Here is a 273,159-nt window from a genome sequence, read left to right on the forward strand (position 1 = left end):
AGAGAGCTAAGTCAGGAACCAGAATGCAGAGAGCCAAGCAGACCAGGGCTTCCTGCCACAAGCTAGGGACAGGGATCAGCAGGCTGCAGATTGTACAGTAAAGGCAATCAGAGGGCCCTGTTGATGACCAATGTGACTTGGAAAGTCACTTCTCTGGGATCTAACATATCTTTTGTAATATGAGGAAGTTGGACTGGATAATTTATGAGGTCCTCTCATTCAAAATCCCATTAATAATCAGACATAAAAGGAGTAGGGGTGACCTTGGGGGTGGGGGTGGGGTGCCAAGATGTTTTCCTCATTTTCAGGGGACAGGCACTTATCCTCAGCTGTCACTGGGCACCAGTCAATCGGCTGTCAATTTCTTTACAGCCCCCATGTCATTGAAGCTGCCTCAGCTCTTTAATCAAATAGCAATAACTTCTTCAGTTAAATGGTCATTTAGATTCAGACCTCCCAGTCCATGCTTTGGGGTTACAGTTAATGTCTCTTGCAGAATGAGCTCAGAGACTTCCAGAACCACGTTTTAGTCCCAGCACTGCCTAGTAAGCCACTTAAAGCTGTTTTGTGAGTTAAAGTGAATGATTTTTTCTTACTTCTTCCCTAGCTCTAGCAAGATGCCTCCACACATTCCTACAACCCATGTTTGTTTTCTGAGGCTTGCAATAGACACACACATCCCTCTTGGTTGGGCTTTGCTACTCCCATGATGTCTTGTCACACAAACTATTCATGGAGTTTTGATGAGCCTCCTTGAAAGTATACCCAAACACCAGTGATGGGGGGAGAGGGTACTCTATGGGCACTCATTCTACCATGGCAACATCCTTATCCTCATATATATAACGATTTTAATTGAGAGTCTTTTTCCCTTAGGAATAAATCCTTGGTATGTTGGCATAGAGGGAGAAGGGGAAATAGCAGACCTCTACCTTAGAGACTCAAGCTGGCGAGATACAAACCAGATTAGTCACTTTAAGCCAGAGACTTAAAGATCATGAAGGGTTAGAGGAATCCCAGAGTCAGAGGGAGGTACTCCTAACTATGGGTACCTGCATTCCTCAGCAGGGCTCTGACCTAAGTTAACGCAGTCTGCAAGCATGGACCAATAGATGAAGGGACTTCTTAAAAGGATTCATTCACTAGAGCAGAGGGCTGAGGTATCAAATCATTGACCCCTGAGCAGTATCTAATAAGATGGAGTATCAAATTGCTAACCTATTGTTTGTAGTATGAACTATTTTTAATAAGATAAAGTTATTTCCTAATAGATTTAGAATCAAGAGCAATTTGAGTATAGAAAACATGGAGAGGTTAAGTCTAGAAGTTAGGATGTTTTAATTAGTGGAAGGTTACCCATCCATCCTGCTGCAAAATTGGTGTTTCCATTCAAATAGCTCTAAATAAAAATGAGACTCCGTCCTTTCCTAGTAATTGATCCCTAGGCACTTTCTCTGCATTCTTGGGCAAAGGAAAGCATTTAATCCTCCTCATGGGCTAGAACAAATTCTAGCTATTTCTCTTGCCCACTGATAACTAAGCCACATTTGGTAGTGGTCTTATAGGCTCAAGGGTTGAGTTACATCAATAATGGTATCTAAAAACACTGCAGGGGGGCAGCTAGGTGGCGCAGTGGATAAAGCACTGGCCCTCGATTCAGGAGTACCTGAGTTCAAATCCAGCCTCAGACATTTCCCTCTAACTAGTTGTGTGATCCTGGGCAAGTCACTTAACCCCCATTGCCCCGCAAAAAAATATAAATAAATAAATAAATTGTGTATAAAAACACTGCAACCTGCTGAAAATTCCTATAGCTGGGAATGTGATGCTTACTTAAAAGCATATTCCCCTGGGATCCTAGATTAGAGTTACACTGGACCTTAGAAACAATTGAATACAACCCTCTCGTTTTACAGGGTTGAGAATTTGTACAGAGGAGTTGAAGGATCTGCCCAAGCTCTCAGGTCTAGTAACAGGCAGAATTAAGAATTAAACTCAGGTCCTCTGACTCCAGAAATCCAGCATGCTTTTCCACTGTACCACAAGAAAGGCAAATGTCACCCACTTTAGCCCCCTTTCCCCTCGCTCCTCCCATCACTAACTAGTGCATAGCTGGATCATCCAACAGGGTCACAAGGCACCTACCTACCTAGGGTTCTTCAAGGTTAGCCACTAGGATTAGTCTAACAGAGAATTTTCCCTTTTAAGGTCTAGGAAATGCACTAAGCAGAAGAACAGTGGTTCCCTCCTATGCCTCTATTGTAATGAGACCAGGGAGAAATGATTGATCAGAGGTCTCTGGGCAGGGCTCAATTAAATTCAACAAGCAACTAAGCAACTATAGGCTTAGATGCTAAATTAGTTGTTTGACTTCAGACTCATTTGAGTGTTATCAATACCAAGAAATTAAACAGCCCTCACCCTCAAGAGGGAACAAGCATGTATGTAAACCAGTCTATACTAAATATATGCAAAATCACTTAATTAAGGGTAGAGGGAAGAGCACCAACAACTTGGAGGTGGAGGGGACTGGAAAATTAGGAATTGGCACTTGACTTGAACTTGGAAAGGAAATAGGGATTCTTTCAAATGTTGGATGTGAGGGAGAACATTCTAAGCATCAAGGACAGTTTGTGCAAATGCATGAGGGCAGGAAATGGGCTGTCATGTACCAGGAACAACAAGTGGGAAAGTCTGGCAGGACCACATGGAGGGGAGTGATATGAAAGTAGTCTGGAAAGATCAACTGGACTCATATTGTAGGAAGCTTTAAATGCCACGGTGAGAAGGTTGCATTCTGTCCTTGGGGCAATATGAGCAGTGGAGGGACAGTCAAGCCTTAGAAGCTTGCTTGCTGTGTGAAGAATAGATTGGTGCGGGGAGAGGCTCAAGGAAGGGAGTCCAGTTAGGAGGCTATTGTAATAGCTCAAATTAGAGGTGATGGAGATCGAACTACAGGAGGGGCTATGCGAAGGGAGCGAAGGGTTATCCACAGATGCTGTGGAGGGTGAAGAAGAGGACAAAGATTTCTCTGTCATATCCACAAGTGCCAGGACTAGGAGAGAAACAGTGGAGTAAAGACAAGAGTTGTCTACTTCTTTGTCCTCCACGAGACACATCTGGTAATTTACTTCTAGGAAGTAGAAAGGGCTCGTTTTGTTGGTGGTACCGGGGAGTTCAATCAAGAAAAGGGACCACAAGAATTTTGGTGTATAGCAATTCTTTGCCCAATACTGAGCATGGACCAAACTAGATAAGAACTCACTTCCCATTTTAAATAATAAGTGCCATTTAGCGATCTTTATTAAAATTGACCCAGAACACTACAAAGATAACCCATTCCTCCCCTCTTCCAAAGTCAGACTCCCAGACTGGTTCACCTTTCCCTGGGGGGTACATCTCGCAGAAAATGCTCTGTCTGTCCGGAAGTGGCAGACAGCACATGTGGGTTTAGAAAGATCACAACACAAAGGCCATTTCGTGGTGACAGCATTTTATTTTGGTTATGAATTACCTTAACAGAGTCTTGGGAAGAGGAGATACTTTAGTCACTGCCTCCAGGTAGCAGGGGGAGAGAGACCTCTGTATCCCCTCCACTATAGCTCCTGCCCAGGGCCACAGGGAAAGCAACTTTATGGAACAGTTAGAGCTAGAAAAGGTTATAGACTTTTCCCTTCCCTTCCCTCCATCCATCCCCGCCCCCCCTTTGAAAGTGAGTCTCCTTATCTCATCCAGGAAACAGTTAGAATTAGAAGATACGGACCTTAAGAGTTCTCTTTCCCCTCTTCCTTCACTCTTCTTTCTATCCTTCCCTCCCTTCCTTCCCTTCTCTCTTCTCTTTCTCTTCTCTCTCCTTTCATGCTGCCTCTACACCAAGTTCGGAATCTGAATTTCTCACTATCATGACCCCACAGAAGCTCTTTGTGTGCCTATCTCTCTCTGTGTGTCTCTCTGTCTCTCTCATATCTCCTTATTTCAGTGCAGAGGTCACTTGTGTCACCTAGTCCCTTTGTTAATGATAGAAAAACTTGACCCACCCTTCTGTTTCCCAACTGGGTTATACTTCCGACTTCCTCAGGCAGCCTGATGGCCACCTGGAGTCAAGGGGCTCATCTTAATCGGTGATGGACTTAGTATGTTACTTTTAGTCCTAAGGCAGCTAAAAACTCCCAAGTTCAAGTGATCTACCAGCTTCTATATCCACCTCCCTGGTAGCAGGAACCATGGAATGGGCCATCATACTTGGCCTGCCTCATCTGACAAGGATAGTGAACTGAGACCCAGGGAGAGACTTACTCAAGGTCACACTGAAAGTTAGTAGTATGGGGCAGCTAGGTGGTGCAGTGGATAGAGCACTGGCCCTGGATTCGGGAGGATCTGAGTTCAAATCCAGTTTCAGATACTCGACACTTACTAGCTGTGTGACCCTGGGCAAGTCACTTAACCCCAATTGCCTCACCAAAAGTAAAAAAGAAAGAAAGTTAGTAGTAAAGCACTAGTTCAGCCTACCAACGCTCTATAATGTGATATTTTTTTAGCAACGTCAGCTTTGCACGAAAGGTGCTGGATGTGATGCTGATTATTGCTTAAAAAAGCTGTTTTCAAGGAACTGTTGGATTGTATATAGGGCCTTAACACTATATTCATAGAATCGTAGGTTTAGCACTGAAAGAGGGACCTTTCAGAGTCCCTCCCATTTTACAGATGAGAAAACTGAGGTGACATAGGTGACATAGGTGAAGTGACATAGCTAGTATATAAGGTAGGATATGAACCCAGGCCTTCCTCACTCCAAGTCTAGTACCATATTCGCTACCTGAAGGAGTCAAACTCCCCAACAGGCATGGAGCCAGATGAAAATGTAACTTGGAAATAATAATAAAACAAATAAAAATATGATGTAGATAAAATTAATCAGTAGTTTTCTAACTCAACATACAGCTTGCAGGGATACATTTCTACTTGAATTTGATACTATGCTGCCTTTGTAGCAATAGGTATTTATTAAATTCAATTGATTTAGAAAATATGAATGTCAAACAGCCCTGGGAGAAAAACAGTTCCAGAAGCCCAGTTTTGGTTTGAATTTGTTAATCTTTAGGAATTTGTTTGTCTAGTCTTTGTTCTTTTTTTAAATAAATAAATAAATAAATAAAAGGTGCTTACAGAACTTTTAGGATCTAGAACCTCAAGGATCCAAAGAGCCATTTAACAGAAAGGCCCAGCAGAGGGCAGCATGATACTGATAGTATTGGCACAGCTTATAAATACATCTGTAACTTATTACAAACAAAAATGGCCAGTCAGAGCAGATGGAATGTCAGACCTGGGGAAGAGGAGGGACATTGGTAGCCCTTTAATACAATCCCCTCTTTTTATGGATGAGGAAAAGGAAGCCCAGAGAGAAACAAAGTGACACGCCCATGGTTCCATGGCTATAATCAATGTCAACGCCAGGTCTAAGCCATGCCAGGGCTCTTGGCTCTGGATCCAGGGCTCCTTTTACCACCATCTTTACTTCTTAGCAGTGACTGGCTTTAATTTTCAACAGCTGGAGGGAAGTTATGAAAGAACAAGAGTTGAAACATCAGTTGTCCAAGAAAAATGTGCATCTTTTTTAAAGCTTCCTCTAGACCATGATAGTGTCAGCACCGGGTTTCAGTCCTGGTTCCTTCCTAATAATAACTAGCTCTTATGTACTGCTTTGAGATTTGTAAATATTATCTTTATTTTACTATCATTATATTGTCTTTATTATATATTATCTTTATTATAATTATTACAAATATTATCTCATTTGATCCTCAAAACAATCCTGAGAGGTAGGTTGCTATTATTATCTCCTCCTATTATTAAAGCAGGTAGAGGTTAAATGACTTGCTCAGGGTAACACAGTTGGAAGTGCCTGGGGCCAGATTTGAATTCTGGTCTTTCTGACTCTACCCATTATTCCAAGTAGCTGTACCACAATCCATCTCTGGATCTCAGTTTACACATTTGTAAAATTGGGGGGGGGGGCAGTATTTATTGATCTCTCTGAGCTAATATTCCATGGGCAAATCACATTCCTTCTCTGGGTCTCAGTTGACTCATCTTTAAAATTTTGGGAGTAAGGAAGGGTCTCAATTTAATTAATCTCTCTAAACTAACATTTTATGTGTCTGAGATGAGATTCTGAAATGTTTAACTTGTCCCCTTAATGAACCCATAAAAGTAAATAGGCAAGATAAAGTTTTTTCTCTGGCGCAGTGGATAGAGCACCAGGCTTGAAGTCAGGAAGACTCATTCTCCTGAGTTCAAAACCAGCCTCAGACACTGGATGTGTAACCCTAGACAAGTCACTTCATCCTATTTGCCTCAGTTTCTTTATCTGTAAAATGAGCTGAAGAAGGAAATAGCAAACCACTCCAGTATTTTTGCCCCCAAAAATAAATAAATAAAATAAAATTTTAAAAATCCTAATGGGGTTCTGAAGAGTTTGAAACAACTGAACAACAAAGTGTTTCTCAAACCAATAAATGATTATGACCAAATCTAAAGGACTTCAGATTCCTCTCAGGCTATTGCCAGGTCTCTACTTGCCTCTATAGAATATAGTAGAAATACCCATTCTCTAGTTTGCTTTGACTTCCCAGAATTTGATTAAGGAGTCAAACTTTTAATCACCAATTAACTTCTTTTTTTTGGGGGGGGGAATGAGGGTTAAGTGACTTGCCCAGGGTCACACAGCTAGTAAGTGTCAAGTGTCTGAGATCACATTTGAACTCAGGTCCTCCTGAATCCAGGGCCAGTGCTTAATCCCACCAATTAACTTCTGATGTGAGCAAGATAAAGGCAATGCCAAACCAGATGTTTACTTAGTGAGTGGCATCCATTGTTACAATCTCACTAAGACAGGTGTCAAACACACCCAAGCAAGGGTCCAAACCAGATTAAAATGTAATAGGAAGAAGGTAGTGAAGTGGATAAAGCACCACCTCAGACACTTGACACTTACTAGCTGTGTGACCCTGGGCAAGTCACTTAACCCTCATTAACCCACCCCCCCCCCCAAAATGTAATAGGGAAATGTTTAACAACATAAATAAAAAATACAAAGGAACATAGATTGCATTTTAAAACTAAGTTGATAATCATTCCCCTTACATAAAGATTAATGGCCTCCAGTTTCTGAGTTTGACACCACTGTACTCATTGCTGTCAGATTTCAATATTTTCAAGATGAATTGAAAAATTTGGCCCAAAGTTGAAGACATAAAATAAATCTGAGGACATGAAATTTGAAATAAAAAAAACTCAGCAACCTTGAAGGGATTCTGGGGAAAAGGCTGAGTATAGTATCCTTAAAAAGAGAATGTGAACAAGACCAAGTCAGAGGATGTCCACAGGGTATAGCAGAAACAGGAGAGTAAAGAGGCCCAGATTCTGCCACAAATTTGTTGTGTTGCCTTGGACATGTCTGCTCTCTTTTCTGGGTCTTGATTTTTTTCAACAACAAAAACATACTTATTATTGCCTATTACACTCAACAGACACTTGTTACAAAGATTTTTTTATTTTTATGGGGCAATGAGTGACTTGCCCAGGGTCACACAGCTAGTAAGTGTCAAGTGTCTGAGGCCAGATTTGAACTCAGGTCCTCCTGAATCCAGGGCTGGTGCTTTATCCACTGTGCCACCTAGCTGCCCCTACAAAGATGTTTTAAATATCCTAGGCCATGAGAGGGTTGGACTCAATCAGGGAGGGGTCTTTTTTGTGTTGTGGATCCCTCGGAAGACAGGTGAAGCCTATGGACCCTCCTCAATACTTTGATCAATGGAAACGCCAAATGTCAGCCAGAGGTTCGTGAAAATAAAGATGCAATTTTTTTTTCCCTTCAAAGTTCCTGGAACCACCTTCTCCTCCTACTCCCAACCCCTTGCATTAAATCAATCAGTCAACTAGCCTTTGTTTAAAGGCCTACGTGATGTTTGGTGCTGGGCATACAAAGACCAAAAAAAAGTTTCCACCTTCAAGGACCTTTATACTCCAATGGGGCTGGAGGTAGAGGCAACATATAGATGATCTCTCAGGTCCTCTCCAGTTCAACATTCTGTGCTTTTAAGGAAGGATTTTGAGGTCTTGTTGGTGCCATGGTGAGTGGGGAAGGGAGGGAAGAAGAGAGAAAATAATGCATTCGGCAAAAAGTATTTAAGGTAACTGCACTTAGTCCTAGGAAAAGAGTGAGCAATGGGCAAAAGGCAGATGCCACTGGAAACCATCCAATTTCTATTTTGCTTACAACTCTTCCAACCCCACCCACACAAGAGAAGAACACAGAGGCCAAGACCCAGCCTGGCAGATTGGAACAGATCGTGTTGGACTCAACAAGAGACCCCAACAAGGCATTAGCCCTCCTTACAACCACCCAGTACCTTCAATCCCATCTCAGAAAGTGGCACGCAAATCCAATCTCTTTTTGGTTTTAATATTTAATCCCTAGAGACATTCCCCTCCTTTCCATCACCAAAGTAACCAAACATGGAGGAGGAAGCGGAAGATTTGAGTATTCGATTTCTACTCCCTTACAGAAGCCAACAACTGAAGCATTTTTACCAACAGGATGGCTGCACAGCCGACGGGGAGGGAGGAGTCATCGGGGCGAAACCATAAATGCTCAGTAACTTTTTTTTTTAATATAAAAACGACCAACTCAAAGACATCCAGACTTCTTGACTCCGTTGTTGGTTGCACTCACACACAATTGGTTCCAAACAACCTTCCCTTCTGCCCTGGGAGGTAGCACTTCTTTCTTCAAGTCAGATGATTCTTTCTAAAGTTCAGGTCACTTGGCAAACTAGAAAAAGTCAGGGGGTACCCAGGCCCTCTGACATCCTCCATCCCTTCCCCTCTTTCCCCCTGCACATACCTCTTCTGGTCCTAGGTAGGTAAGTGGCAAGTGTGGGCTGGTTCCAGCCTGTGCAAAGGATGGCATAACCAGGTGCCCCTTCCTACCCAGACAAAAGGCTTCTTGTCCAGGTCCACTTTAAAGGATTGTTCATCATTTCCTACTTAGAGAGCAGTAATACAGTCAAGCACTTGTCTACAGCGTTCCCATCTTGGAAATTTTTTCCAAAAAAAAAAATTCCCCCCAATCCCTTTTCAGAAGAACAACATCAGTCCACAGTACCATTGTAGGATTTGTTGAGCTTGTTAAAGGTGAAATCCACAGTGTGGGTAGATATTGGCTTTCTATAGAGAGGGTTGGAAGCCTAGACAAATGAACGGGAAAAGGACAAGCATTAAGGAAATTCATCCAAATATAAACCTCTAATAAGCTCATGCTGAGGAGAGCTATTTATTATAACAATCCAGTCAACAATTATTTAATTAACCCTTACTACATGCTCAGCACTGGATATGGTCCCTACCTTCCAAGAGTTGGAAGAAGGAGATAATTTTTAGAGTTTGGGATAGGGCCTAGACCTGTGATTTCACTGCTTTTGGGAAGTCCCTGTTGAAGAAACTCTCTTTATCAATGTAGGTTAGCACCTGTTTTAAAACTTAGGGCCTTAGAGAGATGCCTCTGGGGCATGGAGGATTTAAGTGACTTACCCAGGATCACATGGATCTGTGAAAGGTGGGGGAACTTGAACTCAGATCTGAGTCTGAGAAGGATTTGAACGCAGCTCTCCCATCACTTTACATGCCAAAGCTGCCTAACTATATTATCCAAAGCTTTCCCTTGCTATCCATCTCACTCCCATCATTCAAACAGTTCCTGATACACCCTGACCCTTACCACTGTAACGATTGGAATAACGCCACCTGCTGGATACTTACTGTAGAAGAGTTCTGCCCATGAAGGGAAGGTCTTTGAGGGCAAGACCAGGAGTCAGGAAGTGACGCGGACTAGTGGGAGGAGGAAGGAAGAGACTGGCGCTGACTCTGGGGCTCTTTCCTGGGGACGCTGGCGGAGAAGGGAGCTAGAAATGTGCTCTCCCTTTAATAGATAGGAATCTAGGCCTTTCTCTCTCTTTACCAAATTCTTATTCTCCTTAATAAATGCTTAAAAGTCTAACTCTTGCTAAAGCTTATAATTTATTGGCGACCACTCATTAGATATTTTAGACAGTTTAGCTAGAATTTTAGCCTTAACACCCCTCTCCAGTCTTTCTGGATCAATCACAGGGGATTGGCTGGCTTTCCTAGGCCTGACATTTGTAAGTATTCTCCTCCAATCTCCCCCAAATTATACATTTGTGCCTCTGCTCCACTTTCCTCAAATTTTACCGCACCCTGTGACATATTCAAATCCATGCTTTAAGATCCAGATCAGGATTCACACATCTAGGAAGCTTCTTTTGCTAACCTCCCACCAATGCTTTGTTTTGGGTCCTTCAGTACATGCTGGTGGCTGGCAGGAGCAGGGGTGAGGGGAGGGGGTACTTAAGTTTTTGTACCTTTTATTCTTTCATACTTAGCAATGTGCAGGTTTTTCATTTTTCAGGCCATCTCATGTATACCTATTTTGTATCTTCTACCAAGGAGGGCAGGGACAGCTAGGTGGCAAAGTGGATAGAGCACTGGGCTTAGAATCAGGAAGACTCATCTTCTGTGTCTGGTTTCGGACACTTACTAGCTATATAACCTTGGGCAAGTCAACCCTGTTTGCCTCACTTACCTCATCTGTAAGATGAGCTAGAGAAGGAAATGGCAAACCACTCCAGTATCTTTGCCAAGAAAACTCCAAATGGGGTCATGAAGACAACTCAACAACTATGGCAAATTCCTTGAGCAAAGACATGGTATTTTGCATTCCTGCTATGCTTTGCCCATGCCTGAACCAGCATTATAAACATTATCACCACCACCACCACCACCACCACAGCTAACATTTACATAGTGTTTTAGGGCTTGCAAAGCACCATATATATATATGTATACAAACATATATAACTGTACATCTATAATATGTGTATATGTACATGTATATATAATTTCATCTGATCTTTACAACAAGCCTGTGAGATAGTATCATCTCCATTTTCCAGATGAAGAAATGGAGGTTTCGAGAAGTTATATGACTTGCCCAGGGTTACACAGCTAGGTAGATATCAAAGGCAAGATTTAATCTAGAGTGTATCTACTGTCAAATCTAGGACTCCGCCCACAATGCCCTCTAGCTGCTCATCACACTGCATCCTCAATGTTTGCTGTGTCTTCACCAGATGCTCCATAGTACTTTATTTTTCACCTGGTGGGGCAGCTAGGTGGCACAGTGGATAGAGCACCAGCCCTGGATTCAGGAGGACCTGAGTTCAAATCCAGCCTCAAGCCACTTGACACTTACTAGCTGTGTGACCCTAGGCAAGTCACTTAACCCCAACTGCCTCACCAATAAACAACAACCACCAAAAAAACCCCTCAATCTATGTTTCACCTAGTGTCAGCTTTTTGTTTCTTTTGTTGTCACTGTGCCCTTTGTGTGGTCACCAACTTCTGGTTGTTTTCGGTCTCAGATTGTAAGCTCCCAGAGTTCCCCCTACATCCCCAATTTACCATTTCATATCGCGCTCTGGAACGTTCGCTCTGGAACTTTGCAAACTCTCTACGGTCGTGTATGGTGACGAGCAGCTTCCAGATGGCGAGGAGGGCAATGCCAATGAGAAGAATGCTACCCACCACAGCCAACAGGATTGTCATAGCACTGGGTGCAGAGCCACATTCTGAAGAGGAACAGAATGGGGGTTGTGGTTAGGGAAGGTGGGGGGAGAGGTTCCTCTCTTTGGGCTTCAGTCTCATACTTTGGACCAGGGGGAGAAAGAAACAACTCTGGCCCACAAAGAGAACAGCTAGGGAAAGGAGCCCTTGGAAAGAATGGGATTATCCCTGAATTAATCCCTCATGCTGTCGACCCAGGGCTTCTGGAAGCCAAACTTGGTGAGAGAATGAGTAATACAGTGAAAACTGAGGTGGCTACCTGAGCCTTCACATACGAACCAAGAAACACACATAACACAAATTAAGGGGAGTTTCCCATAGTCACATAGAAAGTTCTTGGTAAAGCTGAGACCAGAAATCAAGGTATTGATGGACTATAACTTTATCTAGCTTGTCTTCATTCTCCATCCCCATCCGGCTTAAATCTGCCCAAACCTAAACACAATGATCTTCAAACTAAAAATTTCTGAAGAAAAGACTATGTCATCTGAGGTGGGGGATGTGGGGAGGGACCGAGGATGTGTCTATGCAGCCACTTTCACCATGGCTTGGGTCAAGGAGACAGCCATCAATTGCAAGCTCTTAGTATAAGGGTCTTGGAAATTTTCTGGCTAGATTTTTCATAATTCAAGCTTTTAAACTTTCATTTTATTTTTGCAAAATTAATAAGCATTTTCTCTTCTTCCCATCTACCTAAATAGAAAAAAGAAAAACAAAACCCTCGTAACTAACAGGCAGAATCAAGCAAAACAAATTCCTGCACATTCATTTCTCACTATGCATCTCAAGTCATCACCTTGCTGTCCCAAGATGGGTAGCATGTTTCACGATTAGTTTTCTGGAATTATTAATTTGCTCAGGTTTCTTTTTTTTAACTAATTTTAATTTTTATTCTGAACTTATCAAACACCAAGTAGAAGGGGCATCTGCATAAACATACTGGGACAGAAATAAAAGATTGTGCATAGAACTGCAGGTCTCTTCATATACATTTTGATTTTCTTCCAAGTAGATAATAAAATCAACCTATAGTTTTCACAGCTGTCCTTGGAATTGTAAACCTGCTCATCTTTCAAAGGCATAGAAAGGAAGGTCTGGAAAGCACAGTTGGTACCTAGGACTGAGGACCATGGCTGCTTCCTTCAGCGGCCTCTGCAAAAGAGACTGCACTGTGTACCTTGGCCCAGATTAAGAGAGGCTTCAATCAATGATGTTCATTGACAGCCTGGTCCCTTTCCCCGCTTTGGTTTGTGAGAAAATAATGATTAATTAATTTCTTAGGGAAACCCAGAGATCAATCTCAATCCCTGCCCACCCCCCCACCCCCCACCAACCCACACACACACACACACACACACACACACTCCAGCTCTTGTCTGGGACCAGCCCAAGGGAACAAAAGCAAAGGAGAATTGAAAATCAGTGAATTGATGGGATTAAACCACACCTAGGCACTGAATTTGCCTTTGCTCTACTGCCTCGTCTGCCTAGGTCTCTTCCATTATGTCATTTCCATTTGGACCACCCTCAAATCATGTCAACCAATGGAATTGAATGATGCTAACCAATTAGCTTCTCTCAAAAAAGGGTAAAACCCTTAGCCAAGCTAGACTCTGGGGGGCTCTCTTTGGCTCTTCCTCTTAGGATGGTGTAGATTTTGTAGGTCTTCTGAACTCTGCTTGAGAGACAACACGGGTTTCGGGCTTTTCTCCTGCTTGTGCTAACTGCCATGTGGTCAGTTCTTTACTGGTATATCTGATATTAATTAATAATAAATGCTTACTGGGGCAGCTAGGTGGCGCAGTGGATAGAGCACTGGCCCTGGATTCAGGAGGACCTGAGTTCAAATCTGGCCTCAGACACTTGACACTTACTAGCTGTGTGACCCCGGGCAAGTCACTTAACCCCCATTTGCCTCACCAAGAAAAAAAAATTTTTTAATAAATAAATAATAAATGCTTACTGCCAAAATGGGTGCAATAGCAATTAATTTATAAAGTACAGTAGCCACAATAATTTGGTGGGGGGGCGGGCAATGAGGGTTAAGTGACTTGCCCAGGGTCACACAGCTAGTGTCAAGTGTCTGAGGCTGGATTTGAACTCAGGTATTCCCGAGTCCAAGGCCAGTGCTTTATCCACTGCACCACCTAGCTGTCCCCACAATAATTTTTAAAGTCACAGGTCACAGGGTGGGCAGCAGCTTCATTCTTTATTTTCTTCAAGTTCTTTTCTTCCTCACATTTCAGGGACTCGGAGAAAGGGTTCAGAAGTAAGCAGAGCTAGTGCAGCCTGGGCTCAAGTTTGTTTGGTGGGACCCCAACATACCTTGGTGCAGTAGATTCTGATTTTGAGACTGCCCTGCAAGTAGCTGGTGGCTAGGGGGTGGGGGACACCTGTGGCCTTTCTGCCTCGAAGGATGATATACCCACCTGGCTCCTTGAGGACCGTGAGCTTGGACTTGCCGCTGGGGAGCTCAGAGTAAGTGAACATCATGACACAGTCCTTAGCGGTTTTGTAGAAACACAGGACAGCTTCCTGGTCATCTTTCGCTGGAAGAAAGCCAAAAGGTTAAAAGGAGAGGGAGATCTATTCCTGAGCCGGCTGGTAGTGCCAACCTGCAAGGCTGAGCCTGGCAGAGCAGCAGAGAGGGAGCTGGCTAACCGAACACTGTAGCAGTTGCACGCCTTCCTGGAGATGGAGACAGCTGGAGGACCGGGAGGAGGAGGGAAAGTGGGGGAGGAGGAAGAGGAGGAGGGGGAGGCTGGGTCCCCAAAAGATTATTTTTGGTCTCTATCATCCAAAGCTTTGGCCAAGGCTCTGGATTTCTCATCCCTCTGGGGACTATGAATTCCTTTCCATGTCAGGGGCTTCCTGTGGGGACACATGGAACAAATTAGGTAACCTTCAAGCATCTGAGAAGTTTGTTGGTGATGTTGATATAGAAGAAACGATTAACACTTGAGGGGAGTGGGGGAGGCTCACAGATGGAAACCAAAAGGGAAGGGGAAATGGGTATTGAGGAAAAGCAGTCTGTGAATACACTTCATCCCCTTCTGACCTGAAGGAATGCAAGAGAGCAGCCTTAAGTATTAGGCATTTGGTTGCTGGGGATGTAATGGGAATGAAAAAACCTGGGTTCTAGTATTAGCTCCGGTTTAACTAGCTTGTGGCTCTGGATGCGTCCCTCTGCCTATCTGGGCCCACGTTTCTCGTCTGTAAAAGGAGAGGTCAGACAAGGTGACCTTTAAGGTCCCTTTCAGCTCCAAGACTGACTGAATGAACCGAGGCGCTAGTCAGCCTTACACAACTGACTGCTGGATAAGATCCACTCTTGGGAACAGGGAGGCATTCAATTGTGTTGTTGTTGATATCAAAGAAGCAGGGACACATACTGACCCCAGCTGCTAACCTCAAAAGACAGATGTCAGGATGTTGGCCGCTGAATGTTTCAGTGGTTACTATTTAGGTCATTCCGGCAGAGAGGCTAAGCTGAGAGATGCACGACCTTCCCTTCTCCTTGGTAGCACAGTTTGCAGGGAGTGAGGATAAAAAGATTAGTCTGGTCTATGTTTGGAAAGCTCCCCCTCCTCTTCGCCTCTCTCTGATTTAACTGCTGACCTAAGGGTATGTTATCAGAACCTCACTAGATTGCATTCCCCCGCTGAACTAGGAAATCGCTGGAACGTATTTTCAGGAAGGGAAGAAACCAGGGGAAGTGAGAGGTGAAAATGAAGGTAGCAGATAGGAAGTTAGAGGTTATAACTTTAAATAGACTTTAAAAAGGGCAAAATTAAAAAAAAAAACTTGTTGAAAGGAATACTGCTAATATGAAATGCTTTTCAGTTCTTGCCTCACTGTTTAGAGAAGCTTGGACTGGGGGCCAGATAGATTAGCTGGCTGCCAAAGCAGAAAGCCTGCACCATTTCAGCTTCTATTTAAAAAAAAGAAAGAAAGAAAGAAAAAGATGGTTTTTCTTAAAAAAAAAAAAGTCTCTCTCAATGGCTAAACCTTTTGTGATTGGATCTGTGTATAGCTGTAAGAGGAGAATGAAAAATGGGAGGGGGGAGGAAGAAGAGGAGGAGGAAGTACAGTGAATTAGTCAAGTGTCTTCCTAGGGATGCAACTGACACCTTTCAGACTCAGGAGGACAGCAAGGTAAACCACCATAAACTTCAGACAAAGTCTGAGAGAAACAGTTAATGAGTCATGGGAAGATTCCAAAATTTGGAGGCTAGCTAGGCCAATTCCATCATTTTTCCAAAAGAAAATGGCTCCTAGTATATGTCTGGCCCTCTCTTCCACCTCCTCTTCCAGTGATATGTGCCTTTACTGATGTCTTTTACAATCCTCACGTGCAGGTCATTCCTGGTAATAGGCTGCAAGCCTGTCTATTGTCCTTTGCATCACCTGCAACTTCATGGGATCATGGGATTCTGAGATTCGAAGCCACACACCATCAAAGAGAATTTAAAATAGGGGCTTTGGCAGCAGCGAGCTGCTTTGGATCACTGAAAGAGCTAGGCAGTTTCTCAAATGCGATCTGGATTTCTCTCATCCTTTTGATCAATTCCAGGTTCTGTTTACCATCTACCTATCATGCTCTGTCCAGGTTTCATGCTGAGGGACCAACTCAATGGGCTGCCCATTAAACTCAATAATAGGAGCAAGTCATACTTTCCATCCATTTTGTGTTTCTAAGTACATGGCTAGGGCAATTTCTTGATGCCCTGTAGAATATACAAGGTATTTAAAAAACCTTAGTGCTTTAATACAGAAGAGATTCTTATAATCTATAGTAGTTTAAAACAAGAAAAGATTTTGATGAGCTATAATAGCTTAAAACTGTTTTAAGACTTTGGGAATATCCTGTATTTAGTTATTTATAATAAAAGTAGTGATAGCTAAGAATTATACAGCACTTTTGCTAAGCACTTTGCACATATGTTCTCATTTGATCTTAGCAACCCTGTGAAGTGGGCTCTATTATTGTCCCCATTTTCAGATGAGGAAATTGAATCTGAAAGACATTAAGTGACATACATGGCTATTAAGTGTCTAAAGGAGGATTTGAACTCAGTGCTTCCTGACTCCCAAGTTCAGCACTTTATCTACTGTGCCACTGAAGTCACATTAGGATGCCACACCACAATTTTGATGTTTGAGGTAATCCTGGGTTTTTGATAGCTATGTCAGTGGAAAGGCTGTAGACTGGGTGTATTCTCCAGAGATCAGCCTAATTAACTGGGTTAACTATTTCTATTACTGGCACCTAGCCCAGTGTCTAGCCCATAGTGGGAGGTTCCATGAACACTTATTGATTTGATCAACTCATCACCCATACCATCTATTAAAGTCTGTAGTACAACAACTCTGAAGGTCTTAAGAAAAATCAGTCCATCTACAGAGAGAGAACTGATGGTATCTGAATACAGATTGAAGAATATTTTTTTTAAGTTCCTTTATCTGAAGTTTTGTTTTTGTCTGTTTTCTTTCACAACCTGGCTAATGTGGAAATGTTTTGCATGACTGCTCATGTATAGCTTATATTGAATTTCTTGAGTTCTTGGGGAGGGGGAAGGAAGAAAATTTGGAACACAAAGGTGTTTTTTTTTAATTGATGTCAAAATTTGTATTTTACATGTAATTTGGGAAAATAAAAATTCTAAATACACAAAAATAATAAAATCTGTAGTACAACCATCAGTGAAAGGAAGACTCACCTACACTGAAGAAACCGCTAATGCTTCTTGAAGTAACCAAATGGTATAGTTATTAAGGTTTTCAATTCTTGATTAAATTTTCTTAAGAAATATTTCATTTACTATTCAATTCTTTGCTCAGTTGACTGCCCATCTGCCATGCCTGTGCAAGACAGACAGACAGACAGACAGACACACACACACACACTCTGATCAATTAACTCAATGGGCCACCCATCAAACTGCAAATATTTGGAGTCTGAGTCTTGCAATCTCAGCCAAGCTATAAGAGCAGTGGCCATTCATGGGCTGAACCCAATACTGATCAGCACAAAAGTTTTACCTTCCTCCATTTTTCCCAATGTGAGCTGGTTCACACCTCCTTAGGCAGCCTGGTACTTCTGGGGGCTCACCCTATTTGTACAGGACTCAATGAGGACACCCCACTGACTTGAGCTCCACTGCAGCTCAGAACTCCTTAACTCAGGGAATTTGCCAGCCTCAGCCTTCCCAGGAGCAAGAATGATAGGCATGTGGCACCATTCAGGGCAGGAGTATATCCATTGTTAAATCTTGAAAATGAATACCAGAATCCTAACCCTGATAATCTTTTTTTCCTTACATTTGGAGTGTGAGGAAATGTTCAGTAAACTAGTCTGAACTAGCAAAAAACTCCAATATTTCATTTCTAAAACATTTGAACTAGACCAAAGCTGTCATATCATGATCTATTCTAGTCCTATCTGAACTGAACTGGAATTTATTTCAGTATAAGTTCTGCTCCCTAGCAAGGACTTTTCTCAGCACTTGAAGGACACAGAGTAATTCAGTAAAAATCCTCTATCTCTTTCCCTTGCTGGAGAATAAACTAGCTTTCTGTATGACACTCTCTGTGACCCTGGACAAGTCATTTAACCCTGTTTGCCTCAGTTTCCTCATCTGTAAAATTAACTGGAAAAGGAAATGGCAAATCATTCTAGTATCTTTGCCAAGAAAACCCCAAATGGGGCCATGAAGAGCTGGACACAACTTAAACAAGTGAACAACAAAAATCTGTGTACAGAAGGAAATCATTACCCACCTCCCCTACAGTACCATGATAATATGGGGATAAGGAAGGAGCTGAGGGTAACTCTAAAACTATCTTCTGTGATAGTGTAATGGCTAATGAGGACGATAGCTAGCATTAATTAAGTCCCTACCAAGTGTCTGGCTCTGTGCTAAGAGGTTTTACAAATATGATCTCATTTGATCTTCACAACAACCCTTAGGGGCGGGCTAGGTAGATAAAGCACCGGCCCTGGATTCAGGAGTACCTGAGTTTAAATCCGGCCCCAGACACTTGACATTTACTAGCTGTGTGACCCTGGGCAAGTCACTTAACCCCCATTGCCCTGCAAAAAAAAAAAAAAAAAAAAAAAAAAAAGAGAGAGAGAATTTGGAGGGGGCAGCTAGGTGGCGCAGTGGATAGAGCACCGGCCCTGGATTCAGGAGTACCCGAGTTCAAATTTGACCTCAGACACTTGACACTAGCTGTGTGACCCTGGGCAAGTCACTTAACCCCCATGGCCCCCGACAAAAAAAAAAAAAAACCAACAACAACAAACACTGGGAGGCAGAGGCTATTGTTAGCCCCATTTTACAGTTGAGGAAACTGAGACGATCAGTGGTGACAGCTAACAGGTGTCTAAAGCTGGATTTGAACTAAGGTCTTCCTGCCTCCGGGCCTAAGCTCTTCTGAGAATGAAAGGGGTATAAGAGCCCAGGAAAGTCCAGGCATTTAGGTAGGAATAGAGAACAGTGAACCAAAAAATGAGAGAGTATGAAATTTCTAGAGAAGGGGCAGACAAGATTAGAGAGTGAACTATCCTGAGATGCTGTGGAACCTAACCACAGGTAGGTGTTCTTTAGATAGTAAATAGCTTAGGGAAAACATAACTACATACTGGGGGACAGAAATAGAATTTGGAATTAAATGCAAATTTCTTAGCTAACTAGGGAGAGGGGGAAGAACCTGATTGGGAAGAGGCAGAAGTCTGATAACTGGACTAAGACTTAAATAACTAGGGAACCTTCACAAACTGGAAGAAGCTACCCTTGGTATCTATTCTGTCCACATGTGAATGCGGAATCCCTACATATGGGATCACAGTCACCTAGAGCTAGAGCTAGTAGGGATCTCAGGGGCCCTCTAGTCTAAAACCCTCCATTTTACAGGGGAGGAAACCAAGGCCCAAGAACTTGCCCAAGGTCACAGAGGTACTAAGTGTCAGAGGCAGGATGATACTTGTATGCATGTAGATCTTGAGATATGAAAATCTCTAGGAATCCAGAACAACAGAATAACGGCAAGAGGTAGGAAGGATCCTAGTGATCACCTAGTCCTTTTCATTTTATTTTATTTTATTTTAATTGAGGCAATTGGGGTTAAGTGACTTACCCAGGGTCACACAGCTAGTAAGTGTTAAGTGTCTGAGGCTGGATTTGAACTCAGGTCCTCCTGAATCCAGGGCTGGTGCTCTGCGCCACCTAGCTGCCCTGGACTCACCTAGACCTTTTTAGAACTGAGGAAAATGGTCCTAGAGGGAATGAGACTCACCCAAGGTTACAAAGGGAGTCACAAAACTGAGATGAAAATCCAAGTTTCTTAACTGGCAAAGGAAGTCTTAGGGACTTCATTCCATGTTCTTCCTCGTTCAAAGTTGAGAATCCCCCTTTTTTCCCATGGATGGACTCCCAAACATCTCAGCTGAGATCCCAAAACGGAAGGTGGCAAAAGTAATGAACTTATCAGCAATCTGCACCATCACCCCCACCACTACCACTTTCTCCTCCACCACCACCACCATCATCACCACCTCCATCACCACCACCACCACCATCAACCCAACCCCCCCCCCCCCCCCCCCCCCGCACCAAAACAAAACAAAACAACCAACCACCCCCCATAGCATCTGTTGCAGTGCTATCTTTTGCCATGCTTTGGCTATACTTACTGATTGAATCCACCCGGGTGATGACTTCATCCCTGCAATGCTTTTGGCACGTCTGGTTGTCAGCCAGTCTCCCTGAGTTAAATAACATACACTCCACACAATCTCTTTGAAGAGAAAAAAAAAAGAAGGGAGGAAGGTCATGCAATATCACGCAGTCATGCTATGCAAGTACCGATTCTAACGCTGATGTAAAACTTCCAAACTTCTACCCTGGGACTGGGCTCCCATGGGCCCTGGCTGCACCCTCTCTCCCTTCTTTGTGGGGTGCTGTGAAGTGTAGAAAGAGCTTTTCTTTTATACCAGTATACTGGGGCTGGACACAGAGAAAAGCATCTGTATGAACTTTATCTACATGCCTAGTTAACTTTTTTACTTTAGGGTCATAGATTTAGAGTTGGAAGGAGCCTCAGAGGCTATCTATCTAGGCTAAGCTAACCTCCTCATTTTAAAATTTTTATTTATTTGATTGCTTGTTTGTTTATTTTTGCGGGGCAATGAGGGTTAAGTGACTTGCCCAGGGTCACACAGGCAGTAAGTGTCAACTGTCTGAGGCTAGATTTGAACTCAGGTCCTCCTGAATCCAGGGCTGGTGCTTTATCCATTGCACCACTTAGCTGCCCCACCTCATTTTGCAGTAAAGGACTGAGGCCTGGGGAGGGTTACTGACTTGCCCAAATCACAGAGTAAGTGCCCCAGGTGAGATTTGAATCCAGGGTTTCTGACTAGCCACCAGGTGACTTAACCTCTGCCTGACTCAGTTTCCCCATCTCTAAAATGAAACTAATAATAGCACCTACCTCCCAGGGTTGTTGTGAGGATTGAATCAGATACCATTTGTAAAGTACTCTGCAACAGGAAGCTATTATTAATACTATTATTAATAGTAGGCAGCTAGGTGGCACAGTGGATAAAGCACCAGCCCTGGATTCAGGAGGACCTGAATTCAAATCTGACCTCAGACACTTGACACTTACTAGCTGTGTGACCCTGGGCAAGTCACTTAACCCTCATTGCCCTACAAAAAAACAAAACAAACAAGGCCTATTATTACCATTATTAATTATTATTCCTTTGGAGAAGACAGTTGTACTGAGACTCCACACAATATGCTCCTTCATTCCAATGTCCACTGCCTTAACCCTCTTTCCTAACAAGTGCCCTTTGTTCTCCAGCCGCCTCTTGGCTGCCTAGCACCTCCCACCATGGTGACCCCCTTCCAGCATGTGTTGAAGACTCTACCCACTGCTCCCATACTATCCTGCTCGTCCTGACACTCACCTCCACTAGAGGTCACTAGTCTAAAGTGTGAGCATATTTTCATAGCTGTTAATGAGTTCTTTGTAGGTCACACAAATGCCCCCTCTATATCTTAAACCAGAGACTGAATGGTAGAGTCGCATCAGGCACCGTCAGAGGGAAAGCATTTTTTGCCCATGTAGGGGCTTGTATTTCCCTTCAAACCAAGCATTTATGTTATTAACTACTCTACCCACACATAGAACTGGCATCTGTCCTTCCAAAGCAGACTAAATGCTGACTCAAAGTACTCTGCGTTCTGAACTCATAAAAGCCTGAATTATAAAATATTTTAAAAGAAAAGCACTTTTCACTGCTCTGAAGTACAAGCAGAAACACAAAAACAACCCCAAAAATGAACGATTAATTCTTAGTAGAGATTCTGATAGAGTTCGCTTAGTAAATAAATAAAACACTTGTAATTAGCACATTAATTGTATCCTGCCATATTGGCTTTATGGACAATGATTGGAGTTCAATGAGATTATTTAGTCCAAATACCTCATTTTACAAATGAAGAAACCCAGGCCTAGATAGTTTTAATGACTTTTCCAGAGTCACTGAATTATTTAGTAGCCAGATCAGAACCCAAACCCAGTTCTTCAGTGGACCCTTTGGTGCTTTTTTGTTTTGTTTTTTGGGGGGGCAATGTGGGTTAAGTGACTTGCCCAAGGTCACATAGCTAGTAAGTATCAAGTGTCTGAGGTCATATTTGAACTCAGGTCCTCCTGAATCCAGGGCTGGTGCCCTGTGCACTGTGCCACCTAGCTGCCCCACACCCTTCAGTTCTTTTATGATCTGAAGAACCATTCTTAGCCTAGCCTGGCAAGTCACTTAACCCCCTCGTAGCAGCCCTCAAACATTCTCAATTGCTGAGTCCATGCTCTGGATGCATAGAGGGAGTTGGCTTCAGTTCCTCTCCCAATCCCATCCTTTCCAACCTCTTTTTTGCATTTGACATTGTTTTTGTTGTTGTTTTTGTTGGTTTTGCGGGGCAATGGGGGTTAAGTGACTTGCCCAGGGTCACACAGCTAGTAAGTGTCAAGTGTCTGAGGTCGGATTTGAACTCAGGTACTTCCGAATCCAGGGCCTGTGCTTTATCCACTGTGCCACCTAGCTGCCCCCTGCATTTGACATTGTTAATTTCCCTCATCTTGTGGAAATGGGCTTCTCTCCAATTTTAATTAATCTCCTCCTCAAACGTCCCCAAACTATGGGTGTTCCCTAAAACTCTGGCCTGGGTCCTCTTCTTTTTTTTTCTCTATACTCTCTATATTTTCTATATTTTTCTAGATTTAGAGCTGGAATGGCCTGCAGACACCATATAGTCCAACCCCCTTATTTAAAAGATGGGGAAGGGGCAGCTAGGTGGCGCAGTGGATAGAGCACTGGCCCTGGACTCAGGAGGACCTGAGTTCAAATCCAACCTTAAACACTTGACACTCACTAGCTATGTGACCCAGGACAAGTCACTTAACCCTCATTGCCCCCAGGGGGGAGAATAATAAAAAATAATAAGATGGGGAAACTGAGGCCTATGGAGGTTGTGATTTGTCCATGATCACAAAGGTCTCAGACTTGGTGACCTCATCAGCTCTCATGAGCTTAATTATTATCTCTATGCAGCTGACTCATAGATTCACATAGTCTGGGTCTTGGCCAGTCTAAAGACCTATATTACCAATTGCCCGCTAAACATTTCAAAATGGAATGTTCTGGATACACTTCAAATTCAACATGTGCAAAACCCACAACTCATTATGAATAATCTTTTCCCCAAAACCTACCCTTCTTCCAAGTTTCTCTATTTTTGTCAAAGGTACCACTATTCTTCCAGTCTCCCAGGATTATAACCTTGGCATTACCCTCAATTTCTCACTCTCCATCACTCTACATATCCAATTAGCTGCCATATCTTACTGTTTCTGTCCCTAGAACACCTCTTGCATCTGACCCCTTTATTCTCAAAAAAAATTCAATGCGTACCCTGACCCACTCTGGCCACTGGAGGTTTACTTGCAGCAAATTAGAAGTGTAGTGCTATAGATTTGAAGTCAGAAGACCTGGGTTCTGAATCCTGAGTCTACCACTTGCAAGTTGTGTGACTCTTTACAAATCTACCTAAGTCTCAGTTTCCTTATCTGTAAAGTCAGGCTCCTAATACTTACCCTACCATGTAAAGTGCTTTGTAACCACTGGGCACAATAGAAAAGTATTATTATTAATTATTAAATGATGATGGTAAAAGCAGTAACAAAAGCTAGTATTTACAGTAAAATCAATACTCAAGATGATGCGATTTAGGACAGGAACACCTGGACTAAATTTCATCTTTGGTTTCAATCTGACCTTGTGATGCCAACAGTGACACAGTGAGTGATCTGTGAGGAGGAGTCAGGTCACAGCCCTCAGGGCTTAGAAGCTCAATTGTGGCATAGGCTGATGGGAAGGTCAGTTGGTGACAGGTGTAGGTGAGGGTGGCCTCCCTCTCTGCTGCCACTCCTTCAGCCGCTGAACAGTGATGAATCACTTCGCAGACTGCGCATTCCAATGAGCCTAATATCAGGGGTACAGACTCTCTGGGTTATTGTGAAGACCAAATATAAAATCCTTTGGTTTTAAAGCCCTTCACAACCTGGCTCCTTATTCTTTTTTTTTTTTTTTTAAGTGAGGCAATTGGGGTTAAGTGATTTGCCCAGGGTCACATAGCTAGTAAGTGTCAAGTGTCTGAGGTCAGATTTGAACTCAGGTCCTCCTGACTCCAGGGCCAGTGCTCTATCCACTGAGCCACCTAGCTGCCCCCTGGCTCCTTATTCTTTACTCTTCTGCATATGCTCTCTAACGCTTTCCCCCTTCCTTTTAACTCTGTCTCTTGGCTTCCCTGGTCTCCTATAAGACTCAGCTCAGATCTTGCCTTCAGCAGAAGGCCTTTCTTGGTGCCCCCCTCCCCTAGCTGCTAGTGCCTTCCCTCTGATATTATTTTCCACTTTTACCATGCATATCTTGTATGCACAATGTTTTGCATATTGTCTCTCCCCTTAGAATGTATGTTCCTTGAGGATAGGGATGTGTTTTCCCCTTTCTACTGACCTCCCTGACTTCCTTCAAGTCTCAACTAAAATTCCCATCTTCTATAAGAAGCCTTCTCTAACCCCTCTTAATTCCTTGACTCTGCAGACCTCTAACTTCATTCCAAATCTTTCATTGTAACATCGTGACCAGACTCTGGATTTCATCATTCAACTCCATCTATACCTTCTTCAACCCTTAGCTCTTTTTTCTATAATCGTATCACCTGGAGATTTCATTCATTTTCAATTTTGGTTGGGCAGAAGAGTTCAAAATCTATATATCGGGCCAATTATCTACAAGGACCTGGATTTCCAACTTGACATAACTAAAAGTGAACTTCCAATTATTCCCCTACTCCTAAAAAAATCTTTTCCATTTCTACTATATTGGTTGCTACTATTCTCCTAAGTTTGAATCTTAGGCAACTAACTCTTTATCTTTTCCTTATCTGCCCTAATCATGATCCTTTTGCTTTTTCATTCAAAATCTCTCTCATGTTTGTCTTTGTCTTTCCATTCTGACTATAATTCAGGTCCCCATTTCCTCATCTAGACCAATGTTCTCCATGTTGTAGAGGTAGAAAAAAAGAGGAATTGACAAAAGATACAGAATGAATGCTGATGAGGTGTTAAAATTGACACTGAGGTTATGAACCTGAGTGACTGGAAGGCTGGTGTGCTGCTGGCAGAAACAGTTAAGTGGAAAACAAGTAGGTTTGGGTGGTGAGAAGGAAAGACATTATAATGAGATTTAAGGTGCAGATTATAACTCCTTCATGCCCTCTCATCCTGTGAAATTCATTCTTTTCCAGGGTGAGTGAGGCTCTACCTGCCCCTGAGCACAGAGTCCATCCTCCAAGGAGCTTGTACAAAGCCACAGGTGATCTGTTAGAAAGGAAGTGGGGATGCTCACCAGAATTTGGGAAGAATTTCCCAATGGCACCTGCATAGCAGCTGTTGGGTGTGCCTGGGGAGTGGTTAGGTTCTGACTTTCCCGAGGGGCACGTCTGTCTCAGAAGTGGAAATTTGAAAGCCTGAACAGTAGGAGGAAGAAATTCCATGGGGGAGTGTTGGGGAAGAAGGGCAGATAATGGTGGTGTTGGAGACAAGCCCCTGAGAGAGCGGGATGCTGTCCCACCTTCTGCTGTTTCTGACGAGAGAGAGAAGGTAACTCCTACTTGTGATCATCTGATCATACAGCCTTTGATGTTACTTGGAAGAATCCCAACCTATACTCTAGCAATGGCTTTCTAACTAGTCTTCCTGCTTCCAATATCTCCCTTCTCCGATCTATCCTACACAACATGCTGTATCCATTTTCTGAATCATCCCCTCATCGACCTCTAATGCTGCACAAAATCCTTCAATGGCTTTTCATGCCCACTTCTGCCAAGGCATAGGAGAGTTATGATCTGTGTTGGTGGGTGGACGACCCATGAAGACAAAAACCATACATTTCTCCAAAGAATAGGAATATATATATATAAATAATGTGTGTATGTATGTATATGTGTGTGTATAGGTGTATGTGTATACATACATACACATACACATATGTAAACACACATATACCCTATTATATGCAAAACATGTGAAAGACTTGGGGGAGGAGGTAGATAAAAAAGTAGAAGTATAGTCAGCCCTTTTTCTCAAGGAATTTAAGGTACAGCTAGGAAGATGTTATCTATATGTGTGAATAAATAACATAGAAAAGTCACTAAACTGTTCACAACTTTTGATTTTAGCAATGCCACTACTGGGCACATGCTCCAAGAAGGTTTGACAAAAAGAAGGATCTCGTACATAACAAGATATTCATGGCATCACTTTTTGTGGCAGGATCACACAGCTAGTAAGTATTAAGTATCTGAGGCCAGATTTGAACTCAGGTCCTCCTGAATCCAGGGCTGGTGCTCTATACACTGTGCCACCTAGCTGCCCCCCTGTTCCACTCTTAATGAACTGATTTCATGGAAAGCTTCTGGGTTAAAAATGAAAGTGAGGGAATGGGTACATTTGGTTTTAGCTGTCCCCTCAAAATATACTACAGACCACCTAAAGAGAAGGAGGAAATAGATGAGGCATTCAGGAAACAGATGACAAGCCTGGTGCAGAGGCATAATATGGTAGTGATAGGAGACTTAATTATTCCAAAAGCTGCCAGTGCTCCCTCTCTACCGAAAGCAGAACAGTTAGTAGTTTCTTGGCATCCTTAATGATAATTCCATCCTTCAAAAAGTGGTAGAAGAATTGAAGAGAACTGTTCTTCTGGACCTAATTCTCATTAACAAGAAGGACTTGTTTTCCTTTGTGTCTTAGAATTTCATTCCTATCTCTCCTAGGTTGACTGACCCTGTAGAATTTTTGTACTTGGAATCCTGCCTACCCTTTTCCTGAACTCTTTGAAATTTGCATTCCAAAAATGTGGGATATGAGTGACTATGTCTAGTTTTCTATCAAAAAAAAAAAAATCTAAGATAGCATGGTCACTTCCTCCCAAGGTCCCTATTGTTTCTACTTAAACAACTCCTCCTCATTCTTGTCCAGTGTCTAATGCCCTCTGGACTCTAAGGAACACCTCTGAACAATTAGAGTTGTTCAAAAGTAGAATGAGCTGGCTCAGCAATTCCATTACTGGGTCTATACCCCAAAGAGATCAAGGAAAGAGGAAAAGAATGGACAAAAATATTTACAACAGTTCTTTTTGTAGTGACTGACAAAGAACTAGAAACTGAGAGGATACCTATCGATTGGGGAATGGCTGAGTAAGTTGTAATGTATGAATGTGATGAAAACTATTCCATCATAAATTACAATGGGGGTCATTTCAGAGAAACCTGGGAAGACTTGCATGAACTGATTCAGAGGGAAGTGAGTAGAACAAGGAGAATGATTTTATTTAATAACCACATTCTTGCAAAAACAAACAGCTTTGGGGCAGCTAGGTAGCACAGTGGATAAAGCACTGGCCCTGGATTCAGGAGGATCTGAGTTCAAATCTGGCCTCAGACACTTGACACTTACTAGCTGTGTGACCCTGGGCAAGTCACTTAACCCTCATTGCCCCACAAAAAAAAAAAAAACAGCTTAGAAACAAAAACAAAAGACTTAGAAATTCTGTTCAGTGCAAGGACCAAGTATGTTTCCAACGTTCAGGATGAAACATGTTATCCACCTCTTAACAAAGGTGGTGGACTCAAGAACAAAGACTAGAACATTGTTTTTTTGGATATAGCTGATGTGGGACATCATGTGATAGACTGGAACTGTGGAGAACCCAGAGGGCTCTCTGTCGCCCCTCTGACTGAGTTCCCCCCTCCCCAGACTCAGGCCCAAGTCACTGAAGCAGCAAGAGTTTTCTGGGAGAGTTTTGTGGTTAAAGCTTGAATTCCAGGGACAATGCTTGGCCGGTCTCCTGGGGTCCGAGGAGTTAGTTGTGCAAGCCTCGCTTTGTTAAGGCCTGGAACAAGTTCTGTCATGCTAAGGATGAAAGGTTGAAAAATATTCTTATTCTCTAGAATTATTCTTGCAGAGATTTTATTTGATTTCTTTGTGGTTTTTTGCTTTAAATACAGAGCTATCCTAATAATAAAGGGCACACACAGTTATTCACTCACTAGGTGGTGCTGATGTGTCAATTATTTATTGTCTCTGATTCTCAACTCCCATCAGCCTGAACCTCCAACCCTGACATGGAACCAAGTTGAAAAGGGCTTTAAGGGGCAGCTGGGTGGTGCAGTGGATAGCACGCCAGCCCTGGAGTTGGGAAGACCTGAGTTCAAAGCTGGCTTTAGACACTTGACACTTACTAGCTGTGTGACCTTGGGCAAGTCACTTAACCTAAGTTGCCTCACCAAAAAGAAAAGAAAAGAAAAGGGCTTTAAAAGCTAAACAAAGGAGTTTATATCTTATTCTGGAGGTGATAGGAAGCCACTGAAGTAAGCTATGTGGCACAGTGCTAGACCTGACATCTTCACCTGAACTCATCTTCCTGAGTTCAAATCCAGCCTCAGACACTTAGTAGCTGTGTGACCCTGGACAAGTCACTTACCCTGTTTGCTTCAGTTCCATCCATCTATCTATCTATCTATCTATCTATCTATCTGTCTATCTATCTGTCTGTCATTGCTTCAGTTTCCTCATCTATAAAATAAGCTGGAGAAGGAAATTGGCAAGCCACTCCAGTATCTTTGCCAAGAAAACCCCAAATGGGGTTATGAAAAGTAGGACAAGACTGATCAACAAACAACCATTGAAGTTTATTGAATAGATAGATGGATGGATTGATGATAGAAGATATAATGAGATTTAGAGAAGCATGATAGATAGACAGACAGATGATAGATAGATAGACAGATAGATAGATCACCTCCTCATTGTGGACACATTGTACAGAACTGGATACAACATGGAATGGAATCATACTTTTTACTTACTGTATTTATCGAACCCAATTTTACATGCCTTGTTTTGATTTTTGCTTGTTTGGTTGGGTTCAGACTTATTATTTTATTGGTCTAGGGAACTCCAGGTGATGAAATTCTCTCTACCAATGCAGATCTGCAATTTTACATATGGGCTGCCCTATTAGAATATAAAGTCCTTGAGGGCAGGAGCTGCTTTTGCATTTCTTTGTATACACAGTGACTAGCATCAGTAAAGGCTTAATAACTGTATATTGACTTACTCACTCATGGGGACACTCACTAAGAGTCTCATTGACTTGTCCTGGCTCACACAGCCAGTGTGTGTCAGAGGTGGGGTTTGAATTCTGATCTTCCTGATTCCATGGCTAGCTCTCTATCCACTATGCTGGGGGGGGGGGGTGTCTCCAGAGTAACTGAAGTTCTGATATTTAAAGCTGATGAAACAATAAAGTGTCCCTTATGTATAATATATACATAGATGTGCATATATACTCATATACACACATATGTATATGTGTATTTATCCACATATATATCTATATATCTATATATGTATATATAGATAGAGAGAGAGAGTGATAGGTATAGAGAGATAGATCAATATAGAAAGATAGGCCACTTTCATCATTCTGGATACTGCCTGCACATAACTGGCCATAACACGTAACAGAAGCATACTTTTGATGTGCTGTATTTATTGATTAGACAGACAGACACACATATGCGCACACTATGTGTATAGTGATGTACAGTAATGTAAACATATCACTAAATGTATAGCAATGCATATGTAGTATTTTATACAGGCAGCTCACACACGTATCCATGTATATATACATACACACACATATCATATATATTCTATATGAAGTTGGAACTCTAAATAGGTAGCCTGTACCTTGCTAACAATACCACCTCATGGTTCTCACATGGGTTACCCACGCCCAGTGCTTGATCCAAGGTGGCCCTTTCCTTGCCGCCACTGGTACAGACGTTGGAGTCACTTCCCTTGGCCCACAGACATGTCCTTTGACGGTGACTGGTACAAGCTCAGGGAACATGAACTCATTTTAAAATCAGCTTAAGCCAAGCTTCATTAGGAAGGAAAACCTTCTGCCAAAAGACAATTACATAATGCCCTCTCTCCAAAGCCAAGTGGCTCTTGTATCATCAGATGTTTCTGATTATTCATGTCTCTGCTTCCTCTCCATCCCCTGCCCTCCCTCGAGCACAGACACTGTTGATGCAGCTGTTCTGGAGCACATTTCAAGTTAAAATGTCAGCAGCGCTTTCCAGAAGGCCGACGGCTGCTTGATTTTTCTCCTGTATTCCTTTTCACCCGCCTACATTCCTCCAGAGACCGAGGGAGCAGCAGGGCCGGGTGGGTAAGACAGGCCTCAACAGAAAGGACACAGGGCTTTGGGGCCAGCAAACCTGTTAATAAATGTTCTAGTAATGGTTCTAGAACTGTACAGGCTAGCTATAGGGCCCAGTTACCTCAGGTCTATGAGCTTCAGATCCCTTATCTGTATAAGGGTGGTGGGCATGGGCACACACCCATACACACACACACACACACACACACACACAGAGGTGTGAACAGATGATTCAATTCAATTATAACTTACTAATGTGGAAATTTATTTTGATTTGGGGACCCTACCTTTAGGCTGAGATTAGAAAGCCTTAGGCCCTCAGGGTCTCTTCCCCTCCCCCTCTGCTTCAGCTGAGCCAAAAAGCCCCATGGGCTGTACAAGACACCAGGTCAGATAGCTGGGGGGAAAAAAAAAGCCCCCAGCTCCCTCCAACCTGAGTGGAGCTATCTGAAAGATCCCAGATAGCCTGTGCTGAGGCACGGGATGCTTGAGCATGCCACCAGCCCCAGATGCAGCCCTGGCTGGTGGATTAGCTTGGTGTATGGGTGCAAAAAGCCCCAAGATTTGAGTGGAGAGAAGAAAAGGTATATATAGACCTGGGGGTTAGACTCAGGGGGTTTTTCTGACTAGAGGAGGGGCAAGAAGAGGTCAAGAGGCAGCTGAGGAGATGGCAAAGATCGGACTAGAGACGGGGCTACAAGGATGCAGGAGAAGATGAGAAGGACTAGGAGCAGGGAAAAGAGAGGCCAAAAGGCAGACTGACGGAGCAGACAGACAGAAGGTCGGTGAGAGAGAAACAGAGGGGTTCAGGTGGCAGTAAGGAGAGGAAAGTTAGAAGCCAGGGGATTTACGAAGTGAAAGGGTACAGGTTGGAGAAAGTGAAGATTAAGAGGAGTTAGAAGAAAATAGCTGAGCAGGGAACATGCCCTGAAGCAGGAGGCGGCTAAGGCCCTTATTGTATTAAAAAAGTTCGAGGCACAGCAGTGGAAAGAGACGCACTGCAATGCAGTCAGGTTGTACATTTTATTTCCCTGTATTCTTAATTTTAAATAGTATCTCATAAATAAACTCTGGTTTGATTATTTAGTTAAGAGGCTTCTTAATATTTTGCTTATCAATTTGGGAGTGGAGCAGTGTGGTGGAACTTTATAAACGGCCCATGTTAATTAATAGCAGTCAGCCAGTTAGTCAACAGTCCCAGATTAAGTACTCCAGTCAGCTTTAGCCCCTCCAAAATTAGGCCAGTTAATAAAATAGTTTCACATTTGAATGGCAATCATGAAGGGACTTGTGACCCAATTATAATTTTCCAAAACTTACCATTTTTCATACAATTATAATTTTTCATAAGTCCAAAATTATATATAATTTTTTCAGATCATTTTAGCTAGCAAATTATTAACTTTTTTTTTACACTAAGCACCCACTGTGTGCAAGGCAGCACAGTATAGACAGGGAACAGGGCAAGGAGTTAGGAAGACCCAGCTTCTCTAGTCCTACTTCTTAGTCATGCTGACTTTATGAGTTCAGACAAGTCATTGGACCCTGCAGTTTCTCAGGCAGTGTTCTAAGACAATGATTCTTGTTTTCTTGCTTTTTGTTTTTGCGGGGCAATGAGGGTTAAGTGACTTGCCTAGGGTCACACAGCTAATAAGTGTCAAGTGTCTGAGTCTGGATTTGAACTCAGGTCCTCCTGAATCCAGGGCTGGTGCTTTATCCACTGTGCCACCTAGCTGCCCCTCAGTTGGCCTTCTTAACTATGTTTTTTTGTGTGTTTTTTTTTAGTTAAAGAGCCATCTCATAATAAGAATTATTTAGGAGTGAAATGGGTTCTCTCATGAGGTAGTGAGATCCTCATCACTGGGATTATTTAAACAGAGGTCATGTGGCCATTTGTCACCAGGGTGGTTTGGATGAGATGACATAAAATAACCTGTTCCTGGGGGCAGCTAGGTGGCGCAGTGGATATAGCACCAGTCCTGGATTCAGGAGGACCTGAATTCAAATCTCACCTCAGACACTTGACACTTACTAGCTGTGTGACCCTGGACAAGTCACTTAACCCTCACTACCTCGCAAAAAAAGAAAAACAAAAAACAAACAAACAAAAATAACCTGGTCCTCCTCCAGCTTCTAGTTCCTTCCCCTCCGAGATAACCTTCCATCTATGAGCAGGAATTTGTCCATTCCTTCTACTGTATCCTCAAGTGCCCAACACATAGTAGGTGCTTAATAAATGCTTGACGATTGATTGACTGCTCTACTCTGTAAAGACCTTGGATGTACTGGCTATATGCACATTGTTTCCTGCATTAAATGTAAGCACCTTGAGGGCAGGAAGAGTTTTTGCCATTTTAAAAAGTCCAGCTTTTGGTAAAGTGCCTGGAACCTAGCAAGCTCTTAAGAAATGTTCATTGACTAAATGACTGACTTGTACTTTTAAAAGTCTATAATTCTAATATTAAAAAAATTTTAGCCCCTGAGGAAATAAAGTAGAGAGAAAAAGGGCACAGTGGTGCCAGAAATTACCTGACGTGAAGGTCCGGCTCTACACACGCTGTCCAGCCCAGGCAGGTGAAGCTGGAGGGCCAGAGAGGCCCTAGTGGCCAAGAAAGGAAGAAGTAAAGGGTGTAGGGGTGGGGTACCGGGAGTTACCTCTTTGTGCTGCAGGCATCCGGGCAGGTCGGACACTTCTCACACACCTCTCCGAAGGCCCCAGGCTTTGTGCACTGGCACCGCCCGCACGAGCAATACCCTCGGCCACTGCAGATCTGGCCATCATTGGAGAGACACGTTTCGGTCTCTGTGGAGCAGTTACAGTTGTCCCCGATGTAGCCAGCATGGCATTTGCACTCCCCGCAGTGGCATTCCCCATGACCTAGAAGCAACACATAGAGCACGTCAGGGCACTTGACCTCGGTAGGACTGAGAGGCACAGATAGGAGAGGTTCCTTATTTAAGTTATTCCACAGAATGGCTGAGCCCTGATCCTCAGTGCCACAGACTATAAAATAAGAGATCTGGACTACCTGATGCAATGTGAATCAGTAAACATTTATTTTTTAAGGGTCTACTATGTACAAGGTCATATTCATCACTAAAGTCCCTTCCAGTTCCAGCACCCAACTTCCATCCCTTCCATTCCCATCCAACTGTGGTTGGAACAATCCTTGGAACAACCTTGCCAACTCCCTTGGTCAGCCTCGGCTCTAGCGAAGGCACTTAGCTCATTCACTGGCTCTGGGCCCCATAATCCCCATAGGATCTGAACATGTCCAAAGAAAGATATATGAGCAATGAGGACAAAAATTTACATAGTATGTGCAATGCCCAGCCCTAGAAAGTTAATGAGCTCAATCATGGCTGTCTCATGGGAAGAGAAGCCTTCTTCCGAAGGGCTGGGATATTATCTTCTCAGGAGTCTGAAACACAGCATGTGGTGACTCGGTGTCTGCCAAGCCCAGGGCTACCAGTGACTTAAGACTTATAGCCCTTAGGGGCAGCTAGGTGGCACAGTGGATAGAGCACCAGCCCTGGAGTCAGGAGTACCTGAGTTCAAATCAGGCCTCAGACACTTAACACTTACTAGCTGTGTGACCCTGAGTAAGTCACTTAACCCCAATTGCCTCACTAAAAACAAAAGCAAAAACCAAAAAAAGACTTATAGCCCTTTAGAAGAAGGATTGTTTAAGTTAAAAACATTTCACAGTCAGAGCTAACTAGGAATGAAACGGATTAACGTCCTGATAGAGTTTCCCATCACTGGAAGTGTTCAAGCCGGGTCCCTATAAGCCTCTGTTTTCCTGCAACAGATAAGAGGATAAGATTGTGTGTGCAGGGTAGGTGGGGGAAGAGGTGGCAGGTCACCTATGGGGAAGTTTCTAAACATAGCTGAGAGTGATCAACATCACTGACAAAGATACACATTAATGGAGTTAGTGTCTGAAGTGAGATTTGAACTCAAGTCGTCCCAACTTCAGGTGCAGTGCTCTATCCACTGATTCACCTCTGTAAATATATACAGGCTCATCACCAAAAAGGCTAGCTACCAGCTAAGGAGGTTTTCGATTTCTCAGTTTTTTCACAACAGTTCATTAAATCAGCTCCTAAGGTGTGGAGGACACAACAGGGGTTAGTGGACAGATTGTCACACCAGTGAAATTACAGCTCTGATGAAATGAAAATGAAGGACACTGAGTATGGATACAAAAGGTACATAATTTAAATATGGATAGCTGGATCTTTGCTTGGTGCTTGATGCAGATTTTTTTTTCAGTAGCAGATTTTTTATAAGTTTGATTTTTAATAAAAATCAGTTTTCATTTCCTGAGTGTGCCCACACCGGAGGTGAACAGAGGAGCGGAAGGTGGATTGGGCACGTGCCAATCTCACTTCTGAGCCAGAATCAAGGCTCTATTCCGGCAAGAACGCGCCAGCATGTGCTACACGGCCAGCCACCAAGCGAGCATGAGCCCAAACAGAGTCTCAGAATAGTACTCCCCTGTGGCCTTGGCATGATGGAAAAGAATCAGCAGGGTGATTCTATCTGGCACATGACACAGAGGAGGGTGACCTAAGGGATGGCCAGACTTCAGAGACATCACTAAAGCCTCCCTACCACCCTTTCCTCTATTGCCAGACTTGCCCTCCTTTTCCCTTCAGGATTTACAATAAATTATATTTCAGTTGTGCAGTGATCAAGGCAATTTACAAATCAACACTGAAGCATATGGTGAACACTCTGGGAGGTCAAGGAATGCTTATTTAACTGCTAGGATGCTGGTGCAATGTTTGAGCCCCACTGCATACAGCCTAATCTTATAACCCAGGGGCTATAACCAAGTCACATGTAAAGCTGTAAGTCTGGAGCAGGGTCATCTAGAAGGCTTCTTCTCTCTCCAATCCTCTCCACCAGCTGCCAAAAACTGTTACCTCCTTCAGACCTCAATGTAAAATGCTGTACGCCTTCTCTGACAATAAGATTATAGATCTAGAGATGCAGGGCACCTCAGAGGCCCTCTAGTACAACTCTCTTATTTTACAGATGAGGAAACTGAGGCCCCAGAAGGTTGTGACTCATTCATGGTCAGGATGGAGCAGCATTTGAATCCAGCTCTTCTAACTCTAAATCTTATCATTCTTTTGACCTCCTTTCTCTTAGTTCTTAGTTTATGTTCCATAAGAACTCCTGATTTTAATGACTATGAAAGAATATCTGGGGCAGCTACGTGGCGCAGTGGATAGAGCACCGGCTCTGGATTCAGGAGGACCTGAGTTCAAATCCAGCCTCAGACACTTGGCACTTACTAGCTGTGTGACCCTGGGTTAGTCACTTAGCCCCAACTGCCTCAACAACAAAAAGAAAGAAAGAAAGAATATAAATTGCTATATTATATCTAATCACCTCCCCCCCCCCCATTAAAATGGACACAGAAAATGTGTGGTTTAAAGCACGGGGGTATATCTGTTACTGTTCTGTCACGTCTGGCTCTTCATGACCCCACGGACCACACCACCCCAGGTCTTTCTATCCTCCACTGTCTCCCAAAGTCAGTCCAACATCACATCTGTCGCTTCTACTACACTATCATCTCATCCTCTGCCATTCCCTTTTCCTTTTAATCTTTCCCAGCATCAGGGTCTTTTCTTCTTATTATGTGGCAAAAAAAAAGCTTTAGTTTCACTATCTGTCCTTCCAATAAATAGTCCAAATTCATTTCTTTAAGTATTGAGTGATTTGATCTCCTAAAGTTTCCTCCAGCACCACAGTTTGAGTGTCAATTCTGCCGCACTCAGCTTTCCTTACAATCCAATTCTCACAGACATATGTTACTATATTACTACCGGAAAAATACACACACACACACACACACACACACACACACGTATTTATATTAAAAAGCAAATGATCGGCATATTACAGAATCCTGGTTTAACAGTAGAAAAGGGACCTTAGTAATCATCTGCTCCAATGCTTATTGTGGTCATCCAGCCTCTACTGAAAGATTTCTAATGGGGTGGGGGTGGGAGACAACCTACTATCTCTCAGTCATAGTATATTCACCAACAGCAGCAAAGGAGAGATTGTGCAAAACAAAACTCTTTGCTAGTTTTAATAACTGGTAGTAATGACTGAGCTATCACACAAAAGCAATTCACATTTACTATCATATTATTTAGATAGTATTTTTTTCCTTAATGAGTTGATGGGAGTAGATAGTACAAGTATTATTGCCCCAGTGGATAAAGCACTGGCCCTGGAGTCAGGAGGACCTGAGTTCAAATCCAGCCTCAGATACTTACTAGCTGTGTGACCCTGAGCAAATCACTTCACCCTGTTAACCTCAGTTTCTTCATCTGTAAAATGAGCTGGAGGAGGAAATGGCAAACCACTCCAGTATCTCTGCCAAGAAAACCTCAAATGGGGTCACAGAGAGTTGGACACAACTGAAAACTCAACAACAAAAACAACAGAGATGGAGAACTAAGGTGGAACTCCTAGACCCACTCACAGCCCAGTGGTAGAATTGAGAATCGGGTCTTCTCATTACCAATTTCAGAGCTCTTTCCATGACAATATGCCAATACTTCTTTGACATTTTGTTTGACATGTATTTGAATGAAATAAAAGCTACTCCTCCCACATTCCTACTCTAATGCATCATGATGTGGAGGTGATCATGTGTTCCAGAAGGCTATGACAGGGGCTCTCCCATACTGGAAAGTCTTTGAGGACAACCCTGGGCAAGAGATGCCTATTTTCCAAGGAGCAGGTTAGCTAAGTACAGAGTGGCCAGTAGGCTGGCCACTTGGTAATGAATTCTTTGACCATAGAAACCCATAAAAAGCTCAATAAAAGTTGATATGTTCTATTTCAAAAGAGTGTATTGGTGACAGGTGTGGGGGAAATAGGGATTATAAACTGTTTTTGTTGGGGGGGAGGGTGTTTTGTTATATGTGGGTGGATGTTTATAGAGAACACTTTCTGGAGCTGAATGCAATGTAATTCTAAGGACCAAACTTATCCCCAAAGAAGAGAAGAAAATCTGCCTCCCTCCTTTGTTTGTAAAGGTGGAGGACTATGGGTATTGGATCACCCTACATACACTGTCAACCTAAATTAATAAGTTGGTTGGTTTCGCTGAACTGCTTTTTTCTTGCTATTTATTTTTTAGTCTTTGTAATAAGGGATGACTCACTAGGTCAGAGTTAGGAAACGAATATATTTGGAAAAGAATGTGGTATAAAAAAAGAAAAATTTAAAATGTTTTTAAAGGAATTCTTTTTGTAATGATAGGGGCTTTATAGTGATTTGGCTGTGGTCTTCTCAGGATAGAGATAAATGTGGGTTACCCTAATTACCAAAGCTAAACTAAATGGCTGATAATGGTAGGTTGGATATTAATTCACAGTATTTCTGGCAAGGACTAGGAGAGAAGGAATAGATCTGGGGAACAGCAGGGCAGAAACATAACAACAGAAGGCAGATATTTTTCCCCGACTGGATCAAACTAGCCATGGACTAACCCAACCCAGATCCAGGCAGTCTGGGCCTAAACTACAGTGCTTGTTTTATTCCATAAATGAAAAATAAATTTAAAAACAACAATACCAGAATATGAGCACATTTGGGGTAGGGGCTGTTTGCATTTTTTTGGGGGGGGGGGGAACTTCGGTTCTTAGCACAGTGACTAGCAAGAAGTAAACAATTAATAAATACTTCTCGACTGACTGAGGGCAGGAGACAAAGCCGGGCACACCTTTAGGAAGATGAAGTATTCCAGGAATGCAAGAGTGAAATTTTGACCCATGTGGAGAAATTAAGACTGGAGATATGAGTAAAAAAATAAAAATAAAAAATTTTAAACCCCAAAGAACACTAAATACAAAAATGAAATACTTTGGAGTGAGAGAAGCCCAAGGGGAAAACCTAGAAGAAAATAAAAGAATGTCCTGGCTACAAAGACTAGAAGAGAATCTTGAAAAAAATGGAATAAGATATAAAACGAAATAGCTAGAGAAAGACAAATGGCAGGGAGAATTAATACCTTAAGTCTGATGATGGTAAAATTTACCCATGCATTAAACACTCTGAAATTGAGAGTAGGTCATACAGAGCAAAAAAAAAAAAAAAAAAAAAAAAAAAAGTGACTCCATGAGACAATAAGAGATATCAAAACAAAACCAAAAGTTTGAAAAAAGAATTATAAGGTACATAGTATAAAAAAAAAACTGGCCTGTAAAATATGCCAAGAGAAAATCTAAGGATCATTGGACTACAAACGATTGAAAATGAAACAAGCTATTGACCTCCTTGACAGAAAGGTGATGAACTTAAAATGCAGAGAGAGGTGTATGTTTTTGGACACAGCTAATGTGGAGATTTGGTTTGCGGGACTATGCAGCTTTGCATGGAAGGCTTTATTTTCTTTCTTTTTTACAAAATCTTTGCTCAATTTTGTGGGAGGCATGGTTAGTGAGAGGGGGAAATGCATACAAAAATTTAAGCAATAAAAAACAAAAGTTATTAATAAAAGTTTATTTTTTTAAATCATCGGACTATATGAAAGAAAGCTTGAATATTATAGTTCAGGATGTCAAAAATCTGCCCAGGTGTCCTAAAACTAAAAGGCAAAGTTAAAAATAGACAGAATATGCTAATCACCTCATGTAAGAAACCCCAAATTATATCTCCCAGGAACATTATGGTCTTTTGGGGGGGGGAGGGGCAGTGCAATGAGGGTTAAGTGACTTTCCCAGAGTCACACAGTGTCAAGTGTCTGAGGTTGAATTTGAACTCAGGTCCTCCTGAATCCAGGGCTGGTGCTTTATCCACTGTGCCACCTAGCTGCCCCCAACATCATAGTCAAAATCCAGAGCTTCCAGATCAAAGTAAAAAACAGAGTAGATGCTTTGAAATGGAAATGCAGGAGTCAAGAGTAACAGAAAAAGTTAAACATAAATGTATGACAGGATCCTTACCCTCAGGAAGCTTACAGATAATCAGGGGAAAGGAAGGAAAGGGAACAAAGCATTTATTAAGTGTCTAGTTTGTTCCAGGCTCCATGCTAAATGCTCTACAAATAGTATCTTATTTGATCCTCCAAACAATACTGAAAGGTAGGTGCTTTATTATCCCCATTTTTATCATTGGGAAAACTGAGGCAGACAGATTAAGTGACTTGCCCAGGGTTACATAGCTAGTATCTAAGGCTGGATTTGAACTCAGGTCAACTTGACTCCAGGCCCTGCACTCTATCCGCTGTGCCTTCCTAGCAGAAGAATAATACACAAAGATTAACTATGTTACTCAGTATTATTTACGTGCATTACAGGGATGTATCCCATGGTTGTATGAGTAACCACACCCTTCCTGTTTATCCGAGGTGTTTCAGTATGGAGAGAGGTGCTTTGTTGAGTTTCCTTTCTGAGTGGCTAAATACAAATTGTTCCACTAGTGTTTCTCTTCCTTTTGTTATGCCTGGTTTGTTATATTCTGCAATAGTCAAGAGGCAAGATTGGATCAAAATGGCATTGCTGTACATGATGTAGGGGAAAGGTGAGACATGCAAATAAAAATAACACCTGGCTGAGCACCCTCTGGTTATTTATTGCTGACGGGAAGTTGGATTGCCGGTGCAAGGAGAAGGAAAGTCAGACAGTCCAATATATTCAGTAACTAGAGCTAGAGTACTTGGTTTTTAGTGAGCACACTATGAACGCCTCTGAGGGACGGAGCGAAAGGGGTGATGCTGATGAAGAGGAAGTAAGGGGGACCAGCAGGCCCTGGGCAGAAACCAATAGTCTGAAAGCAGGAAGTGGTCATCTCTCAGGAGATGACACCCTTCAATAAGCTGATTCTAGCTCCCAGGCTACTAATACCAAAACCCAATTTGGAATTCAGGAAAGCAGGAAGTTTCCATATTTTATTGCTCCCTCCCCCAATACTAAATGGCAGGGACTGCACTTTCCAGAGCAAACAATTTAAACAAAGCTAGATAAACAGGAAGTGAGTAAATTGGGGGGGGGGGGGGGGAGAGAAGATATCCAGAGTGATGAGCTCTTTGAGAGTCATTTTTTACGTCATTAGAAATGATATTTTGTCCATGTTTGGATGGTACAACTCTTGGCATAGTTACTGGAATACATTTTTTATTTATTTGGGTTTGCTGGTTTTGGAGTTTTTTTAAAAAGTCAGTCAAGGTTAAGTGACTTGCCCAGGGTCACACACCTAGTATGAGTCTGAGGTCAAATTTGAACTCTGGTCCTTCCGACTCTAAGCTCAGTGTTCTATCTACTGCACTGCCTAGCTGCCCCCACTAATGTATTTTCAAAGCTATATGACTTAGGGCTACTTAAAGTTATTTGAGAGGCAGTATGGTATAATGGAAAGAGAGCCAACTCCAGGTTTAGGAAGGCCTAGGTTCAAATCCTCCCTCTGATCCATTCTAGCTATATGACTGGGGTAAATCACTTAATCTCTCAATGCCCCAAAGGCACCTCCCCCCCACCCCGAAATTACAGTCAAGGTGCTGATGATATGCTTCAGAGAAGGGCATTTCCACACCAGGACTTCCTTACACTAGTCTCAACCAAAATGAACCCATTCACATTTTTGTAGCTCATAGGTTCTTGGAGCATTGCTAGAGTGAGAAGTAAGCATCCATGACTAAATCACACACGGCATTCATGTCCTAATCAACTTCCTTGATTCTGCCCACTTCCTTCCTCATTCAAAACAGAGGGGAGATGAGGTTCTGAGTGTCAAGTTACAACCTCTCTGTACCCTCCAATACGGCAGCTAGGTGTCACTGGCCTAGAGTCAGAAAGACTCATCTTCCTGAGTTCAAATCTGGCCTCACTGACTAGTTGTGTGACGCTGGACAAGTCACAGTTTCCTCATCTGTAAAATGAGCTGGAGAGGGAAATGGCAAACCACTCCAGTATTTTCCAAGAAAACCCCAAACGGGGTCATGAAAGGTCAGACATGACTGAAATGACTGAACAACCACCACCATCCAACGTATAGGCTTCTGAATGAAAGAATAAGTATACCAAGCTTATGTGCTGGTCCTCTTGTAACTCCTCAGATGCACAACTTTCTATTATCCATAATGGATCTGTTGCTTTCAAAGGCAAAGAGAAAACCCCATTCAGCTGCCTGCCTTATAATAAGGCGTGCTATTCCTGGTACTTCCTTTGCAAGTAGATTAGAATTGCCCAATCTGTCCTTTCCACATCCTCATAAGTCATAAATCCAAGCTTGGCAATGACTTAAGTCTGACTTCCTGCTGTCTTTTTGGGGCACGAGTGTGCCCTGTCCCTGTGGGAATGTGTTCTGCCTTGCTCTTTTAACTATGCTTGCACTCACTCTTCGTATAAATTAGAGAAAGAATTGAAACGAAAGACTGCTAAGAAGCATCCAAGATGCTCCCCAGCTTTCTGAGGCCAACAGGCACTTTCGAGTTTCAAAAGCACTTTGCATTCATTCTTTTATAGGAGCACAAAACGATTATGCCCCGAGGCAGGTGCTACTGGTACTCTTGTCCCCATTTTGAAGATGACAAACCCAAGGATCAGAGGGACTAAGAGACTGGAATCCTAGACTTTCTGACTTCAAGTTCAGCTTTTTTTTTTTTCTGCTCTAGTGTGCTGACCCGCAGAGGATCACAGCTTGAGAAGGTAACCAAGGCTCCTTACCACTTAAGTGAAGGCAAGCAAACAGCAGAGATCTGACACCCCAAGGGATTTGTCTTTCTGAACCCATACATACTCAATTCTATCACTGGAGTAGGATGCTGATTGGAAGAAAAGCTTTCATATCATCAGATTCTAGATGCCCCCATGGGCCTCTTCATTTCCTCCTCAACGATCTGTGTCCTTCCATTTCTTCTGTTTGTTTGTTTCTTTCTTTCTTTCTTTTTTGCAGGGCAATGAGGGTTAAGTGACCTGCCCAGGGTCACACAGCTACTAAGTGTCAAGTGTCTGAGGCTGAATTTGAATCCTTCTACTTCTTAAAACTAGATATAAAAATTAGGGCTTTATAGAATCCTTCCATGATCAACCCATCCCAGTCCCCACTGCTTTTTACCCTCTCAGGGTGTATTCCACTTGGCACCATTAACTGGCCACCACCTGCTACTACGGGGAATATCAAAGAATATAACCCATAGTCCCTATGCCCAACGGGTGTATAGTCTTCTTTGGGAAATAATGAACTAACAAAATGTGAATAATCCACATTTCTAGCATTCCCTGAGGTTCACAAAGTGTTTTCCTCACAATATCCCTGGGTGGAGAGTGCAAGTGTTATTGTCCCCTTTTTACAAATGAGAAAACTGAGGCACAGAGAGGTTAAATCAACTTGTTCATGTGCTTATAGCCAGTAAAGATCGGAGCTGATGTTCAATGTCCAGCCCTTCTGACTCACAATTCACTGCTCTTGCCACAACACCATGCTACAAACATCACAAAGTGCATACATGCATAACTACATACATACATATACACAATGAATGTAGGACCCAGTACTGAAAGAAATAGAAATACATGAAGGTGAAATGACAAGGCTACAGGTTCAATTCTGGAAGCATGTTCTTGTGGAAAGACCCCGGATTTGCTATGAGGAAACCTGAATTCATAAGCTCAACTCTGATACTGGCCACAGAGCCATGCACTACTGAAGTGACTAAATCACACACGGCATTCATGTCCTAATCAACTTCCTTGATACCACTACTGAGTACCTGGAGTCACTGGTTCTCTGCAAAACCTTGGCATTCTCTAGACTCTCTATCCTGCCACTGGTCATGGACACAGCCATTTAGGGTCTGCATGATTTGGTCTCTGTTACTCTGGAGCCAAAGCAAGTGCCCACAGCATGAAGTGTTTCTCTTACTTTCATGTAAGTTTTTCCTTCATTACTGAGCCAATCTCACTAAAACATTATTATAGCGCTTGGACTGCCAATTAGAACTGGGTGGGGAGCTGGGGGACCTTGCATATTTGTTACAAGGGTTTGTTTTTTCTTTCTTTTTCAAACAAGGAAAAGAGGTGGGAAGGAGATAAAAACAAAGGCTTGTTCATTGAAAAATAAAAAAGTAAACCGATTTTTGTAATTGGAAGAGTGGTCGTATAGTAATAGTAAGAGAGAAGGGGGGTGAAGAAAGACAGAGAGATAAAGAGAGAGAGGAGAGAAGACTTCAATAAAAATATTTAAGGAATATACACGAGAAAGGGAAAGTTGAAAAAGGGATGGAAAGACTTGTATGAATTGATGCAGAATAAAATAAACAGACCCAGGATAACAATTTTTGCCATGACATTACTGATGAATGACATGAGAAAAGTCATAAAAATTTCTATAATAACAATGTAAAGAAAAACAATTCTGAAAGCTATGAGAACTATGCTTCATCAATACAATGACCCTCCATGACCAGTGAGGAATCACATTGCCTACCTCTTGACAAGTAATGAGGAGATTTATTTTACTCTGCTATATGTATTTGTTACAAGGGATTTCTATTTCTTTTCATTCTCCTTTCTTTATTTTCTCCATGGAGGGGAGGGTGGGAGGGAAAGAAAATAGATTTATGTTCATTAAAAAGATAGAACTTGTTTAAAAAAGGGATACAGGTGATGGCTAAAAATTGGAAATCAAAGGAATGCCCATAAATTGGGGAATGGCTAAACAAACTGTGGTATATGATGGTGATGGAATATTACTGTGAAGTAATAATAGACAAACAGGATGACTTCAAAAAAGCTTGGAAAGACATGTATGAAATGATGTATTGGGAAGTGAGCAGAACTAAGAGAACACTGTACACAGACACAACAATACTGTTCGATGAAGAAGTGTGAATGACTTGACTATTCTAAACAATACATTAATCCAAGACAATCCCAAATAAATACTGATGAAACATTCTATCCACCTGATGTTGATGGAACAGATTGAAGCATGCTATTTTTCACATTCTTTCATTAAGTGACAAATATGATGATGTTTTTGTATGATCATATATGCATAACCCATATCAGATTGTTTGCCACCTCCGGCAGGGGGGAAGGAAGGGAAGGGAGGAAGGATAGAGATTGGAACAGAAAAATCTAAATTAAAATGTTTAATCTGGAAAAAAATGTTTTTTAAAGGTGGGGGAGGGATGTGCTGGGAAAGGTTCAGGAGATATATATGTATTTATACACACACACACATAAATATATATGTTGCACATACATGAGTTATTTAGGTCTTATTCAAATAGTAATTATATTTAAACAAATTTTTCATATATTATTTATATAAATTGATATGGATACACTATTTATAAAACAGTTCTTTTAAGATTTGAAATACTAAGTTATATGTATTAGAATATATCTAAATGTAATAATGTAGAACATTTACATTATATGTGTCATATATGTGTGTATTATTATATCTATGTTTGATATGTGTAAAATAGAATTATATATCACAAATTTTTTTTTAAAGGGATACAGGTGAGCAGGGCAACACTGCCACTATCACATTAAATTTAATGCAATTTAAAGAATAAGCTGCAAGTCAGAGTTTCATGTTCTTTTTGTCTTTCTTAGATGCCAACGTTTGTTAGTTTTCTAGTTCATAATAAAGATTTATTTGTAATTGTCCAGCAGTGCGTTAGAAAAATCACTTGCCCCTCCACATCTGCCACCTCATTTGCAGGTCTACAAAGTCAGGTTTTGCAATGGACAGCTAAGGCAGCAGAGGCAACAGTGCATAGCTCAAAGCATGAAGGAGGAGGGTTTTGAGGGTGATGGTTTTGAGCCAAGCTTCCCCCAACCTCAGCTTTAAATCCTAAGACAAGTGCCGAGGCCAGAGCACAAAGAGAAGAACCTTTTAAAAGACCCGGGGCATACTCGTGATGTTATGATGTCAAACTCAAGTCAAGCATTTTTCCCACCACCGGCCTCCTCAATTCACTTCCAAAAGATCATGCCCCAGCTGCCAACTCTTTTCTGTTTCAAGGCCTTTCGCACTAGGGAGGGGAGTGAGTTAAGGAAAGGGCTTGGCATCTGGCTCTCATCTAGCAGCCAAAAGCTATGGAAAGAGCAAAAGAGGGTCAGGGGACAAATGCTTCTGTAATGCCCTTTTCTATTTACAAAGAAATGGGGGTGGGTTTGGAGGAGGGGGTGACAATGCTTGGAGAAGAAAGCCGCATCGCTATCCCAAGCCCCTAAAGAACCAGGGCGCTGAAGAAGATGGGAAGGTGGCCAAGGTAAGCACAGGTGCACTGGCAGAAGCGACAACTCGGGAGGCTCCCATCACCTGTGACTCAGCATGGTACCTAACACTTCAACTTGTCTCATTAGCCCTCTTTGGAAAACTGCCTAAGCCACACAGAGATGGCAACTCCGCTGCTCCTCCACTGACTTCCCCTCCGTCACAGCCAGATGACAGAGTTGCTATTTTCAACCTGGAAAAACTGAACAGTATCACTGCACTGGGGAAAAGAGGTGCCATGTTCCATCCCAGAGCTGGCATCAGCTCAGTGACTGGTGAAGCAATCTCTGTGGACTGAAGAGCTTGGTTTAGAATGCTGCCTTTGAAGGCCAAACTTGAAGCGTGGCAGCCAAGACTGTGGCCTGGAGATGGATGGCTGAAAAACAGCAGTGGGTAGGTCGGCCCAAAGAGTACCCCCAAAGCCTAGGGCAGGGCTCCTGTTGGCAAAGGCTCTGAGTCAACTGTGTGAGGACAGTGTGGGCCATTTTGTGCTTGTTTGGGATGGAGGAGAATACAGGCTATGATCTTCGTCACAACCAACCTCATAGAGATAGAAATGGCTTATCAACCTTGACCATAATGATAACAAACTGTGACTTTAGGCAATCTACTATATCTCAGTTTCCCCAGTTGTTAATGCCTTCCCCCCTTCTCTTTTTCCAAACCTCAAAGTGTGACAGAAATGCTGGTTATTATTATTTCTTTTTTTGGTGAGGCAATTGGGGTTAAGTGACTTGCCCAGGGTCACACAGCTAGTAAGTGTCAAGTGTCTGAGGCCGGATTTGAACTCAGGTCCTCCTGAATCCAGAGTGCTTTATCCTTTGGGCCATCTAGCTGCCCCAGGCTATTATTATTATTATTATTAACAAGCATCACCTCTACAACTTATAGCCTTTGCCTGAGGAACTCTAATGAGGCAGAACCTTCTATCTCCCAAGGCAACCATTACATTTTAGGACAGCTCTAACCATTGGGAAGTTTTTCCTTATCTCACACCCTTATCTCAGTTCTACAACTTAACAATCCTAGATCTAGGACTAGAAAGGACCTTCAAAGACATCTAGCCTTACCCCCTCCCAATTTTATCAATGAGGAAACTGAGGCCTATCGATGCCAAGTGACTTGCTGAAGGTCACACCTATAGTGGGTTGCAGAAGCTGGAATTCCAACTCAGGTCCCGTGATTCCAAATCACAATAACTTTTCCACTACACCGCGCTCCTCTCCCTCCCCCCTCCCACCTCCCCATCCCTTCTGGTTCTAGGCTCTGGAGCCATCCACAAGAAGTCCATCCCCTCTTCCATGTGGTGGCCTTTCAGATACTTCAAAGCCAGCAAGCATGCCTTCCTCCCTTAGTCATTCCTTCTATAGGCTAACAATCCCTCCATCCTGCAACCTATCTTCCTAGGTCTTGATCAAATATTTAGAGCTGGAAGGACCTCAGAAGTCACTGAATCTATCCTCACTTATTTTACAGATGTAGAAACTGAGGCCAAGAAAAATCACATGACTTGTCCAAGTCATATCATAGTTAATCGGCAGAAAAGGACTCATGATGAAAAAATGCTACCCAACTCCAGAGAGAGAGAACTGATAACTTTGAGTGCAGATGGAAGTATAATTTTCTCACTTTCTTTTTCTTGTTTGTTTTTTTTTTTTTTGGAAATACGGCTAAAATGGAAATGTTTTTGCATGATTTCACATGTATAATTGATAGCATATTGCTTTCCTTCTCAGCGGGTGTGGGAGACAGTGGGAAGGAGGGAGAGAATTTGGAACTCAAACTTTAAAAAGAAAAGAATATTAAAAATAAATAATAAATTAAATTTTTTTAAAGAAAGGATCACCATATAAAAGAAATTGTCAGCTGTCAGAGATGACATTCAAACTTGGGTCTTGTAACTCAAAATCTGAGAACTTTTCCATTGTACCATGGAGGGGCTAACCCAAGGCCCTTCACCATTCATGAGTCTGCCATGGCTGAAAAAGTGTTCTCTTAGTGGTTGGCCCCAGGTGATATATTTCACTGAAGCCAGTCAGGCTGTTCATCCAAAGACAAATAGTATATCACTGAGCCTATAAAGTACTTCCAGTATGGTTAGTCCTACCAGAGCTTGCATTCCACTAGCAAAGGGTTTTGTTTTTGTTTTTGGCGAGGTAATTGGGGTTAAGTGACTTGCCCTGGGTCACACAGCTAGTAAGTATCTGAGGCTGAATTTGAACTCAGGTCCTCCTGACTCCAGGACGGGTGCTCTTATCCATTGCACCACCTAGCTGCCCCCACTGGCACAGTTTTTGCAAATGAAGGACCTTCATTATGTCACAATAAGGCATCAGAATATGGAGGTGGGTTGAATGTTGAAGTTTAAAAGTACAGAATAAACACATGTACTATGGGAAGAAAGACCAAACTAATAAATCAGAGGTTTGGGAAAGGAGAAAAATTAATCACACTGAGTAAACTGTAGTGTTGATAAGGCCATGTTTACAAGAAGCAGTAAATTCTAACAGCCTGGTTTGGTGATCCCGCCATCTAATGCGGATTATCTATCACCAGATAATGTAAAGCTTTGCAATCTTTGGAAATAGGCTGCATGTAAGCAAACATTCTATTTAGATGTCATTTGTTTGAGATTACTATATAACATGAAAAACAAAAACATTGGTAGTAATGAGTGATTTTTTAGATCGGTCCTAGATTAGCCTTTTGTAAGCATAAGTGATGGGACAGCTAGGTGGCTCAGTGGATAGAGTGCTGGGCCTGGAATCAGGAAGACTCCTATTCCTGAGTTCAAATCCAGCCTCAGACACTTACTAGCTGAGTGACTCTGGGCAAGTCACTTAATCCTGTTTACCTCAGTTTCCTCATCTATAAAATGAGCTTGAGAAGACAAACCACTACAGTATCTTTGCTAAGAAAACTCCAAATGAGGTAAAAAAGAGTCAGACAAAATAGAAATAACTGAACAACACACAAAAAGCATAAGTGGTATGTGTCCTAGCACATACTACTCCCAAGTATGTTCGGAAGATGCCACAGTAAACACTATTATGTACCTGCCATCCCTCCCTCTCCATACCAGCCATCAGTTTAAGAACAGATGTCCCCCCCCTTGACTTCCCATATCACCCAACACTGGAGTATTGGGGCTAGACTGACCTGGCTAAAGACGAGAGTGCTTCAAATACCCTACCCTGGCCCATGGACTCCACCAACCCTTGCCTTGACTATGAGGCTGGACCATTAGAATGTAAACTCCTTGGGGGCAGGGGGCTATTTTTTTTTATGATCTTTCTATCTCTCAATTCTTAGCAGTATGCTTAGCACATAGTATTCAATAAATGTGTGTTAACTGATAATTGACCAGGACCTGGGCAGCTTTCTAGCTACTCTGCACATACTACTCCCACCTTGCTTTCTCCCTTTCTTGGGGGCTGATAATCAAATAAGCTTTGTCTTGGCTACCACAGAAGACATAACAATGGATTGTCGTCCTGTAGTTCCACATGGAACCCCATGATTTTGAATAGTAGGCTGCCTCAGGAAAGCTGGTTCCCCTGACCATCGCTCTTTGATCCCACTTACCCATTCAGGTAAGTTTCATCCCTCCAGTGTCCTTACCCTACTTCTCCACCCCGCCTGATGGATGCCCTCATTTACTGTCAACAAACTGCTCTTCATATTAGTCTCACATATTCCTTCCAGAATATTATCTGAAGACATTTTACATTTACTTGTATGTGTACTTACTGTTTCCGCCTTTGGTAGACTATAAACTGGCAAGGGCACCATTTAAAAATTTTGTCTTTGTATCTCCAGCATCTAGCCAAATGCCTGGCACATAATCAGCTCCCTGAATTTCATTAAAAGGTTTTTTATAAATTGAGATAGACCCTAAAAGGGTAACAACTTGGGTCTTTCCACACTTGCCCAGAACAAAAAATGAAGGAACCCAAGAAAGAAAGGTGGTGGTGGTGTTGAGAGGGAAGAGGATCTTCTGTGACAGCAGCTTCCATTCCTTCCCATTTCTCCCTGCCCCCAGGGTATTCATTAGCAGGTGGGGATGTACAGGAGCCTTTAGTCAGAGCAGACATATGGATCATAACATATGGACCATACCACAGATGGAGTTGTCAGTCAGTAAGTCAGTCAAAATGCATTTATTAAGTGCCTACTGTGTTCTAGGCACTATAATAAGCACTCAGTATACAAAGAAATGTAGAAGAAAGTCCCTCTTCTCCAGGACCTCACGATCTAATGGGAGAGACAATATACCAACAATTATATGCAAACACGGATGCTAGGTGAAGCAAGGGACAGAGCACTGGGCCTGGAGTCAAGAACACTCATCTTCCTGAGTTCAAATATGGCCTCAGACACTCACTAAGTGACCCTGAGCAAGTCACTTACCCCCAACTGCCTCAAATATCGGGGGCCATTTCCAGTCATCCTGATACCTATCTATTTTTTTTTAAAGTGAGGCAATTGGGGTTAAGTGACTTGCCCAGGGTCACACAGGTAGTAAGTGTTAAGTGTCTGAGGTCAGATTTGAACTCAGGTACTCCTGACTCCAGGGTCGGTGCTCTATCCACTGCACCACCTAGCTGCCCCATCCTGATATCTATCTTGCCACTTGTCCCAGGTAGCTCTTTAGGAGAGAGTGAAGCTGGTGATTTTGCACAGCCCTCCCTCACTTAAAGCCAATTCAGTGCAAGTCATAACATCACCTCCCCGAAGTCATGGTCCTCTTTAAGAAGGAAGGACAAACAACAACAACAAAATGAGCTGGGAAAGGAAAATGGCAAACCACTCCAGTATCTTTGTCAAGAAAACCCCAAACAGGGTCATGAAGAGTCAGACATGACTGAACAACAACATAGACAAAGAAGATGTATACGAGGTAGACTGGAGATAATCAGTGGCAGGAAATCATGAGCATTCAAGCGATTGGAAAAGATTTCTTGTAGAAGATAGGATTTTACCTGAGACTTAAAGGAAGCCAAGAGGCAGAGATGGTAAGGGAGAGCACTGCACTAATGATAAAGCTGCGGTTGGATGCCATCTAGAGCTGCAGATCTAAGTTATACTTGCTGCAGAGCCCCCCAATTCTTGGACCCTAGAGAATGGATGTTGGGCGGCAGGTGCCGAGATCCTGCCAGGCCAGGGCTTGTCAGGGGAAAGCATCTGAGTGACCAGCCTTCTAGATGTCTCCAGTAAGAGGGAGATTTCTGTAATCATGTTTTCTCCAGTTCCCATGGAAGAAATGAGTCTGCTCTAATGTTCAGACAGCTTCAAACTGTACACACATTTTTCCAAGACAACTCATTTAAGGGGATTATGGAAAGGAAGGAAAGGTTTCTATATGTCTTTCAGATTCCCGGGCTCTGAGAAAGGAGCAGCCTGGTTTTCTTGGCCAGATAACCAATTTTCAAACACATTCAATGTCAACAGGAGGCACAGGGGATAGTGTGCTGGGCATAGAATCAGGAAAACTCATCTTCCTGAGTTCAAATCTGACCTGAGACACTTCCTAGCTATGTGGCTCTGAGCAAGTCACTTAATCCTGTTTGCGTCAGTTTCTTCATCTGTAAAATGAACTGCAGAAGGAAATGGAAAAACACTCCAGCATTTTTGCCAAGAAAACTCCAAATGGGGTCATGCAGAGTCAGACATGACCCCCAAATCGACTGAACTGAACCTTTATATTAGAGATGTGGCTGGGGAGGGTTATAGACATGCTGCAGATGGAAAAACGGAGACCTAGCAGACCTACTATACTTGGGTCACTCATTCAATAACTGTTTGAATCAAACCTGTGGCTACAACAAGCTAATAAGGTTGTGCCAGTTCTGGCTCCAGGCCCCTGATGTTATGGGTCAGAGTTCACTCATCCTCCCTGCCTTCTCTACAAGGGCAAGCAAGGGTTTGCAAATGCATCTGCTCAGAATGTCTGCGACAAAGCAGAGAAGTCAACAGAATTCCCCCTACTGGCTTGAGCCTTTAGCCCCAGGGTGAAGGGAAGGGGTGGAGGGAGGGGGGAGGAGAAGACCTCTGGAAAATGCTGAAGTCAGCTGTCTGAGTCAGCACGCTCAAGACCAGACGTGCTCTTGGGAAACAAGTTTCTCTCCCACAAAAACCCCCAAAAGAACAACAGCTCAAAGACCTCAAGCCTGATACAAACAATTCCAGACAGAGAATTCTAAGCTAACCACTGGCGCCAAGGAACCGAGGCCTCCAACTCTGGGTATTCATCACCCCACCACCCCCACTTAATAAAGGCTCCCTGATACTTCTGGAGGCCAACAGCTGACACCTGAGTGTCAACAATGTGCTAAGGGCTGCGTGTGCACACGTGCGCACACGCACGCGCGCGCACACACACACACACACACACACACACGGGGGAAAATGACCCGGAGACAAGACAGAAAGGACAACCAAGTATTTTTGTAATTACTCTGGGCTTGTACTATCACATCTTCAAATTCCAATAGATAAGCACTGGCTTTGCCTATTAGTGTGCTTTTTAGAGAGAGAGAGAGAGAAGCTGATGAGAAAGGTATGAATATGATTTTTTTTGAGGGGCCATGGGGGTTAAGTGACTTGCCCAGGGTCACCCAGCTAATAAGTGTCAAGTGTCTGAGGCCACATTTGAACTCAGGTCCTCTTGAATCCAGGGCCGGTGCTTTATCCCCTGTGCCACCTAGCTGCCCCCCATAAATATGATTTTAGATTCAGTCTTCCTGGATAAAAGTTTCTCTTGTCAGGGAGTCCCAGCAATTCAGTGTGAACTGACAACAGTTAGGGATATTCACTTGTCATTGTGCACAGCACTGGTCTGCGAGCAGGGAAGACCGGATTCAAATTACACCTTTGAACCAGATCAGGTGCTTATCACAACTGCAATGTTTCTGTTCTGTTCTCCTTCCCTCTTCCCTCTCTTTCTCTCCTTTGCCTTCCCCTCTATCCTCCTTCCCTTCCCTTTCCTTTCCTTTCCTTTCCTTTCCTTTCCTTTCCTTTCCTTTCCTTTCCTTTCCTTTCCTTTCCTTTCCTTTCCTTTCCTTTCCTTTCCTTTCCTTTCCTTTCCTTTCCTTTCCTTTCCTTTCCTTTCCTTTTTCCCTTCCCTTCCCTTCCCTATCTCCCTCTCTCCCTCTCTGTCTCTGTCACTCTGACTCTGTCTCCCTCTCTCCCCTCACTCTCCCTTTCTGTCACTCTCTCTGTCTCTCTCTCCTTTGCCCACTTCCTTCCCACTTCCAAATATGAGAGAATTTTTTAAAATTAAAAAATGAAGACATCACATGGGTCATCATAAGCCAATCCCATCATTTAACCCTCCTAAAACTGTTTCTTCATTTATAAATCAGTATCTAATTAAGTCCTGCAGCCTTTGCCTCACTGGGTTTCTGAGACTCAAATGAGATAACATAAGCAAATCCCTTTGCAAAATTTAAGACATTATATAAATAGATGTCAACTGTTAAGATTTATTACAATGAACCTGTTCCAAGTAGAATCACTTAAATGAATCCCCTGGCTTTAGGACCTTAGGAAGGAACAAGCACATTTGGCTTGCATTTTTCCAGATCTAACCAACTTCAGCATCCTGGACAGGGTCAATAGCTTTGAACTTGGGGTAGCCAATGGCTGTAAGAACTTATCCTGGCTTAGCCCCAAGCCAGCCCACCCATACTATACTGGGTGCTGTACCTTTTTCACATCCAGATAAGGAGACTTTGCCCATGTTACATTCAAGAAAACCTCCGTGGATATTCACCTCCCTAGAAATACTTTCCTTGTTCTCTGTGTGAAGATTCTTGACTCTGTGGCCAGAGAACCTGGGTTCAAATCCTACCTCTGAGGACTCCTCCCTGTGTAGCCTTGACCAAGTCACTTTAGATCCCTGGACACCAGTTTCCTCATCTCTAAAATAAGAGGATTCTATTCTCAGCAATACAATGATCCAAGACAATCCCAAATGACAAATGAAGCATACTATCCACCTCCAGAGAAAGAACTAATACTGAATGAACACAGACTGAAGCGTGCAATTTTTCACTTTCTTGTTTTTTCTTTTGAGTCTTATACAAAATGGCTAATATGGAAATGTTTTATATAATTGCACATGTATAACCTATATCTGATTGCTTACCACCTCAGGAAGGGGGAAGGAGAAGGGAGAGAGGAATAGAATTTGTAACTCAAAACTTTAAATAGGGCAGCTAGATGGCACAGTGGATAAAGCACTGGCCCTGGATTCAGGAGAACGTGAGTTCGAATCCAACCTCAGACAGTTGACAAAGACCTAGCTGTGTGACCCTAGTCAAGTCACTTAACCCTCATTGCCCAGCAAAAACAAAAACAAAAACAAAACCTTTTAAATAAAAATGTTTATTATAAAAAAAACAAAACGAGGATTGACTTAGATTACCTTTGAGGTCCCATGGGGCCCTAGATCTATGATTCCCCCCAGAGGGCCTGAACAGCTGCTGTCCCTTTGAAATCTTTTAAAATTTTCTGATTCTTGTCACATGATGGGAGGGTGGGGATGGAAAGAGGGAGGAAGAGAAGACCCAAAGTGTTTTGTTTTAATGACTCATTAGAAGTCCATGCACTTCAGCAAACCTAAACAAGCAAAAGTGCAAACTTGAAGTATCATCTATCACTGGACCTTAGAGGCCTGGCCAACCTCATGTGCTTCTGTTACACCATGACAGCAATGGGTTTCCCAATGCCACAGGATTGTCTGAGTATAGCTAGAAGGGGTTGGATAAAAATGTGGACATCAGCTTCCAGTGTTGGGGTGTGTTTGTGGATTCTGCTGAAATTCTTAAAAGAAAAACACTAACTCCAAAGGCATCAAGGGTTTAAAAGGTTTGCAGGCAGTGCATTCAAATGCCAGGTTGTCCATCAATATATTCTCAATTCCAAAAGGACAAGCAAAAGCTTTCACCAAGTGCCACTGAGATATCTATCTGTGTGTCTCAGGTATCCCTCCTCTGGCCCTGGGCTCAGAGACCCAGGGAGAACCCTAGGAATGTGGGGAGGAGGACTAAGTCACACAGCATGCACAAACTCAGATTTCCCACATGGAAACATTCTTCATGAAGAATCCTGGTATTTATCCACTACCTCTGTGGGAATATTATAAAGACCTAGAGAGATGATAGGATTTAGAGGAGGAAAGAAACCCCACCCCCTGCATCTTACACATGAGGAAACTGAGGCCTAGATAGGTTCACTGACTTGCTCAAGTCATACAACTAGTAAGTAGCAGATCCAGGAATGGAAATCTAGTCTTGACTACAAACCCAGGGCTGTTTCTAATATACTACACTACCTCTGTGTTAAAATACTTCGTAAAATATGTCACTATAAGCATATGAATTGTTATTATCAGTACTACTAGAAAGAAAAGAATTCTAATTTTTTAATACCTGCTTAATACCTTAATTAATACCTTCTCCCAGTCTTCCTAGGATTTAAGTATGATTACCCAAAAGCCAGTTAGATGGTAGAGGGGATAGAGTGTTGGGCCTAGAGTCAGGAAGACTCAAACTTCCTGAGTTCAAATCCAGCCTCAGATACTTCCTGGCTGTGTGACCCTGGACAAGTCACTTAACTTTGTTTGCCTCAGTTTCTTCATCTGTAAAATGAGCTGGAGAAGGAAATGGCAAACCGTCCCAATATCTCTGCCAATGACACCCCAAAAGGGGTTATATATTTTTTTTAATTTAAATTTTTTTTTTTTTAGTGAGGCAATTGGGGTTAAGTGACTTGCCCAGGGTCACACAGCTAGTAAGTGTGTGTTCAGTGTCTGAGGCTAGGGGGCAGCTAGGTGGCCCAGTGGATAAAGCACCGGCCCTGGATTCAGGAGTACCTGAGTTCAAATCCGGTCTCAGACACTTGACACTTACTAGCTGTGTGACCCTGGGCAAGTTACTTAACCCCCATTGCCCTGCAAATAAATTAATTAATTAAAAAAAAAAAGTGTCTGAGGCCAGATTTGAACTCAGGTACTCCTGACTCCAGGGCCGGTGCTCTATCCACTGCGCCACCTAGCTGCCCCCCAAAAGGGGTTATAAAGAGTCCAACACGACTGAAACAACTGAACAAGGCAGAAGGAATAGAAAACACTCCACAATTATTCCAGAGGATCAGAGACTTAGAGCTGGATTGGGCCTTACAGATCACTGAGTTCAGCAGCACCTCCCCCTTCTTTTTTTTTTTTTTTTTTTTTGCCAAAGGAACTGAGGCCCAGACAGGTAAAAGAACTTTCCCATGGGGCAGCTAGGTAGCACAGTAGATAAAGTACTGGCCCTGGATTCAAGAGGACCTGAGTTCAAATCTGTCCTCAGACACTTGACACTTACTAGCTGTGTGACCCAGAGAAAGTCACTTAACTCTCACTGCCTCGCAAAATAAACAAACGAATGAATGGATAAATAAATAAACAAATAAATGAATGAATGAATAGAAAGAAATGGCAAACCTCTCCAGCATCTTTGCCAAGAAAACCCCAAATGGGGTCATGGAGGTCCAGACACAACTGAACAACAGCAACTGACCACAATGTTTGGCACACAGTAGGTCCTTGAAAATTGCTTGTTGACTGACCCATAAAGCTTTAGAAACTCATTGCCCAATAGGTTCTCTGAGTTAGTATCTTCTCTTTCTGAACTTCCACTCTTCCTTGATTCTTTGCTCAATCAGCAGACTTAAGAAATCATAAATTGGAAAAGCACTAATACATCTGGGCCCAGAGTTGAGTAAGCAAATCCCAAATTGTAATGGATTAGGCATTCTGGGTACTGAGAAGTTTCTCTTTATTCTGAGGAATAAATATTTCTTTTCTGTTTTTCCTAAACCACAGCACACACCATGCCCTAGATTTACTTCCTCAATGACCAAGATTTCTCAGTTTCTATTCTTTATTCAGTTCTCCCACACTCATGTCGTCAGGCTTTTTTAATATGTCAGTTAATATTGCTGAACTGTTTTCAGGGGGCATGCAATAGTAGATACAGCACCGTACTTATAATTAGAAAGACCTGGGTTCAAATTCTAGATCTCCGACATTAATTAGCTTGTATAACTCTGGGAGGGTCACTTAGCCCTGTGCCTCAGTATCCTCACTTGTAAAATAGTCCCGTCTAGTCATAAATTTATAATCCTGTGTTTTCTCCCCTCTTCTATTTTTTTTTGGTTGTTTAAAGGATGTCTCTATGGGGGGTAGAGAAAAAAGGGTAACACTGGGAAATATAGGTGATATAAAAAACAAGATAGTAGCCAAATTTAACTTCAGTTTTTTAAAAAGTTGTTCCACACCCACCATCACATTTGCCAAAACCACATTTTTCCCTTTATTCATCATAAAACTCGTTTCCTGGGGCAGCTAGGTGGCGCAGTGGATAGAGCACCAGCCCTGAAGTCAGGAGTACCTGAGTTCAAATCCGGCCTCAGACACTTAACACTTACTAGCTGTATGACCCTGGGCAAGTCACTTAACCCCAACTGCCTCACTAAAAATAAAAATTAATTAATTAATTAATTTAAAAAAATAAAATAAAAACTATTCTCCTTAGAGATATACTTGTCTTTATATATTTAAAGGGCTGTCTTACAAAAAGAGAAATAAATTTGTTCTGTCTTGTTCTTGTAGGCTGAGAGGAGACAGCTAGGTGGTTCAGTGGATAGAGTGCTGGGCCTGAAGTCAGAAAAACCTGAGTTCAAAATAGGCCTCAGACACTCACTAGCTGTGTGACCTTGAGCAAGTCATTTAATCCACTGGAGAAGGAAATGGCAAACCACTCCAGTATCTTTGCCAAGAAAACCCTTTACAGGCTCATGAAGAGTTGGACATGATTAAATGATAGAACAATAACAACAGACTTAAATCAAGAATCTATAATGAAGTCCTTTCTCTCCCCTCCCCGTTCTCCTCTGTGTGTGTGAAACAACTTGAGTCATCCAGCAATACTGATAATAATGGGCTCCCTGTCACTGGTGGTATTGAAAGACCCTTTTCAGGGATGCAATAGATGAAATTCTTATGTTGGATGGTAGTTGAAATTAGACCTCGCAAGTTCCATCCTAATTTCAAGATGTGTTTTATATTTCTTCTAAATTATCCCCTTGAATGACTAGAACAGGATCTATCTATCTATCTCTGTGCGTATGTATGTACATATGTGTATATATACACATGCACACATATACATGTGTGTGTATATGTATATGTATGTATAGATGGACGGATAGATGTGTGTATACATGTATACACATATATGTATATGAGTATGAAAGTATGTATGTATGTATAGGTATTAACTACATAGTCACTATTTAATTCTATCTTCCCCGAAGAAAGCACTCATAGCAGAAATTCCCATCAGTCCTGCCACTATTTGCATCCCTGACACAAGGAAACTCCTATTATTGTACATCTGGATCTGCAAGGAACTTCAGACACTATCTAGTCCCTCATTTTACAGATAAGGAAACCGAGGCCCCAGGAAGTGTTTTGCCTAAGGTCAAGTGGATCGTAAATGTTGGAGGCAGGATTTGAACCAGGTCCAGTGACTACAGTCAGTGTTCTTTCCACTACACCATGCTGCCTTCCCGGGAGGGAAGTGAGCAGGTTTGATGGTTGGAAAAGGAGTACCCATCCCCATGATAACATCCAACAGCACCTAGGGTGGCAGGGCATATATTTAAGCAGCTGCGTTCACGCCTTCAAGGACTTAAGCAAAGCAGAAGCCACCCGCTGTCACCACCTACCTGAACAGAGGACCCCCTTGTTTCTGGCACAAGAAAAGTTGTCACACTCGCAGAAGGCCCCGTAGATCTTCCCAAACTCACTCTCGTAGCAGGAACACTGGTTGCAGCTGCACTCCCCTCGCCCGCTGCACAGGGGTTTGCCCTCAGTCTCCCGGCACAAATTTTGGTAGAGGTCCCGGTTCTCTTCCTCCTGGCACTCGCACCTGGAGCCCAGGTAGCTGGGGTGGCACTCGCAGGTGCCACAGGTGTAGGTCCCGTTCCCGCTGCACCGCGGGCTGTCCTGCTCAGTCCTGTTGGTGCAGCCACATAAGCAGTTGTAGGTTACCACGAGTTCCAGGGTATCCCGGAATCCAACCGGCCTCAGGGTGAACGTGTGCACGGTGTCTTTGGAAGGGCAGCTTCGAGCTTCTACGGACACCTCAAAGGATACCTGGGTAGGCAAGAGGAGAGAATATGTACACTGACTCTACCAATATAAACAGGAAGAGCAATAAAACCAAAGGGAACCCTGAGTAATTATAATGAGCCCAGAAGACAAGAGGCTGGGGTCGGGTGGGGGAAGGGGAGGCTACAGATACAGAATACTGTATACATTGCCAGCCCCAGACTGTCTGGAGAATGGTAAATTAGTCTTCCAAGGCAGAGCAGCACCTGCTCTATGCTTTATAATCGCCTGGGACACTGGGTAGGGAGCCAGCATGCATGGGAGGCAGCAGGATTTAAACAAGGATCTTTCTGACTCTGAGGCCGGGTCTCCATCCACTTGGCCACATTATCTCTCCAAAACTCTGTGTGTGTGTGTGTGTGTGTGTGTGTGTGTGTGAGTGAGAAAATCTTTTTTTAAAAAGATAATAAACATTGGCATGTAAATGGAGCTTGGGGATTTGCAGTGGCCCTAATTACTTACTGAAGCCTAAGTTCTTTCTACTACACTCTCCTAACACATAGTAAGTGCTGGATAAATGTCTTATCTTATTTATCCATCTATTCTATGTTGCCTATCCTACAACAATGCAGGAAGCCAGAATAAAACTGCCCTAAGGGAGGTACTCACAAAGTGCTGAATGAAGCGGAGACCATAAGAAGTCTGGGAATCAGGGAGGGTGACATGAAGGAGTTTGCCTCAATTCAACATGCATTTATTAATCGCCTACTATATGCAAAGATACAGTGTGGAGATGCACAGACAAAATGGAAAAGTCTTTGTCCTCAAGGGACTTTAAATCTCCTGAAAGTTGGCATTTGAGATTATCCTGAGAGGATCTCAATGGAGGAGATGGAGCAGCAAGGGACACTGGACTAAGAGGAAGAAACTCCCAACTGACAAACAGCATCAACCAGCTGTGTGACCTTGGCAAGTCACTTTGCCATTTCTAGGTCTTAGTTTCCCCATGTATAAAATTAGGTCCTTGGAGTAGTCCAAGGATTCTTAACCTTTTCTATGTCACAGACTCCTCTGGCAGTCTAGGGAAGCCCTTGGTGGGGGGAGGGGGGGATTGCAAGGGGAGCTGGTAGAATGGCTTATTTTCCTAGATTTTTTTTTTCAGGGCAATGGGGGTTAAGTGACTTGCCCAGGGTCACACAACTAGTAAGTGTCAAGTGTCTGAGGCTGGATTTGAACTCAGGTACTTCTGAATCCAGGACGGGTGCTTTATCCACTGCTCCACCTAGATTTCTTACAAGTAAATTAGAGCGCTTCTCTGAGCGTGAACAATTCATTGCTAATTTGAAGTGAGAGCTGAGACAACACACGGTTGGCAACAGTGAAGCAGGAGTGGGCAACTTTCAGAGATCTGACATATAGCATCACATTGACTCATCTTAGAAGAGATTGGCAGCTGACAAATTTCATGATTAGTTCCCAACTCATGTTAAATAGAAGACATTTTAGACTGGTTCTATTATACATGCTAGGTGTGGTATGGTATCATTAATGATAGAGATGCAAATAGGATTTGAGGGCAAAGCACTGAAGGAAGTGACTGTTTGGGGAGCCTATGTTCTTAAATGCAGAAAATAAAATAATAGGGTAACAGAGGAAACCAATTCGATTGAAACACAGTTAAAAACACTTGTGTAATATGTCTGTCTTCATGTGGCCCACAGGGAAACATGAATGGCTATCTCTAGAATCTCCTCACTCCACCCTTCTCCAAGGTAGACTTTAATTCCTGCCAGGAAGGGAAGTAGGAGGTCAGGTCCACTCTACTTTCCTTAGGGAGAGGGGCTAGAATTCTAACTGTTCTCTTAAATATTGCTAAACTTGGGGAAGTAATTTTCAGGTTCACGCTAAACTCCTGATTGCTATTCATTAATGGGGAAAGGAAGGCTTTATATCCAAGGTATGGCTTCCTTCCCAACCAAATGCCAGTTTCACAATTTAACACACATAGCAAATAGCAAAGAAATCCGTCCACAGTGAGAGCAAAACAGAAATCGGAGAAAGGATATGTACAAGAATATATGCCAGAGAGGATAGACTCAAGATGGCAGAATGTTCACAACTGCCAAACCTCCCCTCAAAACTCTCTTACAAAATGACACAGAAAATGACAAATGAAACTCACCCTGGATCATACCACCTTGAAAGCACAGAAAAGTTAGAGTCCCAGATCAAGCTACAGATAGGAGCACAAGCCAGCCATCACCCCAACACCACCACTAGTTTAACATAAAGTCCAAATTCAAGAAATAGGGTAGAAAAATGAGCAAACAACAACAAAATAACCTGAGCATAAGAAGATTCTATGAAAACAGGGAAGTGCAAGACAGAAATTCAGAAAACAATGACTTGAAAACATCTACAAGCAAAGTCTAAAAGGAAAATGCAGACTGGATACAAACCCAATAAGAACCACTAAAAGAGTTAAAGAGAGAGATTAGGGGCAACTAGGTGGTACAATGGATAAAGCATCAGCCCTGAGTTCAAATCTGGTCTCAGACCCTTGACACTTACTATCTGTGTGACCCTGGGCATGTCACTTAACCCTCATTGCCTGGAAAGAGAGAGATCAAGAGCAAGAGAGGGAGCGCACAAATGAATGATTAAAAAACAAACAAACAATTAAGAGCAGTAGAGGAAAAATTGGGGGGGGGGAGGGGGAGGATACGACCCTATGGGAAAATATATAGCAATACAGATTAAAGGAGCTCTCCTTTTAGAAGTGAGATTTCTCAGCTTAACCAATACAGAGAGAGTCCCAAACCTCACCCAAGGGAAAAATCTCTAGTAAAGCAAGCTGAAGTTAGGTATCTGATAGAGACTGCCAGATACTCTCATGTCATCTTTTTCCAAGGGTCTCTCTCCCTTTTACCAACTGCAAGAGAGGTTGGCATTGTGCATCTTCTCTCAAGAAGCTGGAAGCTAAAAGAAACTCAGATCTCTCCTCTCTTCTGTTCTTGCCAACCCTGCCCAAGCCTAATGCAGATGGAGGTACGAGTGATCAATTTCCACCAAGGAGGAGGAAGTCGCTTTAAGGGCTTTTCCATCTCTAAAATCCTACAGCAGTTGGGAAGAGAATAAAAATTTCAGGGGAAGAAAATGAAAAAGTACATTTACCCTTCTTTCTTAATGTATTTTTTTTTTCAATTTCATTGTTTTTTTTCCATGTACAAATAGTCAGCTCCTTAGAAAATATTCATTGTACATCAATGACACTCAAGTCTGGGTTTCTTTTTAAAAAATTTTTCTTTCACTGCCTTCATATGTTGGACATTAACACAGGCAATAATGTGTTGTGTGTATATCAAAAGGCAGGGCTGACTTTACAATAAAATATCCAGCCTAATGAGCCCACAGCTATATAAAAACGGACCCTTCAGAGTAAAACATCTGCCAAAGTCTAGAATGTGTAAGGCTAATTATATTTTTAGAAAGTCTAACGAGTAGGAATTTTTCATAGCTTAATATAATTTTCAAATGGTTTTCAATATAAATCTACAAATCAAGGGTTAGCCTTGATTAGGTTAGGAAAGGGGTTCACTCCTCAGATCAGAGGCGGAGGCAGAAAATAGAAAGACATTCTGAGATTTGGTAGAATTGATTTCGATAGCCACGATGATAATAATAGCTTGCATTTATGTAGAGATTCAGAGTTTGTAAATCACTTTCTTAACAATAAGTTTATGTAGTAGTGTAAGTATTCTTAGTCTCATTTTACATATGAGGAAACTGAGTCCCAGGAGGCTATATGAGTTCATCAAAATCATAAAACTAGTAAGCAAGAGATCCAGGACTTGAACCCAGGTCTTCTGGATCAAAATCCAGTGCTCTTCCCAAAACACCAAAGTATTCACTGTGAAAATAGAGTGATATGGCAAATGGTTGGGGTCACAGAGATTAAGGAGGTCTTAGAACTATGAGTCCAGGGCATTAAAAAGGGTTGTCAACATTATGTTGATGGCACCAAGGAATATGATGGAAGAGAGAGTAGGGAGGAAAATTGTAAGCATGGTGCTAAAGTCACTGAGGAAGGGGAGAGTTTCCTGAAGGTGATGAAAACAGGGGGACGAAATGTTCTCATTGAACAGTATGAATATGGCTAATATGGACATGTGTTTTGCATGACCTCACATGTATAATGGAGATCACATTGCTTGCCTTCTGGGTGGGGGGAGGAAGGGGCAGGAGGAAAGAAGAGAATCTGGAACTCAAAGGGTTTTTTTTTAATGATCATTAAAATTATTTTTACATTAATTGGGAAATATTTAATGAAATAAATAAAAATAATTGAAAAATAATTGAATGCTACAGACTTCAAACTTCAAAGATACTTCTGAGTGATGGCAGCAGTGGGAAGCAAGAAATGAGACCCAGATTTCCTGCCTTTATTCCCCTTAATTAAACCACATATGATGAAGTTCCTACCCTGTTTTCCATGCCAAACTCAGGTCAGCTGCAGATATTTACTCTAACCTACACTAGTCTTTCTTCTGCCCACTGGTGAATGGTCAATGGGAGCTTTAAAAGGCTACCAGTTTTTCTTTCATTTAAAAAAAAAAAAAGGGCAAAGAACTCTGAGAGAAGAAGACCACTTTCTGCTCTGCTCTCAATCCAAGCTTAAAGCCTGCCTTCTGCCTCCATTCTGGTAAACCTTCATGAACTCTGTTATTTGACTAGAACAGAAGGCCTTAACCTGGGGTCCACAGACAGATTTCACTAGGCCTATGAACTAGAATAATCTTTATTTTCAGAAATACTTACTGAGATCTAGTATTTCCTTCAATTATGAATTAAAAACACAAACATTATTCAGGAGTCCCTACGATTGACTGACCTGCCAAACGGATCCATTAAAAAAAAATGGTTAAGAACTCCTGAACTAGAAAATAACATCACTAGGCATATAGTAGGCACTTAGTAAATGTTTCTTGATTGAATGACTGGTAGCCGTCAGCTATGTGCATTTATTTGATTGCAAAGGAATCCTTTAGATAATTTCCCCCCTCCAATTAAGGGCTTCAAACCCATGAAGGAAAAAAAAAGAAATTGAAACACATTAAGCAAAAAACCTATTTTAGGGGTTTTTTTGAAACAGAAATAGAAAATGTTAAATCTGCTTTTTTTTTAATTAAGAAAAGTAAACCACGATTTCTATGACAAAACCAAAAAATAATGAAAAGTACATGCATCAGCTCTTTCTTTTGAAGCCAGAAAAGGATAGTGGATAGGAAAATAGTTAAGGGAAGTAGGGAGAAGAGGAAAGGCTGGGGTGGGGGAGGGGGGCACACAGAGAAACAAGTAGGTAAAAAGACAGAAAATGAGAGACAAAGACAGCCCAGGGTGAGGGAAGAAAGAGATGAAAAAAGAGACAGGGGCAGAAATCTCAATGCTTAAGCAAAGATTCTCTCACTCTACTAACAAGCTGTGTTATCTTGGACAAGTGACTTTGCATTTCTGGGCCTCTTTGCTCATATGTAAAATCACAGTGGGAGGGGGAAAGAGAATGAACTAGATATGCTATAAGGTCTTATGCAGCTCTAATGACCTATATTCTGTGATGTATTATACTTTTTTAAGAAAAAATAGAAACCTCTAGATTCTTTGATTTTAAAAAGTTTTGAACAGCATTTTCTAAATTTACTGTTTCATACATCCAAACAGTCCAATTACAAAATTGCTAAGCTAACAAATGAAAAGAAACAAAACCATACTCATTTCTTCAGGAATACACACGAAATGTTTTGGTAAAGCAAAAAACAGTGTTATAGAAGCACATATTAAGGAGATAGTGAAGTATATCCTTCACCCAAATCCACTAGTAGTATGGCAAGCTATTCTCTGAGATCTCAAGGACCCCAAACCCCAGGGTTCATGCCATTACTATGTTGCCAGTATTTTAAAGTAAAGTTCTGCAAAACACATTCCAGCAAAGCACACATCATTGACAGGTTTCTCTAGATACAAGAGAGCATGAATAGGGTAGAGGAAAGGCAGGGACTTGCCTGAGTTCTCCCCAAAATCCGTCAAAGTACCTTTAAATAATGCCATAAGACAATTCCTGGAGCAGCAGAACCCACAAAAAAACCAGAGTGAAATAATTTTCCAGCCAAAGACAACTTAGAAGGTAAGCAGTAAAGGTCTCTTGTACCAGGGTGAGACTAGAGTGCAGCCCCAACCCCAGCCACAGCAGACCAGGAGCAGGTTTTGGGAGCCTATGAATCAGCAGCAGAAGCAACTGCTTCTGGGACTCTTAGCCCATAGATGGTCACAGTCTTAAGTGGCAGTTCCTGGTGGGGGAAGAGCACAAGCACACCAGAGCTTGCAGCCACAGTGGAGCAGGACTCTGTTCATAGTTCTAGGGGCAGAAAAGCAGGCCTGTGGTTGTTTGCAGACCAGAACACAGGTCAGGAACTCTCCTGTAAACATATCTCTCCTTATGTCATACCACCTTGGAAGAACTAAAAAGTTACAAATTCCTAGAAGTAGATCTGAAAACAGCTACACAAACCCCCTAAAGCTTGGGACAGTGCACCCTCCACCCTGGAAGCAGTGTCCCACTTTAACAAAGAGTTAAAAAAATCAAGAAATAGGCAAGGAAAATGACTAAACAGAAAAAATTCTGACCCTAGAAAGTTTCTATGGTGATAAGGAAGATCAAAATACATCATCAGAAGAAGATAACAAAATCAAAGCTCCTATATCCAAAGCTTCCAAGAAAAATATGATTGGTCTCAGGCTATAGAAGGGCTCGAAAAAGACTTTGAAAATAAAAATAAGAGAGGTAGAGGAAAAAATGGAAAGAAAAATGAGAGTGATGCAAGAAAATAATTTTTTAAAAGTCAACAGTTTGGTGAAGGAGACACAAAAAAATACTGAAGAAAATAACACCTTAAAAAACAGAGTAGGCCAAATGGTAAAAGAGATACAAAAAGCCAATGAGAAAAGAATGCCTTGAAAAGCTAAATTGGCCAAATGGAAAAGGAGGTACAAAAGCTCTCTGAAGAAAATAACTCTTTAAAAGTTAGGATTGAGCAAATGGAAGCTAATGACTTTATGAGAAATCAAGAAATAATAAAGCAGGGGCAGCTAGGCGGTGCAGTGGGTAAAGCATTTGGATTCAGGAGTACCTGAGTTCAAATCTGGCATCAGACACTTGACACTTACTAGCTGTGTGACCCTGAGCAAGTCACTTAATCCCCATTGCCCCACAAAAGAAGAAGAAGAAGACAAAGAAGAAGAAATAATAAAGCAAAACCAAAAGCATGAAAAAAAAAAAGGCAATGTGAAACATCTCATTGGAAAATCAACTGACCTGGAAAATAGATCCAGGAGGGAGAATTTGAAAATTATTGGATTACCTGAAAGCCATCATAAAAAAAAAAAAATCCTAGACATCTTCCAAGAAACTGTCTGGGAAAACTGCCCTGATATTCTACAACCAGAAGGTAAATAGAAATTGAAAGAATCCACCAATTACCTCCTGAAAGAGATTCTAAAATGAAAACTCCCAGGAATATAATAGCCAAATCCCAGAGCTCCCAGGTCAAGGAGAAAATACTGCAAGTAGCCGGAAAGAAACAATTCAAGTCTGTGGAACCACAGTCAGGATAACACAAGATTTAGCAGCTTTACATTAAAGGATCAGAGGGCTTGGAATATGATATTCCAGAGGGCAAAGGAACTGGGATTATAACCAAGAATCATCTACCCAGCAAAACTGTTATAATCTTTCAGGGGGAAAAATGGGAATTCAATCAAAGAGGACTTTCAGGCATTCTTGATGAAAAAACTGAAATGAAAAGAAAATTTGACTTTCTAGAGAAGCATAAAAAGGTAAATAGGGGAAAGAAATAATAAGGGATATTAAAAGGGTAAACTATTTGCATTTCTATTTATTTTTATTTATTTAGAATTTTTCCCCAGGTTACATGTAAAAACAAATTTTAACATCAATTTTTAAAACTTTGTGTTCTCTTTCTCCCTCCCTCCCCACCCCCCCTTAAGAACCCAAGCAAATATAAGTTATACATGTGCTGTCATGCAAAACATTTCCACATTAGTCAGGTTGTGAAAGAAAATAAAAACGGTTTACATTCCTACATAGGAAGATGATAGTAACTCATAAGAACTTTCTCATTATTTGGGCAGGTGTATGGAGTATATTTAGACAGAGGGCACAGGTGTGAGTTGAATATGAAGGGATGATATATTTTTTTTTGGGGGGGGGTGGAGCAGTGAGGGTTAAGTGACTTGCCCTGGGTCACACAGCTAGTAAGTGTCAAGTGTCTGAGGCCAGATTTGAATTCAGGTCACCCTGAATCCAGGACTGGTGCTTTACGCACTGTGCCACCTAGCTGCCCTAATGATATCTTTAAAAAATAAAATTAAGGGGTGAGAGAGGAATACACTTGGAGAAAGGGAAAGGGAGAGATGGAATGGGGTAAAGTATCTCACATAAAAGAAGCAAGAAAAAGCTAATGCAGTGGAGGGGAAGATGGGGAGGTGCTGGGGAGTAAGTGAACCTTACTCTCATAAGAATTGGCTCAAAGAGGGAATAACATATACACTCATTTGGGTATAATAATCTATCTTACCTGCAGGAAAGTAGGAGGAGAAGAAGATAAGGGGCAGAAGCAACAGAAGGGATGGCATATTGGGAGAGGGGGAAGTCAAAAGCAAAACATCTTTGAGGAATGAAAGAGTGAAAGGAGATAGAGAATAAAGTAAATGGCAAGGGAAGGAGTAGGATGGAGGGAAAGTCAGTTAGCAATAATAACTGTGAAAAAATGTTGAAGCAAGTTTGTCTGATAAAGGCCTCATTTCTCAAACACATAGATAGCTGAGTCAAATTTAGTAAAATAAGAGCCATTTCCCAATTGATCATTCCCCAATCGATCAAAAGATATGAAAGGTTTTCAGATTAAAAAGATGTAAGTCAAAACAATACTGGGGTACTTCTTCATACCTAATGGATTAAATAATAGGACATCAGAGAAAAATGATAAATGTTGTAGGGAATATGGGGAAAACAAGACATTAATGCACCACTGGTGGAATTGTAAACTGATTCAAACATTCTGTAAAGCAATTTGGAACTATGGCCAAAGAAAGGGCTATAAAACCGTGCATACTGTTTGATCTAGCACTGACCACTACTGTGTCAGTATCTGAAAAGAGATAAAAACCAAAAAGTTAAAGGACTTATATATACAAAAAACATATATATTTATGGCAGCCCTTTTCTGGTGCAAAGAATTCAAAATTGAGAAGATGCCCATCAATTGGGGAATGTCTGAAGAAATTGTGGAATAAGATTATGATGGAACACTATTGTGCTATAAGAAATAATGAGCAGAATGCTCTCAGAAAAACCTGGAAAGATTTACATGACCTGATGCAAAGTGAGATGTACTGTACACAAAGTAACAGCAATATTGCCAGATGATCAGCTGTGAATGACTTAGTTATTCTTGGAAGTGCAATGATCCAAGACAACTCTAAAGGACTTATGAAAAATGCAATCGATCTGCTATCAGAAAAACCTGGAAAGACTTACAAGAGCTGATGCAAAGTGAAATTTACTGTATACAAAATAACAGCAATATTGTAAGATGATCTGCTGTGAATGACTTAGTTAATGTCAGCAATACAGTAGTCCAAGACAACTCTAAAGGACTTATTTTTTAAATGCGATCCATCTCCAGAAAAAGAACTGATGGTGTCTGAATACAGATCAAAACATACTTTTTTTAGCTTCTTTTTCTTAAGGTTTGTTTTGTTTTGTTTTGTTTTTGATCTGTTTTCTTTCACGATCTGACTAATATAGGGACAGCTAGGTGGTGCTGTGGATAAAGCACCAGCCCTGGATTCAGGAGGACCTATGTTCAAATCTGGCCTCAGACACTTGATATTAGCTGTGTAATTCTGGGCAAGTCACTTAACCCTCATTGTCTCGCCAAAAAAAACCCAAAACAACAACAACAAAAACCAAACCCAATCTAATATGGAAATGTTTTGCATGACCACACATAGATAATTTATATTAAATTGCTTAGATTCTTGGGGGTGGGGGGGAGGAAGAGAATTTGGAACACAAAGTTTTAAAAATGGACGTTGAAAATTGTTTTTACATGTAATTGGGGGGAACAAATTCTAAATTAAAAAGAAAAAAGAGGGCATGAATGCTGCCAGATTTCTATTCCAGATCTCCTCCAGACAGGCCACTGAGTCTCCCAGTGCCTTCCTGAAGAGGTACTAACAGCGCCACACTCCCTCACGAGCTGAGAAGACTCTAAGAAGGTTCCAGAAAGGTTCCAGAGGAGCACCTCCCATAGCAAGAAGCTGTAGAGAGGAAGAGTTCTTCCCACCTCCACAGTATGGGATAAACAGGATTCTAGCTCTGGATCTTTTCATGGGCTGTCCTGGTAACTGGAACAAAGGCGGGCCCTAGCTGTGTTTGCCAGATGGCAGTGTGAGCCCAGAGCCCAGAAGCTGGTCACACCTCACCATCAACAGGAAAACAAACACAAAATGATTTATTTTCATTCTCCGACTGGGAGCACAATACCAGCACTTTTCCTCTCCCTTTTCTCTCAACCTTCTTGAGAATAAGAACTATGTCTTATTCTTCTTTGTATACCCCACAGTACTTAGCAACATGTTTTTCATACAGCCAGTGTTCAATACATATTAGGATCTCAGAATTATGGATTCAGGATATAGATTTTTCTTCACGGCCCCCTGTCTTCTTTGAAGCCTTTGCAGATGTCTGCTTCTCCAGTTATTAGTGTTCCTTCCCTACTCAAATTACCTTGCCTTTACTTATCTGTGTATCGCTTGCACCCCACCATCCAAATAAAAGGTAAACTCCCTGAGGGCAGGGACTATTTTTTTTTTACTTTGTGTTCCCAGCACCCCACTCAGTACTTTGCACATGTTACTGTTGTTTAGTTGTTTTTCAGCCATGTCTGACTCTTCGTGACCCTATTTGGTATTATTTTCTTGACGAAGACACTGGAGTGGTTTGCCATTTCCTTCTCCAGATCATTTTACAGGTGAGGAAACTGAGGCAAACAATATCTAGTTGTGGTTCTTTCACAATCGATCTGCATTTATTAAATGTTAACTCTATGCCAGGTACCATGCTAAGTACTGGGAATACAAAGAAAAAGCAAAAACACTCCCTGCCCTCGGGAAGCTTACATTTGACTAGGGAAGGCAACATGTATACATATAAGTATAAACAAAGATATATACCATTTTTTTTGGTCTGTTTCTTCTTTCACAACATGACTAATATGAAATATGTTTTACATAATTGTACATATATAACCTATATCAAACTGCTTACTGTCTTAGGGACGGGGGAGGTGAGGGTAGGAGGAAGAAAATTTGGAATTCAAAAGTTTTTTTAAATGAATGTTTTAAAATGTACATGAAACTTGAAAAAAATAGATTGCCATAAAAAAGAAAGTTGCATATATAATATAAATATTAAAATATTTATATATTATATATGTTTATATTTTTCAACTTTCTTTTTATAGCATTCTATTTTTTCAAATATATATAACAAGTAAATATATATATTTCAAATATATACATATGCACATATAAATATATATGTATATTTAAATATATATATATATATATAACAAGTAAATACAAATTACCCTTAGAGAAGAAAGTATTAGGAAGCTGAACTTTTTGGCAAAGGCCTCCTGGGGGTAGTGATGCTTGATGGTCATTCAATCTGTCTTGTTTTGTTTTGTTTTGTTTTGTTTTAGTGAGGCAGTTGGGGTTAAGTGACTTGCCCAGGGTCACACAGCTAGTAAGTGTTAAGGGTCTGAGGCCGGATTTGAACTCAGGTACTCCTGAATCCAGGGCCGGTGCTCTATCCACTGCGCCACCTAGCTGCCCTATTCACTCTGTCTTAAAGGAAGCCAGGAATTAATTCTATGAGGTAGAGGTGAGGAGGAATCATTCCAGGTATGGGGAATAGTCAGTGAAAAGGTATGGGGAAAGGAGCTGGAGAGTCATACGGTTTATTGTATAAACATTAGCTTACTTTTGAACAGTGATTTTCTTTTTTTCTTTTTTCTTTCTTTTTTTGTGTGTGTGTGGGGTAACGAGAGTTAAGTGACTTGCCCTGGGTCACACAGCTAGTAAGTGTCCAGTGTCTGATGCCGGATTTGAATTCAGGTCCTCTTGAATCCAGGGCTGGTGTTTTTATCAACTGTGCCCCCTAGTTGCCCCTTGGAGAGTCATATGAAAGGTACATAGATTCTGTAAATGTTTAAGAAGACTCATAACAGAGAGGGGGTGGGGTGCCAGGTTGTGAAGGGCTTTAAATGCCAAATAGAAGAGCTTGTATTTTATCCTTGAGATAACAGGAAACTCCCAGGTGACTTGGTCAGACCTGGGCAGCAGGGATATAACCTTGAGATCTGTGTGGCAAATTGGAGTGGAACAATACAAGATGTCACAAAACTGTTCCAACAGTCCTGGCCAGAGGTGATGGGAGCCTTAACTAAGTGAGTAAAAAACTGGAGAAGACATATATGAGGGATGTTATGGGAGGAGAAATGACAAAATCTGGTGATTACTTGCATATGTGTGGTGAGTAAGAGAGAGAGAGAAGTCAAGGGACACATAAGAGAATGGATAGATGATGGTGTCCTCAACAATAATAGAGACATTCAGAAGAGGAGAGGGTTTTGAGGGAAAGATAATGAGTTCTGTTTGGGGTATGTTGAGTTTGAGGTGTCTAAGAGACATACGGTTTGAAATGTCTAATTGTCAGTTCATGAAGTGGGACTGGAGCTCAAGGGAGAGAGACTGGAGTAGATATAAAGGTCTGGTAATCATCTGCATGGAGCAGCTAGAAGGCTCATTGGAAAGTCTGGAGTCAGGAAGACCTGAGTTCAAATCTGGCCTCAGACACTTACTAGCTATGTGACCCTGGGCAAGTCATTCCACCCTGTTTGCCTCAGTTTCTTCATCTGTAAAATGAGCTGGAGAAGGAAATGGCAAAACACAAACACTTCAGTAACTTTGCCAAGAAAATACCATGGAATCATGAAGAGTTGGGTGGGGCTGAATGACAATAATCATCTACACAGAAATAATTTTGACAAAATAAGCCCACAGTGGTAAATACTTTGTTGGCCTATCTTGGTGTTTAGAATAGTCAGAAAGACTTTATTAGGCAGAGGTGATAAATACCCAGAATTCCAGGCCTTAATTCTAGAATTCTTTATGCCGGTGGTTAGCTCTGTCTGGAATTGTTTGGATTAGGTTTGAAGACTGTGAGTTGTTGCTACTTTTGGGGTTTCTGTGGGACCCCATTCTATCAATCTGAAAACCCCCTCTCCAAGACTCAGTCACAAAAAATAGCAATTTGATGTCCTCAATTTGTTATTTAAACCTGACTAATAGGCTTCTGATTTCCCAAGAGGGCTACTTGGCTGGGTCTCATTTCCAAAATGTCCTCCTGGCCCAAAGATTGATTGATTAAATTAACGAATGAATGCGAAAGCATTTATTATGTGCAAAGAATTGTGCAAAGTACTGGAAATACAGAGAAACAGACAGTCTCCACTTTTAGGGATCTCAAGTCAAGGTGACAAACATTTATTAAGCACTTACTATATACACACCACTGTGTTCACATTCTAATGGGGGAGAGGACTCATGTGGGAGGTGGTTTCTGATGCTCTACGGACTCTAAGTCTTAGGATCTCAACTAGACTGAGTTCTCGGGAACATAGTAAAGGAAAAAGTTCACTTGCTTAGCAAGGGAGGGGAGAAGCTATGGGAAACCTGGGACAGGGGCATTAGTAACAGAACCAGAAGCCACTTTGCATATTTCTATAACAAAGCCCACTATAGGATGAACCTGCCTCCTGGGGCTCAAGACTCCTTCCCCCAGCTACTTGAAGACCAAAGGACCCCATGACAATTGTCAGAACCAAAGGTGAGAGAGGATTACAAATGGAATTACTGTAGGAGAGAACCTCGGAGGAATCTGGTGACCTCACAAGTCTTCTTTAGCATAAATACACTCTATTAATCCCAGCCTGCCTCCAGTCTAGCTTTCTCGACTGGGCTGCCTTCCCGATTTGAAGGAGTGGCACATAACAGGCACTGCACTTGTTGAAACGAACAGTTGAACCAAATTAGTCACAGAGTCCTAGATTCTTAGTGTTGAAAAGGATCACAAACACTATCTAGTCTAACCTTCTACCTGATACAGGAATCCTTCCTATAACATTCCTGACCCATGGCCATTTGGCCCTGAACATCCGCAGGGATGAAGGGCTCACCACTTTCCAAATACCATTCTGTTGTTGGATAGTTTCCATTGTTATGAAGTTTCTTCTTTCTTTTGAGACAAATATGACTTACTTCAAACTTCCAAGGATAAGTCTTCATTGGGGACGCGACTCCCTATTTCATGACATCCCTCCAAACAGCTAAAGACAGAAATCATAATTTTCCTAAATCTTCTCCAGAATAAACATTCCTAATTCCTTTCTCCATTCTTCACATTCTATAGTTTCAAACCCTTGAGCTTCCTGGTGTCATTTTCTGAATGTTCTCAAGTTTTTCCCAATGTCCTTTTCAAAAAGTATGACATCCAGATCATATTCCAGATGTGCTCTGACAAGAGCAGAGGACAATGGGATTACTGCCTCTCCTGACGGGGAACTTGCTCCTACTAGTGAAGGCTAAGATTGTATTAGTTTTTCTTTTTTTTTTTTGGAAGGGCTGTGCCACTGCTTTCTCATAGTCTCCTTATGATCAATTCAAACTCCTAGCTTCATTCTCCATGAAAAGCTATTCATATCAGCTCTCTGACATCCTATATTTGTGTAAGTGATTTTTGGGACCCACACTTAGGATTTTCCAATGATTCCTGTTTTGTTGTTGTTCAGTCATTTCAGTCAGGTCCACCTCTTCATGACTCCATTTGAGGTTTTCTTGGCAAAGAGTGGTTTACCATTTCTTTCTCCAGCTCATTTGACAGATGAGGAAACTGAGGCAAACAGAGTTAAGTGACTTGTCCAGGGTCACATAGCTGGTTAAGTATCTGAGGCTGGATTTGAACTCAGGTCTTCCTAAGTCCAGGCCTGACCTTCTATCCACTATACCATCTATCTGCCCTGATTCCTGTTTAGCTATAAATAATAATTTTTGCACCTGGGCCAAGTAACTCAAAACACTAGTGGGAAAAATGAAGATCTTTGCCCCCTGCAAGGTTACAATTAGAGAGGCCAGTGAAGTGGGATGGGGAGATGGGGTCAAGCTAGAAAAATGTTCACCACAGAGTGCATGGCCATCCAGTAGAAGAATCAGGTATTATCCAATAGTTTTCCATTTTAACTAATTATTCCTGCTAAGTACTATGCAAATTTGTTTCCATGCTGAATAATACAAATACTACCAGGGCAACCTAAATTTCAGTGTCCTGAGATAACATTCCTGTTGTTCCACCCTAGTTGCAGCTCTGATCTTTGTTATGCAGTGTGGTAGAGTAAAAAAAGAGCATGAAACATGGTGTTAGGTGACCAGGGCTCCAGGATCTACTCTGACACTTAGAAGCCATATGATTCAGGGCCTCAATTTCCTGAACCATAATGGGAATTAGAATACTTGGACCTCACAGAGTTGTTGTAAGGAAAATGTTATGTTTTGGCCCCATGAATGTAAGCTATCATTAATCATCTTTTTAGTGTCAGCCCAAGCATTCCAGTCTGTTGAGATCGCTATGACAGAATCTTGATCCAAAGCATTAGGTATCCCTTTTCTACTTAGTGTTATAACACACAGATTTCATAGATATTCCTTCCATGTCTTCCAAGTCATTGATAAACATGTGGAACAACTCAGGGGGATAAGGCCATTTTACACCACTAAAGGTTTGAAATTTCCATGAGACAAATGTTATGGAAGAAAATCCCCAAATGTAAAATCGATATCTGGTCTTGGAGGAGGTAGGCTTTTCAGGGAAGAATGGATCAGCTCAAGAGTAGCTAACACCGAAGAAAGGGGGCACCACCCACATAACATAAAATTTTTGTGTGGACACCTTAGTTAGGCAGCTAGCCCTTCAACTAAATTTCCATCCTTTAGTTAGGGAAACGACTGGATTTTTTTGGAAGTCACAGATTTCTCATGTCACCTCAATAGCCCTGAAATGAGCCCGTCTCTCAGGGCCTAAGTCCTGCACTTGGCAACCTGCACAATGCCCAGCTCTGAGAGGCTGAGCAGGCATCCCTCTGTGCCAACTTTCTCTTTATCTGAAGAAAACAAAAAAGCCTGAAATGGTTGCAATGGAGCCAGAGGGCCATGAGAGCAGCAAGAAGATGAATCTGGAACAGTGAAAAGAAACAAACAGCATACATAGCCAGAGGAAGGCTCAGTTCTGGCCTAGGCTCAGTTTTAACAGCATCATGTCCTATCCTAGTTCCCAAAAGAAACTTCTCTTCTCCCCTCTTCTATGGGAAAGCAAGAAAACCGGTATAAGCATTTCGATAGAAGTCCTTCCTGTTTCACTTTCTAACGTAGTTTGATTTGGATTTTATAAAAATCACCCGCTTCCAAGTGGGATGATCATCTCTTCTTTTGTGAATATTTTGCTGAAAACCTTAATGTTTTCATCTATTCTGGAGAAGAGCCATTTTTAAAGACTTTCCCTTCTTGCATGAGACAGTGTCCTTTCCTAAAGAATCTGCTTTCTCAATCTGTCCTTTTGTAGGTTGTGCTGCTCAAGAATTTGCTGAGGCTTTGTTTAAAGGTGCTTGGAGTGATGTGGGGAACAGTTCAGGAGAGTCCCCTTTTTTTAGGGGGGGGGGCAGGTTAAGTGACTTGCCCAGAGTCAAGTGTCTGAGGCTGGATTTGAACTCAGGTCCTCCTGAATCCAGGGCTAGTGCTTTATATCCACTGTGCCACCTAGCTGCTCCCGAGTCCCTGGCCTTTTTCTCCATCATCGGCTCTACTTTCTCGATGCCCTTGTAAAACTCCGAAGCAGCACACCCCCTTACTTTTCAGCTCTCATTTATGTTTTGTCTTCAACAGTTAAAGCTTAACTGTTGTCTTCCTTCCCTCCCTCACCCTTTAGAGGGCAAGGACTGTCTTTGGGCTTGTACTTGGTATCCCAAAAGTCTTGGTGCAGCTGTAAGCTTTAATAGCTATTAAATAGCTTCAATATTAATAGCCACTATTAAGAGCTATTTATGATTCTTTAAAGCTACTTATTATTAAAGCCATTATGTAGCTTTAATAGCTATGAAAGCTGATAACTGCACCAAGACTTTTGGGACACTCTGTATTTGTATTCCCAATGCTTATCTGGCACATAGTAAGCACTTAATAAATGCTTGTTGCCTAGTCTGACCAACACAGAATACAACATGGAGACCGTACTTCTGTAAATGCAGTCCAAGACTTTCCTTCTATTTAAGTCTTCCTACCATTGTGCACTCTGGCCTGAAGGTGACTCTGAGTTTTTAAAGGCTCTGCCAGAGGCCCAAAGTCTAGCAGGTCTTACTGAGTTTAAGCTTCAAATAAAAGTGCAGAGATGAACACTAATCTGTCTTCTGAAATTTCTCCAAGTTCACGATCTTGGTGTTATCTTTTTTTTGGGGGGGGGGGGGCGGGGCAATGAGGGTTAAGTAACTTGCCCAGGGTTACACAGCTAATAAGTGTCAAATGTCTGAGGCCGAATTTGAACTCAGGTCCTCCTGAATCCAGGGTCGGTGCCTTATCCACTGTGCCACCTAGCTGCCCCCATCTTGGTGTTATCTTTAACCCCTCACTCTCTCTCATCCCACATGTCCAATCAGTCCAATCATGCCACCCCACTAACTTGGTAAACTCCAGCAGTGTCCCGTTCTCTCCAGGATTAGATATAGGTCTGTTTGACTTTTAAAACTCTCCATAATCTGGCCCCTTCCTACACCTGTCCACCTCCTCTATAATCTAGTAACACTGGCCTCCTTGCTGTTCCATACATATGATATTCCAACTACTGATTTCATACATTTTCACTGGCAGTTCCCTATGCCTAGGACATTCTTCCCTCCTCACCTGGACCTCTCCCTGGCTTCCTTTAAGTCTCAGTTAAAGGTCTCTCTCACTTTCTGCAAGATGCCTTTGCCAGTTGTCCTTAATTTTATCTCCCCTTTACCCTGTATATATCTTATCTGTACATAGTTGTTTGAATGTTGTCTTCCATTAGATGGTGAGATCCTTGGAAGCATACACACACACACATATACATACATATATGTGTGTACACACATGTACACATACATATATACACATATTTGATAGATTAAGATAGAGATATAAAGATAGAGATAGACAGCTATATAAATATAAATTTTAGATATAAATATTGCCTCCTCCAATAGAATATTAGCTCTTTGAGAGAAAGCTTTCATTTTTGTCTTGGTATCACCATTCCTAAACCTGGTGTCTGGCACACAGTAAGCACTTAATAAATGCTTGACACCATTAGACAGCTCAGTGGATAGAGTGCCATTCCTAGAATCATGAAGACCTAAAAGCAAATCTAGCTTTGTGACCCTGGACAAATCAATGAACCCTGTTTGCCTCAGTTTCCTCACCTGTCAAATGAGCTGGAGAAGGAAATGGCAAATCACTCCAATATCTTTGCCAAGAAAACCCCAAATGGGGTCAGAAAGAGTCGGACATGATTGAAAACTGAACATCAACAAATGCTTTGTTAGTTGGTTGATCTGAAGAACAGAGTAACAAAGTATAGAAAGCTTCATTATCATACACTAGACTACCAGGTGAGGACTTTTTTGGATCCCTGTAACTTGCTAAGACCATCTAATAAAATGAGGAGGGGGGCAGCTAGGTGGCACAGTGGATAGAGCACTGGCCTTGGAGTCAGGAGGACTTGAGTTCAAACCTGGCCTCAGACACTTGACACTTACTAGCTGTGTGACCCTGAGCAAGTCACTTAACCCCAATTGCCTCACAAAAAAATACCAAACCCAACAATAAAATGAGGAGGGGGTATGAACTATATCAATGAGGTCAAACTCGAATAGGAATGGAAGCCACCATGCTATACATAAAGATCCCAGTGGGCTGCATATTGACTTAGAAAACTACATGTTAATGTGATCCATGTTTTATTTTGTCATATCTATCTATCTATCTATCTATCTATCTATCTATCTATCTATCTATCTATCTATCTATCTATCTATCTATCTATACCCATATATGGGAAGGCTTTGGGAATTAACCCTGAGGAAAAATCAGGAGTCAGAGTCCCTTAGGCAGTTGGATGTTGGACATCACATCCCTCTGGCAACTCCTGTGGCGGCACTGGTGCCAAACTGTATTGACTCTGCCTCTCCTTTGGATCCACCAATGTTGTGAAGAGGGAAAACCTGCTGCATGGACAACAGCTTGTTTTCCATATTGATCTGCCCAGGCCAGTGCCCTGGAGAGGACACTCCAGCTACTCCTCATGGAGTAGATACAACATGGGATGCGGCAGTTACTGGTTATAAGTCACTCAGGAGCTGCAGCTCCCGTATCGGACTGCACAGCCATACTGTGGCCTGTGGCTCTTCAAGGCGCTGATCCATGGTCATCCGCAACTGGTGGAGGCCTACTACTACTATTACTATTTATTTTGTTAACCTTTTCCCAATTCCATTTTGATCTGGTTTGCCAGTCCCTTAATCTGGTGGTACTTGGAAATATTGTGGGCTGCCTCCAGTCCGGGGACCATGTGTCTTATACCTCTCTGATTTATACCAGTGAAGAAATAACCTGAAGTGATGAAACACAGGTCCTTGAAGCATAGTACCTTTTAGCAGCCACATGGCATTATTGCTTTATTGACCTTGTGGTCAGCTAAGCACTCCAGATCTTTTCCATACCAATTCCATACCAATTGATGATATTAAGCCAGGTCTTCTTGCACTTCTACAATTGATTTGTTAAAGCCAAGTTCAGGACATTATATTCATTTATTGTTGTTTGGTTGTTTCAGTCATATCCAACTCTTTGTGACCCCGTTTAGGGTTTTCTTGGCAAAGATCCTGGAGTGTTTTGCCATTTTCTTCTCTAGCTCCTTTTTTTTACAGATGAGGAAACTGAGTCAAACAGGGTTAAGTGACTTGCCCAGAGTCAAGTAAGTGTCTGAGGCCAGATTCAAACTCAGGAAGAGGAATCTTCCTGATTTTATGTTCATATCTAATACATTTTATCTCATTAAGCATGGTCTCTTGTTCTAGCTTGTAGAAATCTTTCTGGAGCTTAATCTGCCATTCATTTTAATAGCTATTCCTCTCAACACTGTGTCATCTTCTAATTTGATAAGCATGCTACCTATGTACTCATCTAAGTCACCAATTAACAGGATCAAGGGCAGATAGATTCCTGGGATTCATTAATAAGAACCTTCCCCTTCAAACTGATAGGAATGCATTAAAAAAAAATAAATAAAATAAATGTGACTTTGGGTAAGTCACAACCCCCTTGGTATTGTGTAACATTAAACATAGGCAAGCCTTCCTGGACTGAAATTTCTTCATCTATGAATGATGGACTAAAAGATGGCTTCTAAGAATCCTCCTTGCTCTTGGTCTCTAACCCTATGAGTTTTTGCAAGATCATACTGTGAGTTATGATTGTTTCAGGATTGGGTAGGTAAGTGGTGCAGTGGATAGAGCGCCAGATCTGAAGTCAGGAAGATCTGAATTCGAATCAGCCTCAGACAGTTACAAGCTGTGTGAACCTTAATTCCTATTCGTTTTAGTTCCTTATCTTTAGAATGGGGACACACTGGAAAAGGAAATGGCAAACCACTCCAGTATCTCTGCCCAAGAAAACCCCTTGGACAACCTCATGGAGTTACAAGGAGGCAGACATGACTGAATGACTGAACAACAGAGGAAGACCTGGGTTCAAATTTGACCTCATACAATTGCTAGCTGTGAGACCCATGGCAAGTCATTTAACCCCTGTTTGCCTCAGTTTCCTCAACTGTAAAGTGGGGATAATAAAAGCACCTACCTCCCAGGATTGTTATGAAGATCAAACGAAATAATATTTGTAAAGCACTGAGCACAGTGCCTGGCACAGAATAGGCTCTCAATAAATAAATTCTTAATAAATTCTTCCCTTCCTCCTGCCTTTTCCTTGCTCTCAGGAATCTTTACATTAGACAATACTCTTAGAATCTAGGTTAAAGATGAAAGGAACAGTGTCAGTCTGAAGGAGACCTACCTAGAGATGCCCAGGGTATGGTATATCAGTCCAGGGTCTAGAGCTCTTTAACATCTTCCCCCAGTGACTGGGGCAATAGAATAGACTTGTGTTAGGGAAATTCATAGATGATCCCAAATTGGAGAACAGGATGCAGATTCAGAAAAGGACTTGTACACATTGGAAAAGAGACAAGAAGCTTCCAGAATGGAATCAATGGTTCCAAGGGCTCCAAAGGGCCAGGGAATGGGAACTTACTGTGTCACCAATTTTTAGGTCTCCACATTTCCTCTGACCTGGGTAGGACAAACCATCTTGGCAGGTGGCTGTGAAGGTGAGGCCAAGATCCTCAGGATTATCCCAGACAGACAGCTCCACTTTGGACCTGATGCTCTGAAAAGGAAGGACAAATGAGGTTATCTCTCTTTCATATGCTCTATTGCTGTTATGTCTTTTCCCAGCATTATAACAAAGCTAAATTCTACCTGCAGCAGCTAGGTGGTGCAATGGATAGAGTGCTGGGCCTAGAGTCAGGAAGACCCCTCTTCTTGATTTCAAATGTGGTCCCTGACACTTCGTAGCTAGGTGACCCTGGGCAAGTCACTTCACCTTTTTTTGCCTCGGTTTCCCCATCTGTAAAATGAGCTAGAGAGGGAAATAGCATAGCACTCCAGTATCTCTGCCAAGAAAACCCCAAATGGCGTCATGGAGGGTCAGACATGACCAAAAAAATGACTGAATAACAACAAAAATTATATCCTTTCAGGCCCAGCTTTGACACTATCTTCTCCATGAAGGCTTCCCTTATCACCTAGACAGAAGGGATTCTGCTTAGGAAACCAATGTGGTGGTACATTGAAAAGGACCCTGACTTTGGAGTCAGAGGTTCGATATGCATAGCCTACTTCTGATGCTCACTAGCTATATTTGGCCTTAAGCAAGTCACTCTCCCCGTGTTTCCTTATCTGGAAAAAAATAAAGCAGGGTTTGGACTAGATGACCTCTCAAGTCATTGCAAGTTTTAAATTTATGAGCCTAAGATTCCTCCCTCCTTTGACTTCTCATGATACTTATATCTCCTGCTTTGAATTAAATTTGTGTACTTATTGCTTATTGAGTCAGTTGTTTCTGACTCTTCGTGACCCCATTTGGGATTTTCTTAGCAAATATATTGGAGTAGAGTTTGCCATTTTCTCCTCCAGCTCATTTGACAGATGAGGAAACTGAGGCGAATAGGGTTAAGTGACTTGCCAAGGGTCACACAGCTAGGAAGTGTCTGAGGCTGGATTTGAACTCAGGAAGGTGAGTCTTCCTGACTCCAGTCCTGGCACTCTACCCACTGCACCACCTAGCTGCCCCTTGTGTACTTGTCCTCTTCCTCATTAAACTATAATCTCCTTAAGGGCAGAAATCAGTTTCGTATCTCCCTCCCTGCAAAAGAGAGTTCCTTGAACATAGTATACATTCAATATATATTTCATTGGATTGAAATCATCATGTTTCTCCTAAGTTCAGAGCTCCCTTCAACCCAAAAGCCCATATCCCAAGGAAAGAGATTGGCAACTTAGATTTGTAATTCCTCTTCAGCAACCTAGTCTGAAAGCATCCACCCAATTATAATGAAAAAGTGACCATCACTTGGGAGGCCAGCAGACCTGGCCAGGTAGTCTAGGAGGCTCTCTCCCAAGTACAAGGGAGGAAGGTGGTAGACCTTTGAGGGGTTGGGGGTGGTTAGAAGTTCCACACAAATCATGAATGTGAAATTGTGTTTTCTATTCCTCAACAAAAATTGAGAAAGGGATAAAATCTGTGGATCAAATACAATTGGAAAAAAACACCTTAAAGATGAACCTACTACCATTTGAAGAAGTACCAAATGTAGTTTTTTGGGTTTTGGGGTTTTTTTTAGTGAGGCAATTGGGGTTAAGTGACTTGCCCAGGGTCACACAGTTAGTAAGTGTCAAGGGTCTGAGGCCGAATTTGAACTCAGGTCCTCCTGAATCCAGGGCCAGTGCTCTATCCACTGTGCCACCTAGCTGCCCCATAAATGTAGTTTTTTTTTAAAAAAATAAATACACTGTATATTTTGATTTAGTCTGGCAGAGTAGCAAAAACCCTGTTTCTAATGTCTGAGGATCCAGATTTAAAACTATCTCTGTCCTTTGATACCACTATGAATATGTTGATGTGTATTGAAATTTTGTCTCTGACTTCCTTGAGACATAACTTCAGTAGAGGGACAGCTAGAGCAAAGGGTATGGACAGTTCAGTCACTATTCTTACAGGCATCATTCCCAACTGATATCCCCAAAGACTGGACCAACACAGAGTATTACCAACACTGAATTAGTGGGCCTGTCTTCCCACTACTTAGTCAGCAACAATAATTGCTGTTTTCTGTCATTTTTATTGGGGTCATTTAAAGTTTTAAGATCTATGATTCTATGACTTTTTGAAGAAACTAGGTGGGACAGTGGATAGTGCTGAGCCTAAAGTCAGAAAGACTCATCTTCTTGTGTTCAAATTTAGCCTCAGACACTTACTAGCTGTGTGACCCTGGGCAAGTCACTTAACCCAGTTTGTCTCAGTTTCCTCATCTGTAAAATGAGCTGGAGTAGAAAATGGCAAACCACTCCAAGACCTTTGCCAAGAAAATGCCAGATGGGGTCATGAATAGTCAAATACAGGGGCAGCGAGGTGGCTCAGTGGATAAAGCATAGGCCCTAGATTCAGGAATACCTGAGTCCAAATCCTGCCTCAGACACTTGACACTTACTAGCTGTGTAACCCTGGCCAAGTCACTTAACCCTCATTGCCCCGAAAAAAAAAAAAACCCCAAAACAAACAAACAAAAAAACCGAATAGTCAAACACAACTGACCAACAAAAAATGACTGTCTCAAAGACAGTAGCTATAACTGCCCAGAGAAAACCGAACAGTTCTGTAATACCAGAACTCCTGTGGGTTGGGGAATCAGAGAGATTGATATTTTTAATTTTTTTTAAAAGGTTAAGGCAAAAAGAAAATAAATGTTTTAAAAATGTCCATTGTGGTACTGAGTATTACATTGACCTAGCAACATGAGGTAGCTAGATAGCCAGAGGTACACAAAAAAGCAAATTCTCTTGGAATCCCTGGCTTCAACATCAGCTCAAGTCCCACTTTCAGGTGATCCTTCCCAGTCTGTTCAGCTGCTAGACACATCCCTTCTAAAGATATCATTCATCATCTACTCTTTATGTATTTTGTATATCACTTTTGTATGTTTTTTGGTGTTTTGTTTTTTTTTATGTTGAGGTGATTGGGGTTAAGTGACTTGCCCAGGGTTACACAGTTAGTACAAGTCAAGTGTCTGAGGCCATATTTGAACTCAGGTCCTCCTGACTCCAGGGCTGGTGCTCTATGCACTGCACCACCTAGCTGCCCCTTGTATATCACTTTTAATATACGTGTTCTCTCCCCCATTAGAATGTAAACTCCTTGGGGACAAGGGACTGTTTTTTGCTTTTCTTCATCTCCCCAGAACTTAGCACAATGCCTAGCACCTAGTAAGTACAGGCTTGCTCACTGACACTGATGTAAAAGGGAAATGGGGGCAGCTAGGTGGCACAGTAGATAAAACCCAGGCCCTAGATTCAGGAGGGCCCGAGTTCAAATCCGGCCTCAGACACTTGACACTTACGAGCTGTGTGACCCTGGGCAGGTCACTTACCCCAATTGCCTCACTAAAAAAAAAAAAAAAAAAAAAAAAGAAGATCCGGTCTCCACCCATAGAGTTAAACATCAATTCTACCTAAGAAGCTGCTCTATTGTGGGGAGCAGGCATGATAAAGAGTTCAAGCGATATGTGTATAAAAAGCTCCCCAAACCTGAAATGGCTAGAAATACTAGCTGTTATTATTATTGCAACAATTATTTTTATAATAAAAGTAGTTTAGTGCCATAATTAACAAGACATCCTTTGTAAAAATTTCAAATGGTACCTGTAATTTAAACTTAGCACAGGGGGCAGCTAGATGGCGCAGTGGATAGAGAGCACTGGCCCTGGAGTCAGGAGTACCTGAGTTCAAATCCGGCCTCAGACACTTAACACTTACTAGCTGTGTGATCCTAGGCAAGTCACTTAACCCCAATCACCTCAACATAAAAAAAAAAACAAAACACCAAAAAGTCACTTAACCCCAATTGCCTCACTAAAAAAAAAAAAATTTAAATAAATTAACTTAGCACAGTAGGTAAAAAAATTAAGTCTACTCTTGGCCACTAACATAGGATGTGAGCTAGAGCAAGTAAATCCTCCAAGACCACCCCCAAGATTCTGATTATACAAAACCTGATGAGGGAAATACAGACATTTAACAGAAACTGAATCTTTACCACTAAATTCAACTCGAGGCATGGAGTGGAGAAAAAAAGTGGGATATTTAGACTCCCTCTAGCCCAAAGGCCCAAGAAAACTTTTCTGAAGCTCAAATTTTGGGGAAAACCAAAACTGTGCTTTCAGTGGTATGGGGAGCTCCCAATGCAGATTAACACTTTTCATGCAGCTTGTACTCTTGAGAAAGTTACACAGAGCACTGAGAGGTTAGGTGACTTATCCAGAGTCCCACAGTCAGTATGTGTCAGGGACAAGACTTGAACACAGGTCTTCCTAACTTCAAGCTCAATTCTCTATCTACTAGGTTACACTGCCTATCAAACCTATGAAGGTCAAAATGGGACTCTTGGGCCTTGGTATTACTCTGAATTACATCACTAGCCTAATGAGGGGAGACAAAGGAACAGAGATCAGCAGGTTCTTCTTCCATTTCCCCAACTCACTTCCAGAAGGCTATAATCTTACTGGAAATGATACTCCTGTGGTCAAAACTGAACACACAATTCATATTAGCTGTTTTTTTTCTTCCAAATCTTCCAGTTCCAGTCACCCTGAAACTCCACATCATTATTAGCTCCAAGAACAAACTCCAGTTTGCTATTCAAGTGACTCCTACCAGGCTAATCTCTAAAAGAAATGCCCATACAAGAGGCCTCATTCATCATGGGGCCTGAAGGAAGTGACGGTCAAGATGTCATAGTTTTAAAGGCTGCTAAGTGGTGGGTCAGTTTAGGACACATCTGCATTTGTCTAAAGCCAGACCATGGGGGTGGGTGGAAACTGACTTCATGGTAATAACAAAGGACAGAAAAACATTCACTTGGGCAAAAATACAACATGGTCTTCAACATTACTCTCAATATTCAACTACTTTTCTAATTCTCTAACCTTAAGGAAAAAAAACCACAGCGATGTTTCATTAAACAATGACTTCCTTTTCTGAATTCCATTCAATGCCTTACATAGCTGTATTTACATATGTCTGTGTATTCACGTGTCCTATATCTTAGCTCTAGAGAAAAGATGTTCACCGTTGCCACTAGTAAATACGCTAATACTTGGGTCATTACTTGGCACTTTCTGAGTTTAAAGTATTGGTCACACTGTTAAGAAAAATCATATATGGAAATCAAAGTACTGAATTAAAGATTTTGCCTTTCATGAAAGAGGAGAGACCTGGAGTCTGCCAAAATAAACTTCAAATACATCCTTTTCCCTCTCCCCACAACCCAGCCAAAGGCCACAGCCATTTTCTCCATTACAATTACTCCAACAAAAATGTTTTTAAAATATCCCAATAAATCACTTTCCAGCAACTGAGCAGAGGTAAGAGACTACACCCATACTTAGTCATGCATGTGTAAAGTCAATATAAAATGCACCACAAAGCTTCTTAGGCATTAAAGGAACACACAAACATAAACAGGGAGGCTCAGAGTACAACAATTTAATCCAGGGGTGGAAGAGAACAATCAGTGAAAGAGTAGAGTAACAGAAATGTTAGAGGTAGAAGGAATTTTAGAGTTTGTCTAGCTCAGTGCTCTCATTTTACAGGGGAAAAGAGTGAGGCCACAGAGGTAAGGAGATTAGGTCAAGGCCCCACAGCTATTAAGTAGGAGAACCATATCTGATCTCAAGTTCTCTGACTCTAGGCCAATGCTCTCTCTACTATGCCACATGGTTACTTTCTTAGTACTATATACTTCTGCAGCTAGTAGAAGTTTAGAATACATGCATACATACATATATTCATATGTATGTATACATATGTAAGTATATATTTATGTATATAGTGTATATGTATGTGTATATATACAGCATGCATATCTATCTATATCTATTTATCTATACATGCTATACCACCTGGAAAAACACAAGGGTACATTCAGCATCAGGATTTCCCTTTTATGGAGATTATTATTAGGCTGTTGAAGCAGCCTAGTGTAAGGGTAAGAGCACAGGATTTGGAATCAGCGGACCTGGGTTCAAATCCTAACTCTTTTACTTGTTACCCATGTGAGCTTAAATACATCACTTAACCTCTTTGAATATTATTTCCTTCATTTTAAAAATGAAGGTATTGGACAAGATGACCCTTCTGGCTATATATACTGAGCACAAACATTTACACACACACACACATACACACACACACACTCACACGCATGCGTGCATACACACTCAGAACTTCAAGCATTTTGCAGCTTCACATTTCTGCATTTAATATCATTCATCAAAACTAACACTGAATTCCTACAGTCTGCGAAGCCACTGTTAATAGATAATGTGTGAGCCATCCTCAGCTTATGACTGAGTGGCATACGTGAGTTCATTTGTAAATCAGTTGCTTGGAATTCAACTTCCCACAGAAATAAAGTGGTAGCTGGGATGCCAGCTGGCCCATGAAAGCACACTCAAACCACAATGGAGCTGAACTATATACTACCATTAAATCTAATACTATAGTCTCTTGTTTTTCAATGGAAGAATACATTGCTAATTCCAAAAGAGAAGGCAGTGAGGTGGTATAACGGATGGCATTCTGAGCTTGGAATCAGTAAAACTAGAGTACCTCAGACACTTACTAGACATGTAACCACAAGAAAGTCACTTGATCTCTCTCAGGCTCAATTTCAAATATTAATCAAGTACCTATTATGTGTGAAACATTGTACTGACAATGAGAATACAAATACAAAACACAAAATAGTAGAGTGCCTACCTTCAAGGAGCTTATATTCTTGGGGAATACAACATTTATGTAAAAAATACAATATGAGAAGCATCAAAGCACCAGCAATTGTGGGGGAGGGAGGAGGGCAGTGATGTCAGAAAAAGTATTTGACCTGAGTCATAAAGGAAACTAAAGATTTTCAGAGGCAGAGGGGAAGAGAGAAGGTGTTCTCAGTATGGGAGACAGCTTCCAGAAATAGAGATAGAATTCTGTGTCAGGTATAAGGTACTATATAAATGTTATCTATTACTATTGTTGCAATAACCACCCTCATGGGTTTACTGTAAGAAAATCTATCTTTAAAGTACTGTATAAATGTGGTTTACTATAAAAAAAAAATGATGAGCTGGATGCTATAAGAAAAACCTGAGGGGCAGCTAGGTGGCACAGTGGATAGAGCACTGGCACTGGAGTCAGGAGTACCTGAGTTCAAATCCAGCCTCAGACACTTAACACTTACTAGCTATGTGACCCTGGGCAAGTCACTTAACCCCAATTGCCTCACTAAAAAAAAAAGAAAGAAAGAAAAAAAAAAGAAAAACCTGGAAAGACCTACACCAGCTGATGCAAAGTGAAATGTACCGTATACAAAATAACAGCAATATTGTAAGATGATCTGTTGTGAATGACTTGGTTATTTTCAGCAATGCAATGAACCAAAATAACTTTGGAGGTCTTATCAAAAATGCAATCCATCTACAGAAAGAGAACTAATGGTATCTGAATACAGATTCAAGCATATGTTTTTTTGTTAGTTCCTTTATCTGAAGTTTTGTTTTTGTCTGTTTTCTTTCACAACCTGGCTAATGTGGAAATATTTTGCATGACTGCTCACGTATAGTTTATATTGAATTGCTTGGGTTCTTGGGGAGGCGGGAAGGAAGGAAGGAAGATAATTTGAAACACAAAGTTTTTTTTAATTGATGTCAAAATTTGTATTTCACATGTAATTTGGGAAAATAAAATTCTAAACAGAAATAGAATGTTGAGTTAGAGTACCAGGTATCATCCAGTTTGGCTGGATCACAGCTTCACACACAGAGAAGTTCACTCCAAGCAGAATGCAGCTTCTTATTTCTTCATTTAATATCATTCATCAAAACTGTCACTGAATGCTTACAGTCCTCCAAGGCACTGCTAATAGATAGTATGAGCTAACTTCAAATTGTGAGCGAGTTACATTCAGCCTCTTTGACATATAGTAATATAGAAGAAGTCTAGATAAACATCTTGTAAGAGGTTTTCAGTGTCAGGTTTAGGAGTTTCATTTATCCTGGGGGGCAACAGGGAAGGTGAGTAGGGGAATGCTAGGGTCAAACCCATGCATTGGGAAGATTAGTTTGACAACTATGGTTGAGAGGAGAGAGAGCAGAAGCAGAAGAGCCAATTAGGAGGCTATTGTAATAGTCCATTTGATTGGTAATGAGGGCTCCAACTAGTTTGATGGTCAGGTGAGTGGAGAGGAGATAGATCTGAGATGTTATGGTGGTGAAATCAGTGAGACTTGGCAATCCATTAGATGTTGATAAGTGAGGGAAAGGAAAAAATCGAGAATGATTCAGAGGTTGCTATCTTGGACAACAAAGAATGGCAACGGAAATAGGGAAGTTTGGAAAAGGATAGATTTAAAGGCAATATCCATTTTGGACCCAGGAATTTCCTACTTTGCCTTATACTCTAATCAGTTTTCTCATAGCAGAGGCAGAGAAATCTTTCAGGACAGGGAAGTTGCTGTGACTAATGGTTGTTGCTGGCAACTTTAGTTTGGAATATGAGATAAATGGAGCTACTCTCAGAGGTTCTAGGGCTCTTCTAGGAGGTTTATTTTGGTTTTGCATTTTCAATTTAATTCAATATAGAGCTCTGTCCTAGCTACTGGGGGAAACATAAGATGGTACCTGGTTAACAGAGTGTAGTAGATGGCACCAAACTGTGATGCCAATACACGAGATATTATACAAAATCATACAAAAGTGCTCAAGAGAGGTACAAGTTGAATGCTCTGCGAAGGCCAAGGAAAGACAAATCAGTCTTGGCAAGGATTTCAGTATTGTGTGCCAAATTCTCCCTCTTTCTACAGAGAAGAGCATTAAGGCAGAAATTCCACTTGGTTTGAGAAATGCAAATCTGTGCATCAGAGCCATGTTTGTAACTCAAAACAGAGTGCTATTTTTGCTTCTTCAGAATACCAGAAAGGCAGACAGACAAAAAGATGGAGAGAGAGATAGACAGATGGAAGGAAATAGATGGAGACAAATAGAGAGGGAAATAGGCAGATGGAGAGAAGGAGAGAAACCCACAGAGAGAGGACACGTCGGGAAGGAAAAAAGGATGGTAGGAGGAGCAAATTAGAAATATTTATATCTGGGGCAGCTAGGTGGCGTAGTAGATAAAGAACCGGCCCTGGATTCAGGAAGACCTGAGTTCAAACCTGATCTCAGACACTTGACACTTACTAGCTGTGTGACCCTGGGCAAGTTACTTAACCCCCGTTGCCCTGCCAAAATAAAATAAAATAAAATAAGATTATATCTGTTTTGCAATATAGAAAGCCATATCTTAGCTAAATCCTAGAGCTATAATGGCAAGTTCAAAGGTTCATATGTTAGAGACTTTACAAAGGTCAGTCTTCCAAGCTTGGCTCCAGAGAAGAAAAAAAATACATCTTCCTCCCTTCAGTGTAGGGTTGAAGGACTATGGATGTGAAATATCATGTATGAGGTCAGAGAGAGTCACTGTGTTTGTTTTGCTAATACATTGTGATTTTTAAAAATCCATTTAAAATCGTTACAAAGGATAGCTTGCTAGGTAGGGAAAGAAGTGGGATATATTCATGAATGAATATACCTTAACATACAAAAGCATCATTAAAAAATTAAGAATAAAAAAAAATAAATCCTGAAAAACAAGGGTTAGTCTTGTCCTCAAAAATGAAAGTATTATATCAATAAACATGCCTGTGGCTGTCTGATTCATCTAGTGTTAATGAAGCCAATGATTTGTGTTGTAACTCCATTGTAGTCCTCCACAACCCCAGATTGTACTTTTAAACCCAGTCAGCTATTCTGGGTCATTGCCCCTGGTTAAAGGGTGAACATGTAGACTTGATCCATCCTCAGTCCTACAGAAAAAGTTGAAAATACAGACCCTACTGCTGATAGTTGAGAAACATCACTATTGCGTATGAAAAACCGGCTTCCTACACATGAATGTACATGTTGAACATGTCAAATAAGAGTTACTGGTGCTTCAAAAGAATACTTTAAATTTTCCTCCTAATCTTGCTAACTATAATTATGGGTATATCCAGTCTATTCTCTGGAGAAGAATGTCAAATAACCAGTCATGATAGCTATATTAATCATGCATCTCTGCAGAGATCCAGAAGCCTGAGAGCAGGACACAGATCTCCTCTAACTGTCCCCCAGGAACTTAAGGGGAAATAAATACTTTTTAATGGGGGAAAACAAGATAAATTTTTTTAATTTCCCCCTTCACCCAGTGGAAAGAACAAAACTCTGGTACCAAATATACCTAGTCAAGCAAAACAAATTCCCATATTAGTCATGTTCAAAAATAAAAGTCTTATTCTGCATCTTGGATCCATTATCTCTTTATCAGGAGGTGGGCAGTTTCCTCTATCATGGATTCTCTGCAGTGGTCATTGTATTGACCAGCATTCTTAAGTCTTTCAAAGTTGTCTCTCTGTACAATGTTGTTATTGTATAAATTCTCCTGGTTTTGCACTTTACTCTACATCAGTTCATGCAGGTCTTTCCCAGGTTTTTCTAGAACTTTCTGGAACCCTTTTCTTATTACTTTGGGTACTTTGTCTAGCATTATGTTCATGTAACCTACTTTGTTCAGTCATTGCCCAATTGATAGGCACCCCCTTAGTTTCCAGTTCTTTTCCATTATTAAAAAAAAACTTGCTATAAATATTTTTGTGAGAGTCTTTTTCCTTTTTCTTTTAATCATCTCCTTTGACAGCCAGGTGGTGTAATGAATAGAGCAATGGGCCTGGAGTCAGGAAGATTCATCTTCCTGAGTTCAAATCTAGCCTCAGACACTTTACTGGCTATGTGACCCTGAGCAAATCGCTTAACCCTGTTTGCTTCAGTTTCCTCACCTGTAAAATGATCTGGAAAAGGAAATGACAAAACCACTCCAGTATCTCTGCCAAGAAAATCCCAAATATGGTCACCAAGACTTGGACACAATTCAACAGCAACAACAAATCATCTCCTTTGGGTTTAGGTCTACTAGCACCCTTGAAATTATTTAGGGGGAAACTTCACAAGGATCTTTGTAGTATACACTGAAGACTAAGAACTAGAATTTCCAGATAATACAAAGACCCGTGACCTTCCTCCCCTGTTCAGAACTCCAGCCTTCACACAACCTATGGAGCCACCAGGACCTAATAGCAGTCTTCACTGGTCTGACCCATCCTACCACTGTTCAAGTTCTGGTTATGATGCAAAGGATGTCGCTTCTTGGTTTATCCCTCCTTTGTGAACCTTTTTGTCCAGGCTTTTTATTACTTTGGTCCTCTTTCCCAGCAGAGAAGTCAAATAAGCATGGAGTCAGTAGGTCAACAAACACTTATTAAGCACCTACTATGTGCCAGACACAAAGAATTGGAAAATCGAAGGGATGTCCATAAATTGAGGAATGGCTAAACAAGTTGTGGTATATGAATGTAATGGAATACTATTGTGCTGTTAAGAAATGATGAGCAGGCAGATTTCAGAGAAACCTGGAAGGACTTACATGAACTGATGATGAGTGAGATGAGCAGAACCAGGAGAACATTGTACATAGTATCAACAACATTGTGTGTTGATCAACTGTGATACACTTGACTCTTCTCAGCAATACAATGGTCCAAGATAGTTCCAAAGGACTCATGATAGAAAATGCTCTCCAAATCCAGAAAAAAAAGAACTATGGAATCTAGATGCAGATTGAACCATACTATCTCCATTTTTTTTGTTTTTCTTTTTTGCTCTTATTCTTCTTGCACAGCATAACTAATGCAGAAATATGTTTAATGTGATTGTACATATATAACCTATATCAGATTGCTTGCTGTCTTGGGGAGGGAGGAGGGTGGGAAGGGAGGGATGAAAAATTGAAACTAGAAATCTTATTAAAACAAATGTTGAAAACTATCTCTACATGTAACTGGAAGATAATAAAATACTTTTACAGAAAAAAAATTGAGTTCCCTATTCTTTCCCTCTCTTCCTTCCTTCCCTACCCCCACTTCCTAGTGAGAAGGCAGGCAAAACAATTAATTTTCTAAGTCAGTCATTTACCAGGGTGAATGAAATATAAATTAAGAGAGTATTTGTTTCCTAGGGTAGATTGACAAAAGCACACTGATATTGAAACTAAGTGTTTTGGGTTTGAATCCTGGCTCCACTTCTTATTATTTGTGTGACCTTGGGCAAGCCACTTCTCTTTGTGACTTGATTTCCTCATCTACAAATTGAGGGGATCAGACTAGAGAAACACTGGATTTCCCTTGAACTCTATGATCTTATGCAAAGGTTAGATTTAAGCCAGGCACTGCTCTATAATATATTCTGCAAAACTAGAATTCCAAAGGCCTTCCACAAGACCTATCTAAAAGGTGTTGTTTATAGGAAGATTGCTAAGAAATATGGAGAGGGAGGGATTGATAATCGATGATAGTTATTTCTATGTTGAAGATAATTTTTAACATTTGAAACCTAAGTTCAATCTTGTGATGTCTATAGTTAGGTTCATAAGAAACTATTTGTAAAGGAGAAGTAAGTAGAAGGATTTAGCTATAACACTGTTGTGAGTGTGGGACCCCCTTCCCCAAGCCCCAGCAGGACAGAACAACTCCTGGGTCATTTCTCTAGATTACTCTCACAAGTCTGACTCATTGTTATTTCCTCTTTCTCTGTTTCAGCTTCCTTGACTCTGGGGCAGTTAAGAGGAGCAGTGAGGCATATCTGGGAGCAACAAGCTATCACATGTGCTCAGAGTAAGAGAAAGTATGTCAGGAGACACACTCCGAGCCAAATGGTTTCTTTTCTCTTCTTACGTCACCACGAAAACCTCTCTTCTCTTCTCACAGAAATCAATGGCAGGATCAGTCCCAACTACAAGCTTTGACACAGGCAAAACTCCCCAGTCAAGATGTCCTATCTGAGCCATAGTGATCCCAAAGAAGGGACATAAGCCCAACTCCTCGCCCCAAGGGCACTGCCAGCTACAATAGGCATCCCAATTGAGATTCCAGGAGGAATAGGAGAAAAGTCTCCCCTTATAAAAGTTCAGGAAGGAAACAAGCATTTATTAGGTGCCTACTGTGTGCTATATACTTTGCTAAGTGCCTAAGAAATATTACTTCATTTGATCCTCACGACAATCCTGGGAGGTAGGTGCTATCATTATCTCCATTTCACAGATGAAGAAACTGAGTCAGAGAGAGGTTAAGAGAGTTGCTTAGGGTCACATGATTGAGATACATTGGAGGCTGGATTTGAACTCAGGTCTTCCTGACTCCAGGCTTTGTCCACTGACAGTTAAGGCACTCCAAACCAGACTTCTTCACAGAGGATCAGAATACAACAACTCATTTATTTCACTATTAGGTTTACAAAACATTCACATCAACTGTGGAAAGAGCAATGGTTCTAAAGTCAGAGGGCCTGGGTTCAAATCCTGTCTCTTGACACTTACTATCTTTGCGAATGTGGCCAAGTTGCTTAACTTCTCTGATTTTCAGTTTTCTCCTCTGTAAAATGAAGACTAGATGGACTCTAAGGGCCCTTCCAGCTCTCGACCCATACCACTCACTGAACTCTGAGAAATATTATTATCCCATTTTACAGGTCAGGTGCAGCTAGGGTGTGACTTGCCTATAATTACCTAGTTAAGTGTCTGAGCCATAATTTGAACCCAGAGCTTGTGATTCCCAGTCCACTATTCTTTCCACTACACAGGAGCAAAAAAAAGTAGAATGGGAGAGGAGAAACACCTGTAGAAATTGTTCCCTAATTTAATTATATGTACATTTCCCTTGTTACAAGGAATATGTTTTTTCTTTTTTCATTCTGGGGGGCAGGGAGAAAAAAGCTAGTAGCAGTGTTACTGGTGGGAAAAGTCATTGAAGCATTTTAAATGCACAGAAAAGAACAAAAGGAATTTTAGAAGGATAACTTTGAAAGTAACATGTTAAATTTATTATATACTTTTTTCAAAACAACCAAGCCATATATAATAATATAGAACCCTGGTTTCACATGCAGCTCCTTTATTCTCTTTTTTACTTTATATCTGGACAGCTTCTTCATTATGGTATTTATTAAATTCAGCATAAAAATATTAAAAGAATGTAGAAGGAAGAAGGGGAGAATAAACAACTTACATTGTATGCATTAACAATCAACTGGATAATATTTCTGGAGTCACCATGTAGAATCTCCACAGTAGTTCCAGGTATTAATGCCGTAAAATTCTTTGAAAAGGAAAAAAATAATTACAGGGGTTTTTTTTTTTCCACTTTTGTTCCTTACACAAAAAAGAATAATCACTGAAACACAATGAATTGAAGAAATTCCAACAATACTTGCCTCTACCCATTCCCATTGTCATTAAAAAACAAGCACCTTCTAACAATATAAACTAGGGCAGGGGAGTAGAGTTACTGAAGAAGGGCCTAGATTGACTGAAGGGAGATGGTGGCATCTCCTTCTCTGTGGGTTTCCCAGGGAAATAAAGGAGGGCAACGTTATTTCTGGGATTGTTTGAGTGAGGTCTAAGATAATCCATTCAAGATACATGACTCTGAAACCATTTCCTTTGAGACCGCCATTTTCCCTGCCAACATTTTCCTGCAATTCTACCTGCTAAGTTTAAACACAGTTAAGGTTTATTAGAACAGAAGTCTAAACACAGTGAAAGTTTATCAGAATACATTCCTTTGCTCTTTGTTCAAAATCCAAATGGAAACATTTCCAAGAGCCTTAAATGCCAACACTGCTCTTTTCAAGGGCAATTCAAACAAATCAACAGATTCCCCAAAATGCCTGAGTACCACTGAGTAAAATTCTAGATGAAATGCTGGATTAAATCTGAAAATAAAGCCTTCTTCCTCTTACTGATTTATGTACTGATGTCTAGGGTAGCATCAGAGTAAAGAAACATTAAAATTTCATGGGGCAGCTAGATGGCGCAGTGGATAGAGCACCAGCCCTGGAGTCAGGAGTATCTGAGTTCAAATCCGGCCTCAGACACTTAACACTTACTAGCTGTGTGACCCCGGGCAAGTCACTTAACCCCAATTGCCTCACTAAAAAAAAAAAAAATTTCAGTGGGTTACATATCGCTTTTCTCCCCATTTTCTTGACTAATGTAGAAGTAGTTAAATGAAAGAGTTTATGGGGGGAAAACACCTTGAATAGTGTGTTTTAAACTCTTTTTATTCAAGATGTTCAGAAGGGGAAATAAGACCTGGTCCCTTGGGGGGAAACAGTGCTGAAGGAGTAAAGTTGTTGAAACCCTGCTTGGCAAAAATGCCAAGTGTTAAAGACCCATTGATCAGAAAGGAGAGGAAATGAAAATCCACCATATTAAATAAAGTTATGAAGGAGTGGGCAGAAGAGGAAAACAATCTGCATGGATACCATACTTTGGTTAAATTAGACCTATGGTTTCATTGCTATAGGGAACCCTAGAAGAGAAAGCTCCCTGCACTAGTGCAAGTTGGCAAGTCTTAAAGAAGTTCTCAAAGACACCAAGAGGTTATATGATTTGCCTAGGATTATACAGCTTTTAATTGTCAGAGGTGGGTCTTGAACCCAGGCCTCCCTGCCTCAGAGGACAGAACTCTAGCCACTGAGCCACACCACAGTTTTAGGATCTTATTTTTGGCAGGCCAGGAAAAAAAAAAGAACATGATGATGGCTTGGGGCAGTCTAGATATGTAGAGGAAAGTAATGTTTCTTCTCCCACATATACAAAAAACCCAAACAAACCATAAATTGAGTGAGAAGGAAAAAGAATGCTCGTGCTATTTCCTTCCCCCGCCCAATTTTTTAGGAACTTCTTAGAGCAAAAGGGGAAGTGGGAGGCGGTGAGGACCTCAGGAAAAGGTTGAATGGTATTTTACCAAAGATAATCATATTATTTCAGTTTTGCCTACAGATTAAAGGCATTGGAAAAATACATTCAAACAAAAGGCACCTTTCTCAACTTCTAGGCCCCCAGGTAAAGAGAAGTGGTGCAGGCATTAAAGGGTTAAGAGGAGGAAGGAGATGCAACAAGCTGCTGTTCTCTGGTTACTTGGGAGGCCAAGTTCCCTGGAGAAGTTCCCATAACCTTTCAAGTTAAAGAATGTAAGGGGGCAGAACTGACTTGAATTTTTTTTCCTGGTTGTTTAAATGAGCACATGCTGTCTAAGTAATGACATGTTTCTACCTTCCACCTGGAAAGAGAAGGCAATATGAATGGAGAAGAAAGGTTAGAGGCAGGAGAAGAAGGAGCAGGTGTTGCCAGAGGGCAATCTTAACTCCACGGTACAATGGGTCTTAAGGGAGACACTGGGCCAAAAAAAAAAAAAATCTTTCTCTAGATTACTGCACACAGAAGACATCCTTCCTCATCCCTCCCCACACTGGCTTCCTTAAAGTTAATTCAATCACATGCCGAGTGATAGCTCACACTTCTGTAGTACTTTAAGCTACTGGTTAGAGGACCTCCATCAGGGTACTCCCTCTCTGAGCCTCAGCTTCCCCATCTGGGGTAGACAGTGATGTCCTTTTAGGGACAAGGGTTCATCGTCCTTCCTCTCTGTCTCCCCCAGTCTATAAGACAGGACTCCCACACGACATACTCAGTCCCATGCTGTAGTCATGACTAATCTACCTCCACTTTCACAATTCTAATCTTTTTTTCCCTTTGGATCAGAATTTCCACCCAACGTCAGAAAGCCCATGCCCTTAATCCCTTTACCTTGTATAGCATGTAATGGTTCTTTGTCACAGCGAATATCAGGTGGATGTTGTTCTCTGCCAATTTTTCTCCAAGAAGAGCAAGCGATGGATAGTCCTAGGAACGAGATCCAGAGAGAACTTAGGTTTTCCAGAGCTCAAAGGACTGGCTTCTGGTGTCCGCTTAGCAGTTTAAGCTTTAGTAAGGAGAAAACTTTTTCTATAGGAAGAATTTAACAATCACCACCCACAGCTTATCAAGAGGAAGGAGGGCATCCAGAAAACCCTTCAAAAGGGCAACTTCACTCTATGAGAGTTGGTAGACTCAAAGCAGAAGCCCCAAAAGTAGCAAGGGGGTTTTGTTTTCCCATAGGGTGAACCAAAATCTGCCTCTCTTTAACTTTCCCACATAGACTTCAAATATTTTAAGTCTTCTCTTCTCCAGACTTAACACCCCTCCTTTTAAAGTCTATAACTCAGCTAGGTGGTACAAGATTCCCTTCTGTTCACAGGAGTCTAATCAGGAAATATTTTAATTTAACAAATGGAAATAAAGGACAAATAAAAAATGAGGATATATGGGAGTCTAAGCACCCGGAGAATTTGGAATGGAAGCCTAAGTTGAGGCCTGGAGCCAGGGTCCAATGGACAATTATACTGTTCCTATCATCAGTTCAGTCACACACAAAAAAAGAAGACAAGACAGTGGGTCAAGAAGAAATCTCAAAGAGCAACTATTGTGGCCCCCTTACCATCTGCTTGGATGCAGTATATTCATTGGCCTCATTCAGATGGCATTGCCCATCATGTGGCTGAACCAGGCCACCCAGTTTGCCATCCAGAGCAATGTGTGGCACATCATCTGACGTGAACACCAGCAAGTGCAGAGCTTCCTTCCGCCAACCAATCTTCTCCTGTAGGGAGAAAAGACAAGTGAGAAATCCTGAGCCTACCTGTGTCCTTCTTAATCCCATTCATGGGTCATCAGCCAAGGTCCCTGGCTGTTCTTCAAGGTCTCCAGAATGAATCAAGGTGAGTGACTTGGCATGTCCATTTGTAAAAACATTGGGAAGCATTCCAAAGAGGTGTTGGCAGAGAAACATCCTGGACAGAGGAAACTTGCATGAACATGGACAAGTCTCCAGGAAAGCCTTTGTTCAGGTTGGTCCATGAGCTTTCTCTGTGTAATTCCACACATTTTTCAAACTATTAGAAGTATTCCTGACCCTGACTTCCTTCCCTGAAATGCACTCTTGTAAATTACTTACTGTATTTACCCAATATGACTTCATTGGTTGTTGTTGATTCTTGTAATTGAACTGATTACCTGGCCAATTATGGTCATTGAACTGAGTACCTTAGGCTACCATAAGACACTCTAAGTGGACCCAGGGGAAATGTGAGGACATAACCTTAAGAAGCATTGCCCTCTCAAGTCTCTGGATGGATATGTTGCCCACCCATCCCAGTGCCCTGAGCAAGTCTGTTTTATAGGTACCAATAAATACTAAAGGAATTAAAACATTTCAGCAGAAAATTAAGTATATTTTATCTTTTATTGCCTCATTATGTGGAATTTTATTCTCAAGATTAGGAGCTTCCAACCTGGGGTACTTTTGTCTACCAAGGCTTGTCAAGTACAGCACTATTTGGTAAATAATGATGTTATCCAATTGAAATATTTCAGAAATAGTGTGGTTTTTTTAATGTAGGATTGGAGAAAGAAAAACTTTATGTTTCTTAAAAATGTTGTCAGCCACAAAATAAAGTTTTCTTTACAAAAAAAACAATTTCTTAATTCTATTTAATTTCTTATGGACTTATATGCATAGTAAACTCTAGAATTAATTTCCTTTTATATTGAATAGGGAATAAAGGAAAATATGCTGAATGTCAAGAAGTACTGGGATCAAAACAGGTTGGGAACCCCTACTATAGAGAGCCAGAGAAAGATTACTATGACACAAAAGAGAAATACAAAGGAAAAATCTCCTTTTGCAATTATCATGTTTGCTTACAGTATTCAAGGTTTGTTAACTAGCTTGGATGTTCCCATCTTTCTATTACGAATGGCAGCTGTAGGGGGCATCTAGGTGGCAGGGAGCGTCTAGGTGGTGCAATGGATAAAGCACAGGCCCTGGATTCAGGAGGACCTGAGCTCAAATCAGGCCTCGGACACTTGACACTTACTAGCTGTATGACCCTGGGCAAGTCACTGAACCCTCATTGCCCCACCAAAAAAAACAAACATACAAATGGCAGCTGAAGTCCCTTTCAGAGAATTCTATGACCTTGGGCAAATCACTGAACTTCCCTGGCCCTCAGTTTCCTCCTCTGTTAAATGAAGGGGTAGTCCTAGATGCCTGAAAAAATTTCCTTCCAGTTAGAGGTCTAGATTTCTATTTTGTGATGATGTATATTACAAATTGGGCAGGTCCATTGGATAGAGCACCTGGTCTAGAGTAAGGAAGACCTGAGTTCAAATCTTCATTAATCACTTACTAGCTGTGTGACCCTGAGCAAGTCACTTAACCCTGTTTGCCTCAGTTTCTTCATCTGTAAAATGAGCTGGAAAAGGAAATGGCAAACCACTCCAGTATCTCTGCCAAGAAAACCTCATGAAGAGTCAGACACTACTGAAACTCAACAACAACAAAAATATATGCATCATTCTGTCACAGTAGTACCCTGCCTCTGCTGTGAGAAGGATGTCACATTTCATTATCTGTTCCTATGGTTTTTCAATTATTTAAATTTAACTTCTTTCATTGATCTTTTTAGCCTAATTTCTCTCTAAAGCAAAGACTCTAAGAACTTAAAAAATTATTTTAATAATTTGATTTTATTTTATACATTTTTTAGAATTTCAGAGAAGGGGTCCCCAAGCTTCACTATACCACGAGAGGAGACCATGACACACAAAAAGTGAAGAACTCCTTACCTAAAAGCATGCTGGGAATTCAGGGTATAGACCAGTGCTTCGAATTCATGGCAATGCCATGAGTATGCACCACTGCACACACTCTAGGGGGCCTTCATAGCCCTGACCCTGGAGTTGGAGGAGTTCTGTCATGGAAAAAGCAGGAGCAACCCCTTCAGTCCATGGCAGGGTCAGCAAATCAACCAAAAGTAATCATCCTGAAGCACCAACAAGGTTGTGTCATTCTTTTTTGTCATGGAGCCGGAAGCTGTCTACATATATGTGTTCACTAGAAGTTCCTGGAGGGGCAGCTAGGTGGTGCAGTGGATAGAGCACCAGCCCTGGATTCAGAAGCACCTGAGTTCAAATCTGACCTCAGACACTTGACACTTACTAGCTGTGTGATCCTGGGCAAGTCACTTGACCCCAATTGCCACACACACACACACACACATGCACACAAAGAAGTTCCTGGAAATGTAGGCTATCAGATCACAGACATGGAGAGGGAGGGACCTTAGAAGATTATCTAGTCCAACCCTCTCATTTTACTGATGAGAAAACTGAGTTCTTGAGAGCCTCAGGAGTCTGCTCAAGGTCACATTGGTAATAAGTGTCGGGGGCAGGTTTTTTACTGTGAAAAATATTTATTGATATATTTTATTTTTTAATGTTTATAGCTTTTTAAAATGTTTGCAGCAGCTGTATTTTCCAATGTATCCCTCTTCCCACTCCCAGAGAGCCATCTTTTATCAAAAAGAATAAAAAAGGGGGGGAATGCCAACCTGCTTGTGAATATCTGAACTGATGGGGGTCAGACAAAGCCTTTTGCTTACTTGAATGGAAGAAGGAATTCAAGAGGTTCACGGTTTGTAAACATAAACCAATGCTTCCCATCCCTAAGGATGCTTGAACGATCAAGGGCAATAGATACTGTCAACTCTTATTTACTTTTGTTAATGGATGAGCCAGACGTGATACAAAACAATAGATAATTAAATACAACAGCATAGAAGAACCTTATTGTTTCCTTACTTCCCCCTTCCCCCACACCCCCCCACACCCCCCCGCAGCTATGAAAGGAAAATAAAAGGTAAGACAGAATAGGCCTGCTAACATTAATCCAGAAGCATGAATGAGGAACTGAAAGGAAAAAGGAGGAAAAAAAAAGGGAAACCCAAAAAATAAGATAAGGGGGACAGTAGGTGGGTGGGTGATTAGGCAGAGAGTGGGAACCTAAGTACAGTCTCAGATACCTTCTCTCCCTCATTAGCCTCAATTCTCTTACGCTGAGGAACAGGTTCTAGTTACATAATGGCAATAACTGGTAACAACAGTGTTGGCACTATGGATGAGTTTTCAGCACTGACTTAGTTGAGAGCCAGGACTGGCCTTCTAAGTTGAAAATTTTACAAGTGATGGCTCATTAGTGTATTTAAATTAGAAACAGCCTTCCCTGCTGACAGCTTGGACTGCATGACTATCTACACTGAAGGACATAGGGTTTATAGCCCACATTTGAGAAAAGCACTGGGGGAGGGGAGAGAAGTAGTAAGGAGGACATATGGGCAGCAAATTGGCAGAGTAGCTAGCGTTCCAGGCCTTCAGTCAGGAAGACCCAAGTTCAAATCCATCTTCAGATACTGGCTGTGAGACCCTGGACAAATGGCAAGTCACTTAACCTCTGTCTGCCTCAGTTTCCTCCACTGCAAAATGGGGATAATGGTAGCACCTATCTCTCAAGGTGGTTGTTTCTAGGATTAAATGAGATAATATTTGAAAAGTACTTACCACAGTGCCTGACACATTTTTGTTCAGTAACGTTTGACTCTTTGTGACCCCATTTTCTTCAGCTCATTTTACAGATGAGGGAACTGAGGTAAGAAGGCTAAGTGATTTGCCAGTCACACAGCTAGTAAGCGTCTGAGGAGGCTGGATTTGAACTCAAGTCCTCCTGACTCCAGGCCTGGCACTTTATCCACTGTGCTATCCAGCTGATAGAGTAGGCACTTAATAAATGCTTTTTTTTCCTGCCTAAGGACACTGGCACAAAGAGTTAGGAAACTTAGGTCTCAGGCATAGCCTCACTACTAACTAGATATCTGTTTTGGACAAATCGCTTACAGGACTTAATAGAATCTTATAGAATCTAGAACTGAAACCTTGAGTATCAACTAGTCTAAATCTTTCATTTTTCAGATAAAAAAACTTAAACCTAGAAAAGCCAAGTCACTTTTTGCCCAACGTCAGAGCCCAGGTTAGGAGGCAGAAGACTGGAGTTTGAGTCCCTGATGTGGTTAATGCATGGTAATGTATAACATAGCAAAATGGCTTAGTTCCTAGAGGCATTAGATCCCTAAACTACAAAAGTAGGCATTTAGACTTCAGGAGCTCTTTTGTTTGTTTGTTTGTTTGTTTTTGTGCAGCAATGGGGGTTAAGTGACTTGCCCAGGGTCACACAGCTAGTAAGTGTCAAGTGTCTGAGGCTGGATTTGAACTCAGGTACTCCTGAATCCAGGGCCAGTGCTTTATCCACTGCGCCACCTAGCTGCTCCCTTCAGGAGCTCTTAATCTGTGAAAGTAAATCACAGACATTTACTTGATGCCATTTCTCTAGCAGTAGTCATACTACTAGAGACTTTTTCATTGCTGTAGAATGACAGTCATCCCTGGCACATGGGACATACTTAACAAATGCTTGTAGACTATCAGAATTGGAAGGAAGCAGGGCTGCACTGGAGCCAGCTTCAACCTGAGATGATTATTAACATTTTCCTTGTGAGTATTTACTACTTGGAAATCAGCAAGCTCTCTAAATCAAGGCCTGATTTATCGTTTTGTTGATTGGCTAGGTTTAGACCGTGATGGAGAAAATGTTATCAAGGCAGATTAAACTTTGAAAGAGTGTGCTACGTAGATGTGTGCCCCCCTCCCTCCCAGAGCTGGCTGTCCTATAAATAAATGAGTACGTAAATGAATGAATAAATGAATGGACCCACCAACAAATATATAAATAGATGAATAAACAAGTAAATGAACAAATGGATGAAAGGGTGGGCAAATAAATGTATAAATATATTACACATAAATAAATGTGCAAATATGTGTAAAATATGTGTAAGTATTTCAATATAATGAGTTTCCTTTGTAATCCTATGGATGTTATCCTTAAAAGCATAAAATTTTTTAATTTCAGTTTCAATTTTTTTAAATTTAAATACATTTTAAACAAATATAAAAATTATATATTTAAAATCAACTTAAAATTTTAAAACATTATTTTGAGAAGGGGTCTATCAGCTTCACCAGACTGCCAAAAGGCAGAAAAAGTTAAGAGTCCCCTTGATGGTCTCTATAATTCCTTCCAGGAGTGTGCCAATAAATTCTATTCCATTGTGGGACCTCATCCCAGTATCCTTGAAACTCAGTTCAACTGTGGGAGACCTAGTAATAATTTCATTTTCAGGAAACATTTGTTATCTGTCATTTGGAGGGCTCTGGAACTGGAACTGGAAAAGATACAAAGTCAGTCTGGGACACAGACTCTGACCCAGAACACACAGTTTAGTAGGGGAATAAGAGATAAAACTGAGGGCATTCCTGTTCAGACATAAATTGACCTGGATGCCTTCCAAGGTCTTTTCCAATTCTGAGATACTACAATTTCATGCTTCCTAAAGGAACTCTAAATAGGCAGCTAGGAGGCACAGTAGGCAGAGCACCAGGCCTGGAGTCCAGGAGACTAATCTTCCTGAGTTCAAGTCTAGCCTCACACTAGCTGTATGACCTTGGGCAAGTCACTTAACCCTGTTTGCCTCAGTTTCCTCATTTGTAAAAATGAGCTGGAAAAGGAAACAGAAAACCACTTCAGTATATTTGCCAGGAAAATCCCAAGTGGAGTCACAAAGGGTATGATACTACTGAAAATGACTGAACAAACAAACAAAAAAATAGTACCACTGAATTTGAATAATTAAATGGTGCAATGGAAAGTCTGCCCACATTTTTCCAAATAAAATTAAGACTTAAACTTAGGGAAGAAAATGAAAGATAATTAGAGGGAGATTTTTAATGAACCAGAACGACAACAAAGAACGGAGGCTTGTAAAGTTGGGTTCCATGGCTGAGTTTTGTTTGGTTTCAGCCCCTGTGACAGCCGCCACAATGATTCAGCCTTCCTGGGTGCCTGGCTGACAGTATTTCTGTTTTCATTTCTGTTGTCTGGCTTGGTGTAGCCACGGCATCTCTAATCTGTCCTTCTCTGGAAGCAGATTCTTCCTACTGGGTCTTAACTTCAGGAAATCTTTGCTTTCAGCATCATGTTGACATTGGCACTGTTTGTAGACTGCAGCTAAACAAGAGCTGGAAGGAAAGGTCTTTTAAATCAAAACACTTCATTACCTCTCCTACTCCCAGGGATGGGGTGAGTCAGAAACCTCTGCCTAGACATAGCCTTCTCGTGAGTCGGCTTCCTCCTGTACCCTAGGTCAGGGCTGTAATGACCCCAAGAGCAGCCTTCCCAACCCACAAAATGAACAAGTTCCAGAGATGCTCAGAAATCCAAGTCACTGTCAGAGTAAGACAGTCAATAAGGGCCCAAAGCCCCTTTCCCACCAGAGGGGAATCTGAACCTAAACTCACCTTCAATCCCCCAGGAATCTTCCCTTCTCACTAGCAGGAATTTCAATTTCAGCATTTTCAATTCCTTTAGACAAGACCTGGTCTTGCTAGTGCCAGATAATGCTATAAAAACCCTCCAGACTTTCCCAGTTTCGGAAGTTGCTCCATTTTCCCTGTGGCCCCAGCAAGGTATACACAATTCCACTCTGGTCCCAGCAGACCAGATGTAGTTCTCCCATCTTCCCTAATTGCCCTTCATATTTTAAGTGTCTCCTTATATTGAACTATAAGCATTTCTAGCCTTCCTTCATTAAGACAAGGGCAAACGTTAAGGTCCAGTCTACAGTCCCCTGCTCTTCTCAGGCTAAAATCTCTCTTGCTTGGACAACTCACATATTCCCACAATTTCTATGATGAGGAGTCATCACGATGTAATGGAATGATCATTCTATTTGGAAATAGAGGTCGGGTTCAGATTCAGACTCTGCTCCTTCTATTTACATGACCTCTGGCAAATGAGTTCACCTCTCTGGACCTCAGTTTCCTCAGCTGCAATATGAAAAGGGTTGGGCCGGTTCTTTAACGTCCCTTCCACTTTTAAATTTATGATCCTATTTCACTCAGATGACCCCTCCCCCCACAGTAGGCATCTGCAGGCCTGAGTTTTCTCCTCACATTATTTAACACTACATCTGGGGGCAGCTAGGTGGTGCAGTGGATAGAGCACCGGCCCTGGAGACAGGAGTACCTGAGTTCAAATTCGGCCTCAGACACTTAACACTTACTAGCTGTGTGACCCTGGGAAAGTCACTTAACCCTCATTGCCTCACTAAAAAAACAAAAACAAAAAAACCCACTACATCTGTGGGAGGCAGCTAGGTGGTACAGTGGATAAGGCACCGGCCCTGGATTCAGGAGGACCTGAGTTCAAATCTGGCCTCAGACACTTGACATTTACTAGCTATGTGACCCTGGGCAAGTCACTTAACCTTCATTGCCCCACAAAACAAACAAAACAACCCCCTCCCCCCAAAAAATGAAATAACATTATATTTGTGAAGACAGAAAAATTTTGTGATTTATTCAGCCAAGAAAGCCCTCAGTATGAGAACTACATTCACCAACCTATATAGTCTATTAGTAGTAAATAAGTCTAGGGAGTTGCCTGAGGTACTTAAAAGGTAACAGACATGCCCAGAACTAGTGTCTGAGGTAGATATTAACCTAGGACTTTCATATTCCAAGTCCAACCATTTATCCCCTATCCCAGATTCATCATTTTCCTACCTATGCCCAACTCACTCTCCTTAGACTTTGAAATTTTCTCAATGGTGCCATCACCCTCCCAAGTTCAAAGCTTTGGAGTTGTTCTTGACTCCTATCTCCCCCATCTGGTCAGGTGGCCACCATATTCAAAGGCCAATTTCAATATCACTAGAGCCAACATAGGGTATGGGAACCAAATGAAAGCAAACCACTAAATCTAGACTTGCAAAACCCAGCACAAGTAACCAATAACATTCTGCAGTCAAGTGAGCAAAGAAACTGTCCATGAACAGGAGTCCCCAGTAGCCTCAGCATTTCCTGCTACATGCCAAGGGTCAAAGCTGGTTTTAGTCTAAATTAAAAAAAAAAAAACAATACTACATGCAGGTGTTCACTGTTTTAAAGAGACCCAGGATGTGAAATTCTAGATTTACACAAATAACAAAGAAGGATTTATTGAGCATCTAATTTTGTGTTTCATAACACAAGGTGTTGAAAAAGGAGGGAAGAAAGAAAGGAAAAGAAAGTACAAAAGCATAAGACATGGTGGAGTCAGGGGCAGCTAGGTGCCACAGTGGATAAAGTACCAGGCCTGGAGTCAGAAGGACCTGAGTTCAAATTTGACCTCAGACACTTGACACTTACTAGCTATGTGACCCTAGGCAAGTCATTTAACCCTCACTGTCGTGCCCCCCCCCAAAAAAAAGATACTGGAGTCAGGGTAACTGGTCCTCTAAAGTTGGGAAAGAGCAATTGAGGATGGGAAAAGATGGGTTCTGTTTTGGACATGCTGAATGTGAGGCAACAAGGCAACCACATGATGGTCAAATGGTAATGGATGAACTTTACTTGAATCCAAACCCAAAGATCAATGAATGGCTGGATTAAATAATTTGTGAAATTTCTTCTTAATCTAAGGTGCCATGACTCCTATCTTAAGTAAGAAAAACAATTAGCCAATTTGTTGTCCTCCTTTTGCTCACACTGCAACTGACAAGGCAGTTTAAGAAAATTATTTTACCTTAGTTAGAATGGGAACTGGCAGAAGATTTGCCTGAGCCTGGTCCCCCTGATGAGAAATTCAAAGGTACTTTGAAATCTAAACACTACCTCATTTACTAAGGGAAAGGGAAATCTTTGTTCGAACAACTGGTTGGGTCAACAGGAATCAAACAAAAAAAAAAATTCATAAATAAACTCTTCCTTGGAAGTGTGGTAAAAATTATTTGTGGTAAAAATTAATATTGCAGTTTTTAGCTGACTCATTTGGAAGGGGCCACACCTGGCCCACCCTGAGGTTATGTATGCTACTGAAGTCAGAAGGAGAACTCTCCATAGGCAGTTTTTGAAGGACCTCCCCTTTTGGGGGAGGAAAGATTGAACGCTCCCAGAAGGCAGGCAGAGAGCACTTCCGGAATGCTAGGCGTCTTCCAGAAGGCGTTCTCTCAGTCTTGACGCTTGAGGTGGTGGCGCGTGTTCACTCTATCTCGGGCAGCTACTTTTCCGGGTGGCTCAAGCAACTGTAAACTGTCCGGGGTTTGGTGAGTTAATTAAGGAAAACTCTAAACTCCTTTGAACTAGCTTAATTGGAAATGGTTTGGGGTTAAATAGGTTAAGCTTAGAGTTAAGAATATTTACCTGTATTTCTATTTTCCAATTTATCTTTGATTTTTATTAGTTTCACCTTTGTTGTTTAGCTAATTCCCAAGTAATAAAATCTGATCCTTTTGTGAACTAAAGCTTAGAGGCTCCTTTCTTATTGGCCTGAGAGAAATATCTTAAAAGGGCAGTTCAGAGGGGAGGGTGAACCTAAAAGGGTCCCTCATATTTCTGGGACCCCAATATTAAGGAGAGTCACCCAAATAATGTTCTGTATATCAAATTTTGGCCCTCACAGGAGAGAGGAAAGTAACAAGTATTTTTTAAAGTGCCTACTATGTGCCACAGCTGTCCTAAGTGCTTTATAAAATCACCTAATTTTACCTTCAAAACAATCCTGTGAGATAGATCCTATTAAGATGCCCACTTTACAACTGAGGAAACTGAGGCAGACCAATTAAATGACTTGTCTACAGTCACATAATGGTCATGTCAGTTTGAGGACTTTGGGCTTGGCATATGCTAGAGAGTCTAGCAAATTAAGCATTATTTGTATTGTTTCCTTTCTTCTTCCTAAACACACTAAGGGCATGCAGGCAAAGTTTTTTGCTTCCTCATGACTCACTTTGTCAGGCCACTGGTCTGAATTCTTCCAACCCAGAGACTATGCATGTGACCAGAGCTCCCTTTAATTTTCTTAAGTTATGAGTAGATGACTATGTTTCATGAGCCAACAATTGAGCCCAGTGAACATCAAACTATGAAGACAGAGCACATATAAACAGAGTTTAGTGGTGACTTGGGCAACGGTCAACTATGCTATCAGGCCAGGTCCTCCAAATCTCACCCCAGATCTCAAGAGGAAAAATGTTAATCTATTGGAGACTGGCCAGGGCAATCTGGAACCTATGGGGAAATCTATGCCCTTTGCTGAGCAATATTTAGGGAAGCAGAGTCACAGAACCAAGGTCATCCACTGACCCCGTTCCTCACCTCTCACCTGCCCCAGGGAGCTGGTTGCTTTAGTAAAATGTGCAGGAATGTGAGGGTGGCTTTATACAGATTGGCCTAGATTTGACTATGCTAAACCCACAGAAGTCCACATACCTTAGAAGGAACATTTCCAAGTCACTCTGATATTTAAAAACAAGCACCAAAAGGTTACTTGATTTAATTCAAAAAACACTTATTAAGCATCTACTATGTACCAAGAACTATGCTAAGTGCTAGGGATACAAAAAGAGGCAAAAGACAGTCCTTGCTCTCAAGGAGCTCACAATCTAATGGAAGAAACAATATGCAAACAAATATATACAAAGTGAGCTATATACAGGATAAACAGGAGATAATTAAGGGAGGAAAGGCACTGGAATTCAGAGGGGTTGGGAGGAGATGAAACTTAAAGAAGCCAGGGAAGTCAGTAGGAGTGCAGAAGGGAGAGCATGCCAAGTATGAGCCAAAAAGCATGCCAGGTTTAAAAAAAAAAAAAAGATAATAGAATCTTTTTTTTTTTTTTTGGTGAGGCAATTGGGGTTAAGTGACTTGCCTAGGGTCACACAGCTAGTAATTGTTAAGTGTCTATGGCCAGATTTGAACTTAGGTCCTCCTGAATCCAGGTCTGGTGCTCTATCCACTGGGCCACCTAGCTGCCCCAGGATAATAGAATCTTAAATTGAAAATGACTTAATATAGGATCTGGCCTAATCTGCTCCTAAGGAAAAAAAAAGACTAGAGTCATAAATGTAGATCTGGAAGGGACTAAAGAGACTATTATCTAGCTCAACTCCAGCATTTTACAGATGAGAAAACTGAAGCACTGGGGAGGTTAAATGATGGGCCCAAGGTCACAAAGAAAAAAAAGCATCAGAAGTGGATCGAACCCAGGTCCTCTGAGTCCAAAAACAGTGAGGGCTTGTTCCCCTCTGCCACACTGGCAGAGTACCCCACATATAGTGCACTAAGGTTTGCAGAGCTGTTTACCTGTGCTATATCTCTTTTGAATCTCAAAGCAACTCAGTGAATTAAGTATAATACGAATTATCATTCCCATTTTACAGATGAAGAAACTAAGACTCTGAGAGGTTTAATGAATAGCCCATTTGTACAACCAGTAAGTTTCATAGATGGCATTTGAACTCGTCTTCCTGACTCCAAATCGAGCCCTCAGCCTAATACACTGAACTGCCAGGAGTGCTCTCTTTAGAATCATAGACAGGCACACACTGGCTGTCTGAGGGAGGAGTCTGTTATCTGGAAAGCTAGCCTAGTGAGACAGTGTGGTACAGTCAGAAAGACCTGCTGGGTTTGGAGTCAGGGGACCTGGCCTTGTCAGTTGCTATCCATGTGACTACCTATGTGACCTCATTTGAGGAGACTGGACCTTGGCATGATAACCATTCACATTCACACAATTTGATCTGTTACAAAGTTCTTCCTTGGATTAAGCCAAGATAAATGTCTCTCTAACATCTATCTATTGTTCCTTATTGTGACTTCTAGAGTAAGGAATAAACCTAATCCTTTTTACTCATGGTAGCTCTCTTCATGGCCTTGAATGTGACTGTCATGTCTCCCTTCGCCTTCTCTTATCCAAATTAAACATTTCTGCTTCCTTCAACTTTTCTCTATCTGCTTGGCTTTTCTGAGCTTTCACCATCCTATTTTCTCTTCTCTAGAAACATTCCAGTTTGTCAATATCCCTCTTAAAATGTGGTACCGTACCCAGAAATGACTACAATACCCCAGGTGGGATCTCCCCAGCAAAGATGTCAGGAGGACTATTATCTCCCTTGATGAAGACACCATATTTCCATGAATGGAGTTTAATATTGCTTTGGTGGTGTCCTTGTTTTTGTGTGCTGTTTCTCAGCAGTCCTATCACATGGTTGACTCTTATAGAGCTGTAGGGCATCTCGGATATTTTTCCATGTGAATTTATTTACACATGCATTATAAGGTAAAAGACAGATGGCAAGGAAATTAGAAGGAACAACTGGTAGAAGTTGTAAGAAGGCAGATTTAGACTTGTTATGAGAAAAAAATAATGACCTAAAAGAATCTATTTGGAGAAAGTGGGAGGGCTGCCTCAGGAAGTAGTGAGTCCCCCTCATTGCTTGGGTGTAAGAGGCTGAGATGTGAGAACTGTAGCATGTTCTTGTTTGAACAAAGGCCTCTAAAGTGCTACACAAGTTTAATTATTCGAGATGTGTTTCCCAATCCTCCTTAATACGAGCCTCCCTCTGAAATTATTCCAATTTTTCCTGTCTGTATTTTGTTTGTAAGTAGTTGTCTGCATATTGTCCCCTCTAATAGGTTGCATGTTTCTGGGGACTGTCTTCTGCCCTTTCTTTGTATCCCCAGCTGTTAGTCAAGTGCCTTCTGGAACACAGTAAGCACTTCAAAATGCTTGTTGATTACACATATACAACCTATATCAAATTGTTTGACTTCTCAATGGGAGGGAGAGAATTTGGAACTCAAAACTTTAATAAGCAAATGTTAAATTTGTTTTTACATGTCATTGGGAGGAAAATTAAAATATCAAATATATTGTAAAATGCTAGTTAACTTGACGATTCTGCAACTCCTGGATGGGAGCTCCCACAGCAGAAATCAAGAGAAGGTGTGCACTATTCATTCACCTTTTTAAGTCTTTAAGAAGAACAAAGATATTTCTTTGTCCTAAGTAGCTGTAGGTACAGAGCTCTATAGAGCTGGATGGAGAACCATAGGATTATCATTGTACTTAGAAATGTAGACATGGGAAAAACTAGATGGAATATGAGCTGGTACTAGAACCAAAAATTTCAAAGCATAGGAAAATCTAGTGTAACTAATCTAGTCTAACTCTCTCTTGATATGGATAAGGAAAAATGGTGCCCAGAGAAGCTCACTTCTTGTTGTTGTTGTTGTTGTTTTAGTGAGGCAATTGGGGTTAAGTGACTTACCCAGGGTCACACAGCTGGTAAGTGTTAAGTGTCTGAGGCCGGATTTGAACTCAGGTACTCCTGACTCCAGGGCCACTGCTCTATCCACTGCACCATCGAGCTGCCCTGAAGCTGACTTGTTTAAGGTCACAGGGATAGGTAGTGGATACAAGTGGGACTATTACCAGGATCTCCCAAACGCTGGTCCTGCCCTTTTCCTATGATACCTGTACTTATCCAGAAACATCAGTGAAATTAAGCCCACTAACTTCAGATTAATTATAAAGACTTTAACTTGAGGCAGATCTACTTAGGAAGTTCTGGGAAATGTAAAAAAGCAAAATCAATGACTTTTTAAAAATTTTGTAATTGAATGGAAAAAAAGAAGAAAAAAAACATTATTACCAAATTCAGAGGATCTTTTAATTATATGTGCAACAATACCTGGAAACCACCAGGTGTCACTATAAAAAGTCACAAGTCACACAGTCCCTAAATTGCCTTGATTTGATATTGCTAGAGTTGTTTGTTACTGTTTCTTTTTTTTTTAAGCTGGTTTTCCCTGGCTTCTTCTGAAGGAACAATACACAGACATAGGGAGAGTGGGGGGAAAATGTGGAACTCAAAAAAATATCTTTACATGTAATTGGAAAAAAAATCAAATCAAATTAATTTGTTTTTTTTAATTTTTTAAATTTTTTTTTGTGGGGCAATGAAGGTTAAATGACTTGCCCAGGATTACACAGCTAGTAAGTGTCAAGTGTCTGAGGCCGGATTTGAACTCAGGTCCTCCTGAATCCAGGACTGATGCTCTATCCACTGTGCCACCTAGCTGCCCCCAAATCAAATTAATTTTTTTTAAAAAGACTGTAAGCTCCTTGAGAGCAGAGACTGTCTTTATTAATTGTATCCCCAGTGCTGGCACAAAGTAGGTTCTTAATTAATATTTATTGGATGGGATGATTGATATTTTAATTTAAAACACACACATACACACACACACACACACACACACACACACACGCAACCACAATCAAATTAAAAAGAGAGAAAAAAAAAAACAAAAACAAAAAACTCCAAGTAGACATTACTCTCATTCTCATTAATGAAAATGAAAATGCCAAATAGCTAAATACCTCAGGGATGGGACCAAAGTATACACATTTATTTTTAATATCTTACGTGCTAACAAAGTGTTTTCATATGTTGTATGTGGCATAGTAGAAACACCACTGGCCTTGGTTTCAAAACATTCAGAAAGACTTGGGCTTGAATCCTAGAACTTCCAATCCTGTGACCTTGGCCAAAGGACTTCAGGAAAGGTATAGTACATCAAAAGTGTGCTGGATTTGAAGTCAGAGGATGTGAGTTCAAATCCCAGCTCTCTCACTTAGTAACTGAGTGACCTTGGGCAAGATACTTAGACTTCTCTAGGTCTCCATTTCCATATTTATAAAATGAGAGGGTTAGACTAGTAGCCTCTAAAGCCTCTTCCAGCTTAAAATCTGTAATCAGATGATCTATCTCTGGGCTTCAGATTCCTTATCTGTAAAATGAAAGGGTTGAGGGGCAGCTAGGTGGCGCAGTGGATAGAGCACCGGCCCTGGAGTCAGGAGTACCTGAGTTCAAATCTAGCCTCAGACACTTAACACTTACTAGCTGTGTGACCCTGGGCAAGTCACTTAACCCCAATTGCCTCCCTAAAAAAAAAAAAACAAAAAAAAAAAAAATGAAAGGGTTGAATTAGATGGACTCTAAGATCCTTTTCTCCCAGTCCATTATTCTAGCTAAAAAATGGACTGCTGGGCTGCCCACCATTGCACTGGCCTTAAGATCCATCTGCTACAACCTTGGGATATTCAAAGGCTACCACAATCAGGCTAATTCCATCTCTACTCTGGTCCAGGAACTCAGACAAAAAAAAGACATTGTGCTGTACTCAGAATAGGATTTTTCAGTCCTGTCCTACTACTTGAGGGTCACATGTGATCAGAATCAGTTTCTTGGACAGGGATTTTGCCCATGTTGTAAGTCCCCTCCTCCTTTGTTTATTCCTGGCACCAGAAGATACCCAACATGCAGACCTCATAGGGTAAACACTAACTGAGGCCTCATTTTGTCTGGGAGGAAAAGAGATCAGATTGAAAAAGACTCCTTGTATTTTAGAAGAGCTTAGGAAATTTCATAAAAATTTTAAGTAAACCTTTCATAGGCACTCAATAAATAGTTGTTGAACTGACAAAAAACAAACAAAAACAAAAAGGGCTCTTGGAGGCCAGACCAATACAAAGCCCCTGCACCAAGTCATTCGTTCAAGGCATGAAAAAGAGGATGGGTTGGTAGGGAAGAGATGAGGCAGGGGAGAGTGTCGAGGATCCCACTCCAGATGCCTGAGCACATACCCAAGATGGTTAATTCCCAAGCCACTCAAGGGAGAATAACCACGAGGCTGTAAGTATCCCTGGAATTCTTTCTGTGATTAGTTTCCACTTCCCTGACACAGGAGCATATCCAAGTCTGCTTATAACAATAAACACGTCCTCATCAACATCTGGTTGTTTTTGCTTCCATCTGCACTCTGCACCTAAGCTTCTTAAGAAAAGGTCTTGGTGGTTAGACTCTTAACAATGGAACAAATGAAACATATATTTTCTTGGGGAAAAATAAATTATGAGTATGTGAACCCTGAACCACTGTCTTCTACAACAAGACAGAACACTGTACATTTATTTAACAGAGTAAAAATCTCACTAAGGCAGGCTATCCTTAAGAAAGGCAAACAGCCTAAATTTTATAAAATATCCAAATAAATGATTCTTTCCTATTCTACAGAATAAACACTCATTTTAACCAGTTGTTCAGGGAGGAAGATGGAGGTTGGTGAGGTTGTGTTTTATCATTTTTTTTACTAACCCCATAGAGTACCTGTACATTATAAGCACCCAATATTAATTTAATTAAAAAGTGCTCATTCAGTAGACTATAAGTTCCTTGAGGGCAGCCACTGTCTGTCTTCACTTTTTGTCTTTGTGGCTGCAAACTAATATTCCCTTGGTGCACAATGAATGCCTTTTGATTTATTTATCCAACAGAACTATTAAAGCATCCACTATATGCATAAGGAGAAACAATACAGCATTATGAAGAGACAGACCCAGCCTAAGAGTCAGAAAGACCCATGTTCAAGACTGGCCTCAGACCACAGACTACTGTGTTGACCACTAGCAAATCTCAACCTCTCAGTGCCCCTAGGAAACTTCTTAAGGCTCCAAGTTACATAAAAGTTGCAGAGCTGGGGCAGCTAGGTGGCACAGTGGATAAAGCACCGGCCCTGGATTCAGGAGTTCCTGAGTTCAAATCTGGCCTCAGACACTTGACACTTACTAGCTGTATGACCTTGGGCAAGTCACTTAACCCCCATTGTCCCCCCCCAAAAAAATTTAAAAAATAAAATAAATAAAAGTTTAAAAAAAAAAGTTGCAGAGCTGCAGGATGGAAGGGATTCCCAGGCAGCCAAGGGAACTATAAAGACAAATATTACAAGCTATCAGACCACCTTATTCTACTTAATAATCATGAAAGAATTATTTTCAGTGAATGAATGAAAAAGAATTTATTAAGAGCTTGTTGTGTGCTAGGCACACAATAAGCTAGCAAGATAGTACCTTTCTTCAAAGAGATTACATTCTAATAGGGATAGGTAACACATATAAGGAAGCTGTGGTCAGGGGAGTATTTTGGACAGGAAAATCTTATGGGGTAGGTCCTTTCCAGGAATAGTGGGTTTTATTTTATATTATTCTCAGTGCCAAGAGTTAAAAAAGGAAGGGGGTAGGGGTGAGGAGAGGGGCAGGACATGATCAGGAAGTGGCCTGATGGGTCTGAATCCTGGATAAGGCAAGGTGAACAATGCTCACCAATCCTAAACCCAAGGTCCTTAACAAGCAGATTTTGTTGCCAGAACATTTTTTAAAGTTTGTTCTTTTAGTACAGTAAGCACTACCTTTTTTGAAGCCTCCAAACCTTAATCCTCTATAAATTTACATTACAAAACCATTTCCCACTCCCACCCCCACCCCCAATCCATAGTGAAATACTCTAAAGGTTGACTTAGAATTATAGAATTTTCAAGATAGAAACTGCCTTCCCAATTTAATACACCCCCTTGGCTTTAACAGGTAATGGAAGTGAGGCCCAGGGTTAAGGGATATGCTCAAAGTCATGCAACTAATTGGTGCCAGAGCTAGGGCTAGAACCCAGGACTTCTGATTCTCAGTCCTGTGTTCTTTCCACTATTGTTGAATCATTTCAGTGATGTCCAACTCTTCATGACCCCCATTTGGGGTTTTCTTGGCAAAGATATTGGAGTTGTTTGCCATTTCCTTCTCCAGTTCATTTTCTGAATCCATCTTACCTATGCTTAAGCCAAACCGGACTCCTTTTTTATTCTTTTTACTAGACTGCATGATATCAGCCCAGCTGACTTTGAACATTTTTTAATTTCAAGGGTTGGAATCAATAAGGCTTAACTCCATTCAATCAGCACAAAGCCAGGAGGGAAGATAAAACCCATGAAAGCCTGTCTCACCCTTCTTTTCTCCCTGCCCTTTATCTGCCCAAATGAAAGGTTTTTTAAGAGAATGCTTCAAATTTTTAATGGAGAAAAAAAAATTACCCTACTTGACTGGTAAATAATGTTAAGGGCTAAAATTCTAGCTAGTCTGTCTAAAATATTTAATGAGTGGTCGCCAATAAATTATAAGCTTTAGCAAGAGTTAGACTTTTAAGCATTTATTAAGGAGAATAAGAATTTGGTAAAGAGAGAGAAAGGCCTAGATTCCTATCTATTAAAGGGAGAGCACATTTCTAGCTCCGCTCTCCACCCAGTCCAGAGTCCAGAGGAAAAAGCCCTAGAGTCAGCGCCAGTCTCTTCCTTCCTCCTCCCACTAGTCTGCGTCACTTCCTCCCCGCCAAAGAAAAGACTCCTGGTCTTGCCCTCAAAGACCTTCGCTTCATGGGCAGAACTCTTCTACAGTAAGTATCCAGCAGGTGGCGTCATTCCAATCGTTACAATAACAAGTGTCCCAAAAGTTGTAAATATTAAAACTTAAAGCTGTCTAAGACTTTTGGGATATCTTCTATTTAAGCTAACGTTAAAACAACAACTACCTCCCAGCATCTCCTTTAACAATCACAATGGAACAGCCAGCCCATTATGTTCATCTTACCCTAATATTAGCAGTCAAAGAGGACAAATACTATTGTTAGACAAAGTTATCCAGTTTTTCCCAATTCCTTGACTGCTCACTTGCAACCAGTCACCTCTACATTGTTTCTGGCATTCATCCCAACACCCAGGAATAAGCCTTGTTATCATCTACCTACAGATAATTACAGTGTGGCCTCCTAATGGGTTTTCTATCTCTCTTCCTTACAATGCATGCTCCATTCTCCAGTCCCAACAATCCCTTTTATGCATAAGAAGTCTGCTTACTTTCCCTGCTCAAAAAATTTTCAGAGGCTCCCAAAATGCTTACTCTATAAAGTTCAGATTCTGTTGCCTGACATTTGGAGTCTTCTGTAGACTGGACGTATTCTAGCTCTCCAGCCTTACCTATGCTTGAAACAAGCCAGACTCCTTTTTGTTTCTGAGCATTCTACCTGGCTTTCCTGCCTCAGCACATTTGCTGATGATGTTGCTGATGCTTGTGGAATGCCCTACCTCCCCCTCTATCCCTTATTGCATTTTTCATCATGCTTTAAAACCCAACTCAATCAAAAACAAACATTTATTAAGTGCCTATTACATGTCAAGCACTGTGCTAAGCTCTGGAAATAAAAAAGGGGCAAGACCGTTCTGGAGAGCAATTTGGAACGATGCCCAGAGGGCTATAAAACTGTTACCCTTTGACCCAGCAATACCACTACTAGGTCTGTATCCCAAAGAGATCATGGAAAAGTGAAAAGGACCCACATGTACAAAAATATATATAGCAGCTCTCTTCGTAGTGGCAAAGAATTGGAAATTAAGGGAATGTCCATCAATTGGGAAATGACTAAACACGTTGTAGAATATAAATGTAATAGAATACTATTGTGCTATAAGAAATGATGGACAGGAAGATGTCAGAAAACCCTAGAAAGGCTTATATGAACTGATACTGAGTGAAGTGAGCAGAACCAGGAGAACTTTATACATAGTAAAAGCAACATTGTGTGATGATCTTCTATGATAGACTGTCCTTCTCAGTGATAAAATGATCCAAAGCAATTCCAAAAGATTAATGATGAAAAATGCTATCCAGGGGCAGCTAGGTGGAGCAGTGGATAAAGCACTGGCCCTGGATTCAGGAGGACCTGAGTTCAAATTTGGCCTCAGACACTTGACACTAGCTGTGTGACCCTGGGCAAGTCACTTAACCCTCATTGCCCTGCAAAAAAAAAAAAAGAAAAAGAAAAATGCTATCCACATCCAGAGAAAGAATTATGGAGTCTGAATACAAAACAGGACATACTATTTTCACTTTTTTTGGTTGTGGTTTTTTTTCCTTGTGGTTTTTCCCTTTTGTTCTGATTTTTTCTTTCACAACATGACTACTGTGGAAATATATTTAACATGATTATACATGTATAACCTAAAAATAAAAAAAGAGGCAAAAGACAGTCCCTGCCCTCAAGGAGCTTACAAGCCAATGAGAAACAGCATGCAAACAAATATATACAAAGTAATATATATACAAGATAAATAGTAAATAAAAGGAAGGCACTAGAATTAAGAGGGATTTGGGGAAGTCTTTTTATAGAAGGTGGGATTTTAGTTGGGTTTTAAAGGAAGCCCAGGGAGGTCAGTAGTCAGAGCAGAGAAAGAAAGAACATTTCAGGCCTGGGGGATGACCAGAGAAAATGCCTAGAGCCAAGAGATGGAGTGTCTTATTCTTGGCATAGCTGAGAAGCCCGTGTCACTGGCTGGAAGAGTAGGGATCAAGGAGCAAGATGTAAGAACACAGGAAAGGCTTTAAAAGACAAATAGAGGATTTTGCATTTCCTCCTGGAGGTAATAGGGAGCCACTGGAGTTTACTGAATGGGAGTGGGGATGTGATCAGACCTGTTTTAGGAAAATCTCTTTAGTGACTGAATAGAGAAAGAATTGGAGCAGGGAGATATTTGAGGCAGGCTAACCCACCAGTGGGCTATTGCAATAATCTAGGCATGAGGTAATGAGGACTTGCACTAAAGGGGTGGCAATTGTCAGAAGTGAGGAGGGGACATACTTATGCTCTCCAAAAAGAGTTCCTTGATCCTCCTTATTAGTAATGACTTTCTCATGATCTCACATAACACTCTGCCTCCCAATGTGGTTTAGCCTCCTATAATCAATCAACAAATATTAAGCAGCTACTGTGTGCTGGGCACTAAAGAGACTACCAGACCTGAGTCCATGAGGACAAGCACTGTCTTAGTAATAATAATAACAATGACAATGGTAATAGTAGGAAACATTTACATGGTGCTTTAAGGTTTGCAATATGCTTTACAAATATCTCATTTTATCCTATCAACATCCCTATGAGGAAGGTGCTATTATTACTTCCATTTTACAGATGAAGAAACTGAGGCTGTGAGCCACTAAATGACTTGCCCAGGATCACATAGCCAATGAGTAGCTGAGGCAAGATTGATTGAACTCTAAGGATCTCCCTGACTCTAGGTTCCATGCTCTGTACTACCTTGTTCTGTGTCTGTGACTAATACAGTGTTCTGTTATTTCTCACCTGGCTGAACTCCTCCGGGCTTCATCAGCATCGCCCCCTCCACAAACCTCAGCAAGGTCCCAGTAACACTAGAATTCTCATCTCATCAGTAACCCCTGCCCTGGGGTCCCTCCTTCTTTTGGATTGGAGAGAGAGGAGGGTGGAAGGCTCATTTCCTATCCTCCATTTAGGGAGGATACCCAAGCCAGTCATATTTTCCTTTCCCATTTCACTGGATTTTATCATTCCCTACACCTTCAACTTCTTTATATGTCTTTCTATGTCTTCCCCCTTTAGACTGTAAGCTCCTTTAGGGCTGAGACTGTCTTTTGCCTTTCTTTGTAGCTCTAGAGCCTAGCACAGTGCCTGGCACATAGTAGGCACTGAATAAATGTCTGACTGACTGACTTGTACACAGTATTAAGTGCTTGATATTTGTCGATTGAAGAGGCAGAATGCTACAGTGGTCACTTCTCTTTGCCTATTTCCTCATCTGTAAATTAGGGCAGCTAGATGTCACAAGTGTATAGAGTGCTGGGGCCTGGAGTCAGGAAGACTCATCTTCCTGAGATCAAATCTGGCCTCGGACACTTACTACCTGTGTGACCCTGGGCAAGTCACTTTAGCCTTTTTGCCTCAGTTTCCCCATGTGTAAAATGAGCTGGAGAAGGAAATGGCAAAACCACTGTAGCATCTTTGTCAAGAAAACCCTAAACGAGGTCATGAAGAGTCAGACACGACTGAACAACAACAAAATGCAGATAATAATAGCACCTACCTCTAAGAGTTATTGTGAGGCTCCCATGAGATAATTTTTTTTTTTTCAGTGAGGCAATTGGGGTTAAGTGACTTGCCCAGGGTCACACAGCTAGTAAGTGTTAAGTGTCTGAGGCCAGATTTGAACTCAGGTACTCCTGACTCCAGGGCTGGTGCTCTATCCACTGCGCCATCTAGCTGCCCCGAGATAATAATTATCAAGCACTTACCACAGTGCCTGTGCACACAGTAAGTGCTATATAAGTGTTAACTATAATTGTTGTTGTTATTATTATCATGAATATTATCATTTGGGTTCAAATCTTGCCCCTGATTCTTATGACGGGTATGACCTTGGAGAAGTTACTTGACTTTACTGGGCCTCAGTGTCTTCATGTGCCAAATGAAGGGGTTGAAGCAAATCACCCCTTCTAGCTCTAGAACTATGACTGATTAGACAAATGAAACCATCTAAATGAGAAACACCAAAGCAAGGTCCTAAATTGTTCAGGGACTATTTCAATTTTTTTTGTCTGTACCGTTAGTGCCTAGCACATAGTAGGTGTTTAATAAATGCTCTCAATTGCCTAAGGATGACTGGTGGACAGAACCAACATTCCCAGTGCTCTTTTAGCCCATCTAAGTGGTACAGTGGATAAAGTTGTGGACCTGGAATCAGAAAGACTCATCTTCCTGAGTTCAAATCTAGCCTCATACACTTACTAGCTGTGTGACCCTTGGCAAATCACTCTGCCTCAGTTTCCTCATCTGTAAAATGAACTGAAGAAGGAAATGGCAAACCACTCTAGTATCTCTGGCAAGAAAACCCCACAAGGGATCACAGAGTCAGACACAACTAAAAAACAACTGGATTCAAATATTAGGTATGCTACTTACTACCTTTACACCTCTGGGCAGGTTACCTAAACTCACTGGGCCTCAGTTTCCTTGTCTGTGAAATGAGCTGAATTAGAAGGCTCCCAGGCTCCCTCTCCATTCCAAATCTATGATCTTATAATATTTCAGCAGTATTAGCAAAGTCCTCGAACTTTGAGAAAAGTCTTATTCTCATTACAAGTCTTCATCTTTCCTTTTTTCAATTTCTGATTATTTTATTTTGAACTTATGGGATAAAACAAGCATTTCCATAACCTAGAGAATATATTTTTAAATGCTTCGTGCACACAACTCACCGATGGGAACAAGTTGCAGCCTGCTCATGTCCGTGACGGGTCTTTCCATTGCCCTTTGGCATAATCTGGATTTGGTAGAGAGACTCACAGCCATTCTGCATGACTGGAGGAGAAGGAACTGATAGAAGAGGGAGATTAGCTTTCTGAAAACCCTGCAGTTGGAAGTCACTGAGCAAATGGCCTGATTCCCCAAAAGGCAATGCAGCCCAACTTCCTACTCCTCTTCCATGTGGAGCCTGACCCTCAGTCTATTTGCAGCGCCTGTCTCAGAAACAGTGAGGCAGGAGCTAGGAAGACTAGGGTTCAGGGTCTGAATCTGATACATAGCAGCTATTCCCAACCCAGCACAGTACAATTCCATCAAGACAAATCCCCATATTGGTTAGGGAGGGATCCCCAACTTTGGGCACTTAGGATGAATCACCCGCCAAAGCTGAGGGTAGGTGGAAATCACTCAGTTTCATTCAAAGCATAATTAAAACTGGCCTTTGAGGAAATCCCCTAAAAACAGCTGGTTTTCTTCTTTATAAATGAAGTCTCCATCAATACCAGGCTATACAAGTGGGATTGAAGTTTCCAAACATGCACATTCCTCACCCTTAAACCCCATGTAGCTAAAAATCTCTCCTGGTTAAAGCAGCAACAGTCTAGAGCCCAAACAAAGAACTTGCTGTGGCAGCGTGAGATAGGAATACTTATCATTTCCATCTCAAGGGCATATGGTTCTAATGAAACATTGTGCATTGTGAAGGGGGAAACTGCCTGCCTCCACACATTAAAGCCCTTGTCAGGCTTCCACAGGGTCTGGGGGCTGGCAGGCCCTTATCACCTGAGAGCACTCTGTTTAGCCAAATGAATGAGAAATGGAGGCTCCTTTATTCTGGGCAAATCAGAAGAATGAAAAATTCTGTTCAACAAGCTGTGGATGGCTTCTGAAATAAGGAGTTGGGAATAAAATGGACCTTGGATCAAGTACAGGAAAGAAAACTACTCATACGCAGGAGCTCAAAAACAGTGACAACAATAATAAGGAGAAGAATAATAGCTAGTATTTATACAGTGTTTGAAGCTTTGCAAAGTGCTTTAGATACATTATCTCATTTGAAAGGAAAGCTAAAAAAAAAAAGTGCAAACCCCCTTGCCTACAGACTGCACCATGCTGAGTAATTGTTAACTTTTTTTTTTAATTAATAGCTTTTGTTTTAACATCTCTTTCATTTCCAAAAAACTTCTCTCTCCCCTTCTCCTGTTTCCTATAAGCAAATCCCTTGAGACAAAGAATTTTAAAAGAGGGGAGGGAGGGAGGGGAAATTATTCACCCAAACTAACAAACACATCAACCCAGTCTGTTCCATATTCATTGATCCCCACCCACCCACCCATCTCCACAGGAGGGAGGAATGAGGTGCATTTTCTCCAATGTATCCAATTCCCAATTCTACAGTATCCACCGGGGAGAAGACAAATGTCACTTCAATAGACTTTAGATGTACATATGAAGATACAACACCTTCCAAGACATAATTGCTCATCAGGAATAAAGGACCGCCCACTTCTCCATTGCTCACCTCTAGCATCTCTTTCTCTGGCGACTTTTGAAAACAAGAAATATGCTCACCTATCTGGGACTGATCAGGTACAGTCCTGAAGGCCTTAGAATAGACTGAACCAAAAAGATGTTTCCAGTGCCAGGAATTAATCGTTTTAATTAAGAGAACAAGCCATTGTTTGGTCATGTCATTTAGCTCTCGCTCTAACCTTGAACAATGAACAAAGAATCCATTTAAGTCCCATGTCCTTCCTGAACTACATGTTCCCTGCCAGGGCCTGGAATTCTGCAAAGGAAAGAGAGCATCCTTGGAAAACAAAACCCTAAAATATGCAGATATTTCAAATGCTAAGTAAGCTAACATCAGACTATCAGTCAGAAACATTAAGATCTTTTTCCAAGATTAATTCATCCTTTAAAACCCAACTCAGATGGCATCCCCTTCAGAAGACTATTCTTTATTTTCCCTACTTCTAATCACTTAACGATATTCTCCCAACCTGCCCACAAATGTCACATAGCACAACTTGCTTATGCCTTTACCATGTATTATAGTTACTGGTGTATAGAACAAATTCCTAGACTGTATTGTGAGCTCCATGAGTTTGAAGGCTATGTCTTTTGTTTGTTTGTTTTTTGCTTTTTTTTCAGGGCAATGAGGGTTAAGTAACTTGCCCAGGGTCACACAACTACTAAGTGTCAAGTGTCTGAGGCTGGATTTGAACTCAGGTCCTCCTTAATCCAGGGCCAGTGCTTTATCCACTGCGCCACCTAGCTGCCCCCTCAGCATCTCCTTTAACAATCACAATGGAACAGCCAACCCATTATAATGTTCATCTTACCCTAATATTAGCAGTCAAAGGGTTATCCACCGTACCACCTAGCTGCCCAAGGCTATGTCAAAGTCTGCATTGCCCCTGGTGCCTAGCACAGTGCTTGGTACACAGCAGACACTTAAAATTGTTTCCTGCATTGTTTTCCAAAACCTGTAAAATTAATTACTTATGTATGTACCTCCTTTGTACACCTTTGGTTCCTTCCAGTTTGCTTAGGCTAATAAAACCTCAAGAGTTTTGTGAAGTCAGGCTTGGGTCAGCATGCAGAAGAGACTACCCTAACTGAAGCACTCTGGGAGGCCACCTTATCAGGAATTTGTATATGGGGGTGTGCAGATGAATCTATCGTGTTCCTAACAAAGATGGGAATCTATCTGGCCATAAGGACTGGTACAAATAAAGCTAAGACAAGGAGATCTTCTTGGGACCAAGAAAAAACACAGAATAATGTCTCTGCAGATTTCTTCTACCACCACTACCACCACCACCATAACCCACTCCCTCATATACATGTGTGTATGTATGTATGTATTTATTATAAATATACAAAGTCATATGGGTTTTTGTTGCTTTTAACTTTTTTTGGTAGCGTGGCAATGAGGGTTAAGTGACTTGCCCAGGGTCACACAGCTAGTAAGTGTCAAGTGTCTGAGACCAGATTTGAACTCGGGTCCTCCTGACTCTACGTTGGGTTCCCTATCCACTGCACCACCTAGCTGCACCTCTGGTTATTTCTTAGATCAGTGGTTTCTAACTCATGGGCCACAGACCCAGAGGGCTTTGAGAGGGGAGGAAGAAGATAAGAGGTAGAGCAAAGGACAAGCAAATTCATAATTAAACAGATTTTTTTTGGTTGACTGAATGTCATACATAATCATAGAACTATATTTCAAATGTGCATAGATGCTATTATGATTAATAAGATATAAATTCATTTCCAAGCTTTATTGAACTCCCATTAACTTTTTGTCATTATGTATTTTCTCATTCAATGGATACAAATAGTGCAACTACTATCCTGCATGAGTCTGTGAAATATTTTTTTAGTTGTTTTTGTTTTGTTTTTTCACAGGGCAATGAGGCTTAAGTGACTTGCCCAGGGTCACACAGCTAGTAAATGTCAAGTGTGTGAGACCAGATTTGAACTCAGATCCTCCTGAATCCAGGGCCAGTGTTTTATCCACTGTGCCACCTAGCTTCCCCAGAGTCTGTGAAATATTTTGAAGTGGAAAGAGGGCCTCCATTCTCACGAAGGTTGGAAAATGATACCTTAGAGAATTCTTCTCACCCAGTCTTCCTGGGGGCAGTCAATAAGACATGATCCGCAAATACCATTTTTACATTACACTGCCTCAAAATATACCATCAGTCACTTCCCACCTAGGATTTTTTCCTCCTCTTCCCATGAGCTCGTATTAGCTCCTCCTATTATGGAGTAAAAGAATAAGGAAACATGCAATTTATTTCCTTCTCTTCCAGCTGCAGATTTCTATGAAGGCTGCAGTCACAACGTGGTATCCCAAAAATCATCCCAGAAGTCTCCCTGAGCATCGCATCATAAACAAAGTCAATTCTCTCCCCGGAAAAGCCAATAAACAAGTTGTTCACGCATATGAACAGAGCAGCACTTTTCTGGCCAAAAAAGTATCTCATGGCCCCACCCAGGGACAGAGACACAAATCTATCACCCTACAGATGTGTGCTGCCACTGCTGTAGACCTACTCAACGTTCCTGCTAAGGCACACCCTCTGATGTAAACAGTGGAAGGGAGCCATGGGCTGCAGTCCATGTAAATTTGTGTGAAAACACTGCACATAACAAAGCAAAATCCCACCGAAGTACGCGTGCGCGCACGCGCGCGCGCGCACACACACACACACACACACACACACAAACAACTTAATATTCACACACACTGAAAGAAACTTACCTTGCACACGGCTGCCTGGAGTATTGCATCAAAGCCCCCCTCAGGAGCATCTCTGTTTCTGGACACCCTCTGTTTTTTAACTTCCTCGTTGAAGCTATCGACTTTATCCGTTAAAGACAGCAGATGACGGAAGCCAAAGGATGGGACGCAGTGCGGAAACAACTTGTAACTGGGGAGAAATAATAGTCTCAGAGCCACTTTTTCACTCACGTTCCCACATCGTGAACAGAGACACGCTCAATGCGCTCTCACTGAAAGGCTGGGGTACTGAAACGCCACGATATTCAGCAATTATTATTATTATAGATGTGCGGCACCTTGTTGGGCACTTCGGCAGTTGTAATGACACAATCCCTGCACTCAAGGTAGGACAGACACCCATGATACTATATGTACCATGAGTGGAACATAGGATAAGGGTGATAGGAAACAAATATTTACTAAGCACCTACAAATATTATCTCACTGCTACTCACACAACAATTCTGGGAGGTAGGAGCTAGTATTTTAAACTTAAGAAAACTGAGTCAGACAGAGGTTAAATGAATTACCCAGGGGCATACAGATAGTAGGTATCCGAGGCAGGATTTGAATTCAGGTCTTCCTGATGCTAGATTCACCATTTTATTCACTGTGCTTCTGTGAAAGGTAAAAGGGTAGGTAAAAGCTTTATGGAGAAGTTCAGACTTGAGCTAGTCTTTGAAGGATGTATAAGCCTTAGACAGAGAAGAGGGTTAGGACATTAGAGAAAGATATGAGGAGGGAGTAGAAACATTCTGAAGAAGGTTATAAGAGGAAAGGCACCACATGACAACATCAGACATTTACCTTTATCTACAGTACAACAACTACTTGTTAGTCCCATTTTATAGAGGGAAAAAAAACAAACAAACTAAGGCTCAGAAAGGGTACCTCTCTAGAGTTTAAAAAAAAAAGGTGGGGTCAGAGGCAGGATTTGAACCCAGGTCTCTCCTGATTCTATGCCTTGCCCTATTTCTATGACACCAAACTGCTTCTCACCCTTGCTTCTGAGAAACATGAATTTCTCTTGAACAATGTCCTGCTCCAGGATGCTAGAACACATCCTACAGCCCCACAGTTATTTGACTTCAGAGCTACGACACAGCCTGGCCCATTTTTTCTTTTCTGTCTTTGTATCATCAGCACGTAATATAGTGGCCATGCACAGAGTAGGTGCTTAATTATTCCTGGAACTGAACATGATCTGGCACCCAGCCTGTGCTTAATAAATGCTCATTGAAAAAGAGGAGTCTGTCTCCCAGGTGAATTGATTTGGATTCACCTTCTTCATCCAATGCCTGGCAGGTGTCTACTGTGCTAGGAGCTCAAGTTACAAAGATAAGCTAAGACACCTGGCTTCTATGCCCAAGGAGCTAACACTCTAGCACTTAATGCAATGATTGGTAATTAAAGATGAGAAACCATCAAGAACAAAGGGAGAGGTGTTTGTAAGCCAGGGCAAGCTGTTTGGCACAGGATGCTAAGAGGTACCTCTACCCTTAAGGAAGAGATGAAGGCTTAGTCAAAGTGTGGGGGAATCCAACCTGGCCACTGGTGCAGGCCTGGGCAGGCACAACCTACAGCAGGCAATTTCCCAGTTTCCAGGAGGTTATTAGGGCTTGGCACCAGTTCTCCTTTAGGAATCAGAGACACTTTTCTTCCTATCATTGTCACCCCCAAACTCTGCTGGAACAAATGTTACCTACCATAGGCAGAATTCTGTTTAAATGAGCTGGAAAGGATAGCAAAATAATTACATCATATCATTAAAATGCAAGCACTTTGCTACAGTTTACAAAAAAGCAAGTGCTCTGTATATACCATAACAATAACCACCAAAAGATTTGGGGAGGAAATATCTTGCTGGTTTCATATATCTGAGGACAAATACTTCACTGTCCTTCCTTCTGCTACATTGTGTTTGAAGGCAAACACAGGAGAGATGCACCATGAGTCAGTACTACCCAGTGGATACTGAGCCCACTTCTGACACATACTGACTGTGTGTGCCCTGGAAAAGTAACTGAACCTCAACAATTTAGGTAAATCTCTAGGATTTTAAGTTGCAGAGAAGGTGCCAATTTGCATTAGTAGAGTTTCCTTCGATGGGAGTTTCCTGTGCTAATGAAATCACAGGACCAGGCCCAATCCCCAGGGAGACATTTTAGCATTTCACGGATCCAGGATCAGATCAGAGGAGGAACTCCCTCCATTTATGCATGTTGCAGGCTTTTAGCAGCTGATCTTGGTGAATTACCGTAGAGTTTTAAAAAGTCATCACTTGAGTCATATGAAGATGGGTTCTGAGTGTTTTTGATTTGGGGTGGGAAGAGAGAAGAGAGTTATGGGGGGGGGGGGTAAAGGAGCAATCATCTACCTAGGTTGTTAGTCTTGCTAAAAACAAATTTATTATTAATTTACTAAAATCTACTATGAAGGTTTGTTGTTGTTCAGTCATAAATGCCTTTTTGCAACTGTGGACCATACTGCTCATTTGGTTTTCTTGGCAAAGATACTAGAGTGGTTTGCCATTTCTTTCTTCAGTAGAATAAAGCAAACAGAGGTTAAGTGACTTGCCCAGGGTCACGCAGCTAGTATCTGAAGCCAGATTTGAACTCAAATATTTGTAGCTCCAGGCCCAGCGCTCTATCCACTTTGCCAGTTTTTGTGTTTAGTTATGAATAAAAAAATAAAGGGGCAGCTAGGTGGTGAAGTGGATTGAGCACCAACCCTGGAATCAGGAGGACCTGAGTTCAAATTTACCCTCAGACACTTGATATACTAGCTGTATAACCCTGGGCAAGTCACTTAACCCCAATTGCCACACACACACACAAGAATAAAAAGTAAGCTGTATTAATTTTTTTTTTTTTGGTGAGGCAATTGGGGTTAAGTGACTTGCCCAGGGTCACACAGCCAGTAAGTATTAAGTGTCTGTATTAATTTTGACCTCTCTCTCAGTTGAAAAAAAGCATAGCATCTCATCATTGTGTTGTGGTGTCATAATTTCAAAATAAAAGTTGTGACTCTCTCAGTCCTCATTTTGTCTGGGGTCAAGTAGCCTAGGAGGATTAGAAAGTCAGCAGTTATAGATTATCTCTACCAAGACTCTACCTCCCTTTCTTCTCATTCTTTTCACTCTCCCTCACCCCCACCCCATCTTCACTGTTCCTTATATTTGTGCAAAATGTTAATACATTTACAAGTAAGAATCCATCTCAATGAGTGTACAAATCTTTCTCTATCACAGGTTTCTTTTTTTTTTTTAAGATAATATAGAAATGGCAAAAATACTCCAGTATCTTTGCCAAGAAAACCCTAAATGGGGTCACAGAGAGTCAGACATGACTGAAAAACGACTGAACAACAGTAGAAATCCAAGGATCACAGAACTTAGGGCTAGAAGGGACTGGCAAGATTATCTAGGTCAACCACCTCACTTTAGATGAGAAAACCAAGGCCCAGAGAGATTAGCTGACATGCTAAATCACACAGCTAATAAGTGGAAGAAACATGCATCAAAACCAGGTCTTTGGACCACAAGTCTAGGATGTATTCTACACTACCACACTGCCTATACACAGCTGACAGCAGCTGGAGAACTGATGCCCACATTTAAAGTGAGTTGATAGGGGGCAGCTAGGTGGTGCAGTGGATACAGCACCAGCCCTGGATTGAGGAGGACCTGAGATCAAATCTTGCCTCAGACACTTGACACTTATTAGCTGTGTGACCCTGGGCAAGTCATTTAACCCTCATTGCCCTGCAAAATAAAATAAAATGAGTTGATAAATGGAAACAAGTGTTGTCAATCCAGTTATTTTAAAGAATATCTTATTTTCCCCCAATTATACATAACAATAATTTTTAACATTTAAAAAAAAGTTTTGAGTTCCAAATTTTATGCTTTTCTCCCTGAAATTGTAAGCAATCTGATATAGACCATACATGTACAATCATGTAAAACATTTCAATATTAGTCATTCTGTAGAAGAAAACATGAACTAAAGGAGAAAGAAAGTAAAAATAGTATGCCTTGGTCTGTATTCAGATGCCATCAGTTCTTTCCGTGTCAGTGTGGACAACATTTTTTATCATGTCTTTTGGAATTGTCTTAGACCATTGTATTGCTGAGAATAGCCAAGTCATTAACAGTTGATTATCATATAATATTGCTATTACTATGTACAATGTTCTACTGGTTCTGTTCACTTCACTATGCATCGGTTCATGGAAGTCTTTCCAGGTTTTTCTGAAATCATGTTGCTTGTCATTTCTTATAGTACAATAATATCCCATCACAATCAGATACTACAACTTATTCAGGCATTCCCTAATAGATGGGCCTGCCCTCAATTTTTAATCCTTTGCCACCACAAAAAGAGCTATTATAAATATTTAAGAACATGTAGGTCCTTTTCCTTTTTCTTTAATCTCTTTGGGATACAAACCTAGTAGGAGGGTACACACAGTTTTATAGTCCTTTGGGCATGGTTCCAAATTGTTCTCCAAAATGGGTGGTTTAGTTCACAACTCCAACAATTTATTAGTGTCTCAATTTTCCCATATCCCCTACAACATTTGCCATTTTCCTTTTCTGTCATATTAGCCAATCAGATAGGTGTGGGGTGGTACCTCAGAGTTATTTTAATTTGCATTTCTCTAATCAGTAGTAATTTAGAGCATTTTTTCATATGACTATAGATAACCTTGATTTCTTTGTCTGGAAACTACTTGTTCATGTTTTCAACTTGCCTAGCAAGAAACATCATCAGCTTTATATAGACGTGGCAAGTGAAACTCAAAGTTAAAGGAACCTGTCTAAGATTAGCCTGCTAAGTGTCAGAATCAGGACTCAGACACAGGTTTGTGGACAATGTTCTACTGGTTCTGTTCACATTTCATCAGGTCCTCTATGAGTAGATGCTAAGGTTTCTCATAGAGGACTAAAATTATAATTGATTCGCTTCATTTCTTAAAACAGAAAAAATTTTAATGAAACAAAAAAAACCCATTCACATCAATTTTCAAGATCAAAAAAAGAGTAATATTTCAGAGTAAGGCACATGATCACATATGGTACTTCCTTCAAACCCCTCCCCACAATAAATGAACACATGAATGAATAAATGAATGGATGGTTGGATGGATAAACAGATAGATAAATAAGGAAAAGATTACCAAGAAGGCATCAACCACTACGGAGCAACATGCCTAATTTCTCAAAATCTTTATGAGAATGGCTTATACATACACTGAAGGCATCCTTGACGAAAAAAGGAGAAGACAGGCAGAGTAGTAATTAAACATATTGACAACAACAAGGAGCCAAAAGAATCAGGAAGATTCCTTTTCTTTGTCAAGCAAGGAGATTAATTTCTCTAATAGAGGTTAAAGGGAATATGAATCTTTACTGACTCTTATTTGCTCATTTTTTTAAACGAAAGTATTTCACTGGAAAGAAGAAGAAAAGGTAGTCTAAAAGGCTCTCCTCAAAGAAGTTCTCTTTCACATGTAAGTTAATATTATATAAAGTTCTAGGTCAGATGTACCTTCAGAGGTAACTTTGTTCAATGTATGTCAAACAAGGCATAAAACAGGGAGACATAGATTATGAACATGAAGAAGTCCTGTGTGGAATCCAAAAAGAAGGATTGCTTAGCACATCAAATTCTCCAAATTTTTGTACTTATTGATGACACTGTACTAACTTTATCCAGAACTACAAATAAAATCCATATTCAGTTGGAATAATTCTATATTCATTAGAAAAATAAAGTGAATGAAAATTATGTATTATCCAGATTATTACATGAAATTGGATGGATGGTCCAATTAACAGGTCATTACTATAAATATCTTGGGTAGGTGCTGTCTATGGAAAATGAGCTAGACCCAAAATTAGATAAGAAGAAGCAACCAAACTGGATACATCTAGAGAATTGCAAAATATTTTCAGTGAACCCAAGCTGCTCACTGTAGACAATAGTCTACAAGTGCTACAGTGTGCTAACTACTTTGTAAAGTCCGAAACTCCCTAATAAATATCTTATTAATACTCTCATGGATGTGCTTTTTGGGGGTCCTAACCTGCATTTCACAGGCTTAGGGAACTCCTAGATTTCCTTTGTTTGAGGAAGCAACTCCAACAATGCATATTCATACCTGCTCAGCCAAATATTGTCTTTGAGTCTTAGAGTCTTAGTTACCCAGGGCCCTGAGGGTCTAAGTGACTTGTCAAGGACTATACAACCCAGTATATGTCAAAGGTGACACCTGAACCTATCTTCCGGACTCCAAACTTAGCTCTCTCTTACCTACACCACTCCATTGCCTCTCTAGATTTGCATATTATAGCATCTGTTAATACTAAAGTCCCACTCTGATGCCTCATTGTATTTTTGTTTATTTGGTTGGTTTTTTGCAGGGCAATGAGGGTTAAGTGACTTGCCCAAAGTCACACAGCTATAATTGTCAAGCGTCTGAGGCTGGATTTGAACTCAGGTCCCCCTGAATCCAGGGCCCGTGCTTTATCCACTGCGCCACCTAGCTGCCCCACTGTATTTTTTTTTGTGGGGCAATGGGGGTTAAGTGACTTGCCCAGGGTCACACAGCTAGTAAGTGTCTGAGGCCAGATTTGAACTCAGGTCCTCCTGAACCCAGGGCCGGTGCTTTATCCATTGTGCCATCTAGCCGCCCCCTGCCCCACTGTATTTTAAAATAACTTTGACTATCATATAATTCAAGAGACCAGTCACTGCACAAACGTTCCTTCCATCAACGAGGGGAAAATTACTGGGAATATTGATTTCCTTCATGCAACCTTTCACTTGTAGAGAATTAGGTAACGGACATGCCCACATCTGACGAATCTCTTAGGCACTATTTGATCTTCATCAGCCACTCAAACCTCCAGACCTCAAGTCTGGAGGGTGATAATGACGAAGCGTGTAATGTCTGGATTAGGATTAGATCATGTTACTAAACAACACTTTTGATTTCTAAGAGAGAAGCCACAAAAAAGGAGGATAACTTCCCCCAACCAGCTAACTGCTTACTCACTATCAAAAATGCATTTGATTTGACAAAGCCAAGGCTCTCCTCCAGAAAGGCATCTCCCATATGTGTGTCAAAATCATGAGATGGGGGCAGCTAGGTGGTGCTGTGTATAAAGCGCTGGCGCTGGATTCAGGAGGACCTGAGTTCAAATCTGGCCTCAGACACTTGACATTTACTAGCTGTGTGACTCTGGGCAAGTCACTTCACCCTCACTGCCCTGCAAAAAAAAAAAAAAATCATATGAGATTCCTTCAAGAGGAAACGGCAGAGGTAGCTTTGTTCCACCACCCTCTCATTATTGATATCCACTGTTATGTTCTCCACAGGCATTTACCATTGTCATAGGCCATGTTCAACAGAGTCAAAATTCCTCTTATAGACAATGAGATTCTTCAGAGGCTCCTTTTTGCAGATAGCACTGTGCTGACTGCAGCAAGACCCAGGAAACTGTAATCTCTCATTTAAAAAAAAAATTTTAATAAAAATAAAGATTTTTTATTTAAAGTTTTGAGTTCCAAATTCTATCCCTCCTTCCCTCCCTCCCCTAGGCAGCAAGCAATCATATATAGAAACCGTAATCTCTTAAACAAGATACACACTGACAAAGTAAATGCTGCATTGATTGAGGGAGTTTCCTAGCTAGAATTTCTCTACATCAATACAAATGTAGGTCTACATAAAAATAAATAAAGATAACTGAAAAGAATTTGCTCAGTCAATCAAAAAAGAATTTGCTCAATTAGTCAATCAAAAAGCAATTATTAAGGGCTACTCTGTGTGAGGCACCATGGCTCTGGGAGGAACAATGAGAAAAAGAAGGGGCTTCCATTCTGTCAGAAGAGACAATGTAAATATAAGTAAAATATATCAAATAGATACAAAATAAATACAATATAAATTTGGGCAGGGAGAAGACATTAGCAACTTGGGGTGGGAGTGGGAGAAACCAAGAAAGGCTTTATAAATTTGGGCAGGGAGAAGACATTAGCAACTTGGGGTGGGAGTGGGAGAAACCAAGAAAGGCTTCATGAAGGTAGCACTCATGCAGAATCTTGGAGGAAACAAGGGATTCCCTTTTCCACATAGGAAAAGCCAAGTGGATAAAGACTGTTTTTTATCCAAATGATGATAACCGGTTGGAGGTACAACCTTCAAAGCTAGTCCATTAATACATATAATCTGGACAAACATTACAGATGGACAATGAGCCAGGCCCAGAACTGAAGAGGAAGGAAGAGAATAGATTGGATTGATTTAGGGAAATTGCAGGGTGCTTTTTAATGACCCACTGCTTCTCTTGGAAGTAGAGGCCCATCTATTTCACATCAATATTCTTCCAGTGAAGTCTCAGTACTATGATTCATGGAATGCCACAGACTAAACAACCAGAGTCATGGATGACCCACAGGACTGTGGAGAGGTAAATGGTGAGAGACAATGGGCTGCAACTTCTTAACAATGAAGAGTTGATCAAGGAAAGCAGCATGAAGGATATGATCAGAGGGGTGATGGATCAGAAAAGGAGGCGGGTCAGTCATGGAGTGAGAGCAAAGGATAACCAATGGACAGCACCTGTGCTCCCTTGGCAACCACACAATGTCATGAGATTGAGAGGAATCTTCCCAATGCATTGGGTGGACTCCGTAAGCTAGAGTTCTGTAGGACATGAATAAGGATAAGAAGGCATGAAATAGATGATAGTGTGTACAATTGGAGGGAATATGCGCCAAGGATGAAAGCTGAGTAACTAGTATGATAACAGGACACCTAAAGAGATTTCCTTTCTCAGGTACTAATGGATTTTTTTCTTTTTTTTTTTTGTGGGGCAATGAGGGTTAAAGTGACTTGCCCAGGGTCACACAGCTAGTAAGTGTCAAGTGTTTGAGGCTGGATTTGAACTCAGGTACTCCTGAATCCAGGGCTAGTGCTTTATCCACTACACCACCTAGCTGCCCCCAGGTACTAAGGAATTTTGATGACATATTTTATTATGTCCAATTTATTAAAATAACCCAACTCCACTACCCAAATAAAGAATGGTATAATGCAGTCATGTCAAACTCAAATGGAAACAGGAGCCACTAAACTGTAAATAAGGATCCTTGAGGGGGGTATATTGATTAGAAAACAACATACTAACATAATCCATATTCTATTACATTTTAATTTATTTTAACTGGCCACACTCAGGCAGCTAGAGTTCTGGGCCTAAAGTCAGGAAGACTCATCTTCCTGAGTTCAAATCTGACCTCAAATTCTTCCTAGCTGTGTGACCCTGAGCAAGTCACTTAACCTTGTTCACCTCAGTTCCCTCAACTGAAAAAAAAAAAAACTGGAGAAAGAAATGGCAAACCACTCTAGTATCTTTGTCAAGAAAATTCCAAATGGGGTCTCAAAGAGTCAAACATGACGGAAATAACTGAATAACAACAGGCGCGTGTCTGCTAGCAGCCAGTTTGACACATCTAGCTTAGTGAACCAAATGCTACATTTGGAGTCAGGAAGACCCAGGTTCAAAATCCCACTTCAGTCACTTTACTAGCATTGTGATTCTGAGCAAGTCATTTCGGGGAGGGGGGGGGGTAATCTGTGCCTCAGTTTCCTCTTTTGTAAAATGGGGATAATAATAGTACCTACTTCCCAAAGTTATTGTGAGGATTAAATGGAACAACATGTATATCAATGCTAATTATTGCTGTTTTTGTTGTAAACCTTAAAACACTATATAAATGCTACCTGCTGTTATTACTACTAACATCACAGACCTCTCAGCTTGAGTACTGCTGCTTTTGAACAGTAAGAATCACATGTTATCTCTCAGATGTCCCCTTGAAAACAATCCCACTCCCTACTGGTTTCTTTTATGCTCAGAGAACCAGGGATCAAGTATCTTACAAAGTCTGCAGCCTCGCTGCCTCCTGGTACCTATAAAAGTGGATGGGCAGGCAGCTAAGAGAAACAGGCTTTAACTCAATAACACGTAATCACTTGAACAGTTTAAATAGTTCATGCTCTGAGCTGGCCCTTCATCCTCCGCCAATTGCAGACAGCCCACATCTATTTCCACAACACAAGCATCTCACATTTATTGGAAGCTTTCCCAAAGGGTGAAAGCAGAGAACCATGTGCAGAGTTACAGATTGCAGACCCATGTAAAAGGTCCTCCATTAGTGTCCTGACTGATCAGGATTGCACACTCAGGTTTCTGCCCACGAAGAAACCACTGGAAGAACTATCGCTACAATGGAGACTGGACCCAGATAGAAGAATCAGTAAGCCATAGGCTAAAATTTTGTTTTTAATAGGATATAATAATGTGAAGAATTCTTTTATTTAACTTATACTTCAAAACTGTTTCCTGCAGGAGGCAGTGTGATGCAGTAGAGAATGTAGGGAACTTTTGCTGAGCTTTGACTTTAATTATCAGCTTTGCTACTTACTGAGTGACCTTGGGCAAGTCACAACCTCTCTGGGACTCAGTTTCCTCATCTATAAAATGAAAGGGTTAGACTGTAGGGGTCCAAGGTCCCTCCCAGGCCTAGAGCTATGAGCCTATGAGCTCACCTAAAAACTGGAATTGTGTCCACAGAAAGATGGTGTTAGGAAGAGCAATGTAGTTAAGTGTAGGAAAATCTGAGCCATCATTCACTTCACTTTCCCCACCCCAGCATTACCCAGCTGAGGCACTGCCAATCATGAGGTAACCATCACCAAAGGTAAATGTATTAAGTATTAGGAGCAACTAAATAGCCTCCTTGGGACATCTTCTAAACCCTCAAATCATTTGCAGTAGTGAAAAACATTCCAAGGAGGGGTTATAGCATGAGCAGGAGGAGAACCAAGGTCCACAGAGGGATCCCTCTCCACCTCCAGCCACTGCTCCTCAGAAATAACTGGGAGAGGGGGCAGCTAGGTGGCACAGTGGATAAAGCACTGGCCCTGGATTCAGGAGGACCTAAGTTCAAATCCAGCCTCAGACACTTGACATTTCCTAGCTGTGTGATCCTGGGCAAGTCACTTAACCCTCATTGCCCGGGTGGGGGTGGGGGGGGAGATATTTTTAAAAAAGAAAAAAATAATAACTGGGAAATCTCTACCCAGCCTCAGAATAACTCACTTCTTCATGTACCGTGGTAAAATGGAACTCAGTCACTGTTAATCCAATCAGAAGCCAGGGTCCAGGTCACATATTTCCTCTCTATCTTTTCTTCTAAACCTTTGCTGAAGGGTTTTTTTTTTTCTTTGCAAACCCTTCATTGCCTCATATCTCACCATCCAATCCCACCTCCATTCCCCACCCCCCAGGCTTTGCAAACCCAACCAGAGAAAAGTCGGTTACTTACCCAATACACGGATTGGTTTGATATCTTGGCGCAGTGTAGGAAAAGGGGGAGATATTTTTGTCAACAAAAGATCCAAAACCCAGACGGAAATTGCTGGTGAGTTTCCTCATCTCCTCAGCCAGTTTGGTGCCCAGATTCCGGATTGTGTCCAAATCATCCTTCATAGACAGGGAGAGGTCCATCAAATAGTATAGATCCACAGGGTAATCTTCTACCTGGCGCACCTGGACTCGGAAGGGTGTCTTGTCACCTGTACCAAAAGAAGGATGGAGAGCCTCAAAGGGAAAAGATATTCCAAAGAAAAAAATAGTCCCCATCAAACCCAATTCACCCCAGATTTTCCTCAGTGAGTGTGTGTCAACTCAAAGCACTGGTGAAAAGGACCACTAAGAGGCAGAGTAGGTTTTCAGAATGCAGTAGGAAGCACCAGAAGCTCCAGAAAACATGAATTCTATCCTGGGGTCTGGTTGTTTCAGTTGTGTCAACTCTTTGTGACCTCATTTGGGGTTTTCTTGGCAGAGATACTAAAGTAGTTTGCCATTTCCATGTCCAGCTCATTTGACAGATGAAGAAACTGAGGCAAACAGGGTTAGGTGACTTGTCCACAGTTACACAGCTACTAAGTGTCTGAGGCTGGATTTGAACTCAGGAAAATGAGTCTCCCTGACTCCAGGTCCAGCGCTCTTTGCACTGTGGCACCCCCTAGCAATAGTATCTGGACTACCTTCTTTTTTTTGTTTTCTGTTTTTTGTTTTGTTTTTTGTTTTTTGTGGGGCAATGGGGGTTAAGTGACTTGCCCAGGGTCACACAGCTAGTAAGTGTCAAGTGTCTTAGGCCGGATTTGAACTCAGGTCCTCCTGAATCTGGGGCTGGAGCTCTATCCATTGCGCCACCTAGCTGCCCTTGGACTACCTTAATGTGACCTCTAGACCTCACTTCCCATCTATAAAATGAAGGGGTTAGACTTGATGATGTCTGGGATCCCTTCAAGCTCTACCCATCTATAATTTTTCCCTAGCATCCAGTCAAGTAACGTGTTAGTTCATTGGCTAATTGTGAGCCAGCACCATACTGCTCCTTAAATCTCAAGCGTCCACAGAGCTCCATGTTTTCTTCATAGCATGAGGGTAACAGTATAATTAGCATAGAGCAAAGAAGGCAGACATCCCAGGAATAACCAACACGGGGATATAGGACAATCCCAATCTCCCAATTCACAAGTTATTTCCAAACCAATGCTTTTCCATTCTACACCTAGAGTCCAGCTCTAGGTGGGACTGGACAATCAGGACAAATAAGGCACATTTAATTCAGTGAATAATCAGGTTACTTGACCTTTTGCTTGGTTCTAGGAACATTGTGAAGATTACACATTTCTTTCTAAATTATTTGAAATATACAAATGGATTTGGTATGATATACCATTGTACTGGAGGAATTAATACATTACCTCAGTGATATACCTAAGCTAAATGATTGAAAGTTCTAGAGGGCATTCTAGAGGATATGACATTTTGAATTAAATTAAATAAGGCGGGGCAGCTAGGTGGCGCAGTGGATAGAGCACTGGCCCTGGATTCAGGAGGACCTGAGTTCAAATCCAGCCTCAGACCCTTAACACTTACTAGCTGTGTGACCCTGGGCAAGTCACTTAACCCCCATTGCCTCACCCAAAAAAACCCAAACAAACAAACAAACAAAAAATTAAATAAGGCAACTCCTAGAGCTCCTAGGCACTTCACCAGGAACCTGGTATGCAAAGATGAAAATGGCAGTTCTGGGGCAGCTAGGTGGCGCAGTGGATAAAGCACCAGCCCTGGATTCAGGAGGACCTGAGTTCAAATCCGGCCTCAGACACTTGATACTTACTAGCTGTGTGACCCTGGGCAAGTCACTTAACCCCCCATGGTCCCCCCCCCAAAAAAAGAAAATGGCAGTTCTTATCCCAAAGAAGCTGACAATCAGAAGCCAACATATGACTTTAGCCTCTCCAGAAAGTCTACTGAGTAGCCCTACATGTGAGGCTGTTCTTTGGACTCCAAATAGGAAAGCACAGTTGACTTTAGCACCTGCTGGCCAAAGGCCAAGCAGAAAGGAAATTAGCCAGAGAGAAAAAAAGAAAACAAAGACAAACTGGCTCCATTCCATTTTATGACCTTTGCCTCCGAGTTCCAAATCAGGACAACCTATGGCCTGGGAAATGAACACAAAACCTTTTTATGGCTCTGGAAAGCAATCATTTGGGACTGAGAACCCGGCAGTTTTCTATTCATGCTGATAGCAAAAGGCTTCTCCACCCTGATTGGAAATGAGAAGCTTTCCTTTAATGTCCAACAAGAAAATGGCCTTAGCAGGGTCAGCCCTGCAGGCCACCACGGCTCCTTTCACTTCCAGTTGTCCGTGTGTGGCTTCCTTCTCTTTCCTTCCAGAACAGACAAGCAGTCACTTACTCCCTATGTTTCATGGAGAAGTGCTAAGCTCCTCTATTCCTTGAGTAGGAGGAAAATGTGGTAGTTCTAACAAGACTGCCTTCGTGTGTATTGTAAAATAATAATAATGACAACAGCATGGTTTGGAGTCAGAGAGTACCTTAAAGATCAGTTAGGGGGCAGCTAGGTGGCACAGTAGATAAAGCACCGGCCCTGGATTCAGGAGGATCTGAGTTCAAATCCAGCCTCAGACACTTGACACTTAACTAGCTGTGTGACCTTGGGCAAGTCACTTAACCCCAAATGCCTCACCAAAAACAAACGAACAAAAATCAGTTAGTCCAATCGTTTCATTTTACAGACTAGGAAACTGAGTCCCAAGAGAGGGGGCAAGGCACTCTACAGTGCCTGCCTCAGCCAATCTTCACGGTTGTTTGAACAAATTGTTACCATTTGCCCATTCCACCTGGTGAAGTCTTCAAATGCTTGGGGTAGACAAGCCCCTTACTCACAGACAGGTTTGAGGCCTGTTGGTTACCCTCAACCTGGTTTAGCCCATCTGCCAAGATGGTTTTACCAGGGGCTAGCTGTTGCATACACTATGGCTTCCTGAAGCCACAGGTGAGAGTTGGCTGAAAGGTGGTCACCAAAAGTGTATGAGTAGCCCTAAAAAGATCTCAGCAAGCCTTCACTTAGATGCTACTCCTCAAAGTTACACAAGTAGTAAGTAGAAAAACTAGAATTCAAAACCAGGTTCTCTGACTCTAACTAATAAAAGCCAACTCTTACATTGGATTTTATATATATTGATCCACTTGAGATCTGTATTGGAACACAGTCATTTAGTCAGTCAATAAACATTTATTTACTGCCTGTGTGACTCTAGGCAAGTCACTTAACCTCCATGAGCCTCAGTTTCCTCATTGTAAAACAGGAATAATAAAAATACCTACCTCCCAAGGTTATTAGATAACATGTATAAAGTACTTTGTAAACCCTAAAGTGCTACCTTTTTAATGTAAAGATTTTTTTTAGTTCCAAATTTTTCTCCCACCCTCCCTTTCCTCCCCCCTCCCTAGGCCAGCAAGCAATTTGATATAGGTTATACATTACTATCATGTTGAACATATTTCCACACCTAAAATGCTTAAGTGCTATAATTATTATTATTCCCTTTTAACAAATGAGGAAATTCAGGCTTAGAGGTGAAATGATTGATCCACAGTCATACCAAGCTATTTGTGTCCCAGGGGTGGTATTTCTTCCTGCCTCCAAATCCTACATTTTATCTCTTTCTAATCTAACATGTTTTTACTCAATAAATCCAAAACTTTTTAAGCATCCCGATTCTGACCCGAATAGGAGAATATCATTGTTTTTATTGCTGTTAAGATCATGAGTCTTAAAGTCTACACATGACTCCCCACAGGAAGTCATAGTAGCATTCCCAGCCTATATATAATGCAATAGCCCATTTGAGAAGAGACATTCTCCTCCATTTCCACCTAGATAATGAACCTGTGCCAAGTAGAGTCTGAAAGACTAGAGCTACCCTTATTAGCTAAGGAAACCTGAGCAAGTCACTGACTTTCTTTTACTCTCAATTTCCTCCTGTGTAAAATGGATAAAAGTCCAGTCGCAGGGTTGTTGGGAAAATAAAATGAGAAAATATTTATATAAAGTACTTTGTAAATATTACAGTCCTCTATAACTGTTAATAGCTATTAATATTATTATAAACAGGGCAGCTAGGTGGTGCAGTGGATAGGGCATTAGCCCTGGAATCAGTGGTACCAGAGTTCAAATCCAGTCTTAGACTCTTATTAGCTCTATGACCCTGGACAAATCACTTAACCCTGTTTGCCTCAGTTTCCTCAACTATAAAATGAGCTGGAGAAGGAAATGACAAACTAGTCCAGTATCTTTGCTAAGAAAACCCAAAACAGGGTCACGAAGAGTCAGACATGTCTGAAACAATTCAACATTATTATTATTATTATTATTATTATTATTATTATTAATACTTGCCCCTGCATTTACTTCTCCACCCACTGGATTTGGTCAAGAACACTGCTTATATCTGTTTCTCAGGTTAAGGTCAGGAAGTTTGAGAACATCAATTTAGTCAGTCATTTCTTAATCTCTCAGTTCCAATCAAAGGAAGTAGAAATACCAGTTCATTTTCTTAAGACAGACACTTCTGAACTATGGGTTTAAAAGCAGCTAAGCAATATTGACAATGGCAGCAATTTATGTGTTAAATTTTTTCTTTAAAAACTTACTCTCAGGGGTCAGCAAGGTGGCACAATGGATAAAACACTGGCCCTGGATTAGGTAGGAACTGAGTTCAAATCCGGCCTCAGACACTTGACACTTATGAGCTGTGTGACCCTGGGCAAGTCACTTAACCCTCATTGTCCCGCCAAAAAAAAAAAAAAGAATGGGAAAGTACAACCAAAATGTAAACCAATCATTCTGGAGTTATTTTCTGCTGGGGAGGTTCCCAAGAAATTCTCTTTGTCTTATGTAGCTCCACTCACCAGGGGTCCAAAAAGCCAAGCTCCAAGACATGTATCTCTCTCTCTCTCTCTCTCTCTCTCTCTTTCTCTCTCTCTCATATCCCACCCCCCTCCATCCATTTATCTATCTTTATATTCCTTGCTAGACATCATGCTCATTACAACCTTCTTTTCACAGCAACCCAGCCCCCTTACTACAATTTAATACATTCAATCCATCAACAGGTATTTGGTGAGTGCCTGCCAGGCCCTCAGCTGGTGGTCCCTGTCTTTGTTTCCAGGGCTTGTTCTGTGACCTGCCTCTCTCCCGTCATCTATGTCTTCATTTGTTCACCTCATGTTTTGTCCAGACTTGTCTTCATTCTTCCTCTTACTTTCTCAGCTCCTGTGTCACTAGAATCTTCCAGGCTGCCAGTGTTCAGCCTGCACCCCTCTTCTCTAGCCTTTTAAGGTAATCTCAGCCTCAGGAGCAGAGGTTGATGAGAAAACAAGATAAAGTAAGATCACTTAGCAGCTGTACCCTTGAAGATCAGTGCCTTCCGGCAGAGATAACCTGGGGGGCACTTCCAGGTTTTCCCCCATTTTAAAACCCCCTACATCTGTACTTCTGAATAGAATTCTTACCACTGCAAGTCTGAAATGTGATATTTTCCCATCAAAATCAATTCAAATCAAATATATATATATACACATATATGTATATTAATATGTATCGATGGTGGGGAGAAAGGGTGGAGGAGACTCTTGAGGAAGGGTGGGTGGGACTGGGGACTGGGAGAGTGGGGGGAGAAGTTAAATTAACTGGGATTAGGTAAAAAGAGAGGCTGAGAAAGAAAATAGTGAGTAAAAATAAGGTAGAGGGAAATTCCCAAATAGTAATTATAACCCTGAATGTGAATGGGATGTTTTTAGCAGCTCCCTTTTGGATATTTCAGGGATCCCCATCAATTGAGGAATAGCTGAATGAGTTGCTGTGTATGCTTGTGATGGAATGCTACTGTGCTATAAGAAATGATGAGCTCAATGATCTTAGAGGTGCACGGAAAAACTTTTACTAAGCGGTGAAAAGCAAACTAAACAGAACCAGGAGAACATTGTATACAGTAAAAGCAACATTGTTTTTTGTTTTGTTTTGTTTTGGTGGGGCAATGAGGGTTAAGTGACTTGCCCAGGGTCACACAGCTAGTAAGTGTCAAGTGTCTGAGGCTGAATTTGAACTCAGGTCCTCCTGAATCCAGGACTGGTACTTTAGCCACTGTGCCACCTACCTGCCCCAACAACATTGTTTTAAGAAATATATTTCTCCTAATGGGAAAAATGTCTTTAAAAATAAAATTTTAAATACATTTAAAAAGAAAGAAATATATTTCTCAAAGTCCCCCTTTTCCCTGGCTCTCCCCATAATTAAATAGGAAAATATACACTGAAATATTTATAACTTTACTTTTTTAATAACATAGAATCAGAAACAAAGTAAACACCCCATTGACAGGAGAAGACTAAACAAATTGTTATACATGAATGTAATGAAATATTAATGCACTATAAGAAACAACAAATATGAAGAATCCAGAAAGTCAACTAATCAGTGGACAAGTATGCATTAAGTGCCTACTATGTGCCAAGTACAGTGTTAGGTGCTGGAGACACAAAAGATACATGGGAAAACTTTTATGAATAGATGCAGAATGAAGTAAAAATAAGAAAACAATATAAACAAGGAACTACAACAATTTAAATGGAAAACACACACACAAATTAAATGTTGTGTAATCATAACATGGCAACAGGGACCCTAAAGAAGAGGTATGAAAATATGTCTTGCTCTGGGGGCGCGCTGGAGACAGCTCAAACCAAGGGCTGCTTGTTAAATATTTCAATGAGAACATTTACATCTGGGAAATCTTGAACTACAAATCAGGACTTGATTTATTGTGTTGTTGATTGTGTAGACTTAAGAAGGTGGTATGGAAAATGCTAATGATGCAAAATAAGCTTTAAAAATGTGTTCTATTCAGAGAGTTAGTTGTTAAACATTTACCTCCTTCCTTTACAGAGATGAGGAACAAATATACTCCTGTTGGAGCTAGGTGACACCATGGACAGAACTTGGCGCCAGAAAGACCTGAGTTCAAATCCCCTCTTAGAAATTTTCTGTGTGACCTTAGGCAAGTTACTTAACCTTTCTCTGCTGCAGTTTTCTGAACTGTAAAATGGGAATAGTAACTGCACTTCCCAGGGCTGTTGTGAGTGAAGATCAAGTAAGATAATAATTGTAAAGCACTTAGCATGGTTTCTGGCACACAATAAGCACTATAGATAAATGCTCACTGTTGTTATTAGACATGAGCTGGGTAGTTTTACTGAATTACTTTTTTTCTTTTTTGTTGTTCTTTGTGGTTTGTGGTTATCTGGGTGGAAGGAGTGGGGAGAGATATATTGGGAAATGAAAGTGATGTAAAAACAAGATTTCAATCAAACAATTTTTAAATTAAAAGGAAGACTATCAGCGACAGCTTTCAAATAAAAAGGAATGTGATCCTATGATTGGAGAGTCTTTGTCTGGAGAATCTATGGTTGGAGAACTCTTGATACTGAAGAAGGGTAGATTTTCCCAAAAGATCATGAAGAAATACTTCAGCAGATAAATGACTTTTCATCCATAGATAAATTCAAATGGTCTTTTACCCCCAGACTTAATTTTCTGGGATTGGAGTGGGGAGACATGGGAGAACAGTGCATATATGAGAGGTAGGGGAGAAACGAAACGCACTTTGTAAGAGATTTACAAATATTATCTCATTTTACCATCACAACAACCCTGGGAGGTGGATGGAATTATTACCCCATTTTACAATTGAGGAAACTGAGGCAGACCAGTTAAATGGGCTTTCTGGTTGTCAGCAGAATCCTTATCATCAATATTGTACATTTCACATTTTTTGTATTTTTTTTAATGTATTGATCGCCTGTGCTGATTTTTTTCTTCTTTGTCTTTAAAAAGTACTATTAAATAGAATGGCTCTCTGGGAGGGAGAGAAGAGAAGCTGGGGAAAATCATGATAATGTAAGAAACAAGATATAAATAAAATCTTTAAAAAAAAAAAAGAAAGAAAGACCTTCAAGCCCTAGTTAACATTGCTGGGGATGGGGGAGGAACAGTGTGGTACAGTGGAAAAGGCACTGAATCTGGACTCAGAGGGCCGAAGTTAGCACTCCAGTTTTAGTACTTAACTGCTGTTTTTTCTTGGATAAATCACTTTATTTCCCTTGCCCCCACTCTCCTTATCTGTAAAATGAAGTGGGGGGGGGGGCTGGATGAGCTCCAAAATGCCACCTGGCTCTGCAGCCTATGAATTCCGCACCCCCCCCCCAGCGGGACAATGGGGGTTAAGTGACTTGCCCAGGGTCACACAGCTAGTAAGTGTCAAGTGTCTGAGGCCAGATTTGAACTCAGGTACTCCTGAATCCAGGGCCCGTGCTTTATCCACTTCGACACCTAGCCACCTCCCAGCCTATGAATTCTAAAAGCAGACTCTTAGAAATCTTTAGTGGGAGGGACCTTAGAGATGATCTGGTCCAACCTCTGCAATTCACAGAAGAAAACTCTGAGGATCAAGAAATGATTTACAAAGCAAATGAGGAGGAGAGCTGGGACTAGATCTCAGGTCTACTGAATTCTGTCAAACAACCAAGCCTTTATTAAGGATTTACTAAGTAGGGGGCAGCTACGTGGCACAATGGATAAAGCACCGGCCCTGGATTCAGGAGGACCTGAGTTCAAATTTGGCCTCAGACACTTGACACTTACCAGCTGTGTGACCTTGGGCAAGTCACTTAACCCTCACTGCCCCCCCCAAAAAAAACACACCAAAAAACAAACAAATAAACAAGCAAAAGGATTTATTAAGTAAGTACTTGGTGCTGAGCTAAGACCTTCCGATACAAGGGCAAACCAGTCTCACCCCTGAAGAAGTTATATTCTTATGGAAGCAACACATACACACATAGGCATATGTAAGGCAGCTACAAAGCAAACACAAGGCAACTTTGGATGGAAAAGCACTGCAAGCTTGAGAGAAGGGGGAGAATTACGAACTGCCTTCTGCAAAAGGTGGATCTTGGGCTGAGTCTTACAGGAAGGAAACTGGAGATTGCAACATTGCTCTCTTCCCAACTCAACCAAGTTTAGATTCCTGTCTAATGGAATCGAGTGTGTCCCACTATAAAGAAAGCTGATGATATTCAGGGTTTTAATACTGATGTAGAACAAAAGGATTGCTGAACAGAGTCAGATAAATAGTCCATTCAGAAATCTGTTCCTAATAAATGAACAAATTGTGGTATATGAATGTGGTATAGGGCATATTACAGCCCCCTAAAAAATTTTTCCAGAGAATCTTGGGTAGTATGAACTAACAAAAAATAAAGTGAGCAGAATCAAGAGAACAATTTATATAAAAGGCTAGCAACACTGTGAAGAAAAATAACTTTCATCTACCCCCCCAAAAAAAGCAGGCCACTGAAACTTTCTTTTGAAATTCACAGAAGAAAAAAGAAGGATGTTCAGAAAGAAATGCAGAATCGTTTTTGAAAGTAACTGTAGAATTAATTATAGACTTTTTTTTAAAGCAAGTGTTATAAAGTCGAGATGCATGGATTCATATAGAATTCTTTTTTGTGCGTTCTGCTGTGCATGGAATGCACTTTTTAGAGGTGTTTTAACTTCATAATTTAAAAAAAAACACAATTGTTTCTGAGGCAGATTATGGGGAAGTCATGGTTTTTCTCTGACAGACAATATCTGCCTCAAAATGGTTATGGATATAGATTCCTATTTTCCCTAACAAATAACAACTCACATTTACATAAAACTTTATTATAGTTTACAAAATGCTTCCTTCACAACAACTTGTAGGTATTACTAGGATTATTAGTCCCATTTTCCAGATGAGGAAACATCATCTATAAAACCCTCATAGTGGATATGTTCTGGCCCCCTATCCCAGAGCCGGGCCTCTGCTCCTCCGAGTTCTGGGGGTGCTCTGAGGAGTTTGAGAAAGCTGTCTCTTCTCTAAAGCCCCCACTGTCAGCCACCAGTTACTAGCAGCACAGTTCCATTTAATCACTTGACATAAATTAGTTTTTACAAAGGACTATTTACATTTCCCACCAATAGCGTGGGGCACACTCTCCCCTATCCCACCTCAGTCTCTGGGGACTGAGAGGACAAAGACTTAACTCAGGTCGATAAAGCACCGGCCCCACCAAATAGACCATTCAAAACTCTGCCTCCCTATGGCTGAACAAACTGAGCCATATGAGTGTAATGGAATATTACTGTGACCTAATGATGCAAGAAACCATTTCAGAGAATCTCGGAGAGTATGAATTGACATAATAAAGTGAGAACAATCAGGAGAACAATTTATATAAAGGGCAGTCACATTGTTACATGTAAAGAAAAACAACTTTGAATAACTCATCGTGATTCTACCATCAGTGAAGGAAGAAGGGAGATATTCTAGACCAGGGCTTCTTAAACTTTTCCCACTCAAGACTCCTTTTCACTGGAGAAATTTTTATTCGACCCCGGGCATATAACCTTATCTATAAAATAAGGGGACTGGATTTGAAAAGCCTCTAAAGAGCTTCTAGCTTTAAACTTTCAATCCTACAACTTCCAGCCACCAGTGCGACTTTGATCATATAATTTAACCCTTTTTGACCTTGATTGTTGTTACTCACTCATTTTCAGTCATGACCCCATTTCTCCATGATCCCATTTGGGGTTTTCTTGGCAAAGATACTGGAATGATTTGCCATTTCCTTCTTAAGCTCTTTTTACAGATCAGGAAACTGAGGCAAACAGGGTGAAGTGACTTGTCCAGGGTCACACAGCTAATAAGTGTGTATGGCTGGATTTGAACTCATGAAGATGACTCTTCCTGACGCTAGGCCTACCACTCTCTCCGCTGTGCTGCTCATTTTTGAGCCTCAGTTGCCTTCTATATAAAATGAGATGATTTTCCCTGTAGGGCCTAATTGTATCAACTTCATTATGTAAAATCGACTAAGAGCTTAAGAGGTGGCTTGATGTTTACATTTTTGTCACTGTTACTCAGGATCCAGTGCATGGTTAAGGCTGGGGAGGGAAAAGGGGATGCAGCCAGCACTGGATCACCACATGCATAGAGATGCTATGGCAGGCCAATGATCCCTAGCTTAAGATGAATTGTCAACACCTGGTGCTTCAGATTCCCCACCTCTGTGGGGTATTTTCCTGTCTACTTCCTCCCCACCCTCAGGACTTTCTGATCTCAGAACTATTTCCCAACTTTATGCCCAACTAGCTCGGCACTGGCTTTGGCTCAGCTGTCTATCTGTTAACAGCCTGGATCTTGGATAGTAGTACCACTCCACTCTTTCTCCCTAACCTAACTGTTCTCCAGGACCTCAGCCCTTCCACTCTCTCCCAGGCCCTTAGACACCAGAGACAGACCTCACAACTATTGTTTTGATTTAAGAAGTGCTTTCTAAATGATTTTCTAGCACCACCTCTAAATTTTTAAAGGTTTTTTTAATATAAATTTTAATCTAAAATTAATGTAATTTCTTAAGGCCTTCTAAAACTTTGTCTTCTTCCTGCTTAAAGTTTGGGGAAAATTTTTTCTTTTTTCCTTCCAGGTTCACTCTGAGACAACATTAACTTTCTGTTTGCTTTAAAATTTTTTTTTTAAAGAAACCTTTCTCAAAGGCTGCTGACAGTGCAGTTGGTTAGTCTGGTTGCCCAATTTTTTTCAGTAAGTACTTTTGGTAAACCTTGGGGAAACCAAAAGGAATACTTCTTAAAAAACATAACAGAGAATAAATCCAACACAACTGTGCACATCCAACAGAATCCTTATTGAAGCAAGGCCCTTCCTCTGTAGCGGAGAAATTGCCCTGAAAAGTGTTACTGTCTTAAATGAGCTCACTTAAAAACAAACAAACAAAAACAAGAAAAGAAAGATAAAAGCATCAAAGAGATTTTTGATACACAAAATAGAGCAGAAGGAAGTTAACCAGGGGACACTGACAAGAATGGCACTTTATTATTATATTAAATTTAATATACATTTTTTTAAAAATTGTCTACATTAGAAATTCAAAGTTTTATATGCAATCTCTTTTCATATCCTTTGCAAATTAAAATGTTCCATGTTAAAATATTTCATTTGCCACCAATTCTGCTTGGTTTCAACTCCATCATCAACTTCATGACGCCAGGCCCAGGAAAAACTCATCACCAGAAAACTTATCATCATGGAGATTGGCTTCAGCCTTGCTACCCATGTCTCATCATTATCAGTACCCTCAGTTGCTTCTGGCCCTCTGATTGGAGAACTGGAGGGTCAAAATGCCACCAGATGCTCTGCTTCATTTCAAATCTACCTTCATCAGGGCAGTTAGATGGCGCAGTGGTAAAGCACTGGCCCTGGATTCAGGAGAACCTGAATTCAAATCTGACCTCAGACACTTGACACTAGCTGTGTGACCCTGGGCAAGTCACTTAACCCTCACTGCCCCGCAAATAAATAAATAAATAAATCCAGCTTCATCCTGCCCAAGGACAGGGTATATTCAGGCTCTCTCCTGTCTACCTCTTTCAGCTTCCTTTTGTGTACCATCTTCCCCTATTAGATTGTAAGCAGCTTGAGGGTAGACTCTTTCTTTTTCTTATTTATCTCTCCAGCACTCAACGCTGTGCCTGGCACATAGTAGGCACTTAATAAATGTTTATTGTATCATCATTTTTAACTATTTATTAATTCATAATTAAATTGTTTTTAATGGGTTAACTGCAAGCTATCATCCCTCCAACATGCTGATACCTTCGTCATGACTGCATTCCCTTATTTGTCCAAAAGCCAATGTTTTCTAGCTTCTTTGAATGCCATTTACTTCTGTTATTTATTATTGATAATAGCTAAAACCACTATTTACAGTATGATTTAAGATTTAGAAGGCACTTTGCATACATTTGAGCCTCATAATGAGCCTGTGAGGTATCTACTATAGGTTACTGTTATTTCCATTTTACAGAGAGGGAAACTGAGGCACAGGGCGATCAAGTAGCTTGCTGTGTTCACACAGCTAACGTGAGGAGGCAGCATTGGAGCACAGGTCTTATTTTGTTGTTTTGTTTTGCAGGGCAATGAGGGTTAAGTGACTTACCCAAGGTCACACAGCTAGTGTCAAGTGTCTGAGGCTAGATTTGAACTCAGGTCCTCCTGGATCCAGGGCCAGTGCTTTATCCACTGCGCCACCTAGCCGCCCCTACAGGTCTTCTTAACTTCAAACCCAGAATGGTATTTACTATCCAATGCTGCCTCTCAACTTCTGAATTTATATGGCTGATTGATAAGTCCAAGATCATCCCATCCAGTTAGGTCAGGAACAGTTTCCTTTTTGTCAGAATAGCTCCTGGCACATAACAGGCACTTAATTAGTGTTTGTTGATTAATGGATAGAATTCCTTACCGAAGGCTAATATACCCTGATCTTAGGCTTCCCCTTTTCAGACTGAAGAATCCTTCTGGATCTAGCCCCCTCTCCTCTAAACAGCCTTTCCTTCCCTGCCAGTTGTCCTCTCTGTACCTCTGTATCTATCTCGGCTCCTACCTGCACCTGAAGCTTCATTTAGTGCTGTTCAGCTTAAGAGGCACTAGGGTCTTATATAAAGAAAAGATTTTTCTGTTTTGAAAGATTTCATTTTGTGGCTTAGTGGTTAGGGTGCCGGACTTGGAACTGGGAAGAGCAGAATTCGAATCCAGCTTTTGACACTGGCTATGTGACCCCAGGCAGTTTAACCACTCTGAGCTTTAATTTCCCCACCTGGAAAATGCACATAACAATATCTAGATTACATGATGGGGTTGTTCTTAGGATAAAAATGAGATAATCTGTGCTTTGCAAACCTCAGAATTCTCAGGAGAAGAAGCTGGTCAATGATGTCAGACACTGCTGAGAGCAAAAGGATCAAGTCTAAAAATAGGCCATTGGATTTTGCAAGTAAGAGATCACCAGTAATGCTGTAGAAAGCAGGTTCATTTGGGTGAAGATGACTGAAACCAGGCTTCAAGGGATTGGAGAGTGTGGGAGAAGAAAGGGAGACAATCAGCTGTCTGAGGGGAGAGGACTTTTTTAGGAGTTTGGCTGTGATGGGCTGGGCCTGACTCCAGGTTACCCCCTGAGTAGTGTAGGTTAAGTATTAGAACAAAACAAGATGCTCATAGGTCATTCAACTGTCATCAAAAGGTTTACGTAGCCACAGCTTAGAAAGAAAGGAGACTCAAGGATCCAGCAGTCAGCTCAGGTGGATTGTCTGTAGGGTGGGGTGGGGTGACTCAGAAGGCATTGAGACATCATTAATTCTGACAGATGGAGACTCCACGTGAGTAGGCCTTAACTGAGCAGGAAGCCATGGCCAGAGGTCAACAGAAGTTATAGAAACAGCTAGGCCCAGTCAAGCACCTTCCTTGGCTTTTAGGAAAAGAAAAAGGCTGATATATTGGAAGGGAAAAAAGGGAACCTTGTAGAGAACCAAGATCTCCTGCGGGCAAAGAGATGTTTTTGAAGGGATAACAAGGAATAAAGGGTTTTTTGTGATGGGTGAGACAGGCTCTTCAGAGAAGGGTTTGAGAGTGAAGATTTGAGAATAAGGGCATAATTGATAGGGAACAAATGACAAAGTAAATGGGAGAATATGGAATCAAGGGCCCAGGGAGAGGAGTTAACCTTAGGAAGAAGAGTCCTGGGGCAGCTAGGTGACGCAGTGTATAAAACACCGGCCCTGCATTCAGGAGGACCTGAGTTCAAATCCGGCCTCAGACACTTAACAATACTAGCTGTGTGAATAGCCTCACTGGAGAATTCAGGAGAATTTCATGGGACCTTAAGAGACAACTGAGCAGCTAGGTGGCACAGTGGATAGAGCACTGGAACTGGATTCAGGAGGACCTGAGTTCAAATCCAGCCTCAGACACTTGACACTTACTAGCTGTGTGACCCTGGGCAAGTCACTTAACCCCCATTGCCCCGCAAACAAACAAAAAAAGCATCCTGTCTCTGTCTTCATCAGAGACAAGAGAGCAAAAAGGAAGAGAATAGGGGGGCTGTCAAGGGATTTTGAGGTATAAGAGAGGAGAGAAGAGAGAGCTCAAAACAAATGGCCTCTGTGCTTAATAAAGTAGAAGAGTTTCTTTGTGGGTAAACATGGATGGGAGGTGGCAAAGGATGAGGGAGAGGAAGGGAAGAAGGGATGATACAGAAGACTTCAGAAGGAAGTTGTCTCTGAATAGCCTCACTGGGGAACTCAGGAGAGTTTCATGGGACCTTAAGAGATAACTGAGCAGCTAGGTGGCACAGTGGATAGAGCACCGGCCCTGGATGCAGGAGGACCTGAGTTCAAATCCAGCCTCAGACACTTGACACTGACTAGCTGTGTGACCCTGGGCAAGTCACTTAACCCTAATTGCCCCGAAAAAAAAAAAGAGACAAACTGAGTCCAGCTCTTTCACCTTTGCAGACTAGGAAACTGAGGCAGTTTTTAAAGGGACATCCTAGACACTGGGGCATATGCATAGAGAAGGGTAGAGGTAGAGAGTGAGCATATAATCCTGGGATTTTCAGGCAAGAATATCTCCCTTGACCTCAATACAATCTTCTAGGACAGTGATACTCAGGCCAGGCCTCTTACACTGCATGCCACTCCATCACATGTAACCTGCTCCTCTCAAGATAAGCCCAAACACTGATATTTGCCAGCTGTGTGACACTAGGTAAGTCCTTTAAACTCAGTGAACCTCAGTTTCCTCATCTGACCTCCTGGCTTCCCTCAAGTCTCAGTTAAAGCCCTACCATTTGGGGAAGGAAAGGGAATAAACATTCATAGAGCACCTCCTTTGTATATTCTAGGCACTGGGCTAAGTGCTTTGCAAATATTATCTCACTTTATCCTCACAACAAACCCTTAATGTAGGTGCTATTATTTTCCCCATTACACAGTAGAAGTATCTAAGGCAAACAGAAAGTGACTTGCCCAGGATAACCCAGATGCTGTTTGAGTCCAAATTTGAATTCAGGTCTTCCTGACTCAAAGTCCAATACTCTATCCACTGTACCATCAAGGGCCTCCAATAAGCCTTTGCTGACCCTGCATAATGCTAGTGTTGCCTTCTGTTGATTATTTCCAATATATCCAGTATTGATCTATGTTTATAAGTAGTTGTTTGCATGTTGTCTCCCCAATTAGACTGTGAGTTCCTTGAGGGCAAAGACTGTTATCACTTTTCTTCTTTGTCTCCTCAATGCTGAGCACAGCAATCTGGCACATAGTAGGCACTTGATAAATGTTTGCTGACTTTTTTTTTTTCAGGGCTCTGGAGGTTAAGTGACTTGCCCAGGGTCACACAGCTAGTAAGTGTCAAGTGTCTGAGGCTGGATTTGAACTCAGGTCCTCCTGAATCCAGGTTCAGTGCTTTATCCACTGTGCCACCTAGCTGCCCCCTAATGTTTGCTGACTTAACTGTAAAATGGGAGTAATCATCTTTGTGCTGCCTACCTCAAAAACACCTTACAAACTGTAAACATTTTACATAAATATGAACAATTATTATTAGAAAATTATGCCAGGCTCCACAGAATTTTGTGAAATTGGTCTAAGAAAATCCTATCCAACACAATCCAACAAAGATGAATCAAGCACCTACTATGTGCGAGGTACTAGGAATGGAAAGACAATGACAAAATGTCCCTGATTTCAAAGAGCAGACATTCCATTGAAAGGAATGACAAATTTAAAAATGTGTTTCCAGACCCAAGTATATGCCAGGCCCTGGGCATGACAGTGTGCCCCCTTTGTAATCCTGCTACCTGAGAATGGAAGTGAGAAAGCTAGGTGTCACAGTGGATAGAGCACTGAATGGCCAGAGTCAGGAGGATGTGAGTTCAATCTGATCTCACTTAACTAGCTGTGTGACCCTGGGCAAGTCACTTAACCCCAAATGCCTTAAACATCCAGAGCCATCTCCAGGTGTCCTGATAATATATCTTTCTGCTGGACCCATATGGTTCTATAGGAGAGTAAGACTGGTGACCTTACACAGCTCTCCTTCACTTGAATCCAATTCAGTATAAGTCATGACATCACCCCGATGTCATTATTACCTCTTCTAGAACAAAGGACAAACAACAACCTCAGAACAGAATGTGCTGACTAAAACAATTATAATCTGTTTTCCAAAGACGTATCATTTTTCCTTAAAATGAAAGTCATTCCATTAACCTGGAATTGAGAATACCAATATCTTCCCATATGAAAATTAGAAGAAAAAAAACCCACCTCCCACTCTTATCATTCCCTACTTCCCACCCACACCCTCACCCAACTAACTCATGTCTTCCTGGTCCAGGGCAACTCACCAGGCCGAAGATTCATGGCAATCTTCTGGGGTGTCATCTGAATGACGTCCGCATGAGAGGCGCTGGAACCCTTGATGCTCAGAGGAAGGTTCTTCAGGACAGTGATGTTGCTCTCTGGGCTCTCGAGTTCCCCTCCACAACCGTTTTTGAGGAGATTTGCCTTCAGATCACACCGGGAGGTAACTGACCTCAGGCTGCCAAAGTCCTAAGAAGGAAGGGGAGAGATAATGAGAATAATTAGATAATTACAATAATGTATAGTGCTATGTATCATTAACAATATGTTAATAAGAATGGTTATATTATTATATAGTATATAAAACATAACAATTCATAATTAGAGATAATAAGAAATCAGGTCACTCTTAGACATGTCACCTTTTTTTCTAGACCTTGATACTTGCTAGCTGTGTGACCCTGGGTAAGTGATTTAACCACTCTGAGCTTTGGTTTCCTCTTCTGTAAAATATGAATGATGATATTTTCACTCCCTACCTAATGAGGATGTTGGGCTCCAAGTAATAATAGCATTTATGTATCACTTTGAGGTTTGCAAAACATCTTTAAAATTTCTCATTTGATCCTCACAACAACCCTGCAAAGTAGGTACTATTTATTAGCCCCATTTTTACAAGTAAGAAAACTGAGGAAGGTTGAAGTTAAGTGACTTGACCAGAGTCACACAGCTAGTAAGTGTTTTGAGGTTGAATTTGAACTCAGATCTTCCTGAGTTCTAGGTGCAGGGCTCTAGCCTTTGTACCAAATGTATAATACACACTTATTACATAATCAGACTCTGTATATTCAGGAGAAACAGAATTGAGTATCAATTCTAGGAGAACTAAACAGGTTTTCCCAGAATGAGCAATTCTGATGGAAGGTCAGCAGAGCCCCTCAGAGCATTTCTGCTAAAACAGCTTTCTCTACAAGGAGGCTGCTGTGCTATGTCAAAAAGAGAATTTGATTTTTTGCCTGGAGATAGAACTCTAGAATCAGAGACTCTCAGATCTGAAAGGGACTTCCAAAGCCAACAGGTACAAACTTAACAGGAATCCTCTGCAGCAGAAAGATGAACTATTCAATCCAATCCAGTAAATATTTATTAAGTACCTACTACATGCAAGGCACTGTGCTAAGTGATGGAGATACAATTAATAAAAACACAGTCCCTTCCCTCAAGGAACTTACAATATAATGGAGTGAGACAACATACAAAAGGAAGTAGGAAAGCAAGTAGGGGGATGTCAGGGGGTACACCAAGGGTAGGGGCCTTGTTCCATGGAGCTGAAACCAGGCAGAGCAGAAATTCAGAGTAGAGGCTTGGCCCATAAAATCCAGCACAGAAGAATCAGATTAAAATGTAATTTGTTTACAAAATGCATAAATACAATATGACATAGATAATATCATTTGTGGTTTTCTAAGGCAATACAGAGCCAGCAGGGATTTGTTTCTATTTGAGTTTGATACCAATTGTTCTACAGTATTCCATCCTCTTCTTGGAAACCATCAGTGATGGAGTCCACCACCTCCTGAAGCAGGCGCTTCCACTTTTCAGATAGTTCCAGAGGTTAGACGTTTTTCCTTACAACAAGCTTAAAGGGAGGCTTAAATCTGCCTCAGTGATAATTTTATCCATTGCTCCTACTCCTTCCTTCAGGGACCAAACAGACCAAACCTCTTTGCAAATACTTGAATACAGTTATTATGACCTTCCTCCCTACACCCAAGGTGAGATAATGATAACTAGGATTTATAGAGCACTTTAAAGTTTGTAAAAACACGACAAATATTCTCACTTTTCTTCTTACAACAATCATGGGTTGTTCAGTCATGTCCAACTCTCTGTGAACCCATCTGGGGTTTTCTTGGCAAAGGCACTGGAATGGTTTGCGATTTCCTTCTCCAGCTCATTTTACAGATGAGGAAACTGAGACAAACAGGGTGAAGTGAGTTGCCCAGGGTTACACAGCTAGTAAGTGTGTAAGGCTGGATCTGAACTCAGGAAGAGGAGTCTGCCCCAACAATCCCGGGAGTTGTACTTTACAAATGAGGAAACTGAGACTGTCAAAGGTCAAGTGACTTGCCCAGGGTCACACAGCTAATAAGATTCTGTGGCCAAATTTGAATGAGTCTTTCTGACTCCAGACTCAGAGCTTTAACCATAACTGTCTCTAAGCTAAACATCCCCATTTGCTACAAGTAATCCTTGGTATTTAATCCCCTTGCAATCCTGGGAATACTGTTCTGAACATATCCCAATGTCCTTCCTAAACTAAGGTGCCCCATAACAATATCTTGACCAAGATAAAGTATTCTAGAGGAATTTCAGAGGGGTGTTCTGGGACCAACTGGCTCCCAAGTCGATTGTTAAATTTTCATTTACATTGCATCGACGCCTGGGAAATTGGCAAACACTACAAATCATGGCTTGATTCATTGTTTTGCTGATTGTCTAGACTTAAGAAGGGGATGGAGAAAATGATAATAATGCAAATTAAACTGAAAAGTGTGTCATACTTCAGAGAGATGTTTTGCTAAGCATTTACCACTGGATTATGGCCTCTTTTACATTCTAGACATTGACCTTCTCTTAACACAGCCTAAAATCACATTAGATTTATTGGCTATTATGTCATTCTGTCGAATCACATGGAGGTCATCGTCCACCAGACGCTCCGTATCTTTTTTCCACAAGAATAGTTAACTATCCAACCATACCTACCGCCATCCTGCACTTGGTAAAGTAGATTTTTTTTTAACCCAAGTGCAAGACTTTACATTCATTCCTATCAAAGTTCATCTTATTAGATTTAGTCTAAAATACTTTTGGGTCCTGGTTTTGTTACCCCTCACATGTTAGCTGTTCCTCCTAGCTTTATGTCATCTACAAATGTAATAGGCATACTGTTTCTGCCTTCCTCTAAGTCAATGATGAGAATGTTAGGCCAAGGATGGATTCCTTCAACATTTCCCTAAAGAAAGACTTCTATATCACGCCCCTAGGAACCTTATCATTAAGAACCTCATCATGGGCAGCTAGATGGCACGGTGGATAGAGCACAGGCCCTAGATTCAGGAGTACCTGAGTTCAAATCCTGCCTCAGACACTTAACACTTACTAGCTGTGTGACCCTGGGCAAGTCACTTAACCCAAATTGCCCCGGAAAAAAAAAAAAAAAAACCTCATCATTCTGCAAGATCTCATCAGCAGTGGTACCTACTCCCCTCTCTCAACCCCCCCTGTCTCCCCTCCCAGTACCCTCTGTTGCTCCCCAAAGCTCCATTTAAGAAGGTTATCCAGGCTACCCATTTCTTCTTTTCTCAATAGACTACACTCCTTTGAACTTTTCCATCATAGCTCCATTCTGGGTACACACACACACACACACACACACACACACACACACACACACACACACACACACACACGCACGCACACACACACACACCCCAGCTTTCTACCGTTTAGGATGCAAGCAGTCATAAGGGACCGTCTTTCTTACTTGTATCCCCAACACTTAGTACAATGCTTAGTACAGAGTAGGCACTTAATAAATGTTTGTTGACTGACCTTTATCCAAATTGACAAGGAGCCATTACAAATTACTACTTGAGAATGACTGAACAAGTTGTGGTATATGAATGTAATAGAATACTATTATGCTTTAAGAAACGATGAGCAGGCAGATTTCAGAAAAACCTGGAAAGACTTAAGTGCACTGATGCTGAGTGAAGTGAGCAGAACCAGGAGAACACTGTACAGAGTAACAGCAACACTGTGTGATGATCAACTGTGATAGACTTAGTCTTCTCAGCAATACAATGATCCAAGACAATTCCAAAAAACTCATGATGGAAAATGCTTTCCACATCCAGAAAAAAGAACTGTAGAATCTGGATGCAGATCGAAGAATGCTATTTTCACTTCGTTTTCTTTGTGTGATTTTTCCCTTTTGTTCTTATTCTTCTTTCACAATGTGAGTAATATGGAAATGTTTTACATGATTGTATGTGTAAAATGTATACTGGATTGCTTGCTATCTGGAGGAAGGAGAGGGGAGAAAGGGAGGGAGAAAAATTTGGAACTCAAAATCTTTCCAAAAAATGAATGTTGAAAATTGTCGTAGGGGCAGCTAGGTGGTGCAGTGGATAGAACACTGGCCCTGGAGTCAGGAGTACCTGAGTTCGAATTTGATATATCATACAGCTATTAATAGAGTAATCCAATGCTATTCTTTTGCTCAAATGTCTCCATCTTTTCCACACTAATAGCATAAGTGACTATGAAATGCTTTGCTGAAATCTAGGTATTCTAGAAATCTAGAATCTAGAAATCTGAAATCTAGGTATATGTTTACAGCATTCCCTTAATCTTTCAACCCTGTGAAAAATGAAAAAGGTTAGTCTCTCCCCATGGCCTAACACTCCCACTCTGGACGCTGGCCTTCTTTGCCCATCACTTTCCCATTCTGAATAAACTTCTATTCTGGCCTCTTCCCTGTCCCCGCCCCCGCCCCCCAACTGGTGACTACCTCTTCGAGAACAACATTTCAAAAAAAGGCCCAGCCAAGGTTCACTTCATTCCAGACAGTCAGGCCTCACAGCCATATTCTCCTGTTCACCCTGCCCCCTCTAGTTTGGGACTACAACTATTGACTGTAAAGTAGTATCTGGATAAGGAAAGTCAACTTTCATGACCAAGTTGCCCCCCCCCCCCCGCTTTTGCCACCACTGGGGCAGCTAGGTGGTGAAGTAGATGACTCACTCATTTTCCTGAGTTCAAAACCAACCTCAGATACTTACTAGCTGTGTGACCCTAGACAAGTCACTTCACCCTATTTGCCTGAGTTTCCTCCTCTGTAAAATGAGTTGGAGAAGGAAATGGGAAAACACTCAGGTATCTCTGCCAAGAAAACCCCAAATGGGGTCACAAAGAGTTTGGCATGGCTGAAAATGAACAACAAAATTATCTCCTCAGGGGCAGCTAGGTGGCGCAGTGGATAGAGCACCGGCCCTGGAGTCAGGAGGACCTGAGTTCAAATGGAGCCTCAGACACTTAATACTTACTAGTTGTGTGACCCAGAGCAAGTCACTTAACCCCAATTGCCTCACTAAAAAACAAAACAAAACAAAACAAAATTATCTCCTCATTAAGAACAAGTGCACATAGTAAGCGCCAAATAAAAACTCATGTAATAAAGTAATAAGCTTAATAAATACTTAATAAATTCATTATCCCACACTAGCTCTTAGTAATCACCAGGCCTCCCTTTTTCAATGCACACAAGTATTTTGCCCCAAAGTGGAGCTCACTGGCTTATCAATGACAGATTTCACAATGTTCCTTGGAGAGAGGGCAGAGGGAAGGGACAATCTGTCAGACCAGATGAGCTGAGCTTCCTTATGGCTCCAAATAGACATCATTGAACAAGCATTTATGATATACCTACTCTATGCCATTCATTATGTTAATTACCAGGGATACAGAGACAAAAATTAAAAAGACCTGTCCTCATGAAGGCTCCCTTCTAATATGGGAAATGCCACATACATATATTAATATATGTAGCATATCTTCAAAATGAAACAAGGCAGTTTTGGAAGGAAAGGGGTGCTTGCTGAAGGTTGAGGTGTCTGTGGCACTTTATTTTTTATTCTTTAAAAGCATTTTTATTTCAAGTAATTTTTTAAAAATTTTATTTATTTTTTTTTGGAGGGGCAATGAGGGTTAAGTGACTTGCCCAGGGTCACACAGCTAATAAGTGTCAAGTGTCTGAGGCTGGATTTGAACTCAGGTCCTCTTGAATCCAGGGCTGGTGCTCTATCCACTGTACCACCTAGCTGCCCTTTCAAGTAATTTTTAATAAAACATTTTTATTTTATTTAGTTTTGAGTTCTGTGAGAAAATAATGGGATTTGGCAGGTGCCCAGGAGCCCCACCTGAAGACTGATTTAGAATTGATTGAACTGAGTGTGACTGACTGAGAACCTACTTAAGGTTAATTAAATCAAGACCACACCTGGCTGGCCCTGAGCGGGGTGTTGTTCTCAAGGCTGTGGACTACGACATCAACACAAGATCACCCTCAACCAATCAGCTTGAAGGATGGCCCCTTCCAGGGAGGAAGACAGGAAGTAGAAAGGGAGGCTGACTCCCTAGCTCTGGCCTCTTTCCTTCTGAAACCTCTGGCTGGTAGCGAAGGGAAGAAGGAATCGATTCTGAACCCTAGGGTAGATAGGCTTTGGCTATCTTTCTGAACTCCTTTACTAACTTCTAATAAACTTTAATAAATGCTTAAGGCTCAAACACTGTTGCTGAAGTTTCTAATTTATAAGTAAATCCTAGCTAGTCCCCCCCCCACACACACACACACACACACTGGGGGGGGGGGGCAGGTAAGGACACACACATTAGATTTTACTTGTCACAGTTCCAATTTTTATCCTTCCTTCTCTCCCTCCCCTCCTCCCTTTCTGAGGCAGTATGGAACCAAATATGGGTTATACATATGCAATTATGCAAAACATTACCGTATTTGTCATTTTGTACGAGAAAACTTGATTAAAAGAAAACAATGAAAGAAAATGAAAATAGCATACTTCAGTCTGTGTTCCATCAATATCAGTTCTTTCTTTGGAGGTGGATAGTATGTTTCATCAATAGTTGTGGCACTTTCTTAAAATAAGACAACAATGATGTTTACTGCATCAATTGACTCTTCCTTTCACTTGTACACTTAGAGGCCTAATTTCAATATTGTTGTGTCTCATGGAATAGGGAGGCCCAAGGAGAGGGAGAAAGACTGGGGAATGGATGGTTAATGAAGCAGTCAGAACACACATTTATCAATTAAGTTCACTGTCTTATATGGGCATAGTTCATGTCACCCCAAAATAATAACATAGTAACATCAAAGATGACTTATCACAGATTACCATAACAGTTATAATAATAATAATGAAAAAGTTTGCAATATTGTGAGAATTACCAAAATGTGACACAGAGGCAGCTAGATGGCACAGTGGATAGAGCACCGGCCCTGGAGTCAGGAGTACCTGGGTTCAAATCTGGCCTCAGACACTTAACACTTACTAGCTGTGTGACCCTGGGCAAGTCACTTAACCCCCATTGCCTCACTAAAAACAAAAACAAAAATAAAATGTGACATAGAGATGTAAGCACATGTGGTTGGAAAAATAGCGTTAATACAACTTGCTCTACATAGGGTTGCCACAAACCTTCAATCTGTAAAAAAAAAATCAATATCTGCAAAGTGCAATAAAACAAAGCACAATAAAATGAGGTATGCCTGTGTTTTACCATTTGACTTCTTTTGAGCCATTAGGCACAGGGGTTATCACACTCCTGGTCCAACTCTGTGCTCAGACCATGCATGCCTTATTATAATCAGCCTCCATCCTCATGCGTCTGGGCCACATTAATGCTATGGAGCATGACTCTCCTGTGTGCTTCACCAGCTAATCCTGAGAACCAAAGCTCACACCTGCTGTACCACCCATCCAGTTCCCACACCTGGTCCTTTACTCATTAGCAGAGCCTGGGTAACAGATATTCTCAGCCAAGCAATTAATAAACAGCTGACCTACTATGTGCCAGGCACTTCGCTGGATCCTGGAATACAAATACAAAAAAAATGAAGTACTCCCTACTCTCAAGGAGCACACTTTTTTTTTTTAAAGTGAGGCAATTGGGGTTAAGTGACTTGCCCAGGGTCACACAGCTTGTAAGTGTCAAGTGTCTGAGGCCAGATTTGAACTCAGGTCCTTCTGAATCCAGGGCCGGTGCTCTATCCACTGCACCACCTAGCTGCCCCAAGGAGCACACATTTTAATGAGAAATAAATGAATTAATAAGAATTAAGAAATGAATTAGGGTTCCCTTTTCCTCCTCTGCTGCCTGAGAAGACAGTGGTCACCATGGACAGCATCATGACCATCAGAAGCAGGAAGGTCAGGACAGACAGGCTTCTTCAACATAAACAGATGGTTATGGAAGCCCTTCATCTGGGAAAGGCCACAGTGCTTAAGATTGAAATTCAAGAAAATTTGGCTGAGATGATATCATTTTTAACTTTGGTTCAATTACTCAATCAATAAGCTTTGACATTTTATTATTTATTTATCGTTATTTTCTTTTTAAATTTTGAGTTCCAAATTCTCTCCCTCCCTCCCAACCCCCTGTCTCACCCACTGAGAAGGCAAGCAACATGATCTCAATTATATATGTGAAATCATGCAAAACATATTCTTAGAATTAGCTATATATATTTTTTAAAAGCAAGAAAAATAAAGAAAGTGAGAAAAGTATACTTCAATTTGCACTCAAGAGTTCAGTTCTCTCTCTGGATGTGGAAAGCATTTTTCCATTATGAGTTCTTTGGAATTATCCTGGATCCTTGTATTGATCAAAGTAGCCAAGTCTTTCACAGCTGATCATCATTACAACATTTCTATTACTATGCACAATGATCTCCCAGTTCTTCTCACTTCACTTTGCATCAGTTCACAGAGGTCTTGCCATGTTTTTAATAAGCATTTACTAAATGCCTACTATGTTCCAGGCACTGTGTGAAGTGCTAGTAATACAAATGCAAGGGGGAAATACACTCTCTGCTCACAAAGAGTTTTCAATAGACAACATGCAAAAGGAAGCTGAAAAGGGATGTGGAGGGTGGGGCACCGGTAGAAGAAAGGTACCCATGGGGGAATGATGGAAAAGTCCAGAGGAGTGAAGCTGGGTGGGAAATGAAGAGGTGGCTGGTCTGATTCCTTCCTTAAATGGAAGTTCTGAAAGGAAATCTCCACTCTCCAGTGAGAGGGAGGGAGCCTGGAGACAGGACATACTGATGAAGCATGTACTGGGGCTAAAGTGATCTTACAGGATGGAGGGATTTGTACATGATAGAGAAATCCAGGTAAGTGAGTGCAGCTCGGTGGGAAACTATTCTGTTGGTGGTACTAGAACAGCTTCAGTCACGATTTATGATTCTTTTTCTATGCAAAGAAAAACCAACCAAAGCACAGACTTGCAAGGTATAGGACATCAAGAAAACAGGGAAAGGAATGCAAGAATGGAATGAGGCAAGTCAGGGGTACTGCACAGACACATGCTGGTGCTGGCAAGAAGGAGAACTAAGGCACTACAGTGATGTTTATCAGGAAAGGAGGTATGGATTTTTTCATCAGAGCACAAATAAATTACATGAGGTTTTTTTTTTTAAGTACCTATACCATGGCTTAAGACTAGCAGCTCCTCTATGGGACTGTGCATACCCTTTAACCCAGTAATACCACTACTAGATCTGTATCCCAAAGAGATCATAGAAGAGGGAAAAGGACCCACATGTACAAAAATATTTATAGCAGCTCTTTTTGTGGTGGCAAAGAATTGGAAATCAAGGGAATGCCCATCAATTGGGGAATGGCTAAACAAGTTGTGGTATATGAATGTAATGGAATACTATTGTGCTGTAAGAAATGATGAGCAGGCAGATTTCAGAAAAACCTGGAAAGATTTAAGTGGACTGATGCTGAGTAAAGTGAGCAGAAACAGGAGAACATTGTATACACTAACAGCAACATTGTGTGATGATCAACTGTGATAGACTTGGCTCTTCTCAGCAGTGCAATGAATCCAAGACAATTCCAAAGAACTCATGATGAAAAATGTTCTCCACATCCAGAAAAAAGAACTATGGATTCTGAACACAGATTTAACTATACTGTTTCTACTTTGTTGTTGTTTTTTCTTTTTTGAGGTTTTTCCCTTTTGTTCTGGTTCTTCTTTCACAGCATGAATGCAGAAAGGTTTTTAATGTGATTGTATATTTATAGCCTGTATCATATTGCTTTATGTCTTAGGAAGGGGGGAGGGAAGAGAGGATGGGAGAAAAATTTGGAATTAAAAATCTTATGAAAATGAATGTTGTAAACTATTTTTACATGTACCTGGAAATAATAAAATGCTTTTATGATTAAAAAAAATTAAACTGGGGCAGCTAGGTGGCACACTGGATAAAGCACCAGCCCTGGATTCAGGAGGACCTGAGTTCAAATTCAGCCTCAGACACTTGACACTTACTAGCTGTGTGACCCCGGGCAAGTCACTTAACCCCAATTGCCTCACCAAAAAACAAAACAAAACAAAACAAAACAAAAATATTAAATAAAAAAAATTAAACTAAAAAAAAAAGACTAGCAGCTCCTCCCACTTTTCCACCTCATCAGGTACCTTCCTCACTCCCCCCACTCAGGGTTATGGTCCCTTTCTAGGCTCCCACCTTATTGCTTTAAAATGCTACAACTTAAAGCATACAGCAATAATAGTGGGCAGTTTCCACTATTGACAAAAGGGTCATTTCATTTCCATCCTGGACAGGTGAGGTTTAACAATATCAGGTAAATGGCTAATATGTAAATGTTTTGCATGACTGCTCATGTATAGCTTATATTGATGTGAGATTAAAATTGTATATTAGATCATAAATCTACCCTACTTAACCTTTCCCTTAATTTATCTCCCAGACTAGTAAATGGAAGAAGCTTCTGGTTTTCTAGATAGAGCTTTTATTGTATGGTAGTCACAAGGTGATGTTGATTAGAAGGATAGGAAAGTAGAAATACAATACAAATCGTCTTAAGTCTAAGCTTAGTCTATATTTTGTATAAAACTCACCAAAAGCGGAAGGCCACCTTTGGGGAGAGAGACTGAGTCAAGCGAGTGCTGTTAACCGAGAGCCGGGCCAAGTCAAACCCCAGTCAACGTCTGTCTGTGCAGCGCAGCCAGGAGATCAGCGGAGCAGGAAAAAAAGGTCCCACTTTCGTTCTCTCCTTGCCTTTTAAGCTCGCACCCTGGAAGTCGAGTGCTCAGCAGGCAATCTGGCATGTGTCGCAGGCGGACTGGTGTGCGTAGCTCATGCTGTTGGTCTCCTCCCCAAAAGGGAGGACTGTTAAAACTTTTTACCACATTGAATTGCTTGAGTTCTTGGCGGGGTGGAGAGGAGGGAGAAAGGAAGAGAATTTGGAACACCAAGTTTTTTTTTTTTTAATTGATGTCAAAATTTGTATTTTACATGTAATTTGGGAAAATAAAATTCTAAATATAACAAAATCAGGTAAAGTGATGAACTGACTATAGTGCATGCCAAAGGAACCTGAACTTTTTATTTCACACAAAATACACACAATAATAAGTGTGATACAACAATATGATTGTTGAAGTCCAGTTGTTTCAGTCATGTCTGACTCTTTGTGACCCCCTTTTGGGGCTTTCTTGGCAAAGATACTAGAGTGGTTTACCATTTCCTTCTCCAGCTCATTTTACAGAGGAGGAAACTGAGGCAAACAGGGTGAAGTGTTTGGGGCCAAATTTGAACTTGTGAAGATGAGTCTTCCTAACTCCAGGTCCTGGAACTCTATCTACTTCACCACCTAGCTACCCCCACAATGATATTATAAAGGCAAATAATTTTGAAAAGTGTAAGAACTCTGATCAAGGCAATGGCTAAGCACCATTTCAGTGATGAAGCAAGCATGTTACCCACCACCTGCCAGACAAACTGATGGACACTGAGTTCAGAGAGAGAGAGAGTTATACACACACATATAACCACTATATATGCTATCATTTATCATATGTCACATATTGTGGTATATAATTATATACATTATGTATAGCCAATTTGGGGGATTTGTTTTGTTTAATTATGCATATTTTTACAAAGGTTTTGTTCTTTTTTCAATTTTGGGGGAGGAACGAGGGACAGTAAAGTTTTTTGTTCATTAAAGAATTTTAAATAATGTCACAAATGATCAGCATGCAGAAAGATTAATGTAGGCTAGAGTTCAAGTCAAGTCAATTCAATTTAACAGCATCTATTAAACACCTACTATGTACCAAGCACTGTGCTAAATGTTGGGGATATAAAGACAAAATGAAAAAACAACCAGTTCCTGTCCACAAGGAGCTTACATTCTAATAGGGACAGAAGTGAACAGCATGTACACAGATAAGTAAATATACAGTATATACAAACTGTGGGGAAGGATACAGAGAAAACTGTCAGGAAAGGCATCACCTCCAAAACAACATAATTTTAAAGGATGCTCAGGATCCTGAGAGACATTAAGGAAGGAGAAGAGCACTGGAATTAAAGAAGACTTCAAGAATCAGGCAGGCCTTTTAATGCATCTTGAAGCATCACAGAGCTAGATTCTAAAGGCACCTTAGAGGTCACATAGTCCAATCCCCTATTTTATAGATAGGGAAACTGAGACCCAGAATAATGAAGTGACTTGACCAAAGCCACAAAGATGATAAGCAACAGAGCCAGAATTTGAACTCAGGTTTTGTGACCCAACTTCAACACTATCTCTGGTACCAAGATGGTAGCTGTGGTTTGTTAGTGTCATACTGTGACATGAATACCCAACAACAGACATGAATACCCAACAACAGAACAGTGATCTTTAGGTGGGGCAAGGACTAGTAGCCCAGATACTGAGGCAAGATTTCAAAAACCAGGCAATTAGGGGCAGCTGGGTGGCGCAGTGGATAAAGCATCAGCCCTGGAGTCAGGAGGACCTGAGTTAAAATTTGGCCTCAGATACTTGACACTTACTGGCTGTGTGACCCTGGGCAAGTCACTTAACCCCAATTGCCCTACAACAAAAAACAAAACAACAAAAAAAACCACACAGGCAATTATCAGAAGTTTGAGGAAACAATGGTCTACCTAGGGAGTCAAGGCTAGAGAAATAACGTTGACTTTGTTCATCTTTCATTCTGAAGAAGACCAATGACATTACAAAGTGATATCCTGACTCATCAGTGAATTGGATTTAAGTGAGGCAAAGCTGCACAAAGTAGTCAGCCTCACTCTCTCTTCCAGAGTCATCAAAGTCCGGGGGCAAGACAAGATGACTGGTGATGGCTCGGGATGCAGTGGATGACCTTGGCCTTTCCGATGTCTGACCAAACTCTTCAGCTGCTTCTATGGCCACTGGAACAAAGTGTTCACAAATAAATACACTGAGGCTCAACAGTGACTTGCCCAAAGTCACAAAGCTAATTAGTGGCAGGACTGGAATTAGAACCCAAGTATCCCAGCTAAAACTTTTTCCACCACATCATTGCTTTCCATATTTTAAAAATATATATCATGTTAAAAATTCACATCATAGGGTCAGCTAGATGTTACAGTGGATAAAGCACCAACCCTGGATTCAGGAGGACCTGAGTTCAAATCTGGCCTCAGACACTGGACACTTACTAGCCTTGTGACCTGCAATAAATAAATAAATAAATGGATAGACAGATGAATAAATAGATGAATGAATGAATAATTTTTTTTTTAATTTTAAAAATTCACATCATTACACATTTCTGTAACAAACAAAACATGATGGAAGTGATGATTCAGGAAGATAAACCATATGGCTGTGCATAGGATAGAAGGGAAAATAACAGTTGTTGTTACTGTTGTTTAGCTGTATTCGACTCTGTGGCCCCATTTGGGGATTTCTTGGCAAAGATACTGAACTGCTTTTCCCTTTCCTTCTCCAGCTCATTTTAAAGATGAGGAAAATTAGGCAAACTGGGTTAAATTACTTGTCTAAGGTCACACTGTTAGTAAGTGTTTGAGGTTGTATTTCAACTCAGGTCTTCCTGACTCTAGGCTGGGTGCTCTATCTACTACACAACCTAGCTGCCCAAATAGCCTGGAGATGGGAAGATTAGTTTTTTCCATGTCCAAAGTAATTAGGACCCTCTCCCTTTCTTTTTGTACACTCTGAGCCTGATACTTCTCTGTGTGAGTGGTTAAGATCCATCTTGTCAATCACATCTGTTTTGTCGGGTCACAAAAGAGAAGAAAAGAATATTTTCTGGGACCAGCTCTTTACCCCTCCATCCCCGAAGGAAAATTGACCCATCCATCGACCCACCAGGAAGACGTCAAATGGTTTTTCATTTTTCTCCTAAGAGGCAACACCCAGTGCAGGCGATCACTACAAAGCTAAGAGACTCCCCAGGCAGACAGCTTTGTTTAAAGGCTTAGAAAGTGCCCCAAGGCAGGGTGGGAGACACAACACAGGTGTAGCCAGATGGGATCCAAGAATAGAAAACTCCCTATAATATAATATAACTCATGCACTCTTGTCACTTGGCAAGTTAGTCTGCATGGAGACACCGCCTCAGCACAATTGCCGGGAAGTGCTCAGGGACTTGGGAGGCAGAAACCTGAGGCTGGATTGCCAGTCCCACCCTTTATTGCAAAAGACCCCGCGGGGAGTAGAGGTGGGTGGGCTGGCTCTGCACCCCAGGACCCAACTTAGGTAGCTGCAGGACCAGCTCTATCCCGCAGCTCTCTCGCGCGCCGGAATGATAATTACTGATATTACTGCTGGTCCTCATTTTTAAAAATAGGGATAAAAATACTTTCACAGGATTGTCACAGGATTGTCACGAGGAAGGCGCTATGCAAATCTGTCCCAAACAAAAGAAAATAAGATTTTTTTAAAAAAGATAATACATGGGGCAGCTAGGTGGCGCAGTGGATAGAGCACCGGCCCTGGAGTCAGGGGGACCTGAGTTCAAATCTAGCCTCAGACACTTAACACTTACCAGGGAGGGGGAGGAGGATGTAACCTAGATGGGGTGGTGAATAAAGCACCTGCCCTGGAATTAGGAAGACCTGATTTCAAATTCGATCTCAGACACTTACTAGTCGTGTGACCCTGGCCAAGTCACCTCACTTGGACTGCCTACCCCCAGCAAAAAAAAAATAAATAAATAAAATTACGTTACCTGGGATGCTATATAAATGTTGTTGTTGTCCTTGTCGTCACCATTATCATCATCATCTTGGGGACATATATATTTGTATATGTATGAGTATGTGTGAAAATTTGTATATAAACAGACATTTTGTATACAGACATATATGTATGTGTGTATACATATGCAAATATGAGAGCACAAGTGAAGTGGTATACAAATTAAATTTACTTTTAGCAGTATGGCAACCTGTCACATAGTGCTATGCAATTACTTTAGCAGTTTGTGGCAATAGAGCACCAGACCTAGAATCAGGAAAAGTCATCTTCCTGAGTTCAAATCCAGCCTCAGACACTTTATTATTAGCTGTGTGACCCTGGGCAAGTCATTTAACCCCGTTTCCCTCAGTTTCCTCATCTGTAGAATGAGCTGAGGAAGGAAATGGAAAACCATTCCAGTATCTTTGCCAAGAAAACCCCAAATGGGATCATGAAAAATTGGACACGACTGAGACTCAACAACCACCCAATTTGATGACAAAGAGGATAGCACTGTGCACATACTGTGCTCCCCAGGTTTGTTGGGGGGGGGGATTTGGTGAGGTAATTGGGGTTAAGTGACTTGCCCAGGGTCACACAGCTAGTAAGTGTCAAATGTCTGAGGTCGGATTTGAACTCAGGTGGTCCTGAATTCAGGGCCGGTGTTCTATCCACTGAGCCACCTAGCTGCCCTGGTTTACTGTTTTTTTTTCTTTTCTTTTCTTTTTTTTTAAGTGAGGCAATTGGGGTTAAGTGACTTGCCCAGGGTCACACAGCTAGTAAGTGTTAAGTGTCTTAGGCTGGATTTGAACTCAGGTCTTCCTGACTCCAGAGCCAGTGCTCTATCCACTTCACCACCTAGCTGCCTCCCGGTTTACCGTTAATAGAACATAAGAACTGCCACATCAGATCAGCCCCATTTCCCAGCCAGGGTACATGCTCTTCTCAATGATGTTCCCTCCATGTTGAGGAAGGTCCTTCCTCCAAAGCACTTCTTATTTTCTTTAATGACACAACAGACCTCTCTTCCCTGAATTTACCCAAGCAATTCTTGATCCCCAATTACACATGTGAGTAGGACCACTTAGAGACAGTAACAAATTCCTTAAGCTTACTCTGTGTTGTACTAAAGGACACTTGCTTTTAATCATTCTGTTCTAGCTTTAAAAGGCGTCTACTCATATGACAATTCTGGAGAATAAATTCACATTCACCCTTCAATTTTATAGACTTTTTCTTTTTTCAGGGCAATAAGGGTTAAGTGACTTGCCCAGGGTCACACAGCTAGTGTCACGTGTCTGAGGTCGGATTTGAACTCAGGTCCTCCTGAATCCAGAGCCAGTGCTTTATCCACTGTGCCACCTAACTGCCCCCTCATTTTATAGACTTTCAATGGCCATATTTTTAACTTTGCTCTACAATCTGGAGAACACTAATTTTTATCTCAAACCTACAATATTCTTCCCTAGTTCTATCATGTCTTTTTCAAGCTATGGCAACAAGAAACATGGAAGATACCGTCCATGTACAGACAAATCAGTTTTGCACAGGGGCTGAATGATGTGTTGCTTTGTTTTCTATACTGTCCAGGCTGGTGATCATCATTTGATGGAACTTTTTGGCTCCAGCAGTACCCTGAGCTAATTATGTCAGGGAACAATCTCCAACAACTTACAGATTTTTCCTGGGTCATGAGTGGAATGGAGTTAGCGTAGAAACCAATTCTAGATAGTCTGGATCGCTGTGACCTAAGTCCCCATGGAAGTACACCTGGGATTTCTGCCTGCTTCCATCAAATGGTCCTACAGTTTGCCTTCTGCTAGTTCAGCATTTCAGTGCTACCAGGAGTTTATCATATCACCTGCACACCTGAAGAGCACTGGGAGCCACAGTGTTAACACAAGCAAAACTATAGCTCAACACAATAATTATTACAGTGTCTGTATTTCTCCTCCCCTCAGCCTCTCTGAAAATGGAAATTACCACAAGTGGAACAACTGGAAATCCGTGATCCCTAGAACTACTGCAAAGCTCTGAAATAGAAATAGTTCAAAGAATGGTGAGGAACTATTTTGCCAACAGCTATTGACTCATGGGAGCTGGAAAATGATCAAGTATAACTAACATAAAGGAAACTCCCATTGATTCCAAGCTGGAAATAATCTCAGAGACCATCTAATACAAAACCTTCATTTTAGAGCTGAGTGAAACTGAGGCCCAGGAAGGCCACGTGCTTTGTCCAAGGTCACACAAAGTAATTCTGCTTTATGGGAGGGAAAGAGAAAGAGAGAGAGAATAAGGGAAAGAAAGAAAGAGAGGGGGAAGAAAGAAAAAGGAAGGAAGGAAGGAAGGAAGGAAAGAAGGAAGGATAAAAGGACAGAAAGGAAGAAAGAGCCCAAACCCTTTACAGCAATCAAATAGTTGACTAAGACTGCTATTTTTAATCCTTGAAATTCTTTTAATGGTCAATTTACAGAATGTTGAAAAAACATTTTACCTCTGTATCCTACTTAGGTAGAATCAGTAAAATAATTTCTTTTCCTAGTTTTCAATTTTTAAAATCCATAATTTCCTGTCCTAGAAAAAAGAGGTTATTAGACATCATTTTACAGGAGGAAGGGGAGTCCCCTTTCACAAAGCTGTATTCTCATCTTTCAGTCTTTCATTCCATTTTTACTGAAGAACTTAGAAGTTATACTTCATTTTCAAACTATAAACCAGGGGAACTAGGGAAGGGAACAAGCATTTATTAAGCACTCACTATATGCCAGGCACTGTGGTAAGTACTTTGCAAATATTATCTCACTGGATATTCCTATAGATAGACATTTTGCACTTTGCTACTTGTCTTATGGGCTAAATAAAATAAGAAGTGGACTAATGTAGCCCATTAGGAGTCCCCCAAATGTTAAAAATCAAACTACTTCCTCTGCCTTTCCCTCATCATTATACCCGATAAACTTTTAAAATGACTCAGCTTAACTGATATTCAGAGTTAATAACACAGTCAAGTGGAAAAAACTGAGAGTCAAAGAGGAGAGGTTCTTCTGCTCCTGTCTCAGTTACTCACTAGCTGTGGGATTCTGGGAAGTTTGATTAACCTCTCTAGGGTCTCAGTTTCTTCACCTGAAAACTAAAATTGTTTAACTAGATGATCTCTACAACCCCTTCCTTTACGAGAGACAGCTTGGAGTAAAGGCTACAGTAAAAAACTTGAAGTCTGGAAAGACCTGGCCTCTGACACTTATTAGCACTATCATCCTGAGCCTCAGTTTCCTGATCTGTAAAAAGAAAGGGGTTGGATGCAATGGTCTCTAAGAACCCATCTAGGTCTAAATCAAGGATTCTATGGAGCTAATGGTTTTTGGCTGAGCTAACTGTTCAACTGAACTGAATCAGGAACCATTTTGAAAACAAGCACAATGAATAGGTATTAAAAAATTAAAAGATTAAAACAATCAGATTCAGATGGGCAATTAAATTCATGCTCTCTAATAAGTTGTGGCAATTAATTCATTTGACCAAATTGTCCCTTGATTTACAAGTATTTTGAACTTTTGTAATCTCCCACCCCAGACCCCCCTCTGCCACCTTCCCCTCCTCCCCAACCCTCAGCACAAAAAAAACATCTCCAGCCAGGGTCAGGCATTTCATTCCCTCCTAGCAAGTCCTCGATGCCTAAAGCCATTCAAGTTTTGGTTCTGCCAGAGCTTGTACTCTACTGGTGGACAATGAAACATTTGGGGGGGATGGAGGAGGGGTTGGTGTCTGGATCTATAGTTTCAGCAGTGTAGGGATTCCCAATATGGAAACTCTTTCCATCAATGCAAATTAGCAGCTTCTCAGAAATGCATCCTCTTAGAGAGCTGGCTAGAGTGATGACAGATTAAGAGAATTGTCGGAAGCTCTCAGAAGCATATCTTGAACTTGAACTGAAGTTTTCCTGCCACCAAGGCGTGGTCTGTATACATTATGCTATTCTGTCCCTATGTGATGGTTATAAATAATGTTATTGTTGTTGTTCAATCGTTTTACGTATGTCTGACTTTTTTCTTTTTTTTTTTTTAAATAACCCATTCATTAATCTTGATGTCATGATGTTTACAAATTACATTTTAAGTTGGTATGGTTTTTTGGGGGGGAGGTGAGGCAATTGGGGTTAAGTGACTTGCCCAGGGTCACACAGCTAGTAAGTATTAAGTGTCTGAGGCTGCATTTGAACTCAGGTCCTCCTGACTCCAGGGCCAGTGTTTTATTCACTGCGCCACCTAGCTGCCCCTATGTCTGACTTTTCATGACCCCATTTGGGGTTTTCTTGGAAGAGATACTGGAATGGTGTGCCATTTCTTTCTTTCTTTTTTTTTTTTTTTAGGGCAATGAGGGTTAAGTGACTTGCCCAGGGTCACACAGCTAGTAAGTGTTAAGTGTCTGAGGCCAGATTTGAACTCAGGTACTCCTGACTCCAGGGCCAGTGCTTTATCCACTGCGCCACCTAGCTGCCCCCCATTTCTTTCTCCAGCTCATTTTATACATAAGGAAATTGAGGCAAAAAGGGTTAAGTGACTTGCCCAGGGTCACACAGCTAGGAAGTGTCTGAGGCTGGATTTGAACTCAGGAAGACTCATCTTCCTGACACCAGGCCCAGCACTCTATCCATTCTGCCACCTAGCTGCCTCTTTATAAATAATAGGCATTAAATAAAAGTGCATTGGATTTTATTGAAGGCATGCTGAATACTGATAATCCAATAATAACTGATATATTTAACAAATCGTTCTCTCGTTACAAAAGGTGGTGAGGAAGACACTACAGGGCAAAAAGTTGAAAACACAAATTTCAAATGGAGAAGGATTTTGTTGTTCATCTTTCATTTCTCCAAGAGGACCAATGAATTGTGTATTTTGAAGGAAATAAAGTAAAAGGAAGAGAAAGCAAGGCAGTTAGTTCCAGGCTCCAAATTTCTCTTATCTTGAAGCAGCTAGGTGGTATAGTATATGGAGCCCTGCGCCTAGAGTCAGGAAGACCTGAGTTCAGACTCTGAGACAGTCACTTAACTTCTATTTGCTTCCGTTTCCTCAACTGTAAAACAACAGTATCTAGGGGCAGCTAGATGGTGCAGTGGTTAAAGCACTGGCCCTGGATTCAGGAGTACCTGAGTTCAAATCCGGCCTCAGACACTTGACACTTACTAGCTGTGGGACCCTGGGCAAGTCACTTAACCCCCATTGCCCCACCAAAAAAACAAAACGACAGTATCTAGCTGAAAGGGTTGTTGTGAGGATCAAAGGAGACTTTTGTAAAGTACTTATTGTAGTGCCAATTACATATTAGGAGCTATATAAATGCTTATTCCCTCCCCCTTTGTCCCTTCCATTCCCTTCTCACCAAAAAAATACTTGCAGGCCTTAGCCTACCACTTTCACTGCTGTCTGGTTCAGCCAGATTCAGGATGCCCCCTAGAAGGGCAGCCCCCAATACCCAATGGACAACTGTTCTCCTTGAATGTGTTTGCTGCACTATAGTCCACTCCCAGACTGTTAAAACACATAAAGTGGCCCTTTCATCTTCTTGCTGGGTATTAAGCAAAACACATTGGATTTGTTTAATCTCTTTTGCTTCATTAAACTTGAGCTCCAAGTACTTAAAGCCCTGGGGGCACCCTGTGATGTATAGTTCATTAAGGTTCACACTTTATACTTTTCTTTCCCTGGGGTGTTCTTAAACACAGTGACTCCAAGGACCGGACTCCACTTTCCAAAGGTACAGTGTCTCCAAAGAGAAAGTGTCTTCCAGAAAATTCTGGATTAACAAGGTGGAAATTTAAATTTCCTAAAGCCATCTTTAAAAAAAAAATGTTCCTACCTAAAAAACAGGATTGGAAAATTGTCACTGTTCCTTTTAAATGGGCCTTCTTGGAGAGTTTTTTTTCTACTCCTCTCTGTCCCTGTGACTCACTAGCTGTATGCCCTTTGGTAAGTCACAGAACTTCTTGGGACTTCAGCTCCCTCATCTGGAAAAAAATGGGGAAAATAAAAGTGGGTCTCCTAACTTCCCAGGTCTGTCTGTGAGGCTGTGGGAGTAGCTGGTCTTTCCCATCTTTGGCACAAATTTTCATGGGCTTCCAACAGGTTAAATTTTTTTAAGGATTCATGGGAGTTATCTTTTAAATTATTCCTCTCTGTTATTTTCTAACTAATGCTTACATTTTATCTAGTTCCTTTTTTTTTTTCAAAAACTGAATAATCACATGATGTCTATTTTTCTTCTACATTTCCCTAGAGAGTAGACTTGAAGTGTGGTTACCAAAGCATGCCTTCATAACTTCTGTGATTAAGAATTGTCGAGTTCATAGAGAAATGCAAATTAAAACAACTTTGAGGTACTACCTGACACCTATCAGATTGGCTAATATGACCAAAAAAGAAAATAATGTCAGAGAAGCTATGGAAAAATTGGAATACTAATGCATTGTTGATGGAGCGGTGAACTGATCCAACCATTCTGGAAAGCAATCTGGAATTATGCCCAAAGGGCTATAAAGCTGTACATACTTTTTGACCCAGCAATAGCACTATTAGGTCTTTTTCCCAAAGAGATCATAAAAAAGGGAAAAAGACCCACATGTACAAAAATATTTGTAGCTGTTCTTTTTGTGATGGCAAGGAATTGGAAATGGAGGGGTTGCCCATCAATTGGGGAATGGCTAAACAAGTTGTGGTATATGAATGTAATGGAACACTATTGTGCTGTAAGAAACGATGAGCAGGAGGAGTTCAGAGAAACCTGGAAGGACTTGCATGAATTGATGATGAGTGAGATGAGTGGAACCAGGAGAACATTGTACACAGTATCAACAACATTATGGGTTGATCAACTGTGATAGACTTGATTCTTCTCAGCAATACAATGGTCCAAGATAGTTCCAAAGGACTCATGATGGAAAATGCTCTCCAAATCCAGAAAAAAAAGAACTGTGGGATCTAGATGCAGATTGAAACATACTATTTCCATTGTTTTTGTTGTTGCTCTTTTTCTTTTTTTTTTGAGGCTTTTCCTTTTTTGCTCTGATTCTTCTTTCACAGCATGACTAATGCAGAAATGTGTTTAATGTGATTGTACATATATAACCTATATCATATTACTTGCTGTCTTGGGGTGTGGGGGAGGGAGGGTAGGGAAGGAGAAAAATTTGAAACTAGAAATCTTATAAAAACAAATGTTGAAAACTATCTCTACATGTAACTGGAAAATAATAAAATACTTTTATGGAAAAGAATTGTCGAGTTCAGAGAAAGGTTCCTAGAAGAGGAAAGATTTGATCTCTGCTTTAAAGGATGGACAGGTGGGGCAGCTAGGTGGTGCACTGGATAAAGCACCGGCCCTGGATTCGGGAGGACCTGAGTTCAAATCTGGCCTCAGACACTTAACACTTACTAGCTGTGTGACCCTGGGCAAGTCACTTAACCCTCATTGCCCTAAAAAAAAAAGAAAAAAAAAAAGGATGGACAGGCAAAGAGGTGAAGAGGGGGGAGGCATTCCTCCAGAAACAGAAAACAATCAGAGCAAAGACAGGGGGCTTGTTTAAAGGACAGAGAAGATTCCAGATGCAGTTGAAGCATAGGATGCATAAAAGAGACTAACATGAGAAGGCTAGAAAGGTAGGATGGCACCAGATTGGGAAAGGCTTTGAATACCAGAGTACTTTGAATTTTCCTTGATAGGCAATAAGGAGCCACTGAAAAATTGACACGTAGGAGCAGATATGTTCACATAAGAAAGGATATTCTGCTAGTGGTAAGAAGGATGGATTGGGAGGGGGGGTGGAGCTAGGTGTCGCAGTGGATAAAGCACCAGCCCTGGATTCAGGAAGACCTGAGTTCAAATTTGACCTCAGACACTTGACACTTACTAGTTGTGTGGCCCTGGGCAAGTCACTTAATCCCCATTGTCCTGAAAAAACAACAACAACCAAAACCAAAAAAAATAAATTCTATCACAACCAGCTCCCCCACACACACTTTCCAGTGTTTGTACACCTTATGCACCCCTAGATTCTCTGTGATCCAGCAACACTGGCCTAAATCCTCCATCTCCAGACTCTGGTCATTCTAACTGGCTGTCTGCCAGGCCTGCAGTTTTTCTCCTCTTTATATCCATCTCCTGGCTTCCTTTGCCTCCTTCAAATACCAGCTAGTTTGATTACCTCCAATCTTTTCTGTTTATATAATTTGTATGTAATGGTTTTCATGCTCTCTCTCCTGTTAGATTGTGAATTCTTTGAGAGCAGGGAGTGGCTTTTGCCTTTCTTTGTAGTTCCAGCCTAGCACAGTTCTTGGCACCTAGAAAGGCACTTAATAAAGGCATGTTTAATGACTAGTAGGAAGAAACAAGGGATAATGATGCCGAGAAGTTCTGAGGAACAGAGAAAGAACACTAAGGAAGTTCATGTCCCACATCCTTATAAGATCAAAACTTTTTCTTTCTTTCTTTCTTTCTTTCTTTCTTTCTTTCTTTCTTTCTTTCTTTCTTTCTTTCTTTCTTTCTTTCTTTCTTTCTTTCTTCTTTGCGGGGCAATGAGGGTTAAGTGACTTGCCTAGGGTCACACAGCTAGTAAGTGTCAAGTGTCTGAGGCCGGATTTGAATTCAGGTCCTCCTGGATCTAGGGCTGGTACTTTATCCACTGTGCCACCTAGTTGCCCCAAGATCATAACTTTCAAATTAAAGTTGGCCAGAGTCGAAACCACACACCACCACCCCTGCCCGTTTAGTTTTATTATTTTATTTTTAAAATAGGTTTTAATAACTCAGTGTTCTTACATTACTAGTACACTGCACCTCCACCACTAAAATTGAAACCTCCTTTGTAACAAAGGGGATAAAATGGATACAGTTGACTCATCTGACAATATACACAATTTCCTGGTCTCATAGTTCCCCACTTCTCTGCTGATAAAAGGGACAGGATGCTTCATTATCTGTTCTAAGGGATCATTATTGGTTTTTCACTTGCTCTGTTTGGTTTCCTTTCAAGGATATTTGTAGTTACATAGTTGCAGTCATTGTACCTATTCCTCTTCTGCTTCTGTTAGTTTCACTCTGTATCAGTTCAGAGAGATTACCCCATGATTCTCTGAATTCCTTATACTCTTCATTTCTTACAGCACAATAATATTCCACTTTATTAATATAATAATGTTAATAGCTAGCATTTATATAAGGCTTTAAGGTTTGTAAAGCAGCTCTCAAATATTACTTCACAACAACCCTCTAAAGTAGGTGCTACTATTAAGTATATTTTACACTTGCAAGCAACTGAGGCACTGGGTAGTTAAGTGACTTGCCTGGAATCACATTGCTAATAAATATCTGAGGTTGTATTCCAACTCAGATCTTCCTGCCTCCAGGACCATGATTCTATCTACTATAATATCTACTTACAGTCAGTCTGTTGCCTCATATGCCACAGTTTATTCAGTCATGCCATAATGAATTATTTCCCATTCTTAACTACCACAGAAAGGTCTACTATAAATAACGTGCATATACACTGAATATATACTGAAACTCTGTTTCTGTCTTTGACCTCTCTAAGGTATAAAAATATCCTAGAGTAGATGAGTCAAAGAGTAAGAAGAGTCTGGCCAGTTTTCATGTATAATGCTAAACTGTTATAGAGAAGAATCATAGCAATTCACAATTCCACCAAGAGTATATTAATCTTCTCACAGTTCTTTCAAAATTAAATATTTTCCTTTTTTGGGTTATCTTTACAAAACTGCAGGGTGTGAGATAAAATAAACATATTGTTAAAATTGCTTCTCTTATTGTTAGGGATTTGGAGGGTATTTTCAAAAGGACATTGATATTTTTCCATTCCTTTGAAAACTGTTCATATTCTATGCCCAAAGGGCTATGGGGCTGTGCACACCCTTTGACCCAGAAATACTACTACTAGGTCTGTATCCCAAAGAGATCACCAAAAAAAGGGAAAAGGATCCACAAAAATATTTCTAACAGCTCTCTTTGTAGTGGCAAAGAACTGGAAATTGAGAGGGTGCCCATCAATTAGGTAAAGGCTGAACAAGTTGTGGTATATGAATGTAATGGAATATTATTGTGCTATAAGAAATGATGAGCAGTCAGATTTCAGAAAAACCTGAAAAGACTTAAGTGGACTGATGCTAGGAGAACATTGTACACAGTAACAGCAACATTGTGTGATGATCAACTGTGATAGACTTAGCTCTTCTCAGCAATACAATGATCCAAGGCAATTCCAAATGACTTATGATGGAAAATGCTCTCCATATCCAGAAAAAGAACTGTGGAATCTGAATGCAGACTGAACCAACTATTTTTCATTTTTTTGTTGTTTTTTCTTTTTTGAGGTTTTTCCCTTTTGTTCTGATTCTTCTTTCATAACATGACTAATGTGGAAATTTTAAAAAAGAAAGTAGTTCATATTCTTTGATACATCTATTGGATGCATATATTTACATATGTGTGTATATTTCTATATACGTATATGCATACATACATATGTACACATACATGCACATATGTACATATGCACACATGTAATCGCTAAGTATAAGTTTGTATATTATGACATTGTTAGTGATACCGATTAAAACATTTTTCCTATTCTACAGTTTCTCTTGTTATTCTATCTGCATTAATTTTGTCTGTGAAAACAATCCCTTCATATTAAAAATAGAAGAGTGAGGCCCAGATAGGTTAAGTGATTTGCTAGAATCATATAAATAGTAAGTTTTTAAGGTAGGATTCAAACATACTCTTCCTGACTCCAAGTCTTTGATAGAAAGTAAATTTGATAGAGGTGTTAAGTTTGTGTATTAAGCATTTCCTGATTAGATCACTAGGTTCTGACAATCTTAAAGCCACTATCATGCAAATATGCTAATGAACAACTTTCAGAACTTGCAGAAATAGCAGCTGCTTTAAATCCAAAGATAGTAAGAGCCAATTTATAATGTTTGTACTCTGATAAAAAGCCAATGTAACTATTACTAACATTCCCCAGCATTCCACATGCAGATATTAGAATGTTATGTGCCAAGGAGGTAATCCCACAAATTCAAAGTTGCTAGTCTCTGTCTATAGGGTTCAGCAAAGGATTCTGGCCCTAAGTTCTTAAATCAAAGTGAAATGAAAACACATCCCTAAAAGCAAAGAAGCAATACAACTAAACAGCAACTGGAAATGATGCTTAAAAGGTTTCATGATTTGACAGAAACCTGCTGTGTATTGAGGGATGTGCTGGGAGGAAAGGAAAGAAGGAATTGGTAGTCTCTGATCAAGCCCCTTTAGGGGAAGTAACCAGGTAGCATGGCGAATAGAGAGCCGTGAGCCTAGACTTAGGAAGACCTGAGTTAAAATCCAACCTTGGACACTTCCTAGCTGTGTGACCCTGGGCAAGTCACTTCATTGTCTGTCTCAGTTTCCTCATCTGTAAAATGAGAATATCAATAGCTCTTACTTCCCAGGGTTGTGGTGAGGCTCAAATGGTATAAATGTAAAGTGCTTTGTAAGCCTTACAATACTAGATAGATGTTAACTCTGCTTATAATAGCAACCTTTAATCCTGCTTCCACTCCTACCTCTTTGGAACACCAAGCACATTTTGGGTTGATGAGCAGACACTCTTCACAGGAGGTGGCACTCCCACTTGTACAGATGTTGAGACCTTCAAAGACAAAAAAAACCAAAACAAAATAGGTAGTCAGGGATTTTCAAGCTATTACTTTAATGATGAAGCTTTTGATCTGGGGGCTACATGCTACTGAGCGACCATTTGTTCAGTAGAAAAGACCCCAAATTGTATCTCTTTCTCCCTTGCTATTCAACAACAATTAAAAAAAAAAAAACCATCAGATTTTCCATTCTTCCATTCTTATCACCACCGACCTCCACATCATACCCTCACTCATAACATAAATATTTGGTTTTTGTTGTTTAGTCATTTCAGTTATGTCTGACCCTTTGTGACCTCATTTAGGGTTTTCTTGGCAAAGATACTGGAGTAGTTTGCCATTTCCATCTCCAGCTCATTCTATAAATGAGGAAACAGGAAAACAAGGTTAAGTGACTTGCCCAGGGACTCGAAGCTAGTAAGCCTGAGGACAGATTTGAATTCACAAAGAGGAGCCTTTCTGACTCTAGGCCCGGTGCTCTATCCTTTGTGCTACCCAGCCTGTTTTCAAATAGGCACCTAGAAGAACAAAAGCTTAATATCATGGGAATCAATGGGAAAATGCGAAAGAAAGTGGTCTAACAGTAGCAGATCTCAAACCCTTATAAAGCAGTAATAATCAAAACAACCTGGTACTAGCTAAGAAATAGAGCAGTGGATCAGCAGAATAGAACAGGTACAAATTACACTAAAGTAAATGACTATAGTGATAGAGAGAGAGAGAGAGAGAGAGAGAGAGAGAGAGAGAGAGAGAGAGAGAGAGAGATGATAAAGCCAAAGATCCAAACTTTTGGAAAAAAACCTCATTATTTGACAAAAACTGCTGGAAAAACTGAAAAAGAGTAGGGTAGAAACTAGGTATAGACCAACATCTCACAGAGTATACTAAAATATGGTCAAAATGGATACATGATTTACACATAAAGGGTGATACCATAAGCAAATTAGGAGAACACTGAACATTTTATCTGTCAGATTTGTGGACAGAGAAAGAATTTAGGACCAAAGAAGATATAGAGAGTGATACAAAATGTAAAATGGATCATTTTGATTATATAAAATTAAAAAGGTTTTGCACAAACAAAACTAATGTAACAAAAATTGTAAGGGAAGCAGAAAACTGGAAAAGAATTTTTGAAACAAGTATCTCTGATAAAGGCCTCATTTCTCAAGTATATAGAGAACTGAGTTGAATTTATAAGAATACAAGTCATTCCCCAATTGATAAATGGTAAAAAAAAAAAAATCAGAACAGGCAGGTTTCAGACAAGGAAATATGAAAAAAATGCTCTAGATCGCTATTGATCAGAGAAATGCAAATTAAAACAACTCTGAGGTATCACTTCACACCTATCTGAGTGGCAGATATAACAAAAAAGGAAAATAATGGATGTTGGAGGGGATGTGGGAAAACTGGGACGCTAATCTACTGTTGGTGGAGTTGTGAAAAGATCCAACCATTCTGGAGAGCAATTTGGAACTATGCCCAAAGGGCTATAAAACTGTGCACACCCTTTGATCTAGCAATACCACTGCTAAGTTTATATCCCAAAGACATCCTCAAAAAGAGAAAAAGAACTATTTGTACAAAAATATTTATAGCAGCTCTTTTTGTGGTTGCTAAAAATTGGAAATGAAAGAAATGTCCATCAAATGGGGAAAACAAGCTGTGGTATATGATGGTGATGGAATATTATTGGGCTATAAGAAATAACAAGTAGGATGATTTCAGAAAGGCCTGGAAAGGCTTGTATGAACTGATATATAGTGAAGTGAGCAGAACCAAAAGAACGTTGTGCACAATGACAGCAATATTGTTTGAAGAAGAACTGTGAATGACAACTATTCTCAGCAATACAGTGATCCACAACAATCCCAAAGAACTAATGATCCACCTCTGAAGAACCGATATTGATTTAACATAGACTGAAGCATACTATTTTTTACTTTTTTCCAGTTTTTTTCTTTTATTCAAGTTTTCATATAAAAAATGACAAATATGGTAATGTTTTACATAACTGCACATGTATAACCTACATCTGATTGCTTACCACCTCAGGGAGGGAGGAGGGAAGGGAGGGAAGAAGGGATAAAATTTGGAACTCAAAACTTTAAATAAAAATGTTTATTATTTTTTTAAAAAGTCCTTTGCCAATGATTTTTTTTTTTAAAGAATGAAAGAAAGAATGCCACTCTCATTTTTGGCCAAATTCTGCAGCATGTCAAATAACAGTCTGAGAAACTTTTGGTCTTTTAAATTAACTATGATTTCTTTCGTACAACACTAAAATTTCTGCGCATCTTTCTTTTTCTTTAAGTTTTTTTTTTCTAATGGTCCCGGATATGAGGCTATATTAGGTATTGTCATGAAGCTGTATCACATACCAAGCATTTTGATCATTTGTATAAGAACCAACGGGCAAGCTCTTTATTAGTGATTTGAGAGGCAGTATAGGTGGGAATTTTCAAGCACTAGGCTAGAGAAAGGGAATACAAGGGAGTAAATATTTATATAATGCTTACCTACTAGGTGTTGCACTATGTACTTTACAAATATTATCTGAATTTTAAACTAGGAATCAAAAGTCCTGGCTCTGCTGATTTATTAGTCATATGACTTGGGATAGGCCCCTTTACCTCTTTGAAATTCAGTTTCTATCTCTTAAAGGGAGATAAAATCGTTTTCTAACTGGAAAGATTTGAATTTAGGAAGATGAGTCTTAATCCCTTGCACCACAGGATAGTCTATAGAAGTCCTTTCCTAAATGACATTCCTAAAGTTTCTGAAAGGCTTGACTATTTGGAGTTAAGACGGACAAGTAACTTATAACAGTTCCTAGGGAAAAACCTGACATCTTTCATTCCCTTCCTATCTGTTTCACCAATTTATTTTGTGACCATAGGGATGTCACTTAACACTCTCATAGACCAATTTCAACACCTCTGTCTGTAATAAGGATAACTACCACTGACTTCTCTCACCAGATCTGTTAAAGAAATCATTTTAGTAATGTAATTTGGACACGGTTAGACTAATTCTGGCAACCAAACTGGACAAAATTACAAGATGCCAGGCCACACCAGGTTGTCCAGAAACCTGCTCTTCCTTTTCCTCTCAAAAAAAGTGCAAAAACTATGAGTTACCTCAATGAGCCAGTGGGGAGATATCTGATGCTTTCTCAAGGGAGTGGTTCCAAGCTGGCATTAGGAAGGTCTCGGTGGCACAGTGGATAGACCACTGGGCCTAGTAGACTCCTACCTCTTCCTGAGTTCAAATCTGGCCTCAGGCAGTTACTAGCTGTGTGACCCTGGTCAAGTTACTTAGCCTTGTTTGCCTCAGTTTACTCATCTGGAAAATGAGCTGAGGAAGGAAGTGGCAAACTACTCTAGTATCCTTGCAAAGAAAACAAATGGGGTCACAAGTAGTCAGACATGACTGAAAAACTACTCAACAAAGATGAAAGATTACTTATGAATAAACATTTCCCAAAGTGAGTTTTAGAATTGAGCATTTAGGGGGCGGCTAGGTGGCGCAGTGGATAAAGCACCAGCCCTGGATTCAGGAGTTCCTGGGTTCAAATCCGGCCTCAGACACTTGACACTTACTAGCTGTGTGACCCTGGGCAAGTCACTTAACCCCATTGCCCCGTAAAAAAAAAAAAAAAAAGAATTGAGCATTTAGGTTAAGACAAACATTTGCCTTTTAACTTGATTCTAAAATGTTTATTTTATTTTATAATTATGAGTTTTTTCTAATTTTATATTTAATAAGTAAACATTATATACATGTTTTGTAAAAAATAAATATTTTACTTAACATTCATCAGTGGGAAGTTCTATATATAGCCATCATAGGGATCATGGACTGGGAGCTAGGAAAAATCTCTTTGACCACTGGATCTACTCCTCTCATTTTACAGATCAGGAGACCCAAGGACAAGGAGTATGAAGTGATTTAGAGCTGGTTGTGAGAAAATAAAGAGATGCTTCTATTAGAACAAATTTAAAAAGAATCCAGGGAGAGGGGGAGGTGGAGAATAATTAAAAGGAGGTAAAAACAGCATCTTGATTTTAGTAGATGCAGAAGAGCTGAATAGACCTACTTTTACTGAGTTCCTGAGTTTGCCTCAGTTTCTTTATCTGCAAAATGAGCTGGAAAAGGAAATGGCAAACCACTCCAGTATCCTTGCCAAGAATCACAGTCATACACTGTAGCCACCTAACTTCCCCTATACTACTGACAGGGCAACACTGAGCAGTCACTTAACTTCTCAATGTTATAGACAACGGTAAAAGAAAGATGCTGGGGGAGGCTAGGTGGCGCAGTGGATAAACCACCAACCCTGGATTCAGGAGTACCTGAGTTCAAATCCGGCCTCACACACTTGACACTTACTAGCTGTATGACCCTGGGCAAGTCACTTAACCCCCACTGTCCTGCAAAAAAAAAAAAAGATGCTGAACTGAATTAGTAGATTCTCCACTTAGAAGTTCCCTAAATCAATTAAATAAAAGGGTTTAGTCTTTATCCCTAATAATAATTATTATTATTATTATAAATTCTCATCTACTCTGCTAAAATAGCAATTTCTTTTAACCATCCAGAAGTGTATCAAAAGAGTATGTTGCAGTTAGGACTTCCTGAGAGAGGAATATTGCAGATTCTGACCTCAAATTAAGTAGAGTGAATATGCTGGTATTTGGTATCATGGAATTTTAGACCTGGGAGGCACTTGGAAGATTTGAGAATATGAATGACCACACCAAACTGTTCCCAAACTTCACCAATACATCCAATCTGTTTCCATTCTAGAAATTCTATCAGGCTATTTTGGTCATTTGGGGATTCTCTGCTCTCTAAACACACAAATGTTCCAGTGGGGCATTTGGCTGGCTGGCTGAGTCACCCAGAACCACTGTATGTATGTGTTCAAAGAAAGGAAGCAAGGAATAAAAGCTGGATCCCCAGAATGTCACGCTAGGTTACCAAAATAGGAAGTAGTAAAACCAGACTATTGACACATTTACTTTTCTATTACACTGTGACCTCCTATTTCTCACTCAACTTAAACACTTTTTCAATGATCTAAGTCTCTCAGCTTTATTAAAAGCCATAATCTTTTTTTTTTTTTAAGTGCTATCCTTACAACTTGGTAAGGCTGGAAAAGCAGTCTCCAAATACAGGAGGCAGAGGACCTGATAGATTTGAATCTCAGCTCTGGTACTTACTACCTTGGGCAAGTCACTCTCCCTCTCTTAGCCTGTTTTCCTCATCTACAAATTGAAGAACACTAGATTAGGTGATTTCTTAGGCCTCTTCCAGTTTTAAATCTGAGTGTCTGTATTAGCTACACTTTAGTGGATTTCTCTTTCTTCAATAATTCACCAATCTAGCAACTAGGTGACTGTGTGACCCTGGGCAAGTTACTTAACCCTCTGTCTCAGTTTCCTCATCTGTAAAATGAGCTGGAGAAGGAAATGGCAAACCATTCCCATATCTTTGTCAAGAAAACCCCAAATGGGGTCACAAAGAGTCAGATACGACTGAGGCCAGATTTAAAATCCCTGAATTTTCCTTTGAAAGGTATCTCACTTCCATCATTCCTTCCCAGGTGTCAAACCCTGATCAACTCACCACTCAATTATTGCAACAGACTCAATTCCAATCCATTCTGCTTCTGCCCTTTTCCCCCAACCCCACCCCCAATTAGTGGTGAACTAAAAAAGAAAGCTAGCTGGTACTGATGTCAGAGAACCTGTGTTCAAATCTTTTGAGATACGCTGCCTATGTGACCTTGAGCAAGTCACTTAAACCTCAATGGGCCTCAGTTTCCTTAAATATAAAATGAGGGGCTAGACTATGTGGCTTCCAAGATTCCATTCAGCACTAAAAGACTCTATGGCTTTTATCTCCTGATTTTTCTTCTAAAAGAGCTATTACAGCATCATATTTCCAACTGAAGAAATAGGTTATGTCAACAGGTTAAGTGACTTGCCCGGGGTCACACAACTAGTCAGTGTCTGAGGAGAGATATGAACTCGAGAACACAAGTCTTCCTGATTCCAAACCCACAACACTATCCACTGTGCCAACAGGTTGTGTCCACAGCAAGAAAAATTGCAGACCTTAACTCAAGGCTCCTTAAACCTCTTTTGCGTCATGGACCCCTTTAGTAGTCTGGTTAAGTCTATGGACCAAAGGCATAGCACTCTATCCACTGCATTACCTTGCTGCCCTTTACTGAGAAGGAAGGGTGGCTCTTAAGAATATCAGTGAGGGGGCAGCTAGGTGGTGCAGTGGATAAAGCACCGGCCCTGGATTCAGGAGCACCTGAGTTCAAATGCGGCCTCAGACACTTGACACTTACTAGCTGTGTGACCCTGGGCAAGTCACTTAACCCCCATTGCCCTGGGGGTTGGGGGAACAAAGAATGAGGATGAAAAAGGAAGGACTACAGAATAGTAGATCAATTTGTATGATATTACAGACGATCTGGAAGGAATTGAAGCTGTACCTAAGTTCTGAATTTTTTTTTAATGGGGGGCAGAAATATACTATAAATTTAATACTATGGCATATATGGTTAAATACCATAATATGGCTTATTATTTTTATTTTCTTTTTTGATGATGAGGCAGTCATTTAACATGTTTCCTCATCCACAAAATGGTAATAATAATACTTGCAACAACCTACCTCAGAAATCAGTGTGTAGGAAATACTTGGGAAACTTTAAGCACTAACATGTGAGTTATTGTTACCAGTATCATGCATGTGCTCTTTGCTCTCTAGCTAATCTTCCAGCCCCATGAACAAGCCTTACTTAATACTCCTGCTTCTTTGTCTTCACTCTGATTTGCAATCAGAGAAAGTGGGTTCAAATCCTGGTAAGGCTATTTACTTGAAAACTGACATTGGGCAAGTCACTTAACCTTTCTGGACCTCAGTTTCCTCATTTGTAAATTGAGTTGAATTAGACATTTCTTCCAGGTTTGTATCTATAAACCTATGAGCTTGTTTTTTCTCACTTACAATGTTGTTTCCTCTCCTCTCTGACTATCCAAATCCTACCAACCTTTCAGAGGATCTCACAACTGAGAAGGCTTTCCTGACCACTCCAGCCCTAATTCCCTTTTCATTTAACGCCTACAGCATCTACAAATAATTTAGCATTAACCACATTGGGACGGGGGTGTAGACCTGTGATTCCATTGGTGGAGGGAGCTCATTATGGGGAAAGTTCTTTCACAATCCAGACCTGCAAACTATAGTCTTAAAGAGTTGCCTGGTTCATTAAAAAATTATGAAATTAAATCCAGGGGGCAGTTAGGTGGCGCAGCGGGTAAAGCACTGGCTTTGGATTCAGGAGGACCTGGGTTCAAATCAGACCTCAGACACTTGACACTTACTAGCTGTGTGACCTTGGGCAAGTCACTTAACCCTCATTGTCCCGCCCAAAAAAAGAAAGAAAGAAAGAAATTAAAGCCAGGATGTGTCATAGGTTGAACTTTTTTTTTTTCCGGTGACCACAACCCTCAGGGAAGTGAGTACCCAAAACACACTCGGGATCTAAAAGCTCCCAAGACAGGGGCATCTACCCAGTAAATCAGATGGGGAGGAGCAGGGGATAGTCAGCAAGTCAGATTCAGTATCCCAGCAGTCCTAAACTTATGTTCAGAAAGGGAGTGATGATAATGACTAGCTAGAACTGTGCTAGCGCTTTCCTTTTGCACAGGAGCAAAAGTGGATCTTTAACAAAGAAAAACATTCAGTGTCATGTCTTGGAGGGAGTGGGGAGAGAGAATCTTTCTTCATCACCCAGAGAGGCAGTTTGGTGTGTAGAGGATAATTCTGATAAAGATAGTGTTGGACTTGGTTTCAGGAAGACCTGAGTTTGAATCCTGCTTAGCCAAATATTAGCAGTGTGATCCTGGGCAAGTCACTTCGCATCTGTAAAATAAAGGCACTGGACTAGATCGACCTCTAAAGTCTCTTCTGGCTCTCAATCTATAACCCTGTGAATAACAAAAAGTATTAAGGAAAAACTACAAAGCACTCTTCTTCAAACTGAGGCAGATTCATTACTGTTTTTCATAGGGACTAGACACAAATAATGTTGTTTCCTCACGTCCGACTCTTTGTGACCCCATTTGGGGTTTTCTTGGCAAAGATACCGGAATGCTTTGCCTTTCCCTTCTCCAGCTCATTTAACATTAGACTGTAAGCTCCTTGAGGCCAGGGACAGCCTTTCACCTCTTTTTGTAGTCCCAGTGCTTAGCATAGTGCCTGGCACATAGTAAGCACTTAATAAATGTTTATTGAATTTCATTTTATTTTTTAAAATCCCCTATCACTGACTCAAGGTAGGTACTTAACAAGTGCTTGGTTAATAAGGAACACTGGAGCACAAAGTTACAGAAAACACTGTCTCCACCAGCTTCTGGAAGGAAATTACAGGACAGCTAGGTGTTTTTGTTTTGTTTTGTTTCTTTCAGGTTATTTCCTCTGCCCCACTTCCACTAAAGATTCAGCCTTGGGGACAGCTAGATGGCACAGTGGATAAAGCACTGGCCCTGGATTCAGGAGGACCTGAGTTCAAATTCGGTTTCAGACACTTGACACTTACTATCTGTGTGACCCTGGGCAAGTCACTTAACCCCAGTTGCCTCAAAAAAAAAAAAAAGATTCAGCCTCCATCACCTCTAGGTGAGTTGGAGGAGAGCCACAAAATCTCTATTTAGGACTAATGCTCAGGTAACATCTTCTAATTCTGCTAACAGTGCTAACTTGCCCTCACCCAGTATTACCCATAAGGCAGCTATGATGATGGTTGATGGAGGCTTCTCCCCTGCACACCCACAGCCTGCAGGGGACAGGTAGAACCAGCATCCCCCACTTCCTAATCATATATTTGCTTCTCCCCTGCACACCCACAGCCTTTCCCCATGTTGTATACTGTGGGGAAAAAAACCCAGGGTATTGACCAAAGTGGAGGAGAGGGCTGAAACAAACAGGGCCAATAAATAAACTGCTCCTTTAAATTTATAAAGTCCATTAAACCTATTCTAATATAGACTGGGGGGGGAGGGGAACGACAAACTATACCAAGACACGAGTTCCCAAAGTACTGAACCCCAGCCAACAGATAAATGCCTTTGCAAATATCTACCCTCCTATTAGCCCAGATACACACAGCCCCATTCTGAAGGGCTTGTATTGTCTGTGAACTGTGTGACCGTCCCGAGTTATTAATATATTTGAGCCCTCAGGAGAATATTTCCATGGCCAGTCTGAAGAAGAAAAATTAGCTCCCGTGGCAAACAAGTACAAAGGGCCCATTGCCAAGTTCAGTAGATATTTTCTTCTCAGTTGCCTCAATAGCTAAATCAGCGTGGAGGACAAGCCAGAGAGGAATACTAATCAGAATCAATTAGCCCCTTCCCTCTTCTGCCACAGAAGCCTTCATAGAAATCCTCCGTTCAGGGACAACTGAGTTAAAATGTAAACCCAAGGAGAAAACAGAAGTCTGGTCATGTCTAATCCTGGCACGAGGCTAGCTGAAGAGAGAAGAATGCAGACTCACCACAGATTCGCAACTTTCTCACTGTCCCGTGTATGGAAAATAGAGAGCGGGGGAAGGGAGCTGTCACAAAGAGTCCAGTATCAGAGAGGAATGGATGGGCTTTGCCGGGACTCTATGAAATTGAGTTCTTAGACTGTTCACTAAGAAAATGGGCACTTCGGTTTTGTTTTTTTAAATAAAATAATTGAGGGTCATGGAGTACTTTAAAGTCTTCAAAGTACTGGAAAAAAATTTCTCATTAGGGAACCTTTTTTTTTTTGGCTCAGACCTGAGATTTCATTAGCTTAAAGAACTCCCAGTAAAGAAACTCCTTCTAGCAATGAAAAACAGCACCTCCTAAATTTAGGATTTCAGAATGCTGCCTGAGACATTGAGAGGTTAAGTGATTTGTTGGCCAGGGTCACACAGCTCTTATGTGTCAGAGGTTGGTCTTGAATCCAGTTGTTCCTGATACTGTGGCCAGGTTTGTCTCTACCAAGTCTCAACTTCCCCTGGAGGACTTTCTCCATCCTCTCCCCTCCCCCTCTACCACCTCCACCCCCATGACTAATTTCCTCTGAAACTGTTTCTTATTTACACTGTACATATCATCTGTGGTTGTTGTTGAGTTGTGTCCAACTCTTCATGACCCCATTTGGGGTTTTCTTGTCGTTTCCTTCTCCAGTTCATTTTACAGATGAGGAAACTGAGGCAAACAGGGTTAAGTGACTTGACTAGGGTCACATTAGCTAGGAAGTGTCTGAGGCTGGATTTGAACTCAGGTCTTCCTGGCTCCAAGTGTGATCTTGCCTCTGATCAGAGGGATTTGAACTCATATCTTCCTGACTAAGTATAACTGAGACATACTGAAATGTTTCAACAATAGGGTTTCACCTGAAAGGACTGACGGGAACTGATGCTGAGTGAGATGAGCAGAACCAGGAGAACATTGTACACAATATTAACAACACTGTGTGATGATCAACTGTGATAGACTTCTTCTCAGCAATACAATGATCCAGGATAATTCCAAAGGACTCATCATAAAAAATGCTCTCCAATTCCAGAAAAAAAGAACTGTGGATTCTGAATGCAGATTGAGCCACACTGTTTCTACTGTTTTTTGATGTTTTACCCTTTTGTTCTGATTCTTCTTTCACAACGACTAATGCAGAAATATGTTTAATGTGATTGTACATTTATAACCTATATCAGATTGCCTGCAGTCTTGGGGAGGGGAGAGGGAAGGGAGGGAGGGAGAAAAATTTGGAACTAGAAATCTTATTAAAAATGTTGAAAACTATCTCTACATGAAACTAGAAAGTAATAGAATATTTTACAATAAAAAAACAACACAACAGGGTTTCACCAACCCCTATTCTAAGAAATTTAGTTTTGTTAAATGGCTTAGATATAAGGCAGGGCCTCAAGGTGTCATGGTGGCCATTAAAAAGGAAAGGAATATAAATGGAGAAATCCCAAAGAAATCACCAAAAACAGACTGGAGATGAAGTTCTTTAAAAAGTTTTAAGAATTTGTTCCTGATCCTCAACGGAAGGAAAATACCACAGTACTGAGTTGGACATTAAGAACCAAGGCTGTAGGGGCAGCTAGGTGGCGCAGTGGATAAAGCACCGGCCCTGGATTCAGGAGTACCTGAGTTCAAATCCTGCCTCAGACACTTAACACTAGCTGGGTGACCTTGGGCTAGTCACTTAACCCCAATTGCCTTACCAAAAAAAAAAATAATAATAATTAAGAACCAAGGCTGTAAGGGGAAAGGGGGGGGGAGGAAATGAAGGTTTCAGAAATTCAGTCCTGCACAACATGACTTTCTCTAAGCTTGAGAGCCAGAAGACCCCAGTTCATCCCTCAGTCACTATTCTTACTAATTATATGACATTGTACAAGTCTTATATCCTCCCTAGGTCCCAGTTTTCTTCATCTATAAAATGGGGTTGATAATCCCTGTATTACCTGCCTGACAAGGTTGTGGTAGGGAAAATATATTATAAATTGAAAAAAGGGCATGGTCCATTAAAGCTGCTTCAGTCTACCCCGCAATTAGATTTTTCCCATTTAAAACACAATTAAGGGGCAGCTAGGTGGTGCAGTGGATAAAGCACTGGCCCTGGATTCAGGAGTACCTGAGTTCAAATCCAGCCTCAGACACTTGACAATTACTAGCTGTGTGACCCTGGGCATGTCACTTAACCCCCATTAGTGCCCCGCAAAACAAAACACAATTAAGACTTTCAACGCACTTGTGTTGATTTTAAAAAATTGGGATAGTGGTGCAAGAGGTCACAGGACAAATGCTTTTTACATTATTGAGAAATCCGGAGAAATAAAACTGAAGCCCTTCCAAGTCAGCATGGTGCAATGGAAAACTTAGCTAGAGGGTCAGGGAGCCTGGCTTCCCTTCCCCCTCTTCACCCTGCCAGTTACCACCTACCTGGCTTTGGGTAAATCACTTTGATTCTTTTTGTCTCACTTTCCTCACCTGGAAAAATGAAAGGGTGGAACTAGGTGACTTCAGAGTTCCCTCACGGTTCAAAATCTATAACCTGTATAACTATGGCCAAACCTCAATCCCTCCTTGGTACAATATGTCATATTCCAATTTGTACTATAGTTAGGATCTCTGGGATCTAGGAATCATTTTTCTCCATCTAAGATGCATACTCCATATACACTCTGTGCAGCCTGCTAGAGAGAATTGATATTAAAACCTAGAACTTTTTTTTCTTTTTGTGTTTGTTTTTGGGGGGTTTTTTTGGGGGGGGCAATGAGGGTTAAGTGACTTGTCCAAGGTCACACAGCTAGTGTCAAGCGTCTGAGGCCAGATTTGAACTCAGGTCCTCCTGAATCCAGGCCCGGTGTTTTATCCACTGAGCCACCTAGCTGCCCCACTTTTTTTTTTCTTAAGCTAAACATCAGACTAATCAACAAGACTCTGGATACTGGGATCTGGGCTTTGGTTTCTCCTTTAGTCCCTAATTAGCTCAGTTACCTTGGGCCAGTCACTTAAACTACTTAGCCCTATAATCAATCTGCCATACATTAAGATCTTTGCATCCTATGTCTCCCTTAGCAGTTATTACTAGAGCTCATCCAGAGTAGTCACCCAGTATTTGCTGAATGGATTAAATGAATGATATCTTTCAAGGTCCTTTTCAGTTTAAAATTTCTGGAAGCTCCAATCCACTAAGAGAAAGATGACTGCTCTGAAGAATGAACTTCCTGTTATCACAGATCTTGCTCCTTCTAGATGCTGGCTGAGTGCTTTTGAAGGAGTTGGCAAAATATGGCAGAGAAAGTGGGGACCTCAGCAGTGAGAAAGGGAAAACCACAAAAAGGTAATTGGAGCCCATTAATACAGAACTTTCTACCTTTTTTCCCTAACTAAGCTCTCCATTGTGCTGTAGGGAGGTCAAATCAATAGTGTTTTCCTCCCCTGGGGAAAGAGAAAATCCAATTTAAAAAAACAAAACAAAACAAAACAAAAACCAAATGCTATGTTAGACCTCCAGTGGACATTAGAGGTCATTTAGTTCTAGCTCTGGGATTTTTACTTCAATGAAAGCAAACTTGTTACTATATTAAAAACTGAATTACAAATAAACCTTTCCTATTAGCCCAGAGCCACCCTCCTCCTCCTCCTTCTCCTCCTCCTCCTCCTCCTCCTCCTCCTCCTCCTCTTCTTCTTCTTCGGTTGGGGGCAGCTAGGTGGCACAGTGGATAAAGCACCGGCCTTGGATTCAGGAGGACCTGAGTTCAAATCCAGCCTCAGACACTTGACACTTACTAGCTGTGTAACATTGGGCAAGTCACTTAACCCTTATTGCCCTGAAAAAAAACAAATTGGGGCAGCTAGGTGGCGCAGTGGATGGAGCACAGGCTCTGGAGTCAGGAATACCTGAGTTCGGATCCGCCTCAAACACTTACTAGCTGTGTGACCCTGGGCAAGTCACTTAACCCCAATTGCCTCACCAAAATAAAATATCCAGGGTTGTCTTCCGTCGTCCTGATGTATATCTTGCCACTGGACCCAGATGGTTCTGGAGGAAAGAGTGAAGTTTGTGACCTTGCACAGCCGTCCCTCACTTAAATCCAATTCAGTGCAAGTCATGACATCTGTCATGGTCCTCTTCCATAATGAAGAACAAACAAGAACAATAACAACCTTTCCCTCCTCTCCTTTTTCTTCCTCTCTTTTTCCTCCTCTCTTTTTCCTCCTCCTCCTGCTGTTTCCCTCCCACCCACCCCCTTTCTCTCTCTCTGTCTCTGTCTCTCTCTGTTTGTCTCTCTCCCTCATACCCCACAGAATGCTTACTTTTAAGTGAAGCTCACGAGTAAAAGGGAGTGAGGGAGGAGATTAATCATCCCTCTAAGCTTCTAAGAATGATATGGTGGACAAGCAAGAACTTGCTAACGATGCATTGTGAACCAAATTCCCCCAAATCCCTAGGGAACCAGTGTATGTTTCTCTGTGTGTGTGTGTGTGAGATTATTATTCTCTTTTCCCATTGCATGGGGCGGGGGTGGGGGTGGGTGGGAGACACCTCACTAGAAAATGGTGATTTGCCCATCAGTTTAATAACTTTACTCTGGGGCTTCACTTAAGAAAAGGACAAACCCTTCCCCCAAGCTAAAAGGCCATAAAGTCGAAGCCCTTAAACTCCCAGGGGAGCGTTTTTGGGGTAGTAGAAAGAGAAACTGGGTTCAAGCCTTTTCTCTCACCCAGAACACGTCGCGGTGTGACTGTGTTGCTGTAAACCCCAGAAATAGTCACTTAAATTCTCAACGCACTCCAGCAGAACTTTCTAAGGCTGTAAGGTGCAGAACAGTTAGCAGTCTATCTGCTTTGGTAGCAGTTTTCGGGAGTTCCTGACACCAAAGAAATCACGGTGAAATCACCAAAAATCACACACACACACACACACACACACACACACACACAGAGAAATAACGAAAAACCACAAACACACAGACGCGCACCCTTCCAAAGTCAGACTAAATGGCTGAGAGTAGTCCCCACGCAGGTATATTACAGATGAGTACTATAGGCAGACAGCCGGAGAGTGGCTACTTTAAACCTGGGGCTTCTCTCTTCTCGAGCTAAACATAAGCCTAGATAGCAGGGCATAGATAGCATGGCCTGGGACCTGGGTCCTATTCCGTGACTATCTCTAACTCATCCGTGACAGTCGAAACTCTAAGCTCACTCATCAGGAAAATGAAGGGAGTTGGACTGAACTACCTCCAGGTCCCTTCCAGATGGGACATTCAAAGATTCTTGGATACTGCCAAGGGAGACAAACCCCTGCCTGAGTTTACAGGCTCCTCCCTCCGGTTCACAAGGAAAACTCAGACTTCTGGCAATAAGTTTTCCCCTGGCCAAGGACATCGTCCGCATGGCTCGCACACTCCCCAGAAGCTCTGCCCACATCCATCCACAGAGACTTCTTTTGTGCCCAAGGGTACGGAGAAGCCAAGCTCCCTGTCCCTCCTCCGCCTCCGTGGGCACCTCCGAGCACAAACCATGGGCTCAATCAACAGATGAAGTCGCTGTTTACGCAGGAAGAGAAGTTGAGGAGGGCGGAGAGCAAAGCCAGGACAACATTCACTCTGGCTGGGGCTGCGCTGCTGGGCTAGAACCACCAAGTTCAGCGCGCTACATAAGAGGCAAGCAATCCAACCCTTTTCCCGCCCCCACCCTCCCACCTCAAGGCAACAAGAAGATGCCCTCAGTCCCAGAGCCTCTTTCTCCCATCCCACTTATTCCCTAACCTCGCTCCCAGAATGCTGGGGCCCGAGCTTTTGCCCTGCAGAGTTTCTGCATTGCAGCTCCGGTTGCAGCTGGGGCTTACCTGGGCTCTGGGGCAGCAGGGTGCAGAACACCAAGAAGCAGGCTGAAAGAGGCCACAGCCTTCGGGACATGTTGAGAGGCGCGACTGGGTCGCCCCGGGGCGCCCGGCTCCCGGGGCCCGGCTGGGCTAGGCTCGAGACGGCTCCAGTGGGGAGACGTCGACCACGCTGAGAGACCCAGACCCACGCTCAATAGCGGAACTGGAGACCCGAGCTGCGCCTGCTCTTGGGGCTGGGGGGTCGGGACTGGGCTGCGGGAGCCGAAGTGTGGAGGACCGGTCCAGGGAGACGAAGCCTCATTCCCGCCCCGCGGGACCCCGCAAACTCGCAGCCCCGACAGAGGCAGAGGAGAGAGAAAGGTGCTGCCGCCGCCGCCACCGCTGCCGCTGCTGCTGTGACTGCAATGGCCCGGACTCAGCCGCTACCATCCCTTCCTAAGGCTGCCCTGTTGCATGGAGGGCACGAGCCACTGCACCGCTCGCTCAGTCCCAGGCGCCGCCGCCGCCGCCCACCCCTCTGCACTGGCGGGGCAAGCCGAGCTAAGTTCTAGTGTCGCAAACTATTAAGGCTCAGTCTTCTCCAGCAGGCCAGGCCTGGCCCGAAGCAAAGACCCCGCGGGGAGTAGAGGTGGGTGGGCTGGCTCTGCACCCCGGGACCCAACTTCGGTAGCTGCAGGACCAGCTCTATCCCGCAGCTCTCTCGCGCGCCAGCACACTCTTCTTTCCTTTTTTACATCTCTCCTCTTCTCTCCTCCCCTTCCCTCCCCTTCCTCCCTCCCTGCCGGCCAGCCGGCCAGCCTCCCCAGCCAACTAGCCTCGTCCGATTTCCTCCCCTCCCTTTCTCCTCTGCTCCCCCTCCTCCCCTACTTTTCCCTTCTCTGGCCCCGCCTGAGCTGACACTCAGCCAGCTAAGTGCGAGGCGGGGCGAGCTCTGCAACCCAACCCGTCCGGCTTAGCCCTACAGCAGGGATCGGGAACTTATTCACAAATGAGATCCCCTTCTTACCGGCTCCACGGACCCCCTTCCCCCCTCCCCGCCCAGTTTTTAAAACTGACGCCTTTTGTTTTTACATCACATCAATTATTGAATATATCCCTCCCCCCCCCATTCAACAAGCTATCCCATGTAACAAAGATTTTAAAAGAAAGTGAGAGGGGGAAGGGGGGGGGGTGGGAAGAGACATCTGCAAAACCAACCTGACAAACTATTACCACACCCATGCCCCCGACCCCCGATTTCTGCAACGAAGCTTCGAAGAAAGGTTTATTTTCTTAACTCTTCTCCAGGGCCAAGTTTGGTCATTATAATTAGACATTCGGTTTATTTTTATTACAGAATGTCTTTTAAACAAATTTGAGATGGATATCGGAACTCCAAAGTTGAATTCCAACAGTTTGCACAAAATCTTATCGCTTACAACATGGGAGGGGTATAGCTGTATTTACTAGGTCAGATTATTTTGCTTTTTACCAAAGGCTTGGCAATGCTTATAGATCAAAGAGCTTCACTGCAGTAATATTCACAATATTTTACAGTTAGGTCGAGTTTCTGCACCTGAACACACGTAACAACTTGGAGTAATTTTCATGGACTCATAAGAGCAGTAGATCAATCAACAAGCATTTGTTTAAGGTCTACTAAGAGACAGGTATGTTGATTCCCCTTAGGGCAATCCAGCCCTGATTACTGAAGTAAACACAAGACTATTCTCTGACCCATTTTCCAGAAGAGGAAACTGAGATTCTAAGGCAGGATGAGACATCAACTAGTTGGAGAATCTCAGCGCTGAGTTCAAAGCAAGCGAAGGGCTCTTTTGCACTACACCATAACATACATAGCAGGCAGGACCACCAAGTAGTAAGAACACTTTTCCCCAATGGCTTATGAAATCAGCTTCCTTACTTTGCCGGTTCAGTCCAAGACCATAATTGGGCTGCTTTTTCATTTTGCCATCCGCTCATTCAACACTGCATAACAGCATTTCTGCTTCATTTGTCTCTTTACCTCCATCTTCTCCTTCCTTAAGTTTCCACCTAATGACACCAAACATTTCAACAAGGCAGTGAAAGAACTCTCGCCTTCCCCACTGTTTAGGTTTTTCCCTACTAAAAATAAATAAATAATTAAAACATCTATTCTGGGGGGCGGCTCGGTGGCGCAGTGGATAAAGCACCGGCCCTGGATTCAGGAGGACCTGAGTTCAAATGTGGCCTCAGACACTTGACACTTACTAGCTGTGTGACCCTGGGCAAATCACTTAACCCCCATTGCCCCGCAAAAAAACAAAACAAAAAAAAAAACATCTATTCTGGCATTTCCTAAATTATAATCCTGTCTCTCATATCTCTCAAATCTTGGTTTTCTTTGTCTAAACCTTCTAACCTTCTATTAACCTCCCTACCTTCTATTATTGTATATATGGGGTGGGAGACAGCTAGGTGGTGCAAATCTGGCCTCAGATGCTTCCTAGCCATGTGACCCTGGGCAAGTCAACCCATCCTGTTCGTCTCAGTTTACTCACCTGTAAAATGACTTGGAGAAGGAAATGGCAAACCACTCCAGTATCTTTGCCAAAGAAAATTCCAAATAAAGACACGAAGAATCGGACACAAATGAAAAATGACAATAATATGTCCTACCTCACCCCAAAAGGAATATAAGATCCTTGATACCTTGATAGTAAACAGAAATTTTTTTTATTAATCTTTGAATTCCCAGCACCTAGAACAATGCCTTACACATAGTAAGCTTGTGGTCATTGACTCTTTTTTTTTTCTTTTTTTGGTGAGGCAATTGGGGTTAAGTGACTTGCCCAGGGTCACACAACTAATAAGGGTCAAGTGTCTGAGGTCGGATTTTAACTCAGGTCCTCCTGACTCCAGGGCCTGTGTTCTATCCACTGTACCACCTACCTGCCCAGGTCATTGACGCTTATTCACAGTTCTAAAAAGGGAAGTCTACATTCATTTCCTATACTCCCTCTCAACTCACTGACTCTATGACCCTTTACAACCTGGCTTCTGATTCACTTCTTGACTGAAATTGCTCTCAGAAGTCACCAATGACCCCTAACTAAATTCTGCGGCCTTTACTCAGTCTTCATCCTCAAACCTGCCATATCTGACAGTTAACCAACCACTTCTTCATACTTTTCCTATGACTTCCCTGACACATCTCTTTTAGCTCTGCTTTAATCTTTCTAAATCCTTAGCTTCCTGAATTGAATGAATGAATGAACAAACAAATGAATGAATGTTTAATGTATAGCACACAGGCTCTGAATTCAACCTGCCAAACGAACCCCAACTTAAACTAGCAGGGCTTTTCTCCCCAGAGCAAGGATGCTTCTCCCCCGTCAGAGTTCCAGAGATTGCCCAAGAGATTTGGGAATTCTCTTGTATTATCACTGACAAGCCCATGTCCAATGTGGTGCCCCAATTTATGATATGATAAACATTTATTCATGTTTGCTGAAAAAGTGGGGAAATGAATGAGAAAAAGACAGTCCATGCCCTCAAGCAGCTTACAATCTAATTTTCAGTCATGTCCTGACCCCAGTTGAGGTTTTCTTGGTAGATTCTGGCCTGGTTTGCCATTTCCTTCTCCAACTCATTTTACAGATAAGAAAACTGAGGCCAATGTGGTTAAGTAGCTTCCACAGCTATTAAGTGTTGGAGGTCAGATTTGAACTCAGGAAAATGACTCTTCCTGACCCCAGGCCCACTTTGCCACCTAGCTGCCCTACAGTCTAATGAGGGCAGACAATATAAAAAAGGAATCTGAAAAGGGGGAATGAGGATGATGATGGTGGAGTCTAAACTAAGCAGAGGAGCTGGTGGCAAATGATATCATTGAACTAGTTATCATCTTCCTCAATATGTATTTGATCAATTTCTTTTCTCCTCAAAATTAAACATCAATTAGATTTTCTGAAGGGATATTTACTGAGGATGTCCTGTAAGAACAGCTAGCTGTAAAAACTGTCTTAGAAACCAGAAGCATACTCACTATCACTTCAGTCCCTAGGGAGAGTAGACTCAGATTTAAAATGAAGACTATCGACATTCTACCTACCAAGTTCCCTTCTAGGGCTGGCATGGCAGATGGACGAGTCACTCTCTTGCTTAAAGGGCATAATGTCTGAGTTGTTTCATTGCAGTGCAACAAGTCAAGCAAGTTGGCAAAGAGTTGGCTCTCATTACACTTAGCTTACCAGCAGGTTCTACCATGAACTCTAATTGTTGGACCTTTGGTGGCTCTTCCAACATTTTGAAGTTTACAAGGTTGTAACCAGTTAGTTCGATCTCTCATACTCATTCACTTAATTAAGATCAAGGCAGAATAAACACAGTGACAGCAACCGAAGAAACAGAGGTGACATGCATTTATTTTTTTTGGTTGTTTTGTTTTGGGTTTTTTGTGAGGCAATTGGGGTCAAGTGACTTGCCCAAGGCCACACAGCTAGTGTCAATTGTCTGAGGCCGGATCTGAACTCAGGCACTCCTGACTCCAGGGCTGGTGCTCCATCCACTGCGCCACCTAGCTGCCCCGGTGACATGCATTTATGGCCACATGGAGATGAGACAGCAGCAGCTGCTACTACCTCTTTCCCCACCAGAAGGTTCTCTTCATGGTCATTAGAAAAGAGAGAGATTTCCTCTGTTTAAGCCTTGTACGTGCACTCTCAGTTCTGGCTCAGCAGTCAATTAAAAGGGCTTTGGTCACTGCACATTAAGCTAACCGGAAATAGTTAGGATAGCTGCGTGTGCTCTGAATGGGGGAAGGAAAAGGCCCCTCTATCATGCATTTCTGGAAACTGTCACCAAGCCCATCAAAGCAAGTTCTTAGGGCTATACCCATTGACTAATCAATCCCCCATTACAAAGGAATGAATGAGAAGTACTCACACAGTGCCACTGGTTAGAAAAAGGTTTGGGTCACTGATTCTAGAAGATTTTAAATGCCAACTTCAACTTTTTCTGTAGATAAGGGATCCTTAATTGACTCTTCTTTCTCCCACAATCCTCATACCATTAGTTATGAAATACTTTCAGTTCTACCTCTGCATCCTCTTTCTTGAGTCTGCCCACTGTTCCTATACTCCTGTTGCCACCTCCCAGGTTCAGGCTGTTATTGTAATGTCCTCCTGTCTGGTTTCCCTTTCATTTCTCTCATCTCCAACCCTCCCTACACATAGCCATGAAAATAACCCTCTTCCTCTGTGCAAGGCACTGGAGTTACAAAGATAATTTTTAAATGACCCAGTCACTCTCAAACTAAAAAAAAAAATATCCATGGTTTCTCTATTGCCTATAAGATATTCTCTCAGCTTGACATCTGAGGTCCTCCGCAATATTACTCCAACTTAACGTTCCAACCTTATTTCAAGTTAATTCTCTTCACATTCATTCATTTAATAAATCATTTAGTAAGTACTTTAAGTGTCATACACTGTGATGTGAATATGACGACAAAGATAAAACAGTCCCTACCTTCGGGGAGCTTACATTTTGAGTTGAAGAGGGGAATAGCACGTACACAGCTAACTACACAGAAAACATGTACAAAATATGGAAGGGAAAGGACGATTAGGAGAATTCAGGAATACCGGGAGGCCAGTGTAAGGAGGAAGAGAACTCTAGGAATGCAGGACAGACAGCAAAAATACACGGAGCTCTTTCACAACCTGACTAATGTTGAAATGTTTTGCATGACTACACATGTATAACTTATATTGAATTGCTCGAGTTCTTAAAGGAAGGATGTGGGGAGGGAGAGAGGAAGAGAATTTGGAACACCAAAGTTTGTGGGGTTTTTTTTAATTGATGTTAAAATGTGTTTTTACATGCAATTTGGGTAAATAAACATTGTAAATAAAAATTTTAAAATACACAGAGTTAACAGTGCCTTTGTTGATGGAGCTGTGTTCAGAAAGAAATTTGAAATTATGCAAAGTCACTACAGAACTGAAAGGACTGAACAACAAAGCATGACTCCAAAGAGGGGAGCTAGAAAGCCATCCTCACCTCACTTGTTCTGCAGAGGTCAAAAGTCCATGAGTGCGATGCATTGATTGCACATATTTATCAGTTTTCTTTTTAAAATTTTAAAAATCTTTTTATTTTCTTTAAAAATACTATTTGTTGGGGCAGCTAGATGGCGCAGTGGTTAAAGCACCGGCCCTGGATTCAGGAGTACCTGAGTTCAAATCCGGCCTCAGACACTTGACACTTACTAGCTGTGTGACCCTGGGCAAGTCACTTAACCCCCATTGCCTAAAAAAAAAATACTATTTGTTTTTTTAAATAATAATAAAAAATACTATTTGTTATATGGGATGTCTTTCTGTGAAAGGTGAGGAGAGGGATACTAAGTGAAGTGGTAGTGGACTGTCCGGGAATATTAACATAAGAACATGGACAGAAGTGTGCTCAGGATAGAAAGGTATAGAAGTTTCTCAATCTGTACCGGAAGTGGGACTTCCTGGTCCATATCAGAGTATCAGAGCAAATCCAGCTCCTTGACAGTATGGGATGTATCATTCTTCATCTTTGCATCCCCAAGGCTCAGGGTCTTGGTTGTCGAAGTAGGTACTTATTAATTACTAACACTTATACAGGGGAGATGAGTACTATCTTTATCCCCATTTTATAGATAAGAAAACTGAGGTGGAAAGAGGTTGAGTGACTTGCCTAGGGTCAAACATCTAGGAAGTGCCAGAGGCAGGATTGTCATCAAGTCTTCTTGACTCCAGGTCTAGCTCTTTATCTACTTCACCACCAATATACATTTTTTGGAATCAAATGACAAAGAGTCAATGACTACTTTAAACAAGTAGTAAGCTTGAGGTGTAGGCTGCAACTGTGGGTAACTAACTAGAGACCAGAGAAGGCATAGAAAAACATGTTACTAATAGATTTTAAATTGAAGTATTCTACCGTTAAATTCTTTGAGGCTTGGGACTATGTACAATCTTTTTTGTTTCTTCTAGGGTCTAAAATACTGGTCGTTGTTATTGAGTCATGTCTGACTCTTCGTGACCCCATTTGGAGTTTTCTTGGCAAAGATCCTGCTATTTCCTTCTCCAGCTCATTTTACAGATGATGAAATGGAGGCAAACAGGGAGAAGCAACTTGCCCAGGGTCACCCAGCTAGTAAATGTCTGAGGCAGATTTGAACTCAGGAAGATGAGTCTCCCTGACTCCAGGTCTGGCCCTCTATCCCCATGTGCCACCTAACCGTTCAAAAGGATATAGGTGGAGAAAAGAAGACCAGAAGTTAAAAGAACCCACTCAAACCATATATGACAAGAGACAGAAGTACCAAGCAGAAGGCAGACACCAAAATCCAAGAAAATCCCATACCTGGTTTGAAACATTCTTGTAGACCAGGATTTTTTTTTTTTGGTTGTTGTTCTGTTTTTTGCAGGGCAACGAGGGTTAAGTGACTTGCCCAGGGTCACACAGCTAGCAACTGTCAAGTGTCTGAGAACAGATTTGAACTCAGGTTCTCATGACTCCAAGGTCAGTGCTTTATCCACTGCACCACCTAGCTGCCCCCAGACCAGGGATTCTTAATCTAAGGTCTGTGAATTCAGGTTTTTGTTTGTTTGTTTGTTTGTTTGTTTTTTTAAATAGGTGACAACTGTACTTTGCAAAAAAAAAAAATGGTTTCCTTGGTAATCCTATGCTTTAAATTTTCTTTATTTTTATATCATTCTATGAAAGGTCCATAAGCTTCCTCACAGGCTTCACTGCCTATGAGGGGTCTAGGATTTTTTTTTTCTTTAGTGAGGCAAGTGGGGTTAAGTGACTTGCCCAGGATCACACAGCTAGTAAGTGTTAAGTGTCTGAGGTCGGATTTGAACTCAGGTATTCCTGACTCCAGGGCTGGTGCTCTATCCACTGCGCCATCTAGCTGCCCCATCCATGATTTAAAAAAAAAAAAAAAGGCTGAGAAAAACTGTCTTAATCCCTTGAAATGAATGAATGAGAAAGCCTTTATTAAGGACTTATTGCATGCCGAGCATTATGCTAAGTGCTGGGATTCAAATAGAAAATGAAGACCGACCTTGCTCTTAAGGAGATTGGATTCTAAATGGAGAAGGCAACACATGCGGAGAGCTCAGTTGCAGGCTAGATAGAAAAGGCCCCAGTGTTCTTAGATTGCTTTGGAGTGTCTTCTCCATAAGAATGGCCCAGGGGCACTAGGAAAGAGGATGAGTATGCCTAAGCACCAGAATGGAAGGGAATTCTGGGCTTATACCTACTGAGCTGGGGATGGGGGAAGGGAAGTCAGTGTCCAGCCAGGAAGAGAAAATGGGAAGAGGGAATTGGCAGGAAGATCGGCAACAGGCTTCAGAGCAGGGGAGGGGGAGGAGGAGACTGGTTCTGCCTGGTCATTCATTCTTCTTGTTTTCTTATTCTAGATACACTCCAGTTTTTCAGTGTCAGTCAATAAACATTTATTATTAAATGCCCACTATGTGCCAGGCACTATGCTAGGCACGATGCTAATGTGCTTTAATAGGTGAAATCCAGAAATGAATATGGCATTTATTCTGGGTTGCAGTGAGGGTCCCCTGTAGGAATCAAACCTAGGCATGTCAGGGTAACTAAAGGAGGTCAAGTATCATCCAAAGATCAAGTGGACTTGAAGTCCTAAGGAAAGAAGCATTTATTAAGCACCTACTTGTAGTTCAGTCATTTCAGTGACATCTCTTTGTGACCCCATTTGAGGATTTTTTTTTTTTTGCAGGGCAATGAGGGTTAAGTGACTTGCCCAGGGTCACACAGCTAGTAAGTGTCAATTGTCTGAGGCTGGATTTGAACTCAAGTCCTCCTGAATCCAGGGCCAGTGCTTTATCCACTGCACCACCTAGCTGCCCTCCATTTGAGGATTTCTTCGCAAAGATACTGGAGTGCTTCACCATTTCCTTCTCCATCTCATCTGACAGATGAGGAAACTGAGGCAAACAGGGTGAAGTGACTTGCCCAGGGTCAAACATCTGTTGCGTGTCTGGAGCTGAATCTGAACTCAGGTCTTCCTGAGTTCACTAAGGACTCTATTCACCCAATCACCTAACTGCCTCTAGCTGAAGACCCGAATTCAAGTCCCAGCAGTATCTCTTATCTATTTATGACCTTAGGCTAATTACTTTCTTTTTTTGTTTGGGTTTTTGTTTTGTTTTGTTTTTTAGTGAGGCAGTTGGGGTTAAGTGACTTGCCCAGGGTCACACAGCTACTAAGTGTTAAGTGTCTGAGGTTGAATTTGAACTCAGGTACTCCTGACTCCAGGGCCTCTATCCACTGTGCCATCTAGCTGCCCCTCTTTTTTTTTTTTAATAAAAGTATTTTATTATTTCCCACTTACATGTAGAGATAGCTTTCAGCATTTGTTTACATAAGATTTCCAATTTCAAATTTTTTTCCCTCCTTACCCCCCTCCCCTCCTCCCCCAGACAATCCCCCAGGCAATCCGATGTAGGTGATATATATATGTGTGTGTGTGTGTGTGTGTGTATGTATTTATTTATTTACATATATACACATATATGCATATATACACATACATAGACATATATACACACATACACATACATAACAACATATTTCTGCATCAGTCATGCTATAAGAGAAGAATCAGAGCAATAAGGAAAAACCTCAAAATAGAAGAACAACAGCACCAAAAACAAAAGAAATAGTATGGTTCAATCAGCATCCATATTCCATAGTTCTTTTTCACTGGACCTCAGTTCTCTCCACTCCAAAATGAGTAATTACATTATTGGTTTTTTCCTTTGTTCTGGAAGAAGATCTCATCCGGATGATGTCAGGACTTGCAAATGAATTAGATTTAAGTGAGGGAGGGCTGTGCAAAGTCACCAACCTCACTCCTCCAAAGTCATTGGAGTCCAGTGGCAAGACAAGATGACTGGCAGTGGCCCTAGATGTCTTGGGAGAACTTGGCCTTTTTTTTTTTTTTTTAGTGAGGCAATTGGGGTTAAGTGACTTGCCCAGGGTCACACAGCTAGTAAGTGTTAAGTGTCTAAGGCCAGATTTGAACTCAGGTGCTCCTGAATCCAGGGCCGGTGCTCTATCCACTGCGCCACCAGCTGCCCCCAGACCTTGGCCTTTTTAAGCTAAGGTCTCTCCCAAGTCTCAGTTTGCCGGAGGCAACAGCCATTCAGTGATTAAAGGCTAGGTAAGAATTGGGGTGACAGAAAGACTAGTTGATTTTCCAAAAGAATTAATCTGGGGGGCAGCTAGGTGGTGCAGTGGATAGAGCACTGGCCCTGGAGTCAGGAGTACCTGAGTTCAAATCCAGCCTCAGACACTTGACACTTACTAGCTGTGTGACCCTGGGCAAGTCACTTAACCCCAATTGCCTCACTAAAAAAAAAAAAAAGAATTCATCTGGGAGGGGAAAGACCTTCAGAATAATTGGCCCAGAAGATCTCTGAGATCCCTTCCCGGTCTAGCATGCTTGCTATGATTCTTGAAAGCTATAAACAGGAGATAATGGTCAAACAAAAATCCATCCAGGAAAAGTTATGCAAGTATCTGCGTATTTCCTGGGGTTCTGACTTCTGCTCTCTGTCCTGGTTCTTCTGTCTTTTCTAGTTTTGTCCACTTTCTTTCCTAACCCCAACCGAAGCTCTCTAAGAGGGAGGCCACCCCTGCCCCACTCTGGTTCGGCCCCAGGCTCAAACCTCCTTCCATCTTTTGTATTTGTGCTTTTCGGATCCGAGTTTAGTAGAGACACCCCATGGCAAACCAGATGGTTTTCCTCCTTCTTGATTTCCATAGCATCCAGAAATATTAACCACTTCCTCTTTATCAAAACATTCTACTCCTAGGATTTCCAGGATCCTCTACTTTTTTTTTTTTAAGTGAGGCAATTGGGGTTAAGTGACTTGCCCAGGGTCACACAGCTAGTAAGTGTCAAGTGCCTGAGGCGGGATTTGAACTCAGGTACTCCTGAATCCAGGGCCAGTGCTTTAACCACTGTACCACCTAGCTGCCCCCTTCCTCTACTGTTCTAAACCCCAAAAACAACCTCCAGGGGAAAAGGTACCTGTCTCATGGGTTGTCTTAGGACCCCAGGAAGTCCAAATTAGGAAGGGCCTTAGAAGTTATACAAAGCGGGGCAGCTAGGTGGCGCAGTGGATAAAGCATTGGCCCTGGAATCAGGAGGACCTAAATTCAAATCTAGCCTCAGACATTTGGCACTTACTAGCTGTGTGACCCTGGGCAAGTCACTTAACTCCAATTGCCTCACCAAAAAAACAAACAAACAAACAAAAAACCTAAGTGGAGGGAAAGACTAGATGACTTTGAGGGGATCTTTCAAAAATGGGTATCAGTAAGATATGCAGTATCCATCCATTCCCGCATATCTTCTTGCATACCTAGATATTGTTATCAGCTTACCAGGGTCATGCTTGACCACACCTTATTCCTGAAGTGGGAGACTGAGGTGCTTATCCCTTGGCCTACGAGATTGGAATCTTGGATTTCTTGAGAACCCACTACAATATAACAAACCAAGGCCTGAGAGAGGTTTATTAAGTACCCACTAGGCTGGGGATACAAAGTAAGACAAAAGGTAATCTGTTCTCTAGAAGTCCACAGTCAAATTGGGGAGAGAGCAATACAAATAAGCAATATGCAGGATAAATTGGAAATAAGCAGCAGAGGAAAGAGAATCAAGAATTGAGAATCAAGGGGAATTGGGTGAGACTTTTACCTAGACCTGAAGGAATCTAGGGAAGTCAGGAGGTGAAGATGAGAAGGAAAACCATTTCAGGAATGGGATACAGCCAATGAATGTGGAGATGAAGTGTTTTATGGAAGCAACAGGGAGGAGACCAGTGTCATTGGATCAAAGAGTATGAAGTAGTGGGTAAGGTACAAGAGGACTTGAAAGGGAGGAGGAGGCCAGATTATGAAGGGCTTTGAAAGCCAGATAGAGGATTTTATATTTTATACTGGAGAGATTTGGGAACTAATGGAGTTTATTGAGTAGATGGAGGGATATGATCAGAGTTGTACTATAGGAAGATCACTTCGACAGCTTAGGAGAGGTTGGACTGGAATGGGGAGAGACCTCAGGCAGGCAGACCCACCAGCAGTCTATTGCAATAGTTCAGGTGTGAAGTGATGGGGGTCTGCATCAAAATGGTGGCAGTGTCAGAGGAGAGAAGGGGGTGTACTTAGATTTTTCTGACTCTGAGTTCAGCTCTTTGTCCACTGTGCCACCTATCTGTCACCTTAGATGACCTTCTAGGGTTCTTCCAAGATCTAAATTTATGGTGCTATGATTTTAACTATAGTTACATTTAAATTTCTGTCCTGACTTTCTCCCTCTTTCTTTTCTCTTTCTCTTCCCTTTGTTTTTTAAAAAAATTGATTGCTATGGGGGCAGCTAGGTGGCACAGTGGATAAAGCACCAGCCCTGGATTCAGGAGAGCCTGAGTTCAAATCCAGCCTCAGACACTTGACACTTACTAGCTGTGTGACCCTGGGCAAGTCACTTAACCCTCATTGCCCCACAAAAAAAAAATTGATTCCTATAGGTACCATATATTAATTTATCAATATTATACCAGTAAAGGATTGACCACATGTCTCTCTAACTTCTCATGGTCTCAGGCTGCATGGTAGAGAAAGCAGGCAGAGAGCTTCAGTATGTCAGTTACCGAGAGCAGGAGAAAAGCCCCCAAAGACCCAAGAGACAGAGACTATGTGGTCTCAGAGAACCAAGAGAGAAGCCCCAGAAAGCAAAGAGAAGCTCAGAAAATGCCCCAGAAGCTCCAAGTGGTGTTTCCCAAGGGTTTTAAATCCTCTTTTGATAGAGGCAGGTCATTCATTATACATTGATCAAAACTAATTGGTTGGGGCAGCTAGGTGGCACAGTGGATAGAGCACCAGCCCTAGAGTCAGGAGGACCTGAGTTCAAATCCGACCTCAGACACTTAACACTTAACTAGCTATGTGACCCTGGGCAAGTCACTTAACTCCAATTGCCTCACAAAAAAACCCAAAACCAAACCCAAAGTAATTGGTGAGCATCATTCAGTTCCACTGGTTGACATGACCTGAAGGTGGTCTACATTAAAATGAACTCTATGGATGACATCATGGAAAAGAATGCAAAAGACCCTTCATTCAAGTTGCTCAAGGCAAACTCCATTATCTAAGTGGGTTTAATCACATCAGTCCTCCACTGATCTAGACAAAAGAATCTATCTCCATTCCTTTTGTTCCCTTTGGTTTGTCCCAGATGAGATTTGATGAAGTTTCGCCAGGAGAATTGGACTTTGGGGGGTGGGGGGGGGTGTGGAGGACTGATCCCTGGATCTCCCAAGAAATCCATTCTTCATAATTATTTTCTCACACCTTCCAACAGAAAGCTAGCGAAGTCTCTTGGCTTCAATTATGTCTCCTCTGCTGGGGTCTGAGAAACAATGTATCACAATAGAAAGATCATAGGATTGGTAATCAATAGATCCCAATAAGTTCTAGTACTGACTCTGCTACTTTGGATAGCTATGTAACTTTGAGCAAGTCATTAAATTTCTGGGGGCCTCATCTTTGAAATGAAGTAGTTGGGCTAAGCATACTTTCAAGACCCTTCCGACTCTGATTTTATGATTTCCAAGTCTACATCTCCAGCCCTGACCTTTTCCCCAATCCTGTATTTCCCGTTTCCATGGACAGCCCATGTGATCTACTGATATGTGATGTCCAAAGAAGAAATCCCCTGACTCATAAGCTGGATACATCATCTATGGTGAATTTATGAGAGGACAAGGGCACAAGTCGCACGATATTGTCAGGAATGGATAGGTTCTGATTTTGATTGCTGGAATTCTATCATTAAGAAACTGATAGGCTGGGCTCCCAGGAGATGGACCACTTGCTCATTTCTGTTCTATACGAAACCATGTTATTTGGAATGAGTTCAGTCTAGGGAGTCTGGACTCTAGTGATAGGGGGAATTCCTTTTCTCACATATATTGTATCATTAAATATCCTACCCAAAGATTTCAAGGACACTTTAAATTTTAATAAATTATATTATGGCTCAAAAATGGAGCAGTTCCTTCCCTAAAGGAGAGAAGTTAATGTGGTATTCAATTCAAAATATGAATCAGGATATGGGATAGGTCATTTATCCCTATACACAAACAATGCTGAGCATAAAGGATTCACATGCATACATTAATGAAATGATTAGAACAGAATTCAATAACTTAATTTATGACATCTTATCTTCTGGGAAGCCTTAAATTCCATTAGAATATAAACTAATTTTTTTGTTGTTGTTCTAGAGAGAGGTTTATTTAGTGGGGATAGTGGAACACATACACATACAAATATGTATGTGCACAAGTGTATATACACATACACATTAGGTGCATTATTAGCTCCATAATGAGCACACCAAATTATTTTTTAATTTTAATTTTAGACTTTTATTTTCCAAATTACATGTAAAAGCAAATTTCGACATCAATTTTTTAAAAAAACTTTGTGTCCCAATTTCTTTTCCTCCCTCCCCTCCCACCCCCACCCTAAGAACTCAAACAATTGAACATAAATTATACTTTAGTAGTCATGACAAACAATTCTACCTTATCTAGGTTGTGAGAGAAAACAGATAAAAACAAAACTTCAGATTAAGGAATTGTCAAAAAAAAAATGCGTTTCAGTCTGTTTTCAGATACCATCAGTTCTTTCTCTGTAGATGTACTGCAGTTTTCCTAAGTTCTTCAGAGTTATATTGGATCATTGCCTTGCTGAAAATAACCATGTGCTTCCTAGCAGATCATCTTATACTAATGCTGTTATTTTGTATATAGTACATTTCTCTTTGCTTCAGTTCATGTGTGTCTTTCCAGCTTTTTCTGATAGTATTCTGTTCATCATAATTTTTATATAGTACTTTGAACTTGACAGAGAATTTTCTTCACAATAGCCCAGCAGAGTAGGTACCATATGTTTTGACATTGTAGTCAATCATCATAGCTATTTCCCTCCATCCCATTCCCTTCCAATGATATTTATTCTATTGTCTATCTTATTTTGCCCTAATCCTCCTAAGTGTTTTGCTACTGACTGCCCCCTCCCCCGCTCTACCCTCCCTTCATTCACCCTTCTCTCCTTATCCTCTTCCCTTCCTACTTTCCTGTAGGGTTAAATAGATTACTCTTCCCTATTGGATGTGTGTGTTATTCCCTCCTTGAGCCCACTCTGATGAGGTTAAGGCCTTTGAGCTAATTCTGTTTTCTAAATTTTCTTCCTTCCTCCCTCCTCAACTCTCCCTATGAAATCAAGCAATTCAATATATGTCATACATGTGGTGTTATGCCGAACATCTTCACCTTCCTCAAAAAGTGTTTTGCTTTTTACAGCTCCCTCCCCCAAACTCCCCTTCCCTCCTTCCCCTCTTCTCTCCCCCCTTCCCCCCCATCTCCTCCTCCCACATTTCCTCAGGGCAAAAATATATTACTATACCCACTTGAGCATGTATGTTATTCCCTCTTTGAGCCAATTCTGATGATAGTGAAGTTCACTCACTCCCCCTCTTCCCCTCCCCTCCATAGGCTTTTTTCTCGTTTCCTTCATGTGAGCTCCCTCTCCCCATTCCACCTTTCCCCTCCCCCCTCCCCCAGTCTATTCCTCCTACCCCTCCCCCATATTTTAAAGATGTCATCATGGGTTACCTAGGTGGCACAAAACACACCAACTTATTAAATATGGCTCCTATGTAATTAAAATAGAATCCCTAACAATAATACTAGAAATATAAATCACACAATTATCTTTAGCAAAAAATTGCACTGAATTATCTCTCCTTGGCCCAGTGAGACAAACTTCCACTTTGACTTTTCTAGCAGAGATACTGAAAAATAAGTTGTGACAGCCAGATCTTCACTCCTCTGTCCAACCCAGAAAAAGGGAAGAGTTAGGGCATCTTTTCTTTTTCTTTTATTTTTTAATAGTATTTTATCTTTCCCCAATTATAGAGCATAAAAAAGATAAACATTTTACCTTGGATTGGCACTGTCTGAACAATTTTGTTGGTTAAGTGGCTGTGTTTAGACCAGTCTTCTTGTCGGTGGCCAACCTGTTTAAAGCAGATGCTTTCCCTGGCACCCGCAAACTACTCTGACCAAGGCCTCCAGACATTTTGTTTTTGTTTTTGTTTTTTGGTGAGGCAATTGAGGTTAAGTGACTTGACCAGGGTCACACAGCTAGTGAGTGTCAAGTGTCTGAGGCCAGATTTGAACTCAGGTCCTCCTGAATCCAGGGCCAGTGCTCTATCCACTGCGCCACCTAGCTGCCCCAGCCTCCAGACATTTTGAACTCACAAGGTCACTTCTAATCTCGGACACTTCTATGATGGGCTACTTGTTCACCTAAGATAGGGAACAAAAATAAACGCAAAAGGGGCAAAGGAAACCAGGTTTCCAGGGGAAAGCTTGTCTAGGCAAGACATATGTTCATGGCCATAGGGAGGCTTGCTGAGTGAGAAAGGCAATTGTTCCTTCCCTGACCAACTCTCAAAACATCCCACAGGCTCTCAGCCAGGAAAGGAGAGGCAAGGGGGCAATCTGATCCTATTTGGACATCCCCTGAGGTATCAACTCCTCCAGTTCAGCAGCCGGAGGTGGGGGAACAATTCCTTACCTCCCATTGCAAACTTCTCAGCAATAAATCATACTGAAACTGCCCCTTCCTTCCCCCCAGCTTTTAGGAATGATGACTGAAGATGTCCTATGGGGAGGGGGGAGAGAAAGAAATGGTCCCTGCTGCAGAGGGATTGCATGCATCCATAAGATTGTGTATGGCCATACCTCGTTTTATTGTTCTTTTCTTTGTTGCACTTTGCAGATATTGCATTTTTTTACAAATTGAAAGTGTGTGGGGGCAGCTAGGTGGCACAGTGGATAGAACACTGGCCCTGGAGTCAGGAGTACCTGAGTTCAAATCCAGCCTCAGATACTTAACACTTACTAGCTGTGTGACCCTGGGCAAGTCACTTAACCACAACTGCCTCACCAAAAAAATTAAAAAAAAAAAAAAGCGTGTGGCAATCCTATGTTGAACAAGTCTGTTGATGACATTTTCCCAACAGCATGTGCTTATGCCATGTCTCTGTCACATTTTGGTAATTATGCCAGTTATTATATTTGTTATGGTATTCTCTGGTTAGTGATCTTTGATGTTACTCTTGTCCTTATTTGGGAGCACCATGAACCATGCCCATATAAGACAGTGAAGTTAATCGATAGATGTTGTGTGTGTTCTGACTGCTCTGCTGACCTTCCATTCGCCCATTTCTCTTCCCTTCCTTGGGCCTCTCCATTCTCTGAGACACAACAATATTGAAATTAAGCCAGTTAATAACCCTACAATGGCCTCTAAGTATTCAAGTGAAAAGAAGAGTCAACCGATGTGACAAAATTCACTGTTGTCTTATTCTAAGAAATTGCCACAGCCACCCCCCCCATCAGTCAGCAGCCATCTACATTGAGGCGAGACCCTCCACCAGCAAAAAGATTACAACTTGTTGAAGGCTCAGATGATAGCTTTTTTAAGGAACAAAGGTTTTATTGGTTTTTTGTTTTTGTTTTGTTTTGTTTTTGTCTTTTGCATGGGGCAATGAGGGTTAAGTGACTTGCCCAGGGTCACACACAGCTAGTAAGTGTCAAGTGTCTGAGGCCAGATTTGAACTCAGGTCCTCCTGAATCCAGGGCTGGTGCTTTATCCACTGTGTCACCTAGCTGCCCCAATAATGTGTTTTAAATGCTAGATGCCAAGGAAACCAATTATGGTTTTTTTTGTTTTTTGTTTTTTGTTTTGTTTTTTTTGCAGGGCAATGAGGGTTAAGTGACTTGCCCAGGGTCAAACAGCTAGTAAGTGTCAAGTGTCTGAGGCTGGATTTGAACTCAGGTCCTCCTGAATCCAGGGCCAGTGCTTTATCCACCACACCACCTAACTGCCCCATAAAGTATTTTTTAACTAAGGTATGTACATTGTTTTTTAGACATAATTACTATTGCACACTTAATAGACTATAGTATATTGTCAACTTTTATATCCATTGGAAAACAAAAAAACTTGTGTGACTTACTTTATTGTGATATTTGCTTTATTACAGTGACCAGAAACTGAACCTGCAATATCTCTGAGGTATGCCCATATCCATTTGAGTTTTCAAGCACCCAAAATCTCTACTTAAATGTTCTGTCATCCCTTCAAACTCAGTATTCCCTAAATTGTGTCACTTTCCTACTCAGAAACCTTGAGTAGCTACCCATTTTCTTTAAGATAAAATGTACACTTAGTAGCCTGGCATTCAAGGCCTTATATGATCTGGCCTCTACCTACCTTTCCAGTCATTTCATATTGTGCCTTTTCATACACTTTGCATTCCAGTCAGATCTCAATCTCGATCTTGATCTCTCTCTCTCTCTCTCTCTCTCTCCCTCTCTGTCTCTCCAAGTATTTCTTGAGCAATTTCTCTGCCTCTTTTTGTCCCAAGATTCCTCACTTGTCATATTTACCTATGAAGTATAAGTGTTATATCTTTTCTTTCCCCAGTAGAAGAAAACAAGTTCCTTGAGAGCAGAGATAGTTTTATCCTCAACACTCAGCACAGCACATTTATCCTTCTCAGTTTTCCAGTTTCTGTCAACATAACGAACAGAGTGTATAAAACGGCATTATGAATACAAACCACTTTGATAGACTTAAGAACTCTGAACAGTACAACAATCAACCGTGATTCCCAGGGACCAAGGTATGTTCCCCACCTCCTGACAGTGAGGTAATGATCACAAGATGCTGAATGAAACATACATTTTTGGCCATGGCTAATGTGTAATTTTTTTTTTGCTAGGCTATCTATATTTGTTATAAGAGTTTTGTTTTTCTTTTGTTTTCATTTAGGGTATGAGGATATGGGAGAAAAAATAAATGGTTGTTAATTGGAAAAATCAACAATAAAGAAATATTTTTTCCCTAAAATACACAGTGAATGAGGTATATCTTTGTAAACATTTGGGACCAATTATTTCAGTTTATGTGATGGAAACATGTGTCTATTTACTATTAATAGTGTGAAACTACATAATAATGGTTCCCTCATCCCATATTCTTCCTTGTCTGAAGAAGCAATTAGTGTTCATGTAGTATTTTGTGAATTTAGACTGGAGTGCAGCCACGTAGGGGTAGTGACTTATGATTGGCTGAGGGCTTGGTGCAAATTGTAAAACTAGATAACAGGATCAATTTAGGAAGTTGGGTATAGCCAATCCAAGGCAGAAGAAACATTAAAACCAGGAGGATTTAGAGAAAATGGTCAATATACTTTGTCCTGGGACCTTGTGGCCCACAAGTTATATGGTTATACAGTCATCGCCACCACCATTGGCTAACTTCTCCATCTCCCAACACACACACACACACACACACACACACACATTAAAATATCACAAATTCTTGAACTCCTAATTGGGGATCATGACAGTTTATTGCCCATGAGAATTAACACTCTATAAGAGAATTATGTTCTGCAGGTCTTACATTGAACTGAATCAGTTTTCCCCCTCCCCAAAGACCTCAAAAACCTTTGTATAACTTCTTTTTCCGGGGGGGGGGGGCAGGATAAATGAGGTTTAAGTGACTTGCCCAGGGTCACACAGCTAGTAAGTGTTAAGTGTCTGAGGTCATATTTGAACTCAGGTCCTCCTGAATCCAGTGCCAGTGCTTTATCCACTGTGCCCCCTAGCTGCCCCACCTTGTATAACTTCTAAGGCCCTCCCACCATGATAAACCCAACCCTAGGAAGTCCCTTTAATTGAGCAGTAAGGTATCCCATAATAACTACTTCCAACTAACTCACTACAGTCAAAATCATAAGCACTCATACACTAGCTCATAATAATCAAATGGGAATCTTTGCCTTGGTTCATGGCCCTTTTTGACCAAGTGAGTTCGTAGTGGTCTTCATCATATCAGCACTTGGTTCTTCCATGGTTTCTTCTATGGAATTTGCAGTTGCCTATAGCATGAAACACTGAAGATACAATTTCTTCACTCATATATAAACTATGCCAACTTTTTAAATGAATCATGCTGATTTCACTATAACCAAAGCCAACCTGATTGATCGCACAAACTTAATATCTATATATCATTCGACCACTGCTCCCCTCATTACTTCCTTCCTCATATGTATCACATGATATAGAGACTGATCCGTAGATAACTGTGGGAAGGCTAGATAACTGAGTAGATTTAGCAAGCCGGAGAGCCGTCCAGCTAAAAGTGGATGATTTTTTTTATGTACCTTTGAGTATCTGTGATTCCATAATACCATTCCCATAATTCTTCTCTTGTGAATACATTCTAGAAGCATACTTGATCTTTTGAAAGTGACTGGCAGAGTAGAGAAGGGAAAATGAGATTGGGTGCTGGGGCAGGGTATCCACATTCAATGGCAACAACAATAAAAGTGGGTCAGGTTACTGGAGATTGGGCTGTGGGTAGAATATTTAGCTTTAGGCTGTTCAATGATTAAATAACCAGACCTCTCAGATAGTTGAACCAGAGATTAAAATATTAAGGGCTTTTAGAGTTTATTCAGAACTCCTAGGGTAGATTTTTCCTCTTTGGATTAATCCATTTGGGTCTGTTCCCCAGGAAATGACAAATATGTGTTCGTCAAGATAGATGATTATATAACCCATGTGCCTTAAAGACAAGGAGGAATACATAAGGGGATTTGCAGTTCTGTGGTTCATAATGGAAACTATGATTAAGACCACAAGACTGAGCTTCATGATGAATGGGTGGGAGGAGAGAAAGGAATGAGCTAGTTGATGTTATTAATCATTTTTGTAAGTTCCTAAATAGCAGAGGTAGACAAACCATGTGACTCAGGACAATTGTACCTTTAGGTTAATGGAGTCGCTGGTGGCTATGAGCACAGGTAAGATCTGGTTTTCAAAGTGTATTTGGCATTGACTGAAGGGTTACATCTCCTGAGCTACCCAGGGGAAAGGAAGGAAGTATGATCTGGAAAGAATTGTTCTACCTAAATTTCCTTTTAAAAAAAATTAAATTTCTTTTGTTACAGTTTAAGTTCTGAACTGTCTCTCTCCTTCATTCGCTCCCTTCCTTCCCCACATTAGAGAAGACCACCATTTGACACAGAGTTATAAATCTATGTAAAACCATACTACGCATTCTTCTATTTATCACTTCTTTCTCTGGAGGTGGGTAGCATCTTCCTCTTTAGGTCCTTTATAGTTGATTTGAATATTTATAGCACTCAGAATAACTTAGTTGTTCACAATTATTCTTTAAACAATATACAAATCTGTCTTTTGCTCACTTTACTTTTTGGGGTTTTGGGGGGGTTTGTTTGTTTTTTTGTTTTTTTAGTGAGGCAACTGGGGGTTAAGTGACTCGCCCAGGGTCACACAGCTAGTAAGTTAGTACGTGTCAAGGGTCTGAAGTCAGATTTGAACTCAGGTCCTCCTGAATCAAGGGCCAGTGCCTTATCCACTGCGTCACCTAGCTGCCCCCCACTTTACTTTTTATTATTTCATGTAAGTCTTTCCATGTTTTTCTAAAATCAACCAGCTCATCATTTCTTACAGCACAGTAGTATTCTATCACAATCACATACCACAACTTGTTTAGGCATTTCCCAATCGATGGATATGCCCATAATTTCCAGTTCTTTGTCACCACAAAGAGAACTGCTACAAATATATGTGTGTGTGTGTGTATTTTTTTGGGGGGGGGAAGGGCAATGAGGGTTAAGTGACTTGCCACATCTAGTAAGTGTCAAGTGTCTGAGGCCAGATTTGAACTCAGATCCTCCTGGATCTAGGACCAGTGCTTTATCCACTGTACCACCTAGCTGCCCCTGCTACAGATATTTTAGGGCATATAAGTTCTTCTTGTTTTTGTTTTTTGGTGAGGCAATTGGGGTTAAGTGACTTGCCCAGGGTCACACAGCTAGTAAGCATCAAGTGTCTGAGGTCGGATTTGAACTCAGGTCCTCCTGAATCCAGGGCCGGTGCTCTATCCACTGCACCACCTAGCTGCCCCAACATATAGGTTCTTTTCCTTTTTCCTTGATCCTCTTGGGAAACAGACCTAATAGTGGAGTACCACAAATATTTAAGGACATATAGGTTCTTTTCCCTTTTCCTTGATCCCCTTGGGAAACAGACCTAATAGTGGTACTGCTGGGTTAAAGGGTATATACATAGTTTTATAACTTTCAGGGCGTAATACCAGATTGTTCTCCAAAATGGTTGGATCAATTCACAGTTACACCAACAGTGTATTCATGTCCCAATTTTTATGCTTCCCCTCCAACATTTGTCATTTTTCCCTTCTATCATTTTAGCCAGTCTGATAGGTATGAGATGATATCTCAAGTTGTTGTAATATGCATTTCTCTAATCAATAATGGTTTAGATAATTTTTTTCATATGACTATGTAGGGTTTTTATTTCTTCTTTGAAAAACTGCCTGTTCATATCCTTGGACCATTTATCAATTGGAGAATGACTCATCCTACCTAGTTTCCACTTATCCCCTCACAGAAAAGTGATTACCACTTCCTTTTATTTTGACTTTCTACTAACCCTCCAAACCTCACCAGATAGCAACATCTGCTGATTATGAACAAATGAATGAATGCATGCATGAAATAAAAAGCATTTACTAAATACTTATCATATATGAAGTACTGCACAAAATGTTGGGAATACAAATACTAACATGATAAAGTTCCTGCCCTCAAAAAGCTTATATTCTAATGGAGGAGACAACACATAAGGGGTGTGGTGGCCAGATAGATGTGTCTTGGTTTAGGAAGTCACAGTAATGATGAATAGAACCATAGGGGCATTGATTGATATTAGAGTAGCAGGTGTAACCTAAGAAGATTATGACTAGGAAGTACTAAAAATTCACAGAAGATAATACCCAAGAGGTGAATGAACTATAAAAATCATTGTTGCAGATGTCGGCATTCAAATGTCAGGCAGGCAGCATGGCATAGTGGAAAGACTACTGGCTCTGGAGTAAAGAAACTGTGTTCACATCTTAGAGTGCATAGGGTGATGGCTCTGTACATTGGCTTGGGCCATTCGTGGTCATCACTGGAAGGATGCATTCCTCTTGGATGTTGGCACCATGGGGCAAAGCCCCATCCCCCTCTCCCAACTATGTTTCTGGAAGGAGAAATACACAATCACAGATGAATATAAAAGAGTAGGGTGAATCTTTGTGAATTTTCTCAGAAAGACTGATGTGTAAAATGAGCAGTCTCTCCATCTTATTACCAGTGAGGGCACGGGCAAGTCACTTAATCCTTCTAGAAAGGTTTCATTTTGTTTATCTGTAAAATTGAAGAATTGGATTATGTGACCTTTAAGACACTTTCCAGATATGAATCTATGATTCTGTCATTCTAAATGCACAAAGTAAGAATAATAAATAAGGCAAGTCAGCAATAATTTTTTTTTTTTGCAGGGCAATGAGGGTTAAGTGACTTGCCCAGGGTCACACAGCTAGTAAGTGTCAAGTGTCTGAGGCTGGATTTGAACTCAGGTCCTCCTGAATCCAGGGTCAGTGCTTTACCCACTGCGCCATCTAACCACCCCCATCAGCAATCTTAATAAAAGGAAGTAAGTCCAACCTCAAAGATACAAATGGAAATTGGTAGAATGAATCTTGTGCCTGGAATATGGCATTGAAATGACATGTCCTAGAAGCAGCTAGGTGGCACAGTGGGTAAAGCACTAATCCTGGATTCAGGAGGACCTGAGTTCAAATCCAACCTCAGACACTTGCTACTTGCTAGTTGTGTGACCATGGACAAGTCACTAAACTCTCATTGCCCTGCAAAAAAAAAAAAAAAAAAAAGGAAGACATGTCCTATAAATATTTTAGAACGTATAGGTTCTTTTCCTTTTCCCTCAATCATCTTTGGAAATAGACCTAGTAGTGGTATTACTGGGTCAAAGGGTATATAAGTAGTTTAATACTATCTGCATAGAGAGAAAGAACTGATAAATAGAAGTTGTACAGAAAATTTTACATGAATATACCTATTTGTCTCTAATGCTAGCCATCTCTAGGGCAGGGGAGAGAGAGAAGGGGAAAAATGAAATTTATATGATAATTATTATATATATTTAAAAGGATTAGCAAGTTGCATGTAATGGATATGCATTTTCCTGTGCAATCATTTTTTTATTATACTGTGTTATGGAAATGCTTGTTTCATTCCATAAATTAAAAATAAATGAATATGGAAAAAAGGAAATAACATGCTTTATTCAAAAGGCACCAATGAGATCATATAGGCGGTAGAACGATATTGCATTTATTTTCTTTTTTCTCTTTGTAATATCAAGAAGATACACTTGGAGGGAAATTCAGGAATAGGGTCACTGGGATGGGGATGGTGGACTATTGAGGAGAGTAATTGAGTAAGGCTCAAGGGAGGGAGGAACAGAAATGATGCTATTATAGACAAAGACTAACTGGCTGGAAGAAAGCAATTATTGGGCAGCTAGGTGGCACAGTGGATAAAACACTGGCCTTGGATTCAGGAGGACCTGAGTTCAAATCCAGCCTCAGACACTTGACACTTAACTGGCTGTGTGACCCTGGGCAAGTCACTTAACCCTCATTGACCTGCAAAAAACAAACAAAAGAAAGCAATTATTCAGGAATTTTGGAAACAATTCACCAACCTGGCCCAGAAGTATGATATTGTAGTGATGGTGAATGTTAACTTTTGAAAACTTTGCTGGGACTATCTTTGAGATACAAAACAGGGAATAATTCCTTTATTTTCCTTAATGACAATTTCATTCAGTTCAATTCAACAAACACCAAGTGCTTATTATGTGAAGGAAACAAAGAGAAGAACAGCTGTTCAGGACTAAACTCTGACCAAAAAAGAGGAACTGGTTGTGGAAGTATAAATGATGGGAACCTTGGGAGGAAGTGACCCCTCTCTTTTGGAGTTCATGACCAAGAAGGAAAGTCAAGTATAGGGTAACACACACTTTGATTTTGGGGAGAGATTTCGAGTAAGCACTTAGTAGGTATTATTATGGGGGGAAATGGTGGGGGATTTGGGGTGTTGTGGTACTCAGGAATTCCTCTTTAAAGAATTACACCTTTGAGGGGACAGCTAGGTGGTGCAGTGGATAGAGCACTGACTCTGGATTCAGGAGGACCTGAGTTCAAATCTGGCCTCAGATACTTGACACTTACTAGCTGTGTGACCCTGGGCAAGTCACTTAACCCTCATTGTCCCCCCCCCCAATAAAATAAAGAATTACACCTTCTCACATACAAATCCAATTAGAATAAAATAATATTTTATTTGGGCACTAGAGAAAGGAAACCTTGAGACAAGTCTTAAGGGGAGTTAGATCCAGAGACATGGTATCTCCTTGAGCAGGAGAAAGGCAAATGTTTTTATAGAGGACCAATGATGGAGGTGTCACTTAACCCTGTTTGCCTCAGCTTCCTCATCTAATATATAAAAGGAGTTGGAGAAGGAAATGGAAAACCGATTCAGTGTCTTTGCAAAGGAAATCCCAGATGGGGTCAGGAAGAGTCGGACATGACTGAAAAGATTGCACAACAACTTCTTTATTCCAAGTTCCTCATTCTATCAACCATACCACCAAGCTGTCTGGAATGATGATATAAAGAATGAATCATAGGAGAAAGAATGTGATTCTGTTGAGGAATAAATTGAGAGCCTCCTAATGAAACTGCTGTTGATTCACAGGACTTGACTGACAAACTTAGATTTCTAAAAAATGTATAGGAAATGGAACCAGGAGCTGGTAACAGAGAATGAATACAAAATAGTGGCATGGTCCAATAAGATTAGGGTCAGGCATGCTGAAGTTTAGGAAGGCTCAGGTTGTGAATGAATGCTAATGACAAAAGGACTTTAAAAAATCTATGTTGGGGGCGGGGTGCAGCTAGGTGGTGCAGTGGATAAAGCATTGGCCCTGGATTCAGGAGGACCTGAGTTCAAATTCAGCCTCAGACACTTGACACTTAGCTGTGTGACCCTGGGCAAATCACTTAACCCCCATTGCCCCACCCTCCAAAAAAAATTTTTTTTAAATCTATGTTGGGGTATCAAGGCATAGTGGATGGAAAGTTTTGCCTTAAACCTAATGCAGGACCATCACCACCCTTTGCCCATCTCCTTTACAGTAAATGACAGCCCTGGCAAGTACATGGAACCCTGGGCTAAACTTGCTTCCAAGTCAGAAGGGGCCTTCTTTCCACTATGCAATATTCCTTGCTTGGTTTCAATCCCCACATGTAGAGATTTGCTGAAGCTTCTTATAGTCACGAATAACCGAGGGGCTGGTATTGTGGAGTGATGGAGAGTCTTCTTACACTTCACAGCTCCCCCTCTATCCCTTCCCCTAATGTCCTTTGTAATCCAGGGATTCTGGCCTCCTTACCCCCCAAACTGGACATTCCATCTCCAGACTCTGGGAATTTTCACTGGCTGCCTCCTTTGCCTGAAATAGTCTCCTTCCTCATCTCTGCCTCCTGGATTCTTGAAGTCTCAACTAAAATCTCAGCTCTACAGGAAGTCTCTCCTGATCTCCCTTAATGCTATTGCCTTCCTTCTGTTGACCATCTCCAATTTAGTGTGTGTGTGTGCATGCATATATATAGGAGATATATGAAGATAACCTTTGTATGCAAAAGAGATGTATATTATAGATGTATGTGTGTATGCGTATGCGTGTATATATACACACATATACATATACATCATATATCTTGTTTTATACATAGTTGTCTTCATATTATCTCCCTCATTAGATTGTGGGGCAATGAGGGTTAAGTGACTTGCCCAGGGTCACACAGCTAGTATCTGAGGCTGAATTTGAACTCAGGTCCTCCTGAATCCAGGGCCAGTGCTTTATCCACTGCTCCACCTAGCTGCCCCCTGAGAGCAAGCCCTATATTTTGCTTTTGTATGTCTAGCACATAGCATACTCTACTTGGCACACAATGGCAATTTAATAAATGTTTATTGACTGACTGACTGAGGAGTCAGAAGGACACAGACTGTGATGGCATAGTGATAACTGAGTCAGAATTACATTTACAAACAAAAAGTTCAAGAGGACAGTCTCAAACCTGGTACTTCTGAATGAGGATGATCTTTGTGGGATGCCAAGTGAGAGAGGAACAGCAGGCAGCATTCTTCCAGCCAGCTGCCACATGCCCATGAACACTTCACTATATCTCAGTTTGCGTAAATCTTTCATGCTTCTGTTTTCATCGTATTCATAGTTTCTTATATCATAGTCATATTCCATGACATTCATGTACCAGAATTTGTTTAGCCATTCCCCAATCAACAGGCATCTAATTTTTTCCGATTCTAGGTATCACAAAAACTGCTGTCATAAATATTTTGGTGTACATGAGGGTTTTCTTCTTATCAATGACATCCTTGGGGTTTAAGCCTAATAGCAGAATCCCTGAGCAAAAGGATTATTAAATAAAACTTTGCTTACTTCACAATTTTGCCAAGGGCTGACTTCAGCGATTGCCATCAGCTACTAGGACATTTGTGATTCTAGTCTCCATAACTCTCTCATGATTCCCAGAAACATTGACTTAGGGTTAGTATCCTAATTCCTGTAACAATTTCAGTAGGATAGAGTTTCAGATAGATTCAGAGTAAATATAACTTTTGCTTTATTTGCTTGTTGTCCGGTCATTTGTTTGACACTGTTTAATTTCATGCTATGTCTATGGAGTAGAATGGAAGCTCTTTGAGGGCAGGGACTGTGTCATCTTTGACCATGTATCTCCAGTACTTAGCACAATGCCTGGGATATGGTAGGTGCTTGACAAATGTTTGTTTATTGAATAATCCGTTCTGCGTTTAGTATAGGGATTTGATTATTTTTATTGCTATATGTTAAGTGTATATATGTATACATATACACATATGTATTATATATGTGTGAAATATATACATGCATGTATCTCTGTGTTGTTTGCCCTTTTTTTGTTTTGTTTTGTTTCTGTGAGACAATTGGGGTTAAGTGACTTGCCCAGGGTCACACAGCTAGTAAGTGTCAAAGGTCTGAGGCCGAATTTGAACTCAGGTCCTCCTGAATCCAGGGCCAGTGCTCTATCCACTGTGCCACCTAGCTGCCCTTTGCCCTTTGTTTTTGAAGAGGACCAATGAATGACATCATGGGTTGACTTGCCTGTGAATTGGATTTAAGGGAGGCAGAGTTGCACAAAGTCTTCAGCCTTACTATTTCTTCCAGAGTCATCATAGTCCAGCAGCAGGAAAAGCCAAGACAATTGTCGATGGCCCAGGATGCAGTGGGTGACCTTGGTGTCTTTGATGTCCGACCAAGTTCTAAGTACTCCACAGAGCCTGCTTCAGCTGCCTTCATGGCCATTGGAACACATTGTTCTTATTCACCCATTCCACCAAGGAGAAGTCTTCACATACTTGAGGTAGGACACCCCCCCCCCAACTCACTGATGCTTCTGACACCCATTGGTTACCCTCAACCTGGTTTAGCCTGTCTGCTCAGATAGTTTTCCCATGGTATGGCTGTTGCACATGCTACAGCTTCTTGGAGCCACAGGTGAGCATTGACTTCCAAGTGGACATCAAAGGTGGTTGAGCAGCCTTGAAAAGGGTTCAGCAAGCCCTCACAGCAGAGGTGCTAGTCCTTCCTGAAAACCCCATATATAATATATAAACATATATTGTCTATGTGTGCATGTATGTGGGTATCTGTTCATACACACATATTTATACACACGTACATGCATACACATATGAACAAAGAAGTCCTGGTAATGTTTTGCTTTCATTCATCTATATATGAAAGCAAAAATCATTACTATGCTTCTTGGATGACCACCTCCAAGTTTCTGCCCCCAGTTAACAGAATATATATAGTACTATAGGGGCAGCTAGGTGGCGCAGTGGATAGAGCACCGGCCCTGGAGTCAGGAGTACCTGAGTTCAGATCCGGCCTCAGACACTTAACACTAGCTGTGTGACCCTGGGCAAGTCACTTGGCCCCAATTGCCTCACTAAAAAAACAAAAACAAACAAAAAAAGAATATATATAGTACTATAGCTAGTAATCCCATTACTGATTGCTAGTACTCTAACAGCTTCTCATTCCCCAACATTTCTTTTTGTACTGTGGGTCTTAATTTCTCCTAAACTATAACTTGGAGCTAGATCATCAAGTACAAAAACATAATCCATACTTTGGTCATATATATGACAAATGCGGCCAGACCTTATTAACTGGCACACTCATAAATGCCCACAAGGGATAGAAAGTTCCCTCTAAAAGCATACATTTTCTTATCTTTCCTGAAGAACTTTTCAACTTAAATAGATTTGACAATAAAAAATTTAGTAGGTACATATGTTGGGCTTTTAATGGGCTCCAGTTTATTGTTGTTCTTTTAAAATCATTATCCAAGCAAAGCATTTTGCAAAAGAAAAAAACTGAACTGTTGTTAATGTCACAGTTGTTAAGTTTAAGTCCCAACACATCATTGTCATTTGCCCATTGCCCAAGGATATATGACGCTAATCAATGAGACCATCTGTGTGCTATAGTTAGACATTTAAACTGATGGGGAAGATGTCAAAGAGACAGAACTCAGATTAAGAAAAAAATAAAGGGGAACTGGTTTAAACTTCTTATGTTTAACCTGGTAAAGAATTGAAATGAGTTCATTTAAGAGGAGCATTTCCATAGCTTAGTGGATAGTAAAGCTGCCCTCTGAGCTAGCCAGATCTGGGTTCAAGTTCTGTCTCAGAAGCATACTTGGCTGTATGACACTGGGCAAGTCACAGCTTTTCAGTGCTCTAGTCCAAAGCTTCTTAAACTGTCGGTCATGTAACTGAATGTGGAGGTCTTGGAAAATCTGGCAACAGTAAAAGGTTATGTATACCTATTTTATATACCTATATATCTAGGTCACATAAAAATTTCTCAAGTGAAAAGGGGTCACCCTGCCCTAGTCTAGGCCAGTAGTGTCAAGGTCAAATAGAATGAAGGCCACTAAACCATGCTTAAGCATTCCATTGGGCCTCATATTTATTTAGAAAACCACATATCGAAGTTATCTATATTATCCCATGTATCCTTCCCTCTCCCCTTCCCAAAGAATCATCCCATTTGACAAATAGTATTTTTTAGAGAAAAATAAGGTCAAGGGGCAGCTAGGTGGCTCAGTGGATAGAGCACTGGTCCTGTATTCAGGAGGACCTGAGTTCAAATCCGACCTCAGACACTTGACATTTACTAGCTCTGTGACCCTGAGCAAGTCACTTAACCCTCATTGACCTGCAAAAACAAAAACAAAATGAAAAATAAGGTCGGCCCAACTTACTGACACATTGAAAAAGGCCAAAAACATGTGCAATGTTCCATTGTACTATTAATCTATTTATTTATGTATTTATTTAATTTGTTAAATATTTCCCAATTATATTTTAATCTGTTTCCATTAGTACTTAGGAATGACTCTGAATGTTTGAAACCTCTGCACTAGGAAACTAAGACTAAAAATTGCAAAGATGATGGCAACCAGTATTGGTGGAGGAAGTTTCCTCAACTAGAAGTCCCCTTAAACATCTTAAAAATTCCTTTAAATCTAGAAATTCCTTAAATTAAAGGTTAAATTCCTATCTTTTATAATAATATTGGGGAAGAAATTGGGTTCAAATTCTGGTTCTAACAGTTTTTTATTATCTGTGTGTGACTGGACAGGTCATCTTTGAGCTCCAATTTTGCAACTACAAAGTGAGGAGTAGGGTTGGACTAAATTAATTTATAAGGCCCCTCCTAGGGGATGCCTATCAATTGGGGAATGACTAAACAAGTTGTGGTATGAATGTGATGGAATACTATTGTGTTATAAGAAATGATGAGCAGGCAGATTTCAGAAAAACCTGGGAAGAGTTAAGTGGATTGACTGATGCTGAGTGAAGTGAGCCGAACCATAACATTATACACAGTAATAGTAACATTGTGTTAGACTTAGCTCTTCTCAGCAATACAATGATCCAAGACAAATTCCAAAGGACTCAGGACGGAAACTGCTCTCTGTATCTAGAGAAAGAACTGATGGAGTCAGAATGCAAATCCAATAATACTATTTTCATTTTTTTTCATGTTTTTTTCCTTTTATTCTGTTACTTATTTCACAACATGACTAATATGGAAATATGTTTCACATGACTGCACACGTGCAACCTAGATCAAATTGCTTACCATCTTAGGAAAGGCAGAGCAGAAGGAAAGAAAATTTTGAACTCAAAATTTTATGTAAAAAAATGAATGTTAAAAACTGTCTTTACATGAAATTGGATAAAAAATGCTATTAAAAATAATAAAATAAAGTACCTCCTAGGTTTAGGGTCGGATGTATGGTCCTACCATGAGTTTTTGAAATCCCAGAGCCCTTTTTGGGGAACTTTTGGGCGACCACGCCATCTGCTGGCCACTACAATTCAGGTGTAAATAACTCAGGAGAAGTTAATAGCCTCTAACAAGAATAAATCAAGCCCACCATGCGGATCTCCGGTCCCACTACAAGGAAGTAAGGGGAAGCATAGATGTTTCTCAAACATAATTAAATCTTACCTTCGAGGCTATAGTGCAACTTGGCATAAGGGATTAAGGAGACTGAAGGAGTTGTGGCAGGGCAGGGGGATTTTTCAGGACAGGTGTGTCCAATGTTATGCATCAGATACATTCTTGAAAATTTGTGTGTAAATCAAAGTTTTAAAAATTTCCTCATAGTTTAAGAAAACTCATTATCTTTCCCTCCAAAACCATTTCCTTCCTCCTAATTTCCCCTATTTCTGTTAAGGGGACCACCATCTTCTAGTCATGCAAGTTTGCAACTTTGGGCTCCTCTTCCCCACATCTGACCTGTCATTGAATATTACTGATTCTACACCCACAACGTCTCTCACATCAACCCCCTTCTTTCCATGCATGCCTGCATGCCCCTCCCACACACCCAGTTCAAGCCCTCATTACATTTTTTTTTTTTTTGGTGGGGCAATGAGGGTTATGTGACTTGCCCACGGTCACACAGCTAGTAAGTGTCAAGTGTCTGAGGCCGAATTTGAACTCAGGTCCTCCTGAATCCAGGGCTGGTGCTTTATCCACTGTGCCACCTAGCTGCCCCCTGCAGAATAGTTTTTTAAAAAGGAAAGAAGAAAAAAGAAAAATGAAAAAGAGAACAGAAGACCTTCAGCACCTTGAGTAGGTGCCTTGCAAAGGGAGAAGAAAAGTTGCCCATGATGAAAATGCACATATAGGCTATGATCTCTGATCTATGCTATGAGCTACATATACCACTGGAGGGAATCCCACATTTATGAATATTAAATTGTACTGAATTGTGATGCTTTGCTGGAAATGAGGTTTTAAAAATTAATTATGAAAATAAAATATTGGCTTATTTATAACTTGTGTTCAACATTTTACTTTATAAACTTATAAAAACCATTATAAAAAGCCATTGATACCATTCAATTTTTATTTTACAGTAAGAACTTGTGAAGTTGTCAAAGAAAAATTGGATTCGGTAAATATCGGAATTACATAGATTATAAATTGGTTGAAAGTCTAAACACATCAACTTCAAAGAAAAGGAATTTTAGGGGAAAAGGTAACAGCCATCAAATGAAATTAAAAAATATTTTTTAAAATAGGAATTTTCCCCTAAATAATATGAGAATAACAGTCCCAGAATGAGCTCTAGCACCCCAGATGAATCTATTAGAGGACACATTTTACAGGACTACAGCTGATAGAACAGACAAAGTCATTCAGAAATTAACATTGAGTGGGACTAGGGCCCAAGGAAGGGTTGCTGGTGGTCCAGGAGGCAGTGCCAATTGTGGTCACTTACTCTCTGCAGTGTTTCCTTCATTCATAGTCAGAGGACAGGACTCCAGAGATATGGTAGAAAATTGTTGGGTCACGGGGATAGGAGCATGTCCAGCATTTAAACAAATGTCTTGGCATCTTGCCCCTTTTGCTAGCCTTGGGCGATGCTGTCATATGCCTAATATATGTGTAAGGTAATCCAGCTGACCCTGATGGAAAATTGGGGCAGGGTAGCTAGAGAAAAGATCGGAATTGGAATTGGAATTGGAATTGGAATAGCTGGCCTTTTAGAAGTTGTGCCAGATAATTTTTGGCTAGACTGAAATCTTCACATTTCCATGCTCTGTAATCTATTGATTCAATGTTTTTATATTCCCTTAATTCTTTTGTTTTCCTTTTTTTCCCTTTAGTTGCTTAGTAAAGTCCTTTAAAATAATTTAAATCAATTTTAAATTCTAAATTTCCCATTAATTTTAATTATTGTCTCCATTGAACCAAAGAAAGAGCTATGACTGCAGCAAGGCTAATGGTGAAAAGATGAATCTGAGTACCTCAGAGATGAGTTGTCATTTCTCCTCACTGCACCTCACTTCCTTCATCTAAAAAATGAGGGAGTTGGACAAGATGGAATTCCTCCCCACCTTCTGAGGATCCTTAAAGCTCCAGATCCATAGTCTTATGTACAAAGAAGTCCAGTTCATTCATTCCACACTCTTGGTGGAAGAGACAAGTGGCTAGCTTATTTGAAACATATTTATTTGTTTGATATTTTTTCTGCTTAGGATTTTATTTTCTAAATTACATGTAAAAACAAATTTTGGCAAATTTTTAAAAACTTTGTGTTCCAACTTCTTTTCCTCCCCCCCAAGAAATCAAGCAATTCAATATAAGTTATACAAAAATACTCTCAAACATTCTTGTTTTTTTTTCTTTTCTTTTCTTTTTTTTTTAGTGAGGCAATTGGGGTTAAGTGACTTGCCCAGGGTCACACAGCCAGTAAGTGTTAAGTGTCTGAGGCCGAATTTGAACTCAGGTCCTCCTGACTCAAGGGCCGGTGCTCTATCCACTGCACCATCTAGCTGCCCCTTGGTTTGTTTTTTGTTTGTGTTTTTTGTTTTGTTTTTTGCAGGGCAATGATGGTTAAGTGACTTGCCCAGGGTCACACAGCTAGTAAGTGTCAAGTGTCTGAGGTCGGATTTGAACTCAGGTCCTCCTGAATCCAGGACTAGTGCTTTATCTACTATGCCACTTAACTGCCCCAAGTGGCTAGCTGATCAACCAATGAGCATTTATTAAGCAACTATTGTTGCTTTTAAGTTTAAAATTTCTTTTTCATCATGAACTTAATCAATAGCAAACATTTTAAGTATAGGGAGACCAAAAAAGATGGTTGTCTAGGAACCTGTGAATTTTTGTTACATACAATTTGTGTGTGGGGGTTGGGGGATTAAAGTATATTTTAAATTTACTGAAATAATAACAAAATTGCCCTGTTCATTTCCTTTCTTTTTGTTTTCCATATATTTTTAAAATGTTTACGGACTCCTTTTAAAAAATATTTCACTGCCCTCTTAATGGAAGTTTCCTCCCTTTGTTAAGAGAAAAAATAGAGTAGTTAAGCAAAACAAGTCAGTATATTGGTCATATCTGGAAATGTAAGTCTCATTTTCTACCTCTTTGCCAAGAGGCAGGAAGCATGCTTCATAATTGGTCTTTAGAAAAAATAATTTTGTAAATTCTTGTTTTAACAAATACTAAATAAAATTAGCATTTTCATATACACTACAGAACTGGAGAGTATTGAACATGAAACTATGACTCTGTTATGTAGATCTTGCTTTTATTTTAAAGTATAATTCATCTAAGTATAATAGATTCAACATAAAACTTTCAAAGTTGTCTTGCTTGTCTGTGATTTTCATTCTGGCCTGCCTTCCTTCTCTCTCTCTCTCTCTCTCTCTCTCTCTCTCTCTCTCTCTCTCTCTCTATATATATATATATATATATATATGTGTGTGTGTGTGTGTAACCGTATACCTACCACCTCTATCTCTTTTCTTCACCACCCTCACCCCCACCATTGGAAAAAAAAAAAAGAAAACCCTTGTAACAAAATTGCATGGTCAAACAAAACAAATCCCCAAAACAATCATATCCAAAAATACATTTCTCATTCTGCATCATCATTCTCTTCTTTTTCCCACCATGACTTAGGGTGGGATTCATTCTTTTATTTATTTATTCATTTATCTATCTATCCATCCATCTATCCATCCATTCATTCATTCTTTTCTTGTTTATTTATTTACTTAAAGTTTTGAGTCCCAAATTCTATCCCTCTCTTATTCCCTCCCTCCCCTCCCCCCTCCTTGAGGCAGCAAGCAATCAGATATATGTTATACATGTGCAATTATGTAAAACATTATCATATTAGTCATTTTATACAAAAAGAGTCAAGTAAAAAAAAACAAAAGAAAGAAAGTGCAAAACAGCATGCTTCAGTCTGTGCTCAATCAACATCAGTTCATCATTCTCTTCTACAGCAATAGTCCATCACCTATTTGTTTGAAGGTAACTAGTATTGATTGTCATCAATACTCTGGAATTATGGTTGGTCACTGCATTGATCAGAGTTCTTAAATATTTCAAAGTTGTTTGTCTTTATAATGTTGTCGTTCTACAGATTGTTCTCTCAGGGGCAGCTAGGTGGTGCAGTGGATAGAGCACCGGCCCTGGAGTCAGGAGGTACCTGAGTTCAAATCCAGCCTCAGACACTTAACACTTACTAGCTGTGTGACCCTAGGCAAGTCACTTAACCCCAATTGCCTCACCAAACAAACAACAAAACAGATTCTTTTCACTTCACTTGCATCTGTTCATACAAGTATTCTCATGTTTCTCCAAGACCATCCCTTTCATTACTTCTTATAGTACAATAATATTCCATTCCATTGCATTCATATACTATAATATTTTCAGCCATTCCCCAATCAATGGGTATCACCTTAGTTTTCAGTTCTTTGCTACTACAAAAAGAGCCACTGTATAGGTTTCTTTCCTTTTCCTTTGATTTCACTGGGGTATAGGCCTAATAGTGACATCACTGGGTCAGAGGATAAGCTTAGTTTAATGACTTTTTGCCCATGGTTCCAAAATGCTTTCCAGAATCATTGCGGCAATTCATAGCTCCACCAACAATGTGCCTCTTTCCTCATAACCCTACAATAGTAATTCTCCTTTTTTGGTCATTTCTGCCATTCTGATCTGTGTAAAAGAATAGAGGTGATTATAGAACAATCTGAAAGTTGCTTTAATTTTAATTTCTCTAATTGTTAATGATTTGGTACATATTTTTCTTATGGTTGTTTTTTTGGATTTCTTCCTTTGAAAATTTGTTTATATCCTTTTACCATCTATATATTAGGAAATTGTTCTTTTTCTCATACACTTTAATTAGTTCCTTACATATTTTTGATATGAGAACTTCATCAGAGAAAATTATTACAAATCCCCCCCCACACTAATTATTTCCCTTCGAATTTTGGCTACATTGATATTGTTCAGGTAATATCTTTTAATTTTCTTTAATCAAAAGTGTCAGTTTTATAATTTATCCTTGGTGCTCTTTTTTAAAAAATGCATCAAAAGTTTCAGTAGGCCAGGAGATGGCTTAGTACATTGGGAAGGTTAGGAGACTGTTAACCCTAGAAAGAACACAGGGTCATTTCTTCTTCTTTTTCATCTTCTTCATTGTCATCTTCTCTCTTTTCCCCCTCATTTTCTTTTTCATCATCTTCTTCTTCTCCTCCTCCTCCTCCTTCCTCTCCCTTCCTCCTCTTTCTCCTTATTCTCTCTCTTCTCTATCACTATCAGTTCATTTGCAAACAAAAGCTAAAAAGAATCCAACTACCCTTTTAACAAAGGAAAACAAATCCACATAAAGGCCCTGACCCAAAATGTATCTCTTTCCATTCTTTGAATCTATCACCTGTGAGAAAGTAAGTAACATGCTTCAGCAGAGGCCCTCTGACGACATTGTTGGTCATTACTTTGATCAGGATTCTTAAATCTTTCAAAATAGCTTTTATTTACTATGTTGTTGTTGCACAAATTGTTCTCTTGGGTTTTGTCCACTTCACTCTGCATTCGTTCATACTTCTTCACAGAACTCTCTGAAATCATCTCTTTCATCATTTCTTAAGGTGCAATGATATTTCATTACACTCACAAATCTTAGTTTGCTCAGCCGTTCCTCAAATGATGGAAATTCCACTTAATTTCCACAGCTTTTTTTTTTTTTCCTTTTAATTCCCCATTCAGTATCAGGAAGTTTGTTTTGCTTTTGACAAGAATCATCATCCTCCCTCTTAACTGCTTCTTCACAAACAAAACCAATACAATTATAATTCAAAGAGAAAGAATTTCTATATGAAAATTGTACATTTTGTCTTTTATGTGTTAAGGCTAAAATTCTAGCTAAACTGTCTAAAATATCTAATGAGTGGTCGCCAATAAATTATAAGCTTTAGCAAGAGTTAGACTTTTAAGCATTTATTAAGGAGAATAAGAATTTGGTAAAGAGAGAGAAAAAGGCCTAGATTCCTATCTATTAAAGGGAGAGCACATTTCTAGCTCCCTTCTCCGCCAGAGTCCAGAGGAAAAAAAGTGAGACCGAGCGCCCGTCTCTTCCTTCCTCCTCCCACTAGTCCGTGTCACTTCCTGACTCCTAGTCTTGCCCTCAAAGACCTTCCCTTCATGGGCAGAACTCTTCTACAGTAAGTATCCAGCAGGTGGCGTTATTCCAATCGTTACAGTCCCCCCTGTTGTTCCTCAAGAAACAAAATGTTTCCTTGACGGAACAGTAAAAACAATATGATAACTATTGCTAACTAATAATATGTGAACAACAATATAGAAAAGGAAGAGAGGAAAGTTTTGTCCAGAGGGGCGATTTTTTTTTTTGTCCTCATGAACCGACGCTTTGACATTAGTCTTGCAAAGGGAGGGCCTCTGCAGAGAATACATGTTACAGATGGTGTATAACAGAAAGAGAAAAAAACAACAAAAACAACAAATCAAAACTGTTCATTTAAAGTCTCTGAAACTCTTTTCTCAGATGTCCTCTAGGTGTAGTCGTGGAATGGAAGTCTTTTCAGGGGTTGATGTGTGGATACTGGTAATCAGCCAGGAAATTTCCTACAAAATTGAGCTTAACACAACTTTAAAATAGCTTTGTCAATAATCAAATCAAACAATGAAAGTTCTCAAAAACATGTCTAAGGGAATACAGAATCTTAGTTGTTAACATGTGAAACATACAATAAAACAAAAATTGAACCATTCTTTAAAATGATATTATTATTATAGTCCCCCCTTATGGAGAGTAATTGAGAAGACAATTGCTGCGATATTAATTTTTAAAAATAATTTTTATCTTTGTTTCATCACTTTTTGCATCATCTGCCTAATTATCCTCATGCCATTATGAGAAATTTAAAAATCTAATATAATTGGTAACAGGTGTCAAGGCCAAATTCAACACTGTATTTATCATGACACCTGAGATAATTATGGGGGTTACCATAAAAGAACAGAGAAATGATGGGATATGAGCATTCCCACACTTGAGCAATATGTACTGCCCATACAGTATGCCAGGCTTAAAATAGGTGGATGGAATATATGTCCATGCCACCGAACATATTGGAAGAAACTGAGTCAGACTTAATCAGATGCATGGGATTGAGATGTCCATGGCATCAGGCATATAGGAGGGAGCATAGAAGCCAGGTGTAGAAGTGAGATGGGTGGGATGAATACTTCCAGCCATCTGTACAATATTGTGGGGAAAAAGAGAATAAAATATTAAACCAAGAGAATCCAACCTCAACATTTGTCAAAAGCCGTTCCCTCGGCCATACCTTGACTTCATGCATGTCTCCCCTCATGTAACAGTTCAGTGTCTGCTCTTGCATGTATTCCTCTTGTGATTGGATGGCATCTTGGCCAACTGGCATCTGATAACTCAGAATAACGGCAATTAATGTCTTAAATGATAAATTCCCATAATTTAAAATCTCGTATGGATTTAAAAATTGAGGATAATAAATGATTGCAAAAAATGTGAATACATCTTGACTCAGAACACAATATATAATTATGCAACAATTTCAAATAATACCCCTTTTTTACTTAGTATACAATTACTTTTGTGAAAAATCAGAACATATTTGAATACAAGTTAAAGCACAACACAATCTCAAAGACAACTTTTACAAATGTTCCTCTCTTTTTTTTTTTTTTTGGAATATGCTTATCAAAAATAATACTTCTAGAATCAATTTACACTTGCCATGGCAAACAATTTGCCAGGTAAATGCTTTAAAGAGTTTGATCAAATAATCAGTTGAGAAAAAATAGCAAAAACAAATAACTCAGAATATGGGAGCACAATACTCCTAGAATTAACATTGTATTATGAAATCAAAACCATGTTTCAAAATTAGATAGATGAATGAATAGAAGAAAATACACGTGGAATAATAAAAGACAATGAAATTCAAACTAGGGAAATCTAAATGAATATGAACTTAATATTAATAAGAGTATTACAAAATATAAACTTGATCGTATGACTATAAAAAGCTTTTACAAATATTCTCCTTGTTTTAGAAACTAGGTATAAGACACAATCTCAAAAGCATGAAAATCTCTATGAAAATAAACCCATACCATTAATTTCAAAATGTATATGTAATAGCATAGAAATCCTATGTAACCTCTGAACTGATACTATTAATAATCTGAGTGAATTTAGAACACTTTTGATTCCGATATCTAAAATCCCCAATACTCATATCAATACCTTGCTGCTTACTTCTACATTTCTGTAAAATATATACCCTTCCATGGCAAAAGAAGCGGAGTCTTGAACTATGTTGATGATTGTCATTCTTATTCGGCTTAAGTTTTTCTTCTTTAACCCCTCTATATTGTCTGTCAGCCTTTTCACCATACAAATGCTTTATAAGATTACTAATTAAAGACAAAAGCAGGTTAGCAAAATTATGAACAAAACGAGCATATCTGGAATTTAAAGAGTTTTCTAAGATTGTCTCAAAAGCACAGCCAGGCTGGGGAAGGGCTGAGCCTGAAGCTGCAAATGTAGTTAGACAAAGTTGAGCATGCGCATCAGATCTCTGGACTTCCCAGGCAGGGGAAGCAATGGGCTTGGCCATGGGAGGAGTAGAGGGTGGGGTCTGGAGAGGAGGGGAGGGACCAGGGCAATTTGAATCAGACTTGATTTTGAACTCAGGCCTGGATTCCTCTTCCCCCACTTTGCCTCCAGGTGCTAGGGAATTAAAAGCTTCTAGAGGGTGGGTCATTGCCTCCAGGCATGCAAAATTAAAGCAACAATTACTGTTAGAACTGGGAAAAGCTGCGGGAATCTCTTCAGGTTTCTCTGAAAAAGCATGGTTGGGAGAGGGAGAGATATTTCCTTGTGTGAGTAAGTTGCTGGCTCTTTTAACAAAAATAAAAAGAAAAATAGAAAATCCACAAAAACAAAGCATTAACATGATCTTATCTCCCATTTGTCTGGTTAAACAGACTAAAATCAAAAATAGGATAATTAGGGAGTTTAAAAGGTCCATTCGAAAAAAAATTTAAAGGAAAACACAGCCAGTACACCAGTACTTAGCAGTTAAAGGGAGAGGGAGGGGAAATTTCTTACCCAACCAGAAGATCAGAAGAAGACTGAGGGTTAGCTTTCCTCTTCGTGGTCAGCCATCTGTTAAGGCTAAAATTCTAGCTAAACTGTCTAAAATATCTAATGAGTGGTCGCCAATAAATTATAAGCTTTAGCAAGAGTTAGACTTTTAAGCATTTATTAAGGAGAATAAGAATTTGGTAAAGAGAGAGAAAAAGGCCTAGATTCCTATCTATTAAAGGGAGAGCACATTTCTAGCTCCCTTCTCCGCCAGAGTCCAGAGGAAAAAAAGTGAGACCGAGCGCCAGTCTCTTCCTTCCTCCTCCCACTAGTCCGCGTCACTTCCTGACTCCTGGTCTTGCCCTCAAAGACCTTCCCTTCATGGGCAGAACTCTTCTACAGTAAGTATCCAGCAGGTGGCGTTATTCCAATCGTTACATATGATAACATCTATCTTTTGTTTAGTTAAGTATTCTCTCCCTAGCCATAGTTGTGAAAGGTACCTCAAGAAGCACCATTGTTCAGTTTTATGCAGCAGTGAGACAGATTACCAACATGAGGATTCTATCTGGATTAAGATGACCCTGGTCCTTAACCCCAGTCCAGCCCACATCTCCATGGTATTGTAAAAAAAAAATAATTAGCTAATTAATCTAATCTTGAAAAAAGATATAACTGGACTTATGAAAAATTATGATTATATGAAAAATTATAAGTTTAGGAAAATTATAATTGGGCTGTAAGTCCTGCCATGGTCATCATTCAAATGTAGAAATATTTTAAATGACTGACTAATTTGGGGGGACTAAACTGTGGATGACTTTTGACTATTTTGCTATCTGACTGCTATTAACTTAGCATGGGCCGTTTATAAAGTTCCACCACACTGCTCCATTCCCAAAATTGATAAGCAAAAGATTAAGAAGCCTCTTAACTAAATAATCAAAGCAGAGTTCATTTATGAGATACTACTTAAAATTAAGAATACAGGGAAATAAAATGTACAACCTGACTGCATTGCAGTGCGTCTCTTTCCACTGAACCTCTTTCCTACCTGCTGTGCCTGGAACTTCTTTAATACAATAAGAGCCTTAGCCGCCTCTTGCCTTAGGGCACTCAAGTCCTTTATTCTAACTCTGAGCCCCTTTCACTTTGTAAATCCCCCTGCTTCTAACTTTCCTCTCCTTACTGCCACCACTGTACCCCTGTGTTTCTCTCTCACCGACGTTCTGTCTGTCTGCTCCGTCAGTCTGCCCTTTGGCCTCTCTTTTCTCTGCTCCTAGTCCTTTAGCCTTCTCCTGCGTCCTTGTAGCCCTGTCTCTAGTCTGCCACCCTTCTAATCTTGTCAGCCAGCCTCCTCATCCTCTCAGTCTGCCCTCTGCTGCCTTTGCCCCCCTCTAATCTAACTCCCAGGTCTATATATATTTTCCTTTCCTCCACTCAAATCTTGGGGCTTTCTGCACCTACACACCAAGCTAATCCGTCAGCCAGGGCTGCGGCTGAGCCTGGGGGCACACTTGAGCATCATGTGCCTCAGCACAGGCTATGCCAGAGCCCAGGCCTGGACAAGCCTGGGATCTCTCAGATACCTCCGCTTAGGTCGGAGGGAGCTGGGGGCTTTTTTCCCCCAGCTGTCTGACCTGGGGTCTTGTACAGCTGAAGCTGAGCCAAAACAAAGAATATATTGGGTAGGGGATAAAAGCCACGTATGAAAGAGAAAGTGGATGGGTAAGTTTTTTTTGTTGTTGTTTTTTGTTTATGTTTTTGTTTTTTTTAGTGAGGCAATTGGGATTAAGTGACTTGCCCAGGGTCACACAGCTAGTAAGTATTAAGTGTCTGAGGCCAGATTTGAACTCAGGTCCTCCTGAATCCAGGGCCAGTGCTTTATCCACTGCGCCATCTAGCTGCCCCTGATGGGTAAGTTTTGATAGGAAGTATGTTGAGATATAGAACACTACCAGAACATTAGACCTGTCACAGTGCTAGGCTGCCTGAGATAGCTGGATGTGTTGGACTGGTGACTGAAGGTTGGGTAAGACAAATCTCTATGTAGGAGTTGAGCACAGAATGGCAAGGGGCCAAACATGAACATTTTTGAGGTAGCATGGTGTAGTGGAAAGCCCATGGGGACCTTGATTCAAATCATTATGACATTTACTAGCTATATTCAATTTAATTCAATTCAATAAACACTTCTTGTTATTGTTGTTTAGTCATTTTCAGTCTTGTCCAACTCTTTGTGACCCCCTTTGGGGTTTTCTTGGCAAAGGTAGTGGACTGGTGTGCCATTTTCTTCTCCAGCTCATTTTACAGATGAGGAAACTAAGGAAAACAGGGTTAAGTGACTTGCCCAGGGTCACACAGCTAGTATCTGAGGCTGGATTTGAACTTAGGTCTTCCTGACTCTAGGCTTGGCACTCTATCTATCCACTGCTCTACCTAGCTGCCCAAGCATTCATTAAGTAACTACTATGAGTCAGGTACTGTGCTAAGTGCTGGGGATACAAATAAGAAAAACATAGTCCTTGCCCTCAAGAAGCTTATGATCCAATGGGGGGAGACAGAACACAAAAGGAAGCTATAAAGCTAGGGACTTGGAGCAGCATATTTCTGTAGGGAGGAAATCAGGAAGAGCTGTAGATATAAAGTATAGTGAGTTCAATTTAGGGGAGAGGAGGCTATGGGAGGTGGTATCTAGGCTTGAGTTAGTAGCATGGTGATGAGATTAGAAGTGATGAACTTATCCTGGGAGGGGCATCTTGTTCCATGGAGATGAAACCAGGCAAATTTCTAGAAGTTTCTAGAATTTTCTAGAGATCAGACCCCGCCCCCCCCCATTTTATACATGGGAAAACTGAGCCCCAGAGAGTTTAAGTGACTTGCTCCAGCGCATACATTTTGTAAATAGCAGGATTTTAACCTAGGTCTTCTGACTCAAATATCTTTAACGCAGTGACTTATATAACACACCATCCTGGCCCCCACTGTTGGAAGACCAGCTGGGTTATATTTCACCCTTCCCTCAGGCTTCTTTGATACCCTTAAAAGGGTTGGGGGAGGGGGGCAGGGAGCAGGTCTAGGCTCTCTGGAAATAACTCCAGATGGTGTTCCCCCAAATATGGTGGGCTATAGATTCTCTGTACCCTAATTCCATTTAGCCAAAAAATCAGATTAGCTTTTACACAGAAATATTTACTTCAGAAGGTATAATAATCACAAATATATAAATCTATGGGAGTGGGAGGGGGATCTATTCCTCCCCACCCCACCCCTACCTCAGTCTCTGGGAAGGGGAAGGAGATTAGGCTCACAGTGTGTCTCATTTCCTTCCTGGAGAGTTCTAGTTCAAATCCTCTCTCTAAGTTGATTTCTCACATTGGTTTCTCAAGGCTTCCATGCTGGGCTCCCTGGCCGTACCATCCTGCCTGTGTTCCTGGCTCCAAAGTCACCCTGGCTCAAACTCCTGGGTCAGGTTAGGCATAGATCACCTCTGGCACCTATAACTGAGGACAAACAACACAGCAGAAATAAACGCACCCAGATTCCTTTCTTGAGCCAGGATAAAAGAGGGAGCCCAGGAAGGAAAATAAAAGTCTTTTCCCTCTGACCAGTTCAGTTCATAGTGACCTCTGGACAGTTCTTGGTGACTTCTAGAAACAGTAAAAAGAACAAACAAAAAAACAAGAGAGAGGGGCAGCTCAGTGGCACAGTAGATAGAGCACCGGCCCTGGAGTCAGGAGGACCTGAGTTCAAATCCGACCTCAGACACTTAACACTTACCAGCTGTGTGACCCTGGGCAAGTCACTTAACCCCAATTGCCTCACTAAAAAACAAACAAACAAACAAACAAAACAAGAGAGAGTGGTCAAAGAGAATCTGAAAAAGAGCGATGGGCTGGATGCAGCCAGTTTCAAAAATACAGGCAAGCCATTTAAGGAGGTTACCTCCTCCACCCATGTGGTTGGGATGCAATCTTCCATGTTGTCCAAACTGGACACGCCCAACCCAGCCTAGGTTACAAGTATCTTTTTTTTTTTTTTCGAGCCTCAGTTTATTAATGTATAAGAAGATTGGGGAGAAAGGTGGATACCTCTTATTCTCCCTTCTTCACAGATTGTTTTGGGGAAAGTACTTTGTAGACTTAAAAATTCTCAATAAGCATGAGTTACCTTTTTTTTGCCTAGAGCTGGCTTGTCCACTTCTGCTTTAGGATACGCCTGTGCTTCTGAGAATGCCCATTAGGGGGCAGCCAAGGGACAGAAGAGAGGAGGCAATTTTCATCTCTTTTGATAATAGGTCCCAAAGAAGAGCTCCAAGAGCAATATTGATTTTGTGTGTAGGCGGAGGCAGATTAATGAATAGTTTACATGGATATTTTAAGGAAGCATCAGGAGTATTAGAAATTCCCTGTTTTAAGTCAACAAGAATTTATTAAGTACCTACTATATGTCAGGCATTGTGCTAAGTGCTGGGTAATCAAAGAAAACTAAGAACAGTCTCCATCTAATGGGGCAAAACCATGCAAACACTAAGTATAAACTAGATAAATTGGCGATATTGTCGGAGGGAAAGCACTGGCATTATGGGGGATGGAGAAAAAGCCTTATGTAGAAGGTCGGATTTTAGCTGGGAAATGAAAGGGGGATGAAGGGGAACATGAAGAAGGTGGAGAAGGTCAAGAGGGGGAGAAGAGCAGGAAAACAGCCAGTTTCATTTTGTGAATCCCCATCACATAGCACAGTCCTTGCTTCATCCATTCATTCAAGCCTTCCCTAACTCCTCTTAATTCCAGTCCTTTCCTTCTTTTAATTATTTCCTATTTATCCTGTATGTAGTTTGCTTTATATATATTTATTTGCATGTTTTCTTCCCCAGTTAATGGTAAACTCCTTGAGCACAGGGACTGTCTTTTGCCTTTATTTGTATGCCCAGATCTTAGCACAGTGCCTGGCACATAGTAGGTATTTAACACATGTTTAGTGAATTGATTTGAATTCAACACGTACTTATTACACTAAGGTAACATGCTATTTTTCACTTTCATTCTTTCGTTTTTTTTTTCTTTTATTCAAGGTTTTGTTTTGTTGGGGCAATGAGGGTTAAGTGACTTGCCCAGGGTCACACAGCTAGTAAGTGTCAAGTATCTGAGGGTAGATTTGAATTCAGGTCCCTTGAATCCAGGGCCAGTGATTTATCCACTGCGCCACCTAGCTGCCTCCAACAACACTTACTTATTAAACATCCTAATATGCCCAGCTGTCTGGCTGTACTATCCAGCCTGCAATCCAACTCCCAGGGTGCCATGGCTCAAACTCCTGGGTCTGATGGGGATCACCTCAAGAGAAATGGACCTGGGAGAGTAGGAAAAATGGTTTCTAAGAAATAAATTGTTTACTAGCTTGGAGAAATTAACACGATGGTCAGGATGATGATAGTTCAAGTCTAAATAGCTCTTTATATTATCTTGTTTGATAACCACCCTGGGAGGTAGGTGCTATTATTACTCCTGTTTAACAGTGGAGACTCATAAAGGTTAATTAACTCGTCCAAGGTCACACAGCTAACAAATAGCTGGGGCAGGATTTGAACTTGGGTTTTTCAAACTCCATGTTTAACACTCTATCTACTATACTATACTATACTACCTCTTATGAAGTATGAGGTAAATGGGACCTAGGCGGCTCAGTGATGCTGGGCTCATCAGGAAGATGTCTTCTTGAGTTCAAATCTGGCCTTAGACAACTACTAGCTGTATGACCCTGGGCAAGTCACTCCTGTTTGCCCTTGTTCCTCATCTATCAAATGAGCTGGAGGAAGAAATGGCAAACCACTTCTGTATCTTTGCCAAGAAAACCCCAAAAGGGGTCACAGAGAGTTGGACACAACTGAAACTGCTGAACAACACAGAATGTTAGAACTCTAAGGAACCTTACAGATAATCTGATTCAATGTCCCTATTTTAAAGGTGAGGAAACAGATCCAGAGAAATGAAGTGACTTGTCCAAAGATAAGTAGATTGTTTGTAACAGAGCTAATACGAAAACCCATCTTCTGATTCCTTTTCTGGTATTCCTTCCATTGCGTTACATGACCTCTCAGCTAGAAAGATATTGGCCCCCTTGTTGGTCCTCCCACAGGACTCTCCATGTCAGTCTCCATGCTTTTGCACTGGCTGTTCAGATAATGCCTTCTTCTCTCCCTTCCTTCCTCCACTTCTTGGCAACCCTGTCTTCCTTCAGCACTTAACTCCAAAGCTGCCTTCCCTAGGAGGCTGGGCCAGTTTTCCCAGCTATATGAGCCTTCTCTTCTTTTTTTTTGAGCCTTCTCTTCTAAAGTTACCTTCTTCCCTGGCCCCTGTGCAGCTTCTCTTGCTTGCCACTGCTGCCTTGTCCTTAGCCTCTTCTCCAGATCAGGTGATGGCAGCAGCCAACTTCAGCAAGATCCAGATTGGGATTTACATGGCAATCAAGTGCAGCGATGGCCAAATACTTGAAGCTTTGGGATATCTTTAAGTGGAGATAATGAAAGTATAATTGTGAGGGCAGCTAGGTGATGCAGTGGATAAAGCACCAGTCCTGGATTCAGGAGGACCTGAATTCAAATCTGTCCTCAGACACTTGACACTCACTAGGTGTGTGACCCTGGGCAAGTCACTTAACCCTCATTGCCCCACAAATTTTTTTTTAAAGTGTAATTGTAGAATGGATAGAAATGAAGATCCAAAAGACAAAGAGATTGACTTGGAGAGCATCTTTTCACTTAACCCTGACCTTGCACCTGTTGAAGAAATTGAACCCAACCCAGAAACACCTCCACCTCCTATCCCTTCTGCCAAAGTAAATAAAATTGTAAAGAATCTTGAACTTCGGCCTCTGTTAAGAATGACCCAGCTGCAAGAGACTAAATAGGGTGGTTGGTTCTGTGCATTCATGGCCTAGTTGGCTTCCTTGAACAGCCTTTTGCTCCACAACAGAATGATAGTGTTTCAGATTTATCTCCAGTTCAAGCTTCAAAAAAGGAATTTGGACCCCTTTCACATAGAAAATCCAATTGTGTGAAGGAAGTAGAGAAATTGCCAGAAAAAGGTGAGAAAAGGAGGCTATAATAACAAGAACTTTGAGGGACAAGGACCCAGGAGGTTGATGCTATGAACCCAAATGATGAAATCATGTGTATGATCAGGGACTTTAGAGGAAGCTTGGATTATAGACCACTTAAAATAGCAGATCCTATTGATGAATGCAGGATATGTGTTTGTGTAAGGAAACGACTATTCAATAAAAAAGAAACCGTCATGAAAGACCTCGATGTGATCACAATCTCTAGTAAAGATGTTGTGATGGTACACAGACCTAAACAAAAAGAAAAATGGACTTAACGAGGTACCTAGGAAACCAAAAGTTTTGGTTTAACTACATGTTTGATGACTCAGTTCCTAATGAAATGGTTTATAGGCTTACTGCTAGACCTTTAGTAGAGTCCATATTTGAAAGGGGAGTGGCCACATGTTTTGCTTATGGTCAAACTGGCAGTGGAAAAACTCACACCATAGGTGGTGATTTTTCAGACAAGACCCAAGATTGTTCTAAAGGGATATATGCATCAGTAGCTCTAGATGTCTCTTTTTTTTTTTTTTTGGTGAGGCAATTGGGGTTAAGTGACTTGCCCAGGGTCACACAGCTAGTAAGTGTCAAACATCTGAGGCTGGATTTGAACTCAGGTACTCCCGACTCCAGGGCCAGTGCTTTATCTGCTGCATTAGCTAACTGCTCCTAGATGTCTTTTTTTTTTTTTTTTTTTTAGTGAGGCAATTGGGGTTAAGTGACTTGCCCAAGGTCACACAGCTAGTAAGTGTTAAGTGTCTGAGGCCGAATTTGAACTCAGGTACTCCTGACTCCAGGGCCAGTGCTCTATCCACTGTGCCACCTAGCTGCCCCTAGATGTCTTTTTAATGGTAAAGAAACCAAACCATAAAAAGTTAGAACTTCAAGTCTATGTAAGCTTTTTTGAAATTTATAGTGGAAAGGTAGGTGAACTGCTCAATAGGAAAACAAAATTGAGAGTGTTAGAGGATGGTAAACAGTAAGTTCAAGTTGTGGGGTTACAGGAATGAGAATTTAAATGCATTGAAGATGTCCCGAAGCTCAATGAAATAGGCAACAGTTGTAAAATGTATGGTCAGATATCTGTAAATGCACATTCATCTTGGAACCATGCAGTCTTTCAAATTATCCTCAGAAGGAAAGGAAAATTACATGGCAAATTTTCTCTCACTGATTTGGCTGGAAATGAAAGAGGAACAGATACTTCTAGTGCAGATGGGCAAACTCAGCTTGAAGGTGCTGAAATTAATAGAAGCCTTTTAGCCCTCAAGGAGTGCATCAGAGCCTTAGGTAGGAATAAATCTTATACTCCCTTCAAAAAACTCAAAAGCAAACTAAAAAAAAAAAAAGTAAACTCAAAGCAAGCACTGGGGTGCTAAGAGATTCATTCATAGGAGAAAACTGCACATGCATGATTGCACTGCCTTAATAAATGACATTCCTTAAAAAACATAGTTACCTTCTTTCTATTCTTTACAAATTTGCATGTATGTGTGTGTGTGGTTGTGTATTCTCTTTTCCATTAGAATATAAGCTTCCTGAGGTCAGGGACTTTTTTTTTCTTTTTTTTATATCCCTAATGTTTAGTCAAATGCACCTGGCACTTAGTAAGCACTGAAGCAATGATTTTTGACACTGGTGAGATAATAATGCAATGCACTTATGTGGAAATAAGGGGGTCAGGGAACCAACAGAGAGAAAGTCAGTATAATGTAAGTGAAATAAATTATATAATTCTCTTATAAGCAGGGTCCCTCTCTGAGTTCCAGGGTATGATTAAATTAACTCCTCCTTTTTATAAAGCCAGTTTTGAAGGGCTGGCTGGCTCACTGTGGCCCTCTGTATCATCTTCTGAAAGAAGAAACTGCAGGCAGGAGGAGGGGGGAGGGGGGCCTCACAGCTCCCTTCATTCACCACAATCACTTAAGGATTTGGGGCTCTCTTTTTTATCTTCAGCCTGAGGATTATAGTCCTTTCTTTACATCAGAGATTCTTAGCCTTTTGTTTGTTTGTTTCCCTTTGGCAGTGTGGTGAAGTTGATGAACACTTTCTCAGACTAATGTTTTTAAATGCATAAAACTACAGAGGAAACCAATTATATCGGAATACAATGATCATTTATAAAAAAATTCACTGACCCCAGTTTAGGAACTACTGCCTTAGATTCTCTACCTAGTACTATGGTAAATCATTTATATCAACATATTTTCCAGTCATCCCTTTTTCTTTTCTTTTTTCTTGGTGGGGCAATGAGGGTTAAGTGACTTGCCCAGGGTCACACAGCTAGTAAGTGTCAAGTGTCTGAGGCCACATTTGAACTCAGGTCCTCCTGAACCCAGGACTGGTGCTTTATCCACTGTGCCACCTAGCTGCCCAAACCCAGGTTCTCTGAATCCAGAACCAATGATCTTTTCATTCCCTCCTTTAATGACTAGCTGCTCCCAGTCATTCCTTATGAAGTCAATAATTTAAACTCTGATATAGAGTAGGGTACTCAAGTGGATTTTGAGTGAATCTCAAAATACATGTATACATCCAATGCAGTTTTCAATCCATCCATGACCACCCACCCCTTGTGACTCCCACAAGATAATTCTCCCCATTTCCCATCAGATACAGTGCTTTTATACTCTGTATCATGTCCTCACTGGGTACCTTCTCCACCCCATCTCCTCAGCTTCCTTTTGTGGATTTCCTTTCCCTATGAGATCATAAGCTCCTTAAAACAAGGACTTCCTTCCTTCCTTCCTTCCTTCCTTCCTTCCTTCCTTCCTTCCTTCCTTCCTTCCTTCCTTCCTTCCTTCCTTCCTTCCTTCCTTCCTTCCTTCCTTCCTTCCTTCCTTCCTTCCTTCCTTCCTTCCTTCCTTCTTCTCTCTCCCTCCCTTCCTTTCTTTTCTTCCCTATTTCATTTTTTCTCTTTCTTTTTTGTATTTGTTTCCTCATCACTTATCATAGCATCTGGCACTCAAATGATTTTTGATTATGGACTGTTAACTGTGGCATCTCATAAGGTCCACCTAACATGCTAGTCATCTTTGTTGATTTCTCTTGACCTAGCAAGGAAATGATTGAGCATGCAAACAATCTAGCAGATATCTCTCAATCTCACTATAGGAACAAGCCATCTTCTTTCTCTATCATACATTTATATTATGACACTCCTTACTATGCTTCTCCTTTTAATTTCTGGCCACTTGCTCATGCTGTTTGTGAACCTCTCCATTGCACTTTGGGTAGTGTTTAATTCCAGTTCTTTGTAGCTAACTATGATGCAGACAAAACAGGTGCTAAAATTTTCCTTTTTTGTCTTCTTGCTTTGTCTTTTTCTGAAGCTTCCTTTCTTAATTTTGGTCATTTTAATTTCTTTTCTTTTTGATAAGATTAGCAAACGCTTTTGTCTATTTCAATAAATTAATTAACCAATAAGCATTCATCAAGTGCCTCTAGGCCATGTCTTAGGTGCTAGAGATATAAATTCCTGTTCTCAAGGAGCTTTGATTCCTTTTTCTTCTTCCCCCCCCCCACCAAGTTTGCGAAACACTTTATTTTTTTAAAGTAATAAACACTTTTATTTAAAGTTTTGAGTTCCAATATTTATTTCTCCTTCCCTCCCTCCCCTTCACCCTCCCTGAGGTAGTAAGCAATCAGATATGGGTTATACATCTACGATTATGTAAAACATTACCGTATTAGTCATTTTGTACAAGAAAACTTGAATAAAAGAAAAAAAGAAAGTGAAAAATAGCATGCTTCAGTATGTTCCATCAATATCGGTTCTTTATAGTCCTTTGGTATTGTCTTGGATAATTGTATTGTTGAGAATAGTCAAGACATTCACAGTTCTTCATCAAACAATATTGCTGTCTCTGTGCACAATGTTCTCTTAGTTCTAGGAGCTTCAATTCTAATGGGAAAGATAAGAACAACAAACACACACATACATGCATACATGTGTATGTGTAATTACATATGTGTGTATATATGTATATGTACATATACATATATAAAATATTTTCTATAGACACTAGAGAACTGCTGTTGTTTATTGGGTAGAATTTCCCTCTCCAGAGTTCCCTATAGCAGTAGTCCTTGGGGGTCCCAAAGACCCTCTCAGGGAGTCCATGAGGTCAAAACTATTTTGATAACAATACTAAAATTTCCAAAACAGTAAATATCAATTGATATGATCCATATAAACAAAAGCTCTTTGGGGAGAAGTCCTCGATAATTTAAGAATGTAATATGGTCCTGAGATTTTTTTTTTTTTGGACGGGGCTATGGGAGTTAAGTGACTTGCCCAGGGTCACACAACTAGTAAGTGTCAAGTGTCTGAGGTCGGATTTGAACTCAGGTACTCCTGAATCCAGGGCCTCTGCTTTATCCACTGTGCCACCTAGCCACCCCATAATTAGTTTTTAAAAAGACTGAGAATCTCAATTACTATGGAGGGTAAGGGAAATTTTGCAATATCTATCACTGACCAATGTTTGCATTTCTGCCATGGACACATGACTGCTATCTATATTCCACTATGGGCTGGTCTCCCTCCTAGAAGAGAAGATTTGGGGACTTGAGGAATTAGATTGAAAAATACCATTAAATGGGGCAGCTAGGTGGCCCAGTGGATAAAGCACCGGCCCTGGAGTCAGGAGGACCTGAGTTCATACCTGGCCTCAGACACTTAACACTTACTAGCTGTGTGACCCTAGGCAAGTCACTTAACCCCAATTGCCTCACTTTAAAAAAATACAATGAAGTGTCTGCAGGGAAAAGAACGGGATCTGAAGTGGGAGAGGGAAAACAATTCTTTTGGGGACGAAGAGAAGAAGAATGCCTATGCCCTTGGAACTAAAAATAAACTTGGATCTCTTCCTGAAGAGGAGGGAGCTGGATGCTTTGAGTGACTGCTTGTCCTCCGAGGAATGATATAATAGAACCTCAGGAACGATGGAGTGAAAAGTCATTCAGGGAGGGTCGGAGGAAGAAGAGAAGAATGCTAGTGGTGGGCAACTCCCTCCTTAATGGTACTGAGGCAAGCTATTTGTTTGACTTGATAACAATAGGGAAGTTTATTGCCTACATGGGAATGTATTTAAGACACAATGATAGCTTACCAAGAATTAGCAAAAGATATGACTATAATGCATTTGTGGCAATTCATGTGTACTCAAATATACTGCCAGAAGGAAACGAAAAATATATTGCCAAAGATTAGAAAGACTTGGAGAAAAAAAAGATCAAGGACTATAAGGCACAGGTGCTGTTTTCCTGCCTGCTGCCTATTGAAGGTAAGTTTGCATGGGTGCGGAGAAGGAAAATTGATTTGAAGCATGAAATGCTGGCTAAGAAAATGTTGTTAGAGAATGAGGTTGGGATTTCTGGACCACAGCTTAAAATATCAGGATGACAAACTCCAGGCAAAGGATGGAATGCACATTACAAAGGCTAGCAAAATGGATTTTCCAGGTGTCTTGCAAATCTGATCATCTAATCAGAAGTGAAAAAAAAAAATAGAGAGGAGAAAGAAACTGCACGTGAGTGTATGTATACACACATATATGTGTGTACATATCCACCAAGAAAGTTCTTATGTATATCCAAAAAAGTAGATGCCATAGAGAATAGTTACAGAGAAGAAAGATTAAATAACAGCTGAAATGCTCAGAAATTCATAGGAGACAAAAATAAAAAAATGATCTAGTAGTAAGAATTTTCGATCAAAGGTAGATGAACAAATGCCCATTGTTCAAACATCAAGAAAGAGAACTCAGATATCTTAACTTACATATAATAATAATAATGTATAATGGCTGCTGGATCCATTAATGTTCCCTCTTCTTCCTCCACTAAATTTTGAATCTTTATACCTCTACTTTGTAATCTCTGGGAGAATCATTTAAAGTTTAGATTTGGCGCCTGTGTAGGTTCTCCAAAAAAGGGAATAGTAGAAAGCTACTAACTAATGTTGATAAAGTTCTTAGGAATTATGTATATCAATTTCTCATACAGGAATATGAATAGTTTAACCTTATTGAGTCCCTTATGATTTTTCACTCATATTTACTGTGAGGGAAAACAATCCTCTTCTCAATAATTCTCAGGAACTCAGCAGCGATGTGACAAAAGCTCTTTTATTTCCTTCTTGTGAGAAGGAGGCACCCTAGTGTGCAGCTAGTGGGTGCCAAGAAAGGGGGCTCGCAGGCTCTGTTTTAAACCCTAGTCCCTAATGTGAATGGAACCTCCCTTTTTTTTTTTTGTGGGACAATGAGGGTTAAGTGACTTGCCCAGGGTTACACAGCTAGTAAGTGTCAAGCGTCTGAGGTCAGATTTGAACTCAGGTCCTCCTGAATCCAGAGATCGTGCTTTATCCACTGTGCCACCTAGCTGCCCAGACCCTCCTCTTTTTCATCATTGGTTTGATTACTCAAGGGTTACAATCTACAGGCAGAAACTAGCTAATCGAAATGCAGTATTCCCATCTCTAATCAGTTCTTCCTCATATGGACACAACTCAGGAGCTGACCTTATTGAGACAAGGGCTCCTCGAACCATGTGATTTTGTTAACCTGAGGGGGAGGAGGGGATCTGAGACCTTTGTCCTAAAAACAGGTCAGGAGGAGTATGATTGACTGTTATATCCCTATTGAGAGGAGACAACTACCCATTTACCTTTTTATGCTTTTCTTGAGTCTTCTGTTTGAATGTCAGTTTTCCATTTCATTAAATGTCAATTTCTCCCCCTGAAGGATTATATTTAGTTTTGCTGAGTAGGTCTTTCTTAGTTGTAATCCTAGCTCCTTTGCTTCTGGAATATCATATTCCAAGCTCTCCACTCCTTTAACATGGAAACTGCTAAATCTTGTGTGATTTTTGACTATGACTTCACAATATCTGAACTGTTTCTTTCTGGCTGTTTGCTGTATTTACTCCTTTACCTGGGAACTCTGGAATTTGACCATAATATTCCTGTAAGTTTTCTTTTGGGGATCTCTTTCAAGAGCTGATCAGTGAATTCTTTCAATTTCTATATTACTCTCTTGATCTAAGATATTGGGGAAGTTTTCCTCGATAATTTCTTGAAAGACAATGTCTAGGCTCTTTTATTGATCATGACCTTCTTGTCGTCCAATAATTCTTTCTTTCTTTTTTTTTTGGTGAGGCAATTGGGGTCACACAGCTAGTAAGTGTTAAGTGTCTGAGGCCGGATTTGAACTCAGGTCTTCCTGACTCCAGGGCCACTGCTCTATCCACTGTGCCACCTAGCTGCCCCCAATAATTCTTAAATTATCTCTATTTGATCAGTTGTTTTTCCAATGAAATATTTCACATTTTCTTCAATTTTCTTCCTTTTCTCTGTTTTATTATTTCTTGATGTCTCATGGAGTCATTAGGTTCCACTTGCCCAATTCTGATTTTTAAAGAATTATTTTCCTCAGTGAGATTTTGTACCTCTTTTTTCCATTTGGCTGATTCTGCTTTTTAAGGAATTCTTTTCTTCAGTGAATTTTTGTGCCTCTTTTACCATTTGACTAGTTTTGTTTTTTAAAGTGTTATTTTCTTTAGTATTTTTTGTGCCTCTTTCCCCAACCTGTTAATTCTCTTTTCATAATTTTCTTGAATCACTATCATTTCTTTCCCAAATTTTCCCTCTCTGATTCTGATCTCTTTCTGTAATTCTTTTTGGGCTTGTGTCTAATTTATATTTTTTCTTTGAGGCTTTGATTCTAGTTCTTTTCATAGTGTTGTCTTCTTCTGAGTTTGTGTCTTGGTCTTCCCTGCCACTGTAGAAACTTTTTATGGTCAAGTTCTTTTTTTTTCTCTTTTTTCCAGTTTATTTCTTGACATTGAACTTCATGTTAAAGTGAGGCTCTTCAATTTGGAACTATGCCCAAAGGGTTGACAAAACTTTGCATACCCTTTGATGCAGCAATATCACTGCTAGGTCTATATCCAAAAGACATTTAAAAAAAAGGAAAAGGACCTATTTGTACAAAAAATATTTATAGCAGCTCTTTTATTTTATTTTTGTTTTTTTTCTATTTTCTTTTTTTAAGCTTTAATGTTTATTTTTCTTTTTCAAACTTATTATTATTATTTAACAATAGTATTTTCATTTTTTCCAATTACACATAAATGTAGTTTCCAACATTCATTTTTTCTTTCTTTTTTTTTTTTGTTGGGCACTGAGGGTTAAGTGACTTGCCCAGGGTCACACAGCTAGTAAGTGTCAAGTGTCTGAGGTCAGATTTGAACTCAAATCCTCCTGAATCCAGGGCCAGTTCTTTGTCCACTGCGCCACCTATCTGCCCCTTCAACATTCATTTTTGTAAAATTTTGAGTTCCAATTTTTTCTCCTTCCCTCCCTTCCTTCCCCCCTCCCAAGACCAGCAAGCAATCTGATATAGGTATTGCATTATAATAATGTTAAATATATTTCCACATTAGTCATATTGTAAGAGAAGATTTAGAACAGAAGCAAAAAAAAGAAGAAAGAAGAAACAACAACAACAAAAACCCCAAAACAACAAAAATGAAAATAGTATGCTTCAATCTGCATTCAGATGCCATAGTTTTGTTGTTGTTGTTGTTGTTGTTGTTGTTGTTTGGATGTGGAGAGAATTTTCTATCACGAATCTTTTGGTATTGTCTTTGATTATTGTATTGCTGAGAAGAGCTAAGTCTATCACAGTTCATCATTATACAATGTTGTTGACACTGTGTACGATGTTCTTTTGGTTCTGCTCATTTCACTCAGCATCAATTCATGTAAGTCCATGTTTTTCCGAAATCTGCTTGCTCATCATTTCTTTTTTTTTCAATCTTAATAGTATTTTATTTTTTCCCATTTACATGTAAAGATAGTTTTCAACATTTGTTTTTATAAGATTTTGAGTTGCAAATTTTTCTCCTTCCCTCCCTAGCTTCCCTACCCCTTCCCCAAGACAGGAAGCAATCTGATATGGGTTATATATGTATAATCACATTAAACATATTTCTGCATTAGTCATGCTGTGAAAGAAGAATCAGAGCAAAAGGAGAAAACCTCAAAAAAGAAAAAAAATTTAAAAATTAAAAATAGTTAAATCTGCATTCAGATTCCACAGTTCTTTTTTTTCTGGATGTGGAGAGCATTTTCCATCATGAGTTCTTTGGAATTGTCTTGGTTCATTGTATTGCTGAGAAGAGCTAAGGTCTATCACAGTTGATCATTATAGCAGCTCTTTTTTGTGTAGCTAAGAATTGGAAACTGAAGGAATGTCTATCAATTGGGGAATGGCTAAACAATCTGTGATATATGATTGTAATGGAATATCATTGTGTTATAAGAAATAATAAACAGAATAACTTCAGAAAAATCTGGAAAGACTCACATGAACTGATATATAGTAAAGTGAACAGAACCAGAAGAAAATTGTACACAGTAACAGCAATATTATTTGATGAAGAACTATGAAAGACTTAGCTATTCTCAGCAGTGCAATGATTCAAGACAACTCCAAAGGATTAATGGTGAAGCTTACTATCTGCCTCCAGAGAAAGAATTGATATTGATTGAACACAGAATGAAGCATGCTATTTTTCACGTTTTTAATTCAAGTATTCTTATACAAAATGACAAATATGGAAATGTTTTACATAATTGCACATATATAACCTATATCTGATTGCTTACCACCTAAGGGAGGGGATAGGGGAGGAAGGGAAGGAGGGACTTCAAACCCCAAAATTTAAAGAAAAAATGTTTTAAATTGTTTTAACCTATAATTGGGGGGGGACTAAAATATATATTAAAAAAATTAAGTTAGGCTTTGTTCACCTAGGAGTGGGGAGGTAGTGTCCCAAGTTTCAAATTTCCTTGTGTTGCTATTTTCATAGCTAGTTCTGTGGGTCTATAAGTTTTCAATGCCTTCAAGCTGGCGTTATCCTGGGAGAGGTGTACTCATTGCTCTCCTGGTCTGCACTCTGGTCTTTACCCAGGAAGGACCCTTGCTTTCCTGCAGCCACAAACACTAGTGCTCCTCTCTGTCCTGGAACTGTGAGCATGGCCCCTCCTCCCTTGTGGTGGACACAAGAGCTTCTCTCCACCCTGAAACTGTGACCCAGCATTGAATGTGGGCAGTAGAGTTGCCAAACAGCTCCCAGTCCTGACCTGTGTCAGTTCAGGGCCCCCCTGTAATCCCTTTTTGACCAATTGTCCAACCTCCTTACTGTCTCTAGGCTAAGAGCTCCTGCTGCTGCTGCTGTGATGACAGCCACTTCCAAGGCCACAGCTGGTGTTGCTTTACATACACTCTAGTCCACCTCCCATCCCACTGTCACAGACCTCCACTGGCAGCCCTCTAAGTTGTCGTGGACTGGGAAAATGTCTTATCTTAACCTTTTGTTGACTCTGCCACTCCAGAATATGACTTGAGGAATTATTTTAGTTATTTGGAGGGTAATGTTGGGAGAAATCAAGTGGGTTGCTGCTTCTACTACCCCATCCTCTTTTGTTTTCTTTAGAAATGTCCTTTTTCCTGTTTGGATCCGTGACTTTATTGGTGTAGGACATTCTGGGTAAGGAAACTCCCTCTACCAATGAAGACTGCTAAGTATTCCACAACGGTCTTAGGGAATTAGCTGAAGTGAAGAGAGGTTAAATGACTTACCGACTATCATGCAACTAGTTTGTACCAGGATCTGGCCCTCAGCTGAGGTCTTCCTGATTCCAAAGTGGGCTCTATTCACTACACTATTATTCACTAACTTTCATAGATGCTGTATTTTCCTTTAATTACCGTACTGAGTTCCTAAGTCACTCTGGAATTTCTTGTGGTTGTTCCATTATCTTTTCAGTTGTTATCATATGACTTCCCCTCCCACCTTTTATAGATTTCTCCTCACTTTCTTTTATATAATAGTGTTTCCTCATTGCGTTGAGGGGTATCCTCTTTTCTCATTCATTCCTTGTTTCCCTACTGTGTTCCTGTCACATTTTCCATGTAAACATTTCTTTCTTTCTTCCCCCCCCCCCACCTTTTTGCTGTCCTTTGTAGCTTATTAGGTGTCTTTCCTATTGTTTTGAAGAGATGAAACAGAGCTGATTTAGAACACAAGCACTCCCTGAATGGTCTTGCTCAGAAACCCTGCCCCTGTCATTTTATAGATAAGGAAAGGGAAACTTAGAGACATGAAGTTGTTTGCCCAGGGTCATGTAAGTTGTAAGTAATAGAACCACAGCTATAACTTATCTCTTTTAAGTTCTAATCCAGTGCCCTTCCTACTACCCCAGCTTCCTCTTTACTTTTTTATCACTTTCTCCACCCCTCTTCCACATGTTTCTAATTCTATTACTGTGGGAAAGTCTTTTTTATTCCACAAGCAGAGTTAAGTATGAAATAGGCATACCTCCAGGAAATGGTAATACATTGACTGAAATGTGTTCCTACTGAAGAAAAAGGAGAGTGGCTTTCGGGGTGGAGGAATTGATAGGGAGATCATGAGGGCACTGGGCTGTGGAAAGGGAGTATGGTTCTGGAGGGATTGAAAGATATACAGAAAAAGGACAAATTTCACCATCTTTCCTGAGACTGGGCTGCTCAATATTTTTTTTAACGTGTTCTAACTGTTCACAGCAGCCTCCCTGGAGAGTGTCTCCATACTGTTACATGGAATATTCTTTTTTTTTTTTAATTTAGTGAGGCAATTGGGGCTAAGTGATTTGCCCAGGGTCACACAGCTAGTAAGTGTTAAGTGTCTGAGGCCGGATTTGAACTCAGGTACTCCTGACTCCAGGGCTGGTGCTCTATCCACTGCGCCACTTAGCCGCCCTGTCACATGGAATATTCTTACCATGGTCATTGTATCAGTGAGCTGTTTATAAATTATGTAAAGGCATTATCTATATGAAATTATGGAAATGCCAACTATTTTTTTCCTTAAAGAAATCAAGCTCATTCCTATATAGTACACTGCTATTAGTGATTTTGTCTTTTTTTTTTTTTTTTTTTGTGAGGCGATTGGGGTTAAGTGACTTGCCCAGGGTTACACAGCTAGTAAGTGTCAAGTGTCTGAGGCCGGATTTGTCCTCCTGAATCCAGGGCTGGTGCTCTATCCACTGTGCCACCTAGCTGCCCCTGATTTTGTCTTTCTGAATGTTTTTTTTTTTTTCGTTAGCACTTACTATGTGCCAGGCATTATGCTAAGTGCCAGGGATACAAAGAAAGGCAAAAACATGGACCCTGTCTTCAACGAGGCTACAAAGGGAAACAAGATATAAAAATAACTATGTGTGTACACGTATGTATATAGATATTAAATATACTTGTAATATACATATATACATACAGATAGGAAGGTAAGTGTATATATATATATATATACATATATATATATATATATATATACACACACACACACAGAATAGATAAAAAGTTTTCTGGGGGCAGCTAGGTGGTGCAGTGGATACAGCACAAGCCCTAGATTCAGGAGGACCTGAGTACAAATCTGACCTCAGACACTTAACACTTACTAGCTGTGTGACCCTAAGCAAGTCACTTAACCTTCATTGCCCTGCCCACCCTCCCCCACCCAAAAAAAAAAGTTTTCTTAAAGGGAAATAGTGTGGCAATTGTTTGACAGTGAAATCCTTGGACATACTGAAAGTCTTCAAACTTTTATGCTCACAGGGATCCCTCTACATAAACACATACACTTGTTCACAGGCATATACCTGGGAACCACATTCCCTCTTGGAATTGAAAGATATGAAGGGATTATTTGCAACCATTCTCCTTATGCTAAGATGGCTAACTATTCTGTTATTAACAGAAAGGAGGGATATTGAAGATTAACACTGTTTACTTCTCCCTCAAAATAACTTAGTCCTTTCTGACTCTTAGTGACCCCATTTGGGGTTTTCTTGGCAGACACTGGTTTGCCATTTCCTTCTCCAGCTCATTTTACAGATGAGGAAACTGAGGCAAGCCGGGTGAATAGATTTGCCTGGGGTCACACTTCTAGGAAGTGTCTGAGGGTAGATTTGAACTCAGGAAGATGAGTCTTCCTGATTCCAGGCCCAGAATTCTATCCACTGCACCACCTAGCTTCTCATTGCTAAAATTACATATTTTAATTTGGATATGAATATTTAACAACCCATTGCAACTCTTGATAAGGTATGCTATCAAATAATGAAGACATTGTAATAGTTTTTATTCCTTTCAATTTACTTGACCACAGCCACTTCATAGAATTTCCCTTGGCAGATAGATAATGTTGACATAATTAGAGAGGTATCTAGGTAGCCTAGTGGATAGAATATTGGGCCTGGAGCCAGGAAGATTTGAGTTTGAATCCTGCCTCACGTAGTAGTTGTGTGACTCTGGACAAGTCACTTAATTTCCTTTAGTGTCTGTTTCCATTGTAAAATGGAGATAATAATAGCACCTACTCGCAGGGGCAGCTAGGTGGCACAGTGGATGAAGTGCTGGCCCTGGATTCAGGAGGACCTGAGTTCAAGTTTGGCCTCAGACACTTGACACTTTACTAGCTGTGTGACCCTGGGCAAGTCACTTAAGCCTCATTGCCCAGCCCCCCCCCCCAAAAATAATAGCACCTACTCGTTAGGGTTCTTATGAGGATCAATGAGATAATACATGTAAAGTGCTTTGCAAATCTTAAAATATTATATAAATTTTAGTTATTATTATAATGATGGTTTCAGATACAATCTGAGAGAATGTTATTTTGTTATTTTGTTTTGTTTTGTGGGGCAATGGGGGTTAAGTGACTTGCCCACAGTCACACAGCTAGTAAGTGTCAAGTGTCTGAGGCCAGATTTGAACTCAGGTACTCCTGAATCCAGGGCCAGTGCTTTATCCACTGTGCCACCTAGCCGCCCCCGAGAATGTTAATAAAAAACCAAATTGCTACTTTCATTTGATTTAAGAAAATCTGAGAAGTACTGGCCGTCTCAGAAAAGTCTCTTTTCTGCTCAAGATTCATTAGAATCTCCAAACTGACTTTGCCTCTTGAAATCTAATTTTGAAATAGGCACTTGTATGACAAGCATAATAAGCTTTATAATATAAGTATAATATAGCAAAAGAAGAGAGCAGGGATGTGTCTGAATAACTCAAACATGTTCAATCTACCTATTGGAATATTGGTTCCTCTTTACTGGTAGAACCAGGGAAGCAGGAGCTGTTATACAATACAGTGGCACAGGTCAAGTGGGCATTATCTGATGAACAGATATCTAAATAATATGTCTGTGAGGGAAAAATGGAATCTCCCAAGACCAGTGTTCCCATATCTATTTCTGTGTTTTTGATGTTATCAGATCTTCGCTGTACCTTGGAATAGTTTTCATTCCTTGCATGCAAGGTTTAATTTGCTTTCTTTTCTCCACCTGGGACAGTTTGCTCCTCCTTATGGAGGTAGAGGCCTCCCTGGAGTCCACCATATTGGTGCTGAACTTTAGTATGGATATCTAATTTGCTTGAGTACTACTGAAGCTCAGAACTCCTGCTTTCAAGTTTTTCCCTCAGCCTCAGCCTCCTCCATTAGCAGAGGTAACAGGCTTGTGCCACCATGCTTGGCAATAATTCACTTTCTTTCTTTCTTTTTATCTTTTATCTTTTTTTTTTTTTTTTTGGTGAGGCAATTGGGGTTAAGTGGCTTGTCCAGGGTCACACAGCTAGTAATAGTCAAGTGTCTGAGGCTGGATTTGAACTCAGGTCCTCCTGAATCCAGGGCCAGTGCTCTATCCAATGCACCACCTAGCTGCCCCAATAATTCACCTTCAACAACTTAGTTTAATCTGTGATTTCCTTAGTATGAATGCTCCCTTCATGAATGTAGACTATATACACCCTCTTGTGTCTTGTGTCTGCAATCCTTATGCAGGTCTTTCTACAAATCCTCCATTAAAAATAGACACAAGGGGGCAGCTAGGTGGTGCAGTGGATAAAGCACTGGCCCTGGATTCAGGAGCACTTGAGTTCAAACCCAGCCTCAGACACTTAACACTTACTAGCTGTGTGACTCTGGGAAAGTCACTTAGCCCTCATTGCCGCACCAAAAAAAAAAAAAAAAAAGGACACAATAAGCATCTTCTTACTCACTAACCCCTTTCATTTCAGTTACATAAATATTTCCACTCAGTTGGAATTTTTCTCCAGGAAGAAGAAATAATGATTCTGAAAGAGAAATGTAAAGCTTCTGACTCATAAACCTGATATATCGTTAGTTAAAACATGCTTATGACCAATGATCTGCTTTTTGTGAGCAGGTCACAATTTTATTGAAAAAGTACCACCTCTTACCCTTGTGAAAATTTCTAAGTCACAGTGTTAGATGAAGAAAAAAAATCAGTCTCCAAGCCAAAAGAAAAATAGGTTTATTGGGAGAGCGATCCCATTTCACAATAAAACCAGTCTCAAGTCTAGGGCCCAAAGACCCCGAGCCTTAGGATTCATGGATATTTATACAGCATGACTTGTTCCATAAATGAACATAATCCAAGGGGTACAAATACAATAAGTATGGAACAGAAAGAAACCATCAGTCAGATACTGGTACAATCGCTTGCCATTCTATATAGCCTACTTAAAATAGCCCTGTTAGTAAGTAACAGGCTCATAACATAAGAAGCCATCTACTGAATTGTGTCTTTGCCATCTCTGCCTATCTTTCTCTGAATTGTTTCTCAGCTATCAAGACTTTCCACCATATTGGTTAAGCTTGGCTTTCCAACTTTTCTCCTGCTCTGATTGGTCCCTTATAGCTCAGAAGTTATTATTTAAGGTTTCTGAACTTTAAGCTGATTGGTGACTACATCTAACCACAATTGGAAGTGAAATAGTTGAAGTTTTGGTTAAGCTTGTAGAGTAGACAAGTTAGCATTTCCCTTAATTCCTTTCAATCTTACTCTTTTCTTTTCTTTTCTTTTCTTTTCTTTTCCTTTCTTTTCTTTTCTTTTCTTTTTTCCTTTTTTCAGTGAGGCAATTGGGGTTAAGTGACTTGCCCAGGGTCACACAGCTAGTAAGTGTCAAGTGTCTGAGGTCGGATTTGAACTCAGGTCCTCCTGACTCTAGGGCCAGTACTCTATCCACTGCACAACCTAGCTGCCCCAATCTTACTTACTCTTAAGCTAGTAAAGAATATCAGTTTGTAGTCTATAAACTGCTTAGTACTACTGTTAAATCACTTGTATCTAAGGGGTAGGGAAAATCTCACACCCTGTAATGGTGAGCAATAAAAACAACAGCTGGGAACAGAATGATGCTCTTGGTCATATCAAAGGCATGGCACTGGCTACATTAAGAGCATAGGAATATAGGAGAACTTATGTAGAATTTCATAGGATCTTAAGACTGAAACTATCTCAGCTTGTGTTCCACCCCATAACAAACTTGACTGTGTAGCCATACTTAGCAATTTCATAATTCTGACACCAAGTTACTTTCAAACTACTTGGAATGGGGGGAAAAAGAAAAAAAAACAACCCTCTCTTCTTCTAGTCATGACTCCAGAAAAATAATAGGTACAACCCAATGAATCAATAAACAAGAATATATTAAATGCCTACTATGTGCCAGGTGCTGTGATAGGTGCTGAGAATGAAGACAAAGATGAAATAGTCCTGTGCTCAGGGATCTTATGTGATATTGGGGGAAAACATCTGTGAACATAGAAAAAATTTTGCTGATAATGCCTTCCCCCAAAGTTTGCTACATAGTCAAGCAAAATAATGTCCAATAAAATATATCTCATTCTGCATGTTAAATCCTTTACCTCTCTGTCAGAAAGTGGGCCACAAGTCTCATCATTGGTCCTCTGGTAAGTCTTTCCAATGTTTTTACAATATTTCATCTATAAGTATTTATTAAGCAACTTTTTTTTTAGAATTTTTAGGCCAATTTGACTGGACTATAGAGTACGAGAGGAAGTAAGGTGTGGCAAACCTGGAAAAGTATGTTGAGACCAGTTTGTGAAAGCCTTTAAAGAGTCCAAATAAAGGAAATTTAATTGGATCCTAAAGGCAAAAGGGAATCATTGAAGCTTATAGAGCAAGAGGGTAAAATGGTCAAACCTATTATTTAGGAATATCATTTTGACAGCTATGTGGAGAGGGGAGGAGCTATGGATTGGAGAGGGGAGGGATTCATAGAATTTAGAGCCAGAAGGAAACTTAGAGGCCATCAGTCCATTTTACTGATGAGGAAACTCAGGCACAAAGTGCCTTGCCCAGGGTCACACACCTAGTAAGTATCTGAGGCAGGCTTTGAACCCAGGTCTTCCTGACTCCAACTTCAGCAGTTTATCTAACTATTGCTTCTTGAGGCAGGGAGATCAATTGGGAGGCTATCATAGTAGTCTAGGTAAAAAGTGATAAGGATTTGAACTAGGATAGTGGCCATGTGAATGAGGAAAGGGGATAGGTGTGAAAGATTTTATGGGGGCAGAATTAATAAGACTTCACAACCAATTGGATGTATAGGAGGGATGAAGATAAGGTGTTAAGGATTATTCTGAGGTTGTATACCTTAGTCATAGGGCAGCTAGGTGGCATAGAGAATAGAATATTGGGCTTAGAATCACAAAGACTCAAGTTCATGAGTTCAAATCTGGCTTCAGACACTTATTGGCTGTGTCACCTTGCCTAAGTCACTTAGTCTTGCTTGCTTCAGTTTCCTCATCTGTAAAATGAGCTGGAGAAGGAAATGTCAAACCCCAAATGGGGTCACCAAGAGTCTGACATGACTGAACAACAATAAAAATACATTAGTCACTGAAAGGGTGAAGAATTGTTAAGTTGGGAAGAAGATGGGATTCTTGGTAGAATAATAATAATAATAATAATGGAGTTTGTTTTCGAAACGTTGAGTTTGAGGTGCCTATAGAATATCCAGTTTGAAATGCCTACCATTCATTTGGTGATGTGGGACTAGAACTCAGGAAAGATGCTAGGGCTATAAAGAGAAATCTAGGAACAATCTGCATAGAGATTATTGAAGTCATGGCAGTAATAAAGTCCCCAAGAGAGAAGAAAAGCAAGAGAGTCTAGGACAGAACCTTGGGATATACTCACAATTGGGGGAGAGACATGGATGATGTCCTTGCAAAGAGAACTGAGAAGTCTTGATGAGTCACATTGTCTAGTTTGAGAATATGGATTTGTTGATTCAAAACTCACTCATTCTTTGAAAACAGGATGAGTAACACTACCTCCACTGCTCCACAGTGTGTCAGTATGGAAGCAGCTATATGGTGTCTTTTCCAACCTTCAAAGGAAAGGGGTGGGGGAGCTGAGGAGCAGGAAGAGCAAGAAGAAATGTTTCTTGATCCCTGTAACCTGAGTATAATGGAACTGGTGGGTGGAGCTTAAAAATAATCTTAGAACTCTAGTCTCCTCCTCTATCTCCTTCATATTCATCAGGGAGGCAATGTTCTTTTAATGTCCCTTTGGTGCCTTTCTCTTCTTGGTATGCAAAAAACCACTCTTTGGCCCTTTCACTATTATCTAGAAGTTTCATAGTAAATTTGGAAGACGGATGGGGCCAAAACAGAAGGTTAGGACAGGTAGGATTGGTAACCTATCTCCATTCTTCTTTCAGAAAAGCTTGTGTGTTTTATACCTTGAGGGTTATTGTTCTCATAAAAGCAGCTAGGTAGCTCAGTGCATAGAATGCTGGGCCTGGAGATGTGAAGACCCGAGTTCAAATCCAATCTTAGATAATTTCTAGTTATTTGACCCTGGGCAAGTCATTTAACCTCTCTTTGCCATAACCCACTGGAGAAGGAAACAATTCCAGCATCTTTGCCAAAAAACCCTGTGAAAGTATGGCTCCTGGATTCACAGTCAGACAAGAATCAATGACTGAACAACAATTGTTATCATTTGACCAGTCGATCAACAAGCATCTATTAAATGCTTTTGAAGTGTCTGCCAGTGTGCTAAGTGCTAGGGCTACAAAGAAAGGCAAAAAATAGTCCCTGCCCTCAAGGAGTTTACAGTCTAACAGGGGAGAATATAAATACTATAAATAAATAAGTACATACAAATCGATGGAAGGCAGTCTTAAATGGGAGCCTTCAGCAGTTGGGAACCTGTGAACGGTTCCTTGGAGAAGGTGGTGTTTGAATTCAGTGATCAAGAATGTTATGGAATACATTCTCGACATTGTTTTTTTCAGGGCAATGAGGGTTAAGTGACTTGCCCAGGGTCACACAGCTAGTAAGTGTCAAATGTTTGAGGCTGGATTTGAACTCAGGTACTCCTGAATCCAGAGCCAGTGCTTTATCCACTGCAACACCTAGCTGTCCCCATTCTCTACATATTAAAGTCATTTAGATGTGTTTGTATGTTCATTACCAAGCTAGAATTTTCCTCAATAATTTGTGTGTATCTGTCACTGTCTCTGTTCCTCTCCTTCCATCTGTGTCTCTATCTCTTTCTCTCTCTTGCTTTAGTCTCCCTGTGTCTCTATCTCTTTCTCTCTCTTTCGTCTCCCTGTTTCCATGTCTCTGTCTCTCTTTCCTTCCTTCCTTTCTTCTCTCTTAAAATAACCTCTTCAGTGGATTTCAGTCTACCAACTATTCTATTGCCCATTGCTGCAAAGATCCCTAAGCTGTAGACAGACCTGGCCTTAGAAAGATGTGGCTTGTTGGTGTCGTCAACAATAAGGAATGCAGTAGATTCAGTTTTGTCATGTCTCCAGTTATGCTAAATACAGACTAAAGGGGCAAGGGAATGTAGTCTGGCAGGCATACAAAGGTAGCAAAGGTAGCCCTCTACCGCATATGGAAATGGTTGTTTTACAGAGAAAGACATTTCCTTTCAAAATTTTAATACTTTGTATTTATTTTTCAAGTAACAAATTTAAAAAAATTAAACTGTCCCTCCCAGTTTCCCCTGTCCCTTACATGGAGCTGATTTAAAACAAAACAAAACCCATCACCTGAAGAATAAATCCCTCAATACACACCTATGTAGTCTGACAAAACAAGTTCCCACATTAGCCATGTCTGAAAATGTGTTTTTGAGAAAGACATTTGCATACATATTTCAGCTATCTTAATGGAATTAAGAAGATAGAATCATATGAAGTCGTAAGGGGTCTTACATGTCATGGGCTCATAGATTTACTACCACCTTTTTCTTTTTCTTTTTTTTTGCTGGGCAATGAGGGTTAAGTGACTTGCCCAAGGTCACACAGCTAGTAAGTGTCAAGTGTCTGAGACGAGATTTGAACTCAGGTCCTCCTGAATCCAGGGCCGGTGCTTTATCTACTGTGCCACCTAGCTGCCCCCTATTTAGAACTGGAGAGAACCTTAGATGTCTTCTAGCCCCACCCCTCCTTGTGTAACTGAAGAAACTGAGACCCACAGAAAGGAAATGAATTGCCCAAGGTCACAAAAATTATAAAAATCCCTGCCAGGATTCGAACCAGGCACTGCAAATGCATTGTGTTTTCCATTCTGATCTTATACCAAGGGCACCAAGGACATTTTTATAAAATGCCAACACCAACACTTGCCCAACAACAAATAATCATTGTTTATGTTTGATATATTTGTATTTGAAACTGGTGTTTGCACAACTTATATTGTTTATCTTATGATTTTTTTAAAAAGATGGGGCCTGCTTGGTATGTTGCAGTATATTGTGGTGTTTTCTCCCTTTCCCCTTTGTTATAACTGCTTAATCTGATAATCTTCCTTTTCAACTTGGTCTGGAGGCTTGTGAGTAAGATGAACAATATTTAAACCTATTAAAATTTATGAACGATTGTTGCCTAAGGCAGAGAAAATCTCAACTTAAATTTTGAGTACAGAGTAAATTGTTTTGTAAATTAATCAGTAACATGGCTTTAATTCTGTTTGCCCAGTTACTTTTCTCACTTGCTGTTATTTCTAACTTTATAAGAAAAAAAAAACATTTCTTTTGCATTTGTTCTCCTTTGTCCAGAAGAGGATGCTTTATTTTATTATTATTATTTTTTTTGGTGGGGCAATTGGGGTTAAGTGACTTGCCCAGGGTCAGCTAGTCAGTGTTAAGTGTCTGAGGCCGGATTTGAACTCAGGTCCTTCTGAATCCAGGGCCGGTGTTCTATCCACTGCGCCACCTAGCTGCCCCCGCTTTATTTATTTATTTTTAAAAAAACATTTACTCATAATTTTTCATCCATCCTGGATCAGTGCTTTGTTGTGACAGAGGGGCTTATGTAGCCCAATGGACCTATGAGCTTTGCCATGCAGGGTTACATGACAGACAGGTCATGTGGAGAGTTCTGACAAAATGTGATCCACTGGAGAAGGAAATGGTAAGCCACTCCAATGTCTTTGCCAAAAAACCACCATCACCCATACACAGTATTGCTTGGACAGACTTCAGGAGATAGCGGGGGACAAAGGGCCTTCCATGCTATGGTCCATGGGGTCATGAAAAGTTGGACAAAACTGAATGACTCAACAACGACAACACAAGTTTCCTCTTTAACTTTAATAAGAAATCATATTGAACAATGGTTTATACTAAAGGACCCACAGGCCCCTAATTGTATGCCTTGCCCATCTATACATCACGGGAGACTCTACAATGTATCAGGTAGGCATGCAGAGATTATTATAAGTCCCTTCAAGCTTATGTTACAAAGGTGCACACATATAAATAAATGAAATGGATAATTATTTTCATTAAAAATGTAACAAAAACTTCACAGTATTCTCATCTCCAAAGTGCTTTTATGAATTATTGACCTCCTATAGTAACTTTGTCATGTGATGAGAATGTGAAACAGATGAATAGTCCCGGTTAATACATTGGGACTCTTGGGCTACCCAGCTAATAAAATGGGAGGAAGACCTGTAGATCACTGGGTAGATTCTCTGACCACTGGTAGTATGTCTTCTTTGAACTAGAACCCCTCCATTTTGGCTTTGACCATTCTAGGTTTTAAATCTGGGGTTGCTTTCAGGAGATGACCAGTGGATTCGGTTTTCATGATGCCTTCTGGTTTAAATGGATCTGGATGGTTTTCTTTTATGGTGTCTTTTAAAAAAATTTATTTATTTTAATTATTTTTCTAATTGAGTACACAGCAGATAAAAGACATGTCTTGGCTGGGCATCCTGCAGCTGGGGGTGGCTGAAAGCTCAGGAGTTCTGAGTTAAACTTTGGCTAAAACCAGTAGATTGTCCACATTAAGTCTCCAATATGGAGAACCTCTGGATGTTGAGGTCTTCTGGATCTTGGATAATAGGATCAATGTGGAGAAATACCCCTAAGAAGATACTAATAGTTTCTTTAAACTTTATAACATTTAATTTTTAAAATTAAATATATTTCCTCTCCCTCCCCTTCTCTCCCCCTGCCCCCCCCCCCCCCAATCTCCAAAGGAATAGTTCCTAAAGCAGCGAGCATAAATAACAGTTGTTTCTGTTCTGGCCAGAAACTCTGAGGGTCTTCCCCTCCCAGACTGATTCTTTTTTTTTTTTTTTTTTTTTTGGTGAGGCAACTGGGGTTAAGTAACTTGCCCAGGGTCACACAGCTAGTAAGTGTTAAGTGTCTGAGGTCAGATTTGAACTCAGGTCCTCCTGAATCCAGGAGTGGTGCTCCATCCACTGCACCACCTAGCTGCCCCACAGACTAATTCTTTTGTGAAGGCAAGCTAGGCCATCTTTTTGCCTCAATTGTTACCTAGCCTTTAATCACAGAATGGGTGTTGCCTCAGAAAGACCTTGCAAAGACCTTAGCTTAAAAAGGTCAAGGTCTCCCACTGCATCCAGGGCCATAGTCAATTATCTTGACCTCTATCTTTCCACTGGACTCCAGTGACTCTGGAGGAGAGAGTAGAGCTGATGACTTTGCATGGACCTGTCTCACTTAAATCCAATTCATTTGCAAGTCAAGATATCCCCCTCCTCTTTGAGAAGGAAGGACAAACAAGAAGTTTCTAAGCCTGAAGCCCCACTTCAAAGTGTTTCTTTCCTTTCTCATACTACCACCAACATACACTGGTTCCCCAAGGTAACAAGGACAGCCCTCTTCTCCCTGCTCAGCTCTCTAGGGTGTAAGCACATTACACCAAACTTGACTACAAAATCTGTTAGGATTATCCCTGGAGTGTGCAGGAAGCTCTTTTAAAAAGTTCTCTGGGGGGCAGCTAGGTGGTACAGTGGATAGAGCACTGGCCCTGGATTCAGGAGTACCTGAGTTCAAATCCGACCTCAGATAGTTGACACTTACTAGCTGTGTGACCCTGGTCAAGTCGCTTAACCCCAATTGCCTCACCAAAAAAAAAAAAAAAAAAAAAAAGGTTATCTGGGTTTGGTGGGAGGGGGGAAGAAGGTGCTCTATGTATGACCTATCTCCATTATTAACTTTAACATTAGCAAGTTTCTTAAATCTAGGACAGGCAATAAAACAATAAATCAAGTCCTGCTTTGTTTTGTTTGCCAACTTCTGAGGTATAAATGTTTACACTGAAAATTTAACAAGCCTATACGAGCTGGCTTTATCTCTTTCCTGATGAACCTGATGATAAACTTTAACTGACTTGCTACGTGCTCACTGAACAGTGTAGTTTCCCTCTCCCCTTTCCATTTTTCTAAAAATTGCTTCATGCAACCCATGTGTTCTTTGACATATTCCCTATAAATGAATTTATTACATATGAATTCATGCTTTCTATTTCAAGTAATCCTAATTTATCTTTTTGTTAAATCCACATTATAACATACCGAATTTGCTTAAAGAGAATCCCAGGTGTGTGCATTCTATTCATGGTTGAGCAGAAAGAATCAATTAACCAACAAGCTTTTATTGAGTACTTACTATGTGCTGATCACTGTGCTAGAACCTGGAGACCCAAATACAAAGAATGAGATGATCCCTAAACTCAAAGAGATTATTTTCTACTGGAAGAGACACATGTCTTACATGTCACATGTAAGAATATCTAGGATAAGTAAACAGAGAATCGATTTTTAAAAATATATATAATGTAGGGGCAGCTAGGTGGCACAGTAGATAAAGCACCAGCCCTGGAGTCAGGAGGACCTGAGTTCAAATCCAGCCTCAGACACTTTAACACTTCCTAGTTGTGTGACCCTGGGCAAGTCACTTAACCCCAATTACCTCACACATATATATATATATATATATATATATATATATAATATAGTTAGAGAGGAACAGCATTAGCGGTTAAAGGGTTAGGAAAGAAAAGGCCTTCCCTCAAGGGGTTGGGCAATCACACTTGTTCTGTATATGCTGAAGCTAACTTTGCTTTTTGTCTTTGTTTTATCTTTTTTTTTTTTTTTGCATTATCTGTTCCTTAGTTTCATGCCAGATAGTGCTTGCTTTGAAGTTGCAGTCAAATTATATCAGTCCCTTGAATCATATGAATCTCAAAGAATGTCGTTTCCCAGGTAAAAGTGACCTGTCTCTCCCCTTCTCTCCTTTCACTTTGGCATGCTGACAGTCCAAGTAGATGCCTAAAGTAGTTATTTTATTGTACACATAACAGGGCATAGAAGGATTGCTTTGACTGCTTTCAACCAACTGCGTTTTTAAACTACAGCTTTTAGGTACTTTGGGGATTTTGAATCTCTTGGCAGTTTGCATGTGGCTTTGGGAAGGACTTGGGCACTCTGGGAATGACAAAGCATCCCTTACTGGCCAATGAGGATAAACCAATGATTTTGCACCTTTAAAAAGGAAATTATTCTGCTCCTGTCTCTTTTTTTCTTTAAATCTCTATTTGACAAGTAGTGCTTGTGAGGGGTAGGGGAAGGGCACTTCCCCTGACTCTAGCAGAAGTATTGAACTGCTAGCCCAAGATAGCTAAAGCCTATGCTTGAGTCTGGGTTTTGGGCTGCCTCTTCACTGATGTTCTTTCCTTAGTGTAAGTGACAAAACAGTGATTTCCAAGATCTATATGTCTAGGATTGGAGGAACTTCAAGGGGTCTGGAGATCCTGGGTCCTCACTAGGTCCTGGCTGAACTTTGGGAGGAGACTCCAGCTACTAATCCAGAGCTCTTAGAGAAGATGACTACCAGCTGAAGGATAAATTCAACCTCTGGCCTAGTTGGTCAGAAGATAATGAATACTGAGAGAGACTGCAGAATTGAGGTGAAATGTGAAGTGACTCTTCAGCAGTCCCACAAACTTATATTCAGAAGTTTAAGCCTTAACCTCCTGGAGAGCACAACAGTAGTTATTACTACCATCTCTTTTACTCAGCTAATTATTGATTAATTTACATATAGTTCCTGACAATGTGTATTCAGTATCACAATCCATCAAGTTAACAAGTATTTATTAAGTTCTATGTGCCAAGTACCATGCCAGACCTTAGTGAGAGAAATTTGGATAAAAAAATCCCTGTTCTCATGGGACTTATATTTTATAACAATAATTCTAAGTTATTAATTCCTGTTTTATGTCTTTCTGTCAATATGTGTTTGTAGGTTTTATCTATTTTAATGAATACCTATCCTCTCCTGAGGTTATTGTGAGGATCAAATAACACAACATTTGTAAAGTGCTTAACACAGTGCCCCACACATAGTAGGTGCTATATAAATACTTATTCCCTTCCTTCCCTGCCTCCATCCCCCAACAATAGATTTACATTGTGCATTGAATCCTTTTCTATGTTTTCCTATAGGGAGATCCTAGACATGGGCCAGTAGTGTAGCTAGATGGCTCAGTGGATAGAGTGCTGGGTTCGGGTGCCAGGAAAACCTGAATTCAAATCTGACCTCAAACACTGACTAGCTGTGTGACCCATGGCAAGTCACTTACCCTGTTTCCCTCAGTTCCCTCATCTGCAAAATAAGCTAGAGAAAAAAATGGAAAACCACTCCGGTATCCTTGCCAAGAAAACTGCAAATGGGGTCACAAAGAGTAGGACATGACTGAAACAACTGAACAGTAGACATGGGCCAAACCTAAGCTTTAAGTAGTTTCTCCCTCTCCCCACCCTTGCCTTGCCCTGCCCCACCCCCTCCCCAGCAATAGAGTGGGAGTGTAATGAGCCAAAGGGAGCCTGACAGTTTTTAGACGTCTAGACTTCCACAAGACTAAATCTAATCCAAACAGTTTGTGTGGGTCCGGAAAGAAAGTGCACCTTCAGTGAGGAAAGGGTCCAGTTCTCCATCCCAAGCTCGGGCCCAAGATGCAGCTTCTGTTAGAAGGCTTTCATTAATTTACAATTCTAGGAGTTTCACCATCACCTGTACGAGGCATACTTCTCTCTGCAGGGGATTGATACATTTATAGATTTGCACATTCATGGTTGTGGCTACGGGTAAACATGCCGTTTGTCTTTTTAGAAAAAAAAAAAGTGAAGCACAAAGAATATGCAATTTAAATACACCAGTCCTTCTGTCTCCTTCTTATTGGACAAGAAAGTAGACACACCGGATTGGTGAGTTCACATGTTCCAGTCAGTAAAGGTACCCTAGCCAGCCAACACTGGATTTAATTTAGTTGAAAGTAGCCGAGCAGAACCTATCTGGAAAAAAAAAAGAATTGGTTCCTGAGGACATTAGCGCAAGAAAACGTCAGCTGCTCAGTATTGCATGCCTACAGACCTGCTTCATTTATTTAATTTCTCCTGGTCTGGCACAGGTGTACACATTTCCAGAGAAAATGGCTTACTATGGTCTGCAAATAGCCGGACTGATACTAGGGGGCATCGGCATGGTGGGGACGGTGGCCGTCACTATCATGCCCCAGTGGAGAGTTTCTGCCTTCATCGGAAGCAACATTATAGTTTTTGAAAACCTCTGGGAAGGCCTGTGGATGAGTTGCATGAGACAAGCCAACATCAGGATGCAGTGCAAAATATATGACTCCCTGCTGGCTCTCTCTCCAGACCTCCAGGCTGCCAGGGGATTGATGTGCGCAGCCTCTGTGCTGTCTTTCCTCGCCTTCATGATTGCCATCCTCGGAATGAAATGTGTCATATGCACTGGGAACAATGAACAGGTCAAGGGTTTTTTTCTGCTGACAGCTGGAATCATCTTCATCGTCACAGGCATCATGGTTCTGATCCCGGTGTGCTGGGTCGCCCACGCAATCATCAGAGACTTCTACAACCCGATAGTGAATACAGCTCAAAAACGAGAATTAGGAGAAGCCCTCTATATAGGCTGGACTACAGCACTGGTCCTCGTTGCTGCAGGGACTATATTCTGCTGTGGTTTTTGTTGTAAGGAGAAAGGCAGTCACTACAGATACTCGATACCGTCATATCACACAACCCGCAAGAGTTATCACTCAGTGACGAAATCGCCAAGTGTGTACTCCAAAAGCCAGTATGTCTAACTGCTTATGATTTTATTTTGACTTCGCTCGTCGGCTGCTGTGAATGGACAAGACTGTCTACTCCGAACAATAAATGGAATTGAAAGGAGCATTGATTTATTTTTCTTTACTACCAAACACTGATTTCACAAGTCAAGCATTAGATTCTCTTTGCCAGCCCAATGGTGATAGACTGCAGTAAGTTATTTCAAAGTAGACATACTCTTGAACTATTTTCAGAAATGGAGTAGCTTGTTTTTAAAAAGCTTATAAAGCATTCATGCTTTTCTCAGTTATTTCAAATAACTTTGTTCAAGATTACATTATTTTGGTTCTGACTTATTTTCTGTAGTATTTTATGATAGGTGAGCATAACATATCTCATATAAGTTGGAAAATTCTGTTATTGTTCTATTGCAAATAAAATATTAATTCATCAGTGTGAATAAATAAAACTCAATTTTCAGAGAAACGGAGGGTAAGATTTGAGGTTCTGACTTAATTATGATGTAGTGTTTTATGAGTAGGTGAACATATAGCATATAAGAAGGAAAATTCTATTATTGTTCTATTGAAAATAAAATATTAATTCATAAATGTGAATAAACAAAAATCAATTTTCAGAGAAACGGAGGGTAAGATTTGAGGTTCTGACTTAATTATGATGTAGTGTTTTATGAGTAGGTGAACATATAGCATATAAGAAGGAAAATTCTATTATTGTTCTATTGAAAATAAAATATTAATTCATAAATGTGAATAAACAAAAATCAATTTTCAGAGAAACGGAGGGTAAGATTTGAGGTTCTGACTTAATTATGATGTAGTGTTTTATGAGTAGGTGAACATAGCATATCTCATATAAGTAGGAAAATCTATTATTGTTCTACTGAAAATAAAATATTAATTCATAAGTGTGAATACACAAAACACAATTTTCAGAGGAACAGAGGGTAAGATTGAGGTTCTGACTTAATTATGATATAGTATTTTATGAGTAGGTAAGCATAACATATCTCATATAAGTAGAAATGTTCTGTTATTGTTTTATTGAAAATAAAATATTAATTCATGATTGTAAAGAAATAAAACTCAATTTTCAGAGAAATAGAGGGTAAGATTGAGGAAGGTTAGTATTTATTGTTTAAAAATTTTTATAGATTGGGGGCAGCTAGATGGTGCAGTGGATAGAGCACGGGGCCTGAATTCAGGAGTACCTGAGTTCAAATCTGGCCTCAGACACTTAACACTAACTAGCTGTGTGACCCTGGGCAAGTCACTTAACCCCAATTGCCCCGCAAAAAAAAAAAATTATAGATGAATGCACTGAAATTAATATGAAGTCTAAAAATGGTTTAATCAGTAGTATAAAGGAGAGTAATGGCTTTCTAATATCACCTTTTTTCAGTCAAGGACTTAGAAATTCTTACTGTCTTATACACTTCCTCC

At 40.9% G+C, this 273,159-nt stretch overlaps 2 protein-coding genes and 1 pseudogene across 2 annotated transcripts; 2 read left to right on the plus strand and 1 right to left on the minus strand.

Moving 5' to 3' along the window:
* Positions 1–8,653: 8,653 nt before the first annotated feature.
* ITGB5 (integrin subunit beta 5) lies at positions 8,654–197,315 on the minus strand. The gene is made up of 15 exons (XM_043997337.1): positions 196,574–197,315; positions 181,046–181,131; positions 154,587–154,791; positions 137,174–137,423; positions 125,751–125,919; positions 98,155–98,316; positions 97,425–97,520; positions 94,840–94,929; positions 80,578–80,712; positions 58,617–59,046; positions 33,224–33,446; positions 20,399–20,502; positions 14,133–14,252; positions 11,542–11,708; positions 8,654–9,251 (listed from the first exon to the last, which is right to left on the minus strand). The coding sequence occupies exons 1-15, from the start codon at positions 196,641–196,643 to the stop codon at positions 9,156–9,158; spliced, it is 2,403 nt and encodes an 800-aa protein (XP_043853272.1). The 5' UTR covers positions 196,644–197,315; the 3' UTR covers positions 8,654–9,155.
* Positions 197,316–243,718: 46,403 nt separating this feature from the next.
* Positions 243,719–245,834, plus strand: LOC122747560 (annotated as a pseudogene).
* Positions 245,835–270,964: 25,130 nt separating this feature from the next.
* On the plus strand, positions 270,965–272,070 carry CLDN8 (claudin 8). The gene has a single exon (XM_043997890.1). The coding sequence runs from the start codon at positions 271,054–271,056 to the stop codon at positions 271,729–271,731; it is 678 nt and encodes a 225-aa protein (XP_043853825.1). The 5' UTR covers positions 270,965–271,053; the 3' UTR covers positions 271,732–272,070.
* Positions 272,071–273,159: the final 1,089 nt, after the last annotated feature.

Source organism: Dromiciops gliroides, chromosome 3 (genome assembly GCF_019393635.1).
Source record: "Dromiciops gliroides isolate mDroGli1 chromosome 3, mDroGli1.pri, whole genome shotgun sequence".
NCBI lineage: Eukaryota > Metazoa > Chordata > Mammalia > Microbiotheria > Microbiotheriidae > Dromiciops > Dromiciops gliroides.

Bases quoted from the DNA above. Each gene is read 5' to 3' on its own strand.
- ITGB5 (XM_043997337.1), bottom strand. From the start codon at position 196,643: ATGTCCCGAAGGCTGTGGCCTCTTTCAGCCTGCTTCTTGGTGTTCTGC. The intron at 154,792-181,045 runs GTAGGAGTGGAA...CTTCCTTCTTAG, and splicing joins GTGCTTGGTGTTCCAAAGAG to GACTTTGGCAGCCTGAGGTC. The intron at 59,047-80,577 runs GTAAGTTCCCAT...TTGCCTACCCAG, and splicing joins ACCTAAAAATTGGTGACACA to GTATCCTTTGAGGTGTCCGT.
- CLDN8 (XM_043997890.1), top strand. From the start codon at position 271,054: ATGGCTTACTATGGTCTGCAAATAGCCGGACTGATACTAGGGGGCATC.